This window comes from Brachycentrus maculatus, unplaced genomic scaffold (assembly GCF_059751285.1).
Source record: "Brachycentrus maculatus isolate JH-2025_06_01 unplaced genomic scaffold, ASM5975128v1 h1tg000081l, whole genome shotgun sequence".
Taxonomy (NCBI): domain Eukaryota; kingdom Metazoa; phylum Arthropoda; class Insecta; order Trichoptera; family Brachycentridae; genus Brachycentrus; species Brachycentrus maculatus.
Window position 1 is genome coordinate 4,521,013 of NW_028280835.1, and position 239,678 is coordinate 4,760,690.

Sequence of the window (239,678 nt, forward strand, 5' to 3'; positions counted from 1 at the left end):
GTTAGTGCCGGAGTAACTTTATTATATTCCCGGCATGTATAAAATATGTTTCGTCTGATTGTGCAGCGCTCCGCAAGTCTAGTGAAATTTCTGTCGAGTTATCTAATGAGAATGCTGACTTATATAATGATTAGTGTGGAGCTCTAGTTATGTGATATATATAAAGCATGACACGGCACTAGCACACCATGATCAATGCTACTAGATGATGTTAATCGCTAGCCCATTTCAACAATGAGACATTCTCTAACAATTTTACTAGTATATATTCAGAGACTGAAATCATTCCTACATAAAGATTTTTTTTTTCAATCATTGAAAATAAATACATCACTTAAGTGCTGATTTCTCCAAGCACTCAATTAGCAAAGTGAAAACTAAGTTATACAATACATAAACTCAGATACACAAAAACAGAATAAGACCCACTGAATACACTTGTCCGCCTCTGTAGTGTAATGGTCAGCATGCTCGGCTACCATATTGGAGGTCCCGGGTTCGATTCCCAGGGGGGGGGTCAAAGAAATATATGTAATTTTTTTACTCTAATATTTATTCAATATTACCCACTGATACCTGAAGCGGAGGACTGATCACCTTGCTTTCGTGCAATTAACGATCAAGTTAACACTGCGTCGGCAATGATGCAGCGCCCTGTGCACCATTGGTTATGGATAATGGTTAAAAGAAAAGAAAGAATACACTTACATACACAGTAAACAAACTCTGTTACAGAGCAAATTAACTCGGTTACACACCAAACTCATTTACACAGTAAATAAACTCTGTTATACAGTAAATCAATTAAATTTTACCATTAGTTACTGTGTTGAGTACACCTTAATGGGTATGGTGCTTCTATTTTGAACCACATAATATTTATCAAACTATATTTTTTATGATATTTTTAAACTCAACACCTAAAAATGGTTATCGGAAAGGTTTCATTTGTGCAATGGGCCAGCGAAATGTTAGAATAGATGTCTACACACATTTGTAATACACTGAATGTGAGAATTGATCTATCAGAAATCCGAAACATGTAAACAGAGTACAAGAATTGGTATGGTTTCCACGAGAGCTAAAACAAAGGCCATTTCACTGAACATGCTCGTAATACACACCGTCTTCGATGTTGTAAAGTACTTGAATATACCGTATGCCAATATTGTTGGAACATTCAACAGATTGAGAATCAAAAGTTGGAAATAAAAGCGCATAGCAAAGTGGGCTCGCTGGACAATGTGAAGCACAAGCCCGGAGGAGGGGACGTCAAGATATTCGACGACAAGGAATACCTCAAGCAGATCTCTGCCATCGCTCCCGACAGCGGACACACGCCCATCAGCGAGGTATGTTTGCATTCCGCTACAAGCGTAACTTAACCGGGAGTAGATACTCTCTCTCTCTCTCTCTACAAACTTTGGGAAACTCATTATTACTTAGGGCCGGATCTCGCCTTGCCTTTATGAAATGTGCAGCTTTCAGTGTATTAAAATGATTGAATTTTATTGGCGAAATTCCTCCACTTCTTCAAACCCACACCTAATGGTGGATAGGGTACTACATTGTATTCGTATAGTGTTTTCTTAGTGGTTCATTACATGAAGCCAGAGATCAGTTCTACGCTTTAGTTTAATGGTATCGGGTTTGATTCCCACAGAAAGAAATATATATATGAGTGATTCTAATATTTATCTAATATTACCCTGGACTTAAAAGCGCAGAACTGATCATTTTCACTAATGAAATTTAAGATTGATGACAATGTATCGAAATGACACAGTGACCTATGTGCAAACTGAATGCAAATAAGGTTTAAAAGAAGAAGAAGGCTAGGACAAATTTTTAAAAAATGGTGAATTTTGGCTAAATGAAGGCAACATTATATTGATTTCTAAGATAAATTTGAATTTTTACAGCGAGAATACCTTTATACGTATTACTAATGATCATCATCCGAACATTAGTGGCTATCCCAAAACAACGTAAATTCTTGAATCATCCAGGTAAACCATGTCAGATTAGTGTGCAAACTCGGATCTCTAACGAGAATGGTTTTATGGTAGCGTTAGTCGGAGAGGATAGATTTGTCAATTAACAAGTTGTTGTCAGCATGCGGCAGAGTGTGATATTTGTATTCCCTTTCCCCAGAGTCCCGTGCCACCCTCGCAACACCCCGACGAGAACCTCAATCGGGAGAGTTAAGCGGGCTACCCACTACCCTCTTGGAGAGAACCTACCCCATCTAACATTACCACTAACAGTCATTCATTTTACGGAAATATTAAGCACGGAACCAATTACTAACCAAACCCATTTGTTTGATAGTGGACAGATCCTCGGATTTGCAGTTGAGATATCCCGTGTAACATTTATGGTCACGGTGGCGGCTGATATCGTCGCAGAGTGCTGATGTGCTTTGTTACCGTATTACTTTCTACCCCGACTATAAATGTTACCTAAGATATGACGCATGACATTGCAACACCACTATAATAATACTTAAAATAATAATGTAATATGTATTATTCTTAATTTACTTTCTGCATGAATTTTTACATTAACAGGTTTGGAAGTTTTTATAAAATGTAAAGAGAACAACTTTTCCGATTGTAAACATGTTAATGTGTGCCATTTTTTCATTTGAAGAAAAACATTGTAAACCAAAAGGGTATCATGGATTTTGGGTGGCTGTAGATTCGATCATGTCACTAATCGGTCCTAATTTTAGTTGCATTTTACCTTAAATACTTTGTCACATTAATTACTAAAACACTGTCTATTTAATGTAAGGAAAATATCTAAAATCAAACTTTATAAGTAACGATATTTTGATTACATTTAATTAATTTTTCAAGGAAAATAATATAGATGGTAATTGTGTTGTATTACATATTATAATATTTGCTATTATTATCGATTCAAGCATGCTGTCAAGTAAAATGAATAAAAATCCTGAGGATTTTAACAAGTGACTGAAGACATCAAGGATCAGAGTAAATCTGAAAGTGATAAGTAAAGAATAATAGACTTTAATAAATGTAAAATTTTATAATTTTTTCAATTAGTTTTAATCTTTAACATAGGGCAGCAAACCTGCAAGCTTGTAGCGTTGCATTTATCTAATATACCTTTTGTAAGGTAATATTGAAGCGGTCACGGCGGTAGGGGCGCTCCGACGCGAGTTCAGCCCGGAGTCACGCTCGCTACTTCAATGTTACCACCAAATCAAATTTGTATTTTTAATCAAAAATCAAATGTACCTTTGAATAATGTGAAATGAGTGAAAACCATGTAGCACCACGCGTGTACATATGAAATTGCTGTAATTTTGACATTACTCGAAATAAACTCGTTTAAATATCGCACTTTGTATTTGTCCCGTCACCTCTGTAACACATTGTCCAATGGCACTGTAGAAGGCACAAGCACACAGTTGGAAGCGTTGCCTAGTAACATTCATTATACAACAAACTAGTCAGCCAACACACAACTCTTAAGACAATACACACCGAGATCTGCAGAAATAAAAGGTAAATAAATACATTTAATAATATATATAAATGAATTCCGCGAAACATTTCTGGCCATGGTGACGGTGGATATGACCACGAAGCATAATTCCGTGACTCTGTGACCATATCAGCCTTAACTGCAACCAGGATTGTTATATAGGATAATTTAACTTGTTATTTATTGCTATATTCAGTCAGATGATGGTAGCACTCTTCTGTATTATTGTGCTACATGCTGTTTGATTTTTTTGCAGATGTTTGCAATTGTATTACAATGTCTACCATCTGCAGCTGAAATGAAGTACGAAACTGTCAAGAAATGCATTAATTTGCAAAGGATATATCAAGTTTTTAAAATAGTTAAAGAAAAAAATTATATAATTTAAATATAACTTTGCTTTAAAACAAAGTGATTTTAAAACAAAGTATATTTTAATTATAAAATGGAAAATCACAAATTTAGTGCATCAAATATAAATTATAAAAAATTATACTAGCCAAAATGTCAACCGTAAACTTCCAGTAACACTTTTGTTTTCTATTAGGAATGCTATGACTACCTTTCTCTGCAAGACATTGGGTACCGCAGGGAGTCATCGGGCCCCCGCTCCATCATGTCGGCCGGGCTCGCCAGCGCCAGGCGGCCGTCGGAGCGCCCCCAGCGGCCCCGCACCGCCCGGGACGCGGGGGGTAGGTCGCGCTACCTCTCCCCGCGCAAGTGCCAGACACCCAGAATGGACTGCATGCTCGAGAGACCGCCATTCCGAATATACTGAACGGATTACCCTCACAAAATTATTTCAAATTCACTGAGATCACTGACGTGACACCGATACACAAAAATCCGAGATACACTCATACAGAAATGTCACAAATTTGTTACTCCATTGCAGAAGTATTCTTTGTCACATAACATTAAAAAATAGCAAGAAAGCCAGAGTTTAATAGTTAATGAAATTAATGACTGTTGTTTTTAAAAATGGCTACTACTAAGGAGACACATTTAAGACACTTATAGTGCCTTATAGTGCCTTAATTATAAATTCAGTAAGGTCATACATACGTTAACATATGACTAAGACTTCATCTTTTTCTTTTTACCCTTAACTGCATTCAATGGTGTAAATGGCACTGCAATATATGATATAAGTTATTAATTGATGTTAATAAACATTAAAACAATGCAATCAAACCCTACCTATTCTAACCAATAGCTAAATTAAATTTTTTTTGTTTGTTGATCTCTATCCGCATACAATGACCTCTAGGGCACCACGTTGAATTGATTATGTGATGAAGGCATTGATACAGTTTTATCTTGATTGCAAGCATCTATCCTTTTTATATGAAAAAAGATGTCTCTCATTGAGAAAAGTCTGATTGAGACATTTATAATGTATATTGAAATATCATCCGTAGGATGAATAATCCGTTTTATTAATTATTTATTTCATTTATTCCACTTAATTATCATAAAAATTATTGTGGCGCTTCATATGTATCTCCTGAAAAGTGGGATTTGTCACTCACACTCTTTTGGCTGGCAACAGTTGATAAATATTATTTTTGAAACGTGAAGCAAAAATAACGTAATTGACTTTTTACTATGCTAAAAAAAAGATGAATGTTTTAAAATAGACAAACATTTCCTAATCATATGATTGATTTTTAAATATTCTGCTTTAATAAATAAGCATTTGAAAAAATCTAACCATAAGAAATCAAGTCAGTTGATAAAGTACTTAGTTTTTAATTCCTTATCATCAATATAAGCCTTAGAATACTTCTGCATTATAGTGACAAAACATAATTTAACAACAGAAGCGCAGCGGTATAAGAAATATATAAAATATGATACAAATTTTCTCAAAAATAACCATGTATCATTTCTGCTCTGGTGGCTGATATGGTCGCAGTGGCCTGAAGATATCCTTTGTGACCATATGAGCTTCCATCGAGACCAGATTTGTTAAATGGTAACATGAAATTGAAAAGACGGATAGATTCTTAAAGAAAAGAGAACACTTTATTTCACATGATACTTTCTTTTTAATAATATGTAATTATCTACGCATTTAAAAGTAATGATATTAGGTTAAAAAATATATAAACTCGACACATGATTGAGTATTGAATTTCTTTAATTTTATTACAAACAAATTCTACCTATTTCTTTAGTTAAAAGTATGAAGTTTTCAACAAACCATTTTGTTTGTTTGTTTGGAAACAAATTTGACACTTTGAAAATGAAATAGAAATAACTTGATGTAGAAAGAAGCACATTTTAAAGACAAAGAAATAATATATAAAGCAACATCCATCGATAATCATATTACTTGTGTATTTTTTTATAGTATAATATATAACAAAATAATTGAAATTAATATTTTTTCAAACACACTTCATTAATATTTCACAGCATTGTTAGGCAAATTTAAAAATATAATATAATATTCTAAAAAATATTCATTAGTACAGGTTTATTAAACCATTAATATAGTTAATTATATTACGAATAAAATTTTCACAAGTAGAATTATGTTTAAAAAAATATATTGAATATATTTCTATTTTTCTTGTTTTATGTTTGCATCATGTGAGTGCATAGGACACATCATTTGAATGTTGTCATTTTAAAAATTATTAATTACTTCTTTCAGAAGTGACTATGGCCTCAATTATAATAAAAATGACACAAACCATATGTGATGTGTGTGACTACACTTTCCAATTAAAATTCTAGTCGCGTAGGGAGGTGATATGATCACAGAGGGTCGAAAATGTGCTTAGCGACCATATCATCCACTACGGTGACCATAAATGTCAGATGGACTTTTAAAAGGAGGCATAAACAAGAATACTGACTTGAGATATTGGATAAAAGTTTGTAAAAGTAATCCTGGTTAGTAATAATTTAGGTATTGTCATAAACAATATTCTTAGCGAGGCAAACCTCGCTAAGAATATTATTATCAAACAAATTTGATTTAAAATAAATTTTAATACTCAAATTGCGTAGCATGCCAGTCAGGATTTTCTTTTCGATTAGATATTATTAATTTATTATTAGATTAAAACCAATATTTTTACCTTTTCCACTTTTTTATTTGACCAGCGACCGGGTTTCGTCGTTACCGACATCATCAGACTGGTCTGATGATGTCGGTAACGACGAAACCCGGTCGCTGGTCAAATAAAAAAGTGGAAAAGCTAAAAATATTGGTTTTAATCTAATAATAAATTAAAAATGCAATTCCATCACGAAGTGTCAGTGGATAATATAAAGATATTATTAGCTTATTGAGATCACACAAACATGTAGGAACATTTTGAAGAAAGGTAATTTATGTGTCAAAGTTAATCTACAAAACAATATATATATATTATATATATATTAGTTATAGAGGAGCACAACGCAAAACAAATGTAGGTTCTGTTATAGCAGTGCTCCGGATCTGGTATGCCGTGGGCACACTAATGTGCCGAGAGCCAGATACAGGTGTGCCGCAGTCAAATTCAATGTATTTGACATTTTACAATTTTTCATTATGTACATCATCATTTAATACACAATGTCAAATTATTTCTTACAAAATTGCCTATTTTTCAAAATGTAGTATGTTATAATTTTCATAATTAAATAATTTTTCAATGGTTTCAATTTTACCCATATACTTTAAGCTTTTAGTGTGCCGCGGAAATCTAGAAAGAATTTTGATGTGTCGTAGGTGAGAAAAGGTTGCGGAGCACTGTGTTATAGTATTAACTTTTTATTTTTTTTATTTTCTTAATCCTCATTGCTGAGGGTTGTGACCCTTGCAGAAGCAATGACTCTTCTCCAGTTATCCCTTGACTGCGCTGCACGTAGCGCTCCAACCACTGAGGTGCCTGCTGCTGCCTTAATTTGATCGGTCCATCGTGTGGGGGATCTTCCTCTCCCTCTCTTTCCCTCCAGGCTACCGATCACAACTAGTCGTTCCAGGCTATCCTCGTTGCCACGCGCAACGTGTCCAAAGAACTGGAGAATCCGTCGGGTACAGATATTGTACAGTTTTAACTTATAGCTGGCAATATAATGGCGAGTAGTCCATTCCACCATTTTTGCCGGATTACTCCTGCATACTCGGGACAATATCTCTGCTTGTCTTAAGGCCCTTAAGAATGGTTCTGAAACCGAACTTATTGTGTCACTCCATCTGCTAGAAATTTTAAATAAACTTTTTTCACTTTTATTGTTTTACCATACAATCATTTCTTCAGCAATTTTTCCCATGTGAGGGCACATTTTATAATACTTCATTAGTAAATAATGGATGACGTGGCCAAATGACATGATCTATTTCATTTCTGCCCACCCTCATTATCCGACTTAATTTTAACACTTTTTGTATAAGTGCTTTCTTTTATTTCTTTATAAATTATTTTCTTACTTAGCAAACTTACTCCAAAGACGCTAAATCTTGTTTTCAACCAGCTTTGATTTTTTTATATATTAAAAACATTTTTGTTTCTATTTTACTGAATTTTACCAAAAATTACATATATTTTTTCAAACTGTAGAGCTTAAAAGTACTACATAATTATATATATATATATATATATATATATATATATATATATATATATATATATATATATATATATATATATATATATATATATATATATATATATATATTGGGTTGATGCAAAAGTAATGACCGTTTTTTATGATCCCAGGTAAAAAATTTTTTTTTCATAAATTATGAATAGTATCTTCTTTTTTTATGATTCCATTGTATAAAGGATGCTTTCCCTCTACTTTCTATTTAGTTTTGGCCTGGCCAGAGTACAGTAATAACCCCTTGTATTTTTTCAAAATGTCGTTCGATAAAGTGCATTTACGTCATTGTTTACTTTATGAATTCCGTAAAGACAATACCGCGAGTGTGGCAACCAAAAACATTTGTGAAGTGTATGGGGCAGATGTCATCAAAGTTCGACAGGTACGAAGATGGTTTGCGAAATTCCGATCTGGAGATTTTTCACTCATTGATAAACCACGTACCGGGCGGCCATTGAAGTCTGATGACGACGAATTAAAAGTCATAATTGACACCAATCCACGTCTAACCATCAGGGAGATTGTGTCAATGATGGGAGTCAACCAAACAATCGCATTAAGACATTTGAAGGGTATGGAAATGGTTTCGCGGTACGACGTTTGGATACCTCATCAATTGTCGGCTGCCAATTTATTGGATCGTGTTTCAACGCGCGTTGCTTTGAGTGCGAGACAAAAACATGAACTTTTTTTGCATCGTTTGGTGACGGGAGATGAGAAATGGGTCGTGTACAACAACGTGACAAGAAAAAGACATTGGACTATACCTGGGCAAGCCCCATTAACAACTTCGAAGGCCGAAATCCATAAAAAAGTTATACTTTGTGTTTGGTGGAATAATAAGGGTATTGTGTATTTTGAACTCTTGGAACACGATAAGACAAGTACAGCAGAACGATATTGTCAACAATTATCCAAATTGAACATGGTCCTTCAAAAGGACAGACCAGAATTGGTAAACAGAAAAGGGGCAGTGTTTCATCACGACAACGCGCGACCACATGTGGCTATGATGACCCAACACAAGCTAAATGAGTTAAATTGGGATGTTATTAAGCATCCACTGTATTCTCCAGATCTTGCTCTTTCTGATTTTTATTTATTCCGAACACTGCAAAAAAATTTAAATGATGAAAAAAATTATTCAATAGAGCAGGTAAAAACATCCCTTACTTCATTTTTCGCATTAAAATCCACGGAATTTTATACTACTGGTATTAATAAGTTGATAGAAAGATGGGAGAAGGTTATAAGAACTGATGGAAATTATATAATTTATTAAATAAATAATACACAAGAAAAAAATTAAAAAAAAAATATATGTAAAAAACGGTCAAAACTTTTGCATCAACCCAATATATATATATATATATATATATATATATATATATATATATATATATATATATATATATATATATATATATATATATATATATATACAAATATTATATACTTGCGGTAGGTATTTTTTTGAATGAATGCAAATTCTGTTTACTAGGTGAAGTGTTTTCCCAAATTGCACAAGTTTGCAGTCAGTTTGTAAACATTCTAGTATTTACGATGGAAATGGTATTTAGAAACTAAAAATAGTTTGTGTTATTTTCTATTCCCATTCGGTTCTAAAGAAAATGATGAAATTTCCAGTTATGCAATACCTACCTAGCAGTGATGGGCGGTCAAATGAAATAACGACTTCTTCAGAAGCAATTGTTACTTCCTTTGGTTTCCGGATTGATTGCTTGAAGCTAAAGGCCAACTAGTGCAATTTTGACAATTTGACATCATAAAATTATGCTGGAAACGTAATCCGAGAAAAAGAAACGAATTCTGTCCTAATAAAACTTTTCTGTCTGGAAAAGTAACTAATACTCATTAGGCACATGTTTGCCAGAAAGATGAAATATTTTAATTTATTTTATGAGTACTTTTGAATATTAGAAGGTAAGTATGTACGAGTCTATAAAATTTACCTCTTATTTATATATATATATATGTCACGTATCACTCAATATTATTGTAGTAGGAATATCAGATGTCACATTTTGAACACAATATTTTAAATAAACTTATTTCTAAATTTTCTGAAGTTTCATTCGACTTATTGTTAAGAAATTAATTTCAAATGTAGATAGCTCATTTCTGCAAACAACCCTTTACCAATATAAAGATGACCCAAATTGTTTTGTTTGAAATTCGGATAATCGGTGAGGAAATATGGGGTTCTTTTTTAAAACACTTAGTGATGCATAGGACACTAATGTTGGACTGACATGATATCTTTATTATAAATTACATAGGTTTGTCCGTCTCCATAGTGTAATGATCAGCATGCTCAGCTACAATACTGGAGGTCCCGGGTTCGATTCCCAGGGAGGACTCAAATAAATATAATGATTTTTTCACTCTAATATTTATTTGTACTTTGGTACCTGAAGCGGAGGGCTGATCACTTTTCCTTCATGTGTTAGCGATCAAGATAACACTGCGTTTATATGATGCAGTGCATAGGGTACTGCATCATATAAACGCAGCGGGTGCGGATACGGGTTAGAAGAAGAAGAAGGTAGGTGATCATGTGCTACGGGTATAAGTCTAAGGTAATAATATCAATAGGTGAATTATTAAATATAATATTAATCAGAATGGGGAATTGAACCCGTGACATCATGCATAGGTATGTTATGGTATTTACGAAACTAAATAGTGGGATATATGAGGATAAGGTACATATGGAAATAAAAGAGGTAGTATATTCATGTTAGTTTTTATTCTGTTATAATATTACAAAGTTGTAATTTTCGTACAATATGGCACTTAAAAATAAATTAACGTAAATGGTATAAATTTACATTTAGTACAACTAAAAATACAAGGATTCAATTAATAAAATAATACATGTTTTAAAAAAAGGTCGAAGAAATGTCGGAATCGGAATTGCAAATCGATCGTTCGCCATTAAAATTAAACTTTGGTCGTGCTGTGTAGAACACGAATCACAAAAAAACAGTCAATAAAAGTTACCACGCAAGATAACGTCGCCAAGCATACTCTCATCTCTCCGCCTGATCCGAAACTATAACAGAGATGTACCTAGACATCGATTTGTTCCTCTTGAATATGTCGGAAAGATATTGTTAGCCCGCTAATGATATTCTGGCTACTCGCAGCGAGAACGTAAGAGAGATACACGATACACGTAAAGGCCACAAGACACATACTACAAGACACTCTGCAGTCTCACGCAAGCGATGATTAACTAAAGCATACTTACACACTAATGAGAATTTATCACCTATCTTAACAATAGTACAGTTTGTTATTCCTCTGGGATTATTTGTCATTGTATATAATACATAACTCTTTTACAAATATATAAATAGGACAATACAATATCATGTTTCGGTTCCATACTTGAAATCATAATATTCATACATTTCAAAGTACAATTTAACCTTCATTTTGTCGCGAGGTATCTGTGACGCAATACCAGGTCCTTATTACATATAATACGCAGACAACTATCAAATCATCTATTGTAGATGATGAATGGTCAAAATTGTTGTGGGTTTGGTTTTATGAGTTTATGAGTCATGGATCTAAACAGAACACGCATGATTTTCACTCAAGTTAAACTATGTAAAGTTAGGTATATAGGTACACACCTATACACCTACAAATAATACAATTTTAGCAGATCCTGTCTTGCGCAATATTAAAACCAAAATAGCCCTGTTATCTAAAACATATTACATATTCATTTACATAGTAAAAAGTGTATAAAATTGAGTTTTTTGTCACCTGATAAAAATTAACATTTTGTAGATTGATTTATTTTTATGTCACCGTGTCTATATTATGATGCATCCGAGTACTATCTGTAGTTTGATCCCGTTTTCGGCATCAAAGATGACTGTGCGACATAATGAAGGTTGAAGCAGCATCTCCGAATAAACGTAGAGATTGAAAAGACCTACAAGTGAGTTTGGACATACAAGCAGCGTGAATATACAGAACGATAACGTCACATAAGCATTGCCGCCTAATTATTATTATGATAATCTGTACAATAGCATTGTTCGTATATATCTCGTAATAAAATACAACACACAGTAAATATGAAAGAAATGCCAAGATTCAAGGTAAACAATTTGTGGTGAAATGCGTCGGAGAAAGTAAGGATAAGGTATGTATTTTGAATTGATTCAATGCCAGCCAAATTGGCTTTCAAACGACAGAAAAGGTTCTCGTATTCTCGGTGATTCATATTTGTTTGAATGGTGTTCAGTACAACAATGATTTGTAAATGAGAGGTCTCGAAGGATAGGCGCATGCTGTTACATGTGAATCACAGGTTAATAATCCGCCGTTGTTACCAAACACCTTGGTGAAATGTGTACCTGTACAGGGGAAGGACATCTGGAAAGGCCAACACGCATCATGCAATTAATAATGTGTGACTAGGTTCACACAACTTATCCTGTCACATTTTTTTACAGGAAAAATAAGAATACTCACATAGCGAACTGTGTACCTTTCGATTTAATATCATTGTACATATCAAGACAAATGAATCGTTCAATTAGACAATTAAAATCATCCCAATTTCCCATTTAAAAAATACACTGAAATAAATATTTTTACTCCATTGTAAGACTTTTATTAGCTTATATACTCCCTTGGTGTTTTGTGTCATTCACTGACAATTTCTGGATTGATAAAAATGATTTTTACAATGTCCACGGCACCCATGATGATTACAGTTCACCATGTAAATAATACCCCTTGAGATATTTCCTGCAAAAAAGTGCGCAATATATGGCAGTGCAAACCGAGTCTAAAACATGTTATATACAGGTAATGTGTAATACTGTCGAGGTACCGCGGTGCAATGCTTCTATGGAGGGAGAAATGGTCGTGTTCTCATGCAGCGTGCGGTTAGAGTGAAGAAATGTAACGGAGACATTGCACTTTTAAACAATAATCGAGGATTCCATAGCGCCGAGGCTACGGTAGCGATTTGAGGGAGCATTTGGCTGGCATCTGAAAGGTATCTTTTCATTACATATACCCGACCCACACTAGCTCTACAAGTGTGAAAATAAAACAGAAATATTGTGGAATATTCAACCAATATTGCAATATTTCTGCTAAGTTTTGAAAACTTGAAAATCATCAAAATAAAAAGAAAAACAAAAAGAGTTGAGACCAAGAGTGAGAATTTTACGATATGAGGTAACTGGTCCCGAGTGAATTTATTCCATTAAACTAACAACAAAAATTGATGAAAAGAAATTGTTCGTCGCGTTAAGTTAACGCATATTTCATTTTTTCAATTAATATTTGAAGCACTAGCTTAGTGATTATTAATTTTATAACTAAAAAAATAATTTGTATAAATAACTGTTATAAAATCGCCATATATTTTATTATAACTTAATTATAATGTCAACCGGTTATAAGCAGCTTCTTACTCAAGTATTAATTAGTATCGAGCAAAAAGCTGTTTGCTTTGAAACTGGTCGACTTTATAATTAAGTTATAAGACAAAGTGATTTTATAATAGAGTTATTTAAAAAGCATTTTTTCTTGATAATTATAATGAGAATTATAGTGTCATTTGGAATAAAATCATTTTGGTAGTGATAGAGGAAAACATGTAGTCGTTTGATAGAAGTTAGTGCATTTCCCACAACCAAATTATTACCTGTCGGAAGTACCGTGCTGTGTCGGAGATATAAAAAAGCATCGTATGTACACACAAGATTACTAAACATAGAAGCGTCATAGCAAAATACACAATAATATTCCCTAAATCATACAAAGTAAACGCTCCACATAAGTAACTTCAAATACTCATTCTAAATATCACATGAACTTACAAAACTAAACGAGTATTTAATCCCCAAACAAAAATATTTGACTGAAAAATGGTAGATGCGTATTGAAAAGAGATTTTAAGACAGAGGATACATTGCAAAAATTATTCTCATCTATCCAACCGCCATTATGAATTAGGTAAGTGAAAACCTTCACTTTAAAATTATACTGCTCAAATTTATTACACTTTGCGATGGTACAATTTCATTCTCCAGCACTTATAATCAATTAAATTTTCTGATAAATTTGTATAAAATAAATGTATATATATATATATATATATATATATATATATATATATATATATATATATATATATATATATATATATATATATATATATATATATATATATATATATATATATATATATATATATATATATATACATATATACGAGGCGTTGGAAAGTGATAAATATGTATTTTATAATTACCTATTGAACTAATACTTTCTCGATATCAAGGAGATCTATTCTCAACGCCTAGGGATTCACTAATAAGCTAAGATATTATATATATTTGGGCGTACTAATCTAGTTCTAAGAAGCGGGATATATCTTTATTAGACAAGGTGTTTGTTGACTTTCCAATAGTGTTACCGTTAGTTACAATACTCTAGTATATTTATTTAAGCCGGTAACGTTCCCGCGAGCTAATTGAAAGGAGTGACTCGTGTGGCCTTTAGTTCCCATTCACACCTACGCACACTTATGTATGAAAAGTATAAAAATACATATATAAATATATATGACAGCAAAAATAAAATAATTTTATACGAGAAACATTATGCGGCATAATGTGCGAGTGAATATGTATTTTAAAAATTCATTATTAGGTAGATAACGGAGATAATTAGGTAGTAGTCAATATTTTGAAGGTGTTTTTCTTTTTAGATAAAAATTATTTTAGTGGTAACGTGTTTTTGCGGGTTATCGTAAAGAGAGTATTTTGTGACTGCAAAATGTTCAATATGATATTATGTATATCTCTAGCAATAATTTATATATATATATATATTATATAATACAAAACTGCCAACATTTGTTAGGGAAAGTACCAATTGCAATGATACCCAATTGATTTCCATTTAAGACAGTAGTTTCCAACCTTTATGGCACTATGCCTCCTTTAAGAAATAAAAATAAAATAAAAACTGAACGTAATCAATTAACAGAATATGTTATAACAATCTTATGCTATAACATATACGGTTAGGCTATAACATTTTGTATATGAAGTTTTATTTATTTGTAGATATTATCGTACGTGAATTATCATTTTTTTATTTAAAAAAAATTGGCGCCTCCCCTGGGAATAGTCCGCGCCTCTAAGATCAAAAACCGCTGTTAAGCGGCAAATCAAACATCGAAACTATAATTCTTCGTAACTTCTCCATTTTTACATAGTTTATAAAATAATCATACTCACAGTTTAGTAAGTATTCGCTAAAAAAAATTATATGATAATAACCCCATCAAATGGACCATAAAAGCTTGTTAAGTGTTTTATCCATCCCGTCTCACCTTGGTTAACATTCAGAGCGTACTTAGCGTTAAATTTCATTATACGAACTATGACTACGGCTAGACTAATCAACATTTACCACCGTTGGACACGCGTCATGGCGTCATGGTGACGTGCCAACATGGCAAGATTCAGATGTGTGGTGATCATCACACGTAATAATAAATGCATTCCTTAACTACATTTTCAACAATAAGGTTACCAATCACCGCTACTAGTGAGTGACTAGCGCCAGATAGTCTGGCACGACCGACTGCCGTCCGCAACTAATCGCAATGGTACAAGAAGCGTGTTAGAGCGAGCTCCCCACCACCCTATTAGAGTTAAGACATGACTGTATTCCTCGATGGCGGACAGCGGACGACACGGTTACATTGTGCACTTTATTTTCTGCATCCAATTAAAATACATACCTTAAATATGATATTATATACAATACATATCGGAAATTACAAAATATCATTCTTTAAATATGAAAAAGTAACACATCCAAGCGATTTTAAATAAAGCTCGCAGCTTCGTAATAATATACTAAGAACTTTAAAACACAGCGTACAATAATACAATATAATGAGTAACAAAAAAAAACATCTACTAAATTTGTCTTTCAAACGTAATATTATTTTCAATAATCACAATACGAAGTAAGATTTCCTCACTCGGTGTCAGTTGCACCCACTTTTCTTAGACACTTTGTCGTTATTTTTATTATTTATTATTTTTCAAGAATCACTTTTTCTTTGTACACTGATTTCACTTAGTGCGGACCGACCAAACCTTCATATGATGGATTCGTTCCGAGGAAGTTTGGGAATTATTCAAAACATGCGAGGCATATTGTATTTGCAAATCAAATTTACGAGCGAAACATATTTTAAAAAATTGAGAATTTTCATGCTGAAATTGGCAAATAGATCTTTAAAAAAGTGACAAATATTTTTACTTTAATTTTGAAACTGAGCAAAATTATATTTTGTATTCAAAAGTTTACCAAATAAATAGCTACATAACATAAGGTTAGGCTATCTCACATTGTAAAGAACGAAATTCAACAAGTGTTAGTTGATGCATTGTATAGGCAATAGATAAGAAAAAGGCATTTATCGGGTCATTATACCGTGTGTCTAACACATCCTTCGCAAGAAGATATATAGAACATGGCACGAGTCATTTAATTTGTTTAGACAAATGCTCACATCTTAACGTAACACGTTACGATGCGAGCATTCCTACAGTCAGTACAGCGAGCCAAGCTCATTCCGAGTATTCCATCCTAAGTCGGATGCTAATTCAACAAGTGTTAGTTGATGCATTGTATAGGCAATAGATAAGAAAAAGGCATTTATCGGGTCATTATACCGTGTGTCTAACACATCCTTCGCAAGAAGATATATAGAACATGGCACGAGTCATTTAATTTGTTTAGACAAATGCTCACATCTTAACGTAACACGTTACGATGCGAGCATTCCTACAGTCAGTACAGCGAGCCAAGCTCATTCCGAGTATTCCATCCTAAGTCGGATGCTAATTCAACAAGTGTTAGTTGATGCATTGTATAGGCAATAGATAAGAAAAAGGCATTTATCGGGTCATTATACCGTGTGTCTAACACATCCTTCGCAAGAAGATATATAGAACATGGCACGAGTCATTTAATTTGTTTAGACAAATGCTCACATCTTAACGTAACACGTTACGATGCGAGCATTCCTACAGTCAGTACAGCGAGCCAAGCTCATTCCGAGTATTCCATCCTAAGTCGGATGCTAATTCAACAAGTGTTAGTTGATGCATTGTATAGGCAATAGATAAGAAAAAGGCATTTATCGGGTCATTATACCGTGTGTCTAACACATCCTTCGCAAGAAGATATATAGAACATGGCACGAGTCATTTAATTTGTTTAGACAAATGCTCACATCTTAACGTAACACGTTACGATGCGAGCATTCCTACAGTCAGTACAGCGAGCCAAGCTCATTCCGAGTATTCCATCCTAAGTCGGATGCTAATTCAACAAGTGTTAGTTGATGCATTGTATAGGCAATAGATAAGAAAAAGGCATTTATCGGGTCATTATACCGTGTGTCTAACACATCCTTCGCAAGAAGATATATAGAACATGGCACGAGTCATTTAATTTGTTTAGACAAATGCTCACATCTTAACGTAACACGTTACGATGCGAGCATTCCTACAGTCAGTACAGCGAGCCAAGCTCATTCCGAGTATTCCATCCTAAGTCGGATGCTAATTCAACAAGTGTTAGTTGATGCATTGTATAGGCAATAGATAAGAAAAAGGCATTTATCGGGTCATTATACCGTGTGTCTAACACATCCTTCGCAAGAAGATATATAGAACATGGCACGAGTCATTTAATTTGTTTAGACAAATGCTCACATCTTAACGTAACACGTTACGATGCGAGCATTCCTACAGTCAGTACAGCGAGCCAAGCTCATTCCGAGTATTCCATCCTAAGTCGGATGCTAATTCAACAAGTGTTAGTTGATGCATTGTATAGGCAATAGATAAGAAAAAGGCATTTATCGGGTCATTATACCGTGTGTCTAACACATCCTTCGCAAGAAGATATATAGAACATGGCACGAGTCATTTAATTTGTTTAGACAAATGCTCACATCTTAACGTAACACGTTACGATGCGAGCATTCCTACAGTCAGTACAGCGAGCCAAGCTCATTCCGAGTATTCCATCCTAAGTCGGATGCTAATTCAACAAGTGTTAGTTGATGCATTGTATAGGCAATAGATAAGAAAAAGGCATTTATCGGGTCATTATACCGTGTGTCTAACACATCCTTCGCAAGAAGATATATAGAACATGGCACGAGTCATTTAATTTGTTTAGACAAATGCTCACATCTTAACGTAACACGTTACGATGCGAGCATTCCTACAGTCAGTACAGCGAGCCAAGCTCATTCCGAGTATTCCATCCTAAGTCGGATGCTAATTGCCAAAGTTACGTTACGACGAAATGTTCCGGTAGTCCCCACGTATGAGTTCTCGGCTAGATCATGGCATTAATCCGAGGAAGGTCAGGTCAGGTTGTGTCTCGGCCGTTCCAGTTCGGTCGGGCGAGGTTAGGTCCGCTAGAAGCGCTGGAGGGCCGTGTCGGGCACGGGCAGGACGGCGCTGCGCGGGACGAGCCCCTTCTGCTGGCCGCGGCAGCACAGCAGCCACTGCTGGTCCACCTCCAGCACGAGGCGCAGGCGCTCGCCCTCGTTGAAGGCCAGGTGCCCCGAGTCCGAGGGCAGGCGGTGCCAGAGCGTGCGGACCATCCTGCGGACGACTTTTCACGTTAACCGATGCAAATTCACAGGGACAGAAGGAGGCAAAAGAGAATACCTTTCATCAATTTATTGTAACTGCAGGCAGTTGGTAGAATTCCATATTGAATTGTTGGGTAATATATCCGAAATAAAACAAGGTTTGTTGGATTGAATTCTTCTGGGTATTTCGGTGGGTAATACCCACCATTATATGTACTCCTAGACCTAATAATAGCAATTATTGTTAGTATATAAGGACATTTTGTAAATATTTTTAGTCAGTGTTTGATAATGTCCTAAGAAGACGAAACGCGTCATGTATTAACGTATACATAAATAAATGTAGAATTCAATCCAACAAACCTTGTTTTATTTTGGATATAATACCCAACAACTTTTATCAAGTTAAAAAAAATTACATCTTAATAAAAACGAAGAAGAATATAAGTCTGGGTATTTACAGACCTGTCTTATGGCTGGATAAGTGATCTCTTTACACACATGCAAAATTCATCATTCCACTCATGATTGACACTCTTTTTTAGATTTATCATAATCTCATGACACATATGAGTACCCAACAGCCATCTATGTTGGATTGAGAAAGCTTTCATTTAGCATAGACCCTTTTATTTGGATGCACGGAAGATCATCATTTTTACATACTGAGAAACGCATGAAAACTATTTGGACACACTCAAAATGTTGCGAAGAATTGATCTCACTTGGTGGGCTGCTGTCGGCCGGAGGAGACGGCTCTGCGGGTGGCCACGCGGCCGGCGGGCGAGGGGGAGGGCGGGGGGGCGCGCCGGTAGGGGAGCGAGGAGGGGCGCGGGGCGGGGGGGCCCCCGCTAAAGCACCCCTCCACTCGGCTAACTCTGGAAACAAAACATACGTATTTAGTGCATTTAGTTAGTTGCTCATCTAATAGTCACACACAAAACTGTACACATTTTAAAAAACATTTTAGTATGTTAGCGATATTGCATTATTAGTAGTATATATGTTTAGGGAAAGTGGGTACCAATTTTGTTACAACCAGTTAAAAATAAATTTCACTTCAAGCTTTCCTCACCCCACCATAGATGGCTATTGTGAGCTTGTGCATACTGTGTTACAAGTTTGATCAATATGTCTAGAAGTTTAAAAAATTTGAGAAGTCCGGTTGTCAATCATGGGTAGAATTGGTGAATGTTACTGAAGTGTGTCACTTAACCAATCTTAAGACAGTCCTAAGCCCTGTAAATGCTCAGACTTCCATATTCTTTTTCATCTATGTTGAGATGGTCCTTATATAGCTATCACTCAGTGCATTTAATCTTCACATTTGTTTGAAAATGCCGTAACTAGGCGAAACACTTGTCACAAAATTGAATTTTATGTATTTTGTAACAATAATATATTTAACTTAGTACACTCAAAAAATCAGTGTTTGATACATTAATTACATAAATTAAAATGGAGTTCTACAAATTAAACGCCAAATCTATAAATATAGCGCATTAATACGATTGATATATCGCTCACTCCTTTCAAGAACGTCAAAAATAAAAAAAAAAGATTTTTCAGGAGAACGTTTTTAAAGTTTAAAAATATAATACAATGTATTAAAAATAAATATCAAGCCACTTATTGAACTTTTTACTGTGCAACAGATCTTTTTAGGTAAAACCTGTAGGTTTTTTCTACATTTGAAAAATATTTAGTATTTAAAAAAAATAATAAATAAACATTAACTTTTCTTCAAAATGCAAAAACAACACTTTCTGCCCTATAGCGGGTAAATATTAAGTTTAAAATATCCTTCTTTTGCTGGGATATGGTACATTTTCTGGGCATTCCGAAAACATGCAAAACTGAAAATTGACAATTTTTGGTTTATGACGTTCTTGAAAGGAGTGAGCGATATGAAAAAGTTACAAAATATGTATATGGCAAAGACTGGTAGCCATTTTGGTTACATACTTAGTACACAATTTGCAGAAATCAGATTTGATCATGCGACATTACACACAGCTACTATTCTTATTGTACCTGTTGGTATTGGTGGTTGTCTTCTTGATGGCTCCTGCTGGTGCATTGGGCGCTCTGGTCGGAGCGGAGGTGGCGTGGGGGAGTGGGGGCAGAGGGTTCTTCTGATTGGCTGATCCGCCAGTCGGAGGTGTCACCGCTTTCTTGGCCATACTCACCGGCACCGGGATTGATCTTAAGAAAATAAATATTTATGTTTCTATCGGGCAAAGTTTACTAACAGTTGCTAAGGCGATCTTGATGAGCTCACAACACAAAATACCAGAACGAATGATCACAATAAAGGCTAGAGCGGTGGCGAGTCTACATCATGGCGATGGTAGCTGCGTTAGCTTTATTTTTTATCCGAATAAAAAATTAACGTAATGCAGCTACTAAATGTCTGCTGTGCGTGCTCTGGTAGTGGGGGAAAAGGGACAACCCTGATTGTGAGTATGGAGCTGAGCAGACCATAAGACACATAGTGCAGGACTGCCGACTTGGAGGGTTTGGTGGTGACCTTCGGAATATCAATAAGGCAATCCCAGAGGCAGCAGACTGGCTGATTCTTGTCGAAGCAATGACTCTTCTGCAGTTATCCCTTGACTGTGCTGCACGTAGCGCTCCAACCACCGAGGTGCCTGCTGCTGCCTTAACTTGATCGGCCCATCGTGTGGGGATCTTCTTCTCCCTCTTTTCCCCTCCAGGCTATCGATCACAACCGGTCGTTCCAGGTTATCCTCATTGCCAAATGCAACATGTCCAAAGAACTGTTGAATCCATTTTGCACAGACATTGTCCAGAGTCAAGCCGTAATTCAAGTCAAGTGTAATTCTTGACGAATGGTTAGTGCGTTTAGCTCTCCATAGAATTTGGAGCATGCGCCTCCAACACCACATTTTCAAAGAGTGAATCTTTCTCCTTTCTGCTGCTTTTATGGTCGATGTTTCAGCAGCATAGAGAAAAATGGAGTGGACCAAACTCCTGACAAGTTTTATTTTATTTTTTATAGTCTGTTGAAGGAATGTGTATTTGATTACGCATTTTTATCGATTGTTGCGCGGTATGATCGATAATCCTGAAATTATCCGGAACATTGGTCTGTATGTTCCCGATAGTTACTTAAGACAGCGTCGACATAGATTGTTTCACATTTCTATACACAGGACCAACCTGCTGATGGTTATGCCTGTAGGAAGAGCTACCGCTATGTTGAACAATATTTTATTAGATATTGATCTGTTCCATGTGTCTGAGGGAGTTTTCCAAAGCGGGATTCTTCTACACCTTTACCAATAGTTCTTGCATATATTGTATTTAAATGTATTTTTAATGTATACGATTAAAAAAAATTATAGTTTGTAATGTATATATTAATGGAAATAAATAAATTGAATTGAAATTTAATTGAATTGCGAATTATCTTGGTGTTTATAATTTATATTTGAAGCACTAACTTTGTGATTTTCCATTTTATAATTAAAATGTAACATTGTTTTGAAATCACTATAAATATTTAATTATAATGTCTACCGGTTAGCTTCGAAACTGGTAGACATTATAATTAAGTTATAATTAAATATTTATAGTGATTTTAAAACAACGTTACATTTTAATTTTATCTTGTGGTGTTGTTACTCACACACTTGTTAGTTATGTTAAAATATTGATATTGATAATAATACAGAACAGGTAGAAACCAAAATACCTCTTGACCGGCGACACGGTGTTGGAGGCGCTGGCGGGCCGCACGGGCGAGGTGACGGGGCGGGGGATGCGCGAGCGCGCGGAGCCGCCGGAGCCCGCCGAGCCGGGCGTGGAGCCCGCGGAGCCCGGCGTGCCCCCGCCGGAGGCCGCCGGGGGCACGGGCGACCCGGGCACGCCCTCCTGCCCGCTCAGCATCTCCCAGCGCCGCTGCAGCCGGCGGAACTTGCCGCCGTTGCGCTCCTCGGTCCATTCCCCGGACGAGGCCGACTAGAATTTGACGGAAAATTAAATTGACTTATTATAAAATATTTTAGCTTAACGCATTGCAGAAGGGTGTTTTTTACACCTGCGGACCACTGGCAACAGGATTTGATAATTGTGTAGTTGAGACCTTAACAAAGCGATTGGTACATAATATTCATATAAAAACATTAACCTATCCAGGACTGAGTTTTTTTTTTAAATATTTTTTTACTCTTTATAATTTATACCATAGTCGATGCTATAAGCAACATATTTTCTTGAATAAAAAAAAAACATTTACACAAGTAAACATGATTTATCGCAACATTGGCAATTTTGACATAAATCATGTTTTGATATAAATCATGTCATAAATCATGTTTTGTATTTGTCGTATATATACAACCATACTCCTGGAAAGGTTAAATAAATCCTTCTTTTACGACTTTGAACTTGCTGGCGCGGAAGGTAAAAATACACTTCCCGTCCTTAAGCATCAATCGACTGAACGGGTAGAAATACCTTTCTTGTCTGAAGTGTGTTAATAGAAAAATATGAAATTTGACTCTTTTGTGACACCTTATAATATTATATATCGAATCGTTCATTCATTCATGTTAACACATTGTTTGCGGGAAATGCTTAAAGTGACTTTTACATTCTGTTATTAGAGAGCGGGAGATGCTTATAAGCGTTCTATTTGCTTACTTTTGGTAGAGCGCAAAAGATACCAAAAAACATTATACAAATGGGAACTGGGTTTGCGATTACTTGTGATTAGTATACTAACATACTATCCGAGTATAATTAGGGTCAGGGTTTATAAAAAAACCGCCAGACAGCATTGCGTTAATAAAATGGAAAAGCTGAAAGATTGTGCATTAAGTGTTCAACTTGGCAATGTTATAATTTGTCTCATTGATTGATTCGGCAGTCATTGTATGGTAATATCTATCTGATTTATTTTACTTGGTAAATACCACCACTTTATAAAATCTATTGTGACATGTGTTTCGATATATTCAATATCATAATCAAACACCGTATGTTACCACATTTTGTTGGGCAGTTTTGTTCATCGACCCCGACCCTATTATACTCCGGCAGTCTGCTGCTCGACTCTGATTGATTCGGCAGTCACTTTGTAATAATATCTATCTGATTTATTTTACTTAGTATTTCCCACTACTTCGTAAAATGTATTGTGACATGTGTTTCGATGCATTCAACATTATTATTATTAAACACCGTATGTTAACCATCCCAAGACCACAACTCTCAAACTTAATTTACATTTTAAATACAGTATTGAATGCACATATAATAGATTTAGAATAAAAAGTGTACCCAGGAAAATATTTTGTATTTTAAAAGCATTATTAACATTGTGGTATGTGGTGATATAACAATCTCCTTATCGTTCATAATTTACTTTGTGCAGTACCGCTTAAAAACTCTATTTCACGTATATAATTGACCTAAGGGGAAATGCTTATACCAAAACCGGTAGTCTGTAATGTTATATTATTTGTTAATGAAGGGTTAGTTAAGAAAAATGTAAAGCTGAAAATTACATGAATATATATAAAAGTAGAAAAACAAATAAATGCAGGAATTTTAATTGATATTTTAGTGAATATTTTATATAAAGTGATTACTGCATCAATTTATTTGTCTAACAGTACATCTGCATGCGTCGATAAATTCCCCATAATGATACTCACAAACCCATTTCAAGAAAGTAAAATATATATTGAGTTTTGGGTTTATTTATATATTTTTAAAAATAATTCTTCACCTCATAAAATTGTATATTCTTTCTTGCAATGGATTTCTGAATAGTGAAATGTTAATAGGTGCTTTCAGTTGTGGACTTGACATGACTAATCTGTGGGCAATTTTTGCTTTTTACTTTGCGAACAAATTCATTTCATAAACCAAAAGACAGAATTCTTGTTAAAATTGATAAAGAAATAACGGAAATACAATGGATTAAACTATCTATATTTTAATTACAAGAAAAACGAACAAGTTGTGATGTGATTAGTTGTTTTGGTCGCAATCTTCAAAACTTGCGACATTGGAATTTTGATTCCTCTTCAGTGAAAATAGATTCTATTCTATGAATATTTTTTTCATATAAAATGAATCTTGTATGTAACTTAGTATTTTTATTTACTTGTACATATAAAGAATGATTTTTTATGAATAATAAAGGCAGTGAACTAATGTGCTGTAAAATATGAGCGTTTTGAAGCAAACAAGTACACTTTTTGGCCCAAAAATTCATGAAAAATGAAATGGCTGAAAGCTCCTAGCAAATTTCACAATAATGGCAGCGATATAGGCGCGAGGCAAGTGTTAGTATCAGTTAGTCACCTCGTCGTGCGAGTATTCGGTACGGTCTCGCTTGTCCGAGCGCTTATGTTCATTCTCCAGACTGTCGGTGTAGTCTTCGCTGTCGTAGAGGGCCAGCCTGTCGAAGGCCTGCATCAGCTTGGAGCCCAGCTGCACTCCGGACCACCTGCGGCTCTGGTCGTACGCGGAGCTGCTCCCGCTGTTGTTGGGACAGTCGGCGTTCAGCATCCCGATGGTCGGGTTCATGCAGGACCTCGGGCGGGACCTCTCCGGGCCGTCGGGCAAGTCCGGGAGACACGACTCCCCGTGGGGCTTGCTCCGCATGATCACGCTGGCTTGGGGCGTCTCCTTCTGGTCGTCACTGGACTGGTTCGTGCTCGTTTGGATGGAGTGAATCAGTTTCAAGAGGTTTCGCTGGTTCTTGGACAAGTTCCCGGCGGAAGTCACGGAATTGGAGGCGGACTAATGCGAGGAAATCAAAATTGTTAGCGATTAGTAAAGGAGTTAGTCAAATAAATATTCCTTACCGTTTACTATCCCATATTTTGGAATCACCTAAAGTCCAAATGACTCTAGCTATGGCCTACGCAACTCCGCTTATCATGTCCCTACTTTATATGTATCCTATATTAAACAATACAAGTTTTATGGTCTATTCCTAAGTGTGAGTGGGTTTACTCTTTTTAATCAAAGCTACTATAATTTCATGTAGTTCTCGAGTGAAAAATTCTAGGCAAAAACATTAGAGGTACGATTTCTCGCTATCTCATTAAAGGTACGAGTATCTACACTATATATTTGTTAAAGTCAACTTATGGAATTCCAGCCCGTAATGCAATTCAGCATAATTTTACAGGAAAAACTTGAAAACACATCATAATTTCTGCATTGGCATTAAATAATTATTACAAAACCAAAATAGTTTTTTGTCAGTAGCAATATTAAATAAAAAGAGTGGTTGATATTTACAACTTTCTACATTAATAGTGTATAAAATTAACGTAAAAGTAAAATACGGTTACATTGAGAGAAAAATTGAATTCATATCTCCAAGTGTTAATTTTTTCAGCAAGATAATACTGCTTATAGAGGCATAAACATCGTATAGAGGTTGAGGAAAAGAGCTAAAAGAATATGCAATAGCCAAAGCGATAGATAGCAATGAATTAGCAGCGAAGTGTGCATTATATAATGATTTCTAAGTGATGAACTTTATGACAAACAAAATGGTAATTTTAATACACTTCCCCTAAAATCTATTGCATTTGCGAGGAGGAAACATATCATAAAAGAACGAACAATAAAATGACTGGACTGCAATCAGTGTTAAACGCTACACCGAGACAATTTTTGGAATTTCAAAATTCAGTCACATCACCCTACTATGTACTTAACTAACTGCACTGATTACGCTTTCCCATAAGGGTTGATTATAAACTCTGTCTACTCATGTATAAATCAATACATAATATGGCTCTAGAGTATTTAAAAGAGCTACATATTCCAGACAAATTGGTTGATAGACGTCTCACGCTTCGATCGACTAAAACAACTGCTATGGGTAAAGTGATCTTACGAACTTGCAAGCGCCATACAAAATTTTGGCGTACATAAAAGAAAAGATATCTGCACTAAAACAGTCAAATTAAAGTTTGTCGCTTCACTTCGAACCCTCATCTGCACCCCAATAGTGCATAAGGCACTGCATCATTTATATGCGTTTATACGCAGTATTATCTTGGTCCGTTAACACATGAAGGAAAGGTGATCAGCCCTCCGCTTCAGGTACCAGTCCAGAGTAATATTGAATAAATATTAGAGTGAAAAAATCACTTATATTTATTTGACCCTCACTCCTGAGAATCGAACGTGGGGCCTCCAGTACGGTAGCCGAGCGTGCTGACCATAACACTACGAGGGCAGGCAAAACGGAGGCGGAAGTTTGTAATGTACGCATATTTTTATTAACTAACCCAAGAGCAACGAACCGCCATGCATGCAATAAGAGGTTTTTAGACAATTATTATTGAATTAGTTTTTTATAATTGATTAGGTTTTTATCGATTGTTAGTGACATTGTTGCCATGAGCATGCATCGGTGAGACAGAATTGTCGGTGATTGTCCCTACCTGGTTAGCCATGAGGTCCTCCATCCGCTTGAAGCTGCGGTGCATGTCCCTCAGCTGCCACAGGATGTCCAGGGAGAAGGGGGCCTCGGAGAGCGAGGCCAGCGCGGCCGTGAGCGGCGCCAGCGCGCCCGCCACGCCGCCGGGCGCTCCGCCCCCGCCCCCGCCGGCGCCCCCGCGCAGCAGCGCCCCGCTCACGTAGTGCCGGCGCAGCACCGACTCGCGCGTGCGCAGGTACGAGATGAACGCGTCCAGAGAATGGACACTGAAAATAAAGATAATGTAAACTTTCCAGTCAACCTGAATGTCAGCAATTTAGAACATCTTCTCTAATCCCAGTGGAATATTGTATATTGTGAAGCTAAGTGATAGGAAATGAAGACTCTAAGGAGCATATCTGGCAAGAGTCTACGAGATAGAATAAGGAACACCAGGATAAGAGAAATATGCGAGATTGAAGATGTCGTTATGTGGGAAAGACAACAAAGAAGACAATGGTATGCACATGCGAGGAGAATGGAACCATCCAGACTCTCCCATATCGCACTGCACAGCCAACCCCAAGGTAAACGACTCCTGTGTTGACCACCAAAGAGATGAATTAACAGCTGGGAATCGACATCGCAGGAGGCTAAATCCCTCTTAAAAACACCAAGAAGAAGAAGCCAAGTGTTGTCATGGGTAAATTGTGGTGGATATAGTTTTCTAGGATATGCCACATTTTTCAACATTCATGCTTTTTACTAATGAATTTCTTAAAAATTTTGTTCATTGCTCATTCCTAAATAACAAGCATGAAATTTACAAATTAATTAAAAAATATATGCACAGTCTTCTTCTCCCTTTTACTCCTCATAACTAAGGGTTGTGACCCTTGTCAAAGCAACGATTCTTCTCCAGTTATCCCTTAACTGCGCTACATATAGTGTACAAACCACCGAGGTGCCTGCTGCTGCCTGAACTTGATCGGTCCATCGTGTGGGGATCTTACTCTATATCTTTTCCCCTCCAGGCTACTAATCACAACCAGTCGTTCCAGACTATCCTCATTGCCACGCGCAACGTGTCCAAAGAACTGAAGAATCCATTGTGCATATACACATAGTCATCATAAAATAGCTAAAAATCCCTTAGGGATCCGATTGCTTTAGCAAGAGAGTGAACACATACTTGGCTCGAAGACAGTATAGCCATACTGGTAAAGTCATATGAACCATTAAAAGACAAAGGTCCTGTTGAGGTAAGGAATTAGTCACGGGAATGTTGAGGAATTGATGACTGTTAACGGGTGTTTAAAGGAGTTCTGATGATAAACCATAATATTTTTCATGAAAATATAATGAATAAAATACATTTATAACTTAAAAACTATCTTTGTTATAAAATCACTTATTTATAATTTGTATTAATAAGTCTCAAGGAAGAAGCTGTTTGCTTCAAAACATGCGAACATTATAAATCAAGGATATCGTGGGTATACTGGCAAAAAACCTTAACTCTAAAATCCATGTTAGTTAAAACTTTTAACACCGGCCATTAAACTTAAAGTTGAATTTACTTGTAAAACCATATAAATATGACATTTCGAACTACTTAGTGTATTTTGCTAGTTTATAGAATGTTGAAAACTTTATAATGCGGTATCATTAGTAAAAATTGCATATTTTCAACTTAACGTTTTTTGCCAGCACACCCACGATATAAAATGACTTTATAACAAAGTCGGTTACTTAATTTTACTTTACTTACTTTAGAAGACCCATGACGAAGGCATTGAACTTGAGGACGCTCTCCGAGAGAGCATCTTCGCTGTTGATTCTCATCACCAACTCATTGAGGGACTTGGTGATTGGACCTGCAAATCATCACCAGTTAAATCTCCAATAAATCATACTCCAACTATGAGGTACAATACGATCATCTTATATTCCAGTTTTTTCTCTTTATTTTAAATCTTTTGCATTTCATGATATATTATAATTATAAATACATAAAAATATATAATATTAATACAAAAAAATGTCCCACAAAGGCATGACCTGTGTGTGGGTGTACATTTGATTTTAGGTTATAGTAAAAGAGCACTAGCAAGAATACAATAGATATCAGGAATAAAATAAGGTTAAAAGTGCTAATATAAACTACAAATATTTGATTTTAACAGAAAATAAAACAACCAAAAAGATGAAAATGAAAAAAGTTAACAAACAAGAATGTACTATTTGAGTTATAAATTTAAAAGACGAAGCTATTTAGATCTGTGTTTTTAATAAATAATTTAACCGGATCCACGCGGCTCGCATATCCGTATGTGTTTTCACAAAACATACGCGGCTGACATAAGCGTATGTGTTTTTACTTTGCTCCAAGTTTCGAACCTCAGTTCAACTTGGAGGGATTTTTTTACGGTGTGGAACTTTGGATAAAATAATATGTCAATCCTTGGCCTTATGACATCTGTTAAAATATCTGACTAATAATTTGTAACATCACAAGGATAAATAAAATAACAGATCCCAGATTTTTCTTGCGGTCGGTAATTAGTCCGCGCCATAATCACGCCCTATATCTGTCTCACTCTCGACGCTACGCATCGCCAGTGGGTAAGAGTGACACACGATGCGTGCTTTGATTTATTTATGTTATGATCTTATTTGTTTATATTACGATATATTTCAAGAATAATGTGACACAAGCGTATTATAGAGTACCAAAAAGGCACAATGAATCCCATTGAACGTTTTTGTTTAGGAAAATAAATCCTTTCTTAACTAAATACATGATAAAAGTAATCATTTTAAAAATGGCAAAATACCGCCGCGCACGGGCGTCTCTCAGGAACAAAGTTAACGCGGTTAAAAGGTTAAGTAAAATTTTAAATTGAAACATATTGTCTTTGTGGAATGAATTAAACAGTTTTCTTCTTACCTTGGCGAGCAGACGCCTCGATGACGTGCCAGACGGAGTTGTTGGCGGGCCCGAAAGAGGTGTCGATGGTGTCTCTCAGGCCGTCACTCATGAGCGCGTACAGGGCCGGGCACAGCAGCCCGACCACTGTGCGCGGACAGCCGGTGCCGTCCTCCAGCAGCACCTCAACAGCATCCACCACTCCTGATACCAAAGCTAAAAGAGAAACATTACATTCGTAGTATAATTATCACAGGGAAGTAGCGGAATACAGCTACATTTATTTTACTGTTTTCTCTTATATTGGACTAATTTGATGGAACATATTCAAAGCATCATAGCCTGTCTGTAGTTCTAACCTTTTGTATTTGTATATAAGAATACCAAAATCCTAATTGTTGAAGAAGCGAGTGTTTTTGCCTACTTTTCACTCATGAATTACATGAAATTATAGCCTGTCTGTAGTTCTGACCTTTTGTATTTATATATAAGAATACCGAAATCCTAATTGTTTAAGAAGCGAGTGTTTTTGCCTAGAATATTCACTCATGAATTACATGAAATTATAGTAACTTTAAACATAAAGAGTAAATCCACTCACGTGTAGGCAAAGGCTATGAAACTTAAAAAGTTGAAGCCTGAGTAGGATCATGATAAGCGGTGTTGCATAAGCCATAGCTAGATTTTAGAGTCACTTGGACGTTAGGTAATTCAAAAAAAATAAATTGATTAAGATATTTTTGGGACAGATAATTACCTAAGATAAGAACCAAATCTCTTCTCAGAACTTTAGAAATGAGGACATTAAGGTGCATAATGGAAAACACGTTAAGAGAATGAATAGGGAACATGGTAATTGGGAAAATGTATAGTACGGAGGATATAAACAGATGGAAAAGACGATTCTGGAATGCCTATGTCAATAGAATGCAAGAAAATAGACTGGCCTGAATTGCTCTTCAAGAGAACCTAGACAGAAGAAAACAAAGCGATGGCGTGACAGTTGGCAGTCCAAATCACAAGAGACGGATAACAGAACACAGACAGATCCGAGGATCTTTAAGAAGAGGGAAGAGAAAGAAGAAGACAATTACCTCTTTTCTGAGCGATGTCATTGGAAGTTGGTCTGTGTTGGGGTGTCGGACTGGCATATCCCTCGGGGCTTGACTCACCTTCTTCACAAATGGGAATCTCAGCAAGATTCTTGGTCTAAAAAAAGGAAAATAAATCAATTAAAGAAAAGAAATTTTATTGTATCAGATTTCATTGAAGCTATGTATCATTAAACATCATTGCAGTTCATATTACCTGGTAATGCCTGTGTGCTGCGGCTGCTGAGATATTGGGTGAGTTTGGCGGGGTACTAAGACTCCCCGTTTTTAGGTCTTCCACTGGTTTTAATCCTCCCTCTCCAGTTTTCTTGTTCTCGTTCTTCTCTGCGAAGCTCACCGACTTCTTGCTGTGACCGCTGCTGCAGCTGGAATCCAGGGATTCCCTGTCGTCCTGGGATTTCTTCATGCACAAGAACCGGCTCACCTGGTTCCTGACTTTCTGCATGTGGTTGTTGTCCCATTCCTCCATGTTGTTACAGGATATGCCACTGTGTTTCAGGAAGTCTTCCAGTTGCTGCAACTCGGCGCTCGTGATCACCGGGTAGTTTGTCGGAGTCGGGAAGACGTACGGATTTGTCTCCAACATCTTGGAATGGTTTTTAGGGAGAGGAGGAGTCGATGGTCTCATGCTGTTGATGTCGTGCGATTTTCCCGACTCCAGACTGCTTTCGGTCCCGACACCCTCGTCGTGAAAGAATTCCGTATCGTCGATATCTTTTTCCGCAGCGTCCAAAAACTGTTGGGAGAATCTCTTAGCGGCCAGATCATTATTTTTCTTCATTTCAACGATGGAATTGTTCTTGAGTAGATAGTAAGGTTCTTGCAAAGATCTCCTCTTGAGTACCTTCTGGTCCGTTTGTGCGTTCATGCAAGTGACGTTATCCCGCATGTGGTCTTCCATTTCGAACATGCTGTAACGCTTGGTCGTGGTTGGAGGATTTTTGCGCACTTTATCGATGGATTTTCGCAGAATGCTCTTGGGCAGAGGAGGCCTCGGCGGAGCGACGTCGATCACTTTACCGTTGATGGCGACTTTAGTTTGTTCGGCTAAGGAGATGGAACGTTTGGGGAGCGGTGGAGCTCCCGTGCGATGTTTTTCATTCATAAAACTAGCCTCGGAACTTGTGGCACTGTCGTACTTGTAAACAAACAGGGGATTAAATCCCGGGGCCGGTGCTGGACTGTTCTGCGCCGAGGAGTCAGTCAGTATGGTGGAGGATCCCCTGTAACCTGAAGACGGTTGCGTGGCCGTGCTGGAACTGGAAGACACGTTGGTAGTGTTGTTGCTCAGCATGGAGGCGCAGTCGCAGCTCGTAGGTCTGGTCTTGTGCCTGACCGGAGGAGAAACGCAGAAGAGCGGCCTCTCTTCGTGGCGCAAGATCTCGTCCTCCTTGTCCTTCAGTTTTTGCACCACTTCGGGCATCTCCGCAAGTATCTGGCGGTACTCCATAGGCAGCAAGAACGTGAGAGAGTCCCAATCCCTGATGTGGTTGAACCCTTTCCTTCTCAATCCTTCTACATCGTTACATGAGAACGGTCTCTTGTTCTTCTCGCCTTGTTTCTGCATTCTTCTGTTGGGTTCATTTATATTCGGCGTAAACTTCATGGGTTTCAAAATCACTTTTTCCATATCTTGGTCTTTCGATATGAAGTCTAGATTTGGTAGAGTATAATTGGGATACAAAACGAACACCGGTTTTTGGCTGTCTCCCGATTTTAGTTTTTCCAGGAAAGATTTTTCCACAACCTTGACACGTTCTCTGGAAGAGTTGAAGCCGGATAAGGTGGACGTTTGCATACTCTTGTCCATGAGGTCCAGCGGAAACTGGGTCGAAGTCGATTTGTGATCGATCAAATCTTTAGGTAGTAACCGATGCATTCTGGTCACTTGAGTGCCTTCGGACTCGGAGCAGCTGGACAGACTGCCGCTGTTGATAGAGGAGGAAATGGATTTCCTAGTCTGCGTAGTCGCGTTTCCTCGAATCCTAATAGGACTGCCAGTATTCTGACCGAGTTTTTCGAAGCTATTGTTATTGTTTACGTTAAATCTCATCTGAGCCACTTTGTTTACGGTGGCGTAAATATTTTTATCGCTGTCGTGTTCCGAGACCATCTCGGACTTCTCCGATAGCTCGTCCTCTTCGATGATGAAGTCGTGAGTTCTCCCGGTGTAGGGCTCCGCCGCGTTCGAGCCTTCTACGAGACTGTCTTCGAAAACGCATCCGGAATATTGTTCGGCCTCGCTGTCTATCCACTTTTTGATGTTAGACTTGGTGTCTGTCGGCGGAGTCTCATATTCGTCGCTTTGATAGTCTCTGTCGCTGCTGAGATTCATTTTGGTGACTCCCCGAGCTCTCTGGGTCTTGGACTCCGCGCTGTAGGAGTCGGCGCTGTCTCCCCCCTCGGAGCTGTTGGGCCAGCACTCGGAGGAGTTGTCCATCCCGAGGCCGACGATGCCGTCGTTGCTCACGCTCTTCTGCTTCATGAATAGTTTGACTAGATTGAAGTTATGCGGGCGAGAGTTGTTGGGTCCTCGGCTGTCTCCGGAAGAGCTCATCCCCTCGGAAGCTTGGCTGCCCGTCGATCGGTTAGTGCTTTGGTTATTGTAAGCTTTGATATAGTCGATCGGTATGTTAAGTCTGTTTTCGGATTTAAGTGATTCCTCCTAAAAAAAATACAACAAATCACATAACATAGATGCGCTTTATAAAATATTACTCGAAATAACATTCCGTAATGACACAATGACTGACTTGCGCGCCGGCTTCATCGTTAGTATCGTTCCTCAAGTCGGGGGCGCTGGCACTCCTCAGCGGGCCCGCACTGTCTGTAGAACACGCCTGCGTATTGTTATTTCCCGATGGATGCCTTCAAAACAAACAACAAATTCATTAGGAGCAATCTTAAAATTGTCAAACAATAGGAACCAATTAATCATTACTTAGTACCTTCGAAATATATGTCAATATCAAACAACAGATGCTTATGAACTATTTACAGTATCTACTCAATGAATTAGGGCCACCCATTATTTTTTAGAATACTCTGAAATCTTTTGGATTATTATATTTATTTTACATAAATACTTTAAGTTTTCTATTGACATCTAATATCATGTATATTACCTTCAATAATATGTAAAATATACCTGGATTATTTAAGCCTTTACAAAATTTCAAACCCTTTTTCTGAGAAAGGTCCCTAATTAGCACAGGTAGACAGATGGTTGAAAGTTCAAAAAATAGTCCTATCTCATTTATTAGTGAAGTTTCTTGAGTTCTGGTTGTTGTTTTGTTCAGAGAGGTTATATAGTTATCGTGTCTTGTGAAAAAAACTTAATTTTTAATTTTAGTTAATAAAGTATTTTTTTTTTTGTAAACACAAGTGTTTTTTTTTGAAAAGGACAAAATGGGAAAAAGTAAAGCCATTTCTGAGGAAAAAAAGTCTAGTGTTATAGTGCTACTGAAATTAGAAATACTATCTAATAGAGAAATTTCAAAAAAAGAAAACGTTTCTCGTCAAACAGTGGACAGAATTTCAAAATAAATAAAAAATCAGTCACCCGCCACCAGCAATCGGCGAAAGAACTGTCGTAGGATTAGAAAAACAACACCGAGGACTGATCGAAAAATCGTTCAAAGTGCCTAAGAAAACCGTAGTGCATCAGCAAAAACATTAAAAATAAAATTGGAAGAAGAGGGTATAAATATATCGGTATCAACACAGAGGCGACGTCTTTACGAAGTAAATCTGAAATGCAGGCGCCCTGTAAAAGTACCAAAATTGACACCACGAATGAAAGCGGATCGATTCAAATGGGCCAGGCTACATCGAAATTACTCGGTAGATGATTGGAAAAAGGTATTTATTTAAATTGAATTTTCAACATATCATTTTAGTAAATAAACTTATATATTTGAATTAAACTTAAATTATCATTATTTTTCAGGTCATCTTTAGTGATGAGTGCCGGTTAGAAGCCGTGACAGAGAGCCGTCGATTCGTCAGGAGAACACCAATGGAACGTTACAATGAGGCCTGTGTGGTAAAAGTTATCAAACACCCCCCTGCAACAATGATATGGTCATGTATTATTAACAATTTACCTGGGCCGTTGTTTTTCGTGGAAGGAACAATGAACCAAAATTCCTATAAGCAGGTCCTCGAACGAATTTTATTGCCCTTCTACCATACACTCGACCCAACAGAAGGTCCATACACCTTCATACAGGATGGGGCACCTTGCCACCGGGCTAAATCAATAATAAAATTTTTGTCTAACAAAAATCTGCCTTTACTCTCCTGGCCTGGAAATTCTCCGGACCTTAATCCTATAGAAAACGTATGGAGCATGTTAAAAAATAAGGTTTACTCATTTCCAAATCTGACAGTAGACTGTCTAAAAAAAATATTCAAAAAATTTGGTCAGAAGACGAAGAAATAAAAAACATGATAAAACAGTGCATTTTAAGTATGCCAAAAAGAATTGAGGCAGTTATTTCTGCCAAAGGTGGAAATACTAAATACTTACTATATTTATATGAAAATATATGCATAATTTAAGCCTAATAAAGTGTTCATGTGTAAATAAAATTCAATGTTGTTTTATTCAAGGTTTTCTCTGAGTTATTCCTGTTTGAATTGAGAAATTGCGCGAAATTCCGCGTGGCCCTAATTCATTGAGTAGATACTGTAGAACTAACTGAATTTAAATCTGACCAATAAATTATCTTATATTTGGTAGTGGAGAATTGTGTTATATTTAAATTTAAAAAACAAACAAACAAAAAATACCAGTACTTTAACACTCTCATTATCATCATTTACTTTGTCTAATACCACTTAAAAACTGTACTTTACAATTACCGGTTATTCCGTAGCCGGTAGTTGTGAAGTAGAGTTTTAAATGGTATTACACAAAATAAATGATGAATGATAAGGAGAGTGTTACACAATGTTAACTATGCTTTTAATATGCAAAGAACACCAGTATTTTGTTTGCTTTTGAACAAAAAAAAAAACCTAAAGTTAAGTCCGATTTTCACTCAATTGGTAGACAAATTGTGTGTGACCAAATAAATGTTCAGGAGTGGGTAAATATACCTCTTGAGTTGAGACTTGCTCCTGAGCTTGCTCCACGTGGTGTCGCTGTTGGCCATGGACACGTGGCTTGGCCGGGAGAGGCGGAAGGAGCGGTGCAGGCTCTCGCTAGCGCTGTCCAGGTGCGGGGGACGCTTGTCCTCCAACTCTTGTTTCTCTGCACCAGCAACACAAATATCAATCAACACATTTTTTGCAGGAAATGCTTTAAAGCGTCTTTTGCACATTGTTGGTAGAGAGTGGGAGACACTTATTGATGAAATGACATCAAATACAAATATAAATTACAAAACAGTCTACATATCTATTAGAAGATAAACATTAGTAATAAAACTATTGTACAATACCATTTTCCCATACATTTTTTATTGTTTAAATGAAATACTACCGTTTATTTTTACAGGGTATTCAGAAACTAAAAAGGTAGCTTTAATAGCAACAGATATTATCATCATATATGTATAAGGAACTACACGTGAATGGCTTAACTCAGGCCAATGTCTGTACACAACGGATGTGCACATGGCAATGAGGATAGCCTGGAACGACTGATTGTGATCGGTAGCCTGGACGGTAAGAGAGAGAGAGGAAGATCCCTCACACGACGGACCGATCAAGTTAAGGCAGCAGCGGTGGTTGGAGCGCTACGTGCAGCGCAGTCAAAGGATAACTGGAGAAGAGTTATTGCTTTCACATGGGTCACAACCCTCAGTAATGAGGAATAAGACGGAGAAGAGTCATTGCTTCCACAAGGGTCACAACTCTCAGTAATGAGGAATAAGATGGAGAAGAGTCATTGCTTCCACAAGGGTCACAACCCTCAGTAATGAGGAATGAGACGGAGAAGAGAGAATATACTGAGACTCGGGCGGCAGACTGGTAGAGTATAATTAAGGTCTGGGTCAATGACAGAATGGTGGCCTGAGCATCATCTTAGAGGAGCAGGTAGTTACCGTTGGAGGGATCCTGGCAGTCGCTGTCCTCAGAGTACATGGTGGTGCTGCCCTGGAAGGCGATAGTGTAGTTGTGCTTGTTGGCGCGGCAGGTGAGGATGATGTCCGAGTCCAGCCCGTCGCAGTCCAGGCTGTCCACGGAGAAGTGCGTGGGCGGCTCCGCGCCCTCGCGCACCGGGGAGAACAGCAGCTCCGACTTGCACAGGGACATGCTGTTCAGCGAGCCCGCCGTTGACTCTTCGCCCTGACAATCACATTGTCATCAATTAATCAGAATAAAATCAAATATCAATATTGTTTACTATGTCGGTCCCTGGATTATTCACCCAACAGATGAGATGTTAATTTAAAACGTTGACTGCCACGTCAAATTTCAGAATTCCGGTCTAAAAAGCCAACCTTAAAGATGTTCTTTTACTTCTTGATTTTGAATAAAAAAATTATAATTATATTTTCTGTTCATTTATTAATAAATTTTCTAATTATTTTTTGACATCTCATCAAAGATGAAGAAGAATATGGAAGTCTGGGCGTTTACAGGGCTGACAAGCAATACATGTCTCTAGTGAAGTTCTAGTGATTCAAGAACATTGTTTCAAAATTGGTTCATATATATAGAACTTCCAAGAATATGAGTTGTGTGGTTGTCAATAACGGGTAGAATTGGTGAATGTTACACGTGTGTAAAGTGATCACTTAAACCAGCCTATGAAGGTCGTCAGCCCTGTAAATGCCCCGACTTCCATATTCTTCTTCATCTATGATGAGATGTCAAAAAAAAATATATGAAAATAACTCCTGTAATTGGAGATAATCCGATATAATAATAATAATACAAATATTTGGACACACTCAAAATGTTGAAAAATAAATTTTCTGTTCATGTGAGCCAGCATTGATTTTTTGTTCTCTTCCCATGCGCTATCTATCTACATATATTAGCACTGATGTACTAGGAATTTCATCATAGCTGCACGAATATGGCAAGTAAACACAGTACGAGATAATTCATAGTCAAGCAAAGAACGCAATCTACGAGTCATCTCGTAGTTGGCAGTCAACGTGTTAAAGGTGTCTCAACTTGATGTGAAACATGTATCGTTCTTCCCTTTTTTATGGAAGATGATGGAAGTCTGAGCATTCCAGGGCTCCAAACACCAGCCTTGGGATGCTCAGAATCCTATCTTCTTTTATTAAAAAAAAGTAAAGAACGATACATGGTTCATATCAAGTTGAGACACCTCTAAATTTTATAAAGTAAAATGTAAACATGTTGAAGTACAAAAAATGAAACACTTATATTAGACCACTTTTTAGTTTATTAATATAAAAACGACTAATAGATTTATATTATCCACTGACACTTCGTGATGGAATTGCATTTTTAATATGTTATTAGATTAAAACCAATATTTTTAGCTTTTCCACTTTATTTTTATTTGACCAGCGACCGGGTTTCGTCGTTACCGACATCATCAGACTGGTCTGATGATGTCGGTAACGACGAAACCCGGTCGCTGGTCAAATAAAAATAAAGTGGAAAAGCTAAAAATATTGGTTTTAATCTAATAATATTTTAAAAACGACTAGTTTCGAGAGCTAAAGATGTTCTCATCAACATGTGAAAATACAAAGTTCATATTTTTCCCTGTTGAAAAGAACAATTATCTGTAGTTTTCGAAACTAGTCGTGTTTCCATCAATAAACTCAAAAGTGGTAAACTGAAAGAAATGTTTTATTTTTATATATAAATCTTTATGTTATATATTTCATAAAGATAATAAGAAATCAATAAATAATAAATAATTTATCGTAATTCATAAAGTAAAGAAATTGAGGGCACAAATTTATAGTCTTGGAGGCACTGAATCATTAATTAGATAACATAATATGTCATTCAAATGGATCCATAATTTTATTAATGAAATGATGTCATTTTTAAATAAACATAATGACATCAAATATAAATATAAATTACGATACAGAAATCTACACATCTATTAAAAGACAAACAATATTTTTTTAAAACTATTATAGGATACCATTCTTTCATACATTTTTTATCTTTAGTTGATGAAAATGAGATACTACTATATTTTAACAGGGTATTCAGAAACTAGGTAGCTTTAATAGCAACATATTTTATCTGTACGGTAATAATATATATTTTTTAAAATGACATAATTGATTTATCAAGTGATATTTACTTTTCACAGTTATAATATATAATTTCATTAATTGATTGGGCAGTCGCTTTGTGGTAATATCTATCAATTTTTAATTTAAGTTTTACTTGGTTAATACCACTATTTATTAAAATGTATTGTAACACGTGTTTTGATGCATTCCGCACCGTCACAATAGATTTTTAAGAAACAGTGGCATTTACCAAGCAGAATTTAAAATAAATCAAAAAGAAAAATCACTACACTATATAACTTATGAAATGGAAAGTCACAAAATTAAATGTTGAAAAAAAAAATTAAAATTTTACTATTTATTTTCAATTATCAATTATATTAATAATATATTTTTATTATTAATCAAAACACGATTAATGATTCTACTGTTTTTTTACATCTGTTTCGCTTTACGAGGGCAATCTGGAACAGTGTAAAAAAACAGTTACACTAAATAGTACAAAAAAGCAATTAAATAAGTATAATGTTCATTTGAAACAGTTAAGTTCAAACATTGAAAAATATCACTTATCAGTTTTTAATTGGTTGGAAGATATTGCTTCTTAGAAATAAACCGATGGACATATATTCTGTACAAGAAGTTCAATAAATAAATCAATAATAATAACAAAGTTACATTTGTCTATTAAATATTAAAATTGATATTTAATTGACAAATTGCTCACTCCTTTCAACGTCATATTTCAAAAATTGAAAATTTTCAGCTATGCATGTTTTCGGAATGCCCAGAACATGTACTATATCCCAGCAAAAGCGGCATATTTTTACCTTAATATTTACCCGCCACAGGGCAGAAAGTGTTGTTTTTGCATTTTGAAGAAAAGGTATTGTTTACTTATTTTTTTAAATATACTAAATATTTTTCAAATGGAGAAAAAACCTTCAGGTTTTACCTAAAAAGATCTGTTGCATTTTGTATACATTTTAATATATCCTTTAACTTTAAAAACGATCTCCTGAAAAATCAAGTTTTTTGATATTTGACGTTGTTGAAAGGAGTGAGCGAAATGTATCAATGAGGAATTGTAGATGTCAATCACATAAATTCCCTCTGTGAATATCAATGAGCAAAATAATACTGACAATCTTATCGACTGTTCTGGGGGGACTTTAGTGAAGAATTTCTGTACATAAACCATGAAACAATTCATTGTGTATAATATCAATAATGTTGACTAAGCTCTATTCACAGTCTATAAATATTTTACAATACATTGATCGGAGCATGCACGGATGAACACAGTATGTATAATGGCAACTCATTCTGGACTCACTGGATACAAATTTAACCCGAATGAGGAATGTTAATTGAAGTAATTAAACGCATCTAATAATAAATTTCATTTCTTGAATGTTTTTTTCCAATACTTTGTGGCACATTTTATAAACTTTATTATGTAAATATCCACCCCTGAAGGTGTGGATATTTGCATAATATAAGTGTTTGCAAAAAGTATCAAAAATAAAAGTGGTTAAAAACAAAGATTAAGTTTTATTTTATAAAGCTAATAAATTTGTTCTTTGCATTGTCCCAACTAGTAAATTATGTTTGATTATTATTATTATTATTATTCTAACATTAATCTGCACCCAATGGTGCACAAGACACTGCATAGTAGGTACTGATGCAATGTTATCTTGATTGTTAAATACATGAAGAAAAGGTGATCAAACCTACGCTTCCAGTATCAGTCCAGTAAATATTAGAGTGAAAAATTATTTACACTCACATATTTATTTTGAACCCAAACACACAAACACATGTGACCTCTACGTTACGGAGACTGATCTTAAATTTAACGATCACGAAATTCAAAATCACTTGTGTTATTACAGAAACACACACATTGTAATAAATAACGTCATGTAATCTTTTAAAATTTCTATACAAAATGGCACCAGACAAACACTCCTCATTCAATATGTTATCCTGGGTGGCACCCGAGTATATATTGATCTCCTTGCCTTTGGAAGTTGTAATTAACTACTAACAGCAGTGCCTTGTGCACCACTAGGTGTGGTATGGATAATAGAGAAATTAAAGTCAACTTTACCGAGCAACATTACTAATGAAAACCTAGTTTAATTATAATAGGGTTTTTTTTACAAAAATATTGTATATACATATATAGATGTGAGGAAATTAAAAGGGGACATACCACAGATTCGACATAGTCCAGGATGCACATTTTTGCACTTAATTTGTGATATTTTAAACCTAAACACGGACATAATGCCACTCGTCCTACTGGTATCAAACTTATGAGTGTATTATAAAGCGACTTGATAAAAAGGAAATGATTCATTGACATTTAAATGGAGCGTATAGCAGAGCATACCCTCCATACAGCACACACACACGCGCATACACACAGACGTATTGGGATGCCACTCCTGGATATTGTAGTGTTGGTGACTGTCGGAATAAACTACCAATGAACTATGTTCAAATGAACGACGGTTGAGATAATGATGTTCTTAGTGTCTTACATTATAAAATGGGGAACCATATCTTAAATTAAAACGTAACATGTGTTGGGTTAGTGTGTGATTAAGTTGTACCACCTTAATATGATTTTTTTTTCTTCTGACATATCGCTCACTCATTTCAAGAACGTCATTTCTTCAAAATGCAAAAACAACACTTTCTGCCCTGTAGCGGGTAAATATTAAGTTAAAAATAAGCCTCTTTTGCTGGTAAATAGTACATTTTCTTGGCATTCCGAAAACATGCACAACCGAAAATTGACGATTTTTGATTTATGACATTCTTGAAAGGAGTAAGCGATATGTAAGATATAGTGTACTTATATGTCATATTTAATACAAATATTGTAGATATAAAAATCAGATACTTAATGATTATTTTTTATAAATGCGCTACATAAATTCTGTGGGTAAACAACAATAAATCCAAAACATCAAATATTTTGGGGTTTTTAAAAAAAAAATATTAATTGCTTTTTTTTCAGGAAGTAAACATAAAATTATTGAACATTATTATATGTATACTACTAAGAAAAACTGGCGATGAAATTTCTTTAAAAAAACCCGAAGAAAATGTAATGTTTTGGATTTACAATTGTTTATTCTGTACTTATCAAATTATCCAATAGGATATAATGTTTAAAAATTGATAAATTAATACAACAAGTCAATTGGTATACTAGTCTTATTAGAATCGGTAAATATAAGGGATATATGGTAAATGAATATACCAAAAAGAAATCACGGATACATATAAAAACATTCGGACATGGGTTTGAGGATGTGTCAAAACCACATAAGGAATACTTCTATGACGTAGATTAGCCAGAAATATACCGCTGATGTAAAATATAACAGAGTTTAGATTATACTCCTTCTAGTTTATTGATATGTAAATACAGACAGTGATTTTAACAAAATAATATTCTAATTGTAAGACACAAATTCAAGATGACCAATCTGCTTCAAAGTCCAGTAAGTTAAAATTAAGACTTTTCTGTCCGAACTAGTCTAAAAGCTCCTGACATATTCCCGGGTCCAGTATAGAAACTCTCAGTTTTCATGAGGTACGAACCTAAGAAGATGACAACTATATAAAATAATCATAGTGGGATATTTAAAAAATTAACTTTAGGAACGTTAATACTATTTTGATCAGCATTGCTACCAAGTAATTATTGCAATATTTTGGATTTTAAAATATAGATATAAACATTTTTACACAGAAAATATTTTTTATCAGAATTATTGTAAAACATTGAATAATTTGGGCAAATAAGAAACACATTTGAAAATATAAAAATTAGTTATTATTATTAAATCCATGCTTCATGCTACATCATTAAAGTCAAATAAAAATATATATTTATAGTGATTTTAAAACAAAGTTATATTTTAATTAGAAAATATTAAGACTGCTAAAATTTATTAAAATGCTACTAAAATATGAAGGTTCCTAAAAATTTGACGAAAGCTAAAAATTTATTTAAGTTCTTACTTAATTTAAAAATTATGATATTAAAAAAAAACATATTAAAAGTTTATACTTTTCTAATCTCTATAAACGTTTTATCGAATCACATTGCGATAATTTAACTAACATCTTAATTTTTAGTTTTTTCTAAATATATACACACTTACTTAGAATACCGTACAGTAATTTATGCATCAATTTTGAAACAAAATATACAATATTCACAGTCGTAATATTTTGGAACAAAAACCACACATTTCACAAAACCGGTTCTTCACAAGAGACAGTAAAAACCAAATTTCTTTGGTAACATACTACTTAGTGCACCATATATTTCACAACTGTTTTGGTGTATACATTTTTTAAATAAATTATTACTTTTTACAGCTGTGAATAATTAAAGACAGGGATCAAATTATGTAATGACTTTTGTTGATTTCGGTCAAAAGTCCATTCAATGGAACCCTTTGCTTTTCGTATTAAAGACTTTAACTTAATTTATGAAAATAAGGAATTTAATTTTCAATCACATTTAACATCATTCCGCCACTTCTCACAATCAAACAAAATGTTTGGTAAAATCTTTCTATCAGCAATAAGTGAAACAAAAAATTATATTTAGAGTTATTTTTTTAGGATGTAAGTCACGCAACTTTCATTTCGCATACCATAACTTTAGCTGATATCTTCAGGATACAATATGTGTTCAAATTTTAAACTTGTAGATTTAAATATTTAAATATTAAATAATTATGCTTAAATTTAAGCAAATGACAATGAAATCTAAACAGACTCAAAAAAATCATAAATTTGTCAATAGTATTTCTTTGTGAAACAATATTTTATTATTCTATACAAAAATGTTTACGTAGTAATCAAACATTATAACATTAACACTATCTATGTACTATTAAAATCATTAAGAAAACACGGTTTTCTGGACTATTTTTAAAACCAAGATAACAAAAACAAAAACTATACATATCTTTTGCCAGCAAATATGAGACAATACTCTATTTTTACATACATCATCTTTTTCTAGATAAAAATCATGCAAGTTAGTCCATTTACAGATGACTGAAATCTATGACAGAAGAAAATGATCATGATTCACTAAATATGAACGACTATAACATTCCATGGGGGTGAAAGTACTAAATGATTTAATATCATCTTCTGGGGACAAGACACACCGACTATTGTCAGCAAAAAGGAGCACGCGACGAATGGCTACTTTGCAAGAAAGCCAAAACTTTGTTAGGTAGTAATGTACATCATAGTCTTGCCAAGACTTCATTCTGCCTAGTTATTATAAAGTAGTACAGCAACATGACTACCCAACAAAGTTATGGCACTTCAAATGCATCTCCCGAAATGTAGCCATTTGTCACTAACACCCTTTTGGCTGGAATCAGTTGATATGATGATGATATTTTACAAATAGACACCCTTAATCCACAACTATAAAACATAAGTCCTGAAGGCAAAATTGGACTTATGTAAGGAATGAAAAAAAAACCCACCAGGGTTACAAACACTGGAGATTAGTTTTTGATGTATCATTACCAAAATTCAATCGAACAGATATGAATTTCTTTATTCTGAGATCCAATATTTCTTATTTGCATTATAAAGTAAAATGATTTGAAAACACTTGTATTACTATGAAGAAAAAATGTGTTTATTTTTATTTTTAATAAAAAAAAGATAAATATTTGTGTTTTTATTATTTACACAAATATTTCAAATTTATACTATTTCTGCGAGCCTGAGCGGCTCATTATTAAAAATAGGTATCAAATTGTGGTACAGTGGGTTCGAACCGAGAAACTCTGACTTAAGAGTTTCTCGGTTTCTCGCGACAATAACCACGGGACCACAACCCGACACTATTTAATTTTATTCAAACGTCAAACAAGAGTATCACCAGATGAATGAATTAGATTTATTTATTATTTTTATAATTTATTTTATTTATTTATTATTTTTCTTTTTTTATTATTTTACTTTAAAAGTAAATTTTGAAGATGGTTGTGAAGATAGATACTGATCTCTGAAGACTACGAATACAGAAGAAAGAGAAAATGGTGATGCGATTTTCAAGACTTTATTCTTCATACCATCATCAGTCAAAATGATCATACGCAAGTGTAAAACGAAATATAATTAACCGTAAAAGTCCAAGAAGTTTAGAAACAGTAATTTATAAATTGTGGATTAAGGTCACAGCCGATTTCAAACTACACCAATCCAAAATTGTTTACTGACAATTTTGAGTTGTTACAGTTTAAAAACAGAGCGATTAGTACTGGATGTTATAATGAAAGACACGACGCATTCCTCAAACAGCTAAAGGGGGCACAGACAGAGGATGGGAGCACACGCACAGAAAGGTTCAGTCGGTACCTGAGAGCTACTGTGAGGACTGAAGGAGGAATCGAAACAGAACTTTTCCATGAGCGAGCTGGTAACGCTGGCGTACATTTCTCCACGACGATTGGTCTGCAAAATCAACAATAACCAGACGACTCAACACAAACCCGACACAACACTCCGCATCAACTCACTCGTGAATATGGTTAATTTGCATGCAATTTCAGAACCACCAACACCGACATGATAACTCATTCTTCATCTTCAAACCCTTATCCGCACACCAATGGTGCATAGGGCACGCAGTGTTTTCTTGATCGTTAACACATGAAGGAAAGGTGATCAGCCCTCCGCTTCAGGTACCAGTCCAGGGTAATATTGAATAAATATTAGAGCGAAAAAATCAATTCTATTTACTTATTTATTTTTTTACAAAAATGTTAATAATATTAGCATATAACCATTACCAAGGTAAGTGGTTATATACTAATATTATTAACATTTTTGTATAAAAATAAATAAGTAAAAATGACTACCCACAAAGTAAATGCTTTAAATATTAATAATATTGAGAATATTCATTCTCTTTATTTGACTCCCCCCCTGGGAATCGAACCCCGGACCTCCAGAACGGTAGCCGAGCGCGCTGACCATTACACTACGGAGGCGGTGATCACACATGCCAACATTGTCATCAGTCAAATATGGGATCAAAAAAAAATCATATATGATCCAATAGCAAAATTAATGTATGAATAAATTCAATACATCAAGATATCTTAAAGATGTCAAACAGAGACAAAACAACTTTTTGTGGAAAGACAATTAGTCTGGGCAGGGCTTACAACATGTCATCGGTTGACTTAAGTGAGAATTTGTAAAACGTTCCCCATTCTGCCCGAGATCAATTCTAAACAAAAAAATACTTTGTTGTGAAGCTACATCTTATTATAATTTCATAAATTGATTCGGCAGTCACTTTGTGGTAAAATCTATCCAGTTTTAATTAATGTTTTGCTTAGTAAATACCACTATTTCTTAAAATCTACTGTGACACGTGTTTCGATGCATTATGATGCGGAATGCATCGAAACACGTGTCACAGTAGATTTTAAGAAATAGTGATATTTACTAAGTAAAACATTAATTAAAAATCTTATTATAACTTGATTCTTATTTCGACTGGTTTTGAAGCAACTTTTTTTCCCCAAAACCAATTTTTTAAAGCCAGCCCTTTTTTTGATCAACCTTTAAAAAAATAAAGGTTGATTTCATGGAAAAGCTAAAGAGCGGAAGATGAAGCTTTTATGATTAAATCCTGATATTTTCATCAATCCGGGATGACCATTCTCCATCAATGATAAGCATTTGGCATTCTCAAAAGGTGATTTTAACCATGTATAAACATGCAGATCGGTGAAAACATAAGATATGTTTTTTCAATCGCTAAGTTGGTATATTATTCGAACACGTTGAAGACCAATTATATGATTGGGGTATTCTTTGATCAAATCTCATTTAGTTCCTCTACCGTAAAATGAGTTGAGCGCTGAAAAAAATATTCTTCTTACCCTTGTCTGCACCTAACGGTGTATAGGGCACTGCATCGTATTGACGCAATGTTATCTAGATTGTTTCTTTACATGAAGGCAAGGTGATCACGCCTGCGCTTCAGCTACCAGTCCAGGGTGATATTAAATAAAAGTGAGAAAAAAATAAATAACCCTTATCTGCACCCAATAGTGCGTAGGGCACTGTATCGTATTGATGCAGTGTTATCGTGATCATTACTGACACGAAGGAAGGTGATCACGCTTGCGTTTCAGGGACCAGTCCAGGGTAATATTAAATAAATATTAAGATGTATAGTCACAAATATTTATTTTCACCCCCCCCCCCTCCTGGAAATTGAACCCAGGACCTCCAGCGCGGTAGCTAAACACGCTAAACATTAAACCACGGAGGCGGACTCTTATGACAAAGCTTTAACGAAAATTCAACAGATGTCACTATAAACCTTAATAAGGAAATATAATAAGGAAAATATTGCTTAATATTGCAATATAATAAGGAAAAATAAGGAAAAAACATTCTCCTAGCAATTGGTGATTGACGGACCGAGGACTATAAAACTTGCATCTCGCGTAAGATGTGTTAAAAGTTTTATTGGAATTTGTCAAAAAATGCCTCAATCATTTCAACAGCGCCTTCTGTGTTATGTGTTAAGTAATCGAGTAGTAGAGTGTGTCTTACGTCCTGCATGAGGTGTCCGGGGAGCTGCGACAGCAGGGCGTGTATGTCCCGCGTGCGGAAGCTCTCCATGTCGGCCTCGGCCAGGTTGGCATCCAGGTCCCGCGCCAGCTCCTCGTAGCAGCCGAGCCCGCGGTACGAGCTGGACACGGAGGACAGCACGCTGGCGTGTTGGCACGAGCTGTCGCGGTAGCTGCAATCAGAGACCAACCGGTTACAAATATGCTAGGGCGAAAATGACCTTAGGTCGGGTTAGGTTGGGTTAGGTTCATGAAGACAAAGGAAGCAGAGGAAAGATCCCACAGAGAACCTAAGAAATAATATATCGCTCACTCCTTTCAAGAACGTCATAAATCAAAAAACTTGATTTTTCAGGAGAACGTTTTGTATTAAAAAGAAATATCATGCCGCTTATTGAACTTTTTACCGTACAAAAGATCTTTTTAGGTAAAACCCGAAGGTATTGAACAATACCTTTTCTTCAAAATGCAAAAACAAAACATTCTGCCCTGTAGCGGGTAAATATTAAGTTAAAAATATGCATCTATTGCTGGGATAAAGTACATTTTCTGGGCATTCCGAAAACATGCACAACTGAAAATTGTCGATTTTTGATTTATGACGTTCTTGAAAGGAGTGAGCGATATATGAGAAACCACATATATGTATTCTGCCCCCGCCTTGCGGATTGAACCCTGGACCTCCAGCATGGTAGCCCAACGCGCTAACCACCACACTACGGAAAGGGACTATTTACGCAAATTTATTTTTACAAAACCGAACTATTTACCAAAACCAGGTATTTTTTTTTTAAAGGAATAACCCGCAAAGCCTCTATTTTTAGAGGCTTGTCTGCAGGTAGGATAGCAAGGATAGGGAAGGCAGATATGAAAAATACATCACAAACACCCACACCAATTGAATATAATAATAATAATAATAAAACCCTTATCCGCACCCCAATGGTGCATAGGGCACTATCATATAAACGCAGTGTTATCTTGATCGTTTACACATGAAGGAAAGGTGATCAGCCCTCCGCTTCAGGTATCCAGTCCAGGGTAATAATATTGAATAAATATTACAGTGAAAAAATCACTTATATTTATTTTACCCCCCTTGGGAATCGAACCCGGGACCTCCAGAACGGTAGCTGAGCGTGCTGACCATTACACTACGGAGGCGGACAAAGGCGATTGAATATAAATCTTTCTAAAATTTATTTTGCAATTAGCGGAAATCAACCCGTGACGCCAGTTTCGCAGTCGAACGTCTACCCAACTACGCCATGGCGCATGCATAATAATAAATTTGTTTATAATCTTTTTGCCTGTGCTTTCACCATTTACCATAATGTCACATTTGGTATTTTTTATGCGTTTCAATAACCCTTTTGTTGCAGTTTTAAAACTACACTTTCTCTAAAGGTGGGACTGACCGGAGTCATTTCGTCGTAACGTTACGATGCGAGCATTCACATAGTTAGTACAGCATTCTGAATACTCCATCCGAAGTCGGATGCTCGCCGCAAACGACGTTACATTACGATGAAATGCTCCGGTCAGTCCCCACCTTAAGAGATAATTTTTCCTTGGATAAATGTGTGGACTTACTTGTAATCGAGGAACCACTGATAGTCGGAGTTTTCATGCGTGAAGTCCGCATCGTTGTTGTTAGAGAGCTGGTCCGCCTGCGCGGCAGGCTGGGGCGCCGCGGGGGCGGGGGGCAGCGGCAGGGGGGGCTCCGCTCCCGCGGGCAGCTTGCGGGCGGTGCAAGCCGACAGCGTCTGCCCGCCTGCAAACACACAACATAACCAAATATTAGTTTTTTCATAGAGAGAAATATGCGAGATCAAGATGTTGTTAGGTGAGGAAGGCAATGAAGGAGACAATGGTGATTTCGGCTTGAATGTTGGTGCAATATGCTCCTCGAAACTGTTTGGACTCTTCTCAATGTTTTTCCCAGATTGATCTATCACATCCTAATGTATAAGTCAATATCTATACATTTTAATGAGATTAAGTCGCCCATTGTTAGTAATCTAGAACATCTTTGGGGCTTCTCTAATCCCAGTCGAATATTGTACATTGTGTTCAAGTGTAAGAAATGAACTCTAAGGAGTATATCTAGCAAGAGTCTACGAGATAGAATAAGGAAGAACCGTATAAGAGAAATATGTGAAATCGAAGATTTCGTTAGATTTCGTTAGGAAGGGAACGAAGAAGACTATGGTACGCGCATGTCAGGGAATGGAACCATCCAGACTCCTCCACATTGCACTGCACGGCCAACCCCAAAGTATATGACTCCCGGACAGACCACCAAAGAGATGGATCGACAGCTGGGAATCGATATCGCAGTAGACTAATAATTTTGATAAAAATCTTTGTTTATAAATCTGGGTGAGTACACTAAGAGGAGTTATTTATATTAACATCTCAACATTGATGGAATTAAAAAATTAATTAAAAAAAAAGAATATGGACGTCTGGGTGTTGACCACATTTTTCTTCACCTATGTGAGATGTAAATATAAATAACTCCTAAGTGGGCACACCCAGATTTGTAGACAAAGATTTGACACACTCAAAACAAGGTACTAACATATTCAATACCTGTGGTTTTTTATCGGGTCCTAACTCATTTTTATATAATTTATTGCATGGATGACTTCTTAGATTTTTACTCCCTTACTACATTATTGAATAGAGTTACTAAATGGTTAAGTCAATACCTCCTTTTGTCCGCCTCTGTAGTGTAGTGTTCTGGAGGTCCCGGGTTCGATTCCCAGGGGGGGTCAAATAAATATAAGTGATTTTTTTACTATAATATTTATTCAGTATTACCCTGGACTGGTACCTGAGGCGGAGGGCTGATCACCTTTCCTTAACGATGTTAACGATCAAGATAAGACTGCTTTTATGTGATGCAGTGCCCTATGCACCGTAGGGGTGCGGATAAGGGTTTGAAGAAAAAGAAGAATAAGTCAATACAGACACTTGAAAGTAAAGGATAATAGAATATATATCTAAGTACATTTTCGGAGCTCTTACTATAAACTGGGCCGACATCGGAGTGTTTCAATTTAAATTCAATTGAGGATTGGTTCAGGCGACATTCATATCTTGCAACTGACAAATACATACATACATACATGTACTATTTACTTTTATCTAATAAATATATAAATCGTGTAAAAAAATTACATAAAAAAATTGTTAATCTTTTGTATATTTTTTATATATTAGCAACATTTACTATATATTATATTACTAATTATGTATTGTATTAGTTCACATCAACATAGACAAGGTGTTACGAGTACTAGTATGCAACAACGAGTGTCCTAGCCATTAATTCAAGTGTCAAAGCTAGAACGGGTGCGGGTATGGAACTACGAGTGCCTTGGCACAGATGGCGGTGCCATTGCGGTAAAAAATATATTTAAAAAACATGTTTTTACCTGTCATCGGTAAAAATCGGCTGTCCAAACTTAAAACACAGTAAGTGGCTTTTTTTGTAGTACGTTTTTTTTGCATTTTTGGACTAAGTAGGATCTACTTAGTCCAAAAATGCAAAAAAAACGTACCACAAAAAAAAATGTCCCTTACTGTGTTTTGAGTTTGGACAGCCGAAATGCCTGTCAAATATAAAACTGCGTAAAAATACGAGCGAATTCGAATGTAACTTTGAACAAACGAACATTTACATTTTTACTATCTAAATTATTTATTGCGCTGCACGGCCAATCCCAAGGTAGTCGACTCCCGGGCAGATCACCAAAGAGATGGATTGAAAGCTGGGAATAAATATAGCAGGAGGCGATCCTACTTAAAAACAGGCAACAAGGCCTACAGCCTACACCAAGCAGAAGAATAAGAGAAAAATCATTTAAAACGGTTTATTCTTCATTTGCCACGTAATCGTGCAAAAATACTTATTAAGTAAAAATTTACTTTTTTTGTCCGAAGCGAGGAATGACTCTGTGGATGATCACGCCATGAAATGGGATGGAATGAGACACAATTGGTTGATGGGCGATGGTTAATAATAGCGCCATTAAGGAATTAAACGGTCGTGTGTATTGTGTACGGCCGCGGCCCGCAACATCGCACGAGACAACATTCAAGGGACAAAGTCCTCGTGAATCAATTGGGAATAATGGTCGATCGATATGAAAATTACTCGCAATAAAATAATTCATTAAGCGTCCGGCTACGTTGAGAGCCGGTCGATACGCCTGCTTTGAAAAAATAAATATATGGAATTTTTTGTTTTTTTTTTTTTTTAAATAACATTTTTAAAAAAATCAGTTACGTCAATTTTTATCTGGGTTTAAAGAAAATTAAGTTGCGATTGAACGTATGTTGGGCCTTAAGGATATATATAAAACCCTTATCCGCACCCAAATGGTGCATAGGGCACTGTGTCATATAAACGCAGTGTTATCTTGATCGTTTATACATGAAGGAAAGGTGATCAGCCCTCCGCTTCAGGTACCAGTCCATGGTAATTTTGAATAAATATTACAGTGAAAAAATCACTAATATTTATTTTACCCCCATTGGGAATCGAGCCCGGGACCTCCAGAACAGAACTCGGTAGCCGAGCGTGCTGACCATTACACTACGGAGGCGGACAGGATAAGGATATACTAGTATTTTTTCTTTGTATCATTTCTTGAATTATAATGAAGAATAGGCGATTATTAAAATATTTCTAGAATTTTTTTTTAACGAGCATTTATATTTTGATTTACATAGGTAGATAAAAACACGCTCTTATTTTAGCTCAACATTGTGTCAAAATTTCAAAGAAAATCGTTAAGTTACTACAAAAAAAAACAAATGAATAACTTTAAAATCCGCATGGCAAATTTAAAAAAAAAACTGTCAGGGAGTCGGAATAATCGGCGGGTATGTATGAGGAGATGCATAAATGCGGAATAGGCGAAGATTGTTTGCAAAGACAGATTGGTGTGCCGTTCTATTCTCTCTGCCTAACCCTGGGGAGAAACGACATGATAGTTAATTAGCTAAAAAAATTAAAAGAGAAATATTTGTGTTTTTATTATTTACACAAATATTTAAATTTCATAATATTTCTGTGAGCCTACGCGGTTCATTATTAGAAATAAGTATAAAATTGTGGGAGAGTGGGTTCGAACTGAGAAACTCTGACTTAAAAGTCCGCGACACTAACCACGGGACCACAACCCGACGTTTAATACAGTATCTCCTCACCGAATTAGACCCACTTAGTTTTTTACACATTTTATCGAATCAAACAAAGGTAAAGAAAGCATGATAGTTACAAAGCTAATTTTTTTTTAATATGTACGTCTGTGGCAATGCGTGATTCATCCGCTCCAAATCTTCACTGATGATCAGACACAACAATACGGTGTATTATTTCTTGTTGGACCGTTAAGTTTAAGCAGACGATTTGTCAAGTTATTTCGGACGGTGATGTGGTCCGAAAGTGACGCGGGCGGGTACCGAACGGCGAGCCCACGCGCCTCGGAGCTGCCAATAATCGCTGCACTTCCCGCGCTCTCTTCAAAGGCATTTTTTTGAATTACCTAACGTCCAAGTGACTCTGAAATCTATCTACGGCTTATGCAACACCGTTTATCATGTCCCTACTCAGGCTTCAACTTTATAAGTTTCATAGCCTATGCCTACTTGCGAGTGGATTTACTCTTTATGTTTAAAGTTACTATAATTTCATGTATTTCACGAGTGAAAATTCTAGGCAAAAACACTCGCTATCTCGCTAGAGACATGAGTTTATACATTTCATTGATTCTAAGTTAGCAGTGAAGTTACTTAGGTGTATGATTTTAAGGCACTCTTCAAAGGCATACCAACCCGCGGGAGAGAAAAACTAATTTGTCTCGTTAATCCTGGGAACTTTTCTTCAATGCCAAGATAAATTTTAAAGCCGAGATAAGCACTGTCGATAAAATTAAGGCCCAATATACGATAAATCACAACTTAATTTTCTTTAAACCCAGGTAACATTTAACGTAATTGAATTTTTTTCCTTAAGGTCCAGTATTCGATAAGTCGCAACTTATTTTTCTCTAAATCCAGGTAACATTTTACGAAATCTATTTTTTCCGTAAAACACGTTTTTGTATTGAAGAAATACGTTTTTCATAAAAGTGTTAAAATAAGAAAAGAAAAGAGGTATTGAAAGGTAAAGAGTTTAAAAAATATATATATAAAAATATATTTCCTATATATATTCTAAAAAAATATATATCCAATGTAAATTCTTTTTAAAAAATCGAGAGTGGAGAGACGTGTGAGCTTTTCCGGCGGCCAGCCACTGATTGAAAACTATGTTTGCGAATAAGGCCTTAAAAACTGTTTTTGTATTGAAAAAATACGTTTTTCTTCGAAATAAATAAATGGTTTTAAAAAGAAAAGAGTTATTGAGAGATTAAGCGTTACAAAATGATAAAACTTAACTCCTAGCGCGGCCGGTCGCGTTCTGAATTTGTCGTTTGAGATGTCAGCCTTAATAAAGGTGTGTTGAGATGATTTGGGTGGTCATGTGGAACGAATGAATGAAGAAAGAACAGAAAAACAAATCTATGAGGGAAAGCTTGTACAAGATGGACCAAAATAGGTACCGTGATTCTTTTCTTCTCCGTTGCTTGATATTACTTCAATAGGATTGATTAAGTTTTATAAAGCGAAATGATACGCGTAGGACAATGGCTGAGGCATCATCCGGAAGTGTGGCACCAATTGAGACATTTCGCCTGGCGGCATCCTGTTTTGCAATCGCACTTTTTACATACATAAGGCGACGCGTGTCTGTCCATCAGCTTGAATATTGATGAATAATGGGACGACTTTCAAATGATTAAAAATATATAAATAATCCTGCAACTAAATGTGTGGGATGTTTCACCGTTTTAGTACCGTAGAACGGGCTACTTGAACTTGAATGTGTTACTTGAACCCAGTACAAAAAAAATGTATTTGGTCTACAATAATGAACGTATCGTGACAATAAGTCACCTGTCAGGGAAACAATGAATCATGTCGATACGTTTATCATTGTAGACCAAATACAGATCTAAATATTTTTTTGTACTGGGCTCAAGTAACACATCAAAGTTCAAGTAGCCCCGTTCTACGGTACCGAAGAACGCGATCGCGCTTCTATACGTAGATGGTTCCATCGAAAAAGTATAGTACCAAAACGGTTAAAGACAGATATGGTAGAACTCCAATAAATTGCCAACCTTAAAAGTTTATTAGAATAAGAGATTATGAACATGTTTTCTACCCTTTTTGTTCGCTTTGATTAAAAATGCGAAACATTTAATCGACATTGAAAGCTCTCCCAACAGTATTCCCAGATCTGATACAGAAGCATCTAGGCTTCCTGGTAGACCTCTCTTGCAAAGCAAATTATTTTATGAACTAAGTTGCGAAAATTATTAGAAAATATGTAACAAAATTGTATTTACACACAGATTTAAACACAGATTTTTTGAGTCGTATTTTATTAAGTTGTATTTTATTTAAAAAAAAAAACATAAAAATGAATATTGTAACAATCGTTTAGAGAAACAATTGTAACAATATTAATTTTTATGTGTTTTTTTAATAAAATACAACTAGTAGACTCAAAACATCTGTGTTCGATTTAAAAATTGATACATAAATTAAAATGGAGTTCTACAAATTAAAAGCCAAATCAATAAAAAAATTGTATCCCGATTTTACTGTAAATTTACATTTAATAGCTTTGAATGTCCCTATCACAGCTAATCTAAATAAAACAAGTTTCTAAAACCACAAGTGCCCCTGTGTAGGCAGTGAAAGGGATTGTTATTTAGTTCAGTTAGTCAGCTAGATCCGATTTCAACCCGACGCTGGTCGACACACAGACGCCTCAACAACCCCGACCAGCGCAGCAGACAGACACGGAACAGTGCTAAGACAAAACATTTCATCGACAGTTTGATAAATATTTAAGAATGAAAAAGGTTCACTAAAAACTTGCTGCTTTCTCTAAGGTTTGATCTGATTTGAATATTTCTGACGCAAGATCAAATAAACCGTATCTATAATACTAGGCGAGAAATTCCTGAATAAATAACAAATATTTCACAATATATTGAATGTGTCCAAATTTTCGTTTATAAGTGCTGGATTTACTGATTTCTATTGATATATCAACATAGAAGAAGTATAGTGAGATAGGAATATATGAAAGAAAGAATGACTTTCAAATATTTGAGTAATGTGGTCGGCAATCATGGGTAGAATGCTGAATATTACATAGCATCCATCTCAATAGACTTTTTCATTTAAGGTCAAGATTTTTTTTTCGATTCTCCAATCATCTTTGGATCTATTTTTTATATTAAAAGCATTGTTAACTTTGTGGTATGGTAATATAACACTCTCCTTATCATTCATCGATCACTTTGTTTAGATAATATAGAAAAATTAGAAATAAGTAAAGCAATTAATAAAGACTTACCCATAGCAAATAACTAATTAAATTTAACTACAGGTCCACTTTTAATAATATTTCCATTGTGATTAATTTGTCTTCTCTCCCTCTTTCAAATTTTAGTTTTCTATAAATGTCGGATCGTAACAATTTCTCTTTATTCTACATTTGACTCGATTATGGAATGATTATTCCGAAACCGGTAGTTACGAAGTAGTGTTTTTTTAAAGTGGTATTATACAAAGTGAACGATGAATGATAAAGAGAGTGCTTCATTTTTGGATCGTTCACATTTAAAGCAAGCAAAAAATACAGCCAAACGATGAGGAACAACATATGTAGTGAGAATATCCGTATGTAAAGTCAAAGATGCGATGCTCCATAGACAAACGTATCAACATAAGTGTCTGGTCCGTCACGGTTATGGTTAGACTAATAAAGCAAATGTCGGAGACGACCTTCGCCATACAAGCGAACACAAGCCGGTTACATTGCAAGCTTCGATACCCACAATTCGCGATATTCGATACTAAAACGAATGCACTTATTATTATATATCGCTCACTTTTTTCAACAACGTCATATATCAAAAATCGCCAATTTTCAGTTGTGCGTGTTTTCAGAATGCCCAGAAAATGTACTATATCCCAGCAAAAGCGCCATATTTTTAACTTAATATTTACCATTTTTAATTAATGGTTTACTTAGTAAATACCACTATTTCTTAAAATCTACTGTGACACGTGTTTCGATGGATTCCGCATCATTTTCAAACACCGTATATGCGATGAGATGACTGCCGAATCAATTAATGAAATTAATATTTACCCGCTACAGGGCAGAAAGTGTTGTTTTTGAATTTTGAAGAAAAGGTATTGTTTAATTATTTTTTTAAATATACTAAATATTTTTCAAATGGAGAAAAAACCTTCAGGTTTTACCTAAAAAGATATGTTGCACAGTAAAAAATTCAATAAGTGGATTGATATTTATTTTTAATACATTTTATTATATTTTTAAACTTTAAAAACGATATCATGAAAAATCAAGTTATTTGACATATGACGTTGTTGAAAGGAGTGAGTGATATGTATTAATTACATTCGTTGCGATTACTTCATACTTCATCGAGAGAATACTCTGGATCTATTTTCATATGGAGTTCCTAGAACTGTTCCAGTTTTGGCAGTGATAAACATTATTAGCTAGTTAGTTTCGTTAGTTAAATTCGAGTCCCAATCGATACGCAGACGCCCCAACAGCCTTCACTAACACAGATACATTTCTTCTTTTAACAGTTCACTCCTATTACATTCTTCTTCTTCTTCTTCTGAACCTTATCCCCACTTAATGGTTAGGACACTGCACCGTATTGACGTTGTATTGTCTTGAGCGTTGCTTACATGAATGCAAGGTGATCAAGCTTGCGCTTCAGGCATCCAGTCCAGGGAATATCAAATAAACATTGTGGTGAAAAATCACTAACATTTTGAGTGTGTCTAAATAACTTGTTCACAAATCTGGATTATCTCCAATTAAAGGATTTATTTTCATAATTTTTTTTAAATAATGTTGTAAATAAATTAAGTAGTCAAATTTTAAGCTAAAATAATAAAAATGAAAATGATATTTTCTGGCGTTTCTCATGTATGTGATTATAATCCAGGATTCGGACCTCACATATTAATATAAGAGTTTCTGCTCAATAAAAAGCTTCTTTTCATCTCACCAATAGATGTCTCTAATGAAATTGTAATGATTCAAGAACAACGTTTCGGAATCTTTTCATATATATAGAACTTGCAAGAATTTGAGTAGTGTGGTTGTCAATCATGGGTAGAATTGGTGAATGTTACACGTGTAAAGTGATCAATTAAACCAGCCTATGACGGTCTTCAGCCCCGTAAATTCCCGGACTTTTCATTTATTTCAATATTTATTTTGACCCCACCTTTAAATCACCACCGAAATTTGCAAAATTATCTTGGCGGTTTAGGAAGGTGAGTCGACAGTAAATTCGGCACCGATTTTGGGTTAATCTCGAACCTCGCATACTCGGTGGGCTAGTATAATTCGGGGATTTGGAATACTGTCACGTTCGGCGTAACACACCGGAGCGATGGATCATACAGAATCAATAAAGTACAAGACGCGAGATGCGACATTACATGTTTCATTCATGCCGTGTGCGTAATGCCGCAGACGACAGTACGACAGCCAAGTAATTTTGCAGCGCTTTTTTCATTCAATATTTTGTAGGCAAATTTTCATTTATTTGTCCATAAATTTATATTTTATAATCAAAATGTAACTTTGTTTTAAAATCACTATAAATATTTTATTATAACTTCATTATAATGTCTACCGGTTTCGAAGCTAACCGCTTTTTTTAAAGACTGATTAATACTAAGTTATAATAAAATGTGTATAGTGATTTTAAAACAAAGTTACATTTTCATTATATAATGGAAAATCACAAAGTTAGTAAATTATATAAATTTATATTTATACATAAGTAAGTGTATGTCTCTCTCCAAGCACAAGAGTTTAGTCTCTTTTTTTAAGGGGCACAGCGTAACTAGTATAACCATTTAAAAGAAGAAGCTTTTTGGGTTATCCCTTTAAAAAGACTAGTAAATGAATTGAATTGTAATATTTTTTGTAACTATATTAAATAAATTTGAAAAAAAAATATATATTTGAATTGCCGCTACTGTCTGTATATGCTTATTCGTTTCAAGATATAAAAAAAACTAACTAACTAACCATCACGCCGCTTCCCCGCAGGGGTAGGCAGAGAGAATAGAGCGCCACACCACTCTGTCCTTGCAAACATTCTTCGCCTCTTCCACGTTCATGCATCTCCTCATACATACCCGCCGATTGTTACGACTCCTAACCTGACCACTTTCAAGATATAAATGAAATTATATGGTTGTTTTTACATAAAATGCAGTTCCACCGAGAAACGTCAGTACAAAACATAAAATTTAATATTGAATAAAACAATTGGTTAAGACCGATTTTCCCCATTTTCAAAATCCACGCAGTATGTCTAAATCAATAAAAATATTTATTTTTATTACTTATGAACAAATATCTTGGATTAGTAAATCATTCATCGTTTGGCTGTCGAAAATAAACCGATTTATGTTCGTTACATGTATATTAAACTTGTTATTTATCGTTAAATATCGTTACATTACGAGCCAGGTCAATTCTAGAACTGAAATACTAAAATAAAAAAAATCCTTCATTACACTCTTATTGAATATAAATAGAAATAATAAAAAAAATTGGTAGCAATTTATACGATTCAGATTAGATCGGTACAGAAAAATATCATTACCAAGTCATACCGCGTGGAGCACAACAGAAGGCGGAAGGCATTTTTCAGTAGCGGGTAATTTTAATTCACAGCACTGAATTTCGAAACTTCCGTCTGCGATAAATTCAACACGAATATAAAATATAAGTAAAGCCGATCCAAAAATAATCAACCCATGATAATTTTATATATGTATATAAGAAAAATTATATTAATACTTTGGGCATTTAAAAATAACAGAAGAAAAAAATTATGTTTTTCAGGCAAAGTATTTTATTGCCGTTTAAATCAGAGCTGTAGCAAGAGATTCTAGGGAAGCGAATTTATCGTTGCAAGAAACCAGCGCCCGCATTTGCTTCCGCGCTGGATTATTTTACCAGGTATACGACGTACTAATCATCGTTGTCTTCTTTATACAAGTACCGGAAGGACATCTGTCTCTTTTTATCGTACAATGTATTACGTTGTTTATCCCTCTAGTGAACAAGAAAAAAGACTAATAGCACACCCTTCCTGCGCAATAAGATTTATGGAAATCGGTTGATCCTTAAGGGGAAACAACTAAACACAGAATTCAATCAATGGCCGACCGCCGGAGAGGTAACACGTGTTTCCACGGCCGATTTTTTTTAAAGAATGTATATTGATTTTTTTTGAATTTTAGAAAATACTGGTAGTTTACAGTATATAGAAAAGATATTTTTATAAACAATATATATTTTTGCGCCTATCTTTCAATAACTCTTTTCTTTTCAAAACCATATAATTATTACGTAAAATGTTATATTATTTAGAGAAAATTAAGTTGCGGCTTAACGAATACTGGTCCTTAAGTTTTTGCGTCGGTTCGTTGAGCGTCGCGCAGAATACTTATTATATGTAGACATACGCTGATTGTATTAATGAAAATTCAATAAAATTCCAACACTACAAATTAATGGCCAGGCAATTATTATTTATCGAGAAAATATGTTTTAATAGAAAACATTTTCCAGTTGAGCAATATTAATTATTATAGGACATTGTGCTTTTTATTTGGGGACTTGTCGCTTTATCGGCGCCAAGTATCCGAGTTTCCCGAACAATTGAAGCTCTCGGGCGGACGTTAAATTAGATTGCTTCAAAGCGCCGAACTAATTGATCGATTAAAGGCCTACAAACTGTTACGAGATCCATAACGTTAATTGGATGAAGAATCGTGTAAAGAAATTGACCCGCATCCATCTCGACTGACACAAGTCAGAAATGCGATATTTATAGTGAATTGTATAGAAGTGCTAATGATAAGGACCACAAATTCAACGAACAGCTGGACATTCAGAAACGGTAAATTTAACAGAAGGGCGATTGAAATTTGTCGATATTTCGCTCACTCCTTTCAAGAACGTCATAAATCAAAAATCGTCAATTTTCAGTTGTGCATGTTTTCGGAATGCCCAGAAAATGTACTATATCCCAGCAAAAGAGGCATATTTTTAACTTAACATTTACCCGCTACAGGGCAGAAAGTTTTGTTTTTTGAAGAAAAGATATAGTTTAAATATTTTTTTAAATATACTAAATATTTTTCAAATGGAGAAAAAATCTTCAGGTTTTACCTAAAAAGATCTGTTGCACAGTAAAAGTTCAGTAAGTGGCTGGATATTTATTTTTAATACATTGTATTATATTTTTAAACTTTAAAAACGTTCTCCTGGAAAATCTAGTTTTTTATTTTATTTATGACGTTCTTGAAAGGAGTGAGCGATATGTACGAGTAAGTATATACAATGAATTTATTTTTTGCATGATTTCAAAATAAAATAGTGCGAAAACAAGATTTAAAAAAAATAATAATAATAATTTAACAATGCGTAACAGTAATTTGGAATTTCCTACATCTCTCTCTATTTACTACTTAGTACTATGCCCAGAGAGGTATGCGGAAGGGGGTAGGTGAGTAATTTTTGATGCCTTTGATTTTTGTAAAATGAAAATATACAAAACATGTGTTCGACCAATAGCCACTTATGGGATTGAGGCAAGAGCAGAAACTTCCAGAACAAAATCTCGACTTCGAACCTCCAAGATGAAGACTCTCCGATCCATAACCGGAAATACATTGCGAGACCGAGTAAGAAATATCGACATCCGGAGCGTGTGTAAGACGGAGGATATCGTAAGATGGGGACGACAACGAAGGCGATACTGGAATGAACATTTAAACAGAATGTCAGAAGACAGACTTCCACGTATCGCCCTTCAAGGTAACCCTGAAGGACGCAGACCCCCAGGCAGACCTCCGAAAAGATGGAAAGACAGCTGGGAGTCAACATTCCAAGAGCGACATGCGGAGGCACAAACAGATCCCTAGGATCTACAAAAAGAAGAAGAAGAAGACAAAGAAGATTTTTGTATTTTTTTGGGGAATTTAATGGAACAGTTATATAAAGTCGTTCACACAAACTAGTATTACAAAATGAGTACTTGTACTATTGTAAATTTGTGATAATATGTAAGTACCTACCTGGAAGAGGGATGGGAGGGAGGAAAAGGGGAAGGTCAAAGATCAAGTCAAAGACAAATTGTACGAAACGAGTGACGCACCACGTTATCAATGTCGAGCAAATAACATTAGGATACAATAAGTAGTAATGGCTTTATTTTTTGCATCCAGAATTGATGTTTATACAGTCAAACCTATCCACCATATTTTTCTTTTAATAAACTTTACTAACGCATTTTTATACGGTATCGCGTGAAACGTATCTACCGTGTATTTAATTTAGTGTACGAGTATAGTTGTATTTTTACCCACAAAAAATACGAAACAAATGAAGGGTGTCGTGACTATAGATGTTTATAAATTTTTCAGTTAAAATAAGTATCGTATTCACAAATCCTGTTAATATTTAACTTTGTAACCAAAAGATCATACAAAAAAGATAAATACGAAGCCCCAAACCCTTCCCTTCCCCCATATCCTTCGATAAATAACCATCGGTATTTAACTGATGTGCTTAAAATTCACACAAACGCAAACTGTTTTGTCACGTTTAACGAAATCTCCAACTATCATTTGTTGATTTTTCTCTCAATTCAATTTTTAAAAACAGCTAACTACGTATTTTAAATTTAGCGAAATGGCTATTTTTAAGCTAATATTAAATATAATGTAGTCATTTTCGGTCGAAGGTTTAAAATTTCATCAAATATCTCAAGCGATAGTAGATACTTATAATGCATAACCACTTTGTGCCTACAGAAAAAGCTAATTTTCGCATTTTTTTTTAATGTAGTTATGGCACTATCCGTTGAGCGTACCGATACATTTACCCAGTAAAATAATAATAAAAGTTTAACCACATTATACAAAACAATTCGCGTGGAATTTAATAAACTGACAATTATTTGATCAATTCTAGTTTACAGTGATAGAAATGTTTACCAAACAGTTATCGCTGAAATAACAGACGATAGTTGAACAAATATTTTCACATATTTCTCAAAGGTGTTTGCATTCTGATGCAGAATTATCAGACACGAATACTAAACACAGACGATAATGAAACCTCAGATATCACAAAAATAAAGTTCTTTCAACTTAAAATCGATTCAATAAAAGATAAGCATATAAAAATCAAAACACGATATTAAGTAACTTATTTTATTTAAACTTCTTGTACAGAATATATGCTCATTGGCGGGCTTATTGCTACGAAGCAATATCTCCCAACCAACTTAAAACAGACTGGTGATACTGTTCAAAGGTTTGAGCCTTCTACAAGCCGTCTGTAATTGGAGGGCAAATAGTGCTTTTACTTAAATAAAAAAAAAACATAAATTACAATTAACAGTGATAGGATTAAACCAATAATTACAACATTACTCATAAGAGCAAACATTAATTGAACTATAAATTTATTTCACCTTTGTCCGCCTCCGTAGTGTAATGGTCAGCACGCTCGGCTACCGTTATGCAAGTCCCGAGTTCGATTCCCAGGGGGGGGTCAAATAAATATAAGTGATTTTTTCACTCTAATATTTATTCAATATTACCCTGGACTGGTACCTGAAGCGGAGGGCTGATCAGCTTTCCTTCATTTGTTAACGATCAAGATAATACTCCGTTTATATGATGCAGTACCCTAGGCACCACTGGGGTCCGGATAAGGGTTGGAAAAACTGAAGAAAGAATAAATTTATGAAAGCAAGGCGAAGGAAGTAGGATCAAGTAAGGAGTTGAGAGGATACCTATCCTCATCTATTTCAAATCAGCTTTCGTTATCGATTTTCTTAACATCTAAAGCGACAATTATATTTACTAGAGAATATGACGATTTTAGCTGTAAGAGGGTGGGATACAGGTGATGAAGACTGACTTTCCAAACAAGTAGAATCTACTTAGTCCAAAAATGCAACAACAAAAAACGTCTTTCAAAAAAAATGTCCCTTACTGTGTTTTAAGCTTGGAAAGGCGTACTATCTTTAAACAATTTTATGTTACTGTGCCAAATATTAATGATATTATTAGATATACGAATGTTAGCGAGTAGAAAAATATTAAATGGAATATCTGACGACTCTTTAGAGAAAATTAAGTTGCGACTTAACGAATGCTGGGCCCTAAGGTTTACTAGAAACTTCAATAAATTTCCGTTCGTGATTTCTGATATAGGTAAATCGACATTGAACAAGGATAAACACATAGTCGACAAGGTGAGGTACGAGGCGGGTACTTACTTATTGATAATTATACGCTAGAATCGGCAGCATCTGCCAGTTTCGCCATAATCTCGGATAACAATGAGAGAAGAGATATCCCAAGAAACAATACGCGATTGGTGGGATGTGACGCACGACCGTTCCGTACGCGCAAACGCGCCCACATTGCGCTATAGGCAGACAGTCGGGCCGAGTTATAGGAGCGGATGTTTACCGCGTAGTAGCGATCAAACACTAACGAGTAACAAGCAATAACGGTGAAAAAATTAGTTGAAAACAATAACATTTAGACAATACACGAAGAAAACACATCGGCACTATAAATAATCAAACAAATCTCATAGCAAATATCGCTCACTCCTTTCAACAACGTCATGTATCAAAAATCGTAAATTTTCAGTTGTGCATGTTTTCGGAATGCCCAGAAAATTTACTATATCCCAGCAAAAGCGGCATATTTTTAACTTAATCTTTACCCGTTACAGGGCAGAAAGTGTTGTTTTTGCATTTTGAAGAAAAGGTATTGTTTAATTATTTTTTTAAATATGCTAAGTATTATGATATGTATTTTTCAAATGGAGAAAAAACAGGCAGGTTTTACCTAAAAAGATCTGTTGCACAGTAAAAAGTTCAATAAGTGGCTTGATATGTATTTTTAATACATTGTATTATATTTTTTAACTTTGAAAACGATCTCCTGAAAAATCAAGTTTTTTTTATATATGACGTTGTTGAAAGGAGTGAGCAACATGTACGAATTTAGCTAGTAGCGCATTATGCACAACTGAAAATATATTGTATAACGTTTCTGCTGAGCTACACGAAGACGACAAGATGCTCAGAGCGAATTAACATCATTCAAGTCCAATTGCGTTTGTACCCGGGGGTTTCTTTGTGCCATGAATCATCTCATTCAAGCGTCCTACCCACCCACAGACGATTTACGCTGGACAAGATATGCCAAATGCTTTGGCAATGCGCAAAAAGAGGTAAACTCTTTGGAACTACAAAAAAAGATTGATAGAAAATACCACGCTGTTGCCTATTTCACCAAAAGAGAGTTGGTGAAATAGGCAACAGCAAACAAATCACTTTTGAGATAAATAAAATAGGATAACATAACAAAAATAGATAACATAACAAAAACAGTTATCCAACATTCTGCAGTCCTGATAAGGGAAGTCACATTTCCATTTATGCATCCCCAGTACGATGATTTTTTTATTTGTATACATTTATTTAAATCACAAGAGACCCACCAAGCCACCTTGTGTGTCTTGTCGGTGGAGTTCTTTTTAACGATTTTAACCTAATATACACACAAAAAAGAGAAAAAAAAATATAAACATTTAACAATTTTCATAAAATTAACTCTTGATCATTTACCCATTCCTTTATATTGCCTTTGTTCCATATTTTATTTTGACCTCTAACATCCGTCGGCATTATTGAGTTTCATTGATTAATTCGGCAGTCACTTCGTGGTATCAATCCATTTTTTGTTGATATTTCCTTAGTAAAGACGACTATTTCTTTTAATCTATTGTAACACGAATTTCGATGAATTCAATATCATTACATAACACTGTACGTGAAGCTTTGTCTAAATATTCAAAAATTGAAGCAAAGCTTCTTCGTGTACGGTGTCTAATAATGTTGAATGCATCGAAATCCTTGTCACAATACATTTTAAGAATAAGTGGTATTTAGCAAGTAAAATTTACATTTAACAATAATACAGTCATTAGTTTTTTTAAATATTTAATTAGATAATTGTAGCATATTTATAAAAGCATTTATTAACTTTCTTGGTTTATGAAACAGAAATTATAAGAGAAGGTTATTTTTCATTTAAAAAAGAAAGAGTTATTCCAAAATGGACAGGGAATTTAATGAAAATCCTTAATTGACTGAAAAAATTCCAATGATTTGTGATTCTCTTTAAATAACGCTGTTTAGCTTAATGCTATTGCTCCTGTGGCATTTTAAGACAAACTTCTTGACAATTTCAAAGTAAGGTATAAGAAGTAAATCAGAAAAATGGAAATTTTAAACGGAAAGAGACGAAAATAAAAATAAAGCATAAAACAACTTTTTTCAACATAAAGTGACTGATGACGTTACAGCCGTCATATTTTCAAATCATCTATACAGCAGTGATGGAACTAAATTGTTGATGAAAAAAGACTTATGTTTAGGGTATTTTCGTTAGTTCTACAAATTAGACTGTAGCTAGGTACTTGAATCATACGAAAATCATAAATAGTAAATTTAGCATTGTGTACAATGACATGTACTGATCTATGAATAGAATCGCACGTGCGCAATGCGTCATGAGTTTTGTACTAAACCTACATACAATCGAATCGTGCGATACCTATATTCGGTAGCCTATGAATAAGGCAAAAGAAAAAATAAATCTACATAAATTAGTTTTTTATTATTATTTATAGGGTACTATACAGTAACCCCTACGCTTAGAGTGATTCATATAAAAAATAAAAGACAACAATATAGTTTTTTTTTCCATATAAATTTTATTTGATTAGTGACGGATTTCGTCGTAACCGACATCATCAGACTGGTGCTGGAAACCCGGTTACAAATAAAATTGATGTGGAAAAAATTATAAAGTTGTTATTTTATTTTTCATTAATTCATTCGGCAGTCACTTTGTAGTAAAATCATCAATTTTAATTAAGTGTTTTACTTGGTAAATACCACTATTTCTTAAAATCAACTGTCACACGCATTTGCATCGGTGGTGTTTGAAAATGCGGAATGCACCGAAACACGTGTCACAGTAGATTTTAAGAAATAGTGGTATTTACTAAGTAAAACATTAATTAAAAATGTTATTTTATTCTTTAAAATGCAGTTCCACCAAGAATAAAAAGAGTTTAGATAACTTCGTCACTTGAATGCAAAACTTTTCTAACTGCGCATAATGAAATTTTACAAGGCAGGCAATTAGACTCTACAAAGTGAGTTCTCTCAACCATGAAGAAGTATTTTTTGTTGTTGAATATTTAACATTCATTTTGTTTGGATAACTTTTTATTTAAGTTCAGAACTTTCATCACAACAAAGTAAGTAATGCAAAGAACAAAATTCAGAAGAAAAAAAATTGAATTTTAGGATAGTTCTGCATTTAGGTAAAGACTTCTTTTGAACTTTTTTCTAATGATTTTATGAAACTGGTTGTCTAACTATATCGTTTAAGTTTTCCATCACTCAAAATCATTTTATTTATTTATTTAAAAAGTTATTCATTAACAAAATTGGATGATTACTTTTGAGCCACCCTTTATCTGTTTGTATACTGCAGTTCACAAATCGCTCACTCCTTTCAAAAACGTCATAAATCAAAAAACTTGATTTTTCAGGAGAAAGTTTTTAAAGTTTTAAAATATAATACAATGTTTAAAAATAAATATCAAGACACTAACTGGACTTTTAACTGTGCAACAGATCTTTTTAGGTAAAACCTGAAGGTTTTTGCTCCATTTGAAAAATATTTAGTTTATAAAATATGTTTTTAAAAAAATTAAACAATACCTTTTCTTCAAAATGCAAAAACAACACTTTTCGCCCTGTAGCGGGTCAATATTAAGTTTAAAATATGCCGCTTTTGCTGGGATATAGTACATTTTCTGGGCATTCCGAAAACATGAAAATTGCTGCTGAAATTGACGATTTTTGATTTATGAAGTTCTTGAAAGGAGTGAGTGAAATGTCAAACATGATTGACGTACGACGCCATTTGCAAAAATTATAACATCTTCCGATAGGGTGATTAATATTTCAATATTTCTTATTAGCGATAATATAGCGCAGTAAATTAATAATACCCACCCCCTACGATCGCAAACAATTCCCATCTCTCACTTTATAACACTACGATAAAATAAGCCAGCTGCTATTGACCCAAGGTGCATGTATCGAGAAAATCCTTCTCAGAATCTCAAAGCTCTGAACAACGCGGCCTGGAATCAGTTCGAGGAATTAATGAGCGAGAACAATGGTATTATCATAATGAAGCGATACGTATGGCCAATCTAAAATAATACTTAGATATGGATAAAATAATTTAATACCCCTAGACATAATATTATATGACCCACGCAGAGATAGCGGGTGCTTTTCTCAGAATTTTCAGTCACGCAATAATTATTCGCTCAATGTGAGAGTATCAAATTGTTTATTATATATACAGTGGAACCTCTCATAACGAGTAATTCGCATAACGAGCAAAAAATGTCAAAAAGTTGCCCCCATAACGAGCGATATTGCGCATAATGAATTACAGAAAAAGAGCCAGTCCCTTTTTCACTATGTTTGAATTTCAGATAGTCGTTGATATATTCAAGTACAAAAATGATTGGCGATGTTGCATACGCCGTAGGTATGCCAATTTCCAATGCAGCTACATTGGAAATTGCAACAACAAAAAAACGTAGATAACATTCGTCACGAACGCGCAGTTTTTTTTTTGTTAATCTTCTTTACAGAAAATAGTATATCTACTCTTACCTTTTAACGGGTATGTTCAGGGAATATAATTAGCAATATATGTAGCTGGTAGTAGGTACTCACCTGAAAACAAAAAAAAAACACAATTACAAATTGAAAGAAATGTGTTGAAATTATATCCAATCATTAGTCACAACTGAATAATTTATCCATAGAACATAAAAAATAATACATACTTATTTTTCATAAATTTTCTGACTTATTTTTGCATGGCATTTCATATCTGCATTTCAAAATAAATTAACAGTGGCACCCTCAGAAATTCTACACATAAATTTATTTCTGAGTGATAATTTTGATATTTTTACATGTAGTTTTAACGTGTATTTAGCAAGGGTATCTGGAGCACTAATCTTTTATATTTATATAAACAGTTTAAAATCTTCCACGAAAACTCAAATAAATTCGTCAAACAAATCGAATGAATTTAGATCTTAGTGACGTATATTAAAATTACTCCTCCTTGTGAACGTAGCCTTACGTACGTTAAACTGGCGACAGTAAATTCTGTTGAAAGGCACCTATATACCTCCATATATTACACCCATACCCATCACCGTCTCGCGTTAGTGAAGTACCTTACCGTGGTACCTACATAATTACACTGGGTACCTATCCACTTTTCCAAACTGCCGACAGACTAGTTTTCAATCAATAATTCAGCATCAATAAATAAAATTGTATTAAATATTAATAACCTTTGTCGGGGAAAGCTGTTTCGCCTTATAGAGGCATGTTTTGACAGTTTGGCAGTGTTGTCTGTCACGGAGAGAAAATCTGTCATAGAAAATAGTAATATTCAATCGGGAACTCGAATGAAATAAGGCGGATTTCACTATCAGCTGATAGAAATTTCTGTACTTTTAACTTCTCAAACTTTTAAGCTATAATGAAATTATATTATTTATTGATTCGGCATAAACTTTGTGGAATGACATGATTATTTTAATTAAATTAAACACTTGAATAATCCACTGAATTGAGTTTTATTTTTATTCACGACTAGTTTCGAAAACGACAATTGTTTTCATCTTCTGGTACAAATGAAAACTTTAATTTGTACCATTATTCAAGTGTTTAATTTAATTAAAATAATAATGAAATTAAATTATCACTGAATACAAATTATAGTATTTAATTAATTAGGAAAATAATTAATTACTGTGCAGCGATATTTTATAACTAAATAAGTTTTTCTTAAAGAACTTAAGATGATGTCAAAATGATTTCCATTACTTAAATTAACTAAGGAGATTTATTATGTCTATCTAAAACTTTAATTAAAATAAAAATTGCTTACAAAACTCTTTGATAGGTTTCATATTTAAAACTTATATTTGTTTTTTAAATTTCTTTCTAAAAATCAACTTTGTTACCGCGAAAACTCTAATGGACAGAAACAGCATGAAACGTCTAGCTCATCCGGGTAGGTAAATACTTGAATAATTATCAGCATGTATAATAATAATTGTACCAAAAATGTTCCACAAACTTACTTCAAATCAAATCCCAACAAACCACCTTATGTTTATTATCGGCAGAGTTCTTATTACATACTTCTTTACTATTTTTATCTATTTTAAGAAAATATACACAGAAAAAGATAAATAAAAACTATATTTTTTTAAATATTACCTCTTGATCAATATTTACAATATTTATCCATTCCTTTATTTTTTGCCTCAAGTCGATCTATTTGTTTGCCCTCTTTCTTCCCCCGGTAACAAAATAAATTAATTTATTATTATTATAAACAAACATTTTTTTATTCCGGCTTGACTAAGCGATGGGTCGGTGGGTGCATATACCGCTCACTCCTTTCAACAACGTCATATATGAAAAATCGTCAATTTTCGATTGAGCATGTTTTCGGAATGCCCAGAAAATGTACTATATCCCATCAAAAGCGGCATATTTTTAACGTAATATTTTCCTGGTACAGGGCAGAAAGTGTTGTTTTTGCATTTTGAAGAAAAGGTATTATTTAATTATTTTCTGAAATATACTAAATATTTTTCAAATGGAGAAAAAACCTTCAGGTTTAACCTAAAAAGATTTGCTGCACAGTAAAAAGTTCAATAAGTGGCTTGATATTTATTTGTAATACTTTTTGTTTTATTCTCTTGAAAAATCAAGTTTTTTGATATATGACGTTGTTGAAAGGAGCGAGCGATACTTAATCAGACATATTTTGTTTACAACTACATAGTGTTATAAAGTAAGATTAAAATAATAAGAAAAACAATAAAAATTGTAAATAACACACGTAATTCTGGAGAGATGATGTAAGAAGATTAGTTCGCCGGTAATCGTAACACCGCGCTTCAGTGCTGCCACATAATTTAATAACGTTCACTGTTCTGTCCGTGATATGGACATTGGAAACTATTGTTTTGATGTTCCCATTAAAACAGAGAACGATACCGACGTGGCAGGTCCTATCTGCTTGTATGCGTCCGGTTCAAAAATATCCCTTAACATAGATTGCTAAAACTCCACCCAATCACAAATTTCTGCTGTAAGTCTAAGAGGTAATAATACATTTCAAGTAAGTTCTTAAATCTTAATTAATTTTCATCTCACCAATAGATGTCTCTAGTGAAATTCTAGTGATTCAAGCACTATGTGTCGAAATTGAACCATATAGAACTTCCAAGAATTTGAGTAGTGTGGTTGTCAATCATGGGTAGAATTGGTGAATGTTACACGTGTGTAAAGTGATCACTTAAACTAGTCTATGACGGCCGTAAGCCCCGTAAATGCCCAGACTTCCGTATTCTTCTTCATCTTTGATAAGATGTCAAAAAATAATATGAAAAATAACTCTATAATACTATAATTGGAGATAATAAAGATTTGTGAACAAGTATAGGGTCCGCCATCTAAAGTTTTTTTTTTCAACTAGTGCTTATTTCGTGAATGGTAACACTTAGCTCATGTCTGATTTGACAGATAATTAGTTTTATCCTTCCGCTGAGCGAATATGGTTGTGTATACGCTTGAACAACGCTGGGAAATATTGCGACATTACTTTGAAAATCATGGTAATGTTGCAGAATGTGTGCGAAAATTGCGTACGGTTTTTGGAAGAAGAGAAGCACCGTCAGCTCCGTATGTTCGTTATCTTGTGAAAAAAGTGAAAGAAACTGGCATCCTCATCGATAAACCAAAGCGTGAAAAGCCAAAAACAGTGCGTACACCCGAGAATATCGATGTTGTGGCAGAAAGTGTGCGTGAAGCGCCATCAACATCAATTCACCGTCGTTCTCAACAATTGAACATTTCGGAGACATCATTGAGACGAATTTTGCATAAAGACCTTGGTATGACGCCATACAAAGTCCAATTGGTTCAGGAGTTGAAGCCAACTGACCATCCAATGCGTTTTCGCTTCGCTGAGTGGGCCTGCGATCGACTTACAGAAGATGCCGATTTTGCCAAAAAAATCATCTTTTCGGATGAAGCTCATTTTGATCTTGGCGGGTATGTAAACAAGCAAAATTGTCGTATTTGGGGCACAGAAAACCCGCACGCATACATTGAAAAGCCGGTACACCCAAAACGAGTCACTGTTTGGTGCGGATTTTGGTCCAGAGGCATAATTGGGCCATTTTTCTTTGAAAATGAGCAAGGAGTGGCCGTTACAGTCAATGGCGATCGTTATCGGGCCATGTTGAACGGATTTTTGTTCACAAAAATTGAAGAGGAGGATATTGGCAACATTTGGTTTCAACAGGACGGCGCTACGTGCCACACAGCCGAAGCTACACTCGATAGCACTTATAGCATTTTCAAAAAAAAAAAGTTATTTGGCGGACCCTTTATTTGGATATACTCAAAATGTTGTAAATAAATTAACTGGTCAAATTATAAGCCAAAACAATAAAAATGAGAATGATATTTTCTGGCTTTTCTCATGTGTGTGATTATAATCCAGGATTCGGACCTCACATCACTTAAACTAGCATATGACGGTCGTCAGCCCCGTAAATGCCCAGACTTCTTCATATTCTTCTTCATCTTTGTTGAGATGTCAAAAAATAACTCTTAAATCTGTTATTAAAATACGCCCTTATGGGATATCCGTTTCCCGACTTTTCTCTGCTCTGTAACTTCCTGGAGAAACTTGTGGAATAATCATTTATTATTCCGTTCCACGAACTACATAGTCGAGACTTCAATACTAAAGATGCCTGTGTTTTATAGCCCGCTAAAGTTTTCCACTCTCAGACTATTACTATGAATTCTAAACGAGAAGGTTCTCTCATATTAAGCAAATTTAATCGAAATATTTAGTATATAAATAATTAACGGATTTTCCCTTACATTATAAACACCTTTATATATTCTTTATTGTTGTCTGCCATCTGCTCATGCATAAAGTTTTTTTTGATCTTATACAATTAATTGATAAAAAAAAAATCTAATTTTTTCTTTAGTTTTGACTACTTTACATATTTTTCATACCATCAACCAGATAAAGCCGTTTTTTAAAGAAAGAAATAACCTGTAAAGCCTCTACTTTTAGAGGCTTGTCTGCAGGTAGGGGTAAGGATAAGGAAGGTAAATGTGAAAAATGCACCACAAACACCCAGACCAATTGAAAATAAATATTTATAGAATTTGTTTTGCAATTAACGGGAATCGAACCCGCGACGCCGATTTCGCAGTCGAGCGTCTACCCAACTACGCCACTGGGCCGCCTGCCGTTTTACAAATGTATATTCCAGCATTTTTTTAAACCAGATTATCATCCCTATATCCTACTGTGTCCATTAAAAATCACATTTTTTATGGCAAATTACCGTCACCCCATATGCTAAAAATCAATATAATCACATCCCAATTCGTTGTGTTTAAAGAAATTTCCATTGACAACAAATGAACATTGATACGCTCTTTTATTTCAGCGGTTTCTCTTTGATTTCGATATCAACTTCTACTTAATTTTGCACAAAGCATAGAATTTCGTTAAGTTATTAAAGAGCAAGAAAAATACTATTTATTATTTCTGAATACAGAACCAATGTGCAATCCCAACAACCTGTGAGGATTACGTACATTACTGGATTTTTTATTATTTTATTATTTAGTCTTATTTTCTCGTGTGAGTATGTAAGCTTTGATCTTCAAATGTTCGCATTGCACATATTAAAGAAAGTTTCCCATTGCCATATAAACACAAAAGCGAGAACAAAGGAGTTTTACCTAAAATTAGTATATTTTAAACAATCGTTACTAGGAAAATTTTATTAGAGAATTTATCATGAATTTTCGTAATTGAATTTTCATTCCTTAATTGAGTTGCATGCCTTCTGTGCTATGATAATAAAGTCGTATCGTGAATTGGGTCCTTACATTCCTGAGATATTTAATTATTCAAATATTTGTGTAGAATCTAGGTCAATATGTAAATACACACTACTGGTTAGCAGTGGGCGATAATGCTCTATAATAATGCAGTAAAAATATTATTAGATAAATTTACTTAATTACAGTCGATCAAAGAAAAAATATAGCACGCCTAATATCGTCGCTTTTTTGATTAACTGTTCTAACTTACATATTTTTTTAAATTCAGTTAGGAACAATTTTTAATAAGATATTTTAAATGAGAATGTAGTCGACATGTCTTATACTTTGGACATCAATAAATAATTTAACTTTGAATATTTTACTATCATTAATATATATTTTTTTTAAATATTTAAAAGGGAAACTTAAATGAGATGAACTTGAAGTTTGCATCGGAAAATATTAAGCGTTTCTGCCATCAAAATATATTGTGTACAACTTGAGATTTGTTTAAAAATATGGTCTTTAATCAAAGGTAGAGTAACACAGTATACAAAGCGATCACTTTATCTAGACTTTTAAACAGCTCCTGAGTAGGGTTGTTTAACTCCGGTATTTGTGAACCACTCAAAATATTGTTGAATATCGGGAATATTAACATTCCTCATATATGGTTTTAAAAATAGTTATAAAACTATCGTAAATTCTTACTTTTTGACTTCTGTCGAACGCATAATTCATATACTAGATGAAATTAACAAACACTAATACAAAAATGCTCTCCTGTAAATATGTGCGAGCTCAGATACGACAGTAAGTCAAGAAAGCACTGTATAAAATACTAGAATTAAGGCCCTCAATTTCAGAGTACTTTGGCATTTAAAGTTGAAAAAACACAAAAACGACTTAATGCGTTCTGCTAGTACACCCTCAATGCTGCCGTAAACTAGGACTATTTTGCACCAAGTCTAATATTACCAGAAAAAAGTACTATACATAAGTATATGTAAATGTAAATACATTATATTTCTTAATTTTTTATGGAAATAAACGCCTTGAATTTACGTATTCAGGCGTGTGCTTAGCAATCACAGGTCCAAAATTGATAGAAAAAACACCAATTGGACACTCCGGAAAACTTGGCATGATCAGGTGTGCCAAATACTTGAAAGCGGTCGGGTCAGGAGTCGGAATAATCGGCGGGTATATATGAGGAAATGCATGAATGTGGTAGAGGCAAAGAATATTTGCAGACAGATTGGTGTGGCGTTCTATTCCCTCTGCCTACCCATGCGAAGAAGCGGCGTGATAGTTAGTTTATAAATATATGCATATAATGCCCGTTGAAGACGATGCATGTATCCCATGGTTCAATCATTGGTAGACGGCTTTATCTTCACTAACCGGATTCGCACTTATCCTAACTAAATGTGTGCTTATTTTGAAAAATCATGGACAGAATCGGAAGAAGCGGTAGTTACTGCATCATTGTCTGCATCGCCCATTAATGTCTTACAATAAAACCGACAAAAAATATCTTCAAATTTGGTATTCACAGCTTGAACTTCCGTATTTGGAATACGTTTTGTAATTGTATATATCCGGTGGCGTACAATTTGCAATACCAAAAACGAATTACCCGCGGTGGGAGCGAGAGTTAGGAAGCTATAAAATTAAATTATTACACACTACACCAGCTTAATGCAGAGCAGAACCCTCCACTTAATCATTGTTAGCAATTATTATTTCTTGAAATAAAAAAATTAAACAAAAAAGTAACCAGTGTTATTTATGTATAATAAAATTACCATGAGGCATCGCGTGGTCATGGACGGCCATATGCTAATAAGACATGCATGAGATTTAGATATAATATGTAGGTAATTATAAATATTTTCAATATAATAAATAACACGTAAAATATGTTTAAAAATAACCATGTTACGCGTGTAAATTTTAATAATACACGAATATATTTTCACATTTTTAATACCTTCTATAGAATTAACATTTCGCACTACTAAACTAGCGGTCACGGATTTAAGTTTCAAGTTTTGATTTATTATCTGAAGCAAAAATTATAATAAGCAAAAGTTGATTTTTTTTCTTTGATGCGTAACGTATTTTCATTCACACGCGTAGTTGGGAATAACTTACGTTGTATACTAGATGTAATAAAAATGTAATCACAGTTATTTTTAATCGGGAAAAAAAATAATGAAAATATTTCGCAATTTTATGGCTTATCTACCGTATTTTTCGGACTATAAGACGAACCTTAATTTTCACGCAATTAAAAAAAAATTACATTTTTATCATTTTTATAATAAGATTGCAAAACCAAACAAAAAAATCTCATTTACAACATTTTGAGCGTGTCCAAATACTTGTTCACAAATCTAGGGTTTCTCCATTTAGGAGTTATTTTAACATTTTTATATCTCAATATAGATGCAGAAGAATATGGAGTCTGGGTGATTACATGGCTTTTGACCTGTCAGAAGCTGGTTAAGATTTGATTATATCTAGACTTTCATATTTCTCGATTTTCAATTGACCGGAGGTACCTACAAGGCTATGTAATTTCTAAAATTTCATACATAAACGCAGTATCACGTTTAAACTACATAACTTTATAGATCGGGGGAGCAGACACGTGAAATGCCAAGGTTCATGGCCACGATTGTTTCCGTAAAGAGCCTACAATTTTTCGTGCAACGAATTGTGAATTTCCACCCCAACTAAACCCGCAATTTTCCTTAGAAACTATACTTACCCGACTTAAGGAAACTCATACATAAAACGTAAACAAAAACGTACGAATACTACAGTACAGTGAGTTTTACGAGACCGTATTTGTGTTAATAGTATTTATGTTCAGTTTTGATGTAAATAATACTAAGCAACATCAAAATAATAGGAGAAAATAATCTTAACTTGTCACGCAACACGCAAAACTTTTGGATAGTTCAGCAAGCCATTTTTTATTCTTTCTATGTGAATCAGTACATTGTCTGGAACGCAACCGATGCTTTTATTTTATATTATCATGATCTGTAAATCACCGTAGACAGTTCGTGTTAAGATAGAAAAAGACATATTTAAAAAATATATAATTTATACGATTGTCTTAAATACGAGACAATGGACTCACCTAATCAACTATAGTAAAAAAATATTGAATTTCAAATTTGGGCAAATTGAGTTATCTTTCGGCCTGGAACGCATTATAGTATTTTACATTGATTTCTATGCGAAAAAATGTTTCGTTTAACGAGTGTTTCGCTTAACGAGTAAGATGCTGGAACGAATTAAACTCGTTATGAGAGGTTCCACTGTAATATTCAGAAGAAATAGCTATTCTAGAATAAAATAATAATTGGGCAGTTTTTCCACACGAATTTTATGTGACCAGCTATTGGGTTTCGTCGTAACCTACATCATCAGACTGATTAGACAGGCAGACAGACATCAGTATAAATTGTTCGATGAACACATGACAGAATGAATACGTTAGGATTTTTCGCCTACTCCAGGGTCATGAAACTGTTTAAGACTGATAAAAGTGGATCAAAGTATCGAAAACATATAACTGACCTGTATACATATGTATGTATATTGATAATATAGATATGGATGTTTTTATAATGCATGTTTGTACACCGATTTCACGCAACTGGGTCATAGTTTTAATTAAACCGTTGGAAAGTGTGAAGTGACTACATACTCACATATCCTACACGGTGAGTAAGTGTACCCGTGAATAATCACACTAAGTACAATGGACTATTGGTGACATACTACAGTAAATTAATGACAGTACTGTGGGAAAAATAATTTAAGTAGGCTACAATATGTGAAGAAAACAAATAATAATAATAATAAAACCCTTATCCGCACCCCAATGGTGCATAGAGCACTGCGTCATATAAACGCAGTGTTATCTTGATCGTTTACACATGAAGGAAAGGTGATCAGCCCTCCGCTTCAGGTACCAGTCCGTGGTAATATTGAATAAATATGACAGTGAAAAAATCACTTATATTTATTTTACCCCCCCTGGGAATCGAACCCGGGACCTCCAGAACGGTAGCCGAGCGTGCTGACCATTACACTACGGAGGCGGACAAAAGAAGAAAACAAAGCTATAAGAATTACGTCAGTTTATTTTCAACACGTTGAATGCCACGTGAGTTATATTCAAATCACGCTGTATTTGGTCAAGAGGGGGCGGGAGTTAAATATAACTCCAATCATGGATTGGATTTTAGGTTATATGAATTGGATACGCTTCACGTTTGCCATATTATGTGAATGTATGCCCTTTCTGTGTGGCCCCCTGGACAAATTACCGAAGTTGGACCAGATTTTTCTCCGAAAACTAATACTTTGCATTTTACAGTTGTGGCCATAAGGATCGTTTTTTTTTCTAATTTGATAGTCAATGTGTTAAAGTGACAATCTTTGTAGTGCGTTCATTGAAAATGGAGTCGCTTCACGGGTCGCATGGGTTCAAAAACGTCGTGAATAAAATAATATGGTCAAATTAAAAGCTGCATAAAAATTGAAAGTCATATTTTCAGGCGTCTCCCAGTATGTGTAATAATCCGGTTAGGATATTGTATACATCGTAAAACGGTCTCCGCTAAATAAGATCTTCCTCAAACCGACCATAGATGGCACCCGTGAACTCATACACGAAGCGTTATGAGATTTATGACATTTGTATGAGTTCTAAAAATTTGAGTAGTGTGGTTGCGTATCAGAGGTAGAATGGTGAACGTCACTTAACCAGCCTATGACACGTCATAAGCCCTGTAAATACCCAGACATCCCTATTCTTCTGAATCTATGTTGAGATATATATATATATATATATATATATATATATATATATATATATATATATATATATATATATATATATATATATATATATATATATATACATATATGGGAAAGGAAATGATGAGGGAAAAATACTTGAAAAATATTGGAAGGGAGCAAAGCAGCAATGGCTAAAGCACTCGGGGTTACATAAGCCTTTATAGGTCTTTTGAGATAAAGGATGGTTATAAGATGAATATATTTCTAATGAAGGAATGAAAAAATTTAACCTATTTTTTATGATTATCGTGGTCGGACCCATCCAATTCAAATTCAACGAAAGTAATTTGCCATCAAAAGGACCAATATAGATAATTTATAGAGAAACACATTTCAATAAAATTTTCGCAATTCAAGACATGCGTTGAATACAAATCAGACGACGTCTGCGACTCGGTCGCTCATCGTCTAGTCAACCGTAACTTATGTATTATCCCTTGGGATTTATTCAGGCAAAACTGTCAGTCACTAGTTAACCTAACATGTATCAAAACAAAAGGCGAAATAAATTGTTGAAAAAATTAAGCCTTGTAAAAGACGCACTCAGCGGTTGAAAATGTACGATTCGAAGTTTTCTATAAAAATTTACAAATATTCTTCTGTTTCTTGTAACTAACTAACTAATCATCACGCCGCTTCCCCACAGTGGTAGACAGAGAGAATCGAACGCCACACCACTCTGTCTTTGTAAACATTCTTCCCCTCTTCTACATTCATGCATCTCTTCATACATGCCCGACGATTATTACGACTCCCGGCCGCTTTCAAGTATTTGACATACCTGATTGTGCCATATTTTTCACGGTCTTCCTCTGCTTCTTTTTCCAACTACATTCGCCTCCTAAATTTGTTTAACCGTTCTTTCCTCACTCATACGTTCCACATGTCCAAACCATCTCAACGCACCTTTCTTAATTTTATCGATAATGCTTATCTCAGCTTTGCATTCCTTCCTTATTTCACTATTCGAACATCTATTACATCCTTTTTTGTGTGTATATATTAGGTTAAAATGGTTAAAAAACAATAAAAAAAATGTATGCAAAAAGAACTCCACCGACAAGACACACAAGGTGGCTTGGTGGGTCTCTGCAAAATAACTTTTTATTTTTATTTTTAATATATGTTAAAAATTGTGATTTATAAAAATAAATAAATAAATAATGATCATTATCATACATCGTTTTGTCGCACATTCTTCTGAGAGATCGCATACAGATAAACATAAATGTTTAGTAAGTATTATGTCGAGATTTAGAGTAGGTAAATACCAGGATGGGACTACTCGGAAAATTACTCATCCAAACATTCAAAGCCAAACTCGTTAAATTCTTACATAAAAATAAAGATTGTTACTTATTTATTTTGTTGGCAGAGCAAATTGTCTCGGAAAACACAAAATTACAGTAAATAAAAATTCGTTGCGCGGAAATAAATACATATCGCTCACTCCTTTCAAGAACGTCATAAATAAAAAATCGTCAATTTTCAGTTGAGCATGTTTTCGGAATACCCAGAAAATGTACTATATCCCAACAAAAGCTGCACATCTTTGACTTAATATTTACCCGCTACAGGGCAGAAAGTGTTGTTTTTGCATTTTGAAGAAAAGGTATTGTTTAATTATTTTTTGAAATATACTAAATATTTTTCAAATGGAGAAAAAACCTTCAGGTTTTACCTAAAAAGATCTGTTGCACAGTAAAAAGTTCAATAAGTGGCTTGATAGTTGTTTTCAGTACATTGTGTTATATTTTTAAACTTTAAAAACGTTCTCCTCAAAAATCAGTTTTTTTTTTATTTACGACGTTCTTGAAAGGAGTGAGCGAAATCTGTGTATACGCAAATAGGTGCGTGTGACTGAGTGGCATTTAACAGGCGGTTTAGGATTTAGGAGTATACTTTTATAAAATTTTCCTAGTATTATTCGAAAAGTTTTTTTTATCAGATTGCACAAATAATAAATACGTACTTGTAATATCGCAATTTGTCCGCCTCCGTAGTGTAATGGTCATCATGCTCGGCTACCGTTCTGGAGGTCCCGGGTTCGATTCCCAGGGGGGGGGGGGTCAAATAAATATAGGTGATTTTTTTCACTCAAATATTTATTCAATATTACCCTGGACTGGTACCTGAAGTGGAGGGCTGATCACCTTTCCTTCATGTGTTAACGATCAAGATAACACTGCGTTTATATGATGCAGTGCCCTATGCACCATTTGGGTGCGGGTAAGGGTATATATAATATCGCAACACAAAATATTTTTAATAAAACTAATTGAACAACCACAAATTTTAATCAAATCGAAACAAAATTTAATACCAATTTGTGTTTTGCGAGACTTTTTAAATATATTTTTGTTATCTTAAGCAAATTGATGGTAAAATAAAGTCTTTATTATTTTAATACAATCCAAGATCCAAGTTTACATTAAAGGGAAGCTGTTAGCGAAGATAAACTGTAATAAAATCTCGGATAAAAACGGAGGGAAATGAGAAAATGAGATCGCTTATCCGAGCTTTATGACAAGGATTTTATCTTCATTCAGAAGTCAAGGAAACGGAGAAATTGGCATTATAAGGGAACGAGGCGGGTATGAAATTCTTCGCTGCACAATAATAAAGGCGATTTAAATAAATAAACTTTGATCGAATCCCCTAAAAAAAGAATTGCAAACAAGAAAATGAGAACAGATGATAAATATAAAATATATTAATTTTTAAAAGCCAGTTTCTCGGTTGCGGCGATTACGGGCAGCAGACGCTCCCGTTTGCGTCAGTAAAACAAATTTATGAGGCGAATATGGTAATAGAACCAAAAGAAGACGGAGAAAAAGTTGGCATGATTAAGTGATTCAAGTACTTGAAAGTGGTCAGGTCAGGAGTCGCAATAATCGGTGGGTATGTATGAGGAGATGCTTGAATGTGGAAGAGGTGAATATTGTTTATTTCGAATTCATTAATTACCTATTTAACGGTGGCTAGTAGATAATTACCATACCTTCCTAGAAAAAATATTATATTCTATTAGACTAATCGGCTTAAAAATGGTCGGTTGATCGCCCGAACTAGCAGTCTCCAAGATTTATTACGCAATCTTTATTTATTATAAAACGAAACACTACTGACTTTAAAAATAAACTTTTCACGAAAAAACGACAAAAAATAATTTATTACTGCGGAACGGTGTATCTAATATAACCTCACATCAATCGAAAATAGCTCGAACTGTAATGACGTAGTGTATAAATTATTATAAAAAGCCTTTTAAAAATACAGTAATTGAATGCACGTATAACGCGTTGGTAAACTACTATAATACATATGTTAAATTTATTCAAATGAATGAATAATTTTCTTAAGTGTGTAATATTTAAGGAATCTTTAACCTTCAAATGTATGTTATAAATTTAAATGACAAAAATAAACTTATGAATAAGTATTAATAGTAAAAAGTTTGCCAACTTACGTATGAAATTATTGTTATGCAAATACATATTATGTATGTGAATTTTACCGCAACATCACTTGGAATGGAAAAAAATAAATAAAAAAGCGAGGTATTTACGAAAAAAAATTAAGCGAAATACGAGTAATTAGCATTTTATAAATATCAACGGATCACACATTATTAATACATTATTAAATATTAATGTCGTTATTACAATGTCAACATGTATGATGTGCACAAATGATCCAAATACATGACAGAAAAAATATATATTTAGATTAGACTTTTATTTATTGTTTCGGCATTAACTTTGTGGTAAGACATGTTACAATGATTAAAGAAAACACTTGTTTTTTACCACTTGAGTTTATTATAGACTACATGTTTCAGAAGTTAAACTTCCATCATTTAGGTCTGTATACAGACCTAAATGATGGAAGTTTAACTTCTGAAACATGTAGTCTATAATAAAACTTAAGTGTTAAAAAACAAGTGTTTTCTTTAATCATTAGATTAGACTTAGTGCAGATGACGCACTTTGCTTTATAAGGGCTGAATTATCATATTTGAAGTACATTGTAAATTCATAACATTTTGAATGTGTCTAAATACTTGTTCACAAATGTACTGTGTCATGAAATTGATCATGTATCTAGGAGTTCAAAAAAATTGAGCGGTGTGGTTGTCAATCATGGGTAAAATGGTGAATGTATCACGTGATCACTTAACCAACTTTGACGGGTTATAAATACCCAGCCCTTCATATTCTTTTACATCTATGTTGAGATGTCAAATAAATATACATTGTAAATACGGTACAGCAGGTAATAAAAAGCTATCCAAGAATTTGTAATGAATAAACCGCAAAAGGCTCTATTTTAGAGGCTTGTCTGCAGGTAGGATGATTAGGAAAGGAAAGATGGATGTGAATAATACATTACAAACACCCAGAGCAATTGAAAATAGAATTTTTTTGTATTTATTTTGCAATTGGTGGGAATCAAACCCGCAACGCCAGTTTCCCAGCCGAGCGTCTACCCGGCGCCTGTCATTTCAATTGACTTATTTCGCAATACATATACAATTGTTGCATATGTGTGCACAAACACAAAGATGTTATTCGCAGCGTTGCAACGCGTTGAGTTATCCGCATCCCGGTTGATGCGACCCCGGAAAATCGGGAGTAATCGTACTGTAATATTACTTTATGTAAACGTCACTTGGAGAAATGATCCCTCGAGGTTAAATAGGAACAAAGGGATTTGGAAGAAGGACAAGGACAAAGAGGGTCTGAAATGAGAGTTGACAGTGTTCACAAATATTATCTCCTACCCAAAACATTCTAATAAGGATTTCATTACGTAATAAAAATACTTTGTTGTGTAACCTTTATAATTTGTAGTATACAAAAACACATTACAAATATGTTATGCGATGTTCTTCTTCTTTATCAAGACTGACTTCCATCTTGTCTAAGAAGCGGTTAGTCTTGATAAAGAAGCGGTTAGCTTCGAAACCGGTAGACATTATAATTAAGTTATAATAAAATATTATAGTGATTTTAAAACAAAGTTACATTTTAATTATAAAATGGAAAATCACAAAGTTAGTGCTTCAAATATAAATTATACAATATTAAAAAACGTTTTTTTTCGATTTATATCCGGTTTTATAAATTAAGGGTATCTGCTAAATAAAAGCTTTCTAAATCCAACATATATGTACAATAGATGGTTGTTAATAACTCATATGTATTGTGTCATGAGATTGATGATATATGTATGAGTATATTTAAAAATTGAAGTAGTATGGTTGTTAATCATGGGTAAAATGGTGAATGTTACACTTGTGTAAAGTGATCGTATGAGGAGATGCATGAATGCGGAAGAGGCGAATCATTTTTGCAATGACAGAGTGGTGTGGCGTTATTTTCTCTCTGTCTACCCCTGCGGGGAATCGACGTGATGGTCAGTTTAGGAAAAATACTCTCAGCGCACTAACGTGCATGAAAATTAGGGTTGAAAACGTTTCTTAAACCGCTTACAGAAAAAAAAGCACACAAAAATATGTAGAATTTTGTTCAAAGCAAATTTTCTAATTAAAAATTCGTTTACATCCGTAAAATTACAACTACCAACATTTAAAAACAAAACAGCGGAATGTACGCAGCTATTTTTCGCTGTTTTCCTTTTTTGCCCACAGGGTTTTAATTATTTTTTGTACTGCATATAACGGTGTCTCTAAGAGACCAAAAACAAGAAATGATGAGAGCATAAAAAACATAATCCGTTGGATTGAAATGACGCAAAGCGAAAAAATTTCCAGGGAATCATGAATAAATGTGTATTTCTTTCCTAGCAATGCGTGTTTACCACATCCTGGCAATAAAATATAATCCATTTATGCATTCAGATCAGAATTATTCGATTCAAGTTTTCAATATTTTGGCATCGGTCGTGAAATGCGTCAAGACTTTTAAAGATAACTCAGCGGAGGCGAATAAGTATTTTGAGAATCAAATATTGAAGTCTAGGCAATTACAAGGATGACTGTCATCGGTTGGTATATGTAAGTAATTACATGATATACTGTGTAACGTTCACCATTTTGCCCCATGATCAAACATACATATTGCTTTGATTTTTTCATACCTATATAAGTATTCCATGCGAGAAAGAAGGAAGCACATGCCAATACAAAACGCCATCTGTTAAATTATTGTAAAATGATCGATCTGAAACCTTTATATATGTACATAAGTTAGATTATGGTATTTAAGAAGTATTTATATTACCACGAAACGTCAATTTTGATTAAATTTTTATATTCTCTAAGATAAAAATCTTGATAACAACCCTTCGGTTAAATTCAATCCGGCCATAGATGGGTCCAGTGAACTTACAAGATGATAGTGTGGTTGTCAATCATGGGTAGACTGGTGAATATTACATTACACATGTATAATGTGATCACTTAACCAGCCTATAACAGATCAGAGGCCCTGTAAACACCCAGACTTTCATATTCTTCTTCGTCCATGTAGAGATGTCAAAATGTAAAAAAGAAATACTGATAAATCATATTGTATAATCTAGGAAACATTTTTTCCGTGTTACGCTATCGATGATAGAGCCCAGGCTAAAAGTACTCGACTGTATCGCAAAACACTACAAATATTACGGAGGCGTACAAAATGTTAACCATAGTTTAAGAAAAAGTAACTAGTAACTAGTATCTAGGCGTTGGAAGAGAATTACACGCAATTTTGTAAGCAATTAGTCATAGATCTAACCGATAACTCGTTCTTTCACAATATCTTCGAGCGCGTTTCATTCATGGTAAAAACTACTTTTTGTCCAAACAGATTTCTTTCAATCCACTTTTTTGTCACCGCGTTGACGACCGCATTAGATCACTCGGCTGACAAGGAGAAATGGCGACAGCTCGGAGATTCAAAGGCGAAAAACATTTATTTGTATCTTATATTTGATGATTCACAGGGGAATTTGCGATAGAACAACAGATGGTAAATGGTGCTTGGCATTATTTGATCTTTAAGCCGCGTAATTTACGAGACAAATGGCCGGCTGCGATAATCGTCCGATTCTTCGAAGATGATCACATAATACATACATAATGACGCTACGTACGTACATTCAACAATTGAGAAAACAGATATTTGAAAAATGATAAACGAAATTTCATTGAACTTCAAACGTACTTTCTTAAATCTTTCCTCGTTTGCATAGCGATTTCTTACCGCATATCAATTATCATATTTGATGTCTAGAGATGAGATTAAGTAAAGTGAAAGTTTTGTTAAATAAAAAAAAGATTTTAACAGAGAAATTTATCATTATAATACTCGAGGTCATAATAAAATACATGTGGAGCCGATAAACACAACTAAGCTTGGAGTAAGGTCCTTCCAATACATTGCCTATACCCAAATTAACCAACTGCCTGACATATATAAAATAGAACCCAGTCAGGGATCCAAAATGAATTAACTGAAAAATACTTAATGGGAGATATAGTGATAAGTTACATTTTCCAATTTTTTTTCCTGCTTCTGCTTCTTACATGCTTCTTACCTTGTTATTTATATGCCTATTTACTGTACCTTTTATTACTTTATATTTAACATTTTGCCCTGTGTTTTCTTATTTATTACTTTTTATTTGTTTTTCAGTCTTGTTAACCTTAATCCCATGTCCCAAAATGAGTCATGGAAATTACTCATTTTGGTGTCGGGTTTTGGTCCCGTGACTCTTAAGTTTTCTCGGTTCAAACCCCTCTACCGCAATTTGATACCTATTTCTAACAATGAGCCGCTTAGGCTCACAGAAATAGTATGAAATTGAAAATTTTGTGTAAATAATAAAAACACAAATATTTCCCTTAAAAAAAAACTCATCGTATATGTGACTTCTATATGTAATATATTTAAATAAATAATAAACAAAACTAAACTAAATACCCTCAAATGTTTACGATGCAACACAAAGGTAATCGAGCGATCACGAGGTAGATACGCATTTGAATAAAAATGAATGAACCAAATAATCGTGTTGTGCAATTTCGCCGCAGACGAAAATTTCCACTCTCGTTATCTCTCGCTCTTCTCGTGTTACTCGAAGAAAATTATTTATAACTCCCATCGGATTTGCAAACACAAAAATTGGCAGAGCTCTATTGCTTTCGGAAATAATCTCGGTTTTCCCGCGATTTCTAATTCTATCCCGAGATAATTTACGAATTCCATTTGTATCACAAAAGACTGAGGTAGAACTATTCTCCTCTTCACTCCGTGGGTGGCTGTGGGAATATTAACACATGGAGTCCCTTATCAAACAAAAATGCAATTATATATTTATGTTCAATGATTTAAAAAAAACGACAGCGTCTTCATCGTTGAGGCGATCTTATTGATATTTGCCAACAAATTTCTAATGCCTTTGCTTTTGTTCCTATATCATCCTTTTAATGTTAACATTATCTTTCGCCTTTTACGACCGCCCTAACTTACAAATACATTATCTTAGAATGAATGAGGTTTGATACGAAATTGAATCGAGGGATACTCGCTTCGATTACTTTTCAATTATTAAGACTTTCATGTTCCCAATATAGAAATAGCTGTCACGACACTTTTATTTTGAGATCTTGTAAATTATTTTTGGGTAAACATAAAAAATAAATTTACTAATAAACTTCACAATCGCGTTATTACAGGGGTAAAGATACTGCGCCCAAAACGCCGCCCAAAGGTCGACACGCCCAAAGATTTTTCCAATCAATGCTCCAATTTTATCCAAGAATAGCTTAAATAGCTTAAATAAATTAAATCAGTAACTAAAACACGTGTTCGCAAGTGAAAAATCGTGCTAATATTGTCCATACAAATCCACACCAAGATTTTTTTTTAATTATTATAAATAATGTGCAGTTTTAAATTGTCTAAATACCTTTACAAAAGGTAGAAGAATTCTGCTTTGGAAAACTCCTTCGCGAACATAACATGAAATCTGTACCAAATATCCGTCTCAAAAGCGGTTATCATATCAGTACCTCTTACAAAAGGGAAAACCATCAGCAGGTTAGTTCCGTATATTGCAACCTGAAAGACGTTATATGCTGACGCCGCTTTATAACCAGCATCATTCTGACGTCATATGAGGTAATATATGAGCTAAAATATCAACAATATCAAAATGGAAATCCTTTAATTATGACAATGCTTTTAAACTAAATTTTAATATCATTCCCAGACGAATTTATAACAATGAAAAATAAATTCTTTTCTCAAGAACGATTCTATGACCCGCTAATAATTTACAGTATAAAATCTAATATCCAACAAGCAGAAAACTGTTTCTTTAAATATTCATTAGTGCATTTTCTTCTCCCATCTCCCTCGGGGTGAGTACCTACCGCAGTAGAAGATGGAGGCATACTCAAGTGGGTATTCCACTCGTCGCATCTCCATCGCTATCTCCTTTACAGTCTCCTTAGTAGTCTCACCTGTCAGTTGCACACTCCGACACACACAACTACTCGTAGCTTTGCTGAGAAGCCAGACTTTATGATTCTTATGCATTAAATTATTAAAGAGTATTAATTAGATTTCTTAGGTAATAATTATAACGTCGGCAAATTTATATTAATGGATCTCAAACCCCTGGATGCTGTTTTTCCAGACGATTCGCCGAGAGATGGGAGAGAAGTATAGCAAGAAGGGCCACTGTTTAAGAATTTGAGAGATCACATTGTCTAAACCAGAAAGAAAAAGAAGAAGGTTAAGCAAATGTTATAGTTCATGGCAAATGTTATGATTTCGAGATATTTACAAATCCCATACGAAAGCTTGGCGACTACGCCAATGCGTGGTCCATTTTTCAAATATGATATCTGCTCTTACAATGATTTTACCAGATATTGACCAGCAAAATACAGTAATTGAAGTAGAAATTTTCTCAATCAGATGAGTTTTTCGCGAAGTTCTAAAATTGTAATTGTTAAACGCGAAGTTTATTTCTTTTATAAGACGTGCTTATTTTGTTTTGGGAAAAATTCATCCTATTTGATTAAAAAAATTATATATGAAATTATAAAGATTTTTTTTAAATCGGCACATTGGTGGATATACTCGTATTCTGCTAATATTGATTTCTTCAAATAGTTTCCATCACATTTTACCTTTTAATTCACATTTTTTATATTTCAAAAGTATTGCTACAATAATTTCTAAGTTGAGTTCATTTTAAACTGACATCAGAACAAATTAAGGATAGTAAAATATCTTATTTTTTCTGATGTCAGTTGTATCTTTTTTTATTTTGGCTTTTTCTTTAAATGATGCAAAACAAAAACCACACCTTCTCTAAAAAATAATCCGGCAAAAAATAACCGTGAAAAAGCAAATACATAATTAGATAAAATAATATTTTAAAATTTTAACGGTTTTTCGGATTATTCTATAAAAAAAGAAAATAAATGTTTCTCTGCGTCAAAGACATTTGAGTATTATTCGCGTTGTATTGGTGATTTTAAAATCTCTCACTTGTAAATATAAAAATATATATACATATAATCAAGTTTGCGCCATTTTGATCGATAACGTTCTTTCATCTTCCAAGTAACTACAGCATTCCTCTTGGAGAATTCCTGGAACTCGTTCCGATTCAAATAGTTTTGGCAGAAGTTCAAATGAATTTTCAATAACCTTCTTTACAATCTTAAGAGAGCATTATATTTTGTTCTTTCTTTCATACGTATATTGCATGACAAAAATTATTACTTTCTTAAACATTATTAAAGATCCATACCTTTTTTGATAATTATGTACCTAAATGCAGTGGCGAGCTCAACAGATTTTTTAATACAGTAGGCAATACGAAAAACAGAGTATTAATCAATATAAATAAATTTTAAAAAAACCGAGATAGACAACTACCATCATTAAAATCGTCGCTGAAAGCGCGGAGTTTTTTATACACAATAAAATAACAAGTTTATAGTGATTTCCACTTTAATTTTATTTAACCAGTGATCGGGTTTCGTTATAACCGACATCATCTACTGGTGGGAGGCTGGACAGAATTGTTATATACACAACAAGGTAGGGGTTAAAAACCGTGCAGCTATGTTTAAATAATCCATATATATGTGAATCAATATACAATAGTGCGGTAGAAGGAGTCTATCAACGGTTCCAGATTCACACAAATATTATTTTCACTAAAGTAACGCACGCTTTGTACCTAATCGTGTTGTAATATATTATTGTAATATATGATATAAGTTCAAGTCAACATGGGATTATAAACATGTTTTATTTTTATTTTAAATAAATAAACAACAGTGAAAATCTACGTTCAACGAAACATTTCATTCGTTGAATGTAAAAAGTAACAATATTTTAATTGATTGTGTGATCGTTGTAAATAGTTACATTTGGCAATTGCCTGTCTAAATATAATATTTAACCAATGTCGAAGTGCTTAGACCAACAAATGTAATCCAATATAATGTCCCGTGCACTTAGTATCAATACACCTGCGGCCGTCACACGGGCTGGAACTATATATACGTAGTAGGCAGAGAACGATAAGGTGGGGAAGCCGAGCGAAGGAAGAAAAGAAAATAAAGAAAATTACATGATAGATTATCGAGGTATACAAGAGAGATAGAGCAATCGTGATTTGCGAGATAAAACGAATACTGAAGGAAAAGAAAATAGGGGAAAATAATATTTTCGAGGGTGGGATGTTATGGTAGAGTACAGTTAGTTCTTCAAATTATCAGAAGGTTTGCCCGATTTCACATTTATATTTTGTATTTTTCAAGAACACATAAATATATGTGATTTTTTCTCTCTAATATATATTCAATACCATATTACCTTGGACTGATACCTGAGCCGGAGGGCTGATCACCTTTCCTTCATGTGTTAACGATCGAGATAACACTAAGTTTATATGATGCAGTGCCCTATGCACCACTGGGGTGCGGATAAGGGTTTGAAGATTTTTTCAGGTCCTTCCTGTACTTCATGATATTTGATTTTTTTTTCAAACAACCGTTTTATCATGCAAGTTAAAACGCAATGTAAAAAGGTTACGATTTTACAAAATCCTTAGATATTAAAATACCCAAAAATTTCCATATTCTTCAATATTTATTTCCTCAAACGCGTTAAATGAAATATTTTCCAAAGTAAGGATATGAAAATACCAGGGCGAAGCATTTTTTACAGAAAGACCACATTGTGAATTTACGAATGAAAACAGGGCGCCGAATATATAGCTAGCCTAACTTTTTAACTCTTCGACTAAAAAGTCGCCACGAATTTCGATTTCGAGGGGAGGTGTATGTAGTTACATACTTAAAACGATGCAAAAATATTCCAGATCTAACAATTTATGCTTTTTTTAAACAAACGACCCAAAATTAAAGTCATATTTTAAGTAAACTCAAATGTTTTACTGACCTATGGGAATAAAACGTTCTTGAAAAAAAAAATATAAAAAATGATACAAAACATAATTTAAAAAATGAGACACAAAGTTTTACATTGTTAACAACGGTATTGTTCGTAGACGGCGGCAGGCAGCGTAATATTTTAAAACAATTAATGTTAATGGAACTTTCAAATGGGTCACTTAAGTTGATCAATTCTTAAAATCAATCTAATCAATCTAATTTTCTTAAATCAACAATGAATTTATAATTCAGGTCCACGGGGCCTGTCTTAAGTGGTTTCCAATAAAGTGGTATGTATTCCCCGAACGGAGAAGAGGGTTGCGAGGAACGTGTTCCTGGCGGGCGGTCGGCGGAGAGGGTGTAACGGGGTGCTGTCATGGCAACTGCCCCCACCGAGACAATCGATGGATATACCCCTGTACTCTCTGAGCGCGAGCAGCCTAACGTCGAGCAAAATTAAGACCCCTCTGCCAAAAGACAAAACCATCTGTCCGTGACATAAACATGGGGATGTTCCAAAATCGTCCTTTTTCAGAACGACGCCTGAAAAATCTACGCAGCAGATTTTTATCGCGTACAAAGAAAAATACCTACGCGAAATGTAGCAAAAGAGATTTTACAGAAAAGACACTTGGATTTTTGGAGAAGATTTTTTTGGCTGTGGGAGTTTGATTGGCACATTTTTATACTCGTGCCAACTTGAGCATAATAGGAATTTAAGACAGCAGAGATCAGCTGTTTACAAGAAAAATAGCGAGAGTAGAACGTATTTTATGATTTGTTTGGTGGAGGACAACAAACCCCTTATAAATACAGACAAAAAAAAGCTGCTTATATTTCTTCATCGCGATACGTTTATTCCCGTTTTTGATGGGATGAGAAGCTAGTTTAACGGAGTGATTTTAATATCAATTTACATGGAAAATTTAATGTCACATTATTTTATAAACTCGTTATAGCTTTACAACATTAAGCTAAGCGTTTTTTTTGCATTTTTGGACTAAGTAGACTCTACTTAGTCCAAAAATGCAAAAAAAACGTAGGTACTACAAAAAATGTCCCTCACTGTGTTTTAAATTTGGACAGCCGACATGAAGGAAAGGTGATCAGCTCTCCGCTTCAGGTACCAATCCAGGGTAATATTAAATAAATAATAGAGTGAAAAATCACTTCTATTTATTTGACTCCCACCTGGGTATCGAACCCGGGACCTCTAGTACGGTAGCCTAGCGTGCTGACCATTACAATACGGATGCGGACTTACCTAGATATCATAGTATTTAAAGGAAAGACCAAAAAAAGGAATCGTCACATTTTTTCCACATAGATACGATTGATGTAATTTTTACTGCTTTTTCTCCTCGAAAAAGGACATTAGACAAATGAAATGTAACTGCAGACAGTTGGACATTATCAAACACTCAAAGTGTTTGATAATGTCTTAATAAGACGAAACGCGTCACATATTATCATATGTTTTTATTTTATTTATTTCATTAGTTAGCTTATATTACAACTAATACAAACTATTATTTACACTTATTTTACATCATATGGTAATAAAACACTCTTCTAACCATCCATTGTTTACTTTGTGTAATACCACTTGTTTAAAACACTTATTTTTGACTACCGGTTTCTACTTTTTTTTAAAACAAATTTCAAATCATAATAATTTTACTTTAATTTTAATAATTATAATGTAATCATTTTATTTTAATTTTAATGACCTGATGATGGAATAATTTTCCGAAGCCGGCAGTCACAAATAAGTGTTTTGAAAAAAGTGGTATTACACAAAGTAAACAATGGATAGTTAGGAGTGTTTTATAACTCTTTTCATTCTTCATACATTCAGGCATCTCATCATACATTTTCAAACCCTCATACATTAAACAATTTTGCGACTCGTTTTTTTTCAACAATGGCAGTCTTATTTTATCCTTAAAATGTAAATAAAAGTAGAATTTAATCCAATTACCAGATTTAATTTTGGATATATTACCCCACAATTCGAAATGTAAAGTGCCTGAAAAGACGATTCTATTCTCCTGGTAATATCGTGTAGGCGGGGGTGGGAGACAGAACATTTCGCCATTAAAAGGACGTGACTTTCCATGAATGCAAAAATTCGAAAATCACCCACATTAGGGCAGTGCTATTTCCATTTCGACAGCCGTGCGACAATACGACATCTTGGCAGACGGCCTGGTCGTCAGACGAGCCCAGACGGCCACGAAATGCATACGTGAACGAATAAAACGTAATAAATTTATACGTAAGTGATCTCAGTGGGTGTGAAGTGCAATTTCATGTTTGAAATAACATCATTTAGGCGCTGAATGCATCATGTGTCTAAATTAACCTCTATGATATAACGCCGCTATAATTTTACATATTTGGAGGTCCTCATTAAGAAAGTTACATTTCAAATATTGCACAAAAATCATTTAAATGCAAATCTGTTCTGTTTACTGTATTCTATCGAAATCTTAATTAAAGTTGAGACAAAACGTGACCAATCCTGTGTTAAACCAATATTAAATCATTAAAACCCACCAAAACGTAACAATTTTATAAGCTAGATAATGTAACATTTTGGTGAGGACGTCCACAAATGTCTTATTCTAATTTTATGTTAATTTTATGGCGAAGAAAAATCTTCCAGGAAGGTATTGCCACAGTAAATAAGAAAAATAATATCAATACACACCGCAAGACTATAGTATACCATAAATTTTAATTAATATCAATTTTCTTCTTGATGGATTTTGCTTGTCACATTATATCTAACAAATGTCGAGTAGACAGACTCCTAGAGGGCAAAATGATATACCTACTGTAACGGTTTTAAGGCCTTGCTCGCAAACATAGAATTCAGTAAGCAACCGGCTGCGACAGGATTCACACGTCTCTCTACGGCCATTTTTTAAAGAATATTTATTGGAATTAGTTTTTTTTTTTGTAAAATATACATTGAAAAAAAATCATCATTTTTAACTCGTTACCTTTTAATAACTACTTTATTTTCAAAAGTATATATTTATTTCGTGAAATACTTATTTTTTCGATACAAAAACGGTGTTTCATGAAGACTCAAAAATCTCTTTCGATTAATGTTACCTGGGTTTAAAAAAACAAAGTTGCAAACTATTGATTACTGTGCCTTAAGACGGTCAAAATGCTAGATCGTAAGCCTTGGGATCCTCAGACTTCATAATCTTTCATCTTCTTTCAAATAAAAACGCTAGATGCGTCATCTCGAGTCGAGACACGTATAAAATATTCTAGAATATTCTTGAAGGGCGAAAGGCCATCCAATATTGCGGACAAGAATGCGTATTGCACATCTCGGGATATGAGCCGCCCTACAGGTGCACTTTGCAGCGCATGAAAATATCTCTATTGGCCTTCTAGCCGTGATTCAGCGAGTCGCTAAACAGTCTCTCGACGCACTTACGGGTGTAGCGCGGCTCCTAATTACGTTGCAAGGCGCCCGGCCAACTCGGCGCTCCACTTTGCCGACTACAGACTCGAATCCCGACATCTCCCCTAGCTGAACTTGCGATCCGCGCTAATTCGCACCAAGGTCCCGTGTGTTCTCACCAATGTGCATGCACTTCTCACATCTCTCGAGGACTCTCAGCTTTAAAATTGTAATGCATTTTAATCATTATAGAATGCTCAAATGTGGGTGAGATATTCATGAAAAATGTAGTGAAAAAAGGCTTTATCTGTCATTAATTTACAATCAATGAAATAAATTCTTAATTTATAGACAAAGTTTGAGTTTGTCCAAATACTTGTTCACAAAACTGGATCATCTCCAATTAAAGGAGTTATTTATCGTATTATTTTTGACATCTCAACATAGGTGAAGAATAATATGGAAATCTTGGCAGTTATGACGGTCGTAAGCCCCGTAAATGCCCAGACTTCCATATTCTTATTCATCTATGTTGGGATGTCAAAAAATAATATCTTAATTTATATTTCACTTGGTAATGACCACTTTTTTTAAAATTTATTATGACACGTGTTTCGATGTATTCAACATTACTATCAAACACCGTATACGGTGTTTCATAATGATCATGAATGAATCAAAATACCAAGTAAAACTTAAATAATAATAAAAGATAGATATAATCACAAAGTGACTGCCGAATCAAATAATGATATGTAATTGGAAGCTCCCCACGGCATTCCCGGACTGGATACAGAAGTATTTCTAGTTCCTGTCTGACTTGCAAAAGAATTTCTTTTAGGAACCAGGTGGCGAAAATTATACTGCTTTGTACAATGTACATTTACCTTATCGAACGAGTATTTGCGTAATTTATTTAACAAATCCTTTAACTTAATTTTATCGATAATGCTTATTTCATTCTTGCATTATTTCATTATATCACCATTCGAGCTTCTATCATGGAACATTTAGCCGCACATTCGTGTAAAAGAACGCATTTCGACTGCATTCAGTCTACTTTCATCGTTCGATAATAAACTGCAACATTAGTTTTCGACTTCTGATATTAGAATAATAAAAAAAATAGAATGAAGTATATAACTGCAAAGGGGTAGTAAATTAAAATTAATTATCTCTTTGGAACGGAAAGAAAGGACAAATTAACATTAAAAGAAAAATGGCAGTCGTCAAACGACAAAGATTTCGCGTACAGAGTACTTACGCATAAACAATATTTTTAAAAAGTCAATCGTAAAATCCATTACCATAATATAGAAGAGAACATTGAATATTGCATACAATCAATGCTAAAGATGCAAAAATACTTAGTTTTCTCACCTAAAATACATGTGGTGTTAAAAATAACAACTGACACGCAAACCGAGTACCATCTTTTAGACTAGAAGTATCATTTCGAGTGTGAGTTTAATTAACGAACATTTCACGGAAACGGATCTCATTATACCGAGTTTGGCTACCATTGGTCACGCGATTCCATTAAAACATCGTTTGGATGATTTAACATCCCCGAGAATTATGTAAATTTTCAAAGCCTTTTTTAAAAAGGTAAAAGTATAATTAGAATACGTATAAAAAAAGCCTGGGTAAATCATGTTTTTTACTGGCAAATTTTCACGGACCTGAAATCAGAGTACTAAAAATAAATGGATTTATAATTTGCGATTTTTAATGACTTATTACTAATGAAGTACAAAAATACTATTTATAGATATGACACAAAATATTATATTTTCTCATTTTATTTTTAGAAACATTGTGTGATGACCTGTGATTCAAAATCGTCGCAAGCCCAAATTATACAATAGAATAAAATAACAACTTTGTAGTTTTTTCACATTAATTTTATTTGACCAGCAACCGGGTTTCGTCGTAAATGACATCATTAGACTGGTGTGAGGCTAGACAAAATGTTATTTACACAACAAGGCAGGGTCTGAAAATCATGATTTTTTTCTGACAAAGGGGTTGAAATCGTGAATTTAAATTGAATTAGTTTAAGTTTTGTATTATAATAATAATTACGTGTAAGTTGTGGTAAAGGTTACCAAAAGGATTTAATATATATTGGAATATATACATATTTATAGATTGAAAACATATTTTTATTAAAAATGTTAACTTCTTACCTTTGAGTAACTCATTTCATTTCAAACCCCTATTTTTAATTCGAAGAAAGACTTATTTTTTCAGTACAAAATAATATTTTAAACAAAAATTCAATTACGTCAAATGTTACCTGGGTTTTAAAAAAATTAAGTTAAAATTAAATTAAGGGCCTAAACAGGAATTGAGAATACGGATTTATAATTACGGATATCGAATTAAGTTCCTAACTAACCTAAATCGAATTAAACAGACGACCACAGTAATATTACATATAAAAGTAAATGTTTCGCGATGTCCGTGGGATAAAATCGTACGTTGGCCGGTGTAAATGGAAAATTTGGGGACTCAAATTAGCATGTTTTAATTGGAAACACAACAAAAACAATCAGACGCGAATATTCAAATTGACACAATGGCGAATAAAGGCGTGTGTTAATGCGAAACAATAACATCGGCGAATTTTGTGAAAGGATTTAATGGTGTAACGCCGTGAAACGACGGAGATTATAAGCGGATTAGTCTTTGTTCCACGATAAAAACGAGAAATCAATGTGGTTCTTTTATTTTTTGGACGTCTTCAGAATTTGAATTTTATAATTTATGTACCAATGATCTCACGGTTTATAATAATATTTATGATTCATACATAATATTTAAAAATAAACGTTCATTTCCAGTAAATTTTTAATCACTTTCATCTCCGTAGTAAAATAAAAATATCCGTAAGAAGTTTATTAGACTTTTTTTAAATTTACTCGGTAAATACCACTTTTTCTTCAAATCTATTGTGACACATGTTTCAGTGCGTTCCGCATCATTTACCATATGTGGAGCTAAGTCTAAATTTTAGAGTTGGGTCCTTGGGAGGTTGAATGATGAAGAGGGGGTAGGAGCTGTTTCTTTTTTTATATTTCTTGTAATATTTTTTATCAGTGGGAACATAGACAATAGGGGGAGGCTTTAGTCATTTTCATATTGTTAATTATGGGTTTATTATAATTTATATTGTTATGAATATCTATTGTTTCAAAATGTTATAGATTATGACTTTTAGATTACCACAAAATGATTGCCGAATAAATTAACGAAACTTATTTTTTCTTATTATAAATAATAAATTGTGATTCGATTTTTTTATACGCCGTGGTAAATATTACAGGCATTCGATACAACGAAAAAAAACAAGGTATTAATCAAAACGTACGGTTAGAAAACGTTAGCAGGTTTAAAATGGAGCAGAAATTTTCAGCGCGTCTAATTTCATTGAAAACAAAAACAAGGATTTATTTGAATTCCACAGGCGACCGCCAACAATCAAGGATACTGTTGATTTGGGATACCCGAAGGTTTCAGTTTCACCGGCAAAACTTTACATATAGAGGCTGTTATACCCGCTTGTTTATTACTCGGTTCGCTCAATGTTCATGGCTCGTGTCCTCCCAAGGGAATCAATACATATTTACTAACCAATATGGGCGGTATTGAATTTCGCGAACGTCGGAGACAGACACCATTCATGTAAAATATCAACACGTTTCTTTTGTCAGTACAATACTATACCGTACGTGTAATATGGCGAGAGAAATTTTCGATTCGAGAGATGTTCGGATGATTACGAAAATGTTGTGTAACGTCGATTTCTTTTAAATGAAATGACAAAAACAACAAAGAAATTTAAATATATATTTTTTTTATTTTATTTTAAATATACTGTGGAAAATAATGTGAGTAAGGTAATAATAAAAAAGTAACGTAGACAAAAACTTTCAAATTTAGAGTGTAGTTGCCTCGACTACGTGACTCATTCGTTTTTAACGCACCAAATTGGACTATACAAAAAATAACATTAATAAAAATATATATTATTAATAAAAGTTTTACTCGGTAAATGCCAGTATTTCTTAAAATCTATTGAGACTCGTGTTTCGATACATTCCGAATCATTTCCAAATACCGTATATGAAAATGATGCGGAATGCATCGAAACCCGTGTCACAATAGATTTTAAAAAATACTGGTATTTACCAAGTAAATCTTAAATTAAAAATGGATAGATATTACCACAACGCAACTGTCGAATCAATTAATTAAAAATAATCCCTTGTAATTAATACATTTCTTCTCTCCATCGCTCTAAAAATGTATTTAAAAATAAAAATATTACCAAAATTATTTATTTATGATGTAAATACAATTAATAAATGTTTAAAATCATATTAGGTACATAGTTAAAAATCATTTTATGATAAACTAATCTGTAAACAGGTTGATGAACAAAATAAAAGGCACAAAGGGTGCCGATTTTTTTCTACAAATTTTGTTTTCGTTTGGTATGTTCAAAACCTTCAAGTTGTCAGTTGTGTAATACCCAAATAAGAAGCAGAAGTATCTGCCGATAAACACGAAACAGACTTTTAAAATAAACACTATCTGAACTAACCCAAAGCACTTAAGAGTAATGTTACGACCAAACCACTTCTTAACGAGAAGATCCATCGACAGCTCCAATAGGAGTCCTGGGAACGTTACTCGATAACTTTGGAAAATGACAAAACATAAACAATTTATTTATTTCTCAATACTGTTTGATTTAAAGAAAATCTCTTTTGATATTATAACAATTGCCAATTTCAATGCTTTAGAATTTTGTGTGTATAATATGCATCTCCTGTTTTACTTTAAGGCGGGATAATCGACAGCCCGAAAATTAATTTTCTTTAAACCCAGGTAACATTTAACGTAATTACATTTTTTACTTAAAACACCGTTTTTGTATTGAAAAAATGAGTTTTTCTTTGAAAAGAAAAGAGTTCAATAAATAATAAAAATAAGTTTTCAAAATTTATTCTAAAAACATAAAATTCCTTGAGAATTTTACTTGTGTTAAATTTTATTTGTTAACTGTATTCAAGATTTTTTTATTGATACCTCAAAATAGATAAAGAATAATATGGAAGTCTGGCCATTTACAGGGCCTACGACCTGTCATAGGCTTGTTGAGGTAATCACTTTATTGACTATTCTACCCATGATTGACAAGCATACTACTCAATTTTTTAGAATTTGCATAAATAACTCCTAAGTGGAGCAAACCCAGAATTAGTGAAGAAAAATTAGGACACTTGAATTATTGTATTTTAGTATTTTATTACAAACTTATCTTACCTTTAAACAGACTTGCTGACGAAATGTAAGAAGAAATATTAGTTTTTAGAAGTAGGTACTCACCTGAAAAAAGAGAGAAAAACCACATTTAATTATCATGAATCAAAAAGATAATAAAACTATTAAGTACATAAATTAAAACGACATTAAAATATTAACAGCAGCCATAGTTAAGAATAAAATTTACTTTTACATTTAGCGTTTAATTTGTAAAACTCCATTTTAATTTATATATTAAATGTTAAATTCAAACGCTGATTTTTTTAGTGTACTAAATTGTATTTTATTGTTAAAAACACATAAGAATTAATTTTGTGACAATTGTTTGACGACTTAGCAGACTGAAGAATTTTTTTTTTTAAATATTTTTATTATTATATTTTTTTTTAAATTACATTTTTTGCAGAGACCCACCAAGCTACCTTTTGTGTCTTGTCGGTGTTCTTTTTTAATACATTTTTTAATTGTTTTTAACCATTTTAACCTAATATACACACAAAAAAGAGAGAAAAAATAAGAATGAAAACATTTATCATACAAACATCGGTGTTTGATTTAACATTTAATGCATAAATGTGAAAATCCGAGTGATTTAATATATTTAATGGGGAATATTTAGTTCCCGTTCTTGGTAAATATCAACTGGCACTTCATAGTCCGGAATGAGTGGAACCTTGACTTATAAATAAAGCGAAATGTCACAGAAGCTGCCTGTTAAATGGATTAGGTGACGTCACAATAGCATTATCACCGACGGGCGGCAAAGCGGAAGGGTAGAGGTGCTACGCAATAACAAAGCCGTATTGTGGATAAGGGCAACGTGTGACATATTCCAAAACATTTCTGCGTCTTTATAAGTACAGATTTCAGTCTTTACACCACCACAAAATGATCCTGTTACTTTTCTAGTAAAAACTAATCAAAAATAATTTTTTTTTTTATTTTTTTTTTTTTAATTTTATTATCTATATATTTCATTATACATATAAGTATTCATATATTTTAGAGTATTTTTAAACATAGATTTTCTTCTCTAATAGAGCATTCTGCTAGTGTTAAAGGAAGGAATATATATTGATATATCAACGAAGATAAATAAGAATATACTGTGTTTTTACAGGGCTTATAACCTGTCTTAGGCTGGTTTAAGCAATCATTTGATACACGTGTTACATTCACCATTCTACCCATGATTAACACCAACCACACTACTCAAATTTTGGAAATTGTATTTAAGCTTCAATTGACACCATCTATGGCTGAGTTTAGTAAGTTTTGTGATAAGCAGAGACCTCTTTGTTTATTTTCAAACTTTACTTATGTAAAACTTTATAGGCGAGGAGTGTATGTCAGGACAGAAGAGTGTGGCGTTTCATCCTCTCTGTCTACCCCTGCGGGGAAACGGCGTGGTAGTAGTAGTAGTTAAAATTTAAATTCAAAATTAGACATGATTTGCCACATGTACATATTATTAAAAACGCATGTAATTGGTTACTTTTTGGCAACATTCAGCAAAGATGGCAAATATCCGGCGCCTATAATTACATATTTACCGGTTCAGTAGATAACCCATCCCAATGTCGTAAATTTTAAATTATATTACGAACTAAACATTTCACAAGGCCAAATAATAACAACAGCAAAAAGTGATGACTAATGGAACGAAAATGTAATTAATATATGACCTAATATAAAATACGATGAAATAAAAACTCAAAGACCATCACCGGCTACAGTTGTTGCTACAGCTGATCTTGAAACAACATCGCGCCAAAATAGTTTTTTTTTTGCGGACTTGGTTTTATTTTCTGTGAGAAAGCAATACATCACTCAGGGACTGGGAGTGGGAAGGGGATCCTGCGGGAGAATATGGAATACAGGCAAAACATCTGAACCGGTGAGATAAAACACGACCGAATTGTGAATTGATGAAGGGTAGCGCGGTGGACTAAGATAAGGAGTTAGTTACACAAGTGATGAGGCGAGAAATAGGTGAATGTGAAAATTACAACATTGTATTACAACATTGTATTACATTCAAACATCTAGCATACATCGTTTTGTCGCACATTCATCCAAAAGAACGCATTAAGAAAAAATGCGGACTTGAAATACAACAAAAAATCGTCTTGTTTTTTAGTGCGGTGTATTTTTTTCAATTCTTGAAAGAATGTTATACTGTCATTCTGCGTGGTAGAAGTTAAAGCTCAAATAATGTGGTTAGGTAGCGCAAATAAAATAATTAAATTTTTGGTTAAAATGTGGATATGCAATTTATTTTACGTTAAAGTTTCGAGAGTAAGATTAGATTATTCGAAATCAAGAAAAAGATTTACTCAAAATTGAGATTCGACACTCGATTACTGTATCAGATCTGGTAGTTTACAAACGACCCATGTCTAATGTTTAGATGATTCAACGTTGGATCTACTAAAACATTTGTAAAGGAACTGCGAAATATATATTTCATATGTACAATATTATAATTCAATAGACATTGAGTCCGATGACGTATTCAAAGTGCTCTTGATGAATAAAATATTGTGACTATAGTCGTAAGTAAGCCATCAGATAGACGGATCTCACAATCACGATGAGAAGATAAAAAAGAGAAAAAAACGGTAAGAAAAAGTGGCGATAAGCATAAAAATGAACGCAATAATAAATGAAGCCGTCTTGTTTCCATCAGGAGATCAGCGGCCGAAAGACGTCACAGAATTCCGTGAAGCCGGTATGGCAGTAATATGTATAATTAAAGTACATCGCTTAACATGTGGGGAATATTTGTGCTGATATTAGTGAAGCTGGAGCGGCTTCCGGTGGGATGGAGCAGGGAACGCCGTACAGAAATAGACTCAAACGTTGGAGCGCTTTCACAACTTACAGTGGAGCTGAGGTAAGCGGAATTCCTGTAGCGAAACAACAGTCAATACTCGTATATCAATGATAGAAAGAGAAAAACTGAGCGCACTTATTATTTTTCTGTAAACCCTCAATAAAATTCACTAAAATCCACCCAACAGCTTCATCGCCAAAGGTTTTTATTCTTCAAAAGTGGATTACCCAATTTTAGTGCGAATATTTCAACATTATCCATGAAAAAAAGGACTTATTGTACCCTTATCTACGCCCAATGATGCAAAAGGCAGTGTATGATATCATCACAGTATCTTGATCGTTTTAACATGGAGGCAAGGCGAAGTCCTGCGCCTCAGCTACCATTCCGTGTGATATTAACTAAATTGCAAAATGGATGTAGTAAACATTTATTTTGAATTAAGACTGGGTTGCACCACAATATAAATAAATTCACCAGGACCACAAAAATCACGAAATCATACTAATTTCTTCACAGTGGGCGCACCGCACCGCCTACAAGAATCCAGTAAATCACACTTGAAGGTACATAACATATTCTTTAATGCTTCTATTTTTATTCACTTTAATAAAATGTAACAAAATACTTTGTTATGTTTCCGTCTAATCGACGCTGTCCAAAACACAGCCGGTTTAGTGCATCCGCATTGACTCCATGTCAAATAAATACAATTTACTGAACGAAATAAAAAGTAATTCGACCATAAAGACAGAACAGGGAGTGCTTGTTTGGAAACTGAAAATACATTCATTTCGAGATAGATTTATCGCGTGGTCCTTTTTCACGGATGAATGGAGTGTGGAGTCGATACGGAATATCAGATAGACCCATTCATTCAAAGCAGGACCAGCCACTTAGCAATGTGAACCGGAATGTACGAACACCATACCGTGTTGTGAAAGAAAAGGGATTACGCTATATATTTAGAGCCGCCCTTAAAAGAAATCCGGTAGAAAATAGGGAAAATTCGACAACGATAAATCGCTAGAGAAGCAAAAATTGACAAAGTGGATAAGCAACAGATGTTTTATTCATACTGGTCTATATATAATGCGACCTCTTTTAAACGGGTATTCTTTAAGTCTAACTTACTAACTATCACGCCGCTTCCCCGCAGGGGTAGGTAGAGAGAATAGAACGCCATACCACCCTGTCTTTGCAAACATCCTTTGTCTCTTTCATGCATCTCCTCATACATTCCCGTCGATTATTCCGACTCCTGACCCGACCACGCCTAAGTATTTGAAATACTTGATCGTGCCAAGTTTTACTCATAATGTTTGTTTTGTCGAGGTAAATACAGTTTTCTCGGTCATTTCCGTATAATCAATCCGTATTTTTAACATAAACAAAAACATTAAGAACACGCCATTGTAATGATAATTAAATATATTACTCTACCGTAATTTAGGCAAGATAACAATGCTACAGTAACTGACTTACAAGGCAAGTCAGTGCTGACTTCTACAATATATTCCCGGTGTAAACGGCGCCAGTACTGACGTCAGTAACTGACTCAATGTAAATCCGGCCTTATATAAAATTAAATCCTTCATACATTTCCACTTGCATATTGAATCAAATTACACTTTCAAGAGATAACTTCAGACGGAACTCGTAAACAAACTGCTCCGAGAAGTGTAATAAAATAGACGGAAAAAATAATCAAACAAATAATTTAATGTATCAGGAACACAGTAGTATTGAGGGATAGAGGAAGGCTACCTTTTCACTGCCGTAAAAAATAAGGGATAAGAAAGGCTCCTATGAAATATGTTTAAACTTCGAAAAAGCGTGAAAAAAGTTTAACGCTTACGTTATTCAAAATGGAGACGTAGCATTTACCTTCAAACCCAGTGAAAGGAATGAAAACCCCCCAAGAATGGTAAAGTTTACTGGAGAGCGTATATTACTACATATTTACCGGCGTGTTGTAAAGTCTACATACGTCTCCGAGTGTATTGAAATGGCAGAGCGTCCAATGAACAAACATAATAATAACTCGGGCCATTTATTACCGAGATGGATAAAGGGGGAAGGAGAGAGGTTTACCCAAGTCTTTACTCGAGGGAGGTGCAAACAGAATAAAAGGCGAGGAATAAGAGATAAACGAATAAGGAGAATTATCAATATTTACAAAAGAGATGAAGAATTCGCGCGAGAGGTCTTCGGCGATACGAAGTGTAAAGAAATTCGAAGAATTATGCCTCAGATAACAAATATATTTATATTTGATAGTGATTTCCAACACAATGTGGTAAAATGAATGTTTTCGATTGTCATTATTTCTTGGTAAGGTATCAAATCAAGTACCTTATCTCGCTAATAGATCATTTCATTACGCATAGCATAAAACCTACTTCCCTTTACGATTTTTAAGGAAAATAACTAACTTTTTTATTATTATTGTTCAATTCTCCTGGAATACTACAATCAGAATAACAGTCACGTTAATTTGCTGAAGAAATTATAAATAATTTTGGCCGTGTGAAGGTAAAATTTCCACACAAAATCCTATTGTCTTCAACTACTGGCATACATAATTGGATCTATAACCAGTGTAGGCCGAAGTAAAATTTATATTAATAATTTTAAGAATATTCGTTGTGTTCAACCAAAAAATATATTAAAATATAATTAATAAAGAGCAATGGAAGGTTTCAGCAATCGCACTAATAATGTACGTGGGGAGCAGATAAGAAAAATAGCAAATAGTAATTTGCATCTAATTGATCTGTGATATATGTATTTAATTATTCCGTGTATCCGAGTGTAGGTTACGCAAGAAAACAAGATACGAGCAAGTAAAGTGCTAGGGTAGGAAATCTGATGAAGCAAGTATGCAAATATCGTGAAACGGAAATACCGTTGCATACTGAAATGTTTACTTCTATTTTATATCAGCTTTGCTTAACAAAACGACTATGTACCAACACCAATTATAAAGACTAACAAATGTTTTATAATTTATTTTTATTTTTATTTTTATTTTTTTGTTTTTTTTTTATTTTTTATTTATTTATTGACTTGGCGTTTACATACCAACATACCTACATCCCCCATTGTTGTCTCCAATAAATTATTACTGCACATGTTAAAACTGTCACATAGAATTGTATAGCTACATAAGGACCGTAGTCCATTTGATCTTCACATTCGTTTGATAATGCCCTAACAAGGCGAAACAATTGTCACAATATAATTTTTTATGTGTTTTTTGTTAATAAAATACAACTTAGTAGACTCAAAAAATCTGTGTTTGATTTAAAATTAATACATAAATGTTTTATAAATTTATACTACGTACCACGTTAGATAGTGAACGACACAATTTATTGTGTTTGCAAAACCTTGGACAGTGTTATAATAATAGGAAATATATTTATACAATAGTGACCTACTGAAAAAAATGCATATACTATTTATATGTGTACCTACTACTTATATGCTTATATTCTTGAATCACGTGTAACGATTTATTTTTTACAAAACCAAATTACTTCAAACGCATTCACAACCTGTCAATATACAGCCAGATGATGACAACAGCTGTCAAGCTGTCATTTTTCACAGGCGTCGTGGCACAGTTGGGTAAACGCTCGACTACGTATCTGGCGTCGCGGGTTCGGTTCCCACCTATATCAAAATAAGTTTTATTAAAATTAAACACTTGAATAATCCACTTAATCGATTAAGTGGATTATTCGAGTGTTTAATTTTAATAAAATAATCATGTCATTCTACAAAGTTAATGCCGAATCAATAAATAATAAAATTCAAGAAAGATTTATTTTCAAATAGTCTGGGTGTTTGTGCTGAATTTTTCACATTAACCTTCCCTACCTTATTATCCTACCTGCAGGCAAGAATCTAAAAGATGTTTTGTAGATAATTCCTTTAAAAAAATTGAGATGGTAAAATGGATGTTTTCATTATAATGAAAAAAATACGACTATTGAAAATAATGTGGAATATCTTGTAACACGTGTCATAATAAATTTTAAGAAATAGTGATATTAACCAAGTGAAATTTGAATATTGCCACAAAGTGACTGCCGAATCAATTCATGGAAAAAAAAGTTTACATAGGATCATAGCACTATTACAAAAAAATGTTACTATCAAGTCAACCTTATATTTTGACAGCTAATACAGTGGCCAATAGAGCCGCAACTACACCAGAGACAATTTGTAAAATATTTCAAAGTACGGATATAAATTTTAATTGAAATTTATGTTACGTTCAACGATGGCGGTTGTATACACACGCTTTGGGTTTTTTTTTTACAATGAGTCTTCAGTGCCGGTAATTTACAAGAGAATATAATCATTTTATATGAATGAGGGTAGGATACATGGGCAAGGACATGTTGCAATAATGATATAAAATGAACGTTTCAATTTTAGATATTGCACTTTTTATTTATGGGCAAAAAGTCGTTATCTGGATATAATCCCACTAAGAATATATTGATTATTAATATTATTCATGTGGAATTAATTCATCGTCCTGTGCATACTAGAGTCGTTCAGTGGGTGGATGCACAATTCGTAAAAGGATTGTGTAAGAAAATCAACTAAATTATCATTATAAAATCGCTAAATAAAAATTCACAACAGATAATACGTAAGAATACACATCGCTCACTCCTTTTAAGAACGTCATAAATAAAAAATCGTCAATTTTCAGTTGTGCATGTTTTCAGAATGCCCAAGAAAATGTACTATATCCCAGCAAAAGAGGCATATTTTTAACTTAATATTTACCCGCTACAGGGCAGAAAATGTTGTTTTTTGCATTTTGAAGAAAAGGTATTGTTTAATTATTTTTTTAAATATACTAAATATTTATCAAACGGAGAAAAAACCTTCAGGTTTTACCTAAAAAGATCTGTTGCACAGTAAAAAGTTCAATAAGTGGCTTGATATTTATTTTTAATACATTGTGTTATATTTTTAAACATTAAAAACGTTCTCCTGAAAAATCAAGTTTTTTGATTTATGACGTTCTTGAAAGGAGCGAGCGACATGACAAAATCAAATCATATTATTTTTATTGTATCTTCAATGCACAAGTCTATTCGTGCAATAAATACAGTGGTATCTGCATTTGTTTAATGTTCATAAAACGCAGGACTGACCTTATCTTCTGTAATGAACAATCAAGATAACACAACGTCGATCTGATGTAGTGCCCTATGCACCACTGGGTAAGTATAACAGTCAGAAGAAGAGAAAGGAGAAAGCGGTGGTATTTGATATTTTTTTCAATATTTGATTCTAAAATATGAGACTAACTAATCAGCCCGATCACTTCTTTAGTTTAATTCCTCAAGTATAAATGTTTGAAAATCCTTGTCGTATCTAATGAGGTAAGAAGAAAGAGTTTTTTTAATGCTTATAGACCAAATAAAATAATATAATAAACCATTATAAATTATTTTATGGATGTACAATAGAATTGAATTAATGTAGAGAGATGATTTAAGAAATAATTGATGAAGTTGTAAAAAAAGAATGTGTAAGAAAATTGGAACATTTATTACGTTTGTTTTATATCGAGTGAAGCGTTGAAATGTAAGTGCGTATAAATGTTTTAGTACAGGGCACAGATATCCTCTCGAGTAATAAACCGTCAAGTTATGTGAATATCAGCATATGTCCATGTGTTCTGCACAGGGTGTATATATAATTTCTTAGTGATTTGGATTGAGTGAAATATGCTTTTTTTAAAGCAAGAAAGAAACTCAGCGCAAAATAAGATGAGAAAAAACAGCGTGTGACAGGATATATGTATTTTGTATTGATGTTAGTACATAGTACATATTGAAAATTCTTAAAATCCGGAGAGAATTGTTGATAACGGCCATAAACTCCTAAAGATTGTAATTCTTTACAATTTGTCTGGGTATTTACAGGGGTTATGACCTGCCATAGGCTGCTTAAGTGATCACTTTACACGCGTGTGACGTTCACCATTCTATCCATGATTGACAACCACACTATTAAAAAATTTAGAACTAATACATATATATATCATAAATCTCATGACTTGCATATTTGAATTTACGGGAACCATCTCGGCTGTCCAAACTTAAAACACAGTAAGGGACATTTTTTTGTAGCACGTTTTTTTTGCATTTTTGGACTAAGTAGAATCTACTTAGTATGAAAATGCAAAAAAAACGTACTGCAAAAAAAAGGTCCCTTACTGTGTTTTGAGTTTGGACAGCTGATCTGTGGTTGGTTTGAGAAATATACAACCAGAACTATTGCACATATATTCTGTTTCATTAAGCACATATATTCTGGCTATATAATAACAGTATCAGGCTTTATGGTCTGCTTTATAAATTTTGAAAAAAATTGTTTTTTCCGACACAGGTTGATAATGTGCTCGCAAGGCGAAACAGCTGTTACGAAATTGATCAATTAAGTAGAATCATCATACATGTTATTTTGATTTATAATAAAAATAGTTAACTTGTGAAAGCGTCCATCAAATTAAAATACGATGAACTTCTGAATAATCTACAAGTCTGTAAAGAAAAGATTATAAAAATACGAAAAATGAAATACGTTTTAATAAGCGAATTCTATACGGTTTTATATTTTATATGAAAGTAGGCACACGTCAACACCGTTACACATTTCGTTAGATTTTTTCTTTAGATAGCCGTCAACTTGTTCTATATTTTCTTTACATTAATTTTTTTGTAAAATTTCTGGTTAATCAAGTATTTTTTCACTTTAAAATTATGATAAATGAATTTATTAATTAGTAAAAAAAATGCACCAATACATGCAAAGGTGATCAAACGTGTTTACCATACATACATAATACATAGTTGTCCGCAGTGTTTTTTTTATGTATAGAATTTCGAGTACTAAACAACGTATTTCAGTATTTGGAAAGCCTATTTACTGTCTCATCGATCAAGATTAAAGTCAGTCAAATTAAATAAAAGTTCAAAGATAAAACAACACGGCAGCTTTGCGTGTAATTAAAAAAGCATATGGTAGTTTGCCTATATAAGGATAACGCTCCTGTTCCAAGAGTGACCTCTCTTGCTTCATTTAGTTCGAAAGGACGCGAGGATTAATTCGGAAGGCATGTTTTCAATTTGCCATCCCGTCTTTACGCTCGATAATGCGATTATTTCATGCACGGACTGCGACCGGTATACCTCCATATATGGGAGAACCACTTCTCTCTGGGTCTGCTTTCCTGTGAACTCACCATCCATCTACCGGACAAGTTCCATAGCCATTTCTAGCACCGCACACTCTCGATAAGAAGCAGGCATCGTGGGTATTCGATTGGATATGGGCTCAGTGGATCGAGAGCCCTTCTATGAACGACCACGCTTTATTAAACGATTCTATTACATACATTACATGCAATCATTGTGATACTACGTTCATTCTATGTCAAGGAATTGCACAGCGTTTAAATGATAGGTACGTTTTTAATAATGAACAACATATTTTGTATAATTAAAAGCATTGTTAACTTTGTGGTGTGGTAATATAACACTCTCCTTATCATTCATCGTTCAATTTGTGTACTACCACTTTATTTAATTAAAGTGGTATTACACAAAGTGAACTATGAATGATAAGGAGAGTTAACAGCATTTTGAGTGCGTTCAAATACTTGTTCACAAATCTGGATTATCTCTAATTGTAGGAGTTATTTCATATTATTTTTTGACATCTCAACATAGATGAAGAAGAATATGGAAGCCTGGGCATTTACGGGGCTTACGACCGTCATATGCTGGTTTCAGTGCTCACTTTTCACACGCGTAACATTCACCAATTTTACCAATGATTGACAACCACACTACTCAAATCTTAATATAAACTAATAAATATTATATACTAATATATACTAATAAATACTAATAAAATACTAAAATAATATATACTAATAAATACAAAAAAAAATACTCAAACACAGAATTTCACTTTCACACACATTTTCAAGCATATCTATTTGTGTGACGAAAAAAACGTTTTGTTGAGCAGAAATTCTTTCATTTGTATGTGAGGTCCAATAATCCAGATTTTGTGAATAAGTATTCGGACACGTTCAAATGTTGCATTTTCATGAAAAATAAACATAATATGCGAGTAGTACGTGCAGTGGAAATGCAGATAAAGCAAGTACACTCAATGATGTTCCCAGATGTAGCCGAAAATATTTAGCGTATAATTATTTCCAAGCAGTGTGAAGATGGAATTAGGATAGAAGCGAACACAAAATACATTATACATCAAAGGCATGTGAAGACGTATCAAATGTTTTCGAAGGATTGAATTAGCATTTTCAGCAAACATCGCAGACGCGAGGATATTCTGAAGTGTACGTGAAAAAATCAGAGTAACTTATTTAAGGTTAAGGGGTTGGGAAGATAAAATATCGAAACGACACGGAAAAGCGTATCTGAAAACAAAATATATTTGTATTCCGCTCTAGGGCAATTAAGAATTTAAAAGATATTTTGTTCATCAAATTTTCTACAGTTCTATTAAGATTTTTTTACTTTGTTAAGTTTGTATATTTTAATTTCTTAAGGACAACACATCGTTGTTATTTCATATTTCTTTTATCATAAACTTTTTAATTTAGATTTTTCTTTAAAAAGAAAATGGTGTTCTTACGATATGCAGAAATATTTCAATTCAATACACCTCTTTCTGAAAATATGAAAGTAAGTTGTGGAAGGGTGGGATTCAGACCTAGATTGTGTGACTCACTCTAGTTCTGAATTTTACCGCTTATAATAATATATATATCTATTGAATTGTAATATATTAATTAATTAATATTAATATCGTTAATTAAGTTTGAAAAAAATGTCAAAATTTAAATGGTGAGATTATCATTTAAATGCATGCATGCATCTTTTTTTTTTTTGGGGGTCCAGGGATCTTGCATCCCTTATGTCACTGCAACCATATTAGGTCTATTGTGACTTCCCTCTGTGTTACAGCTCACTGCCAAGACCTACATGAGTCACGTATGCATCTTTACATATTTTTTTTATTGACTATTAAACATAGATTTAGATGGATAGATAGTGATTTTTTCACTATAATATTTATAACATATTTCCCTGGACTGGTACCTGAAGCGGAGGGCTGATCACCTCTCCTTCACATGTTAATGATCAAGTTAACACTGCGTTTGTATGATGCAGTGCCCTATGCACCATTGGGGTGCAGATAAGGGTTTGAATGAATTAAACATAAATTTTTAAACAACGTTACAAGGTAACAACAGTCAGGATATTTATTTATTTCAATTTATATTTCAACATAGATGAAGAAGTTTATTGAAAGGGGAATACGGTAAATGTCAGGGTAATCACATTAATTTATAATAATAATAAATAAAGTGAAATATTGAATGCTCGGTATCTCCGAATCGCCTGTAACGTAGATACTCCCTTTGCGCTTAGTATAGCAGCATTATGTATGTACGAACATCCGCGCGATGCTGATCTGAATTCTAACGGAAGGCGAAATGTGAATTATAGATAAATTTAATAAAACAGGAGAGCTTAGTATTCACGAAAAGGAAATTCACGACTATTACAGAATCATGAGGTTTCCAACGTCGGCTTCGATTCATTCAATTACTGTATTACTGTTTACGACACAAGGCACCAAATAAATAATCATAATGAATATTATTAATAATAGAACACTTAACTCAGTAATTTCCAGAGAAAGACTAACTAACAAGCCATCAAGCCACTACCCCGCAGGGGTAGGCAGATAGAATTGAATGCCGCTCCAGTCTGTCTGTGCAAATATTCATCGCCTTTTCCAAATTCACGCATCTCCCCATACATACTCGCCGAATATTCCAACTCCTGATCTGACCACATTCAAATATTTGAAATACTTGATCATGCCAAGTGGTCCTCTGTCTTCCATCGCTTCTATTTACAACAACATTTACCTAGCAGATTTATTTAACCGTTTTTTCCTCATTCGTTTCACATGTCCAAACCATCACAACACTCATTTCTTTATTTTATTAATAATGTTTATCTAAACCATACATTTTTTCCTTATTTAACCATTCGAACATTTTTTTAAATATATTTTTTAAAATATTATTTTAAGGAATAACCCGAAAAGCCTCTACTTTCAGAGGCTTGTCTGCAGGTAGGATATTAAGGATAGGGAAGGTAAACGTGAAAATTGTATGACAAACACCCAGACCAATTGAAAATGAATCTTTCTTGGGTTTGTTTTGCTATTCGCAACTGAGCGTCTACCCAACTGCGCCACGGCGCCTGCCGTAGTACCGTCTATTACGAGTATTTAAGATGCCGAAAAATATTAAGAACTTATCGTACAAATCTTAGAATATTTTTTTGGCAATAATGTAAGGTTTAGGCTCAAAAACGCACAGTAAGTATGCCAATCGATTTAGATTTCCATATTTTCCACAGGGGGAGGCTCCCATGGAACTTCGTGCCAAATTGCCAGGGGTGCATACTAGCGCAGGATGTGGGGTGTACGGTGTACCTCCTGTACAATGTAGTCGGTATACTGTGGCGAGTAATCAATAAGGGGTAGAAAAAGTTTCATTCGATCCCGCGCGGCGTAGACTGGAGACACTTTCCTTATTTATATTCCAGGAACAGAGGAGATGTTAAGACTTCTCAAGTTTGTCCAGGAAATCAAGTTAAAGGACGAATGGATTGAATAGATAAACATTTTAAGTGTCAAAATCCTTTTTCAAAAAGCTGGGTTTTTTCCATTTAGTAGTTATTTTTCACTTTTTTTTCAACCAGCCTATGACAGGTCATAAGCCCTATAAAAACCCAGACTTCTATATTCTTGTTTATCTATATTGATATGCCAAAAATAATCGATAAGCTTTATAACAAACGTAGTTAAAGTTAATTCCATCACATGCCAAAAAAAATGTTTATTAGTTATGAAACGTACTCGTATCATTGTCAGAACGCTTACAGCGCGCCGTGGCGTAGTTAGGTAAATGCTTGATTGCAAAACGAGTTGCGGGGTCGATTCCCGCCAATTACAAAATGGAATCAATAAATATTTGTGTTCAATTGGTCTATGTGTTTTTAGTATATTTTCACATCTACCTACCCTATCCCTACTATTCTACTTACAGATAAGCCTCTAAATTTAAACGGTTATTCCTCAATAAAATGTCACATTATTAACATTTGCATTTTTTATTCACCTTGCATTATTCACATACAATCTTAAATAACTTACTAACTAACAAGCACGCCGCTTCCCCCCACGGGTGGGCGGAGAGGATAGAACGCCACACAACTCCGTCTTTGCAAACATTCTTCGCCGCTTCCACGTTCATGCATCTCCTCATACATATCCTCCGATTATTTCGACTCCTAAACTAACCGCTTTCAAGTATTAAATCATATGCAAAATAAGCTGATAGTAGCAACATGTTAAACAAATGAATGAAAAATATCTAAAAGGACGGGAAAATACTTACTGGGTGGTAGGACCAGATGCTATTTTTTGGCAAGGATTGAGCCGTGTATATACATACTCGTATATGAAAAGTAATATGTTATGGGTATACTTTAAAATTTTTCTAAGGAGTATCTTGACCAAGAGACTAGCAAACAAAAAAACGGACCAAGTGATTATTACAGTGTTGATACTTTGAAAATTTGACAGACTTGATGTTTAAAAGAACATTTGACCCACGATCTACAAAAAAAAAACAGAATTTTTTAACGGTTCTGCAATGAGGAGTATGCTTCAAAGTGCTTTGCGTAAAGGAATTCAAAGGCCTCGCTTTAGACATTAAATAATTAGAGCTCCTAGCAGCCGCCATAATATGACATCCGACATAGTAGTGTCACAGTGATGTCAGCGCCATAATTGGGTGATTGTAACGTCTGCCACATCAGTGACACATGCGTACGCGATGATTTCACGACAAAATAATTCAGCACTAGTTAACATTTGGCGATTATGAGCAAAATTAGGAATCGATATGACTCAATACATTGTATTCATAGATCAAAAAATGAAGCGATGGGCTGATGATCATTCTACCTCCACATAATGACGATCGGGTAAACAAGTCGGTTCGATGTAGTGCAATATGCACCATTTGAACGCGCAAAAGGGCAATTTTACATTTTTATGATTAATAGTATTTTCATATTATATAATCGTCACGATTTCTTGTATTCGGGGTTAGAGAAACTATTGAAACCACCATTGAAGTCGAGAAACTATTGAAGATATATTTTTTTAATAAGGCATCCAATAGATGCCCTCAATTCATCTGTTTTTTCTTCTTCATGTAAATAGTGTCTGCCTCCGTAGTGTAGTGGTCAGCGCATTCGTCTACCGCGCCGAAGATCTCAGATTCGATTTCCAGGATGATCAAAATAAATATGAATGATTTTTTAGTCAAATATTTTTTTAACATTAGGTACCTTACTGATACCTACTGATCGATGCCTAGGTTTGATCACCTTTCCTTTATGTATTTAACGATCGAGACAGCACTGCTTATATACAACGCAGTGCCCTATGCACCTTTGCAAGCGAAAAAGGATTAGAAGAAAATATATTTATTATGAAAAGTAATGGAAAAGATAATTATTGTGTTAATTTGTTATATTTTCTCACTTTTTTTCCTTTAAACATGCTTTATTGCTTTATATTTTACATTTTGCCGTGTTTTATTAATTGTTTTTCAGTCTTGTTACCCTTAATCCCATATCCTAAAATGAATAGTAGAAATTTGACATCTGGAAAATATTATATATGTAACTTATGTACCTATGTAATATGTTTAATAAAGATTAAGAAGAAATATGGTAAATGGTACAAAATGTAACGTAATACTGTTTTTTACTAACATTTAGTATAAGTATTTTGATCGAGACAGGAGATGGTTGGAACGGAAGACATACGAGGTTTGTCCCGAATCATACATGTAGGTACGTGACTTATGGGGTCGTCTCCCACACTATCTCGAGAGTAACGCAATTAAGTGTGTGCGAGATCTTTTTCTTAGAAATTGTGTGGGGTCAATAAGAGTCGGGAATGCGCGGAGCTCCCCTATGATATATTTTTATGTTCTTCCCTTACGCGTCGGGGTAGGGGGCTGGGCGCCGGTAGACAACATACACCCGATAGTCGGGTTGGAGTACCTCGTTAGTAGTTAGTAGACATCGACCCTGGGAATGCGTCGCTGAGAACGTGTTTATTTCTAGACTACAGCCCTTTCGCGTAAATTACTTAATTAAAATGGAGAAAAACAGACGCGACAATGGTTGTAACTGTTGTCATAAAACATTTTTTTTAGTAGTAATATATTACGAAGTAGAGGAATATATGATGCATTTTTGTAAGTTTTATAGCCTATACCTAGTTGTGAGTGGATTTACTCTTTATGTTTAAAGTTCTAGGCAAAAACACTCGCTATATATGATGTTATCATCACATTACGTAAATATTTCTTTATAGTAAAACAAATAAATTATTTTTATACATAGGTAAAGGAATCAATAAAGACTTACCCATAATAAATAACCATCTAAACTTAATAGATTTATATTATCCACTGACACTTCGTGATGGAATTGCATTTTTAATATATTATTGGATTAAAACCAATATTTTTAGCTTTTCCACTTTATTTTTATTTGACCAGCGACCGGGTTTCGTCGTTACCGACATCATCAGACTGGTGTCGTTACCGACATTACCGACATCATCACCAGTCTGATGATGTCGGTAACGACGAAACCCGGTCGCTGGTCAAATAAAAATAAAGTGGAAAAGCTAAAAATATTGGTTTTAATCTAATAATATATCTAAACTTAACTTCGAGTCTATTTTTGAAAATATTTCCATTGTGATTCACTTGTCGTCTTTCTCTCTTTCAAAAAAATATATTTTTATACTAATCTCAAATCGTAATAATTTTATTTTAATTTTAATGACCTCATGATGGAATAATTTCCGAAACCGGTAGTCACAAATATGTTTTTTTTTAAAAGTGGTATTACACAAAATAAACAATGGATGGTAAGGAGAGTGTTTTGTTACGATACCAAAAAGTTATCAATGCTTTTAATATACAAAAAAAAGGTTTTTATTTTAGTTGACCAGTGACCGGGTTTCATCATGTTACCAGTCTGATGATGTCAGTTACGATAAAACACGGTCTCTGGTCAAATGAAATAAAAGCAGGAAAAAACTATATACTTGTTGTTTTATCATATAAGATGCAGTTCCACCAAGCATTGTCAGTGCGGAACTTAAATCTAATTAAAGATGTCGTTTGAGCTTAGTCATCTGCCGACACTAAATACTTAAAAACTGATTTAGTGATTTTTCTTCAGTGGTTTCGTTTAATTGTAACCAGATAACATTTGACTAATTTCTGTATTAAAATTATGCGCTGCCCTTCTAGTCAAACGAAACTTTTTATGTATTCAAACCGTAAAGAATGAATGTTAATTCGAATTTTCAGTGGGGAAAATTAAAGGAAATTTAGCTACCCTCGCGCAGTTTAGTAAGGGAAGCCCTCTTCATTATGGTGAGTCACAAGGAGTCATCAGGGGTGCTACCACCCCTATAATATTAGTATAAAAGTGCCTGCAACATCATGTCACGCAGTATTAAACAAGGTGATTGATTAAGCAACGAAAACTCGGCTTCTCATTGGTCATTTTAGGTGACGGAAAACGAAAAAAAAACATAACGAAAATTAGTATCCCAATTAGCAAGGCTTTTTTTATGTAACGCGGCGGAACGGCGTTACGGCGCCTTTTTTCACGGATATATTTTTTTTAATTTTCAAAATCTATTACACGAAACAATGTTTGTGCTTTTGTAATTACCATCTTTATTTATATAATTCATCAAAATGATAAAATATGGTATTGTAATGAATATTTAAATGATATTTGAATATATTTATTATTGAGTTCCGGGACCTTTTTTGTTTTAAAAAAGCCCTGCAAATAAGTATTATACAATAAAACCATCCTTGTCTTGCTCGAATGTATTATAAAATTGCGAATCTTGACTAATTTTTACCTTAGTAGGGGAGAGTAGGACGAAAAATACAAAGGACAGTTGTAACATTTGTTACAACTGACCCTATAACTTTAGTCCCTACTCTTCCTGTTAGTAAAAACTGATACGAATATAAATATGTAGTATCCGATGAACAATATAATGATTCACGTGCAACCAATTTGTTTGTGTAATCTTTTAAATAAATGCCACTTCAGTTGAATATAAATATTTTGCAACCAATAATTGGTACAAAAAATCCTTGTAAAATAATAATGTCATATAATTACAATCGATTAATGGCAAATTATTGAAAACCGTTTGAAATTTTGCCTAATAATCGGGATAATAGTTGAGCCTTAGATTCTAATTTTATAATTATATAAAGATAAAATAATAATCATCACTCGGGTTACATTAACTGCACGCGACACCCTATTAAAATATTAAACACGCAATCATTTCAAGCAATTGACACCAATTTCGATGTAAACATGCAAGCAAAAAATAATACCTATAAGAATTCCCACAAAAAATAGTTTTAAATAACCTTCTTTACTTATAAGGACTAATAAATCTATTTTAAGTCGAAGTAAACTATCTAAAAACTATATAATTATTGTGGACACTTTTTTATGTTAAATTTCAATACTATTTTCAGGACATTTAAATCAACTAGTATTTTTAAAAAAAAAATCAAACAGTGGCACAGTGGAATTGAACTGCGACTGTGACACTACCTACGGGACCACAACCCGACACGTCTTTGAATAAAGTTTTATTACATTTCTAATAATATAAACTTAGTACCTAACTCTTTTTATTTAACATTTATAAACCGTGTTTGATAAATTTTTCTAGAGATATTTCGTTTACATTTGATCATGGTATCTCGTTATTGAAAAAGTGACATAAGTACTGTTAAATTCCTTTGGCGTAGGCGGCGTTACAAAAGGAAGTATTTACCCTACAAAATCCGTTGCATGTGTATTTGATTTATTAGACAAAATAAGTATATATGTATTTGCAATAAGAAATATCAATATTGTTGTTTTTTTTACCTCTAAATGTTGAATAATTAAATTAACTAATCCTAATTTTATTGATTCGTATTGGCTACAACATGACTTATGGGTATTGTATTGTTAATTCATAGAAAATAATGGAAAGAAAAGAATTATAAATAAATATGTATACAGTTTATGTGGTACTGATGAAAGATGAGCCGAGGGTATTACAGCGCTTGAAGGCCATTATAATTACATTGTAAGAACAGAATAATACTCTTAATACAAGAGCTACCCCTCTGAATCATGTATTTGCTCACTGGCAGTATTTCAAGTACATACAGCTTTTAACCCTTTCGTTAAAACAAATAATGTAATCTTTATGAAATGAAATAAGTCTTTTTACAATAATCAAGCTTCAAATAAAATTATATTCAAAATTCAATACACTTAATGTTAAAAACTGTATTTTTAGACGAAAAAATTACTTAAAGCTTTTACGATCTCTTGAAATTTATTCGGCTCAAACGATATTGACAACTACGCTTTGATCATTTAAAAGCAACGCGAGAAAACGTAATTTTGGCAAATATTTAAAGTAATTTTTTATTTACATATGTATATGGGCATGAATAATGCTGGCGCCCAGCTGTAAATTCCAGAGGGCTGGGCCGCGGACCTTTGTGTTAACAATATATTCAAGCAATAAATATGGATGAATGCAACCGGGTAGGGCATTGCATTTGCATAACCCGATACTAGCTACCAGGAGCGCAGAAGATTGAAGAGGGTTCCCTGTACGTTGTGTGCGCGGAAAAACCATCGCCGAAATCGCAAAAAGCACACCCACTCGTTCCTTCTGTTACCCGGGTGCCGCGCATGGCTGAACTGGTAATACGGCACGAGAAATATGTCAACTAATTTGCAAATGACTAATCAACAAAAGGCACACCATATGATTTTTTTTAAAAAGAGAAATATTTGTGTTTTCATAATTTACACAAATATTTCAATTTCATACTGATTCTGTGAGCCTAAGCGGCTCATTATTAGAAATAGGTATCAAATTGTGGTACAGTGGGTTCGAACCGAGAAACTCTGACTTAAGAGAGTCACACCCCGACACAATGATATTTTGAAAGTGTGTTCCTGATAACCAAAAGATGCGTCGATTTTAAATCAAATGAGTAAATTACTTATGCCGTAATAGTCTAAATAAAATAATTGAAATGAGAAATATAATCTTCTTTTGAATTCTTCATTGTTCATACTAGAGAAGTGTTTTTTTTTAAATAAATATGTTACCCTGAGCTGGAATTTGTAGCACAGAACTTCTTTTGTATTTTACAACTGGTAAAACGCTGAATCAATAGGCCCCAGGGTCCCTGTACACCAATAAGGTGGAAAATGTTAATAAAATCCACGTTACTTTGCAAAACCTTGCGAATCGAGTACTGTTTTTAAATAAAATTAGCATCATAAAACCTACGTACTTTTCGCGACTGCCATTGAAACAAAACCAGACAAAACAAACAATGGAGAAATAATCGTTTTCGAAGAAGAAAGGACATACTTATAACCATTATTTAGAATTTAGGTCGCGAATAAAATATGTATTTAAAACTAAATAGCGGTAAGCATTTAAGACCTTTCTCGTAGCGAGTTACGTCTAACGGGCCAAGGACAAAATAATATCGAGGCAAAATCGTAGACCACGAAACAGTTCGTTCTTAAAAATAAGGAGAAACCGATTCATCATTTTTGAACCTATTCATAAGGCGAGTATAAAAAGGTGGAGCGCTCCTAATGACCCGCGATTATATTTCGGCTTTTTCATTATTGCGTAAGTAACTCTAACCTTTGTGTGGGTAAATCCTATAAAAAGCTTCGGTGAACTTTTGCACGGCTACCGGGGTGTAGTGTGAGGTGTTCGAGAACCGAGAGAGTTATGTAACCGCTTTCAGTGACCTTAATACGTGATGATAACAATACACAATATGCCTCAATTATGTGAGAGAAATCTTTGAGGAAACTAATGGCACCAGACACATTTAACAGTCGATTAATTTTCTTTTTTTGTTGATGATTAAGATTTTAATAATATTTCACTGCCAATAATCCGTTACTGTGTATTATATCATGTGTTTGATCTGTATATGTATTTGACTTTAATGATTACAATAATTTTACAAGAAATACAAATCATTGTAAAAACAAAAACCCATTTTTTTGGTAAAAATGTTGAAATTCATGTTAAATGTTTTATTTTTAAAATATTTATTAGTTGACTTAGAAAATTGTACTTGCCCATTATGTAAAATGATTTGTAGCATATTTAGTTTATGCTTAAGTATGTCTTAAAAATGAAAGTGAATGTGTATACTTAATAATAAATTAATAAAGTTGATCCCTAAAAACAATACAATACAATAGATACAATATATTAATATAAGTTTGTCACATAGTTAAATATTTAAAAAAAAAAAAACTTTTTGTACCTAATAAATTTTGCACCTTAAAACTGTCACAAAATCACTCACTAAAGACCTTCAGTAACGCATAAAAAAAGTCAACCAAACAACCGCTACGCAGTTACGATCTCATTATCCATGGTGATCAAACAAATAAAACTTTCACCTTAAAGTTATACAAGTACTCGCGATCCACAAAAACTGGACTAAATCTCAACAGCCTGTCCGGAAAACTGCGAGGATTTGCGGCAGATTCCTCGAGATTTCCGTCACCCTTCAGTCGTTCTCGTCTAGTGGAAAGGGCGGACGCGGTCAGCCTCCGGAACGTCCTGGACCAGTCGGACTGGTGGCGAGTCGGGGCGAGACAATGCACGAAAGGGAACGCAAAGAATGCCCGTAAACGATATGCTGTTGCGTTGTAACGAGATACCTATGTACATAATAATGTCACCGTCGCACGCTGTTATTAATTTCAACAGACAGGCATAGAAAGATCTTCATATTTCCAAATTTAAGAATTGCACGCAAAAACCAATTTACCGGGTTTAAGAGGTCTGTATGCCCATTTAAACATGCAACTTGATCTTTTATTAACAATTCATATAAAATAAAATTGGAAGTAAATAAAAATAATGTCAATAACAACTAAAATAAACAACTTGATATGGGACACAATAGTTGCCTCCCAGTCCCAAGTTGGTCACCCCACCTAAAGAAAGTGTTGCTAATAATTTTATTATTGTTGCATACTAGTCGATTTCTCACTGTGCTAAACTGTACTTATTTTGTTAATATTACATGATTTTATATTTTATGTTGTAATATTTGTAATTTCAAAAAGTATTTTTTACACTGTAAATTAATTTTTCGTCACGGGTTTCGCTTGATGAAACGATCGTCAAAAAGCTAAATATGTATGTATTGTAAAAATATTAAAATAATGAAAAAATCAAGCGGAATAACCCGCAAAGCCTCTATTTTAGAGGCTTGTCTACAGATAGGATAACAAGGAAGAGGCAAGTAGATGTGAAAAATACATCACAAACACTTAAAACAGTTGAAAATAAATATTTCTTGATTTAACTTTGCAACTGTTGGGAATCGAACCCGCAACGCCAGTTTCGCAGTCGAGCGTCTACCCCACTACGCCGCGGCCCCTTCCGTAATTCATTAAATAACTTAAACACGTGCAAAGTTAAACACATGGTTGCCAGTTTTGTTGACTTCGTGTATTTACTAAAAAATAAAAATAAAGTTCAGGAAGTGTACGGTAGAAAGAAGAAAGTCGTATTGGAGGATCTACTGGGAATTGATTCGAAAGAAAGTCTAAAGAAACTGAATAACAATTGGCAATATAGTACTAAGAAACATATTTCTGTAAGATGACTGCAATATTTGAATAATTTCAATCCACATTTATAGATTTCTACATAACTGCCGGATAACAAAGCAAGCAAACGGATGTTCCACATTCGTGCTGCTTAGACAAAAAAGTGTTTATAGGGTAATCAATAGAAATATATCACATAAACTACAAATTGTAATAAACGTTCGTGACGAGCAGCAGTAGAGCGAGCGTCACGCCACGATGGCCCTTTACCGAGGCGTGCTATTGACGTCACAATCAAAGCCGTGTCTTATTTCTCGACATTAAGCTCGCACTTTATTTTCAATTGGTTTGTGATGTATTTTTCACATTTACCTTCCCTATCCTTACTATCCTACCTGGAGACAAGTCTCTCAAAATCTCAAAAGTAGAGGCTTTAGAGGCCATTCCTAAAAAAATAAAAGTGCGGATAAGGGTTAAAAGACGAAAAACAAGAAGTAAGTACTACACATGAATAAAATCCTCAATTAATTACATAAAACGTATAAAGTTTCAATGGTAGTGCAGTGATTTAATCTAGAAATAGGAACTTTATACTCTATCATATATTTGTACAGATAAAATCATATTTTCAATCAGTAAACCTGTATAAGTATTTTCGTTTAATTTTTCCTGTTATTGCGTTTGATGTGCGTTTTGATGTCATATTTAGGAGCAAAAATATGTTGCCGTAACCCAGTCGATGCAACAAGACTCTATATTTCTTTGCATCACTATGTAGGTATTTCAACCTCACCGAAAGTCGTGATATAAAAAAATACTATTGATTACTTCACGATTTCATGTTTATCATTTTTAATAATTTGGTTTACGAGAGAAACACACACACGGTTAAAATATGCACATATATTATAACACCATTTAGAAATCAGTTTTAATAATAAATTGTATAATACTAAGAAGTGTACCTGACCAATGAACACCTATTTTATATAACAACTACATATATTATATAATAAATAAATTGTAGTTGCCTTCCTGCGTGCATAATTTGCCAGGCATAATATAATATTCTCGTACACAAATCGGCCTATTATTTACAGAGTACACGGGAAACATGAAATCTATGGGCAAAATGCCAACAGAAGTTTACGACGAACAACTACCAATACTTGTTTGTACGAAGCTATTATAAGATCAATGTATGGCTTAGACAGGCGGTTCAACAAAAATATGATTGCTTAGTTTTGAAATACCGAAATTCAAATGGCGGCAAATATGCCAAAAGGATGTTTACTTTATTTGTCTTTTAGATAATATCATCAAATAATGGATATATAACTATCTATTGTAAATAAATATGAACAATAATATCAATATCTAGGATTATTTTCTAAGTTCCAATCGTTTACATTGTATCTGGGGATATCTAACATATTTTTGTATACCTTGATAACCTCTATAGAATGTTTTTCAGTTGGTTGTTTCCTAACCAAAAACCCATCGCCGTACTCTTTTACGAAACGTTATAATAAATAAACCAACCAATTCAAGGAACATATGTTAAAATATGTATATGAAAAATGTAAAAACATATATTGGCATGATCCTTTCATGTTTATGTAATTTTTAAATGTATTATAAAGTAATTGACGACACATGATATGAAAGATAACATGAATTGGTAATCACATCTTATTAAATAAAATCCACACAAGATAAGTAGATAAAATATGGCCATATACAAAACATTTAATGTGTACAAATCAGGGCACTGCATTATCAAGACTTTGAAGTACCAAAAACAAAGCCTTTGGTTAGTTTTGTACACTGCACGATTAACCACAGGCCGTGACTAACTCAACATATTTTCCATCCCATTATCCGCGAGTTAAAGTTGACTTTGTACGACTGGCTCGGTTCATGTGGGTCATGTGTTGCGACAAAACTGAACTGAGCGGACGTGTATACAGAATGGGCATTTCCATAGGTGAACAATGAACTGTAAATTTTGTATTATAATACTTGAAATAGGCGTGAAGCTTCCGGAGTCACAAGTTGCATAACATACAATTCTGTAGGTTACTGAATTGTATCGGTCTTTGGTTGTAAAGATATGCTTATAAGATTAATAAAATATTATTTAAATGACGTAAAACTTGACGGGGTTACTTCGTAAGTCCGGGAACACACTGGCAGTTTGAAGCAGTATGTGTTTGGCTGCCTGAAGCTGACACAGTTGGGCATTCTGTAGTTTCAGTACAAAAATCTCATTCCGCGCATACTGGAATTTTGAGCAGTCTGCGTGCAGTCGTAATCGATAGCTGCATTTGACATGCGGTTGAGAGCTTGCGGTTTGACGTTTGGAATTTTGATATTGGGCTACTACGATGTCTTAAATTTTAGTTGCGAAAGATATTTCAATCAAATATAATGTGAGAATACATGAGAATTTATGCGAATTTTCAGATGATTCAATTAGGGAAGTGGATCAGAATCGCAAATTAATTTTTAACTGATGTGTCGATATCCCATAATTGAATAAAATTTATCGAAAAAAATAATTAAAAATGCAATCCGTGTGAAAAGTCTATTATTTATATCAAAGACACCTTTCAACAATAAAAATATGATCATTAATTTATTTGGCAGTTATTTTGTGGTAAAATCTATCCATATTTAATTTAAGTTTTACTTGGTAAATACCACTGTCTTAAAATCTATTTTGACACGTGTTACGATGCATTCTGCGTCGTTTTAAAACACCGTACAGTTAGCAGAGAGAATATAACGCCACACCAATCTATCTTTGCAAACAATCTTCGCTTCTTCCACCTCATGCATTCCTTATACATACACGTCGAATAGTTCGACTCCTGGCGAGACAACATTCAAGTTTTTGAAATACCACTTGATCATGTCAAGTTTTCCTCGGTCTTCCTCTGCTTTTCCTCTACTTTTTGGAGTAGAGGAATACCAAATATATTCGCCTCATGAATTTGTTTAACTGTTCTTTCTTTACTCGTTCGCCACATTTTTTTAATACCATGATTATATCAATTAACTTAAACACTTGTATGATAAAAACCCTATTGTAAATTTTGTAAAACATAATGTAGACACATAAAATTATAATTACAAACGTTTGTAGTCAACCACAAATATTAATGGTTGTAACTTTTGCATTCTAAATATATTACGTAGATAATTTGTGGTATAACAATATGGAAATTAGGAGGAAAAAAACATACGTGAAAGATGAATATTAGATGGCTAATCGAATTAGCGAAGAGAAAGGAATAAGTTGTAACATCTAAAACGTTATATTATTTATTGATTCGGCATTAACTTTGTGAAATAAGATGAATATTCAAATATAAAAATAAAACACTTGAATAAGACTACATTTGAGTTTATGAATGTAAACACGACTAGTTTCGAGAACTAGACATATTCTCAACAGGTGAAAATACATCAAATACATCAGTTTGTATCTTCATCTGTTGATTAGAATATCTGCAGTTCTCGAAACTAGTCGTGTTTACATCATTAATCTGAAAAAGTGGTATTATAATACAAGCGTCTTTTTTTTCTATTTAAATCATCTAAAATGTTAACCCAATATATACCAACATCTGGGTAGGGATGAATTTCAAAATATGTCATTGTTATGAGTATCAATCTGCATACATCAAAATCAGTGTACAAAATCTAATTATTTCTCGATTTTGTTATACGAAAAATATATTCGCTGAGTTAAGAATAGTTTTATTCATTAAGAACACTAAAAATCGGCTAGTAGGGCTGAATGAATGAATCGATCACCGAATGAATCGAAATCGATAATCGGTTAAGAGTTTAGAATTTGGACTGCTCACTTTTACAAATGCGGCAAGTAAGTATTGTAAACGATTTATTTTCATCATCTGTAAGAGACGCGATAGTATTTTTATACGAAAGTAACCGGTCCAGACGGTAGGCGCAACGTGCGGAGACTACCGGCGCCAAGTGTAAGACAAAAACGCAATTAACGATCACCAACTCCATAAAGTACGGAAGCGAAGCGAGGAAAGGAAGGGAGCGTAGGGAACCGAGTCTGGAGACATTCCGGGAAATCTTTTCGGATTACCAACGCCATTACAGACAATACTGCAAATGGGACAATATGTCAATGCTAAGACCTAAGTGAAAAACCTTTAAATTTATGTGCAGTGGAGTCCCGCTATACGTAGTTAGAGAAATCATTGCGGGGGGGGCTTATTATAAAGGAAACGATACCAAAAACTAAATAAAATATATACACGAGTCCATTTTTGAGGGTCATCGATTATTATTTTTATAAAAATAAAACTAACATAAGTAGTATGTCATTAGGTTTGTTCCATGAACTATCAATTGTAAACTCACAATGTTTTCTTCCAGCACGGCAGACAAATCCTTTAACCACTTCACTACGGAGGCGGATTGTCTGTATAGCAATAGAAAAGAGCATAAAAATCAATATTAGAAATCCCTTGTTCTTATCAAGTTCGCAAGACAACATATTTTTTAATCCATTTCTTGTACAGAATATACTTATGTACATTGGCGGTCTTATTGCTAAAAAACAATATCTTCTGCTGAAATTTGGATATAATTATTAGTCCTTAAAGTAAAGTGAATTAAGAAAAGTAGAGATATTCTAGTTATTTTTATACAGAGAACTAAATATAATACGAGTTTATTGCCAAATGATTTTAAACAATACCCTACGACGCGACGGGTATAACTTTTGATTATATAGGAATGGAGTATTATGTCTTTGCGCATATGGATTTTTGGAGGTCATATATTAAATTAGCGGGATGCAAATATGATATGACCGTGATAGGACGTTTGTATGGAAAGTGAATGAATTCAACACATACGAAACTATAAAATAAAACTATTTCAATACATTTAAATTAAGAATACGCCGTGAAATTAACGCAATAAGCATAAAAAAGCTATAGGTATCTCTAATTGTAAATCGATTCACACAAAACTAGTATTATTGTACTATCAATTATTTAAGGAATCCAAAAACGACCTTTCCTTTTGTGTTGCACCCTTTTATGAATAAGTTTTCGGCTATTATTTTAATTTTGATGATGACTCAAAAAATATGATTTCATAAAATAGCGTCATCGATAGATCGAACTGTCTACGGCTGTAAATTGCTGTATAATAGCGGTTTTTAAAACCAATATATGTACCTACATATGTATCTACTGTATCTATACGTGTCTATTTGGAGACATACTGAAATTTCATCACAAATTTGAAGGCTATTTCTCATATTCTTAAATATGAGATGATAAAATAATAAAAAAACGCGCTCACTCGAATCAAATTAACAGAAAAATCAGATTGATCCTAATTATGTTATACTAATCCTGAATCACCTATTTTTATTTTATTGACCGGCAAAGCTTCTATTTAAGAGGCTTGTCTAAAGGTTGGGTAGTGAGGATAGGAAGAGTACATCTCAATCAAAAATACAACACAAACACCCAGATCAATTGAAAATAAAAATGTCTCGGGCTCATTTTGCAATTGGCGGTAATCGAACCAGCAACGCCTGTTTAGCAGTCGAACGTATATCCAATTACGTCACGACGCCTGTGTCTTGAAAGTAATAATAGATTTTGTGTATATTAATTGTTGGCTCTTCCATAGATAGAATAACTAAAATAAAATTAGAGATTATTTAGTCACATGGAGTGAATGGATGACGAAACAATTAAATTGGTACATTTAGCAAGTATGACATCGAGAGTAAAACTAGAACGGCCAAGAAAGACTGGTTGGCATAACAAAATAAATCCAAACTTGAAATCTGGTCACGAGTCAAAAGACCAGAGAGCTTGTACGACTGTATAGCACTTAGGAAGTTCAGGCTGTTTCAAGATAGACGCTTATGGCGTTTTATCCTCTTCGCCCACCCCTCCGAAGTAAAACACTAAAATACGTGCAATATTGCGCTTTTACCCGACTACATTACGCTAATACAGCTTTTAAAAACTTGACCCTGAGTTGGATGTTAGAGAAAACTCGTAATTCCCCTAGCGATTTAACTACCCTTCAAATCTTGCAGGAGGTAGTGGAATAACCACTTTAATGACCGATTCGATGCATATTTTAAGCTTTACTAGATGCAAACGCCAAGTATACACATTTCCCGTACGAACTATATACCACACATTGTAGCTTAGTACGTAGTACACACAATCTTAGTTTGCAATCTCGTTTGCCGCTATTGCCTCCGGGCAAGTGAAGTTAAGGGCTATTGCCACGGTTTTAAAGCTTATTTTACCTTGTTAACATTCCTCTATGGTGCAAAATACTCCTAATGAATGGCCCGTATCAGGGTTGTACAGAAAAGTTTCTTTGGGAAGCCAATATAGAAAGCGATAAAATTGAAAAAAAATAGACTAACAGAGAATTTGCCTATCTGTACATGCAATAAACACTGTATCAATAAGTAAGCACACAAAAATACGGCAAAACAGGCTTTTTAAAAGGCGAAAAATATGAAGAAATGCATTAAAACCTTTGTCTGGAGAATACCAGTCTATGGTAGCGAAACCTGGAAGATGACTAAGAAGGATAGAAAATTAGAACCGTTTGAGTTGTAGTGTTGGAGAAGGATAGAAAGAATGAGCTTGGTGGGAAAAGTGGATATCGAAGACGTTCTAAGAAAAGTGAAAGAAAAAAAAGCTATTTATAAAAATAAAAACCGATAGAGAAGGCGATAGTTCATATCCAGCAGTACTTCGAAAAGAACAGAAAATAAGAGAGGAAGAAGTATCATGTAGTTCAAAGATGATAAAAATCTGGCTTTTGTAAAAGATTGTTGGAAATCACTGCATACAAAAGAGCCAGAAAAGGAATTCTGTATTGTAAATTATTATACCCGACTTCAACAAAATTAAGACAAAATGATATTTGTTTGGCGTTCCGCAGAAATTGTCACAAGTACCGTCTTAAGAACGCGTGTCATATTTTTGCTATCCCTGAGTTATACATTATTATTCAGGGATATACATACATCACAGCTAACGAGATACGAGTTGTGCACACATGCAGCTAAGGAATTGCAGCTGCTAACCTTAGATACAAAGATAACAAAATTTGGCCCGCATGTTCGCAGTGTGTATCGATCAACATTAAATTCAAAACAAAAATGAAGCAGAGCTGCGACCTGGATATAATCAAATAAATGGATAAATACCTTCATTTTGTTTTGAGAATAAGATAACGACTATAATGCTTAATATTTTAAGTATAAAACAATACATATTACAGAACAAATGCTACAGATATGTGCCTGTTTGTCTTTGCTTGCAAATTTGTTACTCATGCGAAAGCGATTATTTGTGATTACCGATTTTATGACACTCGATTTCATACTGTCATAATAGTTTGACAACTAGAATATTAGTCAGGGCTGGGATTCCATATAGAAGTTTACTATTAAACTACGTAGTGTAGATAAAAAAAATACTTTTTTACTTTTATCTATATTGATACATTCAAACCGGTTGTTGATCCGCATTGTCAGGAAGAAATTAAATAGATTATATTATATATTTATAGTAAAATGTAAAATCGTTATTCCTCTATGTTGGAATAATTGGTGTAAAACAAAGAAAGGCGTGAAGTGTGTAGGTACATTGTACAAGGATCGGGTCGTTTTAAATTGGGAATGTTTCTGGAAAGTACCCTCCTGATTGGGAAGGGTATTTCTGGCATCTGCGTCTGTTCAACTTTACAACTGGTAACGAACCGATAGCGGGAAAGGAATTACACGCTCAAGAAATTGGATGCCCCGACAGGAAGCGAGTTACTAAGGAATGAGTTATTGACACGGACTTATTAATACTGGCATTTCAATTTAATAAATAAATTTACCGAATAAATAAAAGAATAAGAACAACTAATTATCATTATTATTCACAGTCCACAGTTCGCTCACTCCTTTCAAGAACCTCATAAATCAAAAAACTTGATTTTTCAGGAGAACGTTTTTAAAGTTTAAAAATATAATACAATTTATTTAAAATAAATATCAAACCACTTATTGAACTTTTTACTGTGCAACAGATCTTTTTGGGTAAAACCCAAATGTTTTTCTGCATTTGAAAAGTAACTAGTTAATTTGAAAAAAAGAATTAAACAATACCTTTTCTTCAAAATGCAAAAACAACACTTTCTGCCCTGTAGCGGGTAAATTAAGTTAAAAATATGCCTCTTTTGCTGGGATATAGTACATTTTCTGAGCATTCCGAAAACATGCACAACTGAAAATTGACGATTTTTGATTTATGGCGTTCTTGAAAGGAGTCAGCGAATTATAAAACTAGAAATGCGAATGGAATACGATTGCACTATTTGCAAATTAGATATAAACATATTCACAAAATTGTTTAATTTACAAAGGGTTAAAAATTTATGATGAAGTTTCAGAAAAAATGAAGAATGAAAAAAATGTTTTATTTATATTGTTCATTAATAGTATTGTATTTAATATGGCAGGCAAAGAGGATAGTATAAAAAAGGTAACTGGTAGTAAATAAATAACTAACTAACTATCAAGCCGCTTCCCCCGCAGGGGAAGGCAGACAGAATAGAACGCCACACCAATCTGTCTTTGCAAACAATCTACGCTCCTTCCACATTCATGCATCTCCACTTTCAAGTATTTGAAATACTTAATCATGCCAAGTTTTCCACAATCTTTCGCATCATTAATTTGTTTTGCTATCCTTTCTTCACTCATTCGATTCACACGCCCGAACCATCTCAATACACTTTTCTTAATTTTATTGATAAAGCTACCTCAGCCTTGCATTCTTTCTTTATATCACATTCGAACATATATCATAAAACGTTTTGCCGCACATTCGTCTGATAATACATAAACGATAATACACATAACTTGATACATAAATGTAATCTGTACTAACTTGAGTGAACAATAAAAGATTTTTTTTAAAAACTCACAAAAACGAAATAATAAAAATAAACATAAACAGGTGTTAATAAACATATTTTTTGACATCTTATCAAAGATGAAGAAGAATATGGAAGTCTGGGCATTTGCGGGGCTGACGACCATCATAGGCTGGTTTAAGTGATCACTTTACACACGTGTAACATTTACCAATTCAACCCATTATTGACAACCACACTACTCAAACTCTTGGAAGTTCTATATATATGAACCAATTTTGAAAATAATATGAAAAATACTCCTATAATTGGAGATAATCCAGATTTGTGAACAAGTGTTTGGACACACTCAAAAGTTGTAAGTTGTTGTAAGTTAGTGAACTTATTTAAAACCCGACTTAAAGCCCAAGTTTTTTAGTAACATTTAAATTACCAACATTGAAATTCAAAAGAAAATTTTATAAATTTATTAAAATCTATGACTTTCGCTCAATATTCTGATTTCTCAACTCAGAAATATATCTTTTTCATACAATATATTCCTGTGACTTTTACACAATATATTATTTTTGGGAATTTTCGGGAGAATAAAAGGACCAAGTGGTTTTGAATTTTGGCAGAAGTAAGGATAAGATTTTAATACACACGAACGAGGCGATGCGGCGATACAAATATGTGAAAGAACCGAATAGATTACGAGTATAAATAAGTTTGTCACGACTATTTTCGATTTTATTGTCAATAATCGATGATATAATCGTACTAGAATGAACATCATTCCTCTTAAACGAAAGTTGGAAGCGAATTTATGTGTAATGCGATCATTCAAGTATGAAATTGAAATGTGCGGCAGCCATCATCCAATATCCGCAAAATACCCATTCAAAAAGGGTGCTAAAAACCACTTATATAATGGAGGTATAAATAATTGTAAAATGGAGATTATTAACAATTCGTATGAATTAAAAAAAAAACTCTATTTAATTTATTCAAAAATCTCGATATTGTTAAGGCCTTACTCGCAATTATAGAATTCGATTAGTGTCCGGCAATGCCGAAAGCCGAACGTCAGATCACGCCCAATTTTTTTTATAATACATATTGTTTTTATTTTTTATTTTAGAATACATATTTTTTAACTCCTTACCTTCCAATAACTGTTTTCTTTTCAAAACTATACATTTATTTCCAAGAAAATTTGTTTTTTCAATATAAAAAGTGTTTTAACCCGTAAAAGAAAAAAAACAATTACTTACGTAAAATGTTACCAGGGTTTAAAGAAAATTATGTTGCGATTTAAAGAATACTAAGCCTTAATTATTTTATACTTGAGAGTGGCCGGGTCAGGGCTCGTAATGATTGGCGGGTATGTATGAGATGTATGAATGTGGAAGAGGCGAAAAATGTGAAAAATTGAAAGACAGGGTTGTATGGCGTTCTATTCTCTCTGCCTACCCCTGCGGCGAAGCGGCGTGATGGTAAGTTAGTTTTAATTATTTTATAGCAAGGTGTGATGGGTTATGGTAGGTCATTGTATCATTTCAGACTGTCTCGTCGAGTAGTGTCTAGCCTTTGTTCTTGTTGAAACATTATTCCGTACATAATTGTGTCGCATTGTATTGTAGAGAAGTGTCCATGTATTTACGCTGTAATTAATTCTGTAGCCCTGCTCACGGTACACCTTTGGGTGGGCCATAAATTGATTCGTATTACGGGAATACGAACCAAAGCATTTCCATGTGAGCAAACAATGAATTGTAAAATCCACTTTGATGATTCAAATAGTAGAAAGATGAAAGTAGACTGAATGCAGTCGAAATGCGATCTCTCAGAAGAATGTGCGACAAAACGATGTATGATAAATGTACGAATGGTGAAATAAGGAAGGAATGCAAAGCTGAGATAAGCATTATCGATAAAATTAAGAAAGGTGTGTTGAGATGGTTTGGACATGTGGAGCGAATGAGTGAGGAAGGAACGGTAAAACAAATTTATGAGGCGAATGTTAGCGGGAAAAGAAGCAGAGGAAGACCGAGAAAAACATGGCACGATCAGGTATGCCAAATACTTGAAAGTGGTCAGGTTAGGAGTCGTAACAATCGGCGGGTATGTATGAGGAGATGCATGAACGTGGAAGAGGCGAAGAATGTTTGCAAGGACAGAGTGGTGTGGCGCTCTATTCTCTCTGCCTACCCCTGCGGGGAAGCGGCGTGATGGTTAGTTAGTTAGTTAGTTTAGAAAGTCTTCGAATATGTGGAATAAATGAAGATCTAAAATGCATAACGCCATATGGTCGTACCATGGTATTCATTTATTTTGGATGTATCCCTTGCAATGTTATAAAAATATCGAACCGAACTTCTGTTATCCGCTTAATTTTGGTTCTGAATGATAGATTAAGGAGAAAAATAAATGTTTTGTCGCATAAAGATATTCGAAAGCTGGCATAAAGGACAGTACAAATCTAAACCCTACGAGGGAAATAGTTCATTTTTCACTCTTTACGTTTTACAATGATTAAGTTACAATACAAAATACTGAAAAGGTCATTTAATTTTCATATTGCGACACGCTAAAATGTCGGGTTGTGGTCCCGTGGTTAGTGTCGCGGACTCTTGAGTCAGAATTTCCGGGTTCGAACACACTTTATCACAATTGATACCTATTTTTAATATTGAGCTGTCGAGGCTCACAGAAATAGTATGAAATTGAAGTATATTTGTGAATAATAAAGACACAAATATTTATCTTTTGAATATATTTTTTTTAAACCCACCAGAATACAGATCTCTGTTCATTTGACACCTATAAAATAAATTTCTGTGAATGCAAATGATACTTTGGTCATGAGAACTAGTTATTTTTTTAATAATCATAAAAATGAAAGTGACTTGTTGAATTTAATCGTGGAATTTCAATTACGTTCACCGCCGAGTAAAAATAAGCACAAATACAAAAATCCAATCAACAAAACCGTGTGGGTGGAGATTGGAAAGATCACATCGCGCTTTGACATCGACCCGCAGTAATTATCGGAGCCATCCGGGCGTGTAATCCATCATACAACACAAATACAAAAAATAACAAAATGGCCAGCGGGATGGTAGCACGAGGCCTTTATAATTGCTCCCAATCGCTAAAACAGATCGCGAATTAAACTGTGCGAACAACGCACAATGCGGTTATACGAAATGAAAATAATACACTGGCGTCACTAGATGGACACGCAGCCTTTTAGTCGGCTCATTAGGCCTCAATGCGAGCAAATTTGTTCAGTGTTGTGAGCGTATTTGCTCAATTATGCGAAACGATTGCGAAAATTGACGTGGCTTTGTAAGATGAGTGATGAATGACTAGTAATGTAATTATTTGTATTGATTACCTGTATAGTTTTATTCTCTATTTATTTTCATCGTATGTCTTTAAGGGGATATTCGCAAACACTGAATGCATTCCAACGGACACCCGAGAGGTCACATCTGTTCATTGAATATGTTTATTGAATTTTTTGTTTTTGTTTTTTAGAATATAGAAAAAAAAACTCCTTACCTTTTAATAACTCTTTTTTTAACCATATAATTATGTCGAAGAAAAACTTTTTTTTTTCAATGCGACAACAGTGTTTTAAGAAGAAAAAAAATTACGTAAAATGTTACCTGGATTTAGAGCAAACTAAGATGCAACTTAACGAATACTGGATATACATGATCTGAACAACACATTGGAACGCTACGTGCAGCGCAGTCAAGGGATAACTGGAGAAGTCATTGCTTCCACAAGGGTCACAACCCTCAGTAATGAGGAATAAGACGGAGAAGAAGAAGAAGAATACAATACAATATATCACAACTTTCACCACACATTTGTAAGTTTAAGCCTGATAAATGGGATTTATTATCTTAATATCCACAGTATGTATGTAAAAAAAACATGATGTATTTTCAAAGCTTCATTCAGGTAACTTGATACAATAAACACGACTATAATCTAGGTTGACTGACAGAACTACAGAATACATCTAGGATATACTGATCATACAATTTGCCGCAGCTCAACACCAGTTGACATTTTAAACTGTCAAAAAAAATACAAAAAAATAGATGTCAAACAAATCAAATACGGGATATGGGCGTAGGCGATAACAACCAGAGCGTCAGACATGTTGATTTGTTGAAAGAAGATAATAATAAGTACACAATCCGATGGACCAGACTAGAACGCCAGTTTGTAAAACGAAAAAAGAAAATAGACTTTCGTGGAAAGCAAGACATTTTATTTAAGTCTATGTAATATAATTTTGCATACATAGGATGTAGTTCAATGTAATGTAATTAATTATATGTATGAGAATATGATTCTATGTAATGAATTATACATACAAGAATACGTATTTTTGTAGAATAATTGACGTAGTGACGTAGTAATAAGTATTGAACAGAATCAATGTATTTTTTAATGGAAATTTGATGTAAATAAAAATCATATCGAACAAAACAAATGAAAACTCTTCAGAAACACACGATAATACCAATCAGATACAGAAGTCAGATGGTAGTGTGTTGAAATTATAAATAAAACATTTAATTATTACCACTTGAGTAATTTGGAAACTAAGTATTTTTTTTTACATTTTAATGTTTGTATTCAAACCCGTAGATGGAAGCATCTGTAGCTTCGAAAACTTGTCGTTACAAAATATAATACTCAAATTTATAATTGAATCATGTCCAACTACAATATGGATGCTGAAACAATAAATAACATTGTTTGTTGGTGTTTTCGATTTTTACTTCTCATTTATGTACTTAGTTTTCTTAACTACTATTCAAACTTAACTTGTCATTGATTTCTATTATTAAATCATTTTAAAAAAATAAGAAAAGATTTACGAAAAATTAATTCCCTTAAGTTCAGATATTCCTGTTATATGTAAGTAGCTGAGCAAAAGACGACTCTTTTACCTGGAAAACCGAATCACAAAACTTCAATAACGATTTCCGAAAGAATACCAACATGACGACAAATATAAAAGTTTTGTTTTCAATAGTCTTAGCTTCAAAACGAAATAACAAAAACACTAGTTTCAAGGGGTTTTCGTGGATGAATTTTCTTTTTTTTGTATCCAGCCAAAGTATGTTATGAAACCGAAACATATTGCATGGTAAAACGGGATGAGAGGCCGCTTCAAATAGTCACACACTGGCGGAAACATTTCACTCGTGAACGTTTTTAATTTAATCTACAACCCGACATGACAACTGCCACATCCATCCGAAATTGTTTGTTACAAAAAAATGATTCACCTTGACAGAGACTTCCTCGTCGACAGATAATATTTCCAATTTAAAATTCATCTCAAGTTTCAAGCACCTATTTTATTTTATGTAAGTAATATGTTTAAGCTATTATATTACACGACGAAATTGGGGATACAGTTTTCTTTAGAGGCTAAAATAAGTTTAGGTGTTTTTTAAATGTGATTTTTCCTTTTTTACTGTGGATAACTCGTTCGCTGGCAAGAACGCCCATGATTGACTTAAAAAATATATTTTGCCATCACAACATAGATGGAGAAGAATACGGAAGTCTGGGTATTTACAGGGCTTACGACCCATCATAGGTTAGTTTAAGTTATCACTTTATACACTAATAACATTTACCATTCTACCCAATATTGACAAGCACGCTACTCAATTTTTCGGAACTCATATATCACATGTTTCACACGTTCTTTCATGTGTGAGTTCTGGGTAGCATCTATGGTTGATTTGATTAAGCTTTATTTATTCAGCAGAGATCCTTACTTCAAATGTATGCTAGATCCTTGCCGAATTATTTCACCTAAACTGATCGCTTAAAGCAACCTATGACATGTTGTAAGCCAAGAAACGTAAGTGGAAAAACCCAGATTTGTGAACAAAGATTTAGACACACCTAAAATGTTACAAAAGTAGGTGTTTGACAAAAGGATTGTCATTCTTATTACGAACGACATTCCTTTCGGCGGTAAAATCAAGGATCATTAACAATTTACATAGCAGAAACAATTACCTTTACGTTTGTGCAATAGTACAAATAAATATCCTAACACAACAATCAAATTCCATCAAATAATGACAACAAAAAACACTAATTTATAATAATTTCTGAAATTTCTAATACCTTTGATTAATTTTTAATACCTTCGAATCGCATCTAAAAATGTGTATTTTTAAAGCCTTTTTTAAGACACCCACCGTCTTTAATACGGATAAAGGATTAGGACATGAAATGAAATTTTGTTTTTTTCTAATACCTTTAAAAATCATTGTTGGTAGGATTTAGAAACTAAGCTGTACCAAGCATTTTTGGGAGGATTAAAATCAGTCCTACTCGCTCCCACATATTACGTGATACCGCGTCCGAGAGAGACAAATTAATATGATTTTTATTTTCTGAATTACGCGTTACACATAGGAAACCACGCGTGGTATCTTCTTACTCGGGGTAATCCGTACAATAATTTGACTTAGCTATGAAGCCTGTCAAGTTGCAGCTACAAGGAGCAGCGCTGGCTGACGTAATACGACCTTATTAAGTAGGCAGGTTTCACAAACGCTCCGAGCGATAGAAATGCAGAGAAATTATAGTAAGCCTAATCACAATAATCACAATCGAATCCAAAATCATTGCAATGAATTGAATCGGCAGTAGCTTTATTATGTGTTCGGTTAATTTAATTTTGATTTAGCAATGAAATTTTATATCTCTATTATTAGTGCTGTATGACATTGATGTTGTATGTTAGCACCGCACTAAGTAGCATGCCTTAAAAAAAACAATAAAAAAAGGATTTCATTAAAAAAAGTTATGATAAGTTAGAATCAATTGCACTTTTTTTCAAATTTACAAGTATTCAGATTTATGAAGAAACATCAATAATATAAAATGATATGCATCGTAATTTCAATGTTTTTCTTTATACAGATTTTTCGTTACAAGCTCAAACTATAATATTACTGAATACTATTTATTGATTTAGTATTCACCTAGTGGAATGACATGTTGTTTTTTTTTAAATTAAACAAGAAAAAATAATTCCTTTAAAAAAATTTTTTACTATTCACTTGTAGATGAAAACATCTGTAGTTTTACAAACTAGTCGTGAGTAATGAAATAAAACTCACTAAATATCGCCATACATTTATACCGTCTTTATTTTATTGTGTATTTCAGTGTTATTTTTCATTCAGCATGTTCTATGTAGATGCTAAACAGCAAGATTACGGCTTGACTGATTCTAGCTTTAGTTTTTTCATCACAAACTCAACAATAATTTCGTAGATTCTGTATAGTTTGTAGATTATTCGTCGTCGAACAGGGTAAATCCAGACGTCGATCATTCATCCATTAAAAGGAAAATCTCGGTTTATGTTCGTACACCCCTGTAACTAAAAATACCTCACTGGCGGTGAGCGGATAGGGGTGCGATCCGGAGGGGGAGGGGTATAGGATGCTGCGGAATGCGTCACCGGCGATGACGTCACAATCCCGATCAAACCCCGTGATAAAACTAATATGTAAACGAAATTAGATTACGCTCGGCTGATGTGATTTCTCGGAAGCTATTTTTTACTCGATATTATCCTCAAACGATGTCAGAATGAATGCGTTTTGATCAAAGCTCAGTAATGGGTTGAAGGAAGAGTCCCTCCTCGCCAAATTACGGCCCATAAAGGATTAAATGATACATAGTGTATATATAATCATCAGGATAATAGCAATAAGACTGGATGAAAGGTAGTTTAGAATTGCAAAAACGTTAGGTAAAAATTACAACTTGATCGATAGAGGTTATGTTGGAAGGTTAAATATAATAACATAATAACGAAATAAATTAGAAAAGTAGAGCATTAATCTACAAAATAGCACATTCACCTAAATGCTACCTCCTTTTCTTTTGGAAAACGCGTTTTTCTATATGTAAAAAAATATATAAATTTATGGTTCTATTTTATATTTATTGAAATTTCGTATAATTGCGTAAAAGTTGTAAATGTATCAGAATAGCAACAATTAAGATGTTTACAACATTTTGAGTGTGTCCAAATACTTGTTCACAAAATCTGGATTATCTCCAATTACAGGAGTTATTTTCATATTATTTTTTGACATCTCATCAAAGATGAAGAAGAATATGGAAGTCTGAGCATTTATTATATTTTTTAGCCCCGTAAATGCCCAGACTTCCATATTCTTCTTCATCTTTGATGAGATGTCAAAAAATAATTAAGAGGTTCGTTATTTAAATGATAGAAAAATGTCCTACGACGCCGCGTGAGATACGAATGAAAGATAATAGTCCATTGTACTATATACTACATATTGTTTATTGAAGACTATAAAATATGATATTTAATACTAAAATAATAATAAAACACAATGAGATTTTTTTTTAAATGACAAACGTATGCATGAATATTCTTAGAGTTCAATTTATTTTTAGTGTAGGCATTTTAATGTTAAGTTTATGTATGTATTGATCGATAAACAATAGAAATGTTTGTGGAAGGAGTGCATATTGTGTACACAGTGTACTGTGTACTATTCCTACCTGTGTTTGTACCGACTTGAATACCACTCGCATCAGAAGACATCCGTGGGAGTTAGTAATGCACATACAATGCAGAGTGACACCACGAATGATGCAATATTTATCATCAAACTATGTGCGCTAATTTACAATTTCCCGCACAACTAACAACTCATCGGTGAGATAAAAATTGCCGCGGATGTTATATTTAACTAATGTTATTTAATAATGTGTTTCAGGAAAAGAAAACAATGGAAAAAATGAAGAAACGTGAAACGACATACGAAATTGAATTCTATCAGCATAGAAGGAAGAAATTTTGCTTAAAACGTCAAGAAATTATATTACGGTACGTAAATACATTTAAAAAAAGGTTAAACTTTTTTTTCTTCAAAAAAGTCTACAGAGAAGGCACTGCACCTAACGTGTGAGTGACTCCTTGAACATTACATATTTACTAGTTTAATAATGGCAAAAATGGCAGGGGAGTGCCTACCATATAGGCAGAAAACAGTGCCTATCCTAACTTACCCGCGTGACATATAAAAACGCAACGAGTACCTACCCTACCTTACTGAGTAGAACCAGCTTACCTTACTACCTACCTCTACTGCCTACTCGGCTGTCAAAAATTTAAAACACAGTAAGGGACATTTTTTGCAGTACGTTTTTTTTTTGCATTTATGGACTAAGTAGACTCTACTTAGTCCATAAATGCAAAAAAAAAACGTACTACAAAAAAATGTCCCTTACTGTGTTTTAAATTTGGACAGCCGTACTCTCATTAATTTTCTATGCAAGCCACTGAAAAATGGTACATAAAGTTTATAAAATAAATAATACAAAAACATTGTTTTTAACCACTTTTATTATTAGTATTCCAACCGGTTTCGACAAGCACCTTTTCTTTGGGAATGGATACGTACGTATCCATCTCTATTTGCATTGATGTTGGTTGGATAGTTGAAATAATAGTAGGTACCAAAAATAAAAGTGGTGAAAAAATATTTTTCTGGTTTATTTGTTTCATAAATTGATAAATAAAATGTGCCGCAATGTGCAATACTTTCTTCTAGTTAAAATGTCAAGAATTGTATTAAGCAGATACTATTTGCCAGACAAATAAACTAGGTACCTATACAGGTAGAAAAGGTACTTGAATTGATTACGAAGGAAATTTTCCATTACTTAAACACTCGTTTGGAAACGGATTGTATTTAAATATTGAACAGGAGAAAGTGCCCGTACCAAAGTCGCGTTGCTAAATAAATGTTCCAATAAAGATGTCCGTAAAATAAAACGAGACTTTTAGTTGACTTTACGTTTTGCTAATTACGTAAGTATTTTCAAGCAAAAATCCGAGATATCCACGTTGTATTTCCAATATTTACTCATTTTTATTATTATTATTTTCGTATATTTTTTTAAAATTATATTCTAGTTATAAACATTAAATAATGCTAAAGTGCAACTTTTTCATATTTCCTAGAAAATCCTTAAAATACTTGATAATAAAGTACTGCAACCGAGCACTTAAAATCAGAGTGTAACATATCGCTCATTCCTTTCAAGAACGTCATAAATCAAAAATCGTCAATTTTCAGTTGTATATGTTTTCAACATGTTTTCCTATCCCAGCAAAAGAGGCATATTTTTAATTTAATATTTACCCGCTACAGGGAAGAAAATGTTGTTTTTTGCATTTTGAAGAAAAGGTATGGTTTAATTATTTTTTTAAACATACTAAATATTTTTCAAATGGAGAAAAAAACTTCAGGTTTTACCTAAAAAGATCTGTTGAACAGTAAAAAAATCAATAAGTGGCTTGATATTTATTTTTAATACATTGTATTATATTTTTAATCTTTAAAAACGTTCTCCTGAAAAATCAAGTTTTTTGATTTATGACGTTCTTGAAAGGAGTGAGCGATATGTTATATTGATAGGTGAATTAACTGAACGATGTACAATTTTTTTTGGCAATGGCTTTTTCCATTGGGAAATACTTAAATATCATTGTTATATTTACACATTCAAATATGTGCTTTCTAAATTTTTACATTTGAATAAGCGTTGTATGAATATATTGGCATGTCGGTTTTTTCAGAGGGGCGTTTATTTATTATCGACAATGCTAAAAAAATGCTTACTACCCAAAAAATGTATCCATTTTTTATATGAATAAGTACCCGTTATAAGTTAAGTGTATTTAATGTGAAGAACAATTAATTTAAAGAACTGCTCAAAGCTAATTGACAGTGGAAATATCACCCACTAATTTAAATACTTTTTTTTCGTTCGTTCTTGAGTGTATTTTATTTAGGGACAATCAGAGACAAGAGAGAACAAGAAAATAAACTGAAATATTATACATAAAACATTACAACATAGCTGGGCTAGTTTTCTTTCATAAACAACCACAGCGTGCGAATTTTAGTTCTTACATCATAAACAATTACAACAAAAACAAAAACAAAAAACAAGAAAAGGAAGTACGTAGGTATTTCAAATTACTAATGACATAGATCTGTCAGCGTTCTACCCACAAAACCACCGTCTAAAGACGACCATTTAAACTAAAGAAATATTAATGACCACTTTCATTAGTTTTTTTTTATCCATTTAATGGTTTTTATTGTGTTTGGCAAATGATATTAAGTTCCTGATATCTAAATGTAGTGGTTAGCGCTTTTAGTAAGTAAATATTCACCTTAATATTCATGTAAAATAACCATGGACTAGTACTGAGATGTAGGATTAATCACCTTGCTTTGACGTAATTAACGATCAAGATAATATTGCGCCCATGCGATACAGTGCCCTATGCACCATTAGATGCAGATAAAGTTCAGAATAATAATAAAAATAATAATAAGGGTAGGTACGTGATGATGGTACGAATGACACTGACCTTCCTTGAAAATTAAAACGTCTTGAAAGCTCGCACATTAATTTCAAAGTCACAATAAACTTTTCTGACAAACAAAACAATTTTTGATGTAAGTTAAATATCACACACGAATTAAGTAAATACCACTCCATACAATAACGAGGAAAACTGTTCCCCGTTTCACATTGTGAAGGCGTCTGGCATTCTGAACAATCGAAATTATAATAAAAGTGAAATAAATACAAACCACTTGATAAAAATATCGTATCAATATTCTGAGACTCTTTAAATACATCTAGAAATAAAACGCCCCTTTTTGCTCGTGTTTATATAATTCCTGTTTTCGAAAATTCTTTCCTGAAGGGGATCGGGATAACCCCACGAAAAACAGGCGGATGTACAAGTAAAAAAAATATGTATCTGCTTACAATGCTTTGCGCTTTGTTAAAAGGGACGTTTCATTTATGAGGGTAGTGAAATTTTGCTTAGAAATCGTGCGTGACTTTTACGTGTTCGTACATTTAGGGATACGGCGAGGCGATGTGATGATTATTCGGAAGGGAATTGAGGGAAAACCGGGACGAAGAGCGCGAAGGGTGTGAAGGTCCCTTAGAGTGAGTCACGGGGTTTTCTTCCCTCCGAAATGAAGAAGGAATATACATCCGACTACTCCCTCCCTTACACTGTTATGTCGCCCTACGATTTGGTACGTAGATATGTATTTATATGGCGTGTCACAATATCGTTAAAGTGCGTGCTCGGTCAATTTATTAATATTTCACTAAACTTAAAATTCGGCTTGAATTCTGAACTGTTATGGATTGTAAACGATAAAATTCCGGTGAAATATTAAAGGGTATTCAAAATAGGCCCTTTGATTTTAAAAATTACTCTACGAAATAGAAAACCTCACAGCAATGAAAAGGCATACTTACACACATTAACAACTTTGCAATTATTTTTTCAGTCAACGGTGAATGGTTGTTTTTATCGTTTTAGCTCCAAAGGGACAAATAATACCGTCAAAAGGCGAAATAGTTGTCACGAAAATAAACAATATAAGTAATAACACTTAAATTTCGTCTTTAATATATCTTTATTGAGGTAAAAGTGATATATATTAATAAAATACAATTTATATACATATCGCTCACTGCTTTTAACAACGTCATGTATCAAAAAACTTGATTTTTCAGATTGTTTTTAAAGTTTAAAAATATAATAAAATGTATTAAAAATAAATATCAAGCCATTTATTGAACTTTTTACTGTGCAACAGACCCTTTTAGGTGATTTTTTTCTCTCTAATATTTAGTATATTTAAAAAAATAATTAAACAATATATTTTCTTCAAAATCCAAAAACCACCCTTTCTGCCCTGTAGCGGATAAATATTAAGTTAAAAATATGCCGCTTTTGCTGGGATATGGTACATTTTCTGGACATTTCGAAAACATGCACAACTGAAAATTGACAATTTTTTATATATGACGTTGTTGAAAGGAGTGGTCGATATGTGGCTATAGAAATCTAAATTGGTTCCCGACACCAATTACTGGTCAATTATATGAACATTACTCTTGATTAAAGGCGCCTGGTACGTGACTATAGTATATATTACCTATTAAGAAAGGGAAAACTGCCTACAAATATGTAACATACCTATGTATATGGGTATGTACTAAACACTATTTATGGGAGATCCATCAATCAAAAGATATGCCATTATTAAAACATAAAAAAATAAAGTATGTCCGCCTCCGTGGTGTTATAGTTAGCGTGTTTTGTTTACCGTGCTAGAGGTCTTGGGTTCGATATCTTGGGGGGGGGTTTAAAATATTTTTTTTTATTTTTTTATTTTTTTTATTTAACTTCATGTACAGAAAATAAAAAGTACATTGGCGGGCTTATTGCTAAAAAGCAATATCTTCCAACCGACCAAAGACGGACTAGTGATATTGATCAAAACGTTTGATACCATATATAGCCGTTTGCAATCAGTGGGCAGATAGTACTTGAACATTTAAAAAAACATAAATTACAAATTGACATTTAAAAAGAAACATAAATTAACAAAAGACGATAATAAGGAGGGCAAAGGAAGAAGGGAGTTTAGGGAAGGAGGTAGAGGGAGAAGGTTTGATCGACAGTTAGGATTCTAATGACAGATAGTAATGTGTAAATAGTGATTTTACACTCTAATGTTCATTTAATATAACCCTGGACTGGTCCCTGAAGCGCAGGAGTGATCACATTGCCTTCACGTACGTTACAATCAAGATAAAACTGCGTCAATATGATGCAGTGCCCTATGAACCATTGGGTACGGATACGGGTGAGGAGAAGAATCTAGAATTACCTAACGTTCAAGTGACTCTGAAATCTAGCTACAGCTTATGCAACACCGCTTATATGGCCCTACTTAGCCTTCAACTTAATTAGTTTTATAGCCGTTTCCTATTTGGAAGTGGATTCACTATTTTTTGTATTTTTATAGTTACATGAATTTCGTGTAATTCATGAGTAAAAATTCAAAACAAAAACACTTGCTATCTCGATAAAGGCATCATTTCATAATCTAGTTGTATAAATTATTAAGTGAATTTTATAATTGATAATAGTCTTTTTCCACCCTTCATCAACGTTAAAGGGTAAAACGGGATATTGCTGCCACTCGCAAATCACTCATACATCATACTCCGCGGACATTGTTTTTACAAACGTTTTTTCGGATTGGAAAGGCTAGTATATAACGGCCTAAAAGCCCTGGGAGGCAGTAGGGAGGGGGGGCTAAGATGTGGACGATATATTTTTATTCCTTCCCCCTGTGTATTAGGGGACATTCTTGCATTCTTGCAATTCCCTTTCTCCAATCCTGTCGACAAGAAATTTCGACAGGAGGAGGGGAGGGTGGTGGCGCAGACTAAAAAAGGTTAAGAAGTTGACTAAAAAAGGTTAACCTGTGGTCTAACCGAAAAAATTGCCAATACCCTCAAGCATTTTATTTCAGTGCCAAATACTATATTGTTATATTATCTAGACCGTTTACATTACGAGATAGAGCTAGATATTAAGGTGCAAAGTGTAAAGGATAGGAATATATGGACTCTTGAATATTTTTTACAGATACTTTGTGGCACGTTTTATAAAACGCTATAAAATAAAACTAGAACTTTGTTTTTAACCAATTTTATTTTTGGTACATGTCTATCCCTGAAGATGGCAAGGTTCTTGTCGAAATCGGTTGAAGAAAAGATCTTCTGCTTCTAACCCCTTATCCGCACCCAATGGTGCATAGGGCACTGCATCGTATTGACGCAGTTTTATCTTGACCTCGATACTTACACGAAGGTAAGGTGATAACTACTGCGCTTCAGGGACCAGTACAGGGTAATATTAAATAAATATAAGAAAGTAAAATCACAAAAAATAACCCTGGGAATCGAACCCGGGACCTCCAACTACACACGCTAACCATTACACCTCGGAGGCGGACGACCAAGAACGAGCAATGAAGACAACTTTAAAAAATATTTTATCTAAAAAAGTTTTATTTTATAAAGTTATATATGGACTTAATCATCTCTTTTGTACTTTAATGGCTGTAGTTTTCAATTGAACAGGTCTGATAATAGGTCACTTTATATTTAAACCGAGTATTTTCCTATGAAATACATAACTTTGTTCTTATAACATCGGATAATATAAAACAGTTCAATACTCGATAACTAGCCTATGTTACAATAATTAAAGAAAACACTTTGTTTTTTACCACTTGAGTTTTATTATAGACTACTCAAGTGGTAAAAAAGTGTTTTCTTTAATTATTGTAACATGTCTTACCACAAAGTTAATGCCGAAACAATAAATAAAATAGCCTATGTTACATTGTCTACTTACCTGTTGACCATTTAAAAGAACAAAAAAAATGCAAGGCTTGACCCATGTTTAAAACTGTGCAAAACAATCGCTGGAAATGAATGTTCTTGAAGGTGAATGCACTTAGTAGAAGGTAAAAATGCTTATTTTCAAGAACATTTTTTTTCATTCGGTCCATAATATTTACCGACATGACAGGCATCCGACATTAAAATATAATGTGTAATCTCAATTTAAAATCAAATAAGAATCTATGTAGATTGGTTCTGCGTTAAGTTAAGTAAGTTTTGATTGGATGACAACAAAGTTATCCGAAAGTCAATAGAAGTAGTGATGGGCGATATAAAAAAAATCTTTCAAATAAATCGTTACTTAATTCGGTTATTGTTATTACCTACGAACCGAAAAGGCACACAACTGTTCAATCGATATCTTAGATACAGTGCAAAACTGCAAAATCTTTAGTTTTCTTCGGACGTTACAAAGCTTTTAAGCATTCTTACTTAACACATATTTTACGGCATGCACATATTTGTGCGTTTCAGAAACATGTTGAGGCGGTATGCACATATTTATGCGTTTCAGAAACATGTTAGCGCTGTGTGCACATATCGCTCACTCGTTCAACAACGTTATATATATGAAAAATCGTCATTTTTCAGTTGTGCATGTTTTCGGAATGCCCAGAATATGTTCTATATCCCAGCAAAAGCGGCATATTTTAAACTTAATATTTACCCACTACAGGGCAGAAAGTGTTGTTTTTGCATTTTGAAGAAAAGGTATTCTTTAATTATTTTTTTAAATATACTAAATATTTTTCAAATGGAGAAAAAACCTTCAGGTTTTACCAAAAAAGATCTGTAGCACAGTAAAAACTTCAATTAGTTGCTTGATATTTATTTTTAATACATTGTATTATATTTTTTAACTTTTAAAACGTTCTCCTGAAACATCAAGTTTTTTGATTTATGACGTTCTTGAAAGGAGTGAGCGATATGTGTGTGTTTCAGAAACATGTTGACGCTGTATGCACATATTCGTGCGTTTCATGAAGAAACATGTTGAGGTGGTGTGCACTTCGGTTACCTTCAATTTCATATACAAAAAAAAACACGACTTAAACGTCTAATTTCTTGTCATGTGTGCTTTGCTGTGTAACGGATAGGTCTCACTATTTAATAGATTTATATTATCCACTGACACTTCGTGATGGAATTGCATTTTTAATTTATTATTAGATTAAAACCAATATTTTTAGCTTTTCCACTTTTTTATTTGACCAGCGACCGGGTTTCGTCGTTACCGACATCATCACCAGTCTGATGATGTCGGTAACGACGAAACCCGGTCGCTGGTCAAATAAAAAAGTGGAAAAGCTAAAAATATTGGTTTTAATCTAATAATAAATTAAGGTCTCACTATACTAGGAAAATACTATCGATTATTTTCTGCCATCATTCTTACGATGCGAACTAATATCGCCCTCGTCTGATTACATTTCATTAACAAACTTTAACGTCACCAATGTGTTAGCTCGCTTAATCCACATTCTCTCCCCGATGTGGCGCATAGTTTTGCCTCTTTTCAAGTCAAGTCAGCGTTCCATTGTTAAGACTAGGATTACCGACGAATATCCGAATAATACGAATAAACAAAGCCAGGGCGGTGGGAACCTGATGTATAATAAAAGGGACTCGTGATATAAGAGGCACGACTGCTCTCGTGAGGCGTGCGGAGATCTTTGCCTAGCCAACTGAATATGCAACCGTTGTGACCATGGGATAAGTCAGTACATAAAAGAATAGGTATAATATAATCTTACATTACTCTTTTTTGACATCTCATCAAATATGAAGAAGAATATGGTAGTCTGGGCAATTACGGGGCTGACGACCGTCATAGGCTGGTTTAAGTGATCACTTTACAAACGTGTAACATTCACCAATTCTACCAATGATTGCCAACCACACTACTCAAATACTTGGAAGTTCTACATATATGAACCAATTTTGAAACATTATTCTTGAATCACTAGAACTTCACTACAGACATCTATTGGTGAGATGAAAAGAAGCTTTTTATTGAGCAGAAACTCTTTTATTAGTATGTGAGGTCCGAATCCTGGATTATAATCACACACGTAAGAAAAGCCAGAAAATATCATTTTCATTTTTATTATTTAAGCTTATAATTTGACCAGATAATTTATTTACAACATTTTGAGTGTGTCCAAATACTTGTGAACACTGATTTGGACACACTCAAAATGTTGTACTTACATTACTACATTATCTGAAGAATAAACGATAGTACCGAGCACAATTTAAGCTAAAACTTCACCCCATTCAAATTAGGTATACTTATAATACATACAAGTTATTAATCATGACATTCGTTTGAAAATGCCGTAACAAGGCGAAATAATTGTGACAATTTTTTTGTGTTTTTTAACAATAAAATACAATTTAGTACACTCAAAAAATCAGTGTTTGATTTTAACATTTAATATATAAATTAAAACGGAGTTCTACAAATCAAACGCCAAATCTATAAATATCATCATAACCTTTTTTTGTTCCGATTGCAACCTTAATTAAACCAAGTTTTCTAATTTGAACCACCCAGCTGGTCATTTTATTAATTGAATCAAAAATAAAACTTCGGGTGGCCAAGCACAGTAACTTTTTTATTCGGTTTATTTTTCAAATGCGGTATATTGTTCGTTTTCATCATTCTGAAACGAAAATAATCAAAATGTTATATTAGAAATATGAAATTGAATATTTTGTACTGGTGATTATTAAAAAACCGTCGAATTTAATTGAATTTGTCCTTGCTGTCTTCACTGAAATATAACAATAGGAATTTACTATATAATATTACAATCATACGTCGCTTCAATGAAACTGTATGACGTCATAACATTAATACGGGTAGTCACTTCCAGGTAAATAATAAGTCAGCCGAAATTTATGAGCGTAAGAATAATTTTGGTGTAATAAAAAAAATTGTATATGTTTGTTCTCTATACCTACGATTGGATCTCCCAAAGATCTTCAAACCCTTTTCCGCACCCCAATGGTGCATAGAGCACTGCATCATAAAAACGCAGTGTTATCTTGATCGTTAACACATGAAGGAAAGGTGATCAGCCCTCCGCTTCAGGTACCAGTCCAGGGTAAAAAAATAAGATAAAATAATCTCTCAATGATAGTAAAAACAAATACCGTACGTCACGGATTAAAACGCATTACCGAAATATTGACAATTTTTTTAACGTCTACAAAACGCTTTAGAAAAAAAGAGACATTATTTATTAAATTTACTATATTCAAAGACATCTTAATATTATTATTACTATTAAATTCAATTGCGACTTCACGAGTCATTTTAAATATTTTAATTTAAGAGTTTATTTAAAAAAAAAAATACATTAATTCATAAGTGTATTTGATGGTAAATTCATTAAATTTTTGACTTAAACCCCAATATATTGATATAAATATTTAATAAGATAATTTAATAACAAAAACAAATACAATTTATTCACATACTTATACCATAAAAATATTCAGAATCACTCAGATTGACTGAAAATACTAAAAAAACATATTTAAAAAGATAAATAATATTTAACATTATCTGTTTAATCAGTGCTTTAATGTTTAAAATACTCCACCAGGATAAAAGTGAACCTTTTTGCATTCGTTTTGCAAATGTATTTGATTTTATCATTAGTTACTTAATAATAAAAATTCTGGTAGTTTTAATAATTTCAGACATAAACCATAAATAAGTCAATTATATATGGATACCTTTTGATCAACAAATTTCACCAATTTTAACGTTTTCTTTCTAAAAATACAATGAAGTGTAAGCAACTTTTACTTTTTAAATCGATACTATAAGCAAATTAGTCATCTTATATCGCGGCTGACATTTTTTTTACATTTTTTGAAAAATAATTTCAATTAAACGGTAGGTTGGTGCGTCTTTCTAAGTTAGTAAAAAGATAAAAATTACCGAATGAAATATTTAGATTTTGTGATACTTCAAAGTTAGGCGAAATGTGATTTTTTTATAAACTCCATATTTTGATGGTTGCAAATTATCTCATAATGATCATGTTTTTTTTTATTATTTTATTTAAAATATATACTTCATACTATTATCTAACTTCATAATATCAATCGATATTTAATATTTTAAAAATATATGTGCGTGTACGCGCAAAACTACACTGCGTATACTGTGTCAAAAAGAAATACGCAATAAATAAAACGCTTATTTATATCCAATAAAATAGAAAGGATAATTATTGAGAATCCGGTTACATGAACACAAATAATATAAACTTACCATTCTGTTGATCTCTACTAGAATTTAAAAATCGCATTTTAACCATGAAACATACTGACACCTCGCACTTGGATATATTATAATTTACTCCACTAAACGAATAAATAATCTGCAGATAGTAACAGATTTAATTTAATGCATCACAAAACACTGTAACAATCACATTTCGGCGGTACATTATTTGTTTTGATACAGCAAAATTAATTTCACTTCGAGTACACAGCTGTCAGTGTCAATATTATATTTCACGGATAATTTCCAAAGTAACCGAGATTTCGGACCATTTCACCACTGATAAATTAACCAATGCGATTATTTTCACGTTAGGTAATTACATTCGTCGAATATTTCTTTGAAATTACGAATTTTATTTCGATCAAACTAGCGGCATGACAGGCGCGCACGACGGACTTCAAGCAATGATTTTATTTGGAGTGAAGTGCGCCGCAAATCGAAATGCGAATTTCGTGATTCGGAGTTTGGACGCTAGGGGCAAAAGAGCGCTAAATTATTTGTGGTTCAAATGTTGTAATATTTCCCTTAATATTAAAAGAAATATGATATTTCATTCAAATATTTTATAAAGTTTTTGGTAATTTTCCATTTTACGTTTGATTTACCTGTTGAACTATTGTATTATGTTTTAAAAGTTGATAAAAGATTTGTTTTTGCTGCACTTAAAAGGCTTCGTTATTCAATAAATCGATTAAGCCTTTATTTTGTATATACTTACATACATACCTACAGGAGAACCGGTAACTAGATACATATTTTTCGTCAGTGTCAAGGGGCTTGTAAACGATCAAAAAATTTCAGCCCTAAGATTGCCGGCAAAAAGTCGCTGTTTTTTTATGCCTAGATTTAAAACTGTGTGCTCAGTCATATTTGTATGCCATTTAAAAAAGATTAAATAACGAGATGAATGTAAATATGACCTTCCCTAAATAAATGTTTTTACTGCATAATTATTTCTTTATTTTCAACTGGATAAACGATAAATAAATTTTTAAAAAACGCTGCATACAACCAAATCAGCGCACTGATTCGTGTAATTAAAATTAAGTGAATCCAATAATCGAAAAAGTAACGACTTATTGTAAAAAAGACTCGCGTCAGAAGTCGGAATGAGGGAGAGGCTAGGATTGTTTGCAAACACACAGATTGGTATGATGTTCTATTATTTCTGCCTACCCCTGCGGAAAAGCCGTATGATGGTTAGTTTTAACTGTTCTGTATTTCCAAATAAAATAAAATAAAACAAAACCATAGTCTTGTTTCATATGTAACTTACCACCCCTGGGCCTGCTAGGGCGGGGACCGCTCCTCCGCCGCCTTCCCGCCTTACACTCGCAGCGCATGGGACTCGCTCGCCCGCATCTTCGTCGTGAGGAGCACTCGAAGATCTTCATCATCAGACACATCACCAGCGCGATCATATCTTCAACCAACGCCGACACATCGGGGAACCAATCTTCTGCCGATTTGCTTATATGTAAAGAGTCTCCTTGTACTATTTCCACCTCTGAGTGGACGTCACCACCTTATAAAGTTCACTTATACACGTTTATAACTTGCACTTCATTGTTTAAACATGTCTTTAATATTTTTTTACTGAAAATTTTGACGTTTATATCAATTTCTTAAATGTTAAGACCACGAATATATATTTAGACATGTTTTATCACAACTTATTTTTTTTTAGTGTTAATAAATCATTTCAATTAAACATATAGTAAAATAGTTAGTTAGTGCGCTTTTCAAAGTCACTATTCATGGAACTATCTGTTCATTATCTATTCATGGAATCCTAATTGTCCATATTATTATTTCGCCCCATTAACTCACTACCTGTTCCTGCTGTGGCTGCCTCGTTTTCTTTCATTTAAATACCATCAATATAATATGCATGTATGGAAGCGAAACATGGAATTGGCAAAAGAAGGATGAAAGAGTGAACTTATGAAGTTCGCTTTAATAAAAATTATAGTTGACCTATTTTTATGACATGACTTTTTCGACTGTATAGGTAATTATGCGCGAAAGAGTTATAAAAGTGATTGAAGTGATTGATCAGTTAAACCAGGCAATAACACGTGGTAAGCCCTGACTTCGTTCATCCTAGACTTTCATATTATTTTCATATAAAAATGTTTTTTTAACTTTAATTACCTATTTAAATCCTTTTAAATAACTATGTACGAGTTTCTTTATTCGCGTGAACGTATCATGGTAGTAATAATTCATGAAATAAATTTAACAATAATATTATCCGATAAAATCCTGATATCAAGATGTAAGGAAGTGATTATCTTTCCCTCTAATATTTTTTTTTCACCTTGAAGTATTCTTATCTCCAAAACACATAACCCATGATAACATGTTCAAATAAATAAACAAGATACCATTCTTTTCTAGAGGAATCAATATTATTGAAGTATTAATAATCGAAATAATATGTATCTAGGATACCATACCATCCATTTAAAAATATAATACTTAATACATTTTCCATTTATTTTGAAGTATGTATATGTTATGCGAGTATAATAAATATCCTTTACTCAACTCTCCATGTGAAAAACCCACAATCCTTAATGACTTCAAAGAAACATTACTATTCAAATATCCATTCGTTATCTATTCATATAACCCTAACTATCGATCACATTATCTCCCCCATTAACTCACTACCTGCTCTTGCTTCCTATGCCTACAATAATCAATTTACAGTATCATCGATAGACAATATAATTATATTATGATGTATGAAAGAGAATCATGGAATTGGCAAAATAAGGAATAAAGCAGAATGACTAAGAAAGAATATTGGGCAAATGTGAACGGGAAAACAGAACTAAGATGGCTAAAATATTCTTGACGCGACCAGATCAATCAGAACATAAAGTCAAAAGTCTACGTAACGGGAGAGCATGTATGACAGACAGGATGTATGGATGTGAAAGAAGCGAGTGTATGTCAGGACAGACGAATGTGGCGACCCATCCTCTGTGCCTACCCTTGCGGGAAACGGCGTGATGGAAGTAGTATTAGTACAATTTTAATATATAGTAATACATGTATAATATTGCAATAATTTAATCATTCATACTGCAAGTCCTAATAAAAGAAGTACTTACAAGCATTATCTGCCTAGTAAATAGTTCCAAACAACTGTATAAGGAACAAACCTTGACCAAAAGTTCAAGTCTATTTTTGGTTGGTTACATTATTTATTATTTTTGGTCGTTTAATTTAAGATATTGCTTCAAAGCAATAAGCCCGGCAATATACATTCTGTATAAGAAGTTTAATTATCTAATTACATTACTAATCATGCAAGTATGTAATCACACAGGATGAGAGCCCATGTTGTGTCAAATCACCACATTCTTTTGTCGCTCATTCTTTCCTTTTTATAGATACCTATTTTCATAAAAAGCCGATCGATCCATATTTCAACACGCTCGCTACAACTCGTCAAAAGTCGTGCCATATCTTTATCTATATTTCTTAGCATGTAGGTACCTTAAACTATATAAACATCATTTTTCTATAAACGTTCTCTCTTCGTCTTTTTTATTAAGGCAATAACCCGTCAGCCATTTTTCTTTATTACAGCAATATCAACTCTGATATACACAATCGTTTTCCCCTATTGCACTATATTTTTCAGTTTTGTTGACATTTTCCAATAGAGTAAAAAATGGTTACACATAGCGACCACTTGCCACCAATATATATTGTATAATATTAGTGATATTACTTTTCGGAACTGCTATTTACACATTTTAGGTATTTTGGTTTATTTCTTTAGTTAACTATTTTCTAATATTTATATTTCAGGACTCCTTGTATTTTTTACCCTTGTAAGTAAAATCCAAGTCGTTTTTTTTTAATAACTCTTGTTTTTGAAGAAATAAAATTATGTTTTTTTTTCCAGATGGCGTATGGTTGTTTTTCAAATGAATACAATTTTTTTTTCTAAAACAGTTTGTTGAATCCTGAACTTATAAAAAATTCACGATAAATTGTCAAAACTACACACATGCATTTGAATTAAATAAAAATGCAGATATTCGTTTGTTTAATCTCCTAAATTTATTCACCGATTGCTTTGAAATTTTGATGTAACGTTGTATTCGAATACAGGCGCATTTTCACGTTCTCTATTCGTCATTTCTATTAAACCAGATTGAACCACGTCAACTAGTAGCCGGGTAAAGAGTTTGTAATTTTAAGGGACACTTCAATACATATATGTTTTTCCAAAAACTCATTTATTGTAAATCACGTACCGTATTTATTCAAAGAATAACAATAAATAAATATTAAAGTTTATTTATAAACTAGTACTATAAAAACCTTTCATTTTTATTACCAAAGTTGTTCATAATAATCATTAGAAAGTAGTAAATACATATTAAAATATTACGAGTACATTTATATTACATACGTTGCGGTATCAGATACTGAAGTGTTTAAGAAAAACCATTTCGTCTGTATAAAGGCATATGCCTATGTTATAATTTGTAACAAAAGAGTGTGTACAATTTATTACTCTTCGATAACTAGACAAGGAGCTCGCCTAAACAAACAATTTTGATTTGACAAAACTTCACAGATAACCTTCACAATTCGACACATGATTTTTCAGAAACAAATTGAAGACTCCGTTTTAATCGTACTCGGTACGCGGTTGTTTATCAACTAACTAAGATAAAGTTATTCGTATGAAATTCCAGAGAATGTTATTATTTTATGACCGCATTGATAAGTGCATAATGTCGTCATATCCTTTTCTACAGCTTTACTAATAAAACAATTATTATTATGGCATTAAATTGACTATTTACATTAAGAAAATCATATGACAAACGTAATTAGTTAATTAACTCAAAAAATATTCTAACAATATGGTAATTAACGAGAAAAAAAACTGCTAGGAAACTGAATTAGGATTCTCTAATATTCTGTCATGTGTTATAACCCTAAGCTATCGATACCTTAACTCAAATCACATAATAATAAATGCCTATTGTGACAGTGATTTTTATGTGAAACTTTTTTAAGCGCGGTAGGGTAAATTGGCCCGGTAAAATAAAATAAAAAATCAGACGAAAAAGTGAAACGCATCAACAGGAAAGAGTGCGAGAATCGTCTCTAGTTTCTCCATTGCATACGCCATAGACAGTCTACACGCGTGTGTTTATACGTAGCATAGGGAACTAGTAGATAATTTCATTAATTGATTCGGCAGTCACTTTGTGGTAAAATCTATCCATTTTTAATTAATGTTTTACTTAGCAAATACCACTATTTCTTAAAATCTACTGTGACACGTGTTTCGATGCTTGCATATTATACTGTACATTAACATTAGTTAACAATTTTGCACTATTGAAGGTGCAGCATTGTTGGGAAAAAATTGTGGTGATTTCAACATAAACTTCAACTCGGACGAAGCTCAACCATTGATAAGATTTTTGGATGAATAATTCAAGTTAAAATTAGACACTGAAATAGGTCAGCCTTCAACCAGATCAGGCGCCATAAGCACTTTTTCACAAAAGGACATTTTAACCTGTCACTGGTATACACATATGTAAAACACATGTACCTAAACATATCTAAAAACACTCGCGTATTTGAATGCAACGTTGTATTCAAATTTTAAAACAATCAGTGAATAACTTATCAATTTTTTAAGATTTTGAACATACTAAGATTAACATTTTTATTTTTAATACATCGCTCACTCCTTTCAACAACGCCATATATTAAAAATCGTCAATTTTCAGTGCGGTTGTGCATGTTTTCGGAATGCCCAGCAAAAGCGGCGTATTTTTAACTTAATATTTACACGCTACAGGGCAAAAAAAAATGTTTTTTTTTATTAATATACTAAATATTTTAATATACTAAAATAAAATGGAGAAAAAAACCTTCAGATTTTACCTAAAAAGATCTGTTGCGCAGTAAAAGGTTCAAGAGGTGCTTGATATTTGTTTTTAATACATTTCATTATATTCTTAAACTTTAAAAACGATCTCCTGAAAAATAAAGTTTTTTGATATATGATACCTATACCTACAGATTACGTAGGTACTTTTGCAAGATGTAGATATGCTTTTATTTGAGGGGGCATGAAGTATGGGAAGTGACAGTTCAATCCATTCAAGGACGAACTGATTTAGACAATCAAAATAATTGGACTCGGTTACACAACACGACGGCACACACCCCCCTTTCAGTCTGGATATGAAATTATATTCATTGCTGTTACTGGGCCATTACTGCAAAACATATCATCTTCTAATTATGACTTGCAACTTTTTTGAGAAAAAACGAAATAGAGTCATTGGTTAAAATTATCCAATTTCATTTGATTTATTCAGTGGTACCTACTTAAGAAAAACGACAACCAATGTAGTATCACAACAATCGTGGCTATCGCTGGGAGACCCATCATTCCAGGGATGTGTGAAAGGTGCATCTGTACGCACAGGGCTGAAATCTTATTTTCTCGTCGAAATTTACCTATTTCAAGCCTTAATCTACTGAAATTTTAACTAAATCTGTGGTTTTTTGGATCAGAATATTGATTAATCAATAGGTAAAAATTTACAGCCTGATTTACCCCTCCCTGTTGATCAAAATATGATTAAAATAATTAGAAATAATTTATATTAGAAGCACTAACGTTCATTTTATAATTGAAATGTAACTTTGTTTTAAAATCACTATAAATATTTTATTATAACTTAATTTTAATGTCTGACCGCTTCTTTATCAAGACTGATTAATACTTAAGTATTAATAAGTATTAATCAGTCTTGATAAAGAAGAGGTTAGCTTCGAAACCGGTAGACATTGTAATTAAGTTATAATAAAATATTTATAGTGATTTGAAAACAAAGTTACATATAAATTTCTCCCCTTTATCTGCCTCCCTTATCGGTTTTTTTTGGTCCCGAAAACCTGAAAATAACCAACGATGTCCGAAAAATCTAGGTAAATTTTCAAATCAGGGACGCTTCTTCGAGGATTTTATTAATTAGGTGTGTCAATTTAGATTTTTTCTAGTCTTAAATTGGCATATCAATATGTCTGCTGTCTGGTGCATAAAGTTCACCTTTGATGCACGCAGTCTAGTGTAACAAATGTCCAGTTGAATGTGTAAATAGTAGTTTGAAGGTACAAGAAGTCAGGAAGGGAAGACGCGTTCTTGCACACGTTTTAAAAATAACCATTGGTCAACGAGAGCGATGACACATAAAGGTTAACTGGAGAGAGCAATGAAGCGTCACAGGTGTGGATTAGGTAAGTACCTACTATCAATTAAGTTGATGTGGGTACGTGGTTAACAAAAATTAAATTTACCAGCCAAAATACAAATTTGAAAAAGGAAAGCTTCATACCAAAGATATTAGAATTTTTCAACAGGTTCGTAATGATGGGCTACCAATAATCACAGATTACATACATGCTTACTTTTTTTGTTTGTTTTATCTTCGACTTTTTCGTTATTTATCAATCAATTCTCAAATATAGCATTATTTTGTGATATCTTCTCTTGATATCAAATTTAATAAGTTAATTAGGTACATAAGGCAAATTTAATAGTTTTACCTACGCTTTAAGTCATGCTGAAAGGGAAATGTGTGGTATGTACCTGTCTGTATTTTTTTTAAAAATATAATTGATCGACCAGAAATCGAATACGCCACTACATCACTACGTTATCAGAAAAATAGTTTAACTAAAGAAATTAAAACAATTCATATTTATTAGGCGATCGTTCAATGGATTATTTTATTTTAATAATATTTTCTTAATTTTTCAACGTAAATCATTTATTTTTCATTTAATAGCATAATATTATTGAGTATCACTCTCCAAATTTTTACCCTACTAAAAATTTATAGAACCACTAGAATACTAATACGCCCCACGGAAGTGCATTTTTATATTTGTTCATTCTGTCATTTATAAGTATTCATAGACTTATCAAATAAGTCCGAAACGGTAAATATAATATCTACGTACCTTTTTTGTATTAATAAAAAGAAAAAAGATAAGTTTTTAGAAGATTTTCATTCATGTGAAGAAAAACCTTGCACAGTCACATTTCGCAGAAGTAAAAAAGTTCACATCACATAGTTTTCCTTCATATTCCGGCGGGTCTACAAAGTATTATAATATTTTGCACGTCACATTCTTTTTAATTCGACATATTCAGTCTCGGCACCAAACTATGTCGATCGCACAAAATTTTCCCGGTAAACAAACTTCGGCCATCTTGGGAGCACTTTGCCGCCATCTTATGACGCTGGAAAATGACGAATTTGAGTCGGTCTAGTAAAAGATAACCGGCGCTCGAGAGTAGCGGCGGGTGCAGACTCGTGCAAGGAGAAGCTGAGACAAATAAACAGACGCTGGTCACGTGGCGGATCCGGGTTATATTTAAATTAACCCATACAGCGTGATGGAGGATAGCCGGGACTGGGGACATGCGAGGAACATGCGGGCCGGCGGCTCGTAGCGTGAGGGCCACCATATGGTCTCCGGATAGCGGTCCCCAAGCTTATTCTCGTACATAAAGTGCCGATAAAAGTGATGAGGAATAAAAAAATATAAAAAATTGTTAAATCGAGAATTTTACATCCTACTTTTTATCGACGAGAGGGGTGAATTTTAAGTTTTCACATTGTTTCAGTTTTCAGATTTTTTTAGGGATTTCTAGGAACAGCTCCGGATAAAGCCCGATCTACTTTAAGCGCTTTTGGAACATAACATTTATAAAAAGGGGCATAATCTCTAGATTGCTGCTTTTTTAGTTGTAATTGGTCGTTTTCGTCGATATGATTTATAATGAAAGTTATAATTCCGCTAGTGTCAAAAAAATCTTGTTGCTTTTTTTAGATTTAGTTGGCTATTGTCATCGATAGGATTTGTGACAAACTGTTTTTTTTTTCTCTAATCTAATTGTCATAGAATGTATGCTATGAACATTGTGTGCACCAGGCGCCAAATAATAATACAGTTTTACCACTAGACACAGGAATTCCTCGCTATTAAAAATATGTTCACGAAAGCTAAACTGGGAAAGTATAACATTAAATGGAGTGCTGGTCCCAATATTTGTAAACTATGGAATCATCAAAATAAGGAAGAATAGTAACATATGTCGAAATCAAAAATGAAGGTTTTTAAAAGAATATATGTTTCTGAGAAAGGATTAATTAAAAGATCAATAACAAATTTCTAAGATGGTTTACTACATACCCTTTCTCGTATAGTTTACCCTCCTGTCTTCCGCTTTATACCACTTTTTGGAACATTTGAATAAAGTAGCTTTTCAACTTCTCAAAATAATACCAAAAATAATAAATATAAATAATTATAATAAATCATCAAAAATAATACATAGGGCAGGTAGGTATATACAACTGCAGTCGATGTAAATTTTAGTAATCAGAAATGATTACGACTATTTTCGGTACTTTTTTCTACGCATAGGACACTGAAAATCGAGAGGTTATTTTAGCCTAATGTAATTCGAACACCAGCGTCCCATTTCCTGTTACAGATATTCACCCTACAAATGGACTCAAGAATAAACCGATGCACGTTGTTGTGATGTGATTATTAATAACCAACCACATACGAAGCCACTTCTGAACGGAACGTCACCAACTTCCTAATTCTAACAAACTGATCCTGTACAGATTTAGGATGATGAGAGGAAATTATAACAATTTAAAGTTTTCGTGTGTTTTTTTTTTAAATTTTGTTATGAATTCGACGACTGCGTTATTAGATACAAAAAAGGATCGGGCTAATCTCTTTTACATGTATGTGTGGGCTTTTCGTTCGTAAGTAAAATTTTAAGATTTTTGATGACGGGTAATAATATGCTTAACACATTTTTCATCTAAGTATGACGTAAACACGTCGATTAAATTTTCATAGTATGATTCAACGAATAAGTACATCGAGCTTTATAATGAAAATAATATAAAATAATAAAACCCTTATCCGCACCCCAATGGTGCATAGGGCACTGCGTCATATAAACGTAGTGTTATCTTGATCGTTTACACATGAAGGAAAGGTGATCAGCCATCCGCTTCAGGTACCAGTCCAGGGTAATATGACATACAATTATTTGAATCCTGATTTAAGGAGTAGAAAGTCATCGAAGGTAATATTTGCAACATAAAAATGTAAAAATTTCGATACAAAAATATTTAAATAATTTTATTTTCCCCTTAATTTAATCACATTTTCATTTTATACACGAACCGAAGCGCCCTTGAGGTAGTACTTTAAGAAAAAAAATGTTTAAAATAACCATATTTATTAATATGTATTTGTATACGTCATTGCCTACAGCTAGGTGTTAAACTTTTATGAAAGTTTTTCATTTTTAACTTTCCAAAGTCCGCCTCCGTGGTGTAATGGTCAGCGTGTTTAGCTACCGTGCTGAAGGTCCCAGGTTCGATTCCCAGGGGGGTTGAGAATAAATATTAGTGATTTTACACCCTAATATTTATTTAATACTACTCTGGACTGGTCCCTGAAGCGCAGGAGTAATCACATTGTCTTCATATAATTAAGGATCAAGATAAGATTGCGTCAAAACGATGCAGTGCCCTATGCACCATTGGGTGCGGATAAGGGTTAGAAGAATGACTTTCCAAAGTATTTTCCAATAATCGGAATATTTGTTTTACCGGAAATCTTACTGAATTTTTTTCTCCAAAAGAATTTTAACCTCATCGTGAAAGATTTCGAATAATTATAAATCTTAGGTACTATTAGTAATATCGTCTCATTTTTTGTTGCTTTTAACGTGGATAACTTTTAAAACATCATGACCACCAAAAAGTTTTATTAGATTTCTTTTAAATTATGTTAATCGAAATTTTAATTTGTATTTGCAATTGATAGGGTTAATCGGGAAGATAAATGTGATTTCTATAATAACCCCTATAATGCTCACAATATTGAAAATTATGTATTATTAATTTATGAATGCATAATAGAAATACAAATAAATATAAAAGTAATTGTGTATATTATTTGATTTGTTTCGATCGCTCTTATCATTTTTCAGTGATAAAAGCAGAAGGCGTTTGGAGCATATTTTTAGCTTGATTCGACAATGACACATACTACAATTTAAAGGCAAACGTATTCGAACGTGAATCATAAAAAATGATAAATCCATTTTTAAACTTTTGCTTGAAATTGGTGAAGCACAGTTTGAAACAGTTATTACACAAGAAGTAAAAGGATTATAAAAGTGGAAAAACTTTTTTTAAAACTCTGAAAAGTTCAAATTCCAATGATTTTTTCTTTGGAAAACTCTATCTGGTTATACAATTTTGGCATAATTAAGGGTAGTTAGTATCTAACTGTGCTCTATTTGTTGGAGAAAGAAATTTGCGGCCTTTTTTATGAAATTACAATGCGACGAATACGTACCTAAAGGTACTGTCAAAACTAACCTCTTTCAGTACCTACCTAACTTAAGTTCACAACTATGCGTAAAGGGTAAACCAAATTTCAAACATTATGCTTTATATTACACGATTTTAATTTATTTATTATTAATTTCTATGATTAAACAAATTAATGCTAAAATGCTATAATTTGCGTTTTGGTACATCCTTTTGACTTTCAGACGTCTATATATAAAAAAAATTATGTACAATCATAATGTGCTACGTCCTTTTTGGATTCGCTTCCTCCCTCCTTCAACTTACATATTTTATGATCCTGCTTCCTATGCCTTCATTAAATCATCGACAGTGAATCTACAGTTATTTTACGTCTGTTTTTTTTTTGGAAATATAAATTAGAGGTTAAAATAAATTTGAAGAAAAATTAAATAAAATAAAATAAATATGTATAAATATGTGAAGTATAAATATGCATAAAGTAAAATAAATGTGAACATTATTAAAATAAATATGAATATAAATAAATCAGAGGTAAAATAAATATGAGCGGACAGTAGTCGCAGTCGTCAAGCAATTAAAATATTCTTACAACATTTTGAGTGTGTCCAAATACTTGTTCACAAAATCTGGATTATCTCCAATTACAGGAGTTATTTTCATATTATTTTTTGACATCTCATCAAAGATGAAGAAGAATATGGAAGTCTGGGCATTTACGGGGCTTACGACCGTCATAGGCTGGTTTGAGTGATCACTTTACACACGTGTAACATTCACCAATTCTACCCATTATTGACAACCACACTACTCAAATTCTTGGAAGTTCTATATATATGAACCAATTTAGAAACCTTGTTCATGAATCACTAAAACTTCACTAGAGACATCTATTGGTGAGATGTAAAGAAGCTTTTTTTATTAAGCAGAAACTCTTATATTAGTATGTGAGATCCGAATCCCGGATTATAATCACACACATGAGAAACGCCAGAAAATACCATTTTCATTTTTATTATTAAGCTTATAATTTGACCAGATAATTAACTCCTGAAAATAACTCCTGTAATTGGAGATAATCCAGATTTTGTGAACAAGTATTTGGACACACTCAAAATGTTGTAAATAAATTATCTGGTCAAATTATAAGCTTAATAATAAAAATGAAAATGGTATTTTCTGGCGTTTCTCATGTGTGTGATTATAATCCGGGATTCGGATCTCACATACTAATATAAGAGTTTCTGCTTAATAAAAAAAGCTTCTTTACATCTCACCAATAGATGTCTCTAGTGAAGTTTTAGTGATTCATGAACAAGGTTTCTAAATTAGTTCATATATATAGAACTTCCAAGAATTTGAGTAGTGTGGTTGTCAATAATGGGTAGAATTGGTGAATGTTACACGTGTGTAAAGTGATCACTCAAACCAGCCTATGACGGTCGTAAGCCCCGTAAATGCCCAGACTTCCATATTCTTCTTCATCTTTGATGAGATGTCAAAAAATAATATGAAAATAACTCCTGTAATTGGAGATAATCCAGATTTTGTGAACAAGTATTTGGACACACTCAAAATGTTGTAAATAAATTATCTGGTCCAATTATAAGCTTAATAATAAAAATGAAAATGGTATTTTCTGGCGTTTCTCATGTGTGTGATTATAATCCGGGATTCGGATCTCACATACTAATATAAGAGTTTCTGCTTAATAAAAAAAGCTTCTTTACATCTCACCAATAGATGTCTCTAGTGAAGTTTTAGTGATTCATGAACAAGGTTTCTAAATTGGTTCATATATATAGAACTTCCAAGAATTTGAGTAGTGTGGTTGTCAATAATGGGTAGAATTGGTGAATGTTACACGTGTGTAGAGTGATCACTCAAACCAGCCTATGACGGTCGTAAGCCCCGTAAATGCCCAGACTTCCATATTTTTCTTCATCTTTGATGAGATGTCAAAAAATAATATAAAATATTCTTACTGAATAAATTTCTCATATATTATACTATGTTATGAATTTCTACAATCACTATTTGACCACTAATTAAAACTTTTAATATAAATGTACTTTTTTTTTACTAATTTCTTAATTTATTAAGGTATGTACATACCTCCGCCTTCGTAGTGTAATGGTCAGCACGCTCGGCTACCGTTCTGGAGGTCCCGGGTTCGATTCCCAAGGGGGGTAAAATAAATATAAGTGATTTTTTCACTGTCATATTTATTTAATATTAACCTGGACTGGTACGTGAAGCGGAGGGCTGATCACCTTTCCTTCATGTGTAAACGATCAAGATAACACTGCGTTTATATGACGCAGTGCCCTATTCACTATTGGAGTGCGGATAAGGGTTTTATATATATATATATATATATATATATATATATATATATATATATATATATATATATATATATATATATATATATATATATATATATATATATATATATATATATATATATATATATATATATATATATATATATATATATATATATATATATATATATATATATATATATATATATATATATATATATATATATATATATATGTATATATAAATATATTTTTATATATATATATACAATATATATATATATATATATATATATATATATATATATATTATATGTACATACCTATTATGGAGGTTAATAAATAATGCACGTCTTTTGCGTTGATTTAGACATATGTACCTACATCCATAAATAAAGATCACGAGTACTCATATGTTTAACACTGCAGGTTTAAATATAATTTATTTTACTTTTAATTTTTTTAAGTTGTTTAATTTATTAAATTAAAAACACTTGTCTGTACATTTCGGTTTATGAAGTCAGTAATCTCAAGATAATGAGGAAGCCAAAATATTTAGGCAGGAAATGTTCGCGATTTTAACTAGAAACATCAGCAACAACAAAACGTGTGTATTTAAAGCATCGGTGACTATAAGGAAAAGTATGTTTCATTCACGCTTACTCGTACGTTTTCACCTACAAATTAGCTCAATGTCATCCGAGTTGTGAAGATTTATTATTAGATGACAAAATACGTGCATTTTTCGTGTTTCTTGCTAATTATTTATACATTATTGGCCCACAAGTGTGTATAGGTTAATGCCATTATATTTAGTAGGTACTTACCCAGCATTCCGAGGGCCAGTACATCTGATGCTTTATCCATTTTCTGCTGAGTGAGTCATGCCTTCGTCTGGTTATGAGCTCCAAACTGAAAAAAAAAAATGTTTTTGCTGAGACTTTGTGGCACATTTATAAATCTCATAAAATGAATAAAACACCAACTTTGTTTTTAACCGCTTTTATTACTGGTAATTTTAATCGACCGGTTTCGACAAACTCCTTGTCTTCTTCAGGGATGGGGGAGTACGTATCCATTCCCAAAGAAGACAAGGTGTTAAAAAAGTAGACACGAGGAAATTCTTAAAAATTGTCATAATTTAAAAAAAAAACGAGTATCATGGAGAAATCGACGATCATAGGTATTTTACACTGTGTACAAAGTGATCATGTAAACTCGCTAATAAAAGGTCGTAAGCCTTGTAATACTTGAACCATATTTTCAACTCAATAGAATTCCATTAATTGATTCGGCCGTCACTTTGTGATAATATCTATATTTTTTTTTTCACAACACAAATATCTCTTAAAATCTACATATTATGACTAATGTTTTGATGCATTCCCCATCATAATACAGCTTTTGAAAATGAGAATCAAATTCGTTAAGATACGAGTGTCATATTTCCTTGGGAGTCCACAATAGTATTTGTGATCGAAAAACTTAACCTTACTAAGTCTGGATAAACTGCGATTAAAGCAGTTTGTTATCGAATTCATACAAACACACACACACACACACACACACACACACACAGATATATGTATATATATATATATATATATATATATATATATATATATATATATATATATATATATATATATATATATATATATATATATGTAATAAAATAACTAGGTACTTACCTATACATTTTATTAAGTACTTACAAATAGTACCTACATAAAACAGTTACCACCAGATGTCGCATGCGTCGCACAGAATTAAACAAAAGACTTCCGATAATATTATTAACTGTCAGAAATAGATAGATAGATAGATAGATAGATAGATATAAAAATTATTATAAAGATAAATTAAGAATAAACTTTAATTATAAACTTTAATTACAAAGCAACACATTGTTTATTTTATTATTATACACCCACTTTACATATTATTTACACTTAATTTTCAAAAGGAAAATATTACCACGTTATATATATATATATATATATATATATATATATATATATATATATATATATATATATATATATGTATATATATATATATATATATATATATATATATATATATATATATATATATACATATATTTAAAATCATACAAATTTCAAAATAATACAGCAATGTTATTGATTATTTTATTATTTCCTAAGATACATTACACAATGATTCGATATTTTTAAACTCATAAGTTTGCATAACTACCTGTTTATACCATCGATACATTGTTCTCATAACATTACCATAAAGAAATGAAGCTTCATATGTATTTCAGAAAACCTTGAGAAATATGAGTTCCTATCGTTCCTGTATAAAAAGTGGTTATTCAATCAATTTCTAAAGTAGAAAGACAATATTATTGAATGAGGAATGCTTTTCATAAATGTCTATTGAACATATAGAGGTTATTAACTATGATCTCTAGAATCTAGTTCAAAGGAAGTCTTCCGGAAAAATTAAATTTAATTATATTACAAAGATCGCTTGTTACATATTTTTTTAACCATCGATGTAATAAAACAGCACTCCAGTTTTTGTGATAAATATTGCTGGAAATGAAACGAATATAGAAAAAACGTAAGGAAATAACTGTCCGAAATAAAGGCCTGCATAATACCAACCTCCAAATGCGCAAGTTCTCCCCTAGTTTGGGACTCCATTGACAAAACAATTCACAAAACTTATAAGAAAATACTAAATAATAACTACAAAATTATTTCTATCAACTGAACTATGAATTAACACGTGTATTGAGCATCACAAATATTAGAATTTAGCATTGAAAGGCGGTGAATATGTACATTTTTGTGAGGAAATATATCAGGAAGGGTGATATGCCGATTGACCGCGACTAAACCTCCCTCTAGCGGAGTTTCCCGAACGGGGGCGGATTTTCCCGAGTGACGGCCATCTTGACGGGTGCGCAGCCTTATTAAAAATATACGTTCGATTCGCGTGGTAAAATTTAAAACTACCTACTTTTAAGTAGTTTAGTAAATATAAAACTTCTTCAGATTTTCACGTTATTTTGGTTATCACGCCGCGTGTACTTACGATTTTCATTGACGTTTCGAATTGAATTACATCGTCCATCATCCAGAGTAATGTTAAAATATTGTCGGTATCAATACGCATTTAAACCAGTTAAATCGAATTAATTTTTTTATTTAATGAACGATTTTTTTTCTTCGTGTGGCTCTACGATTTTAATTATGGCTCTACGATTTGCCTATGGTTTATTAAATACCACACATCATTTTGTTATATGAATAGGTATATCACTGTTTTGAATTTTATATTACTTAGATTTTTTGCTCATAGATTGATAGTTTTTATTATATGTGAAGGTATATGTTTTTAATTTAAACAATGGTCTCCCATTAATTACCAGGCAATTTAAAACAGATTCAAGTTCAAAAAAAGAGAAAAAAACATGTTACTTATTTATTTATTGATTTTTTTTCCAAATTATTTAAAAATATATCAAAACAAACAAAAATTAATTCAAAATAGATAGAAGTTTATCCATCCCTACGTTGCGCGTGGCAATGAGGATAGCCTGGCACGACTGGTTGTTATCGGTAGCCTGGAGGGGAAGAGAGGGAGAGGAAGATTCCACGTGATGGACCGATCAAGTTGAGGCAGTAGCAGGCACCTCGGTGGTCGAAACGCTACGTGCAGCGCGGTCAAGGTATAACCGGAGAAGAGTCATTGCTTCCACAAGGATCACAACCCTCAGTAATGAGGAATAAGACGGAGAAGAAGCTGTTATAAAAGATATGTAACATAAAAAGCTTATTTAATAATTTAAATTATTAAATAAGCTTTTTATGTTAAATTAAATTTAAATTATTGTTTAATATTATAATACTTTTTTTTTAATCGGATGAATTATGCTAAGTGTACACTGTATTTTGTAGCCAAGGGCACCACGAAGATTCAAGTAATAATGTTATTATAATAAGATATTTCAAATTTATCTCTAGACATTTTGTGAGTTGTAAATGATTAAAATTTTTAGTCCTAGATAAAAGAGCTATTAAAATTTCACAGTTCCTCGATAAACCGAACGTAAGTTGTCTCAAAGCATTAATTAACGTGCAAACATTACTTATACAGACTCCGCAAAATTGTTTCTATTTTGGTGTAAAAATTATTGCATTATTTGTAGAAAGTTGTCAGCGCTATTAAAAGGATATTGGGAGTCAGGGATAGTGGGATTTAAAAAAAAAACTTCAATTAAGAACTGTAATATTTCACTACTATTTTGGATTAATGTAAATACGAAATGTTCTTATGATAGAAAGGTTAAAAAAAGTAAAAGAAATATACTGTAAAATAATTTAAATAGAAATATGCATTTGACGAAACAATACCGATATGTATATAATAAGAATAATCACCTTATACTCTATTATCAAATTCAAAACGAATACTAATTACTTAAAACAATTAGATCAAAGCGGTTCCTGTGACTCGAATTGAAAAAAATAAACACATTGAATAAAATTGTTTGCTTTGACCCTTATTTTGTAGACCTATTTATTATAATATAAGTCAAACAAAAATAAAGAAATCAGCTATATAAATAATAATAAAAACATTTATCCTAAGATGAAAACTTTTGTATTAGCACGTCAACTGTTTACACACCTTGATAGAAAAATTGTCTTTGGTCACATCGTCATATGTTTCTATCTATGTTCTTTTCTTTCACGTTGTCATTTTCAATGTCAAATAAAGTAAAGGAACAAGTTTTTAATTCTGGGAAATTCAGACTTGATTTTAGTTAACACGCTAAATTTGTATTTTACTGAAGAACTAATTGTTTTATTTTAAAAATAATGAGTAACCTCAATAATTATAATTTCAATAGACAGTGGGAGAAGCTGAAAACAACATCCGATAATTCGTGCATTGGTGATAATGATAAGGATGATTCATTCAATTTTGTACTTCATACGTATAATATTCTTTCACAGGACCTTATCAAACAGCATGCAAACCTCTACAAGCTATGCCCCAAAGAAGCCTTACCTTGGAAACATCGGTTTACACTGATTTTATCCGAGGTGCTAACCGTTAAACCCGACATCATTTGTTTCCAAGAAGTTCAGTATACACACCTGGATGATATAAAACTCTGTCTCAAAAAAATCGGTTATGAGGTGATTTATAAACAACGAACTGGAGGAAAACCGGACGGATGCGCTATTTGCTTTCGAATAAACGTGTTCACTGTTCTCGAATTCAACAGTGTAGAATACCGCCAGCCAAAGGAAGCAATTTTAAATTGCGATAATGTCGGCTTGATGGCAAAATTGATCTCCAAAGCGCATCCTGAAATAATTTTGATAGTTTGTACTACGCATTTACTTTTTAATAAAAAACGTCAAAATGTGCGTCTTGCGCAAGCACAAGTGTTGTTAGCTGAACTGGATAAATTTTCTTTCGACGAAGAAACAAACTCCTACTTGCCTATTTTGCTTACTGGCGATTTCAACTCTAAGCCAAGAAGTTTGACTATGAAATTTATAAGTACTGGAGAAAGTAACGAAATATATATCCCATTAAAAAATATCGCAGTAACTCAACAATGCCAATATTTGGATGTCCATCTGGAACGACAGCTACCGGCAGCTAGGAGCAGTCAATCTGCATTGTATGACTCGGAAAAAAAGAACAAAGAAAGCAATAAAATGAATATGGAAGATTTTGTCGAGGAGTATAAACATCTATTCACAAACACAACTTTAAAACACAATTTCAATTTCAAATCTGTATACAGCGGTTTTAAACCAAATGGAAGTAAGGAGGCAACAGTAAGACATTCTGGTTGGATTATGGTTGACTACATTTTCTATTCCTCTAATAGTAAGACTGGGACACTGAAACTTCAGGAAAGGTACTGCCTGCCGACTGTAAAAGAGTGTAAAAAAATTAGATCGATGCCCAATTTTAAATATGGATCTGATCATATCAGCTTAGCTGCAAAGTTTTCTCTGATATTTCCAAAAAAATTGTCAAATAATCTATTGAGTTAAATATTTTTATTCAATGGTGAACCTGAAATGACTCACTCACATTTAGTTTTAAGGTTTTATGATATAATTTTTGTTTTAAATGTATGAAAATATAAACAAACACATATTCTCTTTTATTGTTAACACACCTCTCTGATCAATAATAAAGGATTATATATTGAGTATGTCCAAATATTAGTCCACCAATGCTAGATTTACCCCTTAACCCTTGATTTGATTAGGGATTGGTTAACTTGTTAACTATTTGTCGATGGTTAAATCCAATGGGTTTATCACTTCGTTCTTCCTAAGGAAGAACACTTTCCATTCCTCATTATCATTAGGATCCTAACTGACCATCAAACCTCCTCCCTTACTTTTTCCCTCTACTTCCTTTCCTAAACTTCCCTTTGCCCTCCTTAGTATCATCAATTTGTTATTGATGTTTTTTTTTAATGTCCCAAGTATTATCTACCCTCTGATTGCAAACATCATGGTATCAAACGTTTTGATCAATATCACCAGTCTGTTTTTGGTTGGTTTGAAGATATTGCTTTTTAGCAATAAGCCGCCAATGTACTTATTTCTTTTCTGTACATGAAGTTTAAATAAATAAATATTTTGTTTAAAGATTTGAACATTATTTTAACCACTTTTTATTCACAAACTATTGTGGATAACAAGTGGTTAAAAATAAGAAAAAAACTTCCGCCGTTCTCTAACGAATGTAATAAATTATTTCATATAAAAATTACAGCTGGTGCTTTAAACTATTATATGAGTGGTATGCATCGCATGCATACTTATTTTTTTGTCACAAAAATCTCGAAAATAAATAATTCTAAATGTGCAAAAATTATTTCACGTCATTGAAAAAGGAGAAAAAACTAAAATTTTAAAAATATTTTAAAAGAAAATCAGTTTGTATATAAAAAATCAATTGCGAATCTAAAAAAGTTAAAATTGACAGGTTGTTGTGCTCGGCGCTGGCTGCAATTTTTGTGTTAAATCTACATATATATGAAAATATGCTATAATAACGGGTACAGAGCTGTAATGAAGTTACCCCGACACTGCAGTGCGAGTGATATGTTTGCCACAGCACACTACCACGTTGGGTTGGGCTATTAAGGCACCGAGTGGCAGGCTTCCGGGAGAGGTTGATGAAGAGCTCCAACCTCATCATAAAGCGACTTGTGGAGCACAGATGGGGGCTGGACATGTGGTGGCACTGGATCACAGTGCTGCGTTTTACAGCGAGCTGATCTTTATCTACTATATCTCCCCAAAAAAAAATTACATTATTTTTTTTTTAAATCTTTCTACGTTCTTCTCTTTATTTTTTATTTGTTAATTATTGTAATTTTAATTTCATCGTATAAAAAAAAATTGGAAAACATATGGCTGACTAAGTATAGCACCCTCCACTCCAGTTTAAACAGTCAAGCTGGAATAAAAATTTAGTATTATTATTATTATTATATGTACATAAAAATCAATTGCTGGGCGTTAGTGTCCCGAAAAATTAAAAATGGCTGGACCAATTTGATTTTTTTAAATATTTTTTATTTGTTCGCCTTAATACTGAGGTAGTGGTTCCCGATTCCAGGGGGAAGGGGGGGTCAAATAAATATAAGTGATTTATCACTGATAATTTTGTATGGGATTTGTAATTATGTATGGTACTTCAGAATATTTTGAGTGTGTCCAAATTTTTGTTCACAGGAATTATTTATATATATATATATATATATATATATATACTTATATATATATATATATATATATATATATATATATATATATATATATATATATATATATATTTATATATAATATAATTCGGGAAAGAATCTCACATACATTTCGTGTAGGTTTCTGCATGTGAATAAGAACAACGAGGGTACTACTGAAAAGATATATAGCAATTGTCTGAAGATATAAAAACTTAAAATTAGTTGAAAAATACACATTTCGAAAAGAAATAAAAAAGCTACGTAGAAAAATGAATGAAGGTACAAGGTATTTCGAATTTTTTTCTTTTGTTTAAAAAAATCATTTGAGTCATATTTGATTCACCTAATATTTGTATGAGCATAACATATTATGTCTAACTATTTCTATATAAATAAAAACGTAAATGCGTTTCTATTCAAAAATATCTCATCCTTTTTAGAAAAAAAAGTCTTTATACCACAATGGCAGTGTCATATTTTTAACGAAACAGTAAAGTAAAAATTATAACCATGGTTCATGGCGAAAAGCGTGCTTCTTGACAGGTGCTGTCACTCAGCGTTTCGATTCTTTTAATTGCATTGCTGTTTCATAGATTTTTGACAGATTTATTGCTTCATAAGCATTGTGAAATGACACATTAGAAATGTGTGCTATCAATTTTATTAGACTGAGCTACAGCAACGCGTGGCCGGGTACACCCAGTATAATATGAATTGAGGTTATTTGTTGCGAGTTCATATACATATTTACGATTCTTGAGTAAGACTTGCGTACTAGTTAAAGTTTTTTTCTTCCCAGAAAAGTTTATTCAAACCTGCGATTTATTACAAATTAAAATTAATATTTCAAAAATATTTTCTGTAGTTAAGTAATTTTGTGTACACGTACAATGAGCTAATTATGTAGCTCATAAATAGGCGTTATAATACTCAGTATCTTCGTCAGATAAAATAATAGAACGGTGAATATAAACGTGCCTAATGCGTGGCAGAAACGAAAGGACTTCTTGTAAAAAATAACTGTTTTGAGATTCGATCACTACCACTCGGAGATAAGCATTTACAAGTAGGTACTTTTCAGTATTATAAAATTTGTAAAACAATTCGGCGCGTTCGAACGATTTTCAAAATGATGCAAAACCTTTTGTTTTTTCTTCAGTATTTTGCCGCCAGTTACGACTCCCGTACTGTTTTAGCTTTGACATTTTATTATTGTGATTATAAGTTATTTTTCTTTTCGAAATCATAAATAAATATGGCATTTAGACTTGTACCCCCCTCGACTACATTTATAAGAATTTCCCATAATAATTCCAAGCGCAGTAAGTTCAATTGATATTACAATTTTTACACTCGAATTTTCTTGTAGATTTCAGTATATTTCTTGTTGCTAAGTGATTATAGTTCTAAATTTCAAGTATCATTTTTGTATATGTATTGTAATTTACTTTGTACATATTTTCGTGCGTGATGACTAAGAAACAAATGGTACATATTTTTAATAACACAAATTTTATTTACGCTTATATTTTTTTTTCTAATTTTTGTTTATTGAACGATTTTTTAATATAAATCGTAATATATTTACTATAAAACATACATTCTTATATTTTTTACTGAAATTTGATTTTTGCTTTCTTTGCTAAAAATGGTAAAAAAATTTCAAATTTCCCGCTTAAAGTTTTATCTTATTTTATTTTTTAGTAAAATGTTTTTTCGTATTCTTGCTTTTTATTGTCGGTGATTATAACACGACTTTGGATTGATGCAGCTTTTTATTGGTAGTAAAGTACATAGCGTCCGTTATATTCAGTGAATATTTTTTTTATAAATTGTAAATAAAAACACTTGTTATTTTTTACCACTTTAGTATTTTATTTATTTTTATTTTTAACAACTAGTTTCGGAATCTACAGATACTTCCATCTAAGAGTTTAAATATAAAATATAATGTAGATTTATAATATGTTTTATATTCAAACCCGTTGATGGAAGTATCTGTAGCTTCCGAAATTAGTTGTAAAAATAAAAATAAATATAATACTCAAGTGGTAAAAAATAACAAGTTTTTTTTACAATTTAATCATGTCCTACCACGCACGCACGCACGCACGCACGCACGCACGCACGCACGCACGCACGCACGCACGCACGCACGCACGCACGCACGCACGCACGCACGCACGCACGCACGCACGCACGCACGCACGCACGCACGCACGCAAGCACACACACACATTTAGTTTTTCAAACTCTAATATTTTTTTACCTATTAAAAACTTGATTTGACTGATGAAGAATGGGTTTTAATCGGAACCTATCTTCATCAGATTAATCAAGTTAAAATCCAAATTCAGCTAAAACAGTAAAGTCTAGTATTCACAAGGAAAGGTTTTAACAGAATTTGATTTTAACCCTTTGAACTCGTAAAAAATATGTAAATGGGTTTCACGCAATTCGAGATTTTTTGAGCAAAAATGTGAGCAAAAACTGAGGTATTTGTAGAAAGTTAAAAAAATATATATTTTGGAAAGGTAGGAAATAAAATTTAGCATTATTGTTTACAATTACGTATTTCTAACAGAAAATTATAAATTATTTAAGAAAAAAAGGCAAAATTTAGTTTTTGTAATTTCTCAAAGTATGATATTTTTCGAAACAATCGCCAAAATGCATCTTCGGGTTTCCAGGACATGTGTCGCAATAGTTGCTGGTCTCCCGTCCCCCGTCTCCCACCTTTTACTGCCCTTTTTGAGCAGACCACACAGTCCCGCTTAGGACCGTTTCTTAAAATATGTAGTTTTCCGTTGAGCCTGGTCTCTGAAGCAGCTGAAGTAGATGGCCTACTTCGAGGCTCTTTATATTCACCCACTAGATGATCGACCAAATTATACACATATTTTAAATGGCTTAGTGGTTTTTCATTTTTTGTCGTTTTTATCGACTTGTATAAGATGTATGAATTTATGGAACATATTTTCGTGCCCCAAAAAATAAGTTTGCGCCACCATTTTAGAGATTTTCTAAGAAAACAATATGAAGAAGCATATTGATCAGCCCTATCACCTCCACCCATTGATTTTGTATATTCTAATACAATATTTGGTTTGCCTTTTGTTATGACACTTCCACCTTTTCCGATGGAACGTGAGGATAATTCCATGGCATCTATTTTTGTCCTTGCCTATGCATTCATTTCCTTAACAATTTCATTGGCTAGTTCATCAGTAAAAATTACTTTAAAAAATTGGACAGGTTCAGTTATAGATTCAGGAATCTGCGGACCTGTGTTGTGTGAGCCAATATCAAACTCTATTGTCTCCGACAAGTCGTCTTCTTCAGCCATATCCACCCAATCCTCGTCTAGTACATCTTTCTCTTGTGTATCTACATCGGATGCACCCGAACTGCTGCTTGTGTCCAAAACACGCAATTTTTTCTACTTTGTCGGATAAATTCACTTTCACTATTACTACTATCACATTGTATTGAAATATGGCCAGTACTGTCACTATCACAATCAAAACTTAAATCATCTTCACTACTTTCTTCTTGATGCATTTTTATGACGCATAAAAAATACTCAAATAAAGTAATGCAAATTTATCAGTGTAAAACTTAAAACCTGCAAAATATACAAACACTCAGTAGCAGGTACCGTACACAACTGGATGTTAACAATAAAGTACCTGTTAGTGTCACCCAGGGTGTTGTAAATAATGAAATAGGTACCTATTGTTTATGGCGCCTAACGAGTGCAATTAATATTTATTGTGTCGCCGTGGCGGCGCCTAACGAGTAGAAAGGGTAAATGGTATTTTTAAATAATTAAAGAAAAAAATACAGTTTCATTGTTTGTTTGTTTTTTTTTCCGCAGTAAAATACCCATTCTTTTTGGGATTAGATGAGCAGAGTGACTCTACATCGGGGGATCACCCGTCTGCAGGTGATGTACATCTATCAACGCTCCATCATATAGTTGGTGTGTTGGTCAACCCACAGCTGTGTATTAACTCGACCGTTGTATATTTCAGGGTCTCTCAGTAGCGGGGGATCTCCCACCAGTGTCAGCTCTCCGACGGAACGCTTCTCCAGGAAGGTGTTCGTAGGAGGCCTGCCCCCCGACATAGATGAAGGTGATTATAAGCTCCATTATTTACAACACTTTGAGTGTGTCCAAATACTTGTTCACAAATCTGGATTATCTCCAATTAAAGGAGTTATTTTTCATATTATTTTTTGACATCTCAACAAAGAGCGTCTGCTAAATAAAAAGCTTCTTTCATCTCGCAATGTTTCGAAATTGGATCATATATATATATATATATATATATATATATATATATATATATATATATATATATATATATATATATATATATATATATATATATATATATATATATAACTAGAATCAAGAACAATGTGTCTGAATTGGTTCATATACAAATATAGAAATTCCAAGAATTTGAGTAGTGTGGTTGTCAATCATGGGTAGAACTGGTGAATGTTACACATGAGTAAAGTGATCACTTAAATCAGCCTCTGATGGGCGTAATAGCTCCATTATCAGTTGAAGCAATAAGAAATATGCGAGATCGAAGATGTCGTTAGGTGGGGAAGGCAACGAAGGAGACAATGGTATGCGTGAGGAGAATGGAAACATCCAGACTCCCCCTGCATTGCACTGCACGGTTAGACCACTAGAGAGGTGGATTGATAGCTGGGAATCGACATCGCAGGAGGCTAATCCCTCTTGAAAACTGGCCACAAGGCTTACACTAAGCAGAAGAAGAAGAGCTATAAGAAAGTGCACCAATACATACTTTGTGTATACTTTTCACATTTTCTTATCTGTTCTTATGTTATTATCTATAGTTCAACAGTATGCAAAATGTTCAAATTATTAATAAAACACTTTTTTTACCACTTAGTATTATATTTGATTTTTTAACGACTAGTTTTAGAAGCTACAGATACTTCTACACTGAGAATCCTATTGTTTAAAGTATTTCAAGCTCACTTTTTTTTGCAAAACAAAATAAATATTCATATCCATAAGATGGCAGATTGTTAACCCTGTAAACGCTCTGACTTCCTATCTTCATTTTTAATTTAAGTTTTACTTAGTAAATACCACTATTTATTCCCTTTTCCACTCTTAAAAAAACTTCTCAAATTTAAGTCGAGAATGTTCTCAATTTAAATATGTTAGTAGCTATTCAAACATTATGGTTATAAATATTCTAAATAAAATACTTTTAAATGATTGAAGACATCACCTTTTGATTGTTCCCTGTAAAATTGCCTTTACACAGTTAGGATAGTTCTCCATTTGGGTGACAATTTGTATAGGCAGCTGGTTTCAAAATACCTCCCATTGTTTATAAAAAGTAATGTGTAGCAAAACTATGTGTTTTCTGTCTAAGTATCAATGAGTGTAGATTTGACTCCATTTGTATATACTATATAGTATAGAAGTTGACAAGTTTCCTTCCTTCAAACCCTTATCCGTACCTGATATCATATAAATGCAAAGTTATCTTGATCGTTAAAACATGAAGGAAAGGTGATCAGCCCTCCGCTTCAGGTATCAGTCCAGGGTAACAATGAATAAATATAGTATAAAAATTTACAAGTTTACGAATGATAAATGGGTGAATTCTGTTGCCCCCAGATGAAATTACATCCTCTTTCCGGCGATTTGGTGCCCTCGTAGTGGACTGGCCGCACAAAGCAGAGAGCAAGAGCTACTTCCCACCCAAGGGATATGCATTCCTGCTCTTCCAAGTAAGTGAACACACGTATAAATAGTTTACAGTGTAGGCTGCCTAAAATAAAAAATAACCGTCTATTTATTTCAACATTGAATTTTTATTTGTTTGTCCTATAATCCTATTTTAATTCAATTAAAGCAAGTTTTCATGGAATTCTCATCACAGATGAAAAAGTTATCGAGATGAGAATATGAATAGAATGGTAAAAGTAACATTTACTCCATTAATTGCTCTTAAACCAACGAACAACAGGTTATAAGCTGGGTTGTGGTTCCGCGATATTTAACCAAGAATATATTAATTCAACCCCACTCTACCACATTCAATTCCTTTTCAACGATGGACCATTAATGTCTATAAAAATACTATGTATTAAATTATATTATATTATCATACTATCATATAATAAATAAGAAATATTATCACATAATAAAAAAATGTAAAAAAACCCATATCACAAAGTTCTTTATCTAAGATGAGATTTAAAAAATAATATTAATAATAAAGAGATCCAGGATTTGCGCGCACTTTTTTAACACTTGAAATATTTTTAAATAAAAGCATTTTTTAAAATTAACAATAATCAATGTATCTATGTAAAAATATGTTCAGACCAAAATATCTAAAAGATTATGAATTTGTCTTTTTTCAACATGTCACATTATTCTTAAAATTAAAATACATATACAAATCATGAAAAATAGAATAAAATTTTTCTTTCTCCAAAACTCCCATTTGTTTATATTAGAAATTTGGTTTTATTTGGAGCAGCTAACTTATTTCTTTCTAAAGGGAATCTTGAAGTGTTCGCTTCAGGGTTCAATCTGCTATTTGTGTACAAAGATTTGGGAACTCTGGAAATGTTGTTGTCACCGTGCATGTGCTCGCAGGAGGAGTCGTCGGTGCAGCGGCTGATGGAGGCGTGCATCGCGGAGGAAGAGAAGCTGTACCTTTGCGTGTCCTCGCCCACGGTGAAGGACAAGGCGGTGCAGATCCGCGCGTGGCGTCTGCGCGACGCGGACTGCGTGCTGGACGCGGGCGTGCCGCTCGACCCGCGCCGCACCGTGTTCGTGGGCGGCGTGCCGCGCCCCCTGCGCGCTCTCGAGCTCGCCACCATCCTGGACCGCCTCTACGGGGGCGTGTGCTACGCCGGCATCGACACCGACCCCGAACTCAAGTACCCCAAGGTGACTCACTCGCCCTATCCTATTCCTGTCATGAGCGTGCCGAGTGATGTTCTTGTGCACTTAATGTCATCTATATTCCACTCCTATATCCAGACTCCGGAAAGCGCCAAATACCTCGCTTTTAAGTAATTAGCGATCGAGTTGACGCCGCAACAATCTGATACGGAACCTCTCTGGGTGCGGACGGAGTCTAAAGAAATAATGAAATTAGGAAAATAAATTTAAAAAAAGTCATTTGCGCGACATTTTTAACCATTTTGTCTAAATTACTGTGATATGTAATCTTTTCCAGTATACTCGGAACATTACCCACATTAAATATGTACATTTAATATCCATGTCATCTCGCATCTCTCATTCTATATTGAGAAATTGTCTAACTTCTAGCACTAACAATTTTGCAGTCATTTAAAATATTTTTTTAGCAATACTTTTAACGAAATAAATTTATTTTTTAAGCGATTAAAAAGTTATTTGTGGGTGTGTCTCCGTCACAGGGTGCCGGGCGAGTGGCTTTCAGCAACCAGCAGAGTTACATTGCCGCCATCTCGGCCAGGTTTGTGCAGCTGCAGCACGGGGACATGGACAAGCGGGTGGAGGTGAAGCCGTACGTCCTGGACGACCAGATGTGCGACGAGTGCCGCGGGGCGCGCTGCGCCGGCAAGTTCGCCCCCTTCTTCTGCGCCAATGTCACCTGTCTGCAGGTAACACTTCTCCGATTACCTCTTCCCATTAAAAAACTAGTAAATAGTGGTCTATTACAAAAGTAAGAATGCGTTCGACAATTTTTTATCGTGTTTGATATATTGGAAAAAATAAATATGTGGAGGTCCTCACCAAAACGTTACATTTCCATTTGAAATGATTTTAAGTTATTATTACGTTTTGGTACGATTTAATGATTTCATATTGGTTTAACAGAGAATTGGTCACGTTTTGTCGCAACTTTAATTAAGATTTCGATAGAATACTGTTGACAGAACAGATTTGCATTTAAATAATAAAAAATTGCGCAATATTGGAAATGTAACTTTTTGGTGAGGACCTCCACATATACACTATTAATGAATTTTTATTCAAAATGTTAATTTTTTTGTGTAATTTGTATGATTTTCAGGTTTCTTAGAAAAAATATGTTCCAAATGGCATGTCCTTTAACATATAGCTGAAGGTTACAGTCAGAACTGCAATATTTACAATACTCTGGCTTCCTTGACTAAGCCCCGCTAATAAATTGACTGTAAAATATTGGATTTAATTTCAGTACTACTGCGAGCACTGCTGGGCCACCATCCACAGCCGCCCGGGAAGGGAGTTCCACAAGCCGCTGGTGAAGGAGGGAGCCGACCGGCCTCGAGCAGTTCCCTTCCGCTGGTGTTAGTATCTACGCTACCGACCAACATCCCTATTTTCCATGTTTTATTAAATTCTTCTTAATGATCTCCATACAGTTACATGTCAAAATATAGCATAGGCACCATTTTAAATAGGATACTCTGTAATGCAAAACCAAACTACAAAATTGTATTTTTGCTTGTAGACAAATTATACGCAAAACTACAAAGTACCATACAAAATATGAGAATTTGTGTAGCTACAAAACCTTTTTTAGCAGTGATAGTTAAACAAAATGTAGTGATTCTTAGTGCCCCTTTTTTTAAATATATAAAACCTCGTTAATTTGACTACAATTCAAATTTCAACACAATTTGAAAAATATTGCAAAATTCTAGTCCCTTTAATGATTTTTTTTATATATAAAACTATTAATAACTCAATTAAAAAAAAATAATTTTAAAACACTTCATTTATAATATATTTAAAATTAGATATAAATAAATTCATATTTACGTACATAAGTATAAGTTATTTACTCTTTTTAAAAAATAACATCGCCACGCATCAATTTGTCCATGAAAAATTTGAGTTTTGATTATATGTACAATAACTTGGAATATTGTATTTTTAATTTAATGTACAGAGAACAAACTCGAGCATAAAATTTTAGATAGGCATTAACAACTTTTAGAACGATCAAGGAAAATATCTGTTACTTGTTATTATTTAATTTAGTCAACTAATTAAAAAGGATTAAATTCATCTCCTGCAATTTGGCGGTTATCATTGTAAAATATATCATAAAACTGATTGTTAAAAAACTATATTATTATATATGTAAAAGTATTTTATTCCCAATTGCATGCAAAAGTTGTCAATGCCCTTAGGGACGAAAAAGCCATTCTCAATTTGTTTTTTGGCATAATGTAATTTTTGACAAGTATCTAAAAGATGCAGGTGTCAAAAAAATGCAATTATCTTGAATTGATGAAGTTTAATGAAATCTAGAGTCATTTATTCTTTAACAATGACTATTTTTCTTCTATAAAATAAGAAAAAATGATATTACTATTTCTTAACCATTAAAAAAGAAGTATCTGAAAATATCAGATGTAATTTTTTAATATATTTATCAATTGTTAATTTATATTACACATCATTATTTAAAAAAAAAACATTTAGTTGATAGTTTTAGTCCAGTCTATGTTTTTATCGACTTAGTTCAATAAAATGCAGTACTGTCCCTGCAATATAATTGTACTTAATTACTGAGCATGCCTCTGAAGTAAAAAAAACTAAACAAGTGGCTTAAGATATTTTCGTTGAGTTTTCTTCTCATAGATACAGAAAAATGTTTTTAAGCAACCGTTATTATCATTTTTTATATGTAATTGTTCACTTTCATATTTTATTACATTTTTGTAAGCCAGAGATACCAGTTTCTGCCTATCGTTTGCCATTCCAGCAATAGCGCTTATCAATTTTTAAAATGTTAGTAAAAAAATTATTATATTATGCATAATTAAATAAATAACCTCGTTATCAACTTCTCACACTTGAATGAAAATTAATTTGTTGCCCAAAAATCTGTAATACAAACATAGGAATTAATTTATTTTCTATTGACAATTCATAACTTATGAGCAAATCAACACAAAACTTTTATTACTAAAGTTCAATACTATTCATGATTGATGCAGTGTCATCCTACTTTTTGATTATTGCGAAGATGTAATCAATCTCTTATTATAAGTATTAATATTATAATCTCTTATTATTATTAAATGCGAAATATATTATCGAAGAGAAAAGGCATAATTTTTATTATGTCAATATTGAAAAGTGAAAAGACTAGATAGAGGCACATTGGTAATACTTAATACCAAAAATATCAATTTAATTTATATTTTTTCACACCAAAAAGTTTATGAAATACTCATTTTAAAAACCAAAACAATTTTTATTTATTTATTTTTATTAAATTAGCCATGCTCATTTCCATTATTTAGATCTTACAGCATGAGATTCTGTGTTTGTAGGTGGACAGAGATGTTCTTACATGTTGGAAATTTTTTGTCATTTTGGCAAATTATTTATTTAAAAAAATATATGAAAATTTCCAAAGCTGTTTCCAAAGCCCAGTCAGATTTCAAGTCCTTTTGTTAATTTAGTTGGTAAGAAACATGTAATACCATTTTATAAAACACCCACTTTTTATAATAATAAAAAAAACTTTATTTAAAAAAAATCTACAATTTATTTAAATAATAATTTCTATTAAGAGAAACATTTTTTAAATATTGTAAAAAATACATAATACCTGTATATTCTATCATTTCTGCAGAAATATTAAAGATGTTGCTTGTTTTCCTTTTATTAAATTGTATAAAAAATATTGTTGATTTTGTTTTATTAAATAATATATGCATGTAATTCAATTATAAATACTTATTTTAAATTAAATAAAAAAGAGTTTTACTTATGTTGAATTTTCTAGTAAAAAAAACTATATTTCCACTATCTACTATCTTAATCTGTTTGATGAACCCTACACATTCTGTCTCCTTCATAATTGTTTATTTTGTTCCCACAAAAGAACAATTAGAAATCTAAATTTAAAAAAAAACTTCAATAATTTGACAGAACTCATAAGAAAAAAAAGGGAAAATATAACATCACCAATTAAAAAATTTAGTAACTTTATTAAAAAAGAATAACAGTACAAAAACAAAGTGCCATGGAAATATATGATAGATACTTCAACCTTATTATGTACAACATATTACAATGTGAATAAAAACATGCACAGTAATAAAAACATGTAATTAGTAAATAATATGGATGGAGGATCCATATGATATTTTCTAGGAATTGGCCCACTGTGTGGGCGTATTTTTCTATAAAAGAATTTATTTTTATGAACAGCCATGATTCATATTTTTTAACTTATATTCGAGATGAGTTTCTATTTATGTATTACACTTTTACTTTACATGCTACAGAGTTCTCTGAACCATTTCTTGGATTCGTAGCATCTCTTGTTGCTGCAGTGAGGACATCTGTTGACAAGAAGAAAATACAATATATTCCAATTGGGTCAGATTACTTAACCAGCCCATGAGAGGTCATAAGCCCTGTAAATACCCAGACTTCCATATTCTTTTTCATCTATGTTGATATGTTAAATTGGTAGTAACATATCCAGTATGTGGTGTAATTATGACATTTTTATTACAATATTATCTTAAACACTTATTTGATGCAAACCATGTTTTTTTTTACAATAACATATACGTCAGTAAGTAACAAACCATCATCATAAAAAAGAAACTAATATTTTTAACTGCGCGTTTCTTACTCTTCGATATAAGTTCTCATATACTATTGTGATACAGATATATTTTGTCGAATTATGGTAACCAGCTATATCAACATGGCCCCATTTTATCACGTCCACTATCCAAAATGACATTATTCTTCGACATTGTATCCACAGATTTCGGTAGTATAAAGAATTAGCTACGTTTTAAGTCAAAATCATCACGCACTGTCACAAATTGTATGCCAAAAGCACGTTGAGCATTTAGGTATCACAGGCTATGCGCGCTTATATAAAATTCAAATTACTATTGTGGTATTAGCAGGTTTATTGAGTAAAAGTGGGAATGATATCAAATAATCACCTGTTAGAAAACTGCGCACCCAGTCTGCGGCCTGACTTCAGATGGTCTTTCACGATATTGGTAAGAGCTTGTATGAAGAGGGGGTGATCATTGGGAGCCGATGCTCTTTCAATTTGGTCTACGCCAACCTAAAATCAAGAGATTTATAAACCAGTAAATAAAATCAAACGGAGCTGAAAACTAGCTGACTGACACTAGGTTCAATGTCAAATTCAATATTATCAGTTACCATAGTTCTCTTATTAACGCACATATAAGGTTTTAATCATTACTTATATGAATGTGTTAGTTTATTATTAAACTTTGGCGTCAAAATTATAGTGAAAATATAGAAAATATAAATAGATTATCATACAAGGTAATCAAATGTGCTAACCGCCTACACCCAGTTGTCAAAAAGATAAGCAAATTTCTAAGCAGAGAAACTTGAATTGAATTGAATCCAAGAAAATTTTAATCGGTATAAAGAAAAACAGTTACCTCTTTTCCTAAATCATGGCAATACTCAATATCCATCTCATGCAGTGTTTCAATGTGCTCGTTCACAAAAGCTATTGGTACCAGCAGTAAATTTTTCTTGCCTTGTCTAACATAAGCCTGAAAATAAACACATCAAATTTGAACATAAAAACTTGATAGCTATGACATTATGGAAGTATGCGAAGACTCTAAATGACATAGAATTAATAAGAAAAGTACAGTATGTAGTGATATATAAATATTAGTATGAATCCTTTATTCAAAGGGAAAAAAAGAGAAGTATAGAAGGCTAAAATTAATAGTTGATACTAACTTTGATTGCATCATCCGTATACGGCTCCAGCCAGGGGAGGGGCCCCACTTTGGACTGCCAGACCAGTTGGTAAGGATTCCTGGTCCCCAGTTCTGCCAGACGATTCACCGTGGAGTGGACGGTGGCCGCCACTTCAGCCGGATAATTATCTCCACGATTAACAGCCTAAAACAGAGAAAAAAAAGACTACAGTAACTATTAGATCATATTAATACCAATATTGATTACAACTAATATCAATGAGTAAATCATTAATGTCAGCAAGTAAATTTTATTTATTGTTTCGGCATTTACTTTGTGGTGAGACATGATGAAATTGGAAAAGAAAAACACTTGTTTTTTTACCACTTGACTTTATTTTATTATAACAACTAGTTTCGGAAGCTATGCTTTCTATCTTCAGGTCTAAATATAAACCATTTATATTTAGACCTGAAGATGTAAGCATAGTTTATGATACTAGTTGTTATAATAAAATAAACTCAAATGGTTAAAAACAAGTGTTATTCTTTTGCAATTTCAGAAAGTAAACAACTAATATCAGTGAGTTTGAAGAGAAAACTGATCACCTTGCCTTCGTGTAATTAACAATCAAGATAACACTGTTTTTATTTGAAGCAGAGCCCTATGCACTATTAGGTGCAGATATGGTTTATAAAGTATTTGGTAAGTAGTCTTTCTATGTAATTCCTATCTCACCTTGAGAGGAAGACTGTGGGCGCTGAACATGATGATAACTTGGTCCCTGACAGTCTCCGGGAACTTGAGGAGTGTCTCTCGGATCCTCTCGGCTACCACTGCAGCCAGGAGCGGATGTGATGCCCAGCGATCTATCACGCTGAACTTCTGGCCTTTCGGCATTGATCTAAAACAGAGAAGAAAAAAGAAGGAAACAAAATATTAATTTTATTATTTCTGGTATTTCCATATACACGATGAATATCATGAATATAAAGAATATTCTAGCCTACCAGCGAGTGGATTCTTGTGAAATAAACTGTATGGAATAAGTATCATACATCAAACCACCATCAGAATCAGATAAAGTTGATAGCAGATTTAGTAGCTTGTCAACCATCGATTTTGCAAAAACAAATAGGTATTTATTCAAAAATTGAATTGTATGGTCGATATTACAGATAACTGTATGAAGATTTTTCCGATGTGAAGAATTCGCAGATCTCAGTACAAGTCTAATTTTTTAATTTCAGATTGATTTTGGTTATAATACATTTGAAATGATAAGGGTTGTCCACACACATTGATGCTAAAAAATTAGGAGACAATAAATAATATATGTGTGTATGTATAATTACCTCGTTTTAAAGTGGTCGTAGATGGCATTAAAACTAGACCCAGAAGTGGCACAGCTGTACTGGGGGTACTGGGAGAAGAGGACCACATTCTCTGCTCCGTCTCTGTGCCATAATAGAAACATTTATTATAGACGCTGTATTATACAAAGTAACATTTCTTTGACAGATCCAAATCCATCAAGTATGACATTACTGTATACTTTATTTAAAACGTATAAATATGATTATTTGTGGATATTAGTATTGGAAATGGCATGGCATGATGCGGTTGTAAAGCTTAATATATTTTTGTTAAAATAATATGACAGAAAGAAATATGCAAATAAGTTCAAAACAATTTTTGTGCATATTTATATGGCATTGCGAGAGGAAAGAGTCAAATGTTAAACACAAACACCCTATAGTCGATGGGTAAAATTATTAATGTTTACATCACTGTTATTCATTGATGGGACCAATCGATCATTTACAAAGATAATTGAAGTAATCGCCATTTGCAGGTTCTCATTGACAGCAAATGATGAAAATTTTTAGTAACGTAAATATTGTAAATTTTTAAACAGTTTCTAGAATGCATTATTTTCAATAATCACCTTATTTTTTACCATTTATGTACATAAAATGTAAATAGTGGATTTTTAGAAAGCTGTATACACAGAAAAGATAAAAAATGTAAGAAATAATTTAAAAAAATATATATACTTGTTGAAAGAACATACACATCATGTTTCTTTGGAAAATTAAAAATGAAGAAGTAATTTGAACACAGTTCAAGTAATTTCACATAAGACATTGACCTTTCAACTGCCTAGAAGGTATAAATTTGGCAGCGCCCGGCACACCGTATATTTTGTAGCAAAAATGATCATGTCTAGGTATGTCATGTCTATCCTGAGAGATGCATCACTGCACCTTCCGGCATTGACATTGCTAAAAACACCTAACCTCGCCTAGTAAAATGACCAAGAAAGTTGTACACGAAAATGAGAGACGTGTTGATGCGGTTGTGGCATCTAAAATATTAAGATATTATTAGATTACTAACATAAATCACAATTGTTGAGTAATATATCTAAAATAAAACAAGGTTTGTTGGATTAATTTCTACATTTATTTATGTATATGTTAATACGTGACGCGTTTCGTCTTCTTAGGACATTATCAAACACTCTGATAATGTCCTAAGAAAAGACGAAAGACGAAACGCGTCACGTATTAACATATACATAAATAAATGTAGAATTCAATTCAACCAACCTTGTTTTATTTTGGATATATTACCCAACAATTCAATATGTAATTCTGACAACTGTCTGCAGTTATAATAAATAAATCACAACCTTACTTTTCGACTTGGTCCAATGCGTCGCCTGTGATGGGGTCCACGTATCGGAAAGCCACGTAAGGTTTGTGTGGCGCCGTATCGGGACTTTCCTTATCCAACTTCTCGCACAACTGTTTCCCTTGTAACTTGGTCCAGTGCAGGATGGGAGAACCTCCTCCGATCTCCTGATACTTCTTCTGTACTTCCTCAGTTCTCCTTTTGGCAATCCAAGGACCCAGTTTGCTAAACAAATACAAATCAGACACAAAGTAACGAATGGTTACCTTTTGTAAATGTTATTTACTAAACACACACATTGTTGGTTTATTTGAAAAATAAATCATGGAATGAATAAGAGAGAAAACCCTTATCCGCACTCCAATGGTACATAGGGTACTGCGTCATGTAAACGCGGTGTTATCTTCATCGTTTACACATGAAGGAAAGGTGATCGGCCCTCCGCTTCAGGTACCAGACCAGGGTAATATTGAAAAAATATAACAGTGAAAAAATCACTTATATTTATTTGACCCCCCCTGGGAATCAGACCCGGGACCTCCAGAACGGTAGCCATTACACTACGGAGGCGGACAAAAATGACGGAATGAATAAAGTCAGATAAAAATATCAATTTTAGGATATTCACAGATACAAGTTCACACATTACAACCTAGAGAGGGCTTATAATGTGGACAATGACTGCATATTGGAAATGTTATCATATGTAATTGAAGCTAAATTTCTCAGATAAGTTTGTAAGAATAAAAAAGAAATAATGATTTTTTAAACATTTTTTCCATTATCTGCTTTATTGACGTTATGCACCTAGTGAGGTAAAGTAGTAAGTAGCCCTAACTCGAATTTGCTATATTTAAAGTTGAAACTCGCGTAGCAAAATATAATGGTATATTATTAAAACAAATTTTAAAATGACATAAAATTATAGAAACCTTTGGATTGGCAGTTGTATCATGTCCCTGTCTGTCATGATTCTCCGTAAATACTCTCCGACTTGTCCCGTCTCCTGAGGACCTCCCATGTTGATCATCACAATGGCTGTCTTGGGACGCTCCGCTCCCGCCGTGGTGGCCAAACTCCTCGCTCCATTCTGCTTGACTACAACACGACCAACGTAACACTTGCTTCACGCAATTATATCTAACATTATGTATTTGTAATTGAGGTTGTTAAAATTGGGCCACTAAACACAATATCTAAAATTAATACACAGGAAGGCAGACAATATTAACCTGTTAACCGAACGGGACGTATAAATACGTCAAAAGTAAACAATATCGGGTATTGGTAAGACATATGAATACGTCCTTGAAATATGGAATGGGCTGGACCTATATTTTCCAACAACAAAGGTAGTCATCCATACATCGCTCACTCCTTTCAAGAACGTCATAAATCAAAAAACTTGATTTTTCAGGAGAATGTTTTTAAAGTTTCAAAATAGAATACAATGCATTAAAAATATATATCAAGCCACTTATTGCACTTTTTACTGTGCAACAGATCTTTTTAGGTAAAACCTGAAGGTTTTTTTTTCTATTTGGAAAATATTTAGTATATTTAAAAACATAATTAAAATTTAATATTTACCCGCTACGGGCAGAAAGTGTTGTTTTTGCATTTTGAAGAAAAGGTATTGTTCTTCAAAATGCAAAAACAACACTTTCTGCCCGTAGCGGGTAAATATTAAGTTAAAAATATGCCTCTTTTGCTGGGATATAGTACATTTTCTGGGCATTTCGCAAAACATGCACAACTGAAAATTGACAATTTTCGATTTATGACGTTCTTGAAAGGAGTGAGCGACATGTCTCAACATGAATTTAAGACACGGAGGGAATCAGCATCATTTCGCTATTGAGAGTGGTGGATGTGTTCTGGGTGAGCAGTGACAGGTACGTACTTACACTTACCTACCTATTTTCCTATTATATATATTATTTACTTATATTTTTTTTATATTTCCAACTTTTTTTTTCTAGAATACATTTTTTGCCTTCGGGCGTGACGTACTGACACGTCCCAGTAAAAGAGTTTGCGTCCGTTGTATGTTGCGTAATAAAAAAATTTACTCCCCGGTTAACAGGTTAAGGAGTTGATAATTATGTAATTACACAATTAATTTTCGTAATATATTAATTATAACTGTAAATCCAATTATATAATCAATTAGTGTATAAATTATGTAAGAAAAAGAGTTGACAGACATGTGACCTACGATACGATAAGTTTTTTTTTTCATTACACAAGTATTAATTATTGTTTATGTAATGGGTCTATAAAATGATTTCAATATTTTCAATTTGTTTTACATATTTTCAACGTTCATATTAAACGTACAATGCATGATCCAGATTCGATTCCAGGCCAAGTCAAATGGGAAAGGATTTCATTTCACAAATGAATTATTTTCTTTCATTTGATAAATTGAATTAACTCAATTGTAATATTTATACGTATTTAATTATTACACACATAATTTTTTTTCATAGTGTTTTCTTTAGAAATTCTTACTGATCATAGTCAGGGCTTATGTGTCATTTTTTCTACGCCTTATCTGCACCTTATTGGTGCATAGGACACTGTATCAAAACTACACAGTGTTTCTATGGCAGATTATATAAAGACAGTCATTCCTAAGTCACAGGTTTATGGATTTGGGAGTGAGGTATATGTTGGAATACAGATGACGTAAGTGCGCTCATGCACAAGATGAAGGACATTTCTGATATATGGGAAAGGAAATGAAGGCGAAGTAGTAGGTGCTATATGAGAAGAAAAGGAGGATAGCAATGGCTAGGGCACTCGGGATTAGAAAGGTGTTTTGAGTCCCTCGAGAAAAATTTAAAATGAAGGCATAGTAACCCATAAACGCTATCAACAAAAACTAATATTAATACATAATTAGTATGTTTTGCAATTTACTTATTTTTCAATATTTTAACATGTTACACTGAACTTTACATTAGTAATTTCATTTCACTGCTTTCAGCTACGATGCTGTTGCTGGGAACCTTTTGGGAGCTATCAACATATTTCAGTGTTCAATTTGTAGCATAGCTGAAAAACCACCATAATATGTGGATGTTTTGGACAAGTGACAAGAACACAGGGGCGAATTTCGGGCGTCATAAAATCCTATTTTGTGGAACAATTTCAATAAATCCTCAAATATCCTCATCAACAGTGTTGCAGCCCGAACTTTGAAAATAAGATTAGTTAGTAAACTTGATTTAATTAATTGGTTTCCACAATTCTGATCTGAGATCTCGTCTTACTTAACGCAATAACAATAATAAATACGTATGTAAAACTCAACAATCCTAAGTCCTTAACATACGCAATTTGTATCGTATTGCAATGAACAATATTTAAATACCAGATAAAAAATTAATCCAAGAATAATGCATAATAGCATAAAGTGAGTTAAAAGATTTGTACACATAAACGGTGTAAATACCAAATTTAATATTAAAGGTAAAATACGAGAATTTTGCCATGTGATACTTACCAAATTTTAATAGGCTGTTACGCAGATTCACACTCATTTTTGTAAGTTATTATTTGACGTTGTTAATTTATAATCACTCAAATGTATTCATGGATAAATTGAACGTCGAGAAATCGTGATTATATAAAATCAACAGCCGGCGACACCACAGACTAACTTATATAGGTGACACGAACTGTCAGCCAGTATATAATCTTTGTGTCAACCGGTCGGCCACGATGAAGTCAATCTAAAACCAAATAGTCAGTTCTTTTAAAAATATTAATTATTTTTAAGATAACCTAACGGGCTAAAGAAATTAATGATAAAAAAATAAATACGTATATTGAGAACTGGGATTATATACTTACGCACACGTCAGTTTTCCGAATTCGTTTTCCGAATACCGAATACACAAAACCTATACAAAATTTGCCCAAAATTTGTGTATTTTTCAGAAGAATTTATGTAATAAAATAATATTCATAAATGTACTCGAGAAGAACATAGAGACGCAGTTCATCGACTTTTATTATGTTTATAATATTGTCCCCACCACGTGTAACTCCTTTAAAATCATATATAAGGGATGGCGGACAATTTTTTTGTGGTCAGATTAAATAATATTCAAAACGTGTATACGCCGCGCTCGCTCTGTTTTTATATTGGTGTTGCTTTGTTCTTCTCGCCCTTGTGATTTGTAATTTTCGATATATTGGTATAATTTTGTTATTTTCACACTTATAACTTTGTAATTTTTAGTAAATAAAAGATTGTCTTCATTTGCGCGTTTCCGTCTTCCTCGTCACAAGTGTTCCAGTACCGTTAGCAGTAACACACATACACATTACTTTTTCTGAATAGGCCTTTGTCAGGATGTTGGATTATTGGCTAATAAATTAATATGAAAAATCAAAAGACTATCGATAACATTCTTATTGAAATCTGTAGGGAACTAAGGGAGATATTAAAGTTTAAACTTAAGATATTTGAATAAAACGAAAAACGTGCAAGAAACAAGAGCCGACACCGCGAGAGCAAAAAGCCTTCTTAGGACATCCGAAATGAAGACTCTACGACCCTCGCAGGCCTAACACTTCGCGACAGAGTTAGAAACTCTAAAATAAGAAAAATCAGCGACGTTAAAGATGTTGTGCGATGGGGAAGAGAAAGAAGACATTTCTGGAGAAATCAAGTGGTAAGAGTGAGTTTGGATCGAGTGGTGAGGATAGCAGCGGACAGCAGCATAAGTGGGATCAGACCCTCAGGAAGACCACCTAAACGATGGAGGGATAGCTGGTCTTCCACCTCCCAGGAGCGGACTGGAGAATGACAGGACATTGTCCTAAAAAAATAAGAAGAGGAAGAAGAAGAAAAACGTGCGTTCACATACGTTATCAAATTTCCGTCATCGAACGTTTAATGGCGTCATAGGTTCATTATCTACGGTTTATAGAGCTGTAATAGTAGTAGTATTGATTATTTGTTGGCCACTACACTACCATTTGTGTTATAGAAATATGAGGGGAGGAGGGGGGGTGGGAGGGTGGACCATAGACATCAACAAATAGAGCCGCCAATAATTTAGCAATGACACCAACATTAAAATAACTCCATCATTTCTGTGACGTCATTCATTGCCAACTTACGAAAATAACGTTTTTTCGAAGATGAATTTTCCAAAAGAAAATGATGAATGAAAATATTAATTATATCGGCTGTTATAAACACAAAACAAGTCTAATACAATCCTTTATAGGTTGAATTTGTTAAATTAGATATTCCTCCCGTCTGACAAAGATCTGAACTCAAGACATTTGATTTGATTTTTTCGTAAATTAATATCTTAAGTGCTGCTTTTCGGAAAGCGAATTATAAAAGTGAAAAACATGAATGAAATTTTTTATTTTGTTCTTTTAAACACCAAAATTTTAAAATCCTTTTATATAAGGAGTATTTTTAATTCAATGTGTATTTCCATCTAGTGAAAATACTTCAAAATCCTACAAAACTAACGTGTGCTGTGAGCTATAGACGTATCTTGACTTCGCCAGTTCTGAAAACAACTGTCAAATCAGAAATATTCGCCTGTCACTTTTTTTGAAAATTTCGTCGGTTGTTTTTGTTAATTCGATATTTTTACTCTTATTATAATGTCGGGTCCTAGAAATGGCGATTTCTTACCCCCGGGGTCTAGAAAAACTGGATTAAAAAATCCTAAAGCTCATAACTCGACAGTAGTTATCAAAGAAACAGTAGGGAATCGTACAAAATCTGCAACAAACACTACCAAAAAATTGAACCAAACAACTCGTACCGCATTCGACGCCTCATTTCGCCCTAATGCTACTACCTGCAGCAGCGCTTCGAGGACTGATGATGCGAAAGACACGGAGGATTTATCGAAAAAGTTATCTTATAATGAGTACCTCGAGACTTTGTTTCTGGAGGCGGTCGTCGATGAGAAGATAGCGAAGGAAAGAACCGAAATCGATGTTAAAATGGCCGAATTGGCGACGAGATTGGAAATGGATAAATTAGTTTTACGATCGACACAATCAAGATTGAAAGATATTTCTTTTTTAAGTGAACAAGAAAGGTAAGTTATTCAATTATTCTAGATTTCAAAAGAAGTATACGTAGATGAAATCAGTGTTTACTTATCTTAAAGTTCCTGGTTAGTCCAAAAACGTTTTAAAAAGCATGTCTCATCAAGTAAGAGCAAATAAATAAATACATTTATTTTTATTTTTAAATGAACCATACAAAGGTTTTAAGATTTAAGATTTTTTATTACATGTAACATTTTAAGTAGCAAGTTTCTGCAATAGATTGCTGTATGTTAGAAGTAACAGAATACCTCAATTCATTGGTTAGAAACATTGTGATGAGCCACACCTCATAAATTGTGAGTTTACTATAATTTGTTTGTAACATTATTGTTATGACCCCGTGTTTACTAGGTCTATAAGTGAACCTCTTTATCACAAAAACAGTTGATTCTGCGATTGGTCTAAACTTTTCTCTCTTTCAGAATTATCGCGGAACAACAAATTGACACTGACAAATTCACAGAGGAGCTTGATGAAGTGGATCCTGAAGATGTCCTCGGTAAGCTGATGGGAAGTGAAGATTTGTACTGCGATCGGTTGCATTTGAAGAACGTGGATATCGGCTACTCGCGGGACTCTGATTATGAAAATCTGCACTCGGCAATCGCATCCGTATGGGAAAACTTGGATAAAATCAAAACCCAACTGGAATTGGACGGAGATGAAATCAATCTCATGGAGAAGATTTCCAAGAACTTCAAGGATTGCTCCATCGCTGATAAGACTATAGAAACAAACCTGGAAGATTGTACCAAAGTTTTACCCCATGTTTCTGCAAACGTTTTAGAAGTTATTTCGACAGATCTCTCTCAGATTCGAATGTGAATTTCTGCACTTATATTTTGTATATAAACCATTAAAAATGGTGACAAATATACATTTTTTATTAGAATTTTTAATTTATGTTTTAAATAAAATATTGTAAAAGAATCTTTTCTCTTCCTTATTTATGTTTTAAGACACCTAACTACATAGACCAATAAAAAATAATATTTCATTGACGCTATACTATAAAGTATGCTATTTTTCTGAAACATGGCACCTTACAAGGGCCTAAAGCAGCCATGTACTTAGCTTTGAGAATAGATGTCTGCAAAGAATTTTAGGCATGTGGTGGTTTGACTTTGTGAGGAATGAAGAGATAAGGTGTAGGACGCAGCAAATCTTGGTCACAGCTGACGTCAAGAAAAGGCGATTTAGTTGGTTCGGCCATGTACTCCGCATGCCTCCCGAGAGCCCCCATCAAGCTTGCCTCTTTTACAAGGCATCAGGTTCGCGCCGCTCAGTACGATCACTGCTGACAATGCTTCGACAGTTCTCGTCAGAACTTCGGGACGCAGACCTGACCTGGGAGGATGCAAGAGAGCTGGCAGCTGACAGAAAAGCCTGGAGACAGTTTGTGGACTATATGCTCCACATAGGGAGCGGATGTGGTTTATAATGAAAAATAATTTTTCTTAATTTCCAGTTTTTCCCAATTGTTCCTAAGTCCTCATTTCGACAGAAACTTGTTGGAGTGTCTATTTAATATAGAGACATGCGCCAAAAATGCGTATCTGCATTTAGATTTTATGAACAGTCCTGTGCTACTTATGAAACAGATTTTTGGGGAGGCTTTAAAAAAACAACATAATGAAACAGATATCATTAAATAAAATATGTTTATTTTAAAATAATTATTTACAGAAAAACATACAGAATATGTTTATTAGTAACAAAGATCTATATATTTTTTTAAAGTAACAAAGCGAAAACAATATATATCTCAAATAAGAGTTAAAATTACACATGAATGATTGTAAATTAAAAACACATACAATTTTAAAATTTTACAAAACGTACATGGGCAAATTTTCTCATTCATTAAATTAAAATTTTACTTTTTTTACTCAAAAGATACAGAATGTAATTTTTTTTATATAATTGGTGTTTACTCTATTCCTATAGAAGATAGCACAAGAAGTGTTTTATTAAGGAGAATAAACAATATACGATTCCACTGAAAATAAATAAAAGGCAATCTTCAAAGTAGTCAAATTATGTTTAACACATATTATGTGGGAGGCGAGTTTTACAGTTGTCAGTCTGCCTATCGCTGTTTGCAGGAAAATAATCACAATTATCAAAAATTTTACGGCTCTTGCAGGAGACAGTTTTTTTGCTTATTATATTGTCATATTTAAGGTTTATAATGACATCTGTTGAATTTTCATTAAAGCTTTAATATAAGAGTATATTCAAATACGATGTTTGAACACACTGTCCTTCAAAAGGTTAATTATGTGATAAGTTGCACTTCAGATCTGAGACAAGATTGGAATATTCAATGAGATGCAGATGTCACAAGAAAAGAAGCTCGCGACAAGGGAGATTACTGTTATATGAGAAACAAAATGGCGGAGAAATAGTATGTAGCAAAAGGAGAATAGCAGCAATGACTAGGGCACACAGGGTTACATACCTATAATCGTACAAGCGTACGTGACATACAGGCCATCGCAAATATGTATGGGTACATTGGGTATACATTTTATCAAGTAATTAATTGTCTATATTTTAATATCACAACCAGGTTCTAATCTAAATCAAAAATGACTTAATCAGCTTTGCATTTAAATAAACCTGATGAAATAATAACTATTTATGTGAAGCAACTTGCCAATCGAAGATGATGAAACAAAAATAAATGTCCATTTGATATAATCAAAAATGTATTTAAAAAATTTTAAGTCCCTTAAATTAGCTGTGAAACAATATAAAGGTATTAAAAAAAATCTAATCTAACAAAGATATTTGGTTTATACTTTCCTCTGAATAAAAAGTTTTGCGACATGCGTAGTTTTCGTCCCAAGGTCTTCAATCGGAAAATGTCTGTGTAGACAAAACATTGTTGGAGATATAAGATATTAGTAAACAAGAATTGAAACTCGTTTTTTACAATTAAATAATCACTAAAAGAAGTTTAAAGATAGTCAGTGACCTGTAAACATTTAATTAAATGTCACAAAATTATAAGTCAAATAATAAGATCTAATAAGATTTACGAAACACATGAAATCATCCTGATTCAGGCAATATGTAGTTGCAACTACATATTGAGATATCTATAAAAATTGTGGTTAAATTTCTCAGTCCATAACACAACACGATTTTTCCTCTTTTCATTATATGTTAAATATTTATTTACCACTTTAAATTTGTATTTGCTCAGAAGCAATAATGTGGAACACCATGTGCTATGAATAGATAAAGATAGCGTAGAAATGAATAATTAATGACTTGCCTGAAAGAAGACAATATTATAAAAATGATGACAGGAATAGAACTGAAAACAATTAAATATTCAATCACAAAACCATGGTATTGATAATCAACAATACACTAATATTCAGAATTCACATGACAAATTTCTAAGCAGAATATTTCACTTAACATTGAACTACAGGTTTATATAAGATGTAAACAAACGAACAAAAAATATTTCCATACCAAATTTGTCTAAAAATATCAAATAATTAAGTAGGGTAACCATATAGTGACTGGATGTTTATTGTTTATTGATGCAGCTTTATTGATGTTAATCACATTATTGTTTAATAAACAATACAAATGATAAAAGTTTTTGTTGTGAAAATATAATAATAAGACAATAAAATATTATTTTCTATATAAAACGAGAAAAGCATTTAACAAAAATAGTTGAATATTTTATAAACATAAACTGCCTTAAAATACAGTTTTTCTTAACTAAATAAGAATTTTTGTACAAAGCGTGAAGACGGGAAGAATCCTTGCTAGTTATTGGAAGTCGTTAGTCACTCTACAGTTACCCGATCTCATCTTATTTTACGACACCTAATTTATATTCAAAACAAGATTTAAGATGATAAAAAGACTAGATTTTACGCTATTAAATTGGTAGTTGTAGTGTTCATCGTACTCTGTAGGGGATCTCGGAGGATGAATCTGGCAGCCAAACTCAAGTGGTCCGATCCGTATTGAAAGTTAGGCAACGGCCCCATAGACTCGCATTCGCTCACCGAAGGGAGCCGAAAGCGCTGCAGAGCTTGCAGAAACCCGCCAGCGCCCGAGCTGTAGTAAATGTAATCTACTGTTACCCAATTATTTTGGTAAGTAGAGGCTTCCGTTTCCCCGGAATCCTTTTTGTGGTCGTATACAGACTTGAAACTCAAATGATGTTTAACAGATTCAGAATTAAATAAATGTTTATTTTCGGAGACAGATTGCTCCGTGTGTTTTTCGGCGCTCGGATCTGTCAATATTTCGGAATGATATAATGCCGAAGACTTTATGTCATCGGTCGTTTCCGTTTTGCTCCGTTGCAGATATACACCCAGGTGTTGACAAGTATCCGTCACGGCGATGTGTTGCAAATTAGTGCAAAATGTTTGCGGCGTATGGAATCCCTCTGCGATGAGCGAAGTGACAGGACTGCCCGGTAAGGAATTTAAATCCCCAGTCATTATTATGGGTAAATGTTGAGTGTCGCCGCTCGTTGCGCTAGGTAGAAAGGAGAATTTGTCTATTTCTGCTAAAAATACTTGCATTTGTGCAAAACGCACATCGTTTCTTTTCGGGTTATAAAGCAAATGCGTTGTGCATACCACAAATGGGGAATCAGGTAAAGACTTAGGCGTGAGTTTGATCATGAGGCCTATGTTATCCCGGTTCAGCAAATTGATATCCGGCTGTAAGAACTCTACATTGTGATCGGCTATGAGATTGAAAGCGGATTCTTTAAAGAAAATTGCGCAGCCATCAATTCGAGTGCGCGTCTTTTGTTTATAAATGCCCCGGTAGCCCATGTTGCCCAATTGATATTTTATACTGTTCAAGTGTTGATTTTGTACTTCTTGCAAGCAGATGATATCCGGATTCATGTCGAGTATTTCAGCCATTATTCTATGGAAACGAAAGTCCCATTTGAGTACGTCGGGTCTACAATGCCTGTACAAATAATCGTGGGTTTCTAGAAGACTCTGCGCTAAAATGTTGTAATTCATGACGACTAAAGGAAGTCCGTGAACATGTTTGGTCGGTGTTTTGTAGACATTTTCCCAATAGCGGATGTCAGCGGCCAACTTTCTCAATCGTTCGGGGCTCTGGGATTGGCGTCTCTTCCTGGCCTCTACGAGGACATCACTGTTTGCGGATTCCATCGTGACAGAGTGGTGTCGAGAGAGGGCAGGTGCCGTTTGTACAGGTGGAAGGTCAAGCTGCGGGCCGCTACAAGGTGGAGAGTTCGAGCCCGGGTATTCATCTGAATGATCAGTCCTTCCATTCCATTTGAGATCATTCATCAAAGCTCTCCTTTGCAATAGTCATATGTAATACGCATTGCTTACGAAATTTCTAAAGGATTTGTTGCTGCTTAGCATCTTAGCCTAAAAAATAACACGCATAAAAATACACATTGCAAATAAAATAAAATAATAAAAAGTGCAGTAATATTTTAAAATATCGCATACCAGATTATTAAAAAGAGCACTTGAGTTTAATAGTATTAGGTATAAGTCCTAAATATATTTAAAATAATAAGATTATATTTTTAGTAATTTTGATTAAAACAAATTAACGTTTTCAGCGCTTATCAGTTATCAAATCTTAAAAAAGTTATGACTTTTCAGACTTTTTTTACTGTTGACATTGACACAAAAATTAAAAGACAATAAAATAGAAATAAGAAACCCATACACACATATCAATATAAAATAATATTTTAGAGAAACCAATATTTATTCGTTACCAGCGGATGGAGCTTAGAGAAAATGAGAGTCAGAATGTTTAGACTACTCTTGTCACTACTTTGTTGAAATCTGGAAATAAAATAAAAAGGGAAGCTAAAAATGTATGAAGATTTATGTTGACGGCCTATTTTTTACAAAATAAAGTATTGTCAAATATTTCAGTGAATATTTATGTTTAAACATTAGAAAATTCTGGATCCTGTATATATTTAAAAGACTGGTGGTGAGCTTAATACAAACCTAGTTTTTTTTATGAGCTTCTACCATTCGAAATTCCCGAATAGAAAGACGCGAGCGTAAAGCGGTGGCGAAAAACTATCATGTCCTGGTTATCTTAATGGCTTATAAATAAAATTCGAAAAACAAAAATAAAATAAAAAACATTCTGAGGAACTGAATTTGTTTCCTCTGAAAATAACTGAAACTGTATATGCCGACATTTACAATAAAGCTTCTTTGTGCCCCGTTTTTTGTCATATTTGTATTTCAAATCATTATCGTCAATTCATTACTCTAGTATATAGTCTTTGGTCATTAGTATTGTTATTACTATTATTATTACTACAGTATTTTCATTATTTTTATATATAGGTAGGTACCTATCGAAATTATTTCATTACATTTTTTTTTAAGTTATCGGTTATACATATTTGTTTCAAAGATAATTTTTTTTACTATATGTATTACGGGTCTTTGGGCATGGCCTGTGATGAGCCGAAATACTTACATAAGGTAAGTGTCTATAAAACTGACCTAGCCCCTATTGCTGACCTATTTCAAAGAAACAACAGATAATAAGACACTGGTTCAATTATTACTAATTTTTAATATTACCAACACTGCAGCCATGCTTGTGTTATGTGATGACAATGTTTTACAGTCAATATTTTGATTTTTCATATTTGAAATATCAGTTATAGTTTGGACATCTGGCAAGTAGCGCGCGCACACGGAAAATCCTTAACAGACAAGCCTAATCTTTCAAGTTTTATTTTAAAGGTGTATTATTTTTATATGATTGATATTTACTAATATTTTATATGTGTTAGTTAGTTTAGTGTATTGAATTTACAAAAAACAAAGTATTTGTGAAATAACCATATGATTAATACAATACATTTATAAAATAAAAGTTGTCAGTATTACATTCACCCGAAATTTCATTAGTTTCCTTTACTGACCTATAGGTCAGTAATGAGTAAGACGAGAGCATTTTTAAAGTTTACATAAATTTGTGAAAATTCTTAAATACGTAAATTTCTTGCGTGCTTTGGATAGCATACAGTTTTTGGATTATGGGGGCCTAATTCTGACCTATATATTTTTGCTTGGTTTTATAATTATAATAAATAGTTTCAGCGGTCAGTAATAGAAACGAATCTAGATCAGTATTATAAACACATACTATTTCAGAAAAGGAGTTTCGTTCTGAGCCATCTTTTTGTGATTTTTCTTATGTTAAAATACAATTTATTTTTTCTTTTTTAACATAATATCAACAAAAAAAACTTTGTTTATTATCAAACATAAACTGATTCCACTATACTCGCATGAGTGATCACCTTGCCTTCATGTAAGTAACTATCGAGATAACACTGCGTCAATACAACATCAGTGCAGATACAGTGCACCATCGGGTGCAGATAAGGGTTAGTAGAATATAAATATAAATATATATATATATATATATATATATATATATATATATATATATATATATATATATATATATATATATATATATATGTATGTATATATATATATATATATATATATATATATATATATATATATATATATATATATATATATATATATGTATATATATATATATATATATGTATATACATATCAGGCACACTACAATCATGCTCTAATGTTGCACACCCAAATGAGGTTACTCCTTGTAAACCTCCAAATCCCACGATCTTAAATGTTCTAACAGCGTTTAACTGTCCCGTTCCGAAGGGGATATCAATTTCTTTACTAGCGCTGTATCTATCTCCACAGTTTAACCATCGGCGGTAGATCCCCAAATTTGCACGCGTGTGAATCGTGTTCTCGATACGCGAGCGTTATTTGGCAAATACAGAGTGTTTTTTTTCGTTTCTAATAAGAATTATTATTAATTTAAATTATCTACTGAAATTTCTTGGTGCAATTGCATTTTCATATTTATTTTATAAATATCTACCTTTTTACACTAATTAAATTGTCATAATTTTAATATTTACTTTACCCTAACAATGAGTGGAAAATAATTGACAGATGATATGATTGAGCAACTTCTGAGCTATACGGACACTGATGTATGTATATAAGTGATGATGAATTCCATTTAGGGTTAGAAAATAAAGATTATGCTTCCGACGCCGACTCAGATAACTATATAATCCAAGAACTTGATGAATCTGACTCTAACAGCGTCAAGCCCGTACATATGGTAGACAACAGTAGAAATGAAGAAAATTTGTTCACTTCCAAATCAGGCTACAGATGGACAGATATTCCCAAACCCAAGTCCAAACTGTTCATACAACGTAATGTCATTTTTGTATTGTTTCTCGCTATCTGATTTTTTTACCATTCTTTGTTTTTTTTTTCACCATAATATACGACAAATTAGAAACCCGCTAGTATGTACCGAGTAGTATGCTTCTCTCTCTCTCTTTCTCTCCTCACCCCCTCTCGCTTGCATCGTTTCCGGCCGAAGCGCCTAGTGTCCAGTGATGCTTAAACATTGGGCGGAATTGAATGTCATTTCCGCAGAGAACTTTTTCACAACTATGTTTTTTTGAAAATTATTGTTTATTGCAGAAAATTCAAATTTAAATGGAAAAAATAGAATAACAATAGCATGATAAACATTTTGACATAAGTCGAATTTGTGAAAAACCTGTATTTTTAGCATTTTACTTGGGGTATTGCCAGTACCCCCTTCGGAACCCGCGGATTGTTTTTTTTTACTCTGGACAGGAAAGGTTAAGCAGTCTCTGTGTGCCAGAAGATAAAGTGGCAGAAAAGAAGAAAAAAAAACTGAAAATCACCAAGGGTCTTCAAAAAATCTTCCTCGTAAAAACTAAAATAAAATGAGTCCTGTATTGTAAAGTAGGAAGGGGAATTTTTTAGGAATTGTAATAAATCCCAAAAAGGATGGTTCCGCTTTGATCAAGGTCGTGGTATGCCTGAACTGGAAGTGCCAGAAAAACAGGATACTATATAGTATACTTCAGAAGGAATCATAAAAACAATTCCAGAACCGGTGTGACTAAATGCTAGAGGAAATTATTCCATTCCAGAATTACTTATTTATAGTGAGCTTAAAAAAATACATTAACAATACATTTTGTTTAACCAATATGTTTTTTTTAATAAATAATAAATTGTCACATAAGTACTTACTTTTACATTTATTTCCATTACAAATACTTATATCTTACTCCAGTTTACATATGGTAAAATATATTAAAATATGAATTGAGTTGTCTTTTTCACTCATAGTCAGTAATAGGGGCAACAGCGGTCAGTATTATGAAATAATCCATTTCGAATAGGTCAGTATTGAATACAAAGCCTTTAACTGTTTATTGCGTGGATTTTAATATATGCACTTGACTTTTGACTATTATTTTTTTAACTTTGTAAGGATAAAACTATCCCATTAAAAAATAAAAATAAATTTAAAAAATTATCAAGCCGTTTTAATATTAAATAAATATTTTAAAAATATGGACCGGCTTAAGACAAAAACTAGGTCAGTATTATAGACACTTACCTTATTACTATTTTTTATATATTTTTTTTTAATCATTAGATTTTATACATTACATTAAATATAAATGCAATGTGAAAAATCCTTGGCTGATATTTTTATTTTAAAGTTATGTACACAGCTATCGTAATTACACCATGTCATTAGCCACAAATAGCGGCACACTACGGCAAAAAGATGTAAACTGGCATTTGGATTGGGGATTTAATTTTTGTGCGGCCATTCTTGTTAAAAGCATATCATAATATCATAATTAGAAACGCATCGACTAGTGGTTTATACAATCAGCTAACTACTAACTAGTTATATTAATTAGTTGGTCTGTGCTACTAACCAGTCGGACATTTTTTAATCCGAATGAAATCGCGACTACGTATTTTAAGAAACTTATCCTAGAAACAAGTAATATTTTTGAAGAGGGTGCGGAAATCGAATACTACGAAAAATGTGTTTAATTCTATTTATTTCATATTATTTGAGAATTTTCGACATTAAGTCAGATAACATTAAAAGGGATATATATATATATATATATATATATATATATATATATATATATATATATATATATATATATATATATATATATATATATATATATATATATATATATATATATATATATATATATATATATATATATATATATATATATATATATATATATATATATATATATATATATATATATATATATATATATATATAGGGGGAGAAAAACGACGATATAAGAAAGGAATGTAAGGCTGAACGAGGAATAATTGAAAAGATTAGAAAGAGCTCTTTGCGGTGGTATGGACATGTGGAGCGAATGGATAGCGAGAGAATGACTAAGAAAATATATGTGGCGAATGTGAGAGGGAAAACAGAACGTGGACGACCGAAAAAGACTTGGCACGATCAGATCAATCAGAACCTAAAATATGGCGGTGTCAAAAGTCTGCGTAATCGGAGGGCATGTATGACTAGATGTATGGATGTGAAGGAGGCTAGGAGTGTATGTCAGGACAGAAGAGTGTGGCGTTCCATCCTCTCTGCCTACCCCTGCGGGGAAACGGCGTGATGGTAGTAGTAGTAGTAGTAGTATATATATATATATATATATATATATATATATATATATATATATATATATATATATATATATGTATATATGTATATACTTATTATTAAAAAAACTATAATCAATCCTTTACTTTCAATGTTTTCACGGGTTTTTTAACATAACAATTGATGTATAAAACTGTAGAAAGGAAAATAATAAGATTTTCGTTTTAGTCAAATTTATATTCATTTAATAAAATACACTTATTTAAAAAGTATTTTAAATTATTATTGTAAATTATTTATTTATTCTTTCTTTTTATAATTATTTTTGCTGAAATTATAGTTACACTTTTCTCTAACAACTCCTATAATTATAACTGTTGAGTTGATAAAAATAATATTAAATGTTAAATGTACACATACAGGGGTTAAAAATGTAAGATGTGATTTGTGGACGTACAATGTAAAAAATTAAATAGAGAGTAATAGATTATAAGATGTAAAATACTAATTTTGCTGTTATATTAACAGCTTCAGTAAATTTTGTATGGTTAGAATAATAATAATTGAGTGGTGTATATAGCATAACTTTCGTTGTGCGTCATATTATGGCTGCGTTTACTGAAATCATACTTGAGCTCGGTGGTGTTGAGGCGTTCGAAAGTGCCACATCAACGGCGTCGACTTTCCGCTGTCCCTATTTCAGTTTGCGATTCTGTCATTTCCGCTCCGCACGCTGGCAAGTTGACAGCGTCCGCATCGAGGTTCTAGGCTCATAATATACCGAGCGCTCGCTGTGGACCTGTGGCCGTTGAATCTCAATAGAATCATCTTCGTAAAATCATCATGAAGAGGGATAATAACAGCGATGGGGATTTTGTAAGTATATTTCACTTAAAACTATTTGGCTTTGTCGCCGGTTTACGCCCGTTATTCACAACCTGCCGGTTCGACGCCATTTTGCCGTTCTATTAATTTAAAATTTAATCGTAATTTACGTGATTACAGCTTCTAATCTTTGTTTCGGTGAGCCACCTTCGTCTTTATAATTGAGATGTTAGTTGTTTTTTGTTTTTCTCGGGCAGCATTGTCTCGTATTATTCATTCCGCGGAGTCGCCGAAAAAAGTGGCGTGGCGTCGGTGCGTCACGCCGCACGCCATTTTCGCTTTCACCGAGAGCTTCCTTTATCGTTTTGTTTTTTTATAGGACGAGCCCGAGCACATGAGAAAGCTTTTCATCGGCGGTTTGGACTACAGAACTACCGATGATTCGCTGAAGGCTCATTTCGGAAAATGGGGTGAGATCGTGGACGTCGTGGTAATGAAGGATCCGAAGACTAAGCGATCGCGTGGTTTCGGATTCATCACGTATTCCCGAGCTCAAATGGTCGACGATGCTCAAATCGCACGTCCCCATCGAGTTGATGGAAGGTGAGATTGATTTTTATAAATAATTATAAACCACGTGTCATTTTTTTTGTCAGTTTGTTTACCGCTATTCGGCGCATTTACCTCGACGCCATTTTGTATGTATCATACAGTTCCTCTAATTAATTGTTGTATTATGAATTCATTTTGTAAAGGAAAACTGGCACTTTGCGTGTCCTCAGCGTTTACTTATATTCTAGAAAGATGAGAAATGGACGTAGTATTTTTTTTTAATTTTTGGTGTGGCCGGTAAAAAAATGTCAAAGAGGATTTTGCGATGTCGCAGGTTCCTTAATTTTTACCGCTCGCCATTTGTCCTCCCTGGCAGTTTCGCGGGCCATTTTTGTATACTGCTAGCTTATTTGTTGTCCTGTGGGTCCGTGATGGGTTGCCGTTAGTACTTAATAACTGTTGACTTTCAATATCAAAGTGTTTATCGTCATCAGCCACAGATTTGCCTCATACAGGTCCCTATACCTGGTATGACTTCCCTTACCCTGTGGAGATTGACTGCCAGAGCTCGCTATGTTGGCTTGGATCTACCATATCCTCTACCAATACACTGCCTCGCAACAAATGTACATTTAAGATACACTGTAGTCCCGCTTGGACCTTTGTTGGATGTTTTATATCACATTCTATTACTTGCTACCTTTGGATGGCATCTATATATTTTAATCTTTCATGAGTCGCATTCTGATCTAGTAACCAGGCGGACCTTGTAAACATTATTACATGTAATCAATATTTGAAACTAACTTGGTTGTTTGATAACTTACAACATATCATATTTTATAATTCATTCTTGACACGAGATATAGTAAAATTTCAATTAGCAACCGAGTCAGTCTGTTAACTGTGTGTCTATTATAGTATAAAATAGGTATGTAATTTTATTTGACCAGCAACCGTGTTTCGTTGTAACCGATATCGATATTTGACTTGTCTGATTTCGGTGATGACGAAACCTGGTTGCCGGTCAAATAAAATTCATGTGAAAAAAATTACATAGTTGTTATTTTAAACTATAAAATTCATTTCCACCGAGAAATGTCAGTACAAAAGTTAAATGTATTAAAATGTGTCGGTCAGGCTGGTGGAGCCCAAGCGCGCCGTGCCGCGGCAGGACATCAAGCGGCCGGAGGCGGGCGCGACGGTGAAGAAGCTGTTTGTGGGCGGCCTGCGCGACGAGCACGACGAGGAAAACCTCAAGGAGTACTTCAAGCGCTTCGGCCTCATCCGCCAGGTCAGCATTGTCACCGACAAGGACACCGGCAAGAAGAGGGGCTTTGGCTTCGTCGAGTTCGACGACTACGATCCCGTGGACAAGATATGCCGTGAGTCCCTGTCGTATTACCTGCGCTGATTTTTAGTCTTAGTCCTCATTACCGAGGGTTGTGACCCGTGTGGAAGCAATGACTTCTCCAGATATCCCTCGACTGCGCGCGCTACTCGATCGGCACCTCTCTTTCCTTAAGAATAATTAATATTACATATCCTTTTAAACTTGTGGATTCTGATAAATGTCATGCATACAAGTTCTTTAATTCTCGAGTTTATTGCAGTCCAGCTATATTCCGACTAGATAGTCGTCGGAATATCGTTTTATGCTGCAAAAATCAAATGCTACGGAGTTGATTTTGTTTTTGACTTCGATTCTTTTGCAATTAACGAAGTAGCTACAATAATTTTTGTATAATAAAGATTTATAATATATAATCAAAATAGTGACTATTTTAAAAAAATGCTCGTTGTTAATAGATGTTATTTATTCCAGTCCAGCACATGCACACCATCTGCGGTAAGGCGGTGGACGTGAAGAAGGCCATCTCGAAGCAGGACATGGACCGGGGCGGCGGCCCCATGGGCGGGGGCGGCGGAGGGCGCATGGGCGGCGCGGGGGGCCCGCGCGGGGGTGGCGCGCGCGGGGGCGGGGGTGGAGGCTGGGGCGGCCGCGGCGGCCAGCAGAACGGCGCCGACTGGAACGGCGGCGGCCAGGGTAAAGACACTGAATCACAAGCAGGTATACAGCACGCCTGCCGGTAGGACAATGCAATCGCTCGGCTCACTCGGCCAGACATTCCCTTCCGGTTTGTACACTGCGCTAGTCTCCCCGACACCACCTTTCTAGCTTTTGCATTGTTTTACAGTTACGCCATCCAACTTGTGTAAAATTGACATATTTAATAAAATGAGATAAATAATTAATCGAGTGTACACGGAATAATATTTTACGCAAGTTTGATTGCCCTAAATATATTTAACGAAGATACATGCCACAGATTTGCCTCATACAGGTCTTCATGCCTGGGATGACTTCCCTTACCCTGTGGAGATTGACTGCCAGAGCTCGCTATGTTGGCTTGGATCTACCATATCCTCTACCAATACACTGCCTCGCAACACTAATTGCGTTATTATCGCTTATTATTAATTTTGTACAAATGAGATGCCTTATTATCCGCATTTTTCGCAGGTTACAACCAGGGCAACTGGGGCGACGTGAACCCGTGGGACAATGGCAACGGGGGCGGCTCCTGGTCGCAGGGCGGGGGTGGCGGCGGCTACGGGGGCGGCGGGCAGGGCGGCGGCGGGGGCGGCGGCTCCTGGGGACAGGGGGGAGGCAACCAGGACTTCGGGGGCGGATACCAGCAGGGCTACGGAGGGGGGCCCATGAGGAACCAGTTTAACCAGAACCGGCCGGCTCCGTACGGCGGCGGTGGCGGCGGCGGCGGCGCGCAGATGGGCGGCCAGGGAGGCGGGTATGGGGGCGGCGGCGGAGGCGGCGGTTACGGGGGCCAGGGGGGACCCCGACGCTTTTGAGGAACGATGTCCCGTGAGTATTGACTGGATTTTAAAGTTGAATCGTTCACTGCACATTTCACTAGAAACCCATTCTCATCCCGTTGAAGCGCCGAGATCCCGCGGGGGAATGTCTTGCTTGTCATGTGTAGTGAGAGAATACAATACTTGCGGAACCGCCTTCTCGCCGGGTGTGGAGTGGAGCGTCGAGTGGGGAGGGTGAGAAGGCGGTTGGTGCGGGTGGAGCAGTGTGACTAACAGTTTTGTTATCTATAGGTCCCGTTCGCTCTTACTAGTGACTAGGCAGGCAGTATCGCAGTAAGGCAGGCAGGCAGTTAGTGAACAGTTCGGCCACGGGACCCCGCTAGCCCCGAGCGAAGAGTAGAAGAAGTAGGGACAGTGACTGAGGACTCCATTAGTGTAACGTGATGTACTGTAAGGGTTGGCGATGGCCAGATAGTTGAGCGCTCACTGTAGCCCTCTCCGCATCGCTCCTCTAACTTGCGATTAGTTAAGTTCTCTAATTAATATTATTTTGTAAGATTATTGACTAAGTGTAGTATTAAATAAACCACTTTATACAGAACATTTATTTGATTCAATACAGAGTATCTGGATAGGTTTGTATGGAAAAGGTGTACAATGTAGATCTGATAGTGATATATAGAAGTAACAAGATCTTGTGTCTTGTGTATTCATAAATTATATACGATCCTTACCGAGGATAGGTGTAGAGAGTGTAATGATGCAATAACTATAGATTATGTGAGAAATTATGTACCTATTCAATATTCAAATAAACGTATTCTTTCAAAAGATCTCAGGAAGGCCCACACTAAAGTTGATTGATTTCATTCCTTTATTAGTGATAAGATTTCTCAAAAGGCACTCTCCGTGCTCCCATGCGGCCGGGACTATTCCACCCCGCAGCCGACAAGACTGCCAATCGGAACATTTAGTCTGTAGACACCTGCCGGATTATAGAAACAAGGATTTTTCAATGGGATAAGGAATACATTTTGCTTAGTGTTTTCATCTTAAAAATCTTGCTTTTTGTTTAAAATCATGCAATCTCATAAAAAAAAGATTGGGGATCTGGTATTTTAGAAGGAAGCAGAAAATAACATGTTTGATATGGCAATAATGATGGTAAGTTTATTCATCGCTTCGAGGAACTTCACGGAAAGAGTTTATATGGTAAGTATTGGAAGATACTTGTGTATGTGACGTTTGGTTGGTTTTTCAATAAAATACTAAAAAGTAAATTTGGTTTCATTATTTAATGTAATTTAAGATGTCTGGTTCAGCTAGCGGTATATACCCCCTCCCCCCGAATGTCGCCACAAGTGACGCCATATGCATGCGAGTTTTCAAGTGTTCGAGATAGTTCCGGATTTGAAGTGTAGATGGCGTTCTGGAATGTTGCAATTTAATTCCGCAGATGGCGCCACGGCACATTCGCCCCCGTGACTTCTCGTTTGTAGGACCAAACGGCGAGAATGTATTAAGATCTGTAAACTTCCTGGGTACCGTACTCTGCATACTGCGGAGGTTATTGTGTATGTGGATCTTGGGCATAGGTTGCCAGTGATTTAAAAAAAATGGTACGTATATAAAACGGTTCTGCTTCGAATTTTTACTTTAAATTTCACGATAAACATGTAAAATTACAGCCAATTAGCCCTTTTAGGCTGTCTTAGAAACTCCTTCGAAAATATTGCTACTTTTTTGCGCTTGGTACAGATTAGCGATACAAAGTTATAGCGGGAACTTTTTTCGAAAAATACAGCAACATTGGTTTGGTGCACAGATGTTGATAAATTTAATTTTGAGGACAAGTTGTGCTTTGCGCGTACTGAGAAACCGCGTGCGCTCTTAGGCTCTTCAGTCTTTTTTGGTCGTCCTCATTCTGGTCCCGTCCGTATTTGCCAAATATACCATGGGTCATTAGTTCCACATGTCCAAAACACCTCGAAGAGGCTTCTTAATATTTTTATCTTCCACATTTGTAAAAGGAATCGCATTTCAAACGGGGTTTATTCTGCTTTCTTCCTACGGTTACTTCCGTGCAAAACTTTCTAGGGGGGGGGGGGGCGAAATATTTTTATTAATGTTTTAATGTAGTTTTTATTTACTGTAGGGTATTTGTATGGCGAACAAACGGATAGGACACTAGTAATGAAGGGCATTTTTATTTAAACAATAAATATATATAACAAAATTTTTACTTGTTGGGTAATACTATTTTTCAATCAATCCGGGGATGGGGGGCAAGTGCCCCCCCCTTCGGGCGGCCCAAGCTTGCAATGTTGACAGTAGTACTTCGTTATGTGCTACCAACTTAGTTTTGTTATTTTTTCTTTAAGTCAAATTCCGCGTAAATTCTTGTTTTTGATCATTTGGGTCTTATGACACTTTAAAAATTAAATTTTGGTGAGTTTTAATACCACTACTATTTCTTAAAAACCTTTGACACGTGTTTCGATGTATTCCGCACCATTTTCAAACACCGCGTGTGAAGCTAAGTCTAAATTTCTTAATTGTATTCGACACGTAAAAAATTATAATTTATATTTGAAGCACTTTGATTTTCCATTTTAAACTTAAAATGTATCTTTGTCATAAAAGCACTCATTATAACTTGATTTGAATGTCTACCGGTTTCGGAGCTAGCCGCTAAACAAGTAGATAGTGTTTTTAGCATTAATCAGTCTTTATAAAGAAGCGGTCAGCTTCGAAATCGGTAGACATTATAATTAAGTAATTATAGTGATTTTAAAACAAAGTTATATTTTAAGTACGTTATATTTTGTTTACATTTTTAAGTAAAAACCGTAAAGATTTGACCACGAATTGGCTGCCGAATCAATTAATGCACTTTTGATTTTTGTTGGTACGCATCATGCATCTGCGAGTTGAAAAGGTTCACGAAGGGGAAAAGAAAATGGATGATTTGAGAAAAAGAAAGGGGTGTTGTATCCGAGAAGAGTGGGGAGGATTGACTTAAGAACTTCGATAGCGAATAATAACTCGTCCGCCTCTCCCTCATTTCTTAATCAGCGGTCAAGTCTGCGGAAAAGTAATTTGGAATAATTTCGCTCGGTAGGAAACCATTTAATACAATGTCTGCGTTGTGGAAATACTGCGATTGCTTATTTGCTCTTTCGTTCTTGAAATTAATTGTCTGTCTGCTCGCGCAAGTGTATAAGAAAATATTCAGGAGATAATTTAGCTGAAATTTCTGTATGGTGTCCGCAGTGGCGTGCACTGGCGAGTTTTTCATCAGGGCAGGCAGTAGGGTTGGGTAAGGATATTGAAAGCTGTCCCACCGCATTCCCAGATCTGATACATAAGTATCTAGACTTCCTGATAGACCTTCTCTTGCAAAGCAATTTAAAAAAAATTGAACCAAGTTGCAAAATTTATTGAAAATGTGAAACAAAATTGTCTCGTGTTTTTTTTTTACTGTGAATTACAGTGATATTAAAAGCTTTTAAATGTAAATTCACAGTAAAAACCGGTTGGGTAAAGGAAAGGCGTAGTAGGCACTGGTCGTGTTTCTATATGGAACGCGAGTAATCCAGAGTAGGCACTGCTTTTCTGACTATATAGAATGCGTCTGTCAAACCGTCATTAATTAAGAAGACGCGAAAGGGTGTGAGGGGAGGGTTTTTGGATTTTGGCAGTTTAATACATTTAAACTATCTTTTATTCTGATTCTTATTTGCACCCTATGGTGCATAGGACACCGCATCGAAGCGATCCGGTGTTGTCTCGGTCGGGATTATATAAAGACGGACAACCACAGATTTATGGGAATATAGGAGTGGAATGTTTGGCGGAATGCAGACAGCGTCGGCGCAGGAGTGAAGGGTAAAGGACATTACTACTTTGGTGAAGAAAATGGAGGAGGACTGGTAGGTATTATGGCAGGAAAAGAAGCTTTTACATAAAATTTATACAGATTACAATTTTGTTTATTTAAAGTAACAATAAAACTAGTGGGTAGATTTTTAAAACAATTTTTATTAAGCTTTTTGGTTTGTCGTACACCTACAAATAACGACCGTTTTTCTGGGCATCATAGTTCGCTCTTTATTGTCTAATATTTAAAATTTAAATACCGTTTTACTAAACATTATGAAATAAAACAACTTTGTTTAAACCACTTTTTAGCATTGAAACAAAGTTGTTTTGTTTTACAATGTTTATAAAATGTGCCACAAAGTATCTGCGAAAAACATCCAAGAAACCGTTTTATTAATTTTATTTTGATAGAACTTGACAATACAATATAAGCCGATATGAGGTCATCAGGTGGTATTATATCGACATTATCTATATTCGTAGTGTAGATAAATAATTTAACTTTACTTCGATTCGCTGAAAAACAGTCGTTTCTTTCTTTTCGGTAAAATTAATCGACAACCGCTTTTAAAGTATCGTAGTCGTTAGAAATATGTTTATATACAAAGATTATTTATTTATTGTAACTGCAGACAGTTGGTAGAGTTCCATTTTAAATTGTTGGGTAATATGTCTAAAATTAAACACGGTTATTGGATTGATTTCTACTTTTATTTACATGTATATGATAATATGTGACGCGTTTCGTCTTATTAAGACATTATCAAACACTGCCTTAAAATATTTACAAAATGTCCTTATATACTAACAATTTTGTAAATATTTCCAATTTTGATAATGGCTCAATAAGACGAAACGCGTCACATATTATCATATATATGTACTTAAATAAAAGTGGAGTTTAATTAAACCTTGTTTAATTTGGATATAATACCCAACAATTTCAAAGATAACGCCCATGTAATACATACCTCTATAGATTGCCCGGTTACCTGATATTTTGTTCATCGATTAAGTACCAAATTAGACAAAATGTTTCTAGATTTACTTATTTAAAACATAAAGTTCATACATATAACATTGACTAGAATATATAATAAATATTTTTTGATATTCAGTGCCTTTAGACGTGCAGGCATTCGCGCGCGATCACTAAATTATCGTAAATGTTATCACAGGGGATAAACGGCGGAAAGAATGCGCGTAACGCACATATCGCTCACTCCTTTCAACAACGTCATACATAACAAATCGACAATTTTCAATTGTCCATGTTTTCGGAATGCCCAGCAAAAGCGGCATATTTTTAACTTAATATTTACCCGCTACAGGGCAGAAAGTGTTGTATTTGCATTTTGAATAAAATGTATTGTTTAAATATTTTTTCAAATATACTAAATATTTTTTATATGGAGAAAAAACATTTAGGTATTACCCAAAGAAATCTGTTGCACAGTAAAAAGTTCAAAAAGTGGCTTGATATTTATATGTAATACATTTTATAATATTTTTAAAACCTAAAAAACGATCTACTGAAAAATCAAGTTTTTTGATAAATGACGTTGTTGAAAGGAGTGAGCGATATGACTTATACATGAGTACCACGCGCTTTCCCGTGGTCTTATCAATCCTGCGTCTGCGAATTTATACCCACCACACTCTAAACACGCGGGTAAAGCACGCTCGTCGATAGGCCGTTTAAAAAACAAATATAGGCTTACATTTGTCAGCAGATATTTATAAATAAAAAAGGGATATCAAATTTAGATAAAATTGATATCTGGAGTCGAGCAGTTCGCCTTCTTACATAATATTGGGCTGATTGGCTACTGTACTGTGCTGTGAAGGTCCTGGACTCGAATCTCAAAGGGGTCAAAATAAATATCAGTGATTTTTCACTGTATTTATTAAATTTTACCCTAGACGCTGAACTGATCGCCTTGCCTTCGTATACAGTAATTAACGAAATTAAGGCCCACCAACATACGAAAAATCCCCCTATAACGTAGAGATAGGAACCGCGTTATCGTTGGGAGCTTTGTGTGGGGTAAATGTTTTTTTAAATTGTATTTTTACCTTAAATGACTCATTTCAGTAATTTCCGCTGATTAAAATGTAAAAATACAATTTTAAACATTAATCCCTTATAATTTTCCTTCCGATAACGCGGTACATATATCAACGTCATAGGTGGGTTTACTGTATAGCGCAGATGAATGCAATTATTTGAAGATTATATATAGCCTATGATAAAAGTTGTCCGACGTAATGTCCCCTCTCGCCTCCTCCCGCAGCCGGGAGATGCGGACATCCCCCTTCCCCCCGGTACAGGCAGAGCGCGCACGGCCGCTGCTGGGGGTGGGGGTAGTAGCCGCCGACCAGGCTGGAGGATGCTGCCAGGGTCCTGGAATAAAACAATTCTCGTTGAGCGCATAAAGCGAGCGGCGCACTGGCCGACTGTCGCTTCATGAGCTATACATAGCAGCCTGCCCAAATCTTATACCATAATTAATATATCGCTCTCTTCTTTCAAGAACGTCATAAATAAAAAAAACGTCAATTTTCAGTTGAGCATGTTTTCGGAATGCCCAGAAAATGTACTATATCCCAGAAAAAGAGGCATATTTTCAACTTAATATTTGCCCGCTACAGGGCAGAAAGTGTTGTTTTTGCATTTTGAATAAAAGGTATTGTTTAATTTTTTTTTATAAACTAAATATTTTTTAAATGTAGAAAGAACCTTCAGATTTTACCTAAAAAGATCTGTTGCACAGTAAAAAGTTCAATAAGTGGCTTGATATTTATTTTTAATACATTGGATTATATTTATAAACTTTAAAAACGTTCTCCTGAAAAATCAAGTTTTTATATTTATGACGTTCTTGAAAGGAGTGAGCGATATGTATAAGATTCTTCTCAAGTGAGAGTCGACGTTGGGGGGATCCAACATGACACGCAAAGAAGATATAGAAACTGAACCCGGTTTTGAGAAAGATATGTTATATGGTTGAGTAAGATTAGGCACATCTGAATTGAGGCGTCATCGAGCACCGTTACTATATATTGTAGGTAGGCAAGTGTGGGCACCTGTAGTGCTGGTCGAGCTGCGCCTTCTCGATGCGCTTGTCCTTGGCGCGCCGGTTCTGGAACCAGATCTTGACCTGCGTCTCGCTGAGGCGCAGCGCGGCGGCCAGCTCGAGGCGGCGCGCGCGCGCCACGTACTCCGCGCGCCGGAACTCCACCTCGAGGCGCAGCGTCTGCGCCGCGCTGAACGTCGTCCTCTGCCGCCGCGGCCGCGCGCCCGCCCGCCGCCTCCGGGACACTGCCGAATGCGTACCATCGTTAGCAACAAAATCAAACCGAGAGCCTTTGGGCGTTTGTCCACTACACGGAATTTTACCGTCCGGCACGTCAGTTAGAAAGAATGCAAGGCTGAGATAAGTATTATCGATAACATTAAGAAAGGTGTGTTGAGGTGGTTTGGACATGTGGAACGTATGAGTGAGGAAAGAACGGTTAAACAAATTTATGAGGCGAATGTAGTTGGAAAAAGAAGCAGACGAAGACCGAGGAAAACCTGGCACAATCAGATATGTCAAATACTTAAAAGCGGCCGGGTCAGGAGTCGTAATAATCGTCGGGTATGTATGAGGAGATGCATGAATGTAGAAGAGGCGAAGAATGTTTGCAAAAAGACAGAGTGGTGTGGTGTTCGATTCTCTCTGCCTACTCCTGCGGGGAAGCGGCGTGATGGTTAGTTAGTTAGCACGTCAGTTAGCGTTTTAAAACGATGATTGGCTTGTGCTTTTGTCCATCTTTCTTCGGATCGGAGCTCTTGATCTGTGCGTGAACACGTTGCGCGTAAATTCGATCACGCTTAACTGTCGTAGTCGCTTTCATTTTTCAAAACCGGACTGCCGGACGGTAAAATTCCGGGTAGTGGACAAGCGCCCTTTCCCTTTCACTGTTTTCACCGGGGTACTTCTAGAAAACTTGGTGGTGGTTTTACAATCTTGGATTTATTTAGATTAGCAGGGACAGAGATATTGAAAGCTTTTAAATGTAAATTCACAGTAAAATCGGGATAATTTTTTTTTCACATTTTCTAATAATTTTGCAACTTGGTTCATAAAAAAAATGCTTTGCAAGAGAGGTCTGTCAGGAAGCCTAGATACTCCTGTATCAGATCCGGGAATGCGGTGGGACAGCTTGCAATATCCCTTGTTCCTTTTCCTAATTGCTTTGCAAGAGAAGGTCTGTCACGAAGCCTAGATGCTTCTGTATCAGATCTGGGAATGTGGTGGGACAGCTTTCAATTTTCCTTTTCCTACCCGAGACACATTCACGGAACTTTCTTTTCTCTAACTCACTAACTATCACGCCACTTCCCGTAGGGGTAGGCAGAGAGAATAGAACGCTACACCAATCTGTCTTTGCAAACAATCTCCTCATACACACAAGCCGATTATATCGACTCCTGCCTGACCACTTTCAAGTATTATAAATACTTGATCATGCCAATTTTATTTTCTGTCTTCCTCTGCTTCTTTTGCCAACCAAGTCCGTCTCACAAATTTGTTTTACGGTTCTTTCTTCACTCATTCGATTCACATGCCCAAACCATCTCAAAACACCTTTCTTAATTCCATCGATCATGCATATATCAGCCTCGCATTCTTTCCTTATTTCACCATTCGAACGTCTATCATACATCGTTTTGCCGCACTGACATATCGCATTTCGACTGCATTCAGTTTACTTTCTCCTTCTTTTGCCAATTCCAAGCTTCACTTTTATACATTAACGTGAAAACATATTTATTTTATTTTATTTTGACCCTTGGGAGTCGAACCTGGGACCTCAAGTACGAAATACAAATGTGTTAACTACTACACTACGGTATGCAGATCTATCAGGTATAAACTATAATGAATGAATGGGGTGAAGACTGTTTCCCCGACAATGTATGGAGGTGTAAAAATAATATAATAAATCATACCAGTGGGTTCAGTGAAGCCCTGATATGATTTCCCTAACTATGGTATTGTATATCGAATGACTTGACCTATGTCACCCCCTTATTGTCGAACAATTTTCATAACCTATAAGTTCATAGTTATTTTGTTTTATGTAACAAAATACTCATATATGTAGAAATATTAAGTTACGGTTATTTTGCTGACTGTTCTATTTCAAGTACTTACCTACCTTGTTATCATACTGCCCTGGTAAGTAGAAATATGAGTTCTTTCAATTATTTGGTAGTATTTTTAAAAAAATATTTGGATCCATAATGTGTGATGGTGAACCTTATGCATATGAAAATCAGTAGCGTAAGTACATACGAGAGATGTAGAAGTTTCCAAATTACTGTTAGGCATTGTTGTTTTTTTTCTCATTTTTTTACCGTATTATTTCAAAACCATCTAAAAGGGGAGTGCAGTGTATATAAATTAGTTTGCAGGTACGGTTTGGCCATTTTTACAATATTTTACGGGTTTTGAGAAACAAAACTAAAGAATACCTAGGAATATCGTTAATTTGTGACGGTATTTCTGTACTTCGACTGATACCCTTACAAATATTTTTTACGCCAAAATATTTACTACTACCACTACCATCACGCCGTTTCTCCCCAGGGGTAGGCAGAGAAGATGGAACGCCACACTCGTATTAGATACACTCCTTGCTTCCACACATGCCACACATGTCACACATGCCCTCCGAGTACGCAGAATTTTGACGCCGCCAGATTTTAAGTTTGGATTGATCTGGTCGCGCCAAGTTTTTATCGGCTGGCCTCGTTCTGTTCTCCAGCGCACATTCGCCACATATACTTTCTTAGTCATTCTCTCGTTATCCATTCGCTCCACATGTCTATGCCACCTTTAAGAACTCTTCTTAATCTTTTCAACTATCCCTGGTTCAGTCTTTCATTCCTATCTTATATTTTCGTTTTTAATTCTGTCATACAATGATTTTCCACACATTCGTCTGAGGGAGGGCATTTCAACTGAATAATAGGTACCTAGAAATATCCTTAATTTGTGACGGTATTTTTGTAGTTCAACTGATACTTATACGAATATTTTGTAAGTCAAAATATTTACTATATTAACTCATAATACAGCATTATATGAGCGTACTATATTTATGGTTATTTTTCTCTTTTTTTGGAAATCATGTAAAATACTAATAAAAAGGGAGTTCAGTGTCTTGCTAACAAAAAATTGAATTCGTTGGTAGCGGATATCAATGTACGGAATATTTAGCGTGGGGTGGTCGATGAGGGCTAACAGATGTCGTGATTTAGTTATACCGGAAGTGACCATTAGCAGGATATAGAAACCTTTTACGTTCTTCACTACACATCAAGTATCTATACCTACAAAATTTTATTAGTAACACTGTTCGGACATGACGACGATCTTTGTCACCTAGCTTTGTGTCGTGAGAACGATAGTATTATTTCGGACAATAAGTATCATTTTAATAAAATAAAATCATGAAACCTTTTTTTTAAATATCTGTATGAATAAAAATATAAATGTTAGTTTAAGTTAATCCCCGATTGCTTTGAATTTTCAGTACAACTTTTCATTCAAATGCGCGCTTTTTTTACGTATCTGTGATAAAAGCATGATTTTTTTCAAAGATTGTTTTTCTTACGCCAAGTGCAGTGCCATCTGAAAGGGGACTCTTCCAGGTATTTTTATAAATGTGGAATTTTGTAATTGGAACAGTACAAGTAAAGTAAGTCCTCTACGTACATGATTTTTTCGTTCGGAAGTTTTTTGTGTAAGTCGAAAAAAAAATTGTGATTTTTTATACATGTATGTTATATATAATATATGTAATATGCACTAGTTTCAATAGATATATAACATATCACTCACTCCTTTCAAGAACGCCATGAATAAAAAAAACTGGATTTTTCAGGAGAACGTTTTTAAAGTTTAAAAATATAATACAATGTATTAAAAATAAATATCAAGCCACTTATTGCACTTTTTCTGTGCAACAGATCTTTTTAGGTAAAACCTGAAGGTTTTTCTCCACTTGAAAAATATTTAGTATATTTAAAAAAAAAAAAAACAATACCTTTTCTTCAAAATGCAAAAACAACACTTTCTGCCCTGTAGCGGGTAAATATTAAGTTAAAAATATGCCTCTTTTGCTGGGATATAGTACATTTTCTGGGCATTCCGAAAACATGAACAACTAAAAATTGTCGATTTTTGATTTATGACGTTCTTGAAAGGAGTGAGCGATATGTGGAAACAGAATAAAATAAGAGCGTGGAAAGAATCCCGATCGCAACATACGTGTAGCTAACAAGAAAGAAATCTAAATTATGATTTAGTAGTTAATCACATTCTGTGGACAGTAAAGGTGGAGGGAAAGGGCGTTTGTCATTACACGGAATTTTACCGTCCGGCACATCAGTTAGCGTTTTTAAACGATGATTGGCTTGGATTGGCTTGTGCTTCTGTCCATCTTTCGTCGGATTGGTGCGTGAACACGTTGCGCGTAAATTCGATCACGCTAAACTCTCGAAGTCGCTTTCATTTTTCAAAACCGGACTGGCGGACGGTAAAATTCCGGGTATGCACAAGCGCCCCAAAGGGTGCAAGGCATGAGCCAGTGCCGTTTCTCTCACTTTCCTATCAACACATATGTAAATAAACGATTTGAGAAATTTTTAATTTTTAACACGAATTCACGTGAGTCGAAATCGCGTAAGTAGAGGACTTACTGTAGGTGTTTTGTAATACTCGTATATGTGGATGAATTGATGTAACTATTCTGTTAAATTCCCGAATAAAATTATAAGATAAAATCTTTAGTTGACACCTAAATATAGTACGGATTTTGTCATCAATTTACACAATTACCTAAATATGCATATGCTATTTTTCGGGCAATACCCCTATCAGGATGGAGGTAGTATGGGTTCCGCAGCAGATGGCGGGTCGGTAGGTACCCGACCAGAACGAGGAAGAGACACCACTATCGTTTAGTCACCGAGAGGCGAGTACCTACCTACTCGGTAATCCCGGCCTGCCCAATGGACCGAATGTCCTCGATGCCGAATTCTCACAGAAATTACGTCTTCGTTGTTTTTTTTTTAAAGTTATAATGTTTCATAATATCAACTTCCGCACTATACCTGATATCGTTTTTCTTATTACACCGAAATTTCGCTCAATTTTCACTGCGTTCTTATAATGGTATCATAAATTACAAAATAGGCAAAATCATCCGATTGGCGCTTCAGTAAATGCCTAATAAATATAGTGATAATCACATTTTGAGTGTGTCCAAATCCTTGTTCACAAATGTGGCTTTCTCCACTTAGTTATTTTTACATTTTTGACATCTCAACACCACAGACGGAGAAGAATATGGAAGTCTGGGCATTTACGGGGTTGGCGGCCTGTCGTAGGCTGATTTAAGTGTGCTTATCACTTATAAACGTGAAACATTCACTATTCTACCTTAAGAACCCCTTTAATTTGCCAGGTAGAGAATTAAGGATGAGATCTCAAACTTCAGAACAAAAGGAACGTGGCTGGCTGCGCGAGACATGGTGTATGCGCACATAAAAAAAATATAGTATTGGAATAAGATTTCAAAAATATATTTATTTTGAATTTTTCAAAACTCCTTACCTTTCCATGACCTTTTTCTTTTCAAAATATATATTGATTTCGAAGAAAAATTAATTTTTTCAATACAAAAACGGTGTTTTAAGCAATGAATGCAATTACGTCAAATAGTACCTGGGTTTTAAGGAAATTATGTTGCTTTATCGTATATTGGGCCTAAAATAACAAACCACCTTATTGATTCGTCGCAGTACCCTATTCACCATTGGGTGTTGATGAGCACCAGAAGAAATATATCGCAGCTATGTAAACAAAATGTACAAGTAATTATGAAATGACTATATTTTAGCAGCGAAACGATTATAATGGAAAACGGTTCGTGCAGAATAAGTAGTTAATTGTTTACCAACTAGCGTTGTGCCGAGCTGGCGGTCAATATTGAGCGCGCCCAATGGAAGCAGATAAAAGGATTTGAGTTAGCCATCGCGTGATTTCATCCGCTGTTCATCCCTACTTAACAATAACACTCCATGTCACTCTGCTAAACCCCCCGACATTAGTAACATCACCGCGAACATGTTATTAGCCCGAGGGATGAGAGTGGAAGGAGGCATCAGGATTGTTGTCGACAAACTGTTAGATATGTATTGTCTAACTCTAACGAATCATAATTCATTTTATTTTATTTTATTTATTTAGAAATTTAACAGAACATTAACATAAATACATTAACAAGAATGAATAAAAAATAAAACAGGTAATTGTAACATTCCAATTACAAAATTTCACATATCGCTCACTCCTTTCAAGAACGTCATAAATCAAAAAAAGTTTTCGGAATGCCCAGAAAATGTGCTATATCCCAGCAAAAGCGGCATATTTTAAACTTAATATTTACCAGCTACAGGGCAGAAAGTGTTGTTTTTGCATTTTGAAGAAAAGCTACTGTTTAATTATGTTTTTAAATGCATGTATACCAAATATTTTTCAAATTGAGAAAAAACCTTTAAAAAAAGGTTTTACCTAAGATCTTTTGCACAGCAAAAAGTTCAGTAAGTGGCTTGATATTTATTTTCAATATATTGTATTGTATTTTTAAACTTTAAAAACTATATTTATTTTACCCCTCTTGGGAATCGAACCCGGGACCTCCAGAATGGTAGCCGAGCGTGCTGACAATTAGGCGGATTTTCTCATAAATTAGAATCCTAAAATATGTAAAATTGAAAAAGTAGCACTCAAAAAACTGATGTAAGGCGTAGATGTTCGGGAAATTTATAAAAGTGGAAATATCTTGAGAAATTAAGGCACTTTTACTGAGGTCATATTTTAATTTTTTGGTGAGTCATAAGTTGGCCTAATACCCCTTAAAAGGAATACGTTGGATTATGAAACACCCTGTATATTCTTTAAAAAAAAATCGGGCTTGAAGTGACGACCAGCTCTCAGCGCAGCCAGACGTTCAATGAATTATATTATTGTGAGTAGTCCCTTAAAATAAAACCACACGTGTTCTAGTGCGTCGAATTCCTACCGATGAATTTATTGGTGTAATCAATAATCAGTCTCGGTGCTGATCCATCACAAATTCAGCTAGCACCCCTCACGCACATGGAATGCAAAAATAATCCCTTCCTATTTTACTGAGCATATACCATACTCTACTCCGTGTTTTCGATCACCTGAGATGGGGTGGCTGTTGGCTCGCATTATGCTACTCACCCCCGACCTAATGAGTCGGTTCAAACCGTAATGATGGGAAACTATTTAATTGAATAAATATGAAGAATTGTCTGAATGGACACGCAAGGGTTTGATGGAAATGAATGAGTATAATAAATAGGTATTTTTATATATATTTTACTGCCATGAACAATCTATTGTATTCATTTTGATGATACAACAATGTTATACAGCTAGAACTAACGGAGATCTTTTGTGAATAGACAGCTAATTCTATCTTGATGAAATGTATAAAATTTAAAGTATGTTTAAAAACTTTAGAGGCTTGTCTGCAGGTAGGATAGTAAGGATAGGGAAGGTAAATCTGAAAAATACATTATTAACACGCCAGACCCATTGAAAATAAGTATTTCTTGAATTTATTTTGCAATCGGCGGGAATCAAACCCGCGATGCCAGTTTCGCAGTCGAGCGTCTACCCAACTCCGCCACGGCACTTATGAAATAACTTTTCAAATGTTTCTCTGTTTTAAGCGACGAAAACATTTTGAATAAATAAAATCGTCTGTCTTTCTTGTAAATAATATATATTTATATTTTTTCAAAATGGAATACTTTTGCGCCATCACAGGTTATAGTTTTAACCTTCAATCAGACCTTCATTGCTAAGTAACCATCACCCCGCTTCTCCGCAGGGGTAGGCAGAGAGAATAGCACGCCACGCCACTCTTCTTTACAAACAACCTTCGCCTCTTCCACATCTATGCATCTTCTCATACATTCCCGCAGATTATTCAGATTCCTGACTTGACTAATTTCGAGCAATTAAAATACTTGATCATAAGTTTTCCTCTTTACTCGAATTTCTAATTACATTCGCCTCATAAATTTGTGTTACCGTTCTTTCTTCACTCATTCGTTCCACATGCTCAAACCATCCCAACATCGTACATCTATTATACGTCGTTTTGCTGCACATTCGTCTGACTAATCGAATTTCAACTGCATTCAGTTGTTAACACACCTTTTTAAATATTATCGATAATGCTTATCTTATTTTACCTTCCCTATCCTTATTATCCTAACTGTAGTCGAGCCTTTTAAAACGGAGGCTTCGCAGTTATTCGTTTTTAAAAAGACAGTTGAAAGATCTTTCAAGGCTCAGATCTCAGTGTATTTTTTAATTCCTTACTTTTTCATAAGAAAGACTTGGCACGATCAGATCAATCAGAATCTAATATCTGGTGGTGTCAAAAGTCTGCGTAATCGGAGGGCATGTATGACTAGATGCATGGATGTGAAGGAGGCGAGGAGTGTATGTCAGGACAGAAGAGTGTAGCGTTCCATCCTTTCTGCCTACCCCTGCGGGGAAACGGCGTGATGGTAGTAGTAGTAGTAGTAACTTTTTCCTTTTAACACTTTATAATTATGTCGAAGAAAAACTTTTTTTTATTGCAATAACGATGTTTTTAAAAAAAAAATCATTCACGTAAAATGTTACCTGCATTTTGAGAAAATGAATTGCGATTTAACGAATACTTGGCCATAATGTGATCTAATTTGATTCACCTTATCCTTCGTACACTCTCCCCTCTCCTAAAGTGATACTAGGCTGATAGATAAAGCGTTTTAGTGTTACACCCCTCGATGCCTCTAGAGTTCATCTAAACACTGATCATTGTTCGCTAAAAAGTATTTAAATCAAATGAATGATTACTCAACAACCCCAACTAATTGAATACATTTATATTTGTGCTCTACCCTAACCAAATGTCACGTGGGCTAATGATCATTTTGCCCAAAACATCCCTTCATAATTATAAAATTAAATTAATCCATAGTATTTTGTTAACATAAAAATATTTAGGTTTAATCAACATCTCAAATCTACTAAAGATATTCAGCGACTGCTTTGAAATTGTTACGTAACATTGTATTTTTTTGCTGTCTAATTACCTAACGTCCTAGTGATTCTGAATTCTAGCTACGGCTTATGCATCACCGCATATCGGTTTTATAGTATATACCTACTCGTGAGTAGAGTTATTCTTTATATTTTAAATCACTATAATTTCATGTAATTCATAAGTGAAAATTCTAGGCTCGCTAAAACACTCCCAACATTGGATAAACGCGCGCGTGGTTTTATATATAATATATACCCGTGACAGCAAAAATTGCTTTTTTTGAAAAACAGCTTTTTTATCATAATGGCAGCGTCATCTGTTGCACGTGACGGCAATATTAACCATTGCTCACAGCGGATAGCGTGCTACTTGACAGTTACAAGATATATTTGAAATGTGTGTTTTCTATTTTTCTTTCTTTTGCATTTAAGCAGACTAAGCCACAGCAACGCGTGGCCGGGTACATCTAGTGAATAATAAAATTATGACGTGTTGTAGATATTATAGTAGACCGCAAAATATTCCGTATGTCATATTCCCAGCACTTACTTTTTCACGGGACGATGCTCGGCTGCCTCCGAGTGGCGGTGAGGGGAGGTCGGGGGGGGGGAGTGAAGGTGGGGGGGGGGATTAGACAATGACAGGGTTGACACATTAGATCATTCATAGATGGACCACTTCGTCAAAAAAAATCTAAGGCATTTTTACGTAGTTTACATCTCTGAGAATTATACTAACTAATTAAGTAACCATCACGCCGCTTTTCCGCAGGGGTGGGCAGAGAGAATAGAACACCACATCAATCTGTCCTTGCAAATAATTCTCGCTTCTACCACATTCACGCATCTCCCCATACAAACCCGTCGATTATGCCGACTCCTGACCTGACCACTTTCTTCTTCTTGGTGTGACCTGTTTTAAAGAGGGATTAGCCTCCTGTGATGTCGATTCCCAGATGTCAATCCATCCCTTTGGTGGTCTGCCCGGGAGTCGTCTGTATTTTTTTCTATTTCTTTTGGTGGAAAATTTTTTTTCTATTTCTTATGTAAATTTTATTTTATTATGGAATGAAATTGTTAAATTTAGGAATTAATTTTATTGGCGTTCTGTTCCTGTCCATAAGCAATTAATAAAGACTTACCTATAATAAATAACCAATTAACTACATATCCACTTTTAAAAATATTCCCATTCATTCATTCGACTTTTTCCTCTCTTTCATAATTTATTTTTGTATAAATGTCAGACCGTAACAATTACATTTTAATATAAATTTGACCTGATGATGGAATGATTATTTTGAAACCGGTAGTCAGGAACTAGTGTTTAAAGTGGTATTACACAAAGTGAACGATAAAGGATAAGGAGAGTGTTATATTTATATTACCATACAAATACCGCAAAGTTTACAATGCTTTTAATATACAAAATATTTATCTCATTTTTCATGTAGTGCAGTTTGTTAGTTTTGATTCTATACCCCTAATATGTTAAAATAATTACTAAAATTATACTGGAAAGCGTGCATGCTATGTTCTGGGTACAGTCGATGTGGGCAGTACTGGGTGGTCCGCAACAAAAAGCCCTCGTAACTGAATAAATATTTATCGTCAAATTGGCGTCACTCCCAAAGCTGCGCTATACGAGTAATGACGCAATACAAAGTTGTCCAGGCGAGATGTTGTAATCGCATCTCCACCCAGTTCCAGGGCTTACTAGTCCGGGGCTGGGGAGTCGGGAGTCGGGATTCGGGACTCGGTCGGCTCGGGAAGGGAATGTGGAGGCCTCGAGTAGAAAACATTTTAATTTCATCATTTACTTATGTTTTTGCATCGAGTACAACACTATTAAAGTTCATCATTAACTAATACTACTAAAAAGAGAAAACTCGACAGAATTTGGTTTTAGCAGATATTGCAAAAGTAAAAAAAGATCAATCGTTTTTCCATTTTTGTAGTTTTACGATAATTAAAAAAATACATTAAAAATACTTAATTAAAACTGTAACTATTTTAAACATTGTCGTCTTAAATAAGGCAAGATTTATTGTCTAGAATATTTCGTTTTATTTTTTTTAACGAAAGTAGTTTAAAATTTATTTTTGGTGGAAAAACGGTTTTCCTCTAGCTTTTGTATGATAAAAGAACCTGTTTTTATTTTTAACTGCAATATTTTAAATATTTATATGTAATTCTAAAGATTAATTTCATCACATTTATGTACATATTTGTTATAGGGTTAACATTGCATTATTTAATGTGAAAAGAGACATAAAAATGAATAATTTTGAAGCATTTGCATGGTTATTTGATAAAGTGTACACAATATTTACTAGCGCCTTCACCCGTCCGAACACGAAGACGCGAACAGCCACCCCGCCCCCACCACCCTCTCTGCACAATCCGACCATTGTTACAATAATGTGGTGTGTTTGCAATCCAATATTCATCCACTTCTGCTACAAAATCGCCGGAATGGAAAGTGTGAGGAGACAATTCGAGGCATTTTCCCACACGCCCCAGACGAAAAGTGTTGGAAATATATCAAGGGTGCGATTCTCAAAGCCTTCTGATTATACTTTTTAAAAAGGAATAACCCGCAAAGGCTCGACTAAGAGGCTCGTTTGCAGGTAGGATAGTAAGGATAGGAAAGGTAGATGTGAAAAATACATCACAAACATCCAAAGCAATAAAAAATAAATCTTACGCCAATGTACATCGCAATAGGCTTTTGTCACGATGTTGGATTATTGGCTAATAAATTAATATGAAAAATCACAACACCATCGATAACATTCTTATTGAAATCTATAGGGGACTCTATATCTAAAGTTTAAACTTTAGATATTTGAATAAAACGAAAAACGTGCGTTCGCGTACGTCTTTAAATTTCCGTTATCGTTCGATTTATGACGTCATACGGTTTATTGTCTACGGTTTAAAGATCTGTAATAGTAGTAGTATAGATTGTTTGTTTACCACTACACTACCATTTGTGTTATACAAATATTTGGGAAGGGGGGGGGGGTGGGAGGGTGGACCATAGACATCAACAAATAGAGCCGCCAATAATTTAGCAATGACACCAACATTAAAATAACTCCATCGTTTCTGTGACGTCATTCATTGCCAACTTACGAAAATAACGTTTTTTTGAAAGCGAATTTTCCAAAAAAAATTAAGAATGAAAATATTAAATATATCGGCTGTTACAAACACAAACGAGTCTTACACAATCCTTTTTAGGTTGAGTATGTTAAATTAGATATTCCCGTTTGACAAAGTTCTATTGGCAGGAATCAAACTAGCGTTTTTAAAAGTATACCATTACTAATAATGGGTAGAATTGGTGAATGTTACACGTGTGTAAAGTGATCACTCAAACCAGCCTATGACGGTCGGCAGACCCGTAAATGCCCAGACTTCCATATTCTTCTTCACATTGTTCACTAATATTTAGTCATTAAACGGGCAATTTTGTGCATAGCTTTTTTTTAGTAGTAACATTACCAAATCGATTCTGAATAGCCCCCCAAACAGGATGAAATCCTAATTAGGCGGCAAAAAATTAAATGAAAATTATTTAAGATTCGACGACAATGGTTTCCAAAGAATTTTGTAATTAAGTTTGTTATACTCCCTTGTAATTTAGGGACCATAAACAAGTACTTAACTTAAGTAGGTATGAATAATCAGCGAATATAATTTTATTGTGTTTGAAAGTAGGTATTATTTAGTATTTGGAGGATTGTCACAAAATATTGAACAGCTGTTTTTTAGGATAAGTACCTACAGTGTTTTTAATACATAGTTAGGACTGTTATATAGGCGATTATATGGTACCTACTTATGTTATTGTAAATATATCTACCATTTTTAGCATTACATAATATTAAAATATGGTATAGCGCATAGCGATACTCAATTTATTTTTGTTTTCGTAGATTGTCTACCTCCGTATTGTATTAGTCAGGATGCTCGGCTACCGTGCTGGAGGTCCCGGGTTCGATTCCCAGGGGGGGGGTATAATAAATAAAGGTGATTTTTTCATTGTAATATTTATTCAATATTACCCTGGACTGGTACCTGAAGCGAAGGGCTGATCACCTTTCCTTCATGTGTTAACGATCAAGATAACACTGCGTTTATATGATGCAGTGCCCTATGCTCCATTGGGTGCGGATAAGGGTTTAAATCAATAAAGATTGTAAAAGTTACTATACTAATTAACTATAAAACAATATTGTTTGCCTTTGTGAGGAGAATGGAACCATCCAGACTCCCCCACATTGCGTTGCACGGCCAACCCCAAGCTAGATGACTCCCGGGCAGACCACCAAAGATATGGATTGACACCTGGGAATCGATATCGCAGGAGGCTAATCCCCCTTAAAAACAGGTCACAAGACCTACAGGACGAAGAAGAAGAGGAAGAAGTTTTCCTTGAGAAAGGAAGAGCTTTTAGCACCGAGATCTCGAACGTACAAATTAGAACGCATTCGGCCGAGCATTTTTTAGAATACATATTGGGACTTTTTTTAGAATAAGTATATTTATTGAAAAAAAATATACATAAGTATTTTTTAAGCTCATAATCTTTCAGTATCTTTTTTTAACATTTAAAACCATGTATTTATTTCAATGAAAAACTAATTTTTCAATATAAAAACGGTGTTTTAAGAAAATAAAAACAATTACGTCAAATGTTACCTGGGGTTAGAGGAAGTTACAATATAAGATAAATCGTAATTTCCTCTAAACCCAGCTAACATTTGACGTAATTGTGTTTTTTTTAAACACCGTTTTTGTATTGAAAAAATAGTTTTTCTTCGAAACAAATGTATGGTTTTCGTTTGATAAATCGTATATTGGGACTAAAAAATTTAGTTGCGATTTATCGTATACATTTGGAGAACAATATATGCCGCGCTATTATTGAAACCGTTTGAAGGCAGAATTTGATAAAAACAGCTCCAAACGAACAAGTTTTATTCGTCAACCTACGAACTTATTGAGTGATATTATGTTTTGTGAAAAGTTTGTTCGGCAAATATTTACGTACATATTATGAACGTTTAGTAAATCAATATTTTATACCGACAAATCATAAAAGAACCTCTATTATCATTTCCCTCCCCAAAAGGTAAGTCTCCCCCGAAAGTACTCCAGCATCCCTGAAAAGGATTACTGCAGATTACCATACAGATTTCAGATTATTTCTTCAAAGGCATTGGAGAGAACATTTTCAGCTGTTGTATCGTATTATTCTTCCACGTCTTACACAGATCTCGCTCGCTTATTCCAATTGAAATTATATCTATAACATCTTCAGTCAAAACCATCACAGAAAATGTTTATTCAGCTCTAATTTATACGAGCTAAAGGAATTTAAAGTAGAAATCCCATACTTGTCAAAAATTACCCGGGACTTGGCTCAAAATTTTATGGGAGAAAACTGATAAAGATTACCGTAGTGGTTACTGTGTACAGCTACCATGTTAAAGGTCCCGCATTCAATTCTCAGGTACGTACGATCTCAATAAAGGTACGTGTTTTTTCACTCTAATATTGATTTGATATTACCCTGGACTGGTGACCTGAAGCGTGATACTGATCACCTTGTCTTCATATAATTAACGATCAATTAACATTGCATCAATTTGATGCAGTGCCGTTATACAAGGTGGCACAAAATAACTCTGTTAGAAAATCTTATAACTTTTGCAAATGGCGTTACAACGTTAATAATATTTGACATTTGTGAATTAGAACCGCTGCAGTATACAAGCAAATTTAGGGTGGCGCAAATCATTCAATTTTGTTTTTAAATATTTTTTTTTTTAATAAAATTGACTGTGAGTGATGGGAATCTTTACGTGAACCATAACGTTTTTTTTTCTGTCATGTGGAAAAGACGATATCCGCCAAGTGGCTGCCGTCAGTGTTGATATACATTTATGCTTGTTTTATCAGTGTGTTTGTATACTGCAGTTGTGTCATTCACAAATGTTAAATATGATTGACGTACGACGGCATTTTCCAAAATTATAACGTCTTCCGATAGGGTGATTAATTTTGTGTCACCCTGTACGTAACTTATCAAAAATATATCACTCCTAAATACGATAATCTGGGAGCAGGACAGGAATAAGGAATAAGCCATATATTTTAACGGTGTTGAGAATCGGATGTAAAGAGTACCTAGAAATATCGTACATTTAAGACAATATTTCTGTAGTTCAACTGATAACCATATGAATATTTTATATGCCGAAATATTCACTATACATATCGCTCACTCCTTTCAAGAACGTCATAAATCAAAAAACTTTTCAGGAGAACGTTTTCAAAGTTTAAAAATATAATAAATGTATTAAAAATAAATCAAGCCACTTATTGAACTTTTTACTTTGTAACAGATCTTTTTAGGAAAAACCTAAATGTTTTTTCTCTATTTGAAAAATATTAAGTATATTAAAAAAAATTATTAAACAATACCTTTTCTTCAAAATGCAAAAATAACACTTTCTGCCCTGTAGCGGGTAAATATTAAGTTAAAAATATGCCGCTTTTGCTGGGTTATAGTACATTTTTTGGGCATTCCGAAAACATGCACAATTGAAAATTGACGATTTTTTTATTTATGACGTTGAAAGGAGTGAGCGATATGTATCAACTCATAATAGAGCGTTGTGAGGCTATTTGTGTGTTTTGGGAATGAGAAAAAACTCTCGAATTTCGCCAAAAAAATCTATGAAGAGTTTATATTTTTATGCGATATCATTTTTGAGTTCTAAAACTCAAGTAACAGTATTGAAACATTATTACCCACTTCATGAGCGTGATAAAAACGCGATGTTTATTCTGTAAATTAAAGGATTTATTTTTAGCACCGCATACTTTATTCAAGTCTTAAAATAGAATTTTCCTCTCATTTGTGGAGATTAGTAGGTATCTTGCTATTGCATAGAAATATCAAAAATTTAATTTTTTAAATAATGAATATCGCCATACAATTCATTATTTATCTATGATTTTCCACTCAGTTATTTTTCTATGAATGTGAAATAACATTGTACTTAGGGCTGTACTGTATTGTACAGTAATTTAAAAAAAAGTATTAAAACCGGTTTACCAGAACGTATGGAGGTGTCAAATAGTTTATATTTAATTAATATAAAACCTCAAAATTTTATTTAATTTCTAGGATTATTCATCTTTCAGATTTTAAGGACTGGAAAAGTTGTAATCAGACTGTAACGTAATGATTTTTTAAAATAAAACGTACCTAGTTAAAAAAACAGTTCAGTTTTTTTCTACTTTTATTTTATTTGACCGGGTTTTGTCGTTACTGATATTACAGACTGGCGTTGTCGGAAACGATAAAACCTGGTCGCTGGTTAAATAAAATACACGTGGAAAAAACTATATATATATATATATATATATATATATATATATATATATATATATATATATATATATATATATATATATATATATATATATATATATATATATATATATATATATATATATATATATATATATATATATATATATATATATATATATATATATATATATATATATATATATATATATATATATATATATATATATATAATAGTTGTTGTTTTATTATATAAAATGCAGTTCTAAAAAGATATGTCTGTAAAAACTCAAACGTAGAAAACCACTTTAAGGAAAAATGCAATTATACGCAAAAAAGTGAAAAATTATTCACTGATAATTTGGTAATGGAATTAATCATATTTACCCGTAAACCGGTTCACCGAAAATTTGTAATGAATAGTATAACATTCTGGTATTTCAAAAAAATTTAAAACATGAAAAAATCACATTTAGTTTTTTACATTATCTAGGAAATAGAAATGATATTTTTAATAAATTTTATTGCCGCTTTTTTGCTCTTTTACGATTTAATACGGAATATTAATATTATTATCTCCATCAGATAACTACTGGATCGACCCTCATCTCTTTGAATGTCAGTTAAGCCTAGGAATATATTTGATCAGAATAAGCGTACCCTGTTTGGGAGGGTGTTTCGATGGCTACTGCGACCATTATCAAATCTGTCCGTTTTCATCTTTTGAAATGGTCAGAAATCATATTATCCCATTCAATCCGCGTCTTCTGTCCCAATCTCGCACCTGACGAGATTCTCACGACTTGATGTTGGCGCTATCTTTATTGACTAATCTAATATTTGTGTTGGTTACACAAATGTAAATAAAAGTGGAACGATAAAATTTATTATATAAATGTGTAAACTGAAGACGCAAGATTGTTTTCAGACTGCGTAGTACCTGCCTTCTAAATTCCTGTCTTATTCAAAATCTAGCCATCCGTTTATCGTGTGCACAAACTACGGACGTAAGACTACTACTACCATCACGCCGTTTCGCTGCAGGGGTAGGCAGAGAGGATGGAACGCCACACTCTTCTGTCCTGACATACACTCCTAGCTTCCTTCACATCCATACGCTAGTCATACATGCCCTCCGATTACGTAGACTTTTGACACCACTAGATTTTAGGTTCTGATTAATCTGATCGTGCCAAGTATTTTTCGGCCGTCCTCGTTCTGTTCTTCCGTTCACATTCGCAAAACATACTTTCTTAGTCATTCTCTCGTTATCCATTCCGCTCTTCAAGTCCATACCACCTTAAAGAACTTTTCTTAATATTTTCAACTACCCCTAGTTCAGCCTTACACTAATTTATAAAAATCTCATTTTGAATTATATCATACAACGATGTCCACACATTAGTCTAAGGGAACGCATTTCAAGCGTTGGATATAAGAGATATCTACAAATCTGTTTATTTTTAAGGGTACGTATATGTAAACGTTGTCCTAAAGTGTGATTTCCATACGTTGAATATACTCCAAATGCACCAAATCGAAGTTATTGTATAAAACATAATTGAAAAGTTACTAGTACAATAATAACATCTATAGATACCAAATACTCATGCGAATGAATAGGAGCGATTTATTTACTTTGTGAGTTACGAAGGTTAATTATACTATGATTTTATTGATGTTAACAAAATATACATTATTATTTACAATATCACCCAACATGAATCATTGAGCTGTTGAAAATTGTCAAATTACTTTTCTTTACCAATTTAAAAATTAAAAAAATGGAAAAACAATAAATCATTTTCAGAGGACTTGCTCTAGGTATACTCATATTTTAATTTCTTAATTTACAGGTTTTTATAAAAAAAATCCTAATTATTTGCATGGATGTATTTTTTTTAACGAGAGAATGACTAAGAAAGTATATTTTACAAAAGTGAATGGTAAAACAGAATGAGGACGGCCAAGAAAGACTTGGCACGACCAAATAAATCAGAACCTGAAGTCTGGACAGATGAGATTTACTTCACAGTAGTTGATTGATACATACTATACCTGAGAGTAAGTCTAGGTCCATGATATTGACAACACCTATTCATGATATGATAGGTGTTGTATAAGCTGCAAGTATGTAATTTATGTGGCCGTCGAGGTATGCATAGAATACTTGAAATTAACGAAATTAGTCTACCCATGTCCGAACTGATTGTAAGTTGAATATTTGTACTGATTGTATTGATACTGATTGTAAGGCCATATCCAATATAAATGCGTACTATTTAAATAAATACATACATTAATAAACACTTGAAATTAACGCAAAAAGTCTACCAATCTGCGAGCTGATTGTAAGTTGAATATTAAGCCAAATACGACTATAAATGTGTACTATTTTAAGCAAGTACATTAATAAACACTTGTGCATTTTTAGGGCTACAGAAGTTTAACAATGTGTTCTTCAAACAACTTTATCTAGGTGACAATACCACATTATGCATTATGCAATATGATAAGAGACAACCATTCTTTAAATTTTACTTGGTAAATACGAATATTCACCAAATAAAAGGAATAGTGGTATTTACCAATTAGAAAATGAATAAATATGTATTACCACAAAGTGACAGGCATATAAATTAATATAATGAGAGAATTATGATTAAGTTTTCCAGGTTTTTATGAAGTCTTTTTCAGAAGTTTTGTATCGCATCCGAATATGGCAAAATAAACTAGAAGAACGTTATTAAAATCTGAATGGATGTGAAAATTAAATAATGCAGAAATATTATAAACAAGCCGATAGACTTTTAAAATCCTCAATTGCATCGAGCTATATAATATCCGCCTCCGTGGTGTAATGGTCAGCACGCTCGGCTACCGTTCTGGAGGTACTGGGTTTGATTCTCAGGGGGGGTTAAATAGATATAAGTGATTTTTTCACCCTAATATTTATTCAATATTAATTACCCTGGACCTGAAGAGGAAGGCTGATCACCTTTCCTACATGTGTTAATGATCAATATAACAAGGCGTTTATATGATGCAGTGCCCTATACACCCTTGGGGTGCGGATAAGGGTTTGAATGAATAAATTAATATAATATTAGTGTCCAGATGACACTGTTTTTATATATGATGCAGTGCCCTATGCACCATTGGGTGTGGATGAGGGTTAGAAGAGGAATAAGATTAGTTATTATTTTCTGTCTCGTATCTGTATTCAATGGTGAATAGGGTATTGAAGGATACCTACATCAGATGTTGAAGCATATATAACAGCTAGTTATATGACGTTAATAATAATATATTTGGCCAATTGATATAGCGCTTTTTTGTGAGAAAGCCTACTTATGGCTTATAGAGTGATAAAAGGACTTATTTAAATATATATTTTAAACTCTCATCCATCATATGACTGTATGAATTTTAAAATAAATAGTTTAACAAAGTTTTACGAGAAAAAAAATTAGGTTAGTTAGTCACTCACGGAATGCTGACAATCCGGCGTGGAACGGGAGGCCAGGAAACCAGCACGAGGGAGGAGGTAACGCAGGAAGCCCTAACGGAATCGCTTGGCCAACTTCAGGTACTCTAGGCAATGCTTCTTGTCTGGCCGCTTCGGTTCCAGCGTCTGTAGGCTGCAACTTCCACGGAACACCTTCTTCATTTATCTCAACATCCGATGAAGATACAGAGTTCCCATCGCTTCCGAACTCAAAGTTATCTTCGGCAACTCGACCATTGATGATAGAATTAGCGTCGCATGTACCGGGTCCTGTGCGAGTTGAATCGGTTACTCCTTTTTCATCTGCGTGTGTTTTTTCTGATTCGAGGTGTCCATAAATGCGAGCGAAGAATTCTCTTGGAGAGGATGGTCGCGGAACAACGATGGTACTTTTGCTATTTTGACTAGATGCGTCGTGATCTGACGCTATGACATCGTCAGTTCTTTTGATTTTTGTTATTAATGGCTTCATTTCGATGTAAGGTGTGTATTCTAATCAATGTCACTAAAATAGTCGAATGTACTTTTTTTTAAATCAATCAACACAGACAGTTCTGTCAACAACAAAATATTGAAATGAACAAAAAACTTAATAATTTTGATTTGTTTTGACCGACTACAAATATTTCTCCGCGAAGATTCTATTCAGATACCTGTGCCGTGTGAGGGATGAATTCAAACTGTTTATTGAAACATAATTTTCCCAATTACACCCAATCACTGCGGGGGTGGAACATGATAATTCACCGTCCCTCTCTCACCCACGATTTCCGTCAAGTGATTTGAGGGTAAAAAGAGATAGAAAGGGGAGTTCTGGCTGACATCACAAAAACGGGAAGAGGGATTCACTTTGCAGGGTATTGAAATGTATGAGTCGGAACACACACTTAAGAAAATAAATGCTTTCTGCAAAACAATTTTCTCTAGCACTTTTTAGTTAGGAGTATAATGCTAAGGAAAACAATAAAGCCATATATTAAAAAAATATATATGGGAACCTTATTTTATGAATGACCCTCGTATTCAGAAGTACTTTTTAGTGATCACACACCATACCTTAATTTTTGCCATTTATTTAGAGTAAAAAAAAACATTCCTGTTATTTTCTATTGATTTAATAAACCGAAATCCCATTGAAATATAGTTCTTCTTCGTAGTCGCTGTCTCACTGAGACGAGTGGCTATTACGGGTTCTTTTAACAAATGTTCCTCCATATCTCCCGACAGCCTGCAGTCCTGAAAACCTCCACCAAGAAAGAGCCTGTTTCACTCGTGGCTTGGGCTCATCGGCTACCCCTATGTGATCTTCCTCTTTTTTTCCCCTCCATGCCACTGACCACTACAAGTTTTTCCAAGCTATGCTCTCTTCTGGCCAGATATTCCAAGTACTGCAAAAAGTAAAATAACTGACCAAAAAGACTCTTTTGGTCACATTCAGCTCCTGAAAATGAATGCGTTGGTGAGTCTAGCTATCCACGGGATGTGAAGATTATGCCTTCAGCGCCACATATGTTTTATACATATTTTTTTTGTATATATTTTAGTATTTTAAATATGTATACGATTCTTGTTCAGTTTATTTATGCCTACCCTGAATTTTTGACCAAGGAGATTGAATTTTGTTAAGCTATCTTACCATCAAGCTGGTTTCCTGCAGATGTATGTAGAGAGGAAAGAACCCCTCTTCACTCTGTCTTTGGAAACATTCTACGCATTTTCCACATTCATGAATTTCTTCACATGTACCCGTCGATTATTTCAACTCCTTACTCGTTCACTTTCAAGAGTTTATTAGTGGTTGGTCATGCTAAATTTTCTTCAGTCTTCCTCTTCTTCTTTCTTTCTTCCATTTTTTTAACACGTGGAATTCATTGTGCAGAGTAGCGAGTAGGAAACATGTTTTTCTACTGATTATTTATTATTTTTCTAAATCACTTTTAAACAAACATCCAGTGTCTAATTGAAGAGAAAAAACTGATCATTTAATCATTTGTGGGTATGGAAGAACTCTTCTTTATTATATGTTTGTCAAAATACTGTTACTTTTACGTACAATTGGAAATATATATTCAAGTGATTGTATGCTTCCTATACGATTCTGATAGGAATACGGCATGAAATATGTACACATTTTTAAAACGGGCTAGTGAGCGTTTGGAACGCGAACCGAAATTTTCAAGCAATGTTCCGATCCGAGTGGGCGGAGTCTCGGAGAAAAGTGACAGGGGTTTTACCAATCACGAGTTGATATTCTGACGTATGGAAGTCGGAAAGTCTGTGCAACAATAATATTATATTTATTAATGGCTGTATAATTGATATTATTTTATTATAATTTTATATCATCTGTTTAGAGGTACTTAAATTAAACAATATTGTTTTACATAAGACAACAGGATAATTTAAATATTGTAACTAGATACTTAGGGTTATAAAAATTATAAAAAAAGTATTTTTATATGTAGGCAGGTAGGTACCGAATTTTTAGACATTCATTGACTTGAACGCGGTACTAATATAGACGCACTCATTGTATATAGAGTGCGCCTTACGATCTCAATTTTAGTAGAGGCGAGTGTTTTTGCCTAGAATTTTCACTCATGAATTACATGAAATTATAGTAATTTTAAACATAAAGGGTAAATCCACTCACGAGTAGGCATAGGCTATGAAACTTATAAAGTTGAAGCCTGAGTAGGGTCATGATAAACCTGAGTACGGAAATGATGATAGAATGTTGCATAAGCCGTATCTAGATTTCAGAGTCACTTAAGACGTTAGGTAAAAAAAAAACATTTTT

General features: G+C 33.8%; 9 protein-coding genes across 24 annotated transcripts in view; 5 read left to right on the forward strand and 4 right to left on the reverse strand.

Moving 5' to 3' along the window:
• tau (microtubule-associated protein tau) overlaps positions 1–3,368 on the forward strand; it is a 10,476-nt gene extending 7,108 nt beyond the window's left edge. For 2 of the 3 annotated variants that reach the window (XM_088257512.1, XM_088257513.1), the window contains exons 6-7: positions 1,188–1,352; positions 2,155–3,368. In XM_088257512.1, the coding sequence (XP_088113638.1) occupies positions 1,188–1,352; positions 2,155–2,208 (219 nt within the window). In that variant the 3' untranslated portion in view covers positions 2,209–3,368. Of the gene's footprint in view, positions 1–1,187; positions 1,353–1,922; positions 2,010–2,154 lie in introns of all 3 variants that reach the window. The other variant, XR_015837325.1, reaches the window with a different exon arrangement.
• A 10,996-nt stretch (positions 3,369–14,364) lies between these two features.
• On the reverse strand, positions 14,365–168,661 carry LOC148310996 (uncharacterized). 13 transcript variants are annotated; one of them, XM_088257506.1, is made up of 18 exons: positions 168,421–168,661; positions 166,612–166,696; positions 49,744–49,924; positions 48,134–48,323; positions 45,914–46,009; positions 37,346–37,589; positions 36,396–36,549; positions 34,046–34,160; positions 31,489–33,957; positions 31,275–31,389; positions 30,202–30,396; positions 29,023–29,128; positions 27,277–27,538; positions 25,169–25,609; positions 22,548–22,813; positions 20,864–21,034; positions 19,555–19,707; positions 14,365–18,839 (listed from the first exon to the last, which is right to left on the reverse strand). In XM_088257506.1, exons 2-18 carry the CDS (start codon positions 166,649–166,651, stop codon positions 18,650–18,652), a joined length of 5,388 nt encoding a protein of 1,795 aa, XP_088113632.1. In that variant the 5' UTR covers positions 166,652–166,696; positions 168,421–168,661; the 3' UTR covers positions 14,365–18,649. The 13 variants fall into 13 exon arrangements, with proteins under 13 accessions (XP_088113632.1, XP_088113627.1, XP_088113626.1 ...); XM_088257501.1 differs by lacking the exons at positions 166,612–166,696; positions 168,421–168,661 and adding exons at positions 153,284–153,603; positions 160,039–160,389; XM_088257500.1 differs by lacking the exons at positions 166,612–166,696; positions 168,421–168,661 and adding exons at positions 153,284–153,679; positions 160,039–160,389.
• A 1,852-nt stretch (positions 168,662–170,513) lies between these two features.
• LOC148310997 (RNA 2',3'-cyclic phosphatase ANGEL2-like) lies at positions 170,514–171,947 on the forward strand. Its single transcript, XM_088257497.1, has one exon. It carries the CDS (start codon positions 170,644–170,646, stop codon positions 171,841–171,843), a length of 1,200 nt encoding a protein of 399 aa, XP_088113623.1. The 5' UTR covers positions 170,514–170,643; the 3' UTR covers positions 171,844–171,947.
• Positions 171,948–174,711: 2,764 nt separating this feature from the next.
• Positions 174,712–182,311, forward strand: LOC148310998 (translational regulator orb2-like). Its single transcript, XM_088257526.1, has 7 exons — positions 174,712–174,880; positions 177,436–177,504; positions 177,593–177,694; positions 179,236–179,348; positions 180,226–180,522; positions 181,020–181,226; positions 181,787–182,311. The coding sequence occupies exons 1-7, from the start codon at positions 174,814–174,816 to the stop codon at positions 181,901–181,903; spliced, it is 972 nt and encodes a 323-aa protein (XP_088113652.1). The 5' UTR covers positions 174,712–174,813; the 3' UTR covers positions 181,904–182,311.
• Positions 182,312–184,747: 2,436 nt separating this feature from the next.
• Positions 184,748–192,682, reverse strand: FeCH (ferrochelatase, mitochondrial). Its single transcript, XM_088257525.1, has 9 exons — positions 192,506–192,682; positions 189,927–190,092; positions 188,998–189,219; positions 187,653–187,754; positions 187,036–187,201; positions 186,337–186,501; positions 186,024–186,140; positions 185,544–185,671; positions 184,748–184,919 (listed from the first exon to the last, which is right to left on the reverse strand). The coding sequence occupies exons 1-9, from the start codon at positions 192,540–192,542 to the stop codon at positions 184,850–184,852; spliced, it is 1,173 nt and encodes a 390-aa protein (XP_088113651.1). The 5' UTR covers positions 192,543–192,682; the 3' UTR covers positions 184,748–184,849.
• A 1,858-nt stretch (positions 192,683–194,540) lies between these two features.
• LOC148311000 (uncharacterized) lies at positions 194,541–196,023 on the forward strand. The gene is made up of 2 exons (XM_088257393.1): positions 194,541–195,083; positions 195,519–196,023. Exons 1-2 carry the CDS (start codon positions 194,638–194,640, stop codon positions 195,919–195,921), a joined length of 849 nt encoding a protein of 282 aa, XP_088113519.1. The 5' UTR covers positions 194,541–194,637; the 3' UTR covers positions 195,922–196,023.
• A 754-nt stretch (positions 196,024–196,777) lies between these two features.
• LOC148311001 (protein angel-like) lies at positions 196,778–200,763 on the reverse strand. Its single transcript, XM_088257527.1, has 2 exons — positions 200,586–200,763; positions 196,778–200,501 (listed from the first exon to the last, which is right to left on the reverse strand). Exon 2 carries the CDS (start codon positions 200,415–200,417, stop codon positions 198,999–199,001), a length of 1,419 nt encoding a protein of 472 aa, XP_088113653.1. The 5' UTR covers positions 200,418–200,501; positions 200,586–200,763; the 3' UTR covers positions 196,778–198,998.
• A 5,617-nt stretch (positions 200,764–206,380) lies between these two features.
• Positions 206,381–210,753, forward strand: Hrb87F (Heterogeneous nuclear ribonucleoprotein at 87F). 2 transcript variants are annotated; one of them, XM_088257529.1, is made up of 6 exons: positions 206,381–206,562; positions 206,891–207,114; positions 208,204–208,448; positions 208,889–209,134; positions 209,588–209,947; positions 210,190–210,753. In XM_088257529.1, the coding sequence occupies exons 1-5, from the start codon at positions 206,530–206,532 to the stop codon at positions 209,932–209,934; spliced, it is 1,095 nt and encodes a 364-aa protein (XP_088113655.1). In that variant the 5' UTR covers positions 206,381–206,529; the 3' UTR covers positions 209,935–209,947; positions 210,190–210,753. The 2 variants fall into 2 exon arrangements, with proteins under 2 accessions (XP_088113655.1, XP_088113656.1); XM_088257530.1 differs by having other exon boundaries at positions 208,889–209,110.
• Positions 210,754–215,892: 5,139 nt separating this feature from the next.
• On the reverse strand, positions 215,893–224,099 carry LOC148311003 (homeobox protein rough-like). Its single transcript, XM_088257458.1, has 3 exons — positions 224,072–224,099; positions 216,868–217,102; positions 215,893–216,184 (listed from the first exon to the last, which is right to left on the reverse strand). The coding sequence occupies exons 1-3, from the start codon at positions 224,097–224,099 to the stop codon at positions 216,025–216,027; spliced, it is 423 nt and encodes a 140-aa protein (XP_088113584.1). The 3' UTR covers positions 215,893–216,024.
• Positions 224,100–239,678: the final 15,579 nt, after the last annotated feature.

Excerpts from the sequence above, each read along its gene's own strand:
- LOC148310996 (XM_088257501.1), bottom strand. The coding sequence starts at position 153,428 with ATGATCGCGCTGGTGATGTGTCTGATGATGAAGATCTTCGAGTGCTCC. Across the intron at positions 34,161-36,395 it reads AGCAAGTCTCAACTCAAGAG|GCATCCATCGGGAAATAACA; the intron begins GTATATTTACCC and ends TTTGTTTTGAAG. Across the intron at positions 22,814-25,168 it reads CCGAATACTCGCACGACGAG|TCGGCCTCGTCCGGGGAATG; the intron begins GTGACTAACTGA and ends GTCAAATTCTAG.
- LOC148310997 (XM_088257497.1), top strand. The coding sequence starts at position 170,644 with ATGAGTAACCTCAATAATTATAATTTCAATAGACAGTGGGAGAAGCTG.
- LOC148310998 (XM_088257526.1), top strand. The coding sequence starts at position 174,814 with ATGGCATTTAGACTTGTACCCCCCTCGACTACATTTATAAGAATTTCC. Across the intron at positions 174,881-177,435 it reads CCATAATAATTCCAAGCGCA|TAAAATACCCATTCTTTTTG; the intron begins GTAAGTTCAATT and ends TTTTTTCCGCAG. Across the intron at positions 179,349-180,225 it reads ATGCATTCCTGCTCTTCCAA|GAGGAGTCGTCGGTGCAGCG; the intron begins GTAAGTGAACAC and ends ATGTGCTCGCAG.
- FeCH (XM_088257525.1), bottom strand. The coding sequence starts at position 192,542 with ATGAGTGTGAATCTGCGTAACAGCCTATTAAAATTTG. Across the intron at positions 189,220-189,926 it reads ATACAACTGCCAATCCAAAG|CAAACTGGGTCCTTGGATTG; the intron begins GTTTCTATAATT and ends GTATTTGTTTAG. Across the intron at positions 184,920-185,543 it reads GGTGCGCAGTTTTCTAACAG|ATGTCCTCACTGCAGCAACA; the intron begins GTGATTATTTGA and ends TCTTGTCAACAG.
- LOC148311000 (XM_088257393.1), top strand. The coding sequence starts at position 194,638 with ATGTCGGGTCCTAGAAATGGCGATTTCTTACCCCCGGGGTCTAGAAAA. Across the intron at positions 195,084-195,518 it reads TTTTTAAGTGAACAAGAAAG|AATTATCGCGGAACAACAAA; the intron begins GTAAGTTATTCA and ends TCTCTCTTTCAG.
- LOC148311001 (XM_088257527.1), bottom strand. The coding sequence starts at position 200,417 with ATGAATGATCTCAAATGGAATGGAAGGACTGATCATTCAGATGAATAC.
- Hrb87F (XM_088257529.1), top strand. The coding sequence starts at position 206,530 with ATGAAGAGGGATAATAACAGCGATGGGGATTTT. Across the intron at positions 206,563-206,890 it reads ATAACAGCGATGGGGATTTT|GACGAGCCCGAGCACATGAG; the intron begins GTAAGTATATTT and ends GTTTTTTTATAG. Across the intron at positions 208,449-208,888 it reads TCCCGTGGACAAGATATGCC|TCCAGCACATGCACACCATC; the intron begins GTGAGTCCCTGT and ends TATTTATTCCAG.
- LOC148311003 (XM_088257458.1), bottom strand. The coding sequence starts at position 224,099 with ATGCGAGCCAACAGCCACCCCATCTCAG. Across the intron at positions 217,103-224,071 it reads CAACAGCCACCCCATCTCAG|TGTCCCGGAGGCGGCGGGCG; the intron begins GTGATCGAAAAC and ends CGCATTCGGCAG. Across the intron at positions 216,185-216,867 it reads CAGCTCGACCAGCACTACAG|GACCCTGGCAGCATCCTCCA; the intron begins GTGCCCACACTT and ends GTTTTATTCCAG.